This window comes from Lichenostomus cassidix, chromosome 4 (assembly GCF_008360975.1).
Source record: "Lichenostomus cassidix isolate B80296 chromosome 4, HeHo_3.0, whole genome shotgun sequence".
In the NCBI taxonomy this organism is placed as follows: Eukaryota; Metazoa; Chordata; class Aves; order Passeriformes; family Meliphagidae; genus Lichenostomus; species Lichenostomus cassidix.
The window spans coordinates 52,855,344-53,099,136 of NC_139484.1; the positions used below are offsets into that span (position 1 = coordinate 52,855,344).

The 243,793-nt window shown below is 37.8% G+C and overlaps 3 protein-coding genes and 1 long non-coding RNA gene across 19 annotated transcripts; 1 reads left to right on the forward strand and 3 right to left on the reverse strand.

The window, feature by feature from the left end:
- Nucleotides 1-91,170: 91,170 nt before the first annotated feature.
- Nucleotides 91,171-159,369, reverse strand: STIM2 (stromal interaction molecule 2). Of its 3 annotated transcripts, XM_085059193.1 has the most exons (13): nt 159,034-159,345; nt 122,743-122,873; nt 112,271-112,385; nt 104,931-105,042; nt 104,142-104,257; nt 102,699-102,876; nt 101,609-101,786; nt 100,872-101,039; nt 100,573-100,673; nt 100,087-100,325; nt 96,314-96,515; nt 95,892-96,040; nt 95,322-95,495 (listed from the first exon to the last, which is right to left on the reverse strand). In XM_085059193.1, the coding sequence occupies exons 1-13, from the start codon at nt 159,206-159,208 to the stop codon at nt 95,458-95,460; spliced, it is 1,902 nt and encodes a 633-aa protein (XP_084915319.1). In that variant the 5' UTR covers nt 159,209-159,345; the 3' UTR covers nt 95,322-95,457. The 3 variants fall into 3 exon arrangements, with proteins under 3 accessions (XP_084915320.1, XP_084915318.1, XP_084915319.1); XM_085059194.1 differs by lacking the exon at nt 95,892-96,040 and having other exon boundaries at nt 91,171-95,495; nt 159,034-159,369; XM_085059192.1 differs by lacking the exons at nt 95,892-96,040; nt 159,034-159,345 and adding an exon at nt 126,917-127,089 and having other exon boundaries at nt 91,171-95,495.
- Nucleotides 159,370-160,275: 906 nt separating this feature from the next.
- On the reverse strand, nt 160,276-218,896 carry TBC1D19 (TBC1 domain family member 19). Of its 11 annotated transcripts, XR_014851795.1 has the most exons (23): nt 218,723-218,895; nt 210,552-210,624; nt 209,752-209,797; nt 207,892-207,967; nt 203,552-203,626; nt 202,543-202,606; nt 201,549-201,595; nt 199,862-199,972; nt 198,968-199,040; nt 198,165-198,203; nt 195,690-195,802; nt 191,019-191,093; nt 190,489-190,551; nt 186,245-186,329; nt 183,970-184,014; nt 182,727-182,759; nt 180,233-180,342; nt 178,945-179,036; nt 178,077-178,192; nt 177,207-177,277; nt 165,860-165,942; nt 165,566-165,612; nt 160,276-164,920 (listed from the first exon to the last, which is right to left on the reverse strand). XR_014851795.1 is itself a non-coding variant. In XM_085059198.1 (22 exons), the coding sequence occupies exons 1-21, from the start codon at nt 218,819-218,821 to the stop codon at nt 165,895-165,897; spliced, it is 1,554 nt and encodes a 517-aa protein (XP_084915324.1). In that variant the 5' UTR covers nt 218,822-218,895; the 3' UTR covers nt 160,276-165,612; nt 165,860-165,894. The 11 variants fall into 11 exon arrangements, 8 of the variants coding, with proteins under 8 accessions (XP_084915324.1, XP_084915323.1, XP_084915328.1 ...); XR_014851794.1 differs by having other exon boundaries at nt 165,566-165,942; XM_085059198.1 differs by having other exon boundaries at nt 160,276-165,612.
- Nucleotides 218,897-224,006: 5,110 nt separating this feature from the next.
- LOC146438487 (uncharacterized) lies at nt 224,007-228,567 on the reverse strand. The gene is made up of 3 exons (XR_014852086.1): nt 228,414-228,567; nt 227,758-227,831; nt 224,007-224,104 (listed from the first exon to the last, which is right to left on the reverse strand). It is a non-coding gene; the product is annotated as an uncharacterized LOC146438487 (long non-coding RNA).
- Nucleotides 228,568-229,011: 444 nt separating this feature from the next.
- CCKAR (cholecystokinin A receptor) lies at nt 229,012-241,965 on the forward strand. Of its 4 annotated transcripts, XM_085059208.1 has the most exons (7): nt 229,012-229,148; nt 234,394-234,540; nt 235,309-235,560; nt 237,704-237,965; nt 239,590-239,717; nt 240,341-240,468; nt 240,576-241,963. In XM_085059208.1, exons 2-7 carry the CDS (start codon nt 234,417-234,419, stop codon nt 240,789-240,791), a joined length of 1,110 nt encoding a protein of 369 aa, XP_084915334.1. In that variant the 5' UTR covers nt 229,012-229,148; nt 234,394-234,416; the 3' UTR covers nt 240,792-241,963. The 4 variants fall into 4 exon arrangements, with proteins under 4 accessions (XP_084915334.1, XP_084915333.1, XP_084915331.1 ...); XM_085059207.1 differs by having other exon boundaries at nt 240,325-241,965; XM_085059205.1 differs by having other exon boundaries at nt 240,341-241,958.
- Nucleotides 241,966-243,793: the final 1,828 nt, after the last annotated feature.

Sequence of the window (243,793 nt, forward strand, 5' to 3'; positions counted from 1 at the left end):
ATACAAAATTTCCATGATAGGAAGGTGAGCAGGCAGTCCAATGACTGGTAATTCAGTGCTGGAAATTACATCAGCCTGAACAGATATACAATATTATATTTCTATTCAAAATGGGGAAACTGAATGTCAGCGCAGTGGGGGACAAAGTAGTAGAGGAATATTGCATCTTTAATAGGATTTTGAATTCAAATATGCTGAGTAAAACTGCTTAAAGTTGTATCTGAATAATAAACAGATAACATTTTCATTTAAAAAACAAACCAGCTGCTGGATCAACACGTAGCAATAAAATCCATTTTTTTATAAAGAGGATGAGAAAATATACCCTGGAAATAGAAATGAGAAGTGAAATCTCAACCATGTGGCCTTCCTCAGACTATGGAAGGGAAAATATAACAAGGTTAACTTTGTTCTTTTTTGTCTGCAGCCCAAAGAGAGTCTCAAAGCCACAATATCATTTCTCATCATGGTTTCTATTTCTGGCGGAGCAGAGGGAGGTTTGGGGGTGGAGAGGGGAGAGGTTTAAGCTGCTTTCTTTTCTTACCCTTTTCTTTTCCTCCCAGAATAGCATTATTTGTATTTAACATTCTACTTAATGTTGGAGTATTTTATGTGAGAAATTATGCATATTATTAAATGAGAACAGAGTCACTAAAGAATACCAGAAGGCTAAAGAATATCCACATTTCTGAGAGATCAAGAAGTCAACTTAATCCAGAAAGAGTACTTGCAGTGACCAATACCAAGTGTGACTGTAACAGAATGGAATAGATCTTTCATTCACTAGAGGCTTTGTTTAGAACACATAAAAACCAGAAATTTACTATATTATTATTATTATTATTATTATTATTTCAATGAGTGTAGGATCAGCTATTTGTCTCCTATTCGCAACAGTTTCCAATTACTGGAATGTCAATAATGAACCCCTTTTCCTCACAGATACTGGGGCACCATTAGAAACAGATCATCCTTTCTACACAGAAAACAAAGCTTCACAAACAATACAAGAAGTATAGCTTTAGGAGTCAGAGCATGTGTGGAATTAGACACAAATTTTTAAAAAGCTAAAAATAAAAGGGCTGAATTCCCACTCTCACCAAGGCCACCTACAACTCTTCAACTATCTGAAAGGAGATTGCAATGAGCTGGGGTTCAGTCTCTTCTTCAGGTAACGAGTGACAGGACAAGAGGAAATGGTGTCAAGTTGCACTAGGGGAGGTTTAGATTGGATATTAGGAAAAATTTCTTCACAAAGAGGTTTTTCAAACATAGGCTGCACAAGGAAGGCTTTGAGTCATCATCCCTGGAGGTCTTAAAAGACAAATTTAGAAGATGGGGCACTTAGGGACATGTCTTGGTGGTGAACATGGTGGTTCTAGGCTAACTTAATGGTTGGACTCAATGATCTTAGAGGTCTTTTCCAACCTTAACAATTCTGTGATTCTATTCTATCTTTCTATGATGTAAGTTATTTTCACAACCATCCTTAACTCCTGAAGTTTTTATTTGTCATTATTTGATTAAATGTAGAAGAAAATATTTTTCTTTAATAAGACCCTCTTTGAGCTATGGCTAGAAAAGTGATATGAGAAAATGAGAATTGAGATTTTTTTTCATATATATGTGGGACAGCAGGTTTTCCTCATCACTTCCCTTTCCAAGCAAAGCCAGCCCACATAATTTTTTAATTTTTTTTTTCAATTAAATACTTTAAATCTGCAGCTGTTTGGCTACAACATCATACCATAGGCTGATAAAAAATATTTGAAAGAAAATCTTAGTGAACATGCTGAAGGTAAACACACTTTTGTAAGCACATTAAACTTTGTCCCACAGGGTTGCAGGGAACATAGAGAGCATTTTCATTTAAAGACTGGTAAAGCTCTTGCTGCTCTTGCTATCAGTGCTCACCTAGTTTAGCTAAGTTATTGAATTAAAAATTAATGAAGGACCAGGTTTGAAATTCTGCCCCACTGCACAAAGCTTATAAATACCCTACAACGATACTGCATCATCATGATAAATTATACATGTAATGGTTCTGAAAGTTATGTAAATTCAAGAAAACTTTAATAAAGTTGTACTCTAACTGACATTGATTGTGTACAGTTGCAGACACAACTTAATCAACTGATTCTGAGCTGCAGTAAAAGAGAAATATGTATTCTCTTCTCTTGTTTATTCCCTGGAAGAATAAACTGAAAATCACCAAATTATCCTCCCTTCACAACTGTCTGAATATTAATTGCAAGCTTGAAGGGCAACAAAACACATTCAGCATCGCCAGGACTAGTAATTAATTTGAAAGTTTCAGACTCTGACATATTGTGTACACAGTGCTGAAATGATAACCCAGAGAATGTATTCCTCCTTTGCTGCTTATGGTCTATGATCATTCTTGTAGATCCACTCAGAATTTAAATTTTTCAGACTACAGACAGAATAAATTGCAGACCTTTAGACATTAATCCAAGGCAAAAAGGTCACTACAGAACAAAAATTCTGTGCTATGTGTAAGTAATTTTGGTGCTAAAGTATTCATAGTGAATATTCCTATCTTTTTTTATAAAATTAAAAATTGTGTTTCAAATCATTATGAAGAAAAATTGTGGTTAAACCACCATGTCAGTCAGTAATTTTCAGAGGATTCATTATTGCCCTTTACAAATTACTCTGACAAACAAAATTTGACAATACAGAGAGCTCACAGAATCCTGACAAGCAAACTCACCCACTTTAGGGAAAATTTTTACACTTCTTAGTGCTACATTTACTGAATCATCCCTTCATAAGAATCTTTTTTCCTTACTTTGATTATTTGCACAAAGTTTAGTCCTTTAGAAACACATTGTAAAGGCTTAAAGCAGTGTACTGACATTATTCTCTAAGGAAAGCATTTACCAAAGGACTAGGAAGAGTCCTTTGGTAAATAAACTGGAATACTCCTATACATATAGGAGTATTCCAGTTTTCTCCAGACTTTGTCATTTCTTTAGATACAGAAGTCTATACCTTTATAACTGGAAACTTGCTTCTTTCCCAAAGCTCAGCCTCATGTGTAAATGATGCCAATACCTCAAAGCTTGCAGAGAGTCTGCAACTATAGCACTTAGACACCAGCTTGTGCATGTTGTTGGAGAGCAGATCATTTTACTCTTTAGAAATGAGTAAAAGAATTATGAAGACACATGAATGTCCAATCCAGCTCAGATCTGATATGCCCCTGTGTAATTGTGTTGGTGGTCATGTGCACACTAAATTTTAGTGTGGCCATATTTGTTTCACTTGCCCTACCCAGTCTGTCTAAATGCCAGACCTTTGTCATCTGAAAGCTACAGACATATTAGTGTAACCTTCAGAGAACAAAAATATCTCTTCTATGCAAGATGCACTCTGCTTTTCATAATCTTTCTCAATATTAATGGCAGGCACAGACACTCTTAATTAGCAACAGACTGACTGAAGGCTTTATCAGAGCACAACATTTTCCCACCTATAACCCTCAGAGTGTACGACATAACACATTTAGGGTTCATTTGGGCCCCTTGCATGCCACTTATTGTGGTCACAGGTAGACAGAATGAGCCTGCTGACTGAAAATTATAGCATTCAAGGCTACAAAGAATTAAGCATTCAAAACCCTACACTTTTAAGTTCCAAGTTGTCTGGGGTAGAAAAAATTTTGCATTTGTTGTCTTGCAAAGTCCAGTATCACCAAAAGTTCTTTAATGTGACATTAATTACACAAGGAAAAACATAGATAAAGAACAAGATACAAAAGCATCATCAGGTCATTTTGTCAAACCAATAAACGATCAGTTATAAGATCCAGAGCTCAGACTTTGACAGCATCACAGTTCACTTACATTCAGGCAATGACTTAAATTACCTCATTATGAAGCCAGGAAAAAAACAGATTGGGTCCAGAACATCTCCTAGGCAAAGAAATATTCAGATACACATTTTTGGGGTTGAGTCATTTGTCGTTCTAGAGGAAAACAGTAAAAGTGGGCACATATCACAGAAGTTCTCAAATAAATGACAGTAAAAATCTTATTGACAGTTTTACAAACAAACTCTACTTTCAACAGGATATTCTTTAATGTGATGTGCCAAAAAATCCCTTTAGTAAAATCTTCTAAGGAGACCTCTCTTCTTGCTGGGCAATTGTAGGGAGAAGCAATTATTCTCTTATTCTCTATGGTGGACAACTGGGAGTTTCAGGCTAACACCTGAAGTTGCCCTTTCCTTGCCCCCTCCCACGGGCAAACGAATACAAGCCACTAAATCTTTTCATCTTTATCTTCAGCTTCTTAAGGAAAGCTAGTTTCACCTGATCCTCCCAAGACCTGGAGTCAGAGTGGAGCATTTCAGCATTCAGGGCTGCTAAAGCAGAAATTCAAAGGGCATTCCTCCCACCTCTTCAGACCTAGCCACCAGCAACTCAGTAACCTCTGGCCTGAGATGCTTTATATAAAAGTACCAACACATCAGTATGACACCTCAGTACTATAATGCCTTAGGTGATTGTTTCTAGGTTTTAAGATCAGAAGTGCAAAGAAACTTTTGATAACAGAGTGTCAAAAATAATCAGAGTAAGAACTATGTTGTTTGTAGTCCTAAATGATAAATGCTTGTCCATAAATGCTCAGCATCTGATACAAATTCTCAGATGGTCAGCAATACCTTAGACTCCACACCAAACCAAATAATTTCCTCTCCCTACAATTGCATGTGTATTAATCCCTGGAGAGCCTGGGTGTCAAACACTATTTCTGGTGGGTAGAAGTATTCTCATTTTCTCTCCATTCTTGCAGACACTGTTTTAGTTTGTTTATAACCCTTACCTCCTTCTCTCTGACATGCACATTCACATGCACCTGTAGTGACTGTGAAAGCATCTTATAAAAGTGGAACTAGAGGAGGTGGGATTTCAGATACCTTAAAGGTGTGGATAGTTGAGCAGTGCCAAGAAAGGTGAAAAATAAGAATTAATCCCCTTTCCAAATATAGAAGTAGTACAACTCAGGTCTCTAGTGCTTTGTAGAGATAGTTCTGAGAACTTGTTTTGCAAGGGTAAGGCTTTTCCTCTGTCAGCTTCTGACTATAGCCTTTCATTTTCTTTATTTTCTCACAAGTGCCTTGGAACAAAATATTTGATTTCACGGTGAATGGAACCTTTTGTGTCAAACTAAATTAAATGTTTCAGTCTTTCATTTCAGCAAGAAATATTCCTTTCATTACTGTTTGAATAATTCTCTCCCTTTCTCTTTCCCTTCCACTCCCCTCAATTTTATAGTCTGATTTGGCAAGGCAATATCTGACATGACTGCACAGGTTGTCAGACATTCCCCTCTCCCATTAACTAATTTTTATCAAATTTTTCAGACAGAGTTCAAAGCTGTTATGTGAGTTTTGTGAAAATTGATGGCTCACAAGATGGTAGAGACCGTATTAGTGCTCCCACTGAAGAAAAGGCAGACAGACCTTAGCATTTGATGGCTGCTGGGCTGCTCAGCACATATTCACTATCTGATCAATTTGTAAGGGTTGTGCTCTGGACTAGCCACAGGACGTACACTGTTTCTCATCCAGTAAGTAAACCTGAAAGCAGGGTGAGATTGACAGAAACTGGCAACAGTATAAGGATAGTCTTCAGGACCACAGAAGAGATCTAGAAATATCTCACTGCTGAGTTTGTGGTTCTTGCAGTGGAATGGGAGGGTGTTGTAGGAGACAAAATATATAAACCCACCACAAACCAGGCTTCCATTGCTCCTTTGCCAGTAGACTGGCTGCCAAAACAAAATTGACTGTTTACACAACTTTCAAATTACACCCACCTCAAATGTTGAAAAAAGAACATTTACCAGCTGGGAAGGTTGGGGGTTTTCACTTCACAGTACTGTCTCTGACTGACAATTTCTGTGGATGCTACCAATAAGACAGAATAGAACCCCTGTAGGATTACCTTCTCTGCAGAAGCAGTGAAAATCATTTATTGTCCCACAAGTCTCAGGCCCAGTATTTCATACATACAAAGGAAATTCCCAATATCAAAGAACCATCCTACTGCACTGATTTGGGCATTGACCAGCATTCACTAAAATTCCTATCTCTCTATTTGCCCTTAATAAAAAACTGAGGCTGGCCATGATTAAGGAGACCTCCAACTGCCAAGTGTGAAATATCTGCCTAGAGGGCACAGGATTAAGGCCAAGTTCATAGCTCATGTAACATATTCAATTTTCTTGGACCCACCCAATGAAACATGTCAGTTTGCTAAGGAAAATTATCTGTGTCTGCATCTGTATCTGAGTTCCTCCCATGCCAGGGGAAAATTACATGGAAATGTAAGCTTTCTTCTCTTTTTAGAAAATATTTTCAGACTACATATAAACCAAGGTGTAATGGAGGTCCCTAACTGATATGTTCTTGAACTTATAATTCTGCTGGAAAAAAAGCCAAATATGTATTTCCTTTCTTCTCTGATTCACAGCAGGACCGGGATCCTTTAAAAAACTCTTGCTCATGCAAATCTTACCAAAATCATCCCATACACCTACGGACTATAAAAAATATATGTTCTCAGCTCTCTCATGGATATAATTGTGCTTAACTATCCTCACTCGGGCTAAGCAACACATCACATTACTCTATAGATAGTTCACATTACATTTAGAGTGCTACTCAATGCAAGTGAGGATGCAGACTTCAAAACCTAGTATTTTTTGGGGGGCTGAAAGCCAAAAACAAAACAAGGCCAAAAAATAATTTTCATTATATTGGCATGTATTTATGGATTCAAGTGATTAATTGAAGGGCTAGCATAAAAACACACTCATGATTGGAAATTGATTGTACTTTTTTCAAACAGAGCCAGAGCTTTCCTGGGGTTTAACCTGTCATTTGCATAGGTTAATTTTAAATGGCAGTGCAAATTTAGCTTGAAAAGATAATTACAATATTTCACCTCTTTTCATCTCAGGTTATGTAAATGAGACTTTAATCTTTTTGCAGTTCATATCATATTAATAAGTTTAAAAAAATTGATTTATGTTATGCTGTCAATCACTTGATAGCAGTGGACGCAAATGAAAGCATGTGGGTACAAATCAGGCTAATTTCCAACTATTCTCTTAAGTCTTTCTTTTTATCTATAGGGTTATGGCACATATTCTAGATAAGAAAGTGAACAGAGAGATAGTTTTGACAGGTATCTTGTTAGATTGATTTGTCATTTTTGTCAGTAGTAAATTAATTCATCTCTCTGATAAGCAAACTGTTTCTTAGACAGAAAGTTCTTTATGCAGTATTTCATTGTCTAAGATTTCACAAGTCTTCTCAGGTTCAACTACCTCTCACACATATATTTATGGTTGCTAAAAGTCTTCCTTACCCCACTCTGTTTTCTACAGTGAGAATAAGGCTTAAATAATTTTGCTCTGGTTTCTCCCTTCCATTTTCCAAGTTCAGAATTTGTTCCAAGAGTAGCACAGCTCAGCTGGAATCAGGATGGTCACAGGAACTAATAAATTGTCTTTGCTTTCAACAGACAATTTTCTTCCAAGGATGTGAAATGGATGGAAACAGCTCCAGTTCCTAACCATCATGATCAGGTGACTTCCTTTTTTACTTATATGTAAACTTTGTTCTCCATTTCACAGATTAAGTATTTTCTGGGTATTGTGGCCATCAGTCTATCCCAGCAGGAATCAGTACTGGGCAGTTACAGATTTTCTTACTGTAATATTTATTGATTTCTTTTTTCTGCAGAATACAGACAAGGCCTGTTTCCTCCATGAGAAATATTGCAGAAATTATTTCCCCCATCAAGCTTAGAAAACACCATCTCCCTTTCTCTCCAGAACTCCTGTAATAACTTCAAAGCAGATCCAGGCAGGAAACACTTCTGTCTCACTGAGCCCTCCATTTACTCCCAGGAGAAGGGACACTTGGTCAATACAGTCTGGATAAACTCTGTCCTCATACCTACAGCTTCCCTGTGGCACCAAGGAAAATTGAGGAGATCTAACACTGTAAAGAAATGTAAGTGACCAAATGAGCAAGGCCAAGGCTTTTTTTTATAACCCTGTTCCTTTCTATCAGATTTCCATGTACATTGGTATCAGCAGCAGGCTAAGAATAATTTCTCATTTTGCCATAAAATATTATCTTACCAATTAAAAATTCTAATTTTCAGGACTGTTATCCAATAGTTGTTTCTTCAGGCCTTGACACATCCACCTGTCACCTGAGATGATTTTAACATGATTCTTACTGCATACCTGGCAAAACTGGAGAGTTAAAATAATCCTCTGGCTGCCTACAAGTATTTAAATCCAGATCATGTCCTTTGTTAAGATTTTCAAAAGTATTCTTTAAGATTATCAAAAGTTCTCTAAAACTAGTTATTCACATGAAAATGCTCACATATTATCTTCCTTAGCTCAAGCCAAACCCACCAGAATCTTAGTCCTCCTTATTTGTTGTAAAATAGCCCTTGGTAACCACTGTCCAGTCCTTGAAATGTCTTTCACATTGAAAGGAAATGGTGGACTTCCTACAGCTGTGAAAGATAACTGACACCTGAAAAAAGGGATCATCTAAGAGAAAAAACTCATACAAACATTTTCTCAGTTGCTATAAATAAAATAAAAACTTTCTATCAGTAGAAAATTTGGCTTGTGATTTATGTATGAACATTACCTAAGCCAGCCTTCACCTCTCTCTTACACCAAACTCAGTCTTTTTGCAGATTTCAAAGTGTTTTCTGTATCATTTTATAGATTTCAAGGAAAAAAACCAAGTAGAAATGCTGGAGTGAGAAAGCCTTTTTCCAATATCTGACCTGGATTGACAGAAAAATCACCAAACACATTCTTACATGTTTTGAGGTTTTTTTGACTGCCATTAAACATTGTATTGAGATATATCCACACTAAATCTGTAGCTTGAAATTTACTTATTACAGTGCCCCTCTAAATTGAACTGTCTCAACGTTTTCAGAATGGTTTTCTAAATGATGTAATTTAATAAAATGTACCGTGATGTTGTGCTTCCTGACTGCATGTGAAGAGGCTTCAATTAATTGCTTTTCCTTAGTTTTCTCCCACACATGTACAGATGCATGCACTATGCCTCCCACGTTTTCATAAATGTGCAGTGTAAAATTACTGCACTGACAAGAAAATGGAAGTAATTAAGTCCTCTGCTTTGCCACTAGATCATCCAGGTCACATTCCTTGTGACTTTCAATGTAATGAAGTACTTTGACCCATTAAAATCAATAGGACTACTGCTGGACATAGTTGATATTACATTTGCAGAAAAGCATTTTTCCCCAATGAGAATATGGATCAGATTCTTTTATACTCTTCTTCCTTCTCTTGTTTTTGCTGCTACTCACATGAAAGCAATGCCAATTTTGAAAAATTAAGTAGGGATTTCCTTTGCTGCTACTCAAATAAGTTTGGTTTGGGTTTTTTTCTGAAGGCTAAATGATGTTTGTTCACTAGACTTTATCTTTCAGCTATGCAAAACAACCTGCTTTGTATGAAACATCTTCTAAGGCCTAAAACTCAGTGTAGTGAAAAAAAATCTCCTTTTCCCTTCTCTTACAAGATGAAACAAAGTACAAAAAATTTAAAGTTCAACTTTGGTAATGACACTAAAATATTCAGGAATGTAAAAAGGAGAGAGAGCACACACTAGAACTTTACTCCATGGCTTGCAGTGAAAGTGTTTTACAGTAAAAGGTTGTTTTACTCTTGGGAATTCATCTGCTGTCTGGTTTTAATGTGTTACATAGTCTACTCCAGAGTAGTAAAATAGTAATTCCAGTACTGAAAGCATTTTTGTTATTTGTTTTTTCTCTAAAGAACAAATTACCAGTTTTCACCTGGGAGAAGCTCCCAGCTGAAATGCTCAAACATTCAGTGGATCAGGTTTTGCAAAGCAATGTTCATTCTTACCTTTTTTTTCAAGACAAAATTACTGTTGCGAGAATTACATCAAAAGGCAATCCTGCAAAGTAAACAATCTATTCTACAGAAGACATTAAGAATAAAAAAATTAAGCATCTCATTCATAGGTGCAGAGTCCCCCTTTTTCAAAATAAAAATCTATACCCTTTATGCTTATCACCCAAGTTCTTTTCTTGAAGCCGATCAGACTGCAGATAGCATATTGAATAGTCACACAATAAGCAGCTGTCACTTTACAAAACTAATATCCATTAAACAAAATGGTCATAAGTGCATCAATCTAATGTAATAGCAAGAATGTCATTGAAATAGAAAGTTGTCACAGGATCAATGTCCCCTGCCTTGAAAATAAACATTGTGCTTTCGACTCAGCACTTATCAAGCAGCAGGAGACCATTATCCTGCGATAACATCCTATTCTATTGACATTATCTGCTAACTAGAGATACTCAGTGAAATATCAACTTTGCTCACTTTGGATAAAACAAGCACTCATTTTAAATCTTCTATACATAATTATAGGGTAGGTGCATTTCCCGTAACCTAACTTTAAAAATACAAAAATTATTTTAACAGTTTACAGTATATACTGCTACTTGTATAGCCATAGAATGCTCTTAAATGAGCAAGAGGTAGTGAAGTATTAGACTTAAAGCTACCTCCAGATTACTTGCTACTGCTACCAAACCCTTCCCTGGCTATTAATGATTCTGTCATTTGCTTCTCACACTGTCAAGCTATGATTTTTCCTTGGCTATCCCCATGTCTGAACTACCTATCCAGTGTCCAGCCTGACTACTGAACTGTCTATGGACTTTTTTGGACAAGGAGGGCAGGGTGTGGGAAGCCTTTTTTGGTTTGATTTTGAAGTAAAACTTTTCCCAGATCTGTTTTAGGTAGGTAAGTACAGCAGGACCAGACAACACTTTGATTGATAAATCAAAGATTACTGATCCTAGGATGAAATCTTCCTCCCATTAAGACTCACGTGCATCTTCCTTAGATGTCAGCAAATTAATGGAAAGCTGCCAGACCTTCTACAGGCACCTGAGGGATTTCCTAAATCCATTTTGCCTTCACAATTTGATTACTAATTTCACAGCTGAGGCTGCTATCTCATACGTGAATTACTTCAATGCATTGTGTCATTCACAAACCAGGATTTTGGCCTCCATTATCCATCACCCTCTCACTCAAGTGTCTGTAGATATTCATTGATGATCATTGCCTTAAGAGGGCTTTATTTTCCCCTTCTTTTGTGTGACTTTTTCACTTAGAAAATAAAAACTCTAAATCTTATTCCCTGGAAGTATGAAAGTTGCATAAGGCACCATGTAGCTTTCAAAAAGAAAGATCCACTTTTTTAGACCTTAAGAAATTTGCTACATTATTGGGAAAAATCAGGTGATTAGTTTGCACATTCCAAATGAAGTGTTCTTTATTTTTTCCAAAATCTTTTGATTTGCAAAATCAAATATTTAATCAAAATATTTGATTAAATAAAAAAATAAAAGGGCCATATCAAATTATGTTAGCCTGTTGTCTAGGAGGAGTAACTACTACAAACTACAGTTTTTTTCTGATGGAGCTGAAGTAGTTCGTCTGCTACATAATATAGTTTAGAGTGTTGAAGTGGAACAGTTTTCCTTGTTGAAAGTTTAATGTCAGCTCTATTCCTTTGCATGCATAATATGTTTCCTACATACTTGTCAATATCAGGAAAGAAACAGTTGCAGGAGTGGTGAATGTGAGGGAATTAAATCTTAAAAAATGAAAATTAAACCAAAAATAAGAGGACATCTTATATAATGCAGAAAATTACATTTATACAGCTGGCTAAGTATCCTTCTATCCTGTTCTGTGTGGGCAAGTTCTCTCATGACAGCCCGTCACAATGCCACATTGCCTTATGTGTTGCAGTTAAGCATGTTTGGCACAAGGATTGTGTCCTAGCTTTCTTTGCACTAGGCAGATTGGAGCTCTCCTAGGAACTGATTTACAATGTGCTGTGAATGTTTTTGCCTTTCTTTCAAATCTCCATGACTGCTTGACAATTTTTGGAGCTTTTCTTAAGCCTGCATATTCCTTTCTTCCATTCTTTCCCACTACCTACTCCCATTCTTCAACTCCCATCTAAAACAAGCTCCTTTGTGGTCACGAGGCTCCACAGACTGTTTTTCCTAGAATACTGATGTCCCAGACTAATCTCATGACAGAAGAGGTGTAGGCCTACCATCTGCATCACACAATTTGCATTGAGTCCACATTTACATCTCTTTCTTGAGCTGTTTCCATTAAAGCTCTCCAACTGTCTTCAAAGAGAGATGGAAAACAATGCAGGAACAAGAAGAGTCCCCAGTGCCAGTGGGTGAATGGTAATATTCAATCCCTTAGAGCCTCCAATGAAGCATTGCCAAAACAGAAGTCAGAGGCAAATATGGAGTATCCTGTTCATACTGGAATCTCCATATATGTTGAATTTGCTCTTGCCATTTTTTTTGTCTTTCCTTGTTGATCCATCTTTATTATTGAGCATAACAATTGTTACACACTCACCAAAGACTATATATATAGTGAATAGATTCCACCTGAAATTGAAGCTTTGTCATTGGAGGTTAATTACTGAATATACTCCAGTACATTTCTAATTATTTTTCAGGATGGACAAGGCAAAGTAACAGATTTTGTTTCACGAGGGAAGAAATATGCTCTCTTACCAAGGCAGAGGGAAGAGGGTGGGTGATGCTGGAATCAACTGGCAAATATAGCAATCTCAAAACCCGTGACTTACTCATTATTCTGTCATGTCCCAGTGTCTTCACTCCCCTCAGCAAGGCACTAAAGAAACCAGCCTGATTGTTACATAAAGCGCAGTAGAACCACCCAGACATATGTGAGAAGAACATTTAGATGTTTCCCACTTCACAGAATAACAGAGAGGATAAAAATGGTATGTTTCAACTGTTTCATACATTAGGATACCATAATGTTGTACAAGCTAATATATGCATCCCTCCTGGGTCTTATTACTGCAGAGAAGGACAAAAGAGTAGCTAAAATCTATTGCAATTACATATAGGCAAGCAAATAGGGGCAAGGTCTGTTTGCCCTCTGTGAAAGCACACAGTAGGTGTTACAAGAAATACCTATATTCCTTGGCATATTTTTGCACAGTATATCAGAGCTCACAGCAAAATTTAGCACATGAGCAGTTTTTAATATACACTAATATATAAAATGAGGTCATGGCTGCATTTTTGTTGTACATGGGGTTTTTATTGATATTATTTTGTAAAATTGGTAGAGAGCTATTTTAAAAAAGCCCTGAAATATTAATTAGGATTGTAAAGGAAGATCCCTGTGAAAATATTTTCATTTGGTTTTGGCTGGGTGAGAAAAGGAAAAATGGTTTGGAGTTAGTAAGTTTCACAGTGGGTTCTAAAACACTGAACATTGTTAATCATGTTATGCTGCTACTTTCCCAGAAGGAGTTGTTTCTTGGGATGTCTAGCTCTAAAATAGTCAGTGGCTAAAAGATTTGGCCATTCTTGCCTGGCTGCAAGCCTCTTACATACCCTTTTCAGACCAGGGATCTCAGACAGGGTTTCCCACATGAGGTTAGTGCCTTTGCCAAACAGGCTGTTAGCTACTTTGACGTAGATGTCTCGAAGTCTTTCTTGGATCTGTTCTACTTGATAAAATCAAAAATTCATTTACCCACATCAAGAGGTAGCCTGAGTTTGTATGACAGTGATTATAATACTTTCAGATGCAACAAATTGATGTTCGAGTAGTTGTTCAATAGAAGTTTGATTAGTTATTCAAAATGGAACAACCCCAACAAGGGAAATGTATCCCTGGAAACAGTGAGTGGCACTAAAGGCACTCAGATGACTGAAGTCTGTAATTAGAACTAATTGAGACAAATTCATGTAGCATCATTTGCAGTGAATGTCTTAGTGTCTCAAGCATTTCCTATCAGTGTGTACATATGTGGTTCTCACTGCTTTTTCATGTGTAAGTTTGAAAGGTCACATCTTAATGTTAAAAAGGAAGCAAAACAACCAAAGAAAATTCTACAGCTTCTAATCAAGGCCTGTTAGTCACTAAAGTCTGCCCTAACTCCAGACCACACTTTTCAATATTTTACTGCTAACAGAACATGCACAGAAAACTTCTCCATTCTGTTCCAGCAAGTTTATCATGTGGTTTCAGTGGTTCGCAACAACTCTGTTCAGTAATCAATCATGATTACTAGCTTTATACAGTACACACAGCAGAAGATATTAATCTGGGACGGTCTGGAGTAGCATGCTAATTAGTGATATGCTGAAACAGCATTTGGGCATGGCTCCTTGAAATTGCAATCTCTCCTTTGGCACAATTGTCTCACCCTAAGTATCTCACTTTACAAATGATGCATCATTTTATAAAATTAATTGGCCTGTTACATCAACACAGTCTGGAAGGAGGCTGGTATTATGTATAAAATCTGAATAACATTATGCTTGATATTTTATGCTGCATTGCACCATGTCTTTCAAAGATACTTTCTACTTTTTAAATTCAAATGGGAGAGCAACAACTTTTTAATATGATTATTATACTATATAACATAGGATACATAGTAGTCTCCTAGCAACCTTTTGCTGTAGTATGTATTAATCATATCTGTCCCAATATCAAAGAATTTTGTAACCCTGTTTTTGAGGATGATGAGTCACTTTGAGCAGAGGAAATTAGAGCAAGGATGAGAAATGAAAACTCCAACACCAGTGGCAGATTTCAACATCTACCATTGCAGCAAATGCCAAAAAGTCTTAGCAATGTAAATATAGTTGAGTTTGATTTGTTGGTTTGATTTAATTTATAATCTTCAGAAACAAAGGCTGGTCCTTAAACTACTAAAGAAAATAGCACAGCACAAGTAATCGTAACAAGAAGGTGCCTATGGGCTGAAGAATCAAGAAGTAATCAAGAAGCTCATCTTCTACATAGTGAAACAGCAGCTCCTTATGCAAGGAGCAATTATATACACTAAAATATTTTCCTTGAGATAAGGGCTATTGGCCTGGATTTCTCAAAAAAATGTCTAAAGAGTGCCAGAGCAGTTTTCCAGTAGGATTCCATGCAATATCTGAACTGGTACTATGGGATTACATCCTAAACAGGACTGTGGTATTCATTTCACTCCTTCAGCAATGGCCACAATAAGCCATATTCAGGATAGTGGATGTGAGCTCAGGACTTTCTGGTCCTAAATAAATATGCATTACCAAAAGAATTACATTTGCTTGAAAGATATCAGAAGTCATGAGAATTAGAGCTTATAAATATAATTGTTTTACAAAAACTTTCTTAGCATGTGGTCCTTTTCCTTGATGTTTGGCCCATTTTATGCAAGACAGACAGAAAGAAGTCTCAATTTTACTTCATTTCCTTAGTTTCCTTCATGCTTTTCTCCAGAAGAAGTAAATTTCAACACTGAGATATTTGCCTCAATCTTTACCCTGCTCCTTTTTTTGTGAGAAAAAATAAATTTCCCCTGAAATCAGAAATGTGTGAACAATAAAGATGTTGAAAAAACTCTAAAAATTGAACCAGTTGACACTCGATTCTTCTTCTAAAATTTTTAATTGCAACTGTATCATTCTTTTCTACAGGAAATATATAGCTTGAGAAGTCAGTTACTGAGCCCTAAAAAGCTTTTTCTATTTTATATAAATGAAAGAAACCCTACTAGACCTTAAATTGAGTGCTTTGGAGAACGAGTCTTGGACATTTGGAGTCATGGTTCAACATTCATCGTTACTTAATGTGCGTACTGTCTGACCCACTAGCGGAACAAATGTGGTCTGGATCAAGTGCGAGCACACAATTACATAATTCTCCAGTCACCCACACAGCAAGCGATACAATGCTTATGCCAGATCTATGTCTGCTGGGGGAGGACAGGGGCTAAATGACTGGATAGAAACTGCTGAGACAGCAGAGTGAGGCTATACTGCTTCTGTGCTTTGCATTTGAGCAATTTTTTATTTGTTGCTCTCCACTCAAAAGCTCAATCTATCATTTGGTAGAGCTGCAGCCTGAGGCACTCTGCTCTTCACATCAGATAGCATACACATAATCAACAAATTATTGCTCTTCAGAATCCACTGAGATGACCACCTTTGGAGAGAAGAGATACCTAGTCCTAAGGCGCATTCAGTCTCTTTTTATTGAGACTGCTAACAAGGGGCAATTGCAATCAGTTCTGACAATGCCTTTAGTGCTGCTGATGCCCATCACTGGAAAATGGTCCGAGAGCAAAGCTGCTGACAGAATTCAAGCAGCTGTTTGAGAACAGATAATTTTCAGAGTCTAAATTAATTTCAAGGTCAACTCAACCTCTTCCTGACATTTCTCCTGAGAGATTTTTATACAAAAACTTTGACACAGGTTTTTTTCCATTTTCAAGGCTGAGTTCTGCAGTACCTGCCCACATTTCAGCTGACTGAAGGCAAAGTCAACCTAGTATTTATATGCATCTCCCCCATATTCTGCTAAAATACAAGTTTTTCTAGAAGCAATGGAATTGACTGAAGGAATCCTGCAATTTCTCAGTGTGATTAAACACGAAATCAAGCCTTGGTCTTCTGCTAAATAACTACACTGTAGGCATTCACTTGTACACAAGTTATCGTATTCAAAGGGTCCTTCAGCATGGTTCACTGTGCATGAAAGACACAGCTTCAGCAGCTGTGCAGTGATATAGAATTCAAGCAACAGTCCAAGGATTAAAGTTCTCTCAATTCATTATCTGTGCTCAGAAATACCCAGTCACCTCCAGAAAGCATCTGCCTACTGAACTGTAAACATGACCATCATGGCATTCTGAAAAGATAAGCTAAATACAATAGAAAGTATAAAGAATGGCTTCAGTTATACAATATAGGGCACTTAAGCAAAATTGGAAGTGAAAATCTCATCTGAAATGTAGGGGTTGAAGGATACAAAAAACACTTCACCACCAAAGTTGGAGGGCTTCTGTAATACTGAATTAAGTATAGCTAAATAATTTTCATGTAGTTGTTGCTAATTTTCTGCCTAAGTGGCTACTCTAACATAAAAACATAGATACAAAAGGTAACTTTAAAAAAAACTGAGATAAAAAATAAACAGAAGAGTGATTTCAAAGTACACAACTCCTAATGCTTAGAGTGCCACTACTTCACCTAACAGAGTGACAAACTTATGATGGGAAAATCCTACTAAGTGGCTAACTTGCAACTACATTTCCACAATATCAGCAAAGCACAGAAAGCATCCATTCCCTCGAGAAAGCATGGAAAAGCTCCATTTATTATCAGAGATGTGAAAAACACCTTGAGTAAAGAAAACCAAAATAGTAACACTAAAGTAGAGCAACTTAGTAGTCTGCTTGGACCTTATAACTTAACAACCTCAGCATGAAATGGAGGGATTCAGATGAACATGCTCTTTTCTGAATTAAAGGGGATGTTTTCATAAGTATTTCATTAAAGTATTAAAAAAAAAAAAAACAAACATAAAAAGGCCAACAAAAAAGCATTCCCCTGGTCTGTGGCTGTCAGAAGACTGACTACTGAATTAACATACTGTATTTTCAGTTTATTCCAATGAAGAGGTTTCGGATGCTATATAAAAACTGTGTTTGAGACTTTTTTAAAGGTGCAAGTTAAAGTGTGGTACTTTCCATGAAAATTCATTTTATTTTAATATCTACAGCTATTTGTTGATATGATATGTAGTCTATTGGCACTGAACATCATGGTCAGTGGGAGAGGGCATTTTGCCTTATATTTCTCATAACAGATTTTTTCCTACTTTTCATAACTTAAAAATGTACTGCGTTCTTAGTAGCCTTTCTTCTACCAAAAAAGTGTCCATAAGCAGTGTGTTATTATTTGGCTTATTGCCCAGTGTTTGAAGGTGTTCTCACTTGTATTAAAAATGTAGAAATCTGAATTACTTTAATAGGAATTGATTATGAGTCACTACAAGGTTTTGAAAATCCCTATCTACCTACCTAGCAATTTAGGAGTCTAATTTTAGACTCCCTCCTCTGGGCATGGAGGATATAAAAGGCTTGTAAAAATAAATTGTGTAGCAAAGAATGATGAAGGCTGCTCAGGCTTGTTGGGTGCTGAGATATATGCAGAACACAGCTGATATTTTGCTACCACAATGTTCTTGATGAGGTTAATAAGCAAGTGGACAAACAAGAATTTCAAGCATTACACTACTAGCATATTGACCAACTTCTGCATTTTAGAAGAACCCAGTCTTGACTGAAGATGAGAATAGCTTCCTTTTTTATCATAGAGAACATTCTCCCCTATTTGCCCCTCCAAAGATGAGCAAGAAAAAGACAATTTTTTTTCAAATCTGAAATTATATTTCAGATCATAACCTTGGAGATTCAAATACATTTCCAATCCCAAAGACACTAGGAGATTTACAGTTAAAGTCATTGCTTGTACAGTGAGAAATAGAGATGTGGGCTTTTGATGGAGGGCCAGAATAGACACTTAAATTTGAGTTTCTTACATAGCCACTAAACTGTAAATATGAGTAACAGGGGACTCCATTGTAAGTGCATTTCTTTACGCATTAAAATAATTTCAAACACTTGATCAACGGAGACAAAAGAGAACACAAAAGTAAATTATTTCTAATCCAGGAATAATAGGAGATAACAATACTGTGTCTTATGAACATATTCAAAAATGCCTCTGGGCTCCAATACAATACCTATTTACTCATCTGGATAAGAAATTTGGAGTTAGGCCTAATTAAAACTAAGCAAGGATCCAAAATATGAACCGGCTTGGGGTACGTGCATTGCATTGGCAGCAATGTTAGTTGAATGTTATATTCAAACTAATATTATATGTTTCACTTGGAACTATATTTTACAAAGCTATAGATCTATAAAAATAAGATGTTTTCAAATATTTTTATAAAGCTTTTATTGCTGTGATAGAATTTTTGTAACCTGCACCAAGTCTTTATTTTCGTGAGGAAGGGAGCTATAAAACAGCTGGTTTTAAAATCAATTTATTCTCAAGCCATCTTCCACTAGCAATTGCAACCTTGCTCACTGCTACCTTCAGTTTGGTACTTACATTTCTATAGGAGTTCCTGAAAAATTCACTTTTTTCCCCCATTCTCAATTACAGGTTTCAGAAAGAAAACTATGCTGACAAACTGACACTAGGGAGACCTTTCAGCAAGTTATCCCAGAAGGGGTCAGCTTTAGTCTCTGAAGTACTTAGAAATGTATTGTACATGCCTCTACCATCACAATAACTGGGAATACAGCTGCTGGGTATAAAATCCATTATCTTCTCTGATATTAGCCTTCACAGTGCTCAAACCATAGTATATTGAAAGACATTTTTAATGAAGTGCCAGCTGGAAGTGGAACAGGAATAGCAGTGTTGAGGATCTTAAGAAACTTCCCAGAGAGGGAGCCTCATAGATACACAGATAAAATGGAAGATGCAAAAACATGGTATTCCTCCCCAATGGTATCTACAGCACTTCAGTGATAATAGGCAGGAAGATCCCAGATGTCCCTGCCATACACAGAGAAAATGCTTCATTTTACAACAGCAGTGTCGTGCTCTGAGGAGGGCGGAGCATTTCACCTGTGGCAGTACTTGTGAAATTGGTTGAGGTGATGTACAAAGAAAAACCTCCACTTGGAAATTCATCCTTCTACAATTTTCAGAAACACAAGAAAGTCTACGGCAGAAAAATAAAAAGATTACTCTGTTTCAAAATTTAGCTTGCAAGCCTGTTCTAAGGCTAGAATTTGAAGCAGGATCCTCAATTCCAAAGACCAGTGACTTTTCACTAGGGTAACAGATATTCTGTGACAAATGCCTCTTTCTCCCTGCTCCCTCTCACTTCGTTTCAAACCTGAGATAACTTCCCGACAATATTTTTGACAAAAGTTACAGCTCTGTTCCCTCTCTTTTCCATTTAGAATGCCTCCAAATAATACTAGCTCTGCTTTGAGCCACAGAGTTGAGCTCACATGTAAGCATTTTGTTGACAGAGACATAATAAGCAGTTTAGAAGAATTTGTTTAAGAAGGAAGGTACACATTTAATTTTCATACTCAAATACTATGCTTCTTAAAAAGTCATTCCAAAGATTTCAGATTGTCTCCAGAATAGCAAATAACCTTCCTAAACTAGTAAAAAGTATCAACTTTGTTGTGAAAGGCAAAGTGAGATATAAACAGAAAGGGCACAGGAGATGAAGCTGAATCCACTTCCTGTGGAGTTCCATCCCCTCCTGTTGGGGAGATTAGTTTGGTTTTTAGGACTGACATCTAGTCAAATCCACCAAGATAATAACAGAATATTAAAATGCAGGAGGCTACCCCATCAAAATGTTAAACATCTTGCAAAATGTGCTAAGAAATTATAATGATAATTAATTCTTACCTGTACAGTGTAATACAAAGTTCCACTGATATTCAACAGTGTAAGTAAATTTCAAGTCATTGCTTCTGAGCATGAGTTCATCACAGCCAGATGTTTACTTTGTTCTTTCAGATCTTAAGTGCCTTTGGGAAAAGAAAATTCTGACACCAAAATATTCAAGATAGTTTTTCAGGTCAAATTTGTTTCTCTTTTCTAATTATTCCAAACTCTTTATTATGTTTTTATAACAAAAACAAAACAGAAAAACATAGAATAATCCCACAAATTGGAATGTTAATTGGCTTCAATATGATACTAATTAATGACTCCAAAAAGATCACTGTGTTTAAAAGACTTTATATGAAGAATTAAGTAAAATAGTTGTCTCATCTTTCATGTACTGGGCAGTGCAAACTGAGACTATATATTCTTGTCTTCTTCCTCCCCTTAATAAATTTCTCCAGCAAAACAAAAGAACACAGAGAGGCCTGAAAAGGAATTCTGTGTTAGCAATTAAAATTGAGGTTTTCTCAAAAACTCTTAATTGCATATTTATGTTTGGAAAAGGCTGGTGGAAAGTGAGACAAGCAAGAAGAAAATTTGGACTATATCACTGTGGGCACTACCTGAAGAGATAAAAAAGTCAGTGTCTACCGAGACAGCAGTGAGGAGAGGAAGGAAAGTATGTCTCAAATGCAAAGCTTTTGTTTGATTTGTTTTCTGTCATTTATGAGGGAAAAAAAGCAACTTATTAGATATGAGATGACAAAACTCTTCAGGTAACAACTTCCAAAGACCCAGCGAATTCAGGAGCACCCTTACAAATGAGCGTTCTGTGAGCACCACTAAGAAAGCACCAGGCATAAAATTCTGATCAGTTACAACCTCTAAAATAATTAACTACCCTCTCTTGCAATGCCCTAGCACCCTCATAGCCCATCATAGATCCAGTGTATCTTTTTACTCCACTGCAGAAAGCTCTTCTATGTGAATGCAAAGATGCAGAGTATAAAATCAACCAACACGATAAGAGGAGAATCCTTAATTACCCAGAGAGAAAAAAAGATTCAGTCAAGGCTCATTGATCCTGAATATGTAATACTGCCATTCAGAATAAGCCCTTTCAGCTGACAAGATTACTTCCTGCAATGTTACAACCAGTTTTCTCACAGGTCCCATTTGCGGGGATCATAAGGTCAGGATGCAGAATCTGGATTCTCTCATTACCTCTTACCCATCTAATGCCTAATATTTTCTGAATGTGAACTGCTCTTGCTCTGCAGGTGTTTGTCTTGTTCCTTCTAATGACTGATTTTATCATGGGGGCAAGGGCAGGTGCTTCCAAAAAAACCCCACATTTGGGAACATCCTTGACCAAACAGGGGAGGCTACTGGAGTGTGTCACACCTCTCAGCCCAAGACCACTTCCTTTTTTCCAAAGTAAGATCAACAGACGGTCTCCTATGTATGCCCAGGACACATTGCAAGTCTACATATCCAGCAGCATAAAAATAAGTTAAAATAGATGACAATGATGAATATCTAAATATCTAAAGGTACTCTCACACCTACTGCCTCAATCTGTTCATCAAGTTCTTCTGTGTAGATAATTTCTTCAAGTTCCACATATTTGTGCATTTTAACACTTTTCTCTCCATTTAGGATCAGATGCTTATTTGCCCTTGAGATTAAATACATCAAACTTTTTTCAAAAATTGTTAAAATGACAGAAGTTTGCCAGCATAGGCTTCTGATTGAGTTATAGTCTGTAGGAAATTCATGGAGCAAGTTACTAGTCACAGAGGATCATGCAATTTAAATCTGTGGAAGATATACCACTTTCTTCTGTATTTCTAAATTACAAAGCTTAATCACAATAAAATAAGTGACTGAGCAATAAGACTAAAGTAATTTCTCAGTACAGCTATTTTTGTTTAGATACTTAATTCAGTCATTTTTGACAGCTAGCTGGCAACCTCCACATTTAAAAACAAGGTATGAGCTCTGAGATTACCCTAATGACTGTAACCTCCCAGCCCCCCCAAAAACACTTCCCATATACTCACAAGTATGTCCCCTCCTATTCCTGTAAAAACCTACATCCTCTACACTGACATGCTGGTCATGCTTTTCATGTCCTACATCCTCTCTGTGAAGGACAGTACCCTCACCAGGATAGAGCAAAATTAAAGCAAAAAACTCAAGGTTAAGTGCCTCAAGAGGATGAAGTCATGGATGATATTACTTAGAAGATATCTCATTAAAGTGGAAAACTTCTATCCACAACCATAAACACAACAATTAGATACCTATAGGTGCTGTGGCTGTTGCCATGAGCTAAGCTTTTAAAAGGCTGGAGAAGTCTACAGAGACCAGTAGAAATTTTATTGAAGTCTGTGCAGAAAAAACATGCGGTCTTTTTCTCTGATGGAGCTTTATTTTTGTTCCTAGTTTGTTGTCCTTAATTTAAAATGAGATTCATTCCAATGTAAAATTTCCGATTGCTCTTTGAATGCAGGGAAACAAAACGGAACAGATTAACAAGGTGATGTGCTGGTACCGATGCCTGTTGTTGGAATACTTTGTCACAAAAGTATTTTCAGAAAGCAAGTAGAATCTGACAAGTTATCAACATTAGTCTCTTTCTCTCTAACAGTATTTCCACAGATTAATTAACTCAAATGTCATTCTCTTATAGCTGCATGCACTCTACAGAAGAGTACTTGGTAGCTGCTGTGTGTTTTGGATCAAACAAAGCTCTGCAGGGATACAGTCATAACTCCTGTAAATTACTAATTGCACTGGAATGTTACAAAAGAGCTTTTCAGATATATTCTGGGAAAAGCCTTTGCCCAAATGCATTTTCAGAGTAAAAGATTCACCGTGGTCCTTCCTTCACCTTTAGACACAATCTGTTGTTGCCTTTCTACATGCATTTTGAGAACAAAAGATGTTACCTTTTAGTAGGCATGGGACCTTTATTTGGGCCATTACACCTCAGTGTTTATTCCACAGCATTCATACCTAGGGTACAGCTACATAACTCATTTAGCAACATAGCATGGCATCACACCTTTATGGGGAAAAGAGCACTCAAGGTTCATAGATGCTTGTAGTCAAATGCAAATGCAAAAGTCAGAGGGTCCAAAAAAAAAAAAACCCAATGTATGGGGGTTTACTAGTAAATTATACACTTGGCATGGAAATTTGTATGGTAGTCCTAGTATAAGCCTGTATAAGTATCTCCTAATATCCTAAAACCCACAGCAGTGAGTTTTGGATTCAGTGGTAGGGTGAGAGACAGGGCAGGGAGAGAGAGAGAGAACTGGATTAAATAGAGGGAGCGGGAGAGAGAGAAAAAGGGAGATTACCAGTCCTGTCTCTAGCATCAATCAAGTTGGTGGGGTGTCCAGGATCCTGGGGCACATTCATGGGGGTAAATTTTTATAGATAAGTTTTCCCTGCCCTGGAGGTAATTTTCTCACTTTCTATGCAAATTAGTTATCATGTGCAGTCTGTTCTTTTAGACCTTTCTGGAAAAGGTTCAGAGAACTTCGGGGTCTTTAGTGATCTGTATCCCCTCCTACAGCCCATGTCCACAGCTCAGCCTCATTCCTGCACCTGTACTGTGCTGTGCTTATCTCCAGGAACCACAATGTTTGTCCCAGACAAGGGCTGCCCTACCTTCCCATGTCCCCCTTCTCCAGCCACGCCCTGTTCTTTCTCACGGTGTGTTCTTAGCAACAATCCTTGGCTGGCTCCACAGCTGTCCAGCTATTGGTGTTCGAGACATAAACATCAGCCACCTTACCTTTTAGTCTTCCACTCATGGGGAGTTGTTATGAATAACTCCTGCTTTTCTGTTTGGTTGACTTGCATCATGTAAGCAGCACATGCACACGCATCTCGTGCAGTCTTGCAAGTTCAGTCCTGCCACCAATCCTCAAAAATCAGATCCAAAAATTACTCTCTACATTCAAAATACCTGAAAGACCTTTAGTAACTTACATAAAATTTGCTTTTTACTCTATTCAGGCAAATCCTCTTTCAAAAACATAAACGTGTCTTCATCTTCAGGCAATAAAGCAAAGCAGAAATAGCATGGCCATGCTGGCCAGGATGAACAAAAAGTGCTAGAGGATAGTTCACCAGGCTCAAATGCTGCAAATGACTTCACACAAACTTCTGTTGCCCTTTACTGGCTTTGGTAAATCTGAGTCTCTCTTTGCCCTCATCAATGGATGTCAACTCCTTAATGTCCATTCTCAGTGACAAAAGATCACAGTCACTCTTTCAAAGGCTTTTCCTTTTTTTCCCATGTTCCTTGCCATTCTTCAAATAAGTCCAGGAAAAGGGTGCTTTCTAATTGTCTCCTTCCAAACAATGTAATGATTTCCCCCTAAGAACTTTTCCTGCTGTGGTTAGAATGCAAAGCAATTATCTGTGAGCATTTGAGGGTAAATCACACCTAGTATAAAACCTACACAGATAAATTGGTAAATACACAAACAGGTAGGAAACACAGGTTGAAAAAGGTATTTCATATTTGAACCCCACACAAAGCAAGTCTGAATATTAGATTTATTTAAAAAAAAAAAGCCAAAGAACATACAACCCAGTATGATGCAATTACTGTTGAAGCCAGAGGGATAAAAAGTCCTCTGAATTATCACCGTTTTCTGAGCAACTACTAAACTAACAGTTAAAAGGTGCTGAATGCTTTCTCGCTAATACAGGGAGGCATTATGACAATCCTGCTCCTAAGCTTCTCTGAGCTTAAATCAGCATGAGTATATTAGAATAATGTCACATAATTTTCTACATGAAACTATCATTTTGCTGTTACCTGAAGGGACACTGTAAGATACACTATAGTACTATAAATGTAAATATTCTGTACACCAAGTGTTCCATGAGAATGGAAACTTAATGATGTATGTATTACAGCATCACTGCTGGAGTTAGGGTTGTATTAGCATTTTTGTGATAAGCCACCCCACCATTTCCCAGAGGTTTATAATTCAACTGTAAAAATTTACTACAAGCTGAAATTTAATATATCAAGTCCATCTCACAGTGTTTTTTTAAAGGAGACAGCCATCTGCATGTTTTGAGATTGAGAATGTTTATATAAATGTTAAACATACTTGTTAGTGTTCAATTTAATGGAAAAAAATAATAAAATGGTTTTAAGAAAAAGAATCATAACAACCTAATCTGAATGTGTCAAGTGGAAATAATTCATGAATAATTAAAATAAAAATTCAAAAACAGTTTATGAAGTGGGAAAGTAACTGAATAAAACCTGATGAAAATTTTCAAGATCCTGAATTTCTTCAATGTTTGTTTATTTTTCTGCCTTTTAAAGATGTAATTTTCATCCTGTTCTGTTTGAGGACACAGCATTGATTTTGCTAGTACAGCTACAGATTCATTCCCTGAGTTATTGATATGCTTTTAAAATACAGGATACGCTCTAAAGTACACTGAGCCGTAAAAGAGTTTCTTCTCCTCAAGCATACTTTCTCCCCAGAGCTCAGCATTTCCATTCCACAGATTTAGCTCACCCTGGTAGCCACCATGTCCAACTGAAATCTCAAGGAGCCATGTAGGAATCAAAGCTTTCACCTCCTTGATCCACTACCTATACTTGTTGAGGTTAGTTCTCAAGAGACCTTTGTTTGCTCAGATCTTACCTGGTACAACTACAGTAGACACAGTTTTTCCTATGTCTGCGTCTGTATTGTAAAGCTTTGATACTCACTTATATTTCCATTGATTTTTCTCTGTTATTGCCGCTGTATACATTTTGCCTTCTTGAATATAAATAAGGTTTATTGCTAAGATCTAGGTCATTGCCATAAGCTATTCTAAAAAAATGTACACTATTCTTTGTTCAGTAAGAATCTGGGAATGATCTCAGCCCAAACTCAATATATATTTTTCCTCAGAATAATCATGGAATTAAGTAGCATAGCCCAAAACTGGGAAAGTGGGGGTGGGGTGGGTGAACACATGAAAATTTGAAATTAGGATTTCAGAACCACCTTACACTCTGTTTTCAGCAAATCAAGTTATCTCTGTGTAACTTCATTTTTTTTGCATAAAAAGCTAAAAGGAATCTTAACATTCTCCCATCAGCTAAAAGTATTTGTATTACAATTGGGTATAATTGTACTTAGGGTAGGGGCAGTGGAGCAAGATGATCTTTAAGGACCCTTCTAACTCAAACCATTCTACAGTAACACCTCTGCACTGTACAATGGCAGAGAGCCATTGTAATGAAGAGTGTATGTGTAAAATACATGAGATACACAAGGGAGTGCTGAAGAACACAAAAATTTCTAAATTAAGTTTTTCATTCTTTTTTTTTCATTTTCTCTATTTATGTTGCAGGAAGATGACAGAAGCCAAAGCAGTGCAACACTTAAAAACAGAATTCTTCAGGATGGATCCAAGTGAAAAAAAAAAAATCAATTGCAAAAATCAATTGTGATGGCAACAGTATGCATCAATGTGCATGAAAACAAATCACGAGTTCTTGTGCAGAAATATGAAAATCAGGGCAAGAAGTAGTTACTTCCTTGAAGCTGACTAAATCCTTTCAAGCAAAAAACAGATACTCAGTGAAGTAACCATGATGCTGGGAGCAGCAAACGCACAACAGCTTTGAGGATTATGATCAGATTATCAAATAGCGATGCCTACTCACTTAAAAACTTTGTTCACACTTTGCAATCAAGCATATGTTATTTCTCTCCCTAATAATTTCCAATCCTAGCACTCAAAAACCATGGCAGTTTAGCTGAATCTTCTGCCTATAAGTCACCTTAAAGTGTCAATGAGTGGTTGCTATGAGGCTTTCAAAAGGTAGCCAGAACAGACCTTTAGGAGGCAGGACATGTGCATAAGCATTATAGACAAATCTTTGCCAAAAGCATTCTTAAGACCCTTCTCCAGCAGCCCTTTCCTGCCCACCAAGTGACACTGGGCCTTAGCCAGGTGTCTAGCCTGTCTGTAGGAGAGAAGACCAGAGCTCCAAGTGAAGTTTAAATTCAAATTCTGACCTTCCCACCAGACACTTTCTTTCCAGACAACCTGTATATTGGTTCTCCAGTCTCAAGTCTTGCCAGCTTTGATAAAATTGCTATTTCCAGGTTTTCAGACAATCTTCTTTCTAACATTACTCATTTTCCCTACTGTAGCTCCCTTTGTAGAAGCACTGAGTGATAGTATTGTACAAGTCAGCCTGGAGAACTCTCATGAAAATCAATTTGACTAATATATACACAGCATGAAAGGGAGTATTTAACCATAAAGAGGATGTTTTTTTTCCCTGGACTGGAGAACAAGAGCAATCATTTCAGCTAGAGTTTCTGTATGGCAGTTGGAGAGAAGTGATGGTTTCCCCATGGATTAACATTTCCTGACTTTGCTCTTCACACAAAGGTTACAACTACTTATGTTATATGCAAGCTATGCATAATAATTAGAAACAGGGCACACTGTCTAAATCATCATACTTGTTAGCATTTCAATGCAGATATCATTTTAATCCTTGCATTTCTAATGTCAACAGTAGCTGCTTAGAGTTGTCATTGAAATCTTTAATTTCTCTCCTCTTCATATTGCATCCATGTGCACACATTGTTGATTGATTATGGTTTGGCATTTCTTCTACGTTTTTATAACCTTGCAGTAGATTTATGCACACAAGAACTTGAACTGACAACCTAGTACATGTTATACAAGAGAGGTTACATTTGAATGAAAAGTATTGAAGTTACTATCCTATTCAGCAGGATTATATAGATAATAAAGGTCAGCTATGATACATACTACTGTCTTAACATGCAAAAGAACATGTAGTAGCAGTAGTAGTATATGATGGGAAGGGTTTATTTATTATAAAAGCAGGTCATGCTTTAGGAATAAGTTTAGGATAGTAAAAGACAGTGACAGTGGATTATTGTAGGCTTATAGAAAAAACCATTTCCATGTCAAATAGAACAATCAATTTAAAACTGGAGTATGAATCTCAAATCCTAACAAAGCAAAGAAAAATATCTGAGGAGCTTTAGAAAGAAGCTTTCATAAGGGCTTTGAGCTGGTGTGGTTGTTTCCATCAGCAGATTTCTTGGTAGTGGATCTATCCATTCAGATTAAACTCATACTGAAAAGTCCTGACAGTGACAGCGACTTCTGCACATCATGCATCAAGAACGCAAGTGTTTTCTGTGATGTCCCATAGTTAGTAACAACTAACTAAATCAGGACATTCCCTGATAATTAAAACTAAACATTTTGATTTTTCTTGACCAATAATTGCCTCCATCACACTTCTTGCAGATTTTCCGTAGTTTGGAAAAAAGGGAAGAATTTCTCTCCTCTCCAGTTTCTTTATTGAAGGTGATGAGTGTTACAAGGTACTTAAGGCCCTGTACAAGTCAGTTCTGAAACACAGTTCATGCATTACTTATGAGATTTCACTGAAATGTAAATCTGAGCAATTTTCATTTGTTCCCTTGGTCTTAAATGAAACAACATTTACTAAGTCCAAGGAATCATTCTCAGAGCACAAAATCTAGAGAGAAGTCTGTGGTATGGTAAAAAATATTAATAAAAAATACATACATGTCCAAGCAAATAAAGCTTCTGCACTAAAAAACTTCACATTTGTCTGTATTAATTTTTAATGCATTTGTAAAAAGCAGTCTTGCTTTGTAGAATATAGCCACAAAAGTGTCCTGCAATCTACTAGCACTTATGATCACAGCATGGGTCCAAAGAGGATTGTCAGAAATGCATGATCCATGTTTGATAGATCAGAGGAACTGTACAGAGTATATTAAGGCCATATTATAGTTACTAAAAGGAATGCAAAAATATTTCTGGATTATCTCTAAAATTAGAGGTTAATTTATCATTTTATTGGCTTAAACGTACTTAGGATATTAGCAGTAGGTTTTGGAGCTTGCGAAGAAAACTAAGTTATGACCTAGAGAAACCAATTACACAAGAAGGACCTATAAAATTTAAAATTATGCTAATCATAGTGTTTTATAAATGGCACCTGTTTCCAATATACAAAAAAATGTTTTGGACTGCTATTATGTCTTCTACCATAACCAGTTTACATCTATGGCATTGAAAACAAAGCATAGCACAGAGTTTCTTAGCCATGTTTAAAAAATGCCTAATAATTTCTCTGTATTGTTTTCTTCCATCTCTGAGTTATTAAGATATGTAGCATTTAAAAGCAATATGAAGCTAGCACCCAGGCAGAATATACTTGCTCTAGCATGTTTTCAGATTATTTTACACAGCCCTATTTCAGTGATACTGCTTCTGTTCCTATATTTGTGTCCAGCTAGGAGCACCATGATCTGCCAGTGCAATGGAAAATATTTCCAATTATCTTTACAAGATAGTTCAATTTTAACTGGAAAAGACAGTTTAAAGGGTTTTTATACCTAAAGACTGTAGATATCAGTAAACGTTAAAGCACTGAATTGAGTAATTGAACAGAATTTTAAAGAAGTCTTAATATTTCAAGTAAACATGACCCCAAATAAATATGTTAGATGCAGACAACTTGTGGAAATGCAAGCTCAACTTATTCTCCCTTGAAAGATAAAAAAGGGCAGGGGATTGGAGCATAGTCTCAAGCTTGTTATAGATACTCACACATGACTAGTTATAATCTGAATTTGAGATTTGAATTTTTTCTTATTGAACAAAAGCTTAATCCTCCAAACACCATGGGGAAATAGCCTTAAACAGGTGAAAATAAAATACGGTTAAGAAAGAAGTGAAAGGATATGAAGAGCTGTTTAAAACAGTAGTAAAAAAAAATTTAAAAAAAAAGGCAAAACAAATTAAATATTCCAGCCTGAATAAATCTTTGTAGGAAATTCTAAAAAAAAAAAAAAACCAAAAAAGGATAGGAGGAAGAAATTAAATAGATCCAAAATTATGAGTGCACTGGAAAACACACTAAAATAAACTTGAAGCCAGCCTCTTGGGGAAAGATTAAAATAAGAATTGTAAACAATACAAGAAGTGTTTTGTAGAAACTGTATCTTGTTCAAAAATAAACCAATCTTACTTATCTTCCCAGATGAAATTTTCTATAGTTTAATTTGGTAGGCTAAGTATTGGTTTTGAACTTTTAGCTGATTTCTGTCTAAATAGCTTTAATTGTAATGTTTACTTCTAATTGACATTCAGCAATTCCATGAGTTATTCACTATGTAAAGAGGCTCAAAAATTACTTGAAGCCAAAGCAACCAGTTGAAACGCTGTTCAAAATTTCTGAAAATATTAAAGAAGAGTTTCCAAAATGGTTGTAAACTTTTACTGTCAAAGGAGGAGTCCAGAATGACTTACAATCCACTCTTGTAGTTAATGGCTCCCACACAAGAGAAGCAGAGCATATCACCATGTCTCCAAAATTGTTTATGACTGAACTGTAAGATATGAGTATTTCCAAATTTATGTCATGTGATTAGGAATGTGTTTTCCTGCATTGTGTGAAATTCAGTTATGTGTGTACAGCAATCAGTTTTAAAGAGCCAAGGGACAAAGCAGGTGTTGAGCATTTCCAAAAAAAATGGTAAAGTCTGTCAGACCAAGATTCCTTCCGATCAGACTCCCTAGGATTACAGTCTCTGTAAGGGCAAAGTCCTATTTATAGGACAGAACTGGCAGAGTGTTGAACCACTGGAATATCAAATCCTTTATCATTAATTTGGCAGCTAGAAGTTAAGCCAAGGTCTCCAGTTTATACTTTAAATTGGAGAATGAAATGTCCATTTGCTCTAGCCTTAGTGTGCCCAGTAATGCAGCAATGGAGATGCAGTCACAGATTGGCAGCTGTGCGCTTCAACCCCCAGTTTGAATTTTAGTTATTAGTCCCCGTGTTGTTGTATATGTAGATACAGAGATACAAGTATATTCATTTTATTCTTAGTATGCTGCAATCACACCTACATTTTACTTTGTAGTTATACCTTCAGGGAATAGCTTTCAGGAATATTATGCTGGGAAACTTCCCAGGAAAATGTCATTAAATGTCTGCATCTTCTCTCCTATCCCTCTCTTCCTCCTGAAATTTTCTCCTTCACATCAAAAGTTGACTGTTACTTTGAAGTAATAGGAATCAAAGAATAGGGAGAGAGCTGGCTCTATCAGAGCCAGCGTTGAAAAGTTCCTGAGGATGTGGGAGAGATGAAAGAAACTGGAATTGTTTCAGTCAAAGATGAAGAAGCTGGAGGTTGGAATGCAAGGATTTTTGGACAAGCCCGTGGAAAAACGGGGGAGGTATACATATATTTACCCACATATTTGAGGGGTGAAAGGAAGTAAGATAAAATAAAGTTTCTGAAATCTACTTCAATATGTTATTCATTAAATCCTCGCTTTGCTTCCTTTCAGGCAACTTCTTGGTACCATTTCAAATGAATCCAAGCTTAAATAAAAGACTCACAGGAAATATCTGCAAAGCCCTTCAGAGTACAATAAATGACAACTTTCTGGAGTGACAGAAAGACAATGTTGATATGTTGAAGCATTTCATCCATTTAAAATCTTTCTTCCTTTTATCAAGCATATTTCAGCCTTTAGCAGTTCCTAGAGCTAAAAAGAGTGGACAAATAAATAGCACCCTTTAGATTGCAACACTTTTAGGTTTAAGCATAAATGTAATTTTAAATATTTTTTTGTTGCACATCAGTTTTTAGTAAGTGGAAGTCAAAGTCAGGATACACTGAAAGCACAAGGTAACCAGTTTGGCTCTGAGAAATTCAGGGCAACTGAGAGGCTCCTATCAAAGATAGGACATACATACAGAAGTCCTAGAACTTACCTGGAAGAATGCTGTCCAATCCAATAAGGATTTCTGCAGGTACAAATTTTTTTCTCTGCTTGTCATTTGCAAAACCCACTCTTTGCAATTTTATAAATATCCCTTTAAATCAAAAGGAGGCATAGTTGCTAATATGCTGACTGATATCCCATCTTTGAAGAATCTCAGAAGAGAGAAAACCTTGTTCCTTTTCACTTCTTCACTACAGGGGTCATTAACAAAGATGAGAAAGACCACAATGATAATAAAGCCTCAGTTGTGTCTCCAAATATATTCAGGTGATTCCACACTCCAAATTCACTACCCCAGGCTTCATCCAGACATGAAATCGGCAAGACAGAGATAACAATTCATGGATAGGAGGAGACAGAACTGCAGATCTGCCAGTCATCTCACCATCTGGGCTTGTACGGAGCAGGGAAATACAGCCTGGAGTGCAAACTATTTCACCTAGCCACAAAAGCAACAGCTTCTCCTGGACCCTGCACACTAGTGAACGCTAGGTACCTTTTAATCAAAACAAATGTATGCATCACAGCAGAGGGGTGGGAGTGGAACTGGTACCTTTATGCTAATCATTCTCCTCTGAAAAACAGCAGCTCTGGTTTCTCTGAACCACTTAGTCTAGAAATGGAACAAAAATCAAGAAGGCAAGCTGAAGATCAGCTGCTCAATGATATAAATTCAAAGTTATTCCACCAGCTTCTCCAGCTTCCACCAGACCAAGTATTGAAAGCATGTATCTGCAAGTCAACATCAGCAACCATAGCATGGAAGTTCAGTGTTTTGCTGAGGTGTAACAGAGGGAATAGGTATTGAGTAGTGGGAATAAGGAAAGCAGAGACAGTTCAAATTATACATAATCCTTGGGCATGCGTATCATGCATGGATCCTACACATTTTTGCACTTTTATTCTGATTCTATGGAATATCATCTTCAGGGGGATTGAGGAGGGAGAGGCAAAAAAAGCACAGGACTGCCCATCACAGTCATGGAGAAATCCTATAATTTGAACTATGTTCAAAAAACAAGACAGAAGTTATCAGGCATATCAGAGATGAAGAGTTATGCTACTAATTAGTCCTTCCATGAGCAACACCAACCTGAAAGTGAGAGTTACAGCATCTTTCCCTCACCCCAATGTGACACAGAATACTCAATTAGGAACTATACTGCAAAACTGTACCTGCAAAAGATGAGATGTCTATTCTGCTTGGGGCCAAAAGTGGTAACAATCATCAACTCCCTAGAATTCATCAGCTGCAATCCTTCCTTCCATGGGATTCTCTTCACAAACCTCTGATGACATCATTACATAGATTATAATGGTCTCCTCTCATAACCAGAAGGGCAAGAAACATCAAATCCAAAGAGTCAACCCCAATTAAAGTCATTCATATTACTGCCATTTGATATTTCATAACAGGAATTATAACCATCTTCTGAACACATGTCGAGCCTGTTATGTGAGGATTTCAGGGTAATTCAGCTTGGAAGGGATCTCAGGACATCTCTCAACCAACCTCCTGCTCAAAGCAGAGCCAACTCTGAGGACTGATTCCTGGCCTGACTCCATGTCCTTCATTATCTCCTGTCTGGCACTGGAAGCTGATGTTAGGTGTCCCCACCTCTTCTGTGCCATCTCTTCTCCAGGCTGAACAAGCCCAGTTCCCTCAGTCTCTCCTCATAGACCAAGTGCTTCAGCCCCCCCACCTTCTTCAAAGTAGTTGAGTATTAGCTTATAGATAGAAATAGAGCACATCACAAATTCCTGCATTCATCCAGTAACAACTTATGGAAGAAAGACAACAGAAAGGTTAGAAATAAGGTAAGATAATTTTTTTTATATTGGCAATATGATCTACACTGGTGCAGTTAAATACCAAACTGCTATACTGAAAAATATTGCTATAGAATCTCATATAGGAGATAATTCACAAAATCACAGGAAAAGTCAGATTGGAAGGAGACAATCTAGTCCAACTTCTGCCCGAAAGCAAGGTCAGCTGTAAAGTCAGGGTTTTAATTCTTCAGTCAGCTATTATCATGGGCAGCAGATGAAGAATTCAACCTCATTTTAAAACATTCCATTTCTTGCTAACTCACATTTCATTATAGGATTCTAAGGAACGAAAATATCTCATTATGAACACGGGAATTATAAGGCAAGAGGGAGGGGTAGCCATCTGTACTAGAATACACTGCTCCTGTTTACATTCTCCCATCAGTTTGTTTACAGTGAACCCTCCTGAACCTCTCCTTGTTAGATAGGATGCCTTCCCTTTGTGTTAAGCAGGCTTATGCTTAAAGTCAGAATGAGCAGATGGAAAGAAAACTTTTAACAACAAGAGTGCTCCTCCATTGTACTTATGATAACAAAACAGTACAAAGTGTCAGCAGTAGGCAGAATCTCCTGCCATCTACAATATTAGGTATATTTCTGGTTTTCTTCAATCCAGAGTAGGCTGTTTCTGAGCAACTTGAAACATGCAGAAAATTATTTTTAAAAAGCCTAGTCAACTGAGGACAAAATTCAAAGGAAGTCTTTCATTCCATGTCCTATCCTTTTGTGTATGATAAACACAAAAGAAGCAGTCAAGCTACAGCCTTGGTTCAGAGGCAGTGCACAAGTACAATCCATTTATGTCTCCACTTGCTGTTTTGCAGTCAGGGCACCTCAGGCACAGGCAGGAAGGGAAACAAATGCCTCAAACAGGCAATTAGAACTTGCTTCTAGCCAAACTCCTCAGCACTGAATTCAGACACAGCAGCTTGCACAGCAGTTTCTGGACCCTGCTTTTAGATCTTCCTGAACCCCTGGCATTGCTGGAGGTCTACTGGGTACTCCAAGGGGCATCAAGGTTCCTGCTGCTGCTCCAAGGTAAGGATAGCTACAGGAGACTGAAGTCTCTAGCAAAGCTCTAGCAGCTCCTAACAAGATCTCACAGCTGCTCTTAGTCAAAGGGCATTCTAGCCCTAACCAGGATATTAGGACAGGTCAGGCACCCTTTTGGCAGGAGCTACAGAGAGGCATAGAGTGCATTAGTTTGTGCATAAAGGGGCTAAAAAAGTCTTTATATGTGCCTAGCCAGCAGCAATGACATGACATAGGGCACAGTGACTGAAGCAAATAGTCCTGCTGTCCTGTTTGGTTACTGAGGACTGCTTGGAAGAAGCAGAATCCACTCAACAAGTGGAGGAAAATTAGCTTTGCCAACCGATTGGCCAGCCTGGGAAGGAAACCTCCAAACCAGGAGCAAGGGGGCCAGGAAGGATGGCAACAGCCAATACAGAAAGGAAATTATGAGTGGGGTTGGCAAGTAAAGTGTGCAATCTGATGTGGACAGGAAACACCTCAATCTGAGCTGAAGAGGACACCTCAAGCCTATGTAAACAAAAGAAGTGCCAAAAGCACAGCAGATTGCACATTTGCCCATGGAATCAGTAAACTGGTGCTTCTCTGCAGTGCCGTTACACCACAGTTTGCAGCATGGGGAACAGGCAGGAGTAATTGGATGTCTGTTACAGAGCTACAACCTCATTTGGCTGGAGATGTGGGGTAGCTCACTTAAGTGCTGCAATGGGTGAACACAGGTTTATTAGGTAACCTTATTAGGAATTGTGGATCCAGATGCATCCACCATTTGGATGGTCAGGATGGTGAGGAGGGAAAGTTGCCCTTGATAGAAAACAGCAGATGGGTGACAGCCAGCTGACAGTTTATAAGTCAGAATCTTTGGGCAGACCAAATCAGTAATATCATGAGGAAATACTGAATTTTGTGACCTTCTTCTGACACCTTTAATAAGCTTCACAAGCACAGGTCCTGGTGGTCATGCAGACTTTGACCATTTTCCAAGGATCATTTCCTTCCAAATTCAAGAATGGTCCACTCCCATGTGCAGAAAGTCACACACAGGTAGCAGAGAGCTCCTGAAAATCTTGACTATAGAAAAAGAATAATAAGAGGTGGCAGAAGGGACAGTTGACCCAGGAGGAATACAGAAATATGGTCCCAGTGTGGAGTGATGGTGTTAGGTACGACAAAACCCATCTGGAGCTGAAAGCAGCAGGTAATATACAAGGGAGTCAGCCCCACTTCAGTCTCTGAGAAGGTAATGAAGCAACAAAATTGGAAGCAATTTCCAAAAATATGAAAAAAATGAGAGAGTAGTCAGTATGCATTTATTATGAATTTTTTATGTTGACTTTAGCAAGGATTTTGACTTTCTCCCATAACTTTGTCACAGACATATTGATGAAATGCAGAGTAGATTATTAGATAGTAAATAAGGTGGATTGAAAACTGGCTAAACTGGCAGGATCAAAGGGCTGTGATCTGCAGCCCAAGTCCAGCTGACACCAACCCCTAACAGTGTCCCCCTGGGGTTGATATTGGGCCAATGCTGGTTCATTAATTACCTGGAACATGGGCCTGAGTGCACATGAACAGGAGCAGTGGCTGGTGCACCAGATGGTTGTGCTGCCATTTGAGAGCCACCACAACAAAGCCTGGACAAATGAGCCAACAGAAATGTCATGAAGAGGGAAGAGCAGAAGTCCTGTATCTAGGAAGGAATAATCCCATCCATCAGCACCGGCTGGGGGCCAACTGGCTTGAAAGCAGCTCTGCAGAGACTGCAAAGGAGGGAATGAACAACTTGACCATGAACCAGCAATGTGTCCTTGCGGCAAAGGCAGTCAGCAGTCAGGTTTGTGTTAGGGAGAGTGTTGCCAGAAGGCTGAGAGAGGTGATCCTTCTCCTTTGCTCAGCACTGGTGAAGCTACTGAGTGTTGGGTGCAGTCCTGGAATCCCCAGGACAAGAGAGACATGGACACAGCGGGGCAAGTCCAGTTATGGGCCATGAGGATGATCAAGGGACTGGAGCATGTCAGGTGAGGGAAAACTGAGAGCTGGGACTCTTCAACCTGGAGAAAAGAAGGCTCACATTTGATCCTGTCAGTAAAGAAGATGGAAACAGACTCTCTTCAGTGGTAGCAGCCGTAAGTTAAAATACATTAAGTTCTATTTAATCATTTAAATTAAAAAAAAAAAAAAAAGAAGAAGAAGAAGAAAGAAACTTCACATTTTCAGTGTGAAGGAGATAAAGCATTGGAACAGGTTTCCCAGAGGGGTTGAGAGGTTGTGGAGTCTTGGCCCTTGGAGATATTCAAAATCAGATTTAACACAGCCCTGAGAAACCTGCCCTAGCTGACCCCTTCCTGGAGAAAGGGGGATGGACAATCTCCAGATATCCCTTTCCACCTCAATGAGTCTCTGGTTCTGTGATCACTCTGGTCACCTTCCCAAACACATGACCAAAGTACAGGGACCTTTCAAGACACCTTTGTGTCTTGTGTAGACTTGTGTTCACTTGATGGGAACACTCATCTGTTTTAGCTGCATTACAAGAATGCATTCATATCCATAACAGGAAAGGATCATGACCTATAAGCCCTGGAGTGCTGTAGGAACATGTGTATGCCGCACTGTGCCGGAAACATTGGGAACTGCTGATGGAGTAGATTCTTCTAGTTAAAAAGCCTAAGCAGAGACATTATAATTAGCTGTGGACTCAAAGCTATATTTGCTGGCAGTAAAACTCCCAGGAAGAATTACTCTGATTTACAGTAATTTTCCACTGAGGATTTCAAACTTCACAAAAAAATATTTTATGATTTCATAATATAACAGCAGAGATGAGAAAACTCCCCAGGAAAGTTTTCCTGTGTTGGAATATTTTTGTAATATTTTTGCATCCTTTCTCCCCTCTGATTTAGCAAATACAAGACTGTATTTGCTAACAAAAGAACTAGGAAAACTGAAAAAATATTCTCTAGAACCAGTGATAAAAAATGGCTGTCTAATTTGCAAAATTTTTCTATTTGTCAGATTTTTTTTATTTTGCAGTTGTGAACCAGAAATGGAGAGGAGAAGAGGGGAAGAGGGGAAGAGGGGAAAGAGAGGAAGAGGGGAAAGAGAGGAAGAGGAAGAGGAAGAGGAAGAGGAAGAGGAAGAGGAAGAGGAAGAGGAAGAGGAAGAGGAAGAGGAAGAGGAAGAGGAAGAGGAAGAGGAAGAGGAAGAGGAAGAGGAAATATCACTTTACCACTTGAGTCAAGCCCATTGACTGTGGCACCTTCAAAGAAAAGAAGAGATGAAGATTCACTCTGCTGCTCTGAATTAAACAAAAAGTAGGGATTTGAAGTTTGGACTCCAGAATCCCAGTTAATGCCCTATGTGTTAATTTGTGGACTATGTCAGGCAAAAAAAAAAAAAAGTGAGGCATAAGTGACTTTACTATGCCTTTACAGTATCAAGCACTAAAATAAATCAAATATATGCACATTTCAGCTTCTTAGCAGAAAATAACCATTATACTTTTTAACATTTTATGGAAAAGAGAAAAATAAGCAAAAGAGAAGCTGAATCCTAAAGGGACGTTTTTCTAAATGGAAGTTTGCTTGTTTTACCGTGGAATCCTTTTTATCACCAAGCACATTGCACAGGATGATAACAATGTTAACAGAAGTCTTTTATAGGACAGCAAACCATTCTGTGGGATGAACTATGTTAATTTTAAGAACAAAAGAGAACAAGGCAAAATAAGAAGTACCAACAACATCAGAAAGGTAGAACATATCATACCTGCTCATGAATCTTATAGCACATGGTGCAGTTATATGATATACATACACATGCCTGCACATATGCACAGCCATGCCCTGCATCTCTCCTGTTCACATAGACACACCAAAGCTAGCTTTAAACTAACTGCATAATTGTTGCTGTCAGCATAATCAGAGAATCTCAGTGCAGACTGGAAGAACTACTTGGGAAATTTACTCAAGACCCATTGGTAATCCCTGCCAAGACCAACACCACCAAAGCAATACTAACAACTATATTTGAAATAGAATATTTAAAGCTAACTTCACATATTGGCACAAGACATACTTATTCAATACTACTGAAAGATATTCTCCAACACATAATTCATCATGGACAGACAAAGAAAAGGAGCAGATTATAAAACTGACAAAGAAGCAGCAACCTTGCAAATTTATACCACTTTTACCATCACCTAAGAAACACCTATCTGCGTCTTTGTTCAAAGGGTCCCAGCACAATGTTTCAGAAGAGCAGTCTCACTTGGCTAGGAAGCAGTCACAGAGAGGGTCAGGGAGCCTGTAACACTGAAACATTCATTTCAGACATCCTCTAGGATCCCTTCTTACTTAAACTGTTTGATCTGTCTCTGTCTCTCTCCCACATCCAGGACACTCAAAGCTCCAAATGCCATGAGGGATCCCAGGATGTGGCAAGAGCTATGAAATTCAAGCTCTTCAACTTTTCCCTCCAGAAAGGAGAGAGGTAAACGGATCGACATCTAATTGTTTCAACCACCGTGTTGTTAAATCACCAATTAGACCTCATTTCTCATCTGCTAAGTTCAACCTATTGATTTCCAGTCACACACTCTTCTTGTTTACTGTAGAGACATGCCTCCTGTCTGCCCAGAGGAAGCAGTAACTGTGCCCCATGTGTACCCCAGCAGCCCCACTCGCACAGATCTCTGCCTGTGCCGTGCCCAGATGTCCCCGTCAGAGCAGAGCATTTTATTGCAGGCATAGCTGCACACTAACAGGTCTGAAAGCTTCAGGCTGAAGTTGGCTCAGAGCAAACATCTGACTATGCAGATACTACAGTCGAAAGCAGCCCGGGGTTGTGCCTGCAGAGCTCTCTGTTTGCATTAGTTTTCTGACTTTTTCAGACTTTTCTGAGAATAATTTTACATAACAGATTAGGATGGTACTCGGGGTAGGTACAGCTACATAACCCTCTATATGGGGTTATGTGTATAGAGGCCTCTGTACAGCATAAGTACCAAACTAAAAGCAAACTCGCCTTCAGTGCCTGCCTGTCAGCTGATCTTGGGTGAACATTATTTTTAGCACTACCTCAGTGTTCCTGATGCTAAGACACCTTCCTGAGAAAGTTTTAAAATCGTTTCCACAAAATGTTTCAGCTTCAACAAAATGGTAATTCCTGACCAAAAAAATGTTGCATCCAGTAATGCTGAACAGTTCTACCAGTTTCTTAAAATAAGCAAAAGTAACAGTATCAGAAACAATGAACTGCAGTCATATGCATAGCAGAGGCAGGAAAAAAGGCAAAAAGTGACAATGTAGCCTACAAATTAAATTATAAAAAAGGTTTGCATTTATTGCCTGGCTATTTTATATGCTCACGAGTATAAACCTACTGTTGTTGCAAGACATTAAGTCATGTCAGCTACATACTGTACATTTTCTTGTTGCTGTGATCTGAGTCATTCTTATCTGTCTTTTCACAGTTTATATAGCTTATTGATACTACAAAATCAAATTCTTAGTAAAAGGATGGTCTGTCATTTTGTGGAAAGTAATCTATCACAAAGCTATGTTTTTGTTAGCTTATCTTCACCTATCAAATTAATCTGATTATTCCTAAGCTCCCCTAAACTATTCAGAAGGAAAAAATTCTGTTAGAATTAGGAGTTATGATTTTTATGTCATTCAAACATGCTTAACAAGACAAATCATTACAGAATTCAAATACTTTGGCAACACATATCCCTGGCAGGGGAATGGACATTAAAATGGCAGCAAAACCAGTCTCTCATGCTCAGGAGACACCCTAGAGGGCTGTCCTGGAATGGAACTTCGGTTCTGCATGGGCTTAAGTCAGATCAAACCAGTTGAAGGAAATAAAATTAACTAGAATGTTGGACAACAGACATTTCAGCAGTTCCTATGAAGAAATGAAAAAATTGCAAACCTACCATCACAGATAGCTGTAGAGACACAAGCTGATTAACGAAAAAATATAGCACCTGATCCTGTGTTTGGCTAGATGCTGAAAAGCGAAGTCCGTTTATTTAGAAGAACAAGATGACAAAGATACAATCTGTTTAGAACAAGAATGTAATTTTCAGTTGCATGTCCACTTTCAGCAAGTGCCGTTGCTGCAGGAAAAACAGAAATCGAATCACACTTGCTGCTAAATACATATTTAATTGCTTATGTTTTTTTTATATTTTGTTTTGCACCAGACTGTTTACTCTGCTCATGATGATGTGGAATTAGTGTTGCTAAGTTTTCTGCTTCCTTTAACCAGTCTTAAAGTGCCTCCTAGTGCACGTTTAAGGCAACATCCCAGCCTAACAGCAGCACCAGGGCTGAGCATGCAGAATCTTCTGGCAGATTTTATTTCATGTAAAAACATTTCATTATCTCCCTCCAGTCAATTTCATCAAATTTTAGGGGCTGAAGTGGATTCTGCATCTCTGGGAATGTATATTAGTAAAAGTTAATCCAGTAAGACCCTGGACTGATGTAACAAAGAAGTGGAACTAGTGCTGTCTAGCCTTCCAGCCTGCACAGCTGTGACAGAGCAGGGAGAGCTGGTCAGGGAGGCTGGAGCTCTCTGGGACCAGCTCTCAGCACCAGCTCCCAGCAGGACGCTTGCAGGGACATCAACCTAATCCAGCAGGCTGGACCCTGCCCAGGGGCCATCAGCCCCACCAAGAACATCCAGACCCCAGACCTCCCCTCCTCTACTCAGCAAGAAAGGATGAGCCCCGTGGCTCTGTTTGGGCTGAGGAAAACAAGGCTTAAGGAGTGGATTGATCTCTCCTGAGGCTTTGGAACAGAGTGCCAGGACCTGATACCTGTCATCACAGCTGGTTGCATCAAACTAAGTAGCTACAACAGCAACAGATACTGTTGAAAACTGCAGTTATTTAACCACATACAGACTTAGCATTGCACATCCTAACTGTCTGTATTTTCCTCGGGAGTGAACAAACCACCAGTGATCTGTGGCACAGTGAAGGAAAAGAGATTTTTCCTTTTCTTTTCCTTCGCTGAAGAAAAGGTATTGTTCCTTTTATTATCACAAAGATAAAGGGATGTGACTTACTTAAAATCCTGTTAAGAATTACATTAGAAAAATTTGAAATTACCTGAGCTTTTAGCTACCTGACATTTGCTTGAACCACAGACTTCTCCCTCTCTTACAAAATCCTGCACACTCAAAATGAGCTCTGCTTTTCCTTCACTAATAATCTTAACACTGCAGTGGTACAAAAATGCTTGTTTCTCAAATGCTTAAATATTACTCTTGATGTATAGGGATCTACCTGTCTTTTGTGATATGTTGTGATAAGTTAATTTCTTCTGCAGAGCTTCCCTGGCAATAAATTGTGCTGCAGAAAATCACAGAATCACAGAATAAGCTGAGTTGGAAGGGACCCACAAGGATCATCAAGTCTAACTCCTGACCTTCCACAGCACCATCCCCAAGAGTCACATCATGTGCCTGAGAGCATTGTACAAACATGAACTCTGTCAGGCTTGGTGCTGTGACCACTTCCCTGGGGAGCTGTTCCAGTGCCCAACCACCCTCTGGGTGAAGAACCTTTTCCTAATAACCAACCTAAACCTCCCCTGACACAACTCCAGTCCATTCCCTTGGATCCTGTCATTGGTCACCAGAGAGAAGAGATCAGTGTCTGCCCCTCCTCTTCCCCTCTCGAGGAAGTTGTAACTGCAGTGAGGTCTCCCCTCAGTCTCCTCCAGGCTGAACAGACCAAGTGCCCTCAGCTGCTCCTCCTATGGCTTCCCCTCAAGGCCCTTCACCATCTTTGTTGTCCTCTTTTGGATGCTCTCTGATAATGTCTTTGTTACATTGTGGGGCCCCAAACTGCACATAATATTCAAGGTGAGGCTGCCCCAGCCCAGAGCAGAGCAGGACAATCCACTCCCTTGCCCAGCTGGCAATGCTGTGCCTGATGCTCCCCAGGACACAGCTGGCCCTCCTGGCTGCCAGGGCACTGCTGACTCATGTTCAACTTTCCACTGACCAGGATACCCAGGTGCCTTTCTGCTGCACTGCTTTCCAGCATCTCCTTCCCCAGTCTGTACTTACATCCAGAGCTGCCCCATCCCAGGTACAGAATCCAGCACTTTTCCTTGTTGAACTTCACATGGTTGGTGATTGCTCACTCCTCTGATTTGTCGAGGTCTCTCTGCAGGGCCTTCCTGCCTTTGAGGAAGTCAACAGCTCCTCCCAGGTTTGTATCATCTGCAAATTTGCTCAGTGTCCCTTCCAGTCCTGAGTCCAAGTCATTCATGGAGCTCTTGAAGAGCACAGGGCTGAGGATGGAGCTCTGTGGAACCCCACCAGTGACAGGTCACCAGTCTGATGTCACCCCATTCCCTGTAACCCTTTGTGCCCAGCCTGAGAGCCAGTTGCTCACCCATCCCATGAGGTGTTTATCCAGCTGTGTGCTGGGTATTTGGTAAACTGTTACAACATTTTCAGCTGCATAATTATAAAAATAATATTAAGAGAGTCCATTGGTCATCACTATCACATATAAACCCAAAACAAATCGAGGATCAATAAATACATCCAGCTGGCAAATCTCAGTGACAAATGTCCTTATAATTAGAACAGCAGCATCTGCTTTCCCCATCCTCCCCCACAGAAATCACTTCGATTTTGCCTGTTTAGATATTTACCATTTACACTGATGAGATGAATCTAAATTCCCAGGCAGAAGTCACTGCACGTAGACATCAAGAATATTTTAACTCCTCTCAGTTTTTTCTTCTCTTTGGGATTAAATCAGAGTTCATACCTTTTGTGGTTTGATTAATTTGTGCCTAATTACTTCTAGAAATATTTTGGCTTGACATTTTTCCTACTTGGGTTCTGTTAAAAGATCTTCAACAGCTGTTCCAGATCAGTGTAAGTATTGATTTCACATCCATTTTATCATCAGAATTAATGAAGAGAAAGAAGCACCTGACTGACTGTGTAGTCCATGACAAGAGTTTCTCTCTGCTTAGTTTCTACATCAGTACTACCTTCACAAAGACTTATCAGCAAACACTTTTTTCCATTCATACTGCACTAATCACACCCAAAAAATGCCAAGAAAATAAACAGCACTCTTATATGTGTCTTTTAATTGTGTATTTAAAATTGGTCTAGTGAAGAATCCAAATATTTTAAAGTGTCATTAGACTACAGATAACAGGACCCAAAAGACCATTAGTCCATCTGGTCAAACCAAGACAATAAGACTTTGTACTACAAGATTTGAAAACATCCTATAATGTCACAGCAAGAAGCGCTATGCAGTAATGAATTAATTTATTTATATTTGCCACAAGCAGCTTGTTCTCTCATTCTCTTCCCTGTAACCAAATTACATATGCAAAGTAGAATCTGGTAGGATTGTTTTTCCCTGCATAAATATATACATGCTGCTGTGTGCTTCTTTTAGAGAAGTCAAGGTCAAAAAGTATAGTTTCCATTTGAAGCAGCAACTCCCACTGTGGTTCCTATAGGAGATAATTAAAAAACCTCTGCTGAAATAGACCTTTCTTGCCTGAAGAGCCAAAGTGACAGTGTCTGAAGGCTTTCTCCTGAAATTTGTGCCTGGTGGAGTGCTGAATGGGCCCAGCCTTTAAACACGTTCAAGCTCTTAGGGGTTCAAATTTGGTCAAGGAAACTGAGAACAGTATCACTGAAGTGCTGCTTGCAAAAGACCACTGAAGCTGTCCAGTCCCGTCTCACCCTCCAAGCAGGATTATCAGCAGAATTGAACCAGATCATCAATAGAAAACCCCCCCAAAGATAGTCACCTGGCTGCGTGCTGCACTGCATTCATGGGGAGAAGGGTAGGCTAACCTGACCCTCCCCACACAGAAATCATGGTCATTTCCCCCTGATACACCAGCTATACCTTCTGAGGAATGTTTGTTTCTCTCATTTTCTTAACTCCCTGCCTTAAAGTAGTTATAGATATCTACTAGATTACTCCCCAGTCTCTACATGACTCTTTACATCTACAAGCCCAGGTCCCTCAAAGGGCACATGTCCTGCACTCCATCTTGGTGGCCCGCTGACAGACTGTCAATAAAGAATTTATGTATTTACTTAAATGAAACATGGCTGTGTTCTGAGTTAAAACTTCCTAAGTCATTGGGATTTCTGTTTAAGCATGCTGTAATGTTGTAGACTCCAGAGCTGCATCATATGCTGGGCAGGACAGTACAGAGAATGAAGCCTTTCATTATTATGCAAGAACAGCACAGAGAATTCATCCTCCTCACAGAAAGTACTCTACTGCAGCTGAAACTACCTCAAAGCACAGTTCAGGTCTAAAATTGCCTGTATCTTCTTTACTTTCCATATAGCTGTGCTTTGGCCCCCATCCCTGGATCATTTTGATGGGAGTCCTATCACCTTACACAACTGAACAATGCACTGCACCATGCATTTAATTGCTCATATCTTAGCTCAGCTCTTTCTAGGTATTGTCAGGTTGCATATCGTCACACTCAACTACACCATCCCAATGGATTTTCATAATAACTCCAAGTCAACTTTCAGTAGGTCTGGAAGAGGATTGACCCTCTTGAGAGGATTGAGCCATATGAAAGACCAGTTAGCAGAAGCATGTGGCTCTTGATACTGTTGTTTGTTTTGGACCAAACATTTCAATTCCAGGATTTACGACTAAAATGTAAAGTGAACACATCAGCAGAATAACCAGAGCCATAGTTTCACTATCGAACTGAAAGGCTAGAAATTAGAACATAGAATGTATTTTTAATATATAAACTAGTGTTTAGCTCAAAGCAAGAGCAGCAGTGTCTGGCCTGCAAAGTACCCCTCGAATACCACCTAATGCTTAGATCAACATAGGATCTACTTCTTACAGCTCTTGTGTCAGTCACTTCCTTTCCAGTCACTGGTCTAAAAATTGCCTTTTTATCCCTGAACATTTTGACTTCAGAAAACCACTTAAGTAGCTTTAGTTCACTGTGTCAGCTTCACTCTAGCCTGAGCTATATCATATTTTCCTCAGTCAGACCTTTTTGATCCAATGCATCCAGTTCACTGGTTGTTTCGACATCTGCATTCAGAGAGCCATGCTATTCCAATATGGCAACAAACAAAACAAAAAAACCCAAAAAACCAGAGACCCTGACAAATAACAAACTTCTAGAAACAGAGAGACTCTGCAACAAGATTTATGATAGACAACACATCTCAAAATTTCATGTTAAGTGTTGAAAGATGGAATCTATTTGTATGGTCCAATTTCTAGTTGCTATTCTGTAATTTTCCACATGCATGCAAACAAGTGAGAAAAAAATATTTTACTTTTCTCTCCCACAAGAAAAACATTTTAATCCTGGATCTGAAAATTTTCTGGCTGCCTTAAGGCAGTGATAAAAACCTAACACCTACCCTACCTGCCAATATCTGTGTGCAGATAACTCAGTTAGATTCACAAAGGTTTTGGCTTAGTTTTAATCTAGCAACTGTTTCTGAGGATTTCCATCACTTTTACACAAATGCGAATGTTTTCCATGCATCATTGCATACCAGCAACATTTTCCAATGTCTTTCTTCAATAAATTTTTACAGGAGACCACAGCAGGAAATTCTGCATGCCCCATTGGGCTAGCAATCATTAAATATACAACATCCTAATGAAAGGCAGTTAAGACTACCAGCAAAGAACTTTTCACACATTGACAACCAGTTTCTCAGCTTTTGAAAGCCTCATAAAAAGGCTTCCAGCTGCCATATAGTATTTGCAACCAAACAAAAACTAATCCTTGGCAAATGTCTTTGCAAAAAATAGCTACAGAGGATAATAAAGTGGTTAAAAATGGAGTCACACCAAGAGAAGAAACAAACACTAAAACCATATTTTTTAGCCTTCATTCCTATTTCAAATTGATATGAGTCACTCTTCCACATCATTCTCCCACCTGTGCAAACTTGGAGGCAATATACCAATTTTCAGACCTTCAGCACAGACAAATATGATAACAACTGTACTGCATTCAGCCAAATTTCACACATCTCAGCTTTCAATAGTACAGAGCCCAAATTTAGTTCAGCCAAAGCCTAGTACAGACTGACACAGTAGCATTTTGACATTCAACTACGTGTTTCATAAATTTATGATCAATTCTTGAGTAAATCTCATTTCAAAAACAAGACGAGGGAGTGCAAGTTCTCAAGGCTCTTGCCTTCCCTTTCCCCTTGGCTGCACAGGGAGCTGTGACAGCCCTCAGGGCTGCAGGACCATGATTATGGTCTGGACATCAGCCTGAGAGAGCAGAAGCCTTTTACAAGGGCTTGCATTTTACTGTTTCCCAGCTGCAGGAGCCTCTCAGCAAGGCACACAGCAGTGTTAAACCCCTGCAGCACAGCGACAGGAGGAGTGACACAGGGCGGCACCCAAAGCAGGAGCGCCAAGGGGCAGGCGAGGCCAGGGAAGTGGAATGGAGAGATTTGGGTTTGTTAAGGGCTGGGCATCAGCAGGGCAGCTGGGGCCATGTTTGGCAATGCACCAAGGTACAAATCCAACCTGGCGAGAGCAACAAAGGGGTCAGATTGTCTGAATCAGCATCAAAGGCTTTATCACAGTCCCCCATGAAATCCTACCCAAAAAGTATCTTGGCATTTGGGAAGGAAACTTAAGGTGATACTTGTGGAAGAAGGCCTTGTGGCAGCTGGGCTATCATGCTGCACTCTGGGTAAAAATCCATCCTCCCAGCCAAAGCCTATTCTCCCAGACAGCACACTGCAACTTTCGCAAAGACAGCGGGTTTGTAGCTGTGTGATATGACTCAATACAGAGCCAAAGGCAATGGCACATATCTGACCTATTTTAAACCACAAAATTTTGAAACAACTTTCAGCAAGAAAATATGAGCTTCACTTTCAAGAGCAAGAAGGCCAAAGTAGTCCAATTATTTACCACCCAAGATGCAGAGGAGGAAAATAAGTCTCTTGCTTGCAGTGTTGTTGCAAATGTATCGAAATTATTTCCCTATTCCTTTTAGCCTGCCCCCAAGAACTCCACATAAAAAACCTAACTAACAAAACAAAACAAAACCAAGGGGAAAAAAAAAAAAGGAAAAGAAAACTGACAAGTAGAGACTTGTTTTAAGCATTTTTTTCTTAAACTTTTTATGTTTTGCATTTTTAAGTATAGGGAACAACATTTTTATGTGGTGCATTTATAACTTGCTCTTAAAAAAAAAGTCAATGGCTACGTGTTTTTCCCTCTCTCTCTCTCTCTTTATGCAAGGAATTTGTGCAAGAATTACCTTTTTAGCATATCTGCTAAGCTTATTGGCCTGGTCATAAAAAAAAGGGCAAAACAAAAGCACAGATATCTGCCACTAGACCTACCTAAGGTAGCAAGAGCCAGCCAGGAGCCTGCCTCCAGTGACATCTATGAAGATGTCTTTTCAAAAAAAGGAAATGTTTGCTCCCTCTCATCACTGATTTTAATAAGATTCATTGGCTGAGACAGCTATTCATGCACAGCAGTTATGATCCCCTCAGACTTTCACTGACCTTCAGGGAATTATAAAAGAAGGAACCAATTTCCATTCCTGGAAAGGAGGAGGGAGAAAGGCAAGCCCCCTCTCACAGTGTAAAGGTAAATACTTCAACAGAAAGAGCTCTGATGTTATAAAAGAACTCCTAACAGCAGGAAAGAAGGCATCAAATCAACTGCTGTCATTTTAAATATTTCCTACAAAGGAGGAAATATGCTTTAGTGCAATGAGATATCCAGCAGCGGATTTTTATGTAGCATGCTCAAGAATTAATCTCCATGTTCAACCCTGCACTACTACAGCTGAGTCAGCACCATTCTTTTAAATGACCTGATTCTGCAATCGCATTATTAATATCATGAAAATTACTTTCCTCTTTGCTGTTTTGTGCTATCAATGGAAAGCCACAGAATCAAAATGCATTAGCTCTCACAGGTCTCCTCTAGGATTATTTGCATCAATACAAACTGAATTAATCATGCAGACATTTGAATAATCACCAGTCGCGTGGTAGTGCCAGAGCTGTGTCAGGAGCTGTGGTCCACTTCTGTAAAATGTTGCATTTTATTTGTGTTATTGTCATCTGAACCATGCATATTTTATCATTCTCTATCAGCATGATGTCTTGCAATCTACACTGTTACTCTTTTAAATCTTGGCATATTTTATATACACTGTCTGCTTTATGTTCCCTAATGTTCAGTCCTAAATTTTTAATTGGCACACACTTAAATTTATGAATATGAAGAGGCGAATTCATTACAAGAAATACCAGCATAATGGAGACCCCCTTTGTTTTGAAAGACATTGACTCAACCTTTGATTTGTAGTGTTTTGTATAATACTAGGTTTTAAGTGCAAAGAGGAGAGAAACTAGAGAACCAGAGGATTGCTCTGATGGTCAGTAAAGTTTAACTCTTATTTCTGAGCAGTGCTATAATTCAAGAAGACTGCCAATGTGAAGAGTGAAGTACTTTGGAAAAAACCTCTCATGACAAAATTGACCAGTTCTAAACTTACTGAATTGGTAACCAGTGGATTCAAGACAATTTGTGAACCCTGTTTAGCAATCTAAATTCTAAAAACTTCAGCATTTCTAGGAACATAATAGTAAGCATTTTAAATTCAAAAGAGTCTCAGATAGCCAGAGTCATAACTCTGATAAAAATGCTATAGGGTTTGTCAATGTATTTAATCTGCAAAAAGAACTTAAACAGGTACTTCACGAAACAAAAGCAACCAGACTTCTCATAAGACAAAGAACATGCTAGGAACTTATCAAACACTGTGATATAGCGCTGAAAGAAATTGCATCTCCCTCAAAAATAGTACATAAGTACATGTGAAAGAGATCCAACAGGCATGAGAGTGACAACAAGCAGTCTTACACTCACACACAAAAGCAGGAATCAAACAAATTACTTGTACGGAAAATTATCATAGAAATATACATTTAAGTCCCTTTCAAACATGGTTCATGCAGGTTTTAAACTATGAAAGAAAAATATCTTTATCAAAGGGAATTCAGAATAACCAAAGCACCACGTGTTTGCCACAGGCTCTGGAAGAAGGACAGCCACCATCTCATCCATCTCGCCCACCACTTTTCTGAGTCCCTCCAGCTTCCAGGCCCCTGTTGCAGCAGTATGGCAACATGAACATGATTTTCCAGAGACAAAATTTCATTATACAAACACCCTCTAAGCAAAACTATGGAGACAGTATCACCATACCAGCAATAATAAAACTGGAACATCAAAAAGCAACAATGTACTAAAAAGCATCCAATCAAAGCACACATTGACTTTCAGTGGAGTAAATCTATTCATCTCTGCCTGAAAGGAGGCAAGACCTGTCATTTCTGAGGGTAAAGGCATTTCATGAAACAGCCATTTTATTGAAACATTCAACTGGGCTATTTTTCATTAATTTTCTTTTGAAACATTTTTTTCTTTCTCCTATGTGGAAAACAATGCTTCACAGAAGTCCACATGGGGAAAAAAGCCCAAGTATTTAATCCTACCCTGTTACTGTACAGCTCCAGTTACCATAACAACTTGCTGTAGCTCTTCTCATAATAGGCTCAGGGTAGCTTGTCCATAAAACTATTTTGTGGCTGAAACTACAGCTAGAACACTCTTCTGCATCCATGCAGCCCTCTGTTGCCAAGAGTCAAATTTATTTCATTTTAAGTGAAAACATAGTTCACAATATTTGCAGTTTTATGGCTAGAAAAGTCAGGCCATGGGAAAGATAGCAATCACATCACTTATCAATGTAGCACTGCGTTACTCACTAAAAAAAAAACAAAACACAACCTACTGCTGTTCATCAAATGCTTCAATATTCCACTATGCTTATAAAAGGAAATAAAGTATTTTAAATACATATGAATTTGTAGCTGTATTTTCAGTTATGTCACCAATTCATTTACAATAAATCTGTGGTTCTTTCATGTCTAAATTTGAAAATTAAATGTAATTTAAACCTGCACTATATATCAACTCTTTCTCAGGTATCTTTTATTTCTGTTCTTTGAGAAAGTACTACAGCTGTGGAAAACGTCTATGAAATCTGCTAATGCTGTGGTTAAAGTTGGAAATCTAGTACCAAATTTTCTTCCCCTCCATTTCACAATACAGATATTCTTTCATAACATTTATTGTTAATTATCAGCTTCCCTTTAGCACAATTTTGGTAAGAAGTGCTTGTACAAAAGCTAAGATGGAACTTGGTGTCAAAGTACTAGGTTGAAAGATCCTCAAAATATCTTTTAGCTGTTTTGAGCACTAATAATTCTTTAATGAAATTATGCTATCTATTCAAGATAATTATTCACAGTTCTGCAATGCAACAGAAAATATGTACGTCCAAACTGGTCTGCTGTTTGGTGTTCCCAGTTGAGTTCATTGGAACAAAGGTGTCAGGCAAAGGCAACTTTCAAAGGTTAGGTATCTTCTAGGCAACCTCTACTGTTGGGCAAGATAAAAGACTAAATTTAAAGCTCCAGAATATTTTCTCTTGAGGGAGAGAATAAACCCTTTTCTCCACAGGACAAATTTAAATACAGACAGCTCCAAATTTTTCGCTCTGCAGAAAGCCTTAAAACCTCCTTTTAAGCAGGTCATAAACAGGAACTCATAGTTTTGTCCCTAGAGCCAATGCTCAAGATCCATCCACATCCCCAACAAAGTTTTACTCCTCTGGCTCAGGCTCTTGGAGCAGGCTGCTCTCTAATCCTGTATCTGGTTTTACTGCAGCAAGGCTAGCAAATCCTTACCAATATCAGGAATCTGCCCATTAGATCCAAGACCCAGAGGCAAAGTAGACAAGGAGTGGTGCCCTCTCTAATTCTGCAGGATAACTTTCACAGGATCTGTGTGAAAGTCTCTGCCCTGATTGGTGCCTACTCCCTGTGTGAGGGAAATCTCTCAAAATGCGTGTGCAGGTGGGAACCAGGATGCAGGTGGGCAGTGGTCCTGACTTACAGATATGAAAAATCCTGAGTTCCACTAGTTTTCCCTGCAATTTTCTATACTCTTCATAAGATATTTTCTCTACATTGTCAACTCTTACAATAAAATTAGCATCCATTTGCCAGGTTTTTTTTTCTTTGATTCCTTTTTAAAGGCATCTCCTATTTTAAATCCTCCCCCTCTGAAGTTTATTTCTATCTAAATCATTTGTATCTACAAAATTCTTTGAGTTATTCAGATTTGAGGTGTGTTATTTTATGAAGTTTGAACTTTAAATCATTCCTAAATCAAAGCCAACAACATGGCATATTTGGACTTAATTTGATGAGCCATGACCATTATTATCTAGTTGTTAGCAATCTCCTCTCAACTTTAAGTATTTTAGAAAGATCACTAAGGGAAAAATTCTGCAGCGTTTCAGTCAATGCATACAAGTCATTAGCTAACATAATGTCTAACTTTAACTATGGATAGAATTTTGCCTGTTTAATTAACAAGTGATGAAGGAGAGCCAGAATTTTTGCATGTAGGCATCCTAAGTGGCTCTAGTCTAATTGTTTAGTATTTCCTGAGCAGAAGTGGCAGGCTAGCAAACACAACTTTCCAGATGTCAGCTCAACTATGGCATCAGCAAAGTCTCTACTACAAACTTACAAAGGACAGCGAAGTAGAATAAGCAGATCTTTATTTCAGACCCATTAAAATGCTGGAAATTGCATTGTCAATAAAACCAGTAAAATGGATATGAAAAGCAATTACTTCTAACTTTAAATAAAAGTGTACTTGAACCTTCCTTGGAAAAACAGCAGTATCAAATTCTTGGAAAAAAAAATATTGCAAGTTTCTCAATATGTATTGGTAAACGGCCTTCTGTGGAGGGAAATTCAAAGGGAAAAACAAAGAGAAGGTGATGAAATTACATAGTATAAACTGAAGGTTACCAGCACCTTACAATTATAGCTAACTCCATGGTCACGTTAACAGGTTTTTACTGTAAACAAACTAATGTCCTGTTTTTATTAAAAAGACAGATGTGTGATCTATTCAATCACTGGCCAATCCGTTTAGGAGAGGGAACAAATAAACATTCCTTTAGGAACACATTGCAAGAGCCAAAGCTGTTGTCCAAGACACTGCTTTGTAAAACACAGTCTGAGCACAACTTACAGGCAGGGTGAGAACGAACTTCACAGTAATTGTATGCAAATGCAGTATTTGGAGATATACATGGGAGCTGTGAGGTTCTGGCACAAGTAACAGTGGAAGCCCAAAAGAATTTTAGTTAGCAATAATCTTAGAAGGCCTGCTTAGAAGAAAATGCTTTCTGTTCAGTAAAGCTAGACTTTGATACATCTTCACACACCTGTCATACAGATGTAAAGGACAATGCCAGAGAAATGCTTGCCTCATCTCGACCTTCCTCTGAAGAAGCCTCAGTGGGGGCAGTCACTCTAAAAAACAAGAATGCCAACACATTCACATCCTGAGATGCTCTAACAGCTATACATCTACAAAAAACATTGAGAACCAGGTGCGAAGCCCCATTCAGGTATACATGCAAAGTCTGCTCTACTGTCATAGCTTGAAAAATGAGTTTGGCCAAGTGAGCTTATCCTTACGCTCTTCTAAACACAGCCTTTTTGCTGTATCTCTTAACAAGCAGCTGGATGTTGCACCATTTCATAATACCCTTAGTATCACCACTTGCAAATTACTTCCAAGGAAATGAGTACTCAGGAATTTGTCGGAGAGCTGATTAGATGGTGAAATGAATCAGTGTTAGAACCGCAACAGACTTTGATCAGTTTAAAAATGGCTTGTTTGAATATCTGAAATCATTAGCGAGGTGCAAATGGGAGTGATTTAATATAGTGTTGAGAGCAATTAGATTGGAGTTCATTTTGTAGTGTCTATTGAGAACATTATTTTTATCTGGTTTAGAAACATTATAATACTTGCATAATAGATGCGACACCCATTCTCCTTGAGCATTATTATAGATGTCTTTCCAGTAGTATTCATACATGTGAAAGTAGCAGTAAAAATAGTACTTGCTCTTGATCTTTTTCTGGGAGAAAGCTGAAGATTTTGGTGGATCAAATACTTATTCTGCCTTCCAAGCTCTTTAGACATTTATCCAAAGATCTACTAAAGCAGTCAATGCAGATGGAAATGAAACTTTAAGACCTAGATCTACAAGGTATTTATATTGAATTGCTTTAGAAAAATCCAACTACACATATTTAATAGAATGTACCTTCCTTACAAAATGCCATTAATCTGGAAGCTATGCCTCCAGTTTCTCCCAAAATTTACAGCATTGTATTTAAAATAAAACCTAGTAAAATGAACAACCTCCAGAAAGATTCCGTTCAGAAAATATAATGCTCAAAGTCCCAGAGTTTTCCATTATTTATCAAATTGATTTCATATTTTCTATGTGAAATTCTGTGGTTGTCTCTTCTTTTCAGCAGCTCTGCCTTTGTCTCCAATAACAGAAATTTAAAGCTCTTTCTTATATCATTTTGCAGTAAAAAACAGTTGGGAAATATAGCTGGTTTAACGGTAGCCTGTAGAAAAAAAAAATATATATACATTGACTGTAGTGGTCTGAAAATCAAGATATATAGCTCAAGAAGTGACCTACTGACAGAGAACAGGTTTTTCAAGGTATCATTTTTCCACATAGTTTTATGTCTGCTTGCATTAAAGTAGATCATATTAAGGGCCTGATCCAAACCAGAATCAAACTCAAGAGGTTATTAGTAAGCCTGGAAGTCTATAAACATGGAATAAAAAGTGCCATTTAGAAACCAGTAGTAGGACTGCCTCGATGTGATTTATGTGCAAAAGCAAAATTGGGCAGGAATGGCCTAGTAAATGGAGAGCTTTAGTTTTTTCCTAGTAGATGTGTTCACTAAGAGTCATTTCTAACACACAAAACTTACTAGTAAATTGAACACTTCAGTATTTCTTTTTCCTCATAGTGCCTGCATGTGATGTATAGAATTAATTTCATCATTATTTATATGCAAAAATTGGAGGCCTAAAATATGCTCATAAACACAAATTCTGTGACAGCAAAGGAAGCTACTTAGCCAAAATACCAACTTTATATAGCCAACTTTTTCATTCCCATCTCTTAAGTCTCTTGTTTACTCAAGCATTGCTGAAATATTTGTGTCTGTTCCATTCCTAAATAAAAAGCTACAGCTTCCTTCAGGGAAGCATCAGTACTTCATATCAGTGGCAGCAGCGTGTTCCACAGTGCCTCTGGATGGGGATTCATCCCAAATCAAAGGATAATTGCCTGTTTCTCAAAGTCTTATTCCAGGTTCCACAAGTTTTGGGTTTTCTAGGGCAGCATTGACATGGGAATCGGTTTTGGCACATTAATCTTCGCTATTTAATGTCGCTCCTCATCTGCCAAATAATTTGTGCCTTTTACTGAAGCTAAATCCTTAGAACAAACATATTAACTATATACAGAATCAGTTTCAAATGAAATGATGATTTCTGCCCCAATGCCAAGTTTTCACCCAGGAGCCTAATCTTTTGTTGCCAGGGAAATCAAAAACTTCTGTTCCCCTCTTTAGCACTCCACAGTAATCAAACAATTACTTCTTACTCAAATGTGTCCTAAAAGTTCACCTTGCTGAAACATGGGAATGTGAGGGACTAAGTCCATGATCTTTCACTAAGCTTCATTCATCCTGCATTTTCAATCAGATATTTTACAGGAGCCACACAGCATAGCCTTTGTCATAAGTTTTATAACGCACAGAGTACACCAATATTCAGTATAAGAAATGACAAAAGGTTAAGAAACAGAGTCAAGCTAATGAGAAAAGGGAGGTTGTTCCAGTATCACAGGAATTTCCAATATTTATTCTTATTTGTTTTCCCTCCTGCAGGCCATAATGACATGGAAGACAGCAAAGCAAGGCAATTCAGCTCATGAGTTACATCTAGTTCCCATGAGGAAGCTGATAAGAACACATGGAATCATCCAAAATCATTTGAACTGCAAATTATTTTTCTGAAGCAAAATACTTCACTGTGTCTGTGCAAAACACAGAATTGTATACATTTTTTAAAAGTAACAAGAATTACATTCTTCTTCTGCAAAATTCTAGTTTATCAGAAAATAATTAAACAAGCTCTCAATGCAATTTGTCCCCACTAGAGTTTCATTGTTTGGGGGAAGGAAGGGGTTGTGATATTATTTTATTTCAAAGTATCAGTCCTTCAAGAACATCAAGTCATTTAAAGCAGAACCATCAAAATAAATTTTTTTAAAAACAAATTTCTGCCCTTGTTGGAAGATACATAATTACATAAAACCCAACAACACTGAAAGCAAGATCATTACAGAGTTAAATAGAGAGAAGTTCCCAGAGGACCTTACTAGCAGATGTGGATGGTATATTACACCATTGTTATCACACAAAACAGTTCTCTTTGCTTGTAAATTAAGTTAATGTGTTAGTATTAATACTCAGGGATTTGAAAAATAAACCAGATTTCAATTACCATCACATTTCTACATATGGTGAGGATTGAGTCCCTTGTGTCAGGATGGATCTGGCAGAGTATTAGCTACTTAGAAGTGATTTCCCTGTTCATCTACCTCCACTGGTTGCAGGATAACAGCGTAAGAGCAAGGGAGAGAGGGGAGGATGACACGGGTGGCAGCAACACAAATTCTGACTTGCCCCTCAATGGCCACCCATGTAAGCTCTCAACACTACTCATCCACTCACCCAACAGGGCTAAAGAAAAGCAAAATTAGGGCAGGCCTTAGAGCAGTCCATTCACAATATCCCTGGGACTGATCTGAACAGACAGTGCAGAGCCAAGGGCTGTGGCATGTGCACAAGTGGGGAGAAGCAACACCCAAGGGCCCCAAGTCTGACCCAGTCAAGAGAGAGCGAATAAAATCATTTCCTCACCTCCCCTGCTGCAGCCTCACAGCTCATTTGTGTTCTCCAGTTTGGCCCCTCCATGGGCCTTGCCAGAGGAATCTCTTTGCATTTGGGCAAGGACCCTGAGCCTTTTTATCTATCTCTCCCTGTACAGCTTCACGGAGAACGTCCCTGTGCCCGATCCAAGTGACACAAAGCAGGGCAGAAGATTCCTCAGTAGAACAAGGAGCCATCCTGCTACCTCTGCAGCAAGATACAGGAAACTTGCATAATTAGTTAATTTAGACTCTGTAATGAGCATTGTTTTATGTTCTGGCATTAAAGAGTGTAAGAACCATTTAAAACCTGGAAGGCAAATTCACTGTTGGTGCAAACAGCTGACTCCAGTGACATTCAGCTTGTTTATGCAAGCAGCGAATTTGGCCTGCGTGTACTTTTTGCTCAATGCTTCTGTCAGACAATGCAGAACAAACAATATTTGGCTTCATCTCACTCTGGGCAGATCAACTATTTGCACCCAGGACTTTTTTCTTTGCCTGCCAGTTTGAATTTTCCCCCAGCCCAGGCTTTGATGTACCTTTATAACAGCTGCAAAACACATTTCATGCCAAGGAGCAATTTGCAGGCACAGCACTAGACATTTCAGAGCATTGCTAGTTATTCATACAGTATTTTTTTGGCAGCTTTTCGAAATATAATACCATAGAACTGTCGTCTCTCACAAGTATTTTCATGCATTAGTCTTTTCTGTGAAAATAATTTATAATTTTTTACCACAACAGAGAACTCATCCTAGCAACATAGAAATTTTAAATCAAATAGTTTACTTTTAATAGTGCTAATTCTAAAGCAGTCTTAACAAAAGCTATGTTGACATTTGTGTACAAAACATCTCAGGCAACAAAAAGGAGGGGAAAAAAGGACCTTACACCCATAAAAAGCACCTTACATCCCCCACTGCATGCTTTAGCTGACCTACCTTTCCCCAGGGAAAGCATGTAATGCCTGATAAATCATATATATGCTGTGAAAGCAAAGGCTCATCTCTCTGTTCCTGCTTTTTCTGTACAAAATGTACATAGAAGTACTTTTAATTTGGATAATAATTACCCATAAGAAAAGGTTTCTGTTAAGCAGATGTAGGTCTTATGTACCCCATTTACTTGAAACTCTTAAAACTAGGGTAGGAAGGCTTTGCACTCTGTCTGAATTTATGAGTGATTACATAGCAAAGATGTGGTAAATAATATTTGTTAAAATCAAACAAATGCATCTTGCCCTCACAGTTTACTATCAGCATAAAGTAAAGCAGTTCATATCAGCTTTGCTCAGTGAAAAGAGTTTCCATCACAGGCTAGGTTCTGCAATATGAGAGGATTTGTTCTTTGTCTCGTTTTGGCCTTTTAAGACCCAAATGTATCTCCTACAAAGTCGTCCAAGGACAGTTTCATCACAGAATTTAAATTCCATTGATATTCAACTACTAGTAATCCATTCCTACAGGCCAACAGCCCCAGGGCACCATTTCTAGCCTTCTGTCTTTCTCAGTTCAGCAGGCACATCACTGTTTTCTTACTTTGTGTTTCACATCACAGGCAGACTGAGCCATCACCCTGAGCTACATTTTCAATGTAGAAATCAAACATTCAGATCGCATGTTCTGGAAGATATCCATCCCTACTCACCAAACCCTCCCCATCTCATTCACCTTGTCAAGAAGTCATCTCATCAGACTTAAAAGCATCCTGATATTCTGGCTTTCAGGAAAGTATTAATTCCTAAGGATCTGGGCGGCAGGCACTTCCAGGAGAACCTGCAGAGAAGAGCCACCTGCAGCAAGTTTCAGCTCACCAGAGCAGGTCCCCTCTGTCCTGGGAGGCAGGTCAGCCCTGCTTCTGCAGGAAGGAGCGTCCTTCTCCCATCTGCTCCAGACCCTCTTCGGGAAAGAGAGAAAAGGATAACCACTGCCAATTCACCACTCTGCTCCTGCCCCCTCATGCACCATCCCCAGCTGCCAGGCAATTTGATGTGTAGTTGGCAGCAAGCATCTTGTTCTCTCAGAGAAAGTAAACTAATTGCCTTCATTATTACTGTTGTTCCTCATCCCATTTCTGCTTTGTGCCACTTGGCTCTTTTGATCATTTATCTTAAATGTACGCATGCTTCAATCCATTTAGATTTATCAGCATTGTATTCTGCAGGTTATTACTCTTTTCAGAAAGCAAGTTTTCTCATAGTTTGATAACATTTGGATAAGGAAGAAGTCAGTGTCTCCATTTGCACCTTATTTACTTTTCCTCTCCCTCCACATATCAGTTAATAAAAAAATATGGATGCAAAGTATAAGAAAATCTTATAAGAGCTACTGCACAAACATACAGTGAAGTTAAACACCATCACCTAGGAAATCAATAGCAAAGTCAGAAAGAGATCCAATCTCTTGATCCAAATCCAACAGTCTGAAAAAAGTACTTTATTTCTAACATCCTGTTGGTTTAATTTATGACATATTTCTCATTTCAGTTCCTTGAAATACTTTCAATAGGGAAAGAAAAAATAAGTGATGAGCTCTCCTTTATTTTCCTGGTTTTGTTTTAAATTAAAAAGAACCTAGCATCATCCCTAAATCCTATATTTCAAAATTTAGGTTTCATTAAAAAAGAAAAGATCAAATGAACGGCTTTGTTCATTTGTTTTAAACAAAAGCAGGTTTTTGTTTAAAATGAGGAAATTTTTTATTAAAAAAGGAAGGAAAATATCTACAAATATTTCTCAACTGTAACTTGCTAGACATAAATACAAAATACAAGTATTTTAATCTAATTTAGCTAGCAGAATATTAAGTACATAAGAAAAACAGTCAAACTCCACAGACTGATTTTTCAGGATTTTCTAATATTTAAAACTTTAATTAGAAACATTTTTGGCTATCTATTTGGTAGGTGAAAGAGATACATATATCCAAAATTATCAGAGTAAGTAGTGCAGCTTTCGAGTTGTCATTTAAGAGACCCAGACAGCTAAATATACAGCCAGCAAGGCAGCTGGATGCACAATTTATTTCCAGCCTCTTTTCTCATAATAAAGACCACTTTTCTGTCATAGCAGCAACATTCTTTATATCTGAAGCAGTGAAACAATGAAAACATCATCACACTGCAATTGGCCTGAGGGATGCTGGCAGTCACTTCTTTCAGTCAGAGGAAGATTGTGCCTCATTCCTCCAGTGATCCCCAACCAGAAACAGCTCTGCAGCTGAGAGCTCCTACACCTTTGTTATAGCTATTATTGTGTCCCACCAGGGCTAGATACCCTAAATGGAGTAAGGAAACTCAAAACTAACAATCAGTCGTCCCTACTGGATTCCACTCTGGCTTGTAACAAATTGTGGGGTTTATGAGCAATTACAATTAAATCATTTTGTGATGAAACTGTTATTGAGAGGCACCATAGAAACAAAGCCAGCAGCATAATTCAATTTATTTTCTTACTAAAGATACATTGTTGATCAGCATTTTTCAAATCAAGGCCTTCTACCCTTGTGTCTTGTAAAAAGACAGAGGACATTTCTCTAACCTCATTAAGTTCACAACAAAGACCAGAAGGAATACCGTCTTCAGTTTTCAAAAGATGACATATGGTGTGTTCCACAGGATTGTCAGAACTAATCTCTGAAATCTTCACCTTAAATTGGCTGACAACTGTGCTAAGCTAAAGTTATTTTTGTATTAACCCTTAGGAATTCAGACTGCCAGCAAATAGTAAAACTAGTAACCTTTGCAATTCCTTTTTGCTGTTGATCTGAAAGGCTCAAGGCAGTACACATGTGCCAGCCCTCAAAACATCCAGCAGGAGAGATACTAAAGCCACTTTAAAGATAGAAGCATCGAGTAAAAAATAGAATAAATAGATGGCAAGAGAAGATTACAACTCAAGGACAGAGATAATTTCCCAGTCCTAGCCCACTGCTGCAGTCGTGTCATTAAAGAAAGTATTTCCTAGATGTTTGCCAGACCCACTAAAATATCAGCATCAGCCAGTTTGAAAACTTCCAAAAACTAACATTTTTACCTTCACAGAAAAACTCACACACAAGGCACTCACTCCAGTTTTGTTGACTTTATGAAAGGTGCTCTGGTTGGGACTCAAAAAAATACTAATTCCAACACTTCAATTGCTGTAAATCTAGAATTTGATGAAATCTGGGAGACTTCTGCCTAAATAGAGAATTAAATTGCTATTGTCCTGAGCAAGGACCTAAAATGAGATGCTCAAAAATATTAAGCAACCTTTTGCCCCTTCCTGCAAATCTATAAAACATCATTCTGCACTTCACAGATCCCAAGGAGAAAGCTGATTAAACACTAACATAATCAGTTATCACAGCCAGTAATCATGTAGGAGAGGACTTTAGTAAAAGGAAAGTTTTCTCCATAAAGTACAGAGTCACCAGGTACAACTTCTCCCTCCATCATTTCAGATAGTCTCTTCTGGGTTTGCTGAAGGCTGTTTCTAGCATTACTCTGTACAGCATGTGAGGCTATCTAAAAAGATCAATAAGATCAGTGAACACTAGCAAAATCTGTTTTAACAACACATCCAGACTTATTTTTCTCAGAAACTAGACAATATAGGCATTCTTTATCTTAGTAGTAGAGAAAAGCTTGCATCTCTAGAAATAATTTCCCTGTGATCATTTCTTGATCAGACACAAGATCTTCCCTCAACTCCATCTGGAGAAGCTGCCTTAACCCTTCCTAGATTTTCTTCACACTAAGGCATATTGCAACATACTACTGCTCCAAGGTGAGGTATTGCTCACATAAAACATTTGACTAGAAGAGAAAAGCCTTTTTGGAGGCAAAGAATATCTACTGTCCCCAAGACATTTTTGTGTTAGATTCCTACATATTTTTATCTCTAAACCTTGCTCCTCACAGCTTCTTCCTAGCTGTATTTCCATAAACAGCTACAAGCCATACTTATTTTTGATCTGCATGTTCATTGTACTTGACTGTAGTGTTAGAAATCGCAGCCCATCTGGGTATGTCTTTTTTCTTTATCTGACTACTGTTTACAAGAATTTGCCTCTGCATACTCCCGAAGCTGTGAATGTGGTTATTCAATCATGAAACATAAAGATCATTTCAGAAATAATCTCAGATACAACAAAAAGTATAGGCAAAAAGATAGGCATTCCTTTCATGAAGAATAAAATCTTCAGCTGGTTTTGTTCAGGCAACAACATCAACTTACACACAGTCTTTGGGAGACATCACTCAGATTCTCTGTGAATAGAGAGTCATCAGAGCCAGAGACTCTCTGGCATGCACCAAACATTAAGCTTGCAAGCTCCTCTAGGCAGAGAGAAAGAAACAAAGAAAGCATTCAGGTCCCTTTTATATCACATACACATAATACACAAGTGAAGGAGCAAAAATAACACCAGTATAAACCCTTCATCTAGCAGCTCATCACCTCCGTGGGAACTGCTATAGCAAAGATTTCACGGCAGCTTCATATTGATCAGATGAAAATCAGTTAACCATTTTCTCCTCACAAAGATTCTTGTCATGAAACTGCAAGCATCTTTGTGATATAGAAGTTTCTTGCTCAATAACAGAAGAGAAGCTTTAACTTCAACAGTCCTGAAAATTAGGCCACTAACTGCATTGTGCTGCAGCCTATTTTCAAGACTCAGTGCATTCAAAGGAATTATACATGTCTATCTACTGTTCAAAATTTTATCTGATTTTATTTGATTTTGGGAGGGGTTTTTTTGCAGCTGTACAGTCATAATAACATAGATATGCCTGGATTTTTGCAAACTTTATTTCAACTATTCCCTAAAAATTATTTATGATTTTTTGCAGTAGGCCACTATAAGTTCAGAATCTGTAGACTCTCTTACAGCGCTCCGAGAGGCATTGTCAAAAAAATATAGACATTACTGCAGAAATTCACATCATCAGCACACATGAAGTGTTACACCTGAGAATACTGTAAGGTTGTCAGATCAGACACAGCTGGCCTGTAATTAATAGCATTGCACTGACAAGCATATGTATGTGCATATCTGTTGAAAATTTTTATATGCATAAAATAGTTTTATCTTGCATAGTATTCATAACATATAAATTAATAGGTAACATAAATAATTCTCTCCTACAATGCTAATGATAATGGTTTCCAGTTAGACCTCATATACAGTAAAAGCTTATGCCTTTGCCAAACCATGTATCAGAACATACAGCACTGTAGCTGTGAAGCATTGGCAGCCAGCAGCCCTTAGGTTTCCAAACATCTAGAAATCCAAGCTTGTTTTACACCAGCTATATTGGCACAAGTGTTTTGCTTTTAAACTGAAATCTCGACCTTTCCAGGGCAACAACATTTACTACTCTGCACTGCCATTTCCAAATATAGGCAGAAATAGTCCTTTCCATAGTGGGCTTACAGGAAGGCATTCAGTTCATTTTCAAGTGAAATACAAATCTATATTTCCAAGCAAAGCAGTGAAATGCCAAGGGTTGGAGAAATGGTTACTGCTGGCCTTCAGTAAGATGATGTCTGTTATGTGAAGATACATGGCTGGCCAGGATCCAAATGTCCCAAGACATGCTTGTGAGAGCCTCCAAAAACCATAAAGAGTGATAAGATAGTGTTTCAACAGCATCTGTAGGTCCTAGCTCACACCACCTTTCCGACTGGTTTCAGCGGTCCAATTGGTTTTACAGTGGAAGACTTGTGGCCACATTCTGGTAGGTTCACACTCCCCAGGTGTGTCCAGCCCTGCCTCTTTGGGTGGGGAAGCAACTTTGTAAAACCACAGTGCACTCCTGTGTGAACACATAAGTGCTGGAAACACAGACAGCCCAGCACCAGGGGACACTCTCCTTCCTCCCTCATCACATTTCTGCACTTCAGTGTTTTATCAAAATGTTCATCTTCATGACCATAATATATTTAGAATTCTCCTAGCTGACTACAGAAGAGCAGGACCCCACACACATCTGCTGCCTTCTCTTGACTTTTGATACAGCAAAACTTTAATAAATCCAATCATTTAAATAATCAGGACATCAACATGAACAGTTGCCACCACTATGTGGCTTCCTCTCCTTGTACTTACATCAGGTCTATTTAACACATAGCATCTCTGAGATGAGAACTAATTACTGTTTTGTGTTTGCACTCCAACATGATTGAGCCCTACTTACAGGCATTTAAAATAATAATTGCATACTTGTATAAATTCCCACAGAAACAATTCAGGCACAACTACTTTTTTTCAGTGCATGTAAGAAAAAAAATCTCACTTTACTGTCACTTGGAAGACAAGATACAGCATTGAGGACAATACAAATTGGCAATTTTATAGACATAGAAATATAGAGACAGACAGGCAGACAGATAGATTTAAATCCCTGCCTAAAAACTTCAGGACCTGTGATGAACTTTTCATGCCTAAGTTTGCACCTATCTGAACCAACTCTCTAGTGAATAGAGAAAATAACTAAATAAAGCTCATGGGGACACCCTTGAAATTGGCTTGAAGATTAAATAAAAAATTGCATGGAATTTCTTTTCCACTATTTGGGGTTTAATTAGCTCAACATTTGCAAGATACAACATCATTTTTTCTAAATGAGACACTACATCTGATCTTGCCACAAGTATTACAGACACAACCAATTCCATAATGTTTTTCTAGGGCAGCAGATTTTTGCCAGTAAAATAAGTAAAAGTGTTAGTAGCTCCAGGTTTACCCAATACATCATATAACGATGGCATACATTAATGTGACATGAGCTTTCCAATGAATTCATGATAGAAACATTTCAGTGTTCAGGCATCAGTGTGTCAAACTCCTTTCCAGTAGTATCAACAACATTCATTGTTCTCTCCATCAGACTATGAAGAGTTTGCTGGGTTAGTTTGGGGTTCTACTAAACAAAGAACCTGAGAAAAAGTGGATATTTTCATCTATGTAAATATTAAACTAAACTAAATGATGATGAGACGGTTAAGGTGACAAAGGTTATTACATTAACTCACCTCAACAACTCATGTGGAAAAAAAGCTGGGCCATGAAAATCAGCTGTAATTGTTTAATGTGGGTGAAAACCAACAATTCAGAGCTGATCATGTAACTCACAGTTAGCGTGCAGTGTTAATGCGCAACATCAATATGAGACAAAAAAGGCAAAAAATCTATTTTTTGCTCTAGTAATTATTTAGAGAGATGGAGCCTAAACCAGAATTTAGCATCTAAAAAATGCCAACTCCAAATTTGAACAGCTTATGTCATTGTACTAAATACCTCAGTATTTTCAGAGGACGAGAGTATGTTTGCCTGATTTCCTGGGATGCTAAGACATTAAAATTGCATGGGAAAGCATAATTGTGTCCAGTTGCACACATTAGTAGCATCATCATACAACAGATCTTGCCCACCCCACATACTTCTCCGCCGGCTTAGTCTTCAGTTTCTGAAACTTTTCATGGAATTTAGTTAACTCTGGGAATAAGTCCATAATGAGTAGCACAAATGTGACAGATAAGAGGCAGCAAAGGGAGATGCACCGTAGGCCAGCCCTGCATTCCCACTGCTCACGAGCACTGCTTGCCCATGATACCCCACAACTCGGCTCACAGGCATGGGGAATTAAAAACTTGAATTTAAGCTGAAGGGAAGAACAAAGTACAATATGCCTGCAGCACATGACTCGTTCCATATCACCACCCCCAGGCCAGCAATGTTGGGGAACATTGCTACAGGCAGTGTTTAATGCCATCTTTAATATGCTCAGTATATGCTTTTTTTTTTTCTTAATTGGTTATACTGAGCGATATTTTTTTTTTTAAAATTAACAAAAATGGAGCACAGTCTCCAGAACTCCAAAGAGTCTTTCCAAATAAAAAGTAGCTCTCATGACAGTTTCTGAGCTTTTCTAACACAGTGAAATAAGGTAACTCCAGTGTCATTTGAAAGTGACAGTGGCTGCAGAATCCTGCTCTGTCCACCCCTCGGAAAGAAGCTATGGAAAACCTTCAGGCAAGTTTGTTCCTCATTCACGTGACTAAACACCACTTAGATTAAATCAAAACCAAAAGTTATTGATTCTCTCTGATTTTCAACAAGCTAATTTTGAGGTGTCACATGGATAAACAGAGAACATGAGAGTCTGGCTAAGTACAGCACTGGAGCTGATTCGCTTCCTTCTCACAAATAATTTTTAAATATATAGGATTTTCAATTTAGACTACCTAGTTTATTTCACAAAAATTGTATGTCCAACAATAAGAAAAAAAAAAAAGAAAACAAAACAAAAAAATCCATAACAACAAATTTTAGGAAAGTTTCAATGTGTAGATCAGGAAATAGTTTTTTTGCTCTCCTCCTGTACCCACCGGTGTATTTATACTTTTTTCAGAGCAGTACCTTAATAAGTAGGATAAAATTGCTTTAAAATATATTTCAGTGCTGAGTAGGTATGACTAGGATACCACCTCACCGCAAGTGGAGGTATCCAAATTCTCCACAGGAGAAGGGAGTCTTCACAGATGATTGCTTGATTTTCACAGGAGGTTCAGGAGTATGTTAGATCCCTTTTTCCTCTATTATTGTTTGTTTGGTTATCATAACTGATAAAACAAAGAACTCCAGGTTAAACAGCATTTCCATTTATGGAAGTAACATTGCACATATTGGGATTAAGGCAATAGATACCTTATAGGCTTGTACTCCCCAACATTTTCAAAGATAGTACCTAGAAATCATGAGAATGTGTGTGAGCAGATTCTCACACAGAGCCATAGGCACACAAGAGAGTGAAGGTGTTACCTAAAACACCATGTGACTTTTAGAAGTAATAGGATTTGACCCTTAAAAGAAAGGAAAATATATTGAAGAAAATAAAAAAGAAGTGTGACAATGAAAATACAATACCTAAAATACCAAACTACAACTACGGAAGCTGCCCTTGATAACTCTTATATTCTCTTCTCTGAGTACATGACCTGTAGAGTCTCTCCAGAGACCTCACCTCCCTGGGGGATGCAAGGTGTTCCCCAGACTGAGCAAAGACCCCTGCTCTGTGTGACCCACCACATGTGCTGCTTCAGGAGTTTCATTTGAGACACACAGACCCAGAGAAACCATGGATGACTGTGCCAGGTAAGCTGCTTTTGGGGCTTACACCAGGCTACTTTCAATCTCCCCTGCTTTTACCTTCCCCATTCCAGCAAACATCACACAGGGGAGAATGTAAAAGGAGAAAACCCTTGATGCCTACAAAAGAAAAATTAACAAAATAACAAGTCTATATCTACAGTAAAGCAGGCAGACCCTCATTGCCAGAAAGACAGGAGCCTGAGATAAGTTCAGCCATCCTCAACATTAGGAAGGATAGGTTTCTTCACTGTCTAAAATCCTTCCACTCCAAATACCATGAATATATGTTGTATTCTAAGATCCTGTTTGGATGAAGTGCATGGAAATTACTTTTGTTATCAGATCCTGAAATGCTGGGGTTTTTTTTTCCACATTGATTCAAGAACTAATATAGGTCTCTTCAAGTAAAACATCAGCCATTCACAAGTATTACTCAGCAGATACCAGAAAAGTAAAAAACTATCCCAATACAAGCAAATTTGTATTGAGATACATCAAGAGAAGCTTAAAAACCTATTTCAGCATGAGATGGAGAGTTTCAGCATTTTGAACAAACTTTAAAATACCATTCTTGTGCTGTTTGCAGAAAAAAACTCCAAACTATTCCCTGCAGCCAGAGAGTCTGCTCTGATAAGAGTTTTATGAGACTAAGCATGATTTAAAATGGAATAGTCTTTTTTTTCCTCCATATAATTTGCTGTTTCTCCCCGTTCTCTGTCTATCCCACAACTCCATTTTTTAGAAGTAGTTTTCCCTTGAATTGGATTTTAAATACTCATCATTGCAATTCTGTTAAGACTGCAGGCACAAATGCTCCTCTCAGCCAGGAAAATGTCTCATGGCAAGTAAAATTTTAAAGTTGTTTAGTTTTCAGGTAGCGTCTTTGCTTAGATTTTAAAAAAATTACCAAAAAACCCCACGCCACTAAGCAAAAATTCCATGACTCCTGAAAATCCAGCCTATAACTGGATCCACTCTGTTCAAGGGTCTCCAATCCCCAGTTGACACAATAATCCTTCATGATCCTTCAGCTTCCAACATGTGCCACCTATCCAATTTCAACTTTGCCATTTTTAAACAAATTAATTTTCTATTATTAATCATTCTTTGACAACAGAAGAATGATGCATCTGCATGGATTTTGAAGATGAAGGCTGAATCTTTAGTAGCTGCAAGGTGGTTCATCCTCTCCCAAAAACCTGTCACCTTACTGGGCCTAGGCTGATTTAGATGACCTCTTTCAACAGGCAAGGAACCACAGCTAGCACTGTTAAAGCAGATTCCTTGGCTCTCCCTCTTATGAGGATAAGAATAAATCAGCTATCCCCTGAGACTGTTCATTATTTACCCCTGGAAGCCCTTTTTCTCAACTTTACCTACCTTACAAAAGTTGTAAATTGATGAGATATGTCTCTGTAACATGACAGATCCTAGCTCCACTTCCCTTTAAAACAAAACTGTCCCTTAAAATGCATGTAATGACACAAGCTCCTATTCCCTTTTCTTCCAGATAGTGAAAAACACTTCAGGCCAAAAACACACGGGCAAACCAGGCATTAGGGTCTAAGCAGTATCTCCATTGTATGGGAGAAGGACAGGCAATGCCAGCAGAACAACTGTCTGATTCTCAGGAGTGCCTTAAATGCAGAAAAGACTTGTCAGATTGCCAGTAGCTGCAGCGGCTGCTACCAGACCCTCTCCTCCCTCAAAATGTAAGAAGAGTTATGTCTCATAAACAGCACATTTTAAGGGCAAGGCTATAAGGTAACTTTAGCTGGGGACACATTCTAGGTACTCCAAAAGTGATGAAATGTTACGATTAATACCTAAGCAAAGTTCCAGCATGCATCAAATGCCATTGAAACACCTTTCAATTCCAAAATATTTATCTTTATTGTTATTAACCCCCATTAATACAGAAAGGGTTCAGAATTTACTTCATTTTCAGCATTTACTTCAATTTCAGCATTTACTGTGTTGTAATATTCCCTTTTAATAACTGGATTTGAGATGCAGCATAGACTATATATCTTCAGATAATATTTTGAAAACTACTCAACTTCAAATTATTTTTTCTGCCTGTCAGGGCTCTTTGTAGGTCTAAAATCAGCAGACCTATAAATCATTATTTTGCATTGTTATGGAATCACAGATTTCTCACGTCTCTCTTTCCTCTGCAGGTCATACACATACGTTGTTACAGCCATTCCCTAAAATGTCTTGTGCTTCTGTTAAAATGTGTTTTCCACTGAGAAAATCCCCAAATTGAGAATAATAAAAAAAAGCCCTGAAAGCTGACTTCTCTCTTTTGATTAAAAGGCAAAATATTTGAGCAAATATTTACTACTAAGCTGTCTCCAGGTTTTCTCAGTGAAACTACAGCAGCCCCACCAGGCAGCCAGCTTCAGCTTCTGGCAACACCCTCCCCAGGTTTTTCCCTGACAGCTCTGCAGCAGCTCAGCAGCTCACCGAGGTGGGCAGCCACCAGCACAGCACATGGGTTTCAAGAGGGCAGGCAAATCCTTTCAATCACTGTGTTTGAGTAGTAAAACACTGAAATTATATTGCTGAAGGAAAATGAGGGGAACATTGATATAAAGGTCAAAGCACACAAACTGACATCTCAGAGACAACCTAAGACAATTTTACTTAATGCTATGTTAATAAGGGTGGAATAGATACCAATACTGTTTTCAGCTCACATAAATAAAATTGTGCATAGTACTTGGTGAAGTGGTGGGTGTTAAAGTCTCACTTATGCTTTTTCCAGGAGGAAATACAAAGTCAAAAACCTTTTGTACGATAGCTTCATAAAACACAGTAAAAAACCTTTTGTAAGAGAGCTTCATTAACATTAAAAACATGTAAGAGTATGACATTCCTCTTGTACTGGGAACAGCTACAAAGGTAGTAACCCTCACCTCCTGTACATCACTTTATGTTACTTGATAGCAAACCCCTGTGGAAAGCACATTAAACAATATTAGCATAGAGCTTCCTGCTTCACAGAGAGCAGAATCTCCTCACGATGACTAGAGCAAGTAGAAGAAAAATGATGTCACAAAAGGTGACCTCTGAACAGTTTTATAGAGAGGTAATAATATAAACCTATTCTCCCAAAATAGAACAGCACAAGAATTGCACTTACTACCTAAGGAGGATTAGTTCAATTCTCCTACAGCAAGGAGAAAGTATTTTGTTTAAGAAACTACAAATTAAGAAATATGATTACACTAGGAAAAATTCAGTTTTGTATGACCTTTCCCATTGACAACAAGGTGTGAGTAATCTATAGAAATGCCACTCTTGTCATATCAAGCAGTGCATAGCAGCATTAATGCTGAAGACCTTCAAGACTCTCTAATGATAAATGGTTGCATTGCAGTAGCACTAGTTAGCATGCAGAGTGCCAAAATCCCTCAAGAGTCAAAATATTCCTGAAAATATATATCACCAATTTTGGAAAGCTTTGAAAAGTAAACACAACAGATTTCCTACAAACAAACTGAGCACTTGAAGGCAGTCTTCAATTTTATTTAGTAATAGGGTTGATTTATTTTCTTTAGAAGCAGTAAGAGTACAAATTCATACAAGTTTTAGTCAATAAAATGCCACTTTTATAGTCTATAGAAATGCTAAACTTATAAGCTTTGAGGATTTATACATAAATAAAGATGAAGCTCAGAAATAGGCACTGCTTTCTTTCATTCCTGTTTAAAAATATTTAAGAGTCTTTGAGCCAAGCTGAATGATGGATTTTTCATAAATTCAAGTATTCATATTTTCCTGAAACTTTTACATTAAAATTTTTAGTTATTTATACATACTTTTGCTTTTCACAATTAAAAAAACCCCAACTCTCATCAGTATGGTTCTCCTAATTTTTCCATTAACCAAAACGCTTTGTTAAGGGACGTTGGGAGCATCTGTCACCTCCAGCATCCAGCCCAGGACTCTGTCCTGGTCCCCAGGGCCAGCCCAGTGCATGGGGACCCATGTCTTTGCCCAGCCTGAGGGATGTGTTTTTCCTACTTCTTTTCCACCTGCAGGTTCAACCACTGGCAAAGCCACACACATCCAGAGACACTGACTGGGCTGCTCACACAAGGCGCTACCTCCAACACCTGCAGAGCTCATAAAACACAAACCAGGCAGCCAGTTGCCCTCCTTCTCTTCAGCTGGCAGAGCCAGGAGGGCACAGGTGAGAGCACACACATCTTCGTGCATCCCCCAAGGACCAGCACTGCCCTTCTGCCCATCCAACACCTCTGCCCAGACCCTGTAGCCTCTGCCCTCCCCACAGCTCCCTCCTGGCCAGCTGCTCCTGCGTGGGGCTTGCAATGGACACACCCAGGCACACCAGGTCTGGGGGGACACTCACTCCCAGAGCAGTGCCAGAGCCAGGCACAGAGGCTCTGAACCTCCAGCTGTGAGCACTGAGCTCCCACTTGCTGCTCCTGCCACAGCAGTGGGGTGAGACCTCCCTGGCTACTCCCATGGGTGGCACAAGATGCTCCAGTGGGTGACATCACAGGCCAGGGGAGCCCACAGCCCCAGTCTGACTCCAGCTGCCCCAAATCCATCACACAGCACCCCAGCAGCTGGCACCTGGTCTTTGCAGCACTCACACACAGGGATTTTACAGGGAATCTTTAAGACACGATCTAATCAGGAGATCAGACAGGCTGTGGTGATCAGTGTGGGGTTCAGTCACGCAAACACACCAACCAGATTTGTTTTACAAGTAATCAACCCCTTTTTAATCCCTTTCTCTCTACATCCATATTGTACCTCTTTGACTCCCTTCCCCCATCAGTTTGGGCACAACCACCGACCCTTTGCAACATCCTGGACCCTCAGGTTTACAGCCTTATCAGTTGCAAAGTGCCAGGTTGTTTTTGCAGATAGCTCATTATTTTTTTGTTTGTTTCTTGTCTTCATCCCGTTATGTTTGTCTGTCAGGTCTGTCTCTGTGTTTCAGTTATTGCTTCCTCCTTCTCCCCTTCAACACATTTGACAAGGTCCTTGACCAGATAATCTTACAGAAATAAGTGTTCCCATGTTCCCCACACTATCAGTTAGTTTCTCATACCCTTACATACACCCACATAGCCTTACAAACTGCTGATTGAAGTGAAATCAAGTAAAAAATACACTTCAGAAGTATCCATGGATAAATTGCCATGGGAGCCTTCCACCTTCTATTCTTGCTTCTGGTGTGCTCAGGCAAGGACTGCATTCATACTCCTAGAGAACCTACATTCTCTGCATTTACAAAGCAGCTCCATTTTATTTCAATGGATCGCCCAGGAAGGAAAGTTGTGCCCAGCATGAGTAAAGGGTGCTTTCAACTCAAAATACAAAGCAGATTATACTGGAACAAGCCTATCAGAGAAAAAAAAAAAAAGAAAAAAAGAAAAAAAAAAAAAGTCTAGATAGTCCACAAACCAAAGACAAGCACATAGTCAACAATTCTATTTTCTACGAGAAGGAGAAAAAAAAATTACACTTTCTCCAGCCTTTGGGAGAGGCTTGCAAACCAATACTATAATTGCTTTATTCTCCTTTTAAACCACTAAAAATGTAGACAGCTTTTGGTAAAATGTAGCATAATTTTGAAAGAAAGGGTGCTGTTTCTTTCCCTCAAGTTTCAATATTTACATTTATGTGCCCAACTAACACTCCCCACCTTGCAAAGAAGGGCAACATCAGTCTTGGCAGTAGCACTACAAAATAGTGTTACAACTCCCACAATAGCAACCCTGCTGCAAAATCCAGAACAAATGGTAAGCACTGAGATTTTTTTCTAAGAAGTTTCATTTAGGAGTAGCAATAACATACTCACCATGGGTGGAGAGGGAGCCTGACAATGTAGGCAATGAAAACACATACTAAAGAGGAGAAGCAGCATCACAAAAGCTGGGGAGGGAAGAACATGAACATCCTTGGAATATCCCCCTCCACAGCTCCAGAAAGGTTTTCTAGACATCAAATGTCAGACCTCCTAAAGAGTCTAATTTAATCCCCTCTCCTCCTGAAAGCTTTCATTGCCTCATTTTTTTTCGCCCCTGTAATCTGAAGTTCAGAAACACTGTCAGGAGGACACAATAAATTATGCTTTAAATATATTACACTGGCCAACAAAGAAATTGCATCCAATGTTTCAAAATTCTTGGAATTAGAGAATCTAGGGCAGAGCTTTTGTCAAAGTGTTTATCTAGGTAACCATTAGAGGGGCTCAATCCTTATAGGCTCTTTCAATGCACAGAGCAGACAGCTTGCACATATGTATTTTAGCCTGAAAGAACAGCTTCCTTACAAATGTGTCTAAAGTGTCCTATCTCCCTGTTTAACATGTGTTTTGTGATAGAATTTACTTCCTTCATATGCAGGGAATTTGACATAGCACTGTTAGAAAGATTAGCTTTTCCCCCAACCTTACCCCTCCTAGGAATCTATACATACATGGCAGTTCATACACAGTACCTCAAACGCTTCAAGCATCAGCATTTCATGGCAATTATACTTTACAAAAAATTCTGCAGCTTCTAATTAAGCCAGGCACCTTTCATAAAGGAAAACACTTTATTATTTTTTCCCCTTTAAAAAACACAGCTTATGAATTGTACCTGCTTACTGATACATTTGACACTATTGGAAAAATAAGGCAGCTGATTTAGGAAACAAGAATTATTCACACTAGGGAGATATATATCATTAACCATTTTTTGTTTCTTAATCTGTTCTTTGTGTGCTGTAGATAGAGCAATTCTGCCACCTAGAGTAAAATCCAGGTCCAAGATAAAAAGATTTTGGTGCACATACACTGTCTGCTTGACTAATTTGAAGTGGAAGAGATACCTTCTTTGGCAGATAATTAAATGCAAATATTATGGGTTTGGTTTTTTTTTTTAAATCATCCTACAAAATATTTAGTCGGTTGCTTGCTATCAAAATCAGCAACATTGCCAGAGAACGGGGTGAAATATAAAATAAATACAGTTGAGAAAATTTACATTTTTATTGGCCCTTTTATTACAGACTCTTCCAAATATTTCCACAACTTCACACGGTAGTTAGATGTTTCCCCATATAAATGGGAGAGAATTCCCTTAACAAGGTTTTAAATTAGGAATTAGTCTATTTGGGCAAATCAGAAAATTATAACCCAATTGAACAGAAAAATTATTCCAGTTCATTCAAATATATATGTGTGTGTGTATATGTGTATATGTATATATATATATATATATATACACACACACACACACATTTTTATTTCCAGATATCTCTATTTTGGAGGCCAAAAAGTGCTGCCAGTTCATATGTCAAACACTGTCTGTTAGCTGGGAGGGGGAAAGTGAGGCAACAGCAAGGCAGAGCACTTTCTTACATAGAGCTGATGATCTTTAAATAAAAGCCGGGATAATAACATCTCATTAGTATGAACTAATGCATCTACATCCAGCTGTCATGCATACAAGAATGAAGAACTTATGCCTCCTCAGATAGGAATCTGTGGTTTTAAAGATTCTGATAAATTTATAGCAATAAATCACCCTATTCTTGGGGCTGAAAGGACATATGCTGAGCTCTTCCACGAGCAGTTATGTCAAAGTACCAAATATCACATAATTTTTCCTCTAGTGACTCAAATACACTTGTCATCGTGGTAGATGGAGATATTCTTGCAACCAAACAGACTAAAAAATATTCTTTTCTTCCTCTGGTTTCTCTCAGCCAGGGGAGAACACCCCATAGAGGGCATACAAGGTTAATCCCTTGGCTCACCAAGCATTGGGTGAAAAGGCAGGGACAGGGATTCCCTTCAGGGGCAGGTGCTGGATGTAACCTCCCGATCACAAAGTCTTTAAAAATTTGTTGCTAGAAGCTAGCAGATTTTGCCAGATAAAGCCTCTGTCTTTTGTACAGATCTGTTCCTAAAACACCTGCTACTCCTGAAGCTGAGATAGTGAGATAACTGAACCTTGGCACGACCCTTCCTGGCCATCCTCATGTGGCTGCTCTTGTGATAAAAAAAGCACCAAAAATTAGTTGTTGCTTGAATTAAAAATAGCTTCTGCTTATTGGCAATAATATGTTGCACCGAATGCACATAGCACACTTCATCTGAGGATCTAAGTGTTTTGCAAACATTAATTAAGCTCTGCACTGCTATTATGATTCACAGAATGCCATTATCACACCCAAGGGATGCAGGAGAGAAAGCCATTGAAGCAAAGTATAGGGAAGCAAGCCCTTGAAAGCACAATGACTCTGGTTCCATTTCACATCACATCAAGCTACACACATACCAGCACAAAGAAAATAAAGTCAAGGACAACTCAGAAGACAGCAGTTGATTTTTATGTGATTGATGAAGCATAGATACTTTTTAAAAGTACTGGTTTCTTCTGACCTTTCTTCCCTTTTTTGTCGTTAGCAGGATTATATATTATTAGCATTTCCCAGTCCTACTATTATTTCTGTATATTCTGTTATCTACCTAATCTTGAATACATTCACCTTTCTTTTCAAATCTGCTACTCTTGACCTACTTCCAATCATTTGACCTTTGAGTATCATATTTCCTCCAAACACCCTATCCCTCAAGTTCTTTCACTTGACATTTCCCTCCAGAAGTCAAAGACCATTTTTCCTCTCTCAACCTTTAGCACATTTTTCAATACTGCACTGATCATTGCTGACTCCCTGGGGAGCAAGTAATTTTCTATTGCTAGAAACAGGAGTAAATAGGCAGAGTGGATCTTGGGAGCAGAGAGCAGTAAGCATTCATTGTCCACCACCACATCCTTTCATCTCATCTCCATTACAGAAGACACACTGAAGGACATGTCCTGAGTTTCAATAACTGGTGTGTTCTGTGTTGTGATAGGTCTTTATAGCATCAGTCATGTTACCAACAAGCAGCCAGGATGACTGAGTGCCTCTCTGAAGTGCCTGCACACCAACACTCAGCGTGCAGACATGAGGATTTGGAGGGCTGCATGCAGTCAGCAGGGCTACAATCTCACTGTGACTGTAGAACATGGTGGGGTAACTCACACAGCTTCTGCAAGGGGTGGGTATGATGGTGAGGAGGTGGAGCTGCCCTTGAAGCAAGAGCAATGCAGGGAGTGGACAAGAGTCCTGCCTGGGGATGAATGATGGGCTAGCTGACAGCTTATGGGCCAGAACCACTGCATAGACCGAAACTAGCAATGCTCTAGTGAATATCTGCTACCAGCCACCTGATCCAAAGGACTGGATTTTTGTGGACTTGGGCAGGCAACTATAGAAGCCTCACATGAACCAGCCCTGCTGCTCATGCAGGCTGTGATCATCCCAATGTCTGGTGGAGGGACAATACAGCAGAGCACAAGTAACTGAGGATGTTTCAGGAGTGCATTAATGATGAGTCTCTGATCAATGATCAAGCAGCCAAAAAGGGGAGATGCTCTGCTGGACTTTATCCTTGCAAAGAAAGAACTGGTCAGGAGTGTTTGATCTAATCCCCACAGGGATCTCAGCCCCATACAGCTGCTCACTCACTACCTTCTGCAGAGCACTGAGAGAAAGAATTAGGAGCAAAAGTGAGAAAAATTGTAGGTTGAGGTAAAAACAGGGGGAAAGGGAAGGGAGAAAAACAAAAAGAAAAAATTTGAAAAATAAATTGTTTAGCACGAGCCAACTAATGCCCAACTAAGTCCCTTAGCAACAGCAACCCCTGGAAAACTCCTTCCCAGTTTTTTTGCTGTGAACAATGTCATATGTTATGGAATCTCCCTTTGGCCAGTTGGGGTCAGTTGTCCCAGCCAAGTGCTGTCCTAGCCTCATGTCCACCTCCAACCTCCGCCCTGCAGCAGGCAGAGTGAGAAACAGAGAAGGCCTTGATACCATGTTAGCACTGTTCAGCAACAGTGAAAATATTGGTAAGCATCACTTTGGTCACCAGTCCAACACTTTACAGGTATTTTCTGCACAGGTACAGAAAATTAGCTCCATCCCAGTCAGACTTAGTTCAGGGAGTTGTTAAGATCCAAATATTAAGGTTCTTTGGAAATAGCTCTGCCCGAATTAAGGTGCAAACGAGACCATATGCCAGTCAATAGTATAGGTTTTATTTGATAGTAAATATGCAAGAGAGAAAAAGGAAAAGAGAGAAAAGGAGGAGTAGGAAAAGAGGAGGGGGGGACAGAAAGAGGGTGACAGAGACAGATTCAGGGGACAGAGGGATCACCATCCGTGGATCCCAATGATGTTGCATTGATCCTCTCCAGCTGGTCATCTTGGTGGTGGTGGTCCCCCCAAAAGCACAGGATGCCATGGGTTAATATACACTCAGGCCAGGGGCAATGTCCAGGCATGTCCCCCCGGGGGAGGGGCCAGTCTCTAGCAGCAGACTCTGCTTGCATCACCTGCACTCCTGTGGTGCCAGGCCTAGCACTCTGGGGGGCCTGTGATGGATTGTGACTGCCCCTCAGCTGCCTCTCACATGAAAGTACTGTGGATGTGGCCTGAGGGGTTGGGGGTTCCACAGCTGGGCCAGTTAGTGTAACACAGGATGGATGGGTGTTCATTGCCTCTGACCAGAGGTTACACCACACACCCCAAACCTCCTCCTCCCTCCTTGGCTGGGGAAAGTCTGTGCAAACCTGGCTTCTGTAAGCTGTGCTCTGCCCCCACCCCAACTCAGCCAGGGATGATTCTTAGTGCAGCTGATGGCTTTGGCCTTTGTGTATGCATACCTTTCCCTCAGCCTGAGATGACTGAACAATAGGTTTCCCTTTATCTAATCTCAGCAGTTTGACTCTCAGTCCAAAGTCCCAGTCAGGGAAGCTTCTTTGATTGTAGCTTCTTTATACACTTTTTGTTATAATGAGCAAAACTTTATACCAATGTTTGAGGCATGAACTATTTCAGTCTCTGACAGGAGTGTGAAGGCTGGGGCAATCATGAGTCTTGGAGTGCAGGATCCAGAAAGGAGGGGACAAGGGGAATAGCAAGATTCTGCACTCCAGGAAAGAGTACTTTTGGCTCCTTCAGAGACCTGCTTGGAGGAGCCACATGGAGTACAGTTCTGGAGAAAAGAGGAGGCAGCTTGTTGGATTTTTGTTCAAGGACCACCTCCTCCAAGCTCAAGATTTATCTCTCCCAATGTGCAGAAAGGACTCCTGCACAGATGAACAGGGAGCTCCTGACAAATCTCCTCTATCAAAAGGAAACAGTAAGAGATGATAGCAGGGACAAGTGACCCAGGAAGAACACAGAGACACTGTCCAAGTGATGGAGTTAGATATATCAAAGCCCATCTGAAGCTGAACCCAGTGAGAGACACAAAAGGCAATACAAAAGGCTTCAACAGGCATATCAGCAACTTAAGGAAGATTAGGGGCATTGTGGGCCTGCTGAATGGGCTCTGTAGTGGCAGTCAACACAGATAAGGCTGAGGTATTCAATGTCTTCTACACTTCAGTCCTTCCTAGCAAGATCTGCCTTTCAGAAATATTGGGTTCTTGAAGTCAGTGAAAAAGTCTGGAGCAAGGGAAGCAGTATCAGTAGAGAAGGGATGCACCCATAAATGCTGAGGGAGCTGGCCAATGTCATTGTGAGACCACGATCAATGATCTTGAAAGGTCATAGTGATTGAAGAAGGTTCCTGAAGACTGGAAGACAGCAAGTGTCATCTTCCAGAAGGGCAAGCAGGAAGATCTGAGAAACTCAGAAACAGGCCAGTTGGCCTCACCTCAAACCCTGGCAAGGTGATGTACCAAATGATCCTGGAAGCTATTTCCAAGCACATGAAGGACAGGGAGGTGATGAGTCAGCACAAATGTACAGAGCAGGAATTGTACCTGAACAGCCTGGCAGCCTTCCACAGCAAATGATGAGCTCAGCAGGTGAGAAGAGAGTCGTGGATGTGGTTTATCTTTGCTTCATCAAGGCTTTTGACAGTCTCAACTAACTTTCCTATAGATACACCATCTAGATAAGTGAACAAAAAAGTAGATTGAAAACTGGTTGAATTACCAGGCTCTGATGGTTGTTGTGATCAGCAGTACAAAGGCTGGCTGAAGGACAATCACTAATGTATCCCCGAGGCTGATACTGGGGCCAGTACTGTTTAATGTCTTCATTAATGAACTGAAAGATGGAACAGAGCATGCCAACAGCAAGCTTGCAGATGATAAATGTTGGGGAGGAGTAGCTGATACACCAGATGGCTGTGCTACTTTGCTGCCATTCCAAAGGACTGCAACAGTCTGGAGAAATAAGCAAGCAGAAACCTTACAAAGTTCAGAGAAATCAAATTTAAAGTCATGTATTTGGGGAGAAATAACCCCATGCAGCAGCACAGGCTGGGGGGGCAAATGGAAGGAAAGCAGCCCTGCAGAGAGGGGCTGGGGGGTCCTGATGTACAAGGAATTGGACTTGAGTCACCTCTGCACCCTTGAAACATTCAGGAAGCACTAGGCAGAGCCAAGCCAGCAGGTACAGGGAGATGACACTTCCAATATTGTTACACATCATAGGTTCTGTGACCAGCCCTGCCCTCCACACGGAATTGACAAACTGGAGCAATTCCAGCACAGAGATATTGCAGAATCTCCATGTGTGGAGATATACAAAACCAAACCGAACAGAGTCCTGAACAACCTGCTGTAGGTAACCCTGCATTCAGCAGGGCTGTTAGCTTAGACAGTCTCCAGTGGTTCCTTCTGATCCTAAAGCTTCTGTGACTGTGTGTTCCATGTTCTGGTGGCTAAATAAGATGTAAATAAAATAAAATATTAAGAAAAAAAGAAACTGACTTCTCCCCAATATGTTTCAAACTCAACATACAGCAAGAGATCAGAGATTGTCAGACATTCTCCTACACTAACTGCAATCCACCAGCAGGTTAGGCCTGCAGGTACCTCAGCCACAGTAAGAGCTCTGAAACACTTTTGAAACACTAGGTGGGCTCACTCAGAACACTGAATTCCAACTAAGTCAAGCTGCAAGACTTTTTCAAGAATGGAAACACAAACTACAAAACAGGGACCATGCTTTAGCAGAAACTTATGTTACTGTTGTCAGCTAATGAGCAGAAATGAGGGGATAAGCTTGAACATTCCTTTCTCCTATTTGTGTGGACTCCATTAACATATAGAAGGGTTTGAGTAACTAGAACACAGATGTGAAATACAGAGAGCACTACTGAAAGGATTTTTTTTATGTTCTCATACCACTTATGTTTCACATTCTCAGTACTTTTCTCTTTTCCATTCCCCCATCATGTCACTTTATGAAAGTCCCTGTTGAAGATGAAGGAAGGTGAAACCATCTTTTTATAGCATACTTTTTCCTGGATTTTCATTTTATTTTCCATTCACTTCCCCCCACATCCCCCACCCTCCAAAACATGAATAGGTTAGAGTATCTTGAAAGACAGAGAGTGTAATGTAGCTTTGAAAATCAACATTTCTCTTTGCAAGAAAAAATGCTTAGCTCTCAGAAGTTTTATCCCTTAATCTGGTGAAATACTAATATCTAGAATTCAAAATAGCACTTTTAATTAACAAAAGCTTAACATTCATTCAACCCCTTGCAAGAAGCCAGTCACCATTGCCTTTATTTTACAGAACAATTGAACTGTCACATTAAAAGTCACAAAACAAATAAGCGACGAGAACTAGATTTCAGCTTCTGAAGCTTAGCTAAATGTATTATGCTATCTATTTATATTCATTAGAGCAAAGATCTAAAGGCACTACCTTTGCTGATACTCACCTTTGAAGGGCCAGAAGACAAAAGAAACCTTTCACTTCAAAGTGACAATAGACAAAACAACAGAATTTTTCACTTGAAAGATTCATTGCTCTAAGGTATTAGTGGGAATTTATACAAATACTTAGTCATATATTTATTTTATACATACATATGTATATGTGTGTGTATATATATATATATATATATATATATATATATATATATATATATATAAAAAAAAGAAATACACACACACACTTTACCTGAAGTTGAGTTTGAAGAAGACAATGCCAATTTTCTTTTAAGGAAGCTTTTGAGGTTTGGGGGTTTTTTTCCCATCACAGTACTGTGAAGCTCCATGCAAGGCAGTAGCTATTTCATCTAGACAGAACCTGGTTGAGCTGTTCAGGGTTGAGTCTTATCAGGTACAGCCCTCAAATCACAAAGCACAGCCAGCAGCAGCCCAGGCAGATCAAATACTAAGCTGGAGTGCAGTGGGAAACCTCAGCTTGGACTGCTTTATCTGGCTCCTGAAACAGAAAGAACAAAGTCCCACCAGTTCATTAAAAGCAGCTTTGAAAGTCCTGTAGTTTTGTCAGGTATTTCCAAAGCCATATAAGATGAAGAGGGCTTAAAAAGTTGTGTAAGGTTCATGAAGCAAACTTCTTCCTGGTTCTGAGCAAGACATTATTGCTATGTGTTATCACTAGAAAAAAAAAGGAGAAATAAACACCACACTACCTCATTTTCACTAAAGACAGGTAAATGACTTGCAGTAGTGCAGAATACAAGTAATAATAAATTATGTTCTTCCACAGTGAGATTGCACCTTGTGTTTTCATCCACAATAGACATTTTCTGTGTATTTCTCCAGTGTTGTGCAAAGAAAGTGCAACTAAAGATTCAATAACTAAGGTTTTAGTTGCACTCCCAGCAGGACTTAGCAAGAAGCTGACCAATGATACTAAAAGAGATGGGGGGCAGAAGTTCAATAGAAACATCAGTAATAATCTAATTAGAAAACATTATTTGGTAGAAACTTGCAAGATAAATTGCATGAACTATAATTTCAAGCTGGCAAGTTGCTGGTACACTATTTAGGTGTTTCCAATTTATAGGACAGTATTTCAAACCAACTTAAAACCCACAGGTGTTGATAAATCTTTCTGGTGTCCATACCAGTAGGATGTAAAATTCAAGGAGGCTTCCAACAGTAGATCCACTATCAAACAGTATCTTCCTGAAAAGTAATATCAATGTGATCTTTGAATTCCTGCCATTTCTATTATTCTCTGTCCCCTGAATTCTCCATTGTCCAATCACACCCTACAGTACAGTACTGATCAAAGAAGGTGTCCCTTACAGCTGCAATCCCCTCTTTTCTTATATGGAAAAGCACCCTGGTTGGACACACAGATTTCCCCAAGCCTTCAGCAGGAAAATTGTGAATGTGCTATGTCATGAGCACAGCACTAAACCAGTCATTCACCAGTGCAAGACTCTGAAGGAAAAAGAGGAAACAGCCAATGTTTCAGCAGAGTTCAGGCTGCACCAAAAGTGAGGGAACTATTTGTTTAATTTCCAAGCCTTTCTGTTCAAATGAATGTTTGGCTTCTCCCAGACAGGAAATACAGCAAAAAGTAAAAGGCTTTTTTCACAAAAAGCTAAGAAATGGAGCTGCCTGCCTAGTTTATGTAATTTTTTGCAGAGAAGTCATCTTCTAATGTGAATACTAATTTTCCCCTGTGAAAAGGAGCAGCAATAATAACCAACAAGTTGAATGTTAGCATATTTGCGACCTAACTGTCAAATCAAAATGTGTGAATTACAGTGCTGCTTTCTCCACTGATGTTCGAAATCTAACATATGCGAGTTTACACAGTGCTTGGAGATGGAGAGCATCTTTAAAGACGTGGAAAACATACACCCCCTTCTCCCTCCGGAACAAAGGAAGAAAATTAATGTTTGGTTGTAACGCAACAAAAAAAAAATCAATCACAGCTCTTTGATAACAGGCTTGTCTGAGATCCCCTGGAAAATAGGGCACTTGAGAATTCTTAACTACAGTAGATACAAATCCAAAATAGCCTTTGCAGTTATAGCAAATTAGTGCCAAGAAAGGCTGAATTATTTCTATACAAATCTCAGAATAGTTTGGTTCCATGGGAATGCTGAAAGGTCTGGCAGAAGCCAAAAAAGAAAAGTTGATCACCCAAACCAAAAGACACCATTTTTACCTAGAGATGTGTATGGCAAGTAAGTTGCATAGTCAATAGCAAGTAAGGGGCAAATATTCTTCATGATTCTTGGCTAAGGGCATATTTAAGGTAATCTGGAGAAAGCAATGAATATGTGTTACTGGTTACACTTGATACACTAAATTTCACTAGCTCTAGATAAAATGGGGAGCATAAGCAGCTGAACTGTATTCTCTGCTACACACCCAAGAACAAGGCATGGGGAAGTCTATAGACTTTAACTGAAAATGCCAGCTGGAGTTTCTGCTTTTGTGGAGCTCTGTTTCACAGTACTCCTGCAGGATCTTTATTCTCAAAATACAGAATCTCAAAATAATTCTCAAATTACTACCATACAGTGTTCCTTATGAGGCTCTGAACAGCTGGAATCTCATCAGAAATGTGGAGGAGCCCCATTTGTGTTTTTCTTTAGCTTGCTTTAATGCTAAGACTATATTACATCTCTTGATATGATGATTCAAAAAGAGCAAAGTTAGCTCTTACAAGAGAAATTATTATCACAGCAGCTAATGATTACCTTGCACAACTGGCCACACTATAAATATCTTTATCACTGTATTTTATACACATCCAACCCCAATGCTATGCAAATTCAAGTCAATTATCAGCTCAACAGCAAATTATACATGAGGCTGCCAAATCTCTTTGCTGACATCTAAACTACATCTAGAGCATTCTGCAGGATAAAGTAGTTGATATCACCAAAACTAATAATCTAATTGTTCTCACACACTTTTTGATGCAGATTACATCTTTAATGAAATTAAAGACCGAAAAATCTAACAAGGTGCCTTCACTGTTCCTATCAGGTATGCAAACACATTGCTCCTTTTAGTTTCTTGATTGCTGGCTGCTACATCATGAACACTGTCACAAAGGGTTTGCAGACCTCTAAGAAGAACTACCGTGTTTCCTTTTATTCACACTATTTTGGGATGTTGAAGAATAAAATGTTACTAACTTTTTTCTTTTCAAGAAAATAACCTGATTCAAGACTGCAGTAACTAGAGCTCCTTTAAGGATTTTTCTTAATTTATATTGGCATTATTTAGGTCAAAATTAGAGAATTTTCTCCACTACCTTTAGAGCCTCTACTGGTATATTTGTCTCTGGCTAATACTAGCAATGGTACTGAGCAGCAGCAGCCATTGTCTCAGACATGCAACTGATCACTAGCAATGCACAGTAACTGGCCAGACCTGCCTGGACTGCAGTATTTCAGGCCCAACAAAGCAAAATTCCAATTTAAAAAATCCTGACAAAAAATTTTAAAAACTCTCAGGCTTGCCTGTAAGATGAAAAGATACACTGCCAACAGCTAAGCAGCAGAGGTGTCCCAGACCTGCTTTAGGTACTGGAGGCAACAGAAATACATTGAAGAGCACAGACTGCTCTGCAGAAACTTTTCATTGCACAAGTCAGATTCACTACAAAACAGAACTTCACATTGAAGGAGATGCTGGGACTGATAGGCTGAGCAGCTGACTAAAAGAAATCAAGATCACCAATACACAACTAATTGCTATATTTAGTTATTCTACAGAAAGACCAGAAAACTTGCCTTTAAAGGATGTATTCTTTTCTATGAGAAGTTTCTAAACTGACGGTTTGGGAATTGACTTGAATTTTAACTTTTACATATTAATTTTGGACCTTTTACTGTTTACAAATCAGAAGTCACACATCAAAGCAGAAACTACAGACTTAAAGCACACCTGTGGCTGAACAATTCAATAATGTCTAGATGTATAAATGCAAGAACACTTTAAACTTGGAACATTGTTAGAAGAAGTCCACATTCAGAAGCTCTTTGCTTGTTAGTACTGGAGATACATTAACTTTGCCAATTTTCATCAAAACTCTATGTGTTTCTTATGTCTCTGCTTCTGCTTCCACCCTAAACAGAAATTAATCAAAATCTCTGACAATGCAAACTGCAGTTATCCAGGCTGTTATATGCTCCAACTAGGTAACAGCAATCTGAAAAAAGAAAATACTTTAAACACAACAGAGTTGGGATTTGGGGGAATTTGGGGAGGGTTGGTTGGTTTGTTTGCTGGGGGGTTTTGTTGTTGTAGATATTTAGGGTAGTTATTGATCTTGGAGTGTTCCTGGTACATGACATTCTATCTCCAGAAGTATATCAGATGTTATTTCTGATGTTTTATTTTTCTTTCTCAAAGTGCTTTATTGAAAACTGCTACAAAAAAGATTTATACAAACTACTGCTTGAGCAGAAAGCAGAATTGGCCTTTTTTTTTTCCCCACAAAGCAGTATTTCCACTGACAATCCTCCTTAGGATCTTAGACCTACATCTTAAAAAAGGGTGTATTTCACAAGAGCAGGAGTAAGGGAGGGGGAGGGGAAAAACCAAAATTATATCAATTACATAGTCTGTGTTTGAGCTTCCCTCATGCATAAACTGTACATTCAATCATTCTTCCAGACTCCTGCATTCCAGAGTACAACCAATTCGTGGTAGACCCCTTCTCCTGTGCCCATCCCATCTCTTTCTTGACCCACACGTGTATTCACATGCCTTCACCTCCATGTTGTAATTGTGACTTACAATTTCTGGAATATTTCTCTATTGCTAAACATCTTCTGTACAAAACTGATGAGAAAAACTAGAGTGAGTAGTTTAGTAGTAAAGAGAACAACAGGAAATCCACCATGAGGTTCAGAAATCACTTCAGAACATGATCAGCCACAGGCTGAAAGATAAGACCTCTTAGTATACAGACAAAACTTGGCCTTTGGAACTTAAATATTTAACTTCCTCTTTGAAACAGACCTAGAAGGAAAAGGACTGAAACAGACAAGTACTGCAGCATTAAGCTGACAGTAAATTCAGTTAAACTTCTCTTTGAATACACGCAAGTTCATTGACTAAAGAAATATTTTCCACTGTACAGCTACGGTTGTGGATATTTAGCACATCCTTACATGGCACTCGAAGTAACAGGGAATATATGGGAGAGCTTTCTGAATCTGTTCCAGAATCAACTTCACCAGGAACACTCTATGCCTAGGAACAGCTAAATGCCCAAAGGCCCTTACAGGAGATTACCTGTCCCATTTCAACCCTATTCCACATTCTCCATCTCACTTAGGGCAAGCAGGATACTATAGAATTTCACAAGTGATGCCATCACCCAGCAGAATTGGAAAAACTATCAGTTTAAAAGCCTAGTTTTGGCAGGGTAAGACAGTGATCTTTGATTCAATAGTAGTCAAAAGCAGTTCATCAGAAAATAAAAAAATCAAACCGACTTCATTGACTGCATACCAGCTTGCTGAAGCTGTTAATTAACCAAAGCTCAGCAATGTCCTATGGGATTGGAATGCTCTGTGTTCCACTTGCTTGGGTGCCAAGTCTTGCAGTGAAATAAGACATTTCTTATGAGCTATGCTATAATAGCTCAATCAACATTTGCAGGAGAAATTAACAGCAAGTCCCCAATAGAAAGGCATTTAGCCCTCTGAAGATGCTGATTTAGGCTCTGCCAGCCTATATGATTTTCCCATTGACAACAGTTAACACTGTTTAATCAAGAACACTAAGGACAAATTGAAGTGAAACCAGTGACCAACTCACACACCAAATTATTGCTTCTGAAGTGGGCTGTATTAGACAGCTACAGCTGGAGATAATTTATAAACAGATTCAATTATCAATACCCATTTTTTACTGGAAGAAACCAATTTAAATCTCTAAACATGATTCACATTGATCCTGTGGTTCACCTCTGTTGTCATTCACTCATCTACCCCACCACAATCTTGTCACTTCCACACAGGTGGGATTTTTGGTTACAAGAGAAGCCACTTTGAAAAAACTCTTCTTGAGCTTCTTCCTTCTCCAAGCTGCTACAAGTAAAAAGGAATTTGAAACAACAAGGACTTTCAAGGACTTTCTTTTTTTTCTTTTCTTTTTTTTTGGTAGAAAGCCACAGCCTCTCAAACTAATCCTCATGCTCAAAATCACAAGGCTACATAATATTCCAGCAGTCACTTGGAAAGGCTTTTCAGCTTGTTCAGAAGAAAAAAAAAAAAAAAAAGAGGGGGAAAAAAACCCCCAACACAGGCCCAAAATCCCAAATCTTCAAAATGTTAAGCAACTTAAACTCAGAAAGGCTCTTTCAAGAAAAAGCAGTAAGACTCAGGATTTACAAGCCTAACTGTAGCACCCTCGTTGCCAAACAAAACTGTCTCCACCTTTCCCTTCCCAGTAATATTGCTGTCAAGCTTCAATAATAGCATGAAAAAAGAAATACTGGCCAGAATCTTAAGCAGAACCAAGAAAACTTATCTCAATGTAAAAAAAAAAAAAAGAAAAAGAAAAAGAATATTAAAAAAAAATTTATATACTCATGGAACAGTCTAAGATCAATTAACATTACATAACATTTTCACTAACACAGTTTCATTTTTCAAAATGAAAGTCAGATTTATTCAACATTAAGTGCAACAACACATCAGAAATCAATAAAATCAATTTTCACTTATAAAATAAAGCAAAGTAACATGAATAAACACAGGAAAATACTGTCTGAGACTCTCCAAGCAGGACAATTCCCATAAGACTCACAGAAAAGAAAAAAAAAAAGGATTTTTATATGCAAACAGACTAAATTCCCCAAAATTCAGGCTTTTTTCCAGTTGTAAAGCAATATATAGCTAATGGGAGGTAAACTAGAAAAGGGAATGAAATGCATCATGCTGTACAACACCAAAGAAATACTTCAAATGCATTTGTGTACAGCATTAGCAACATGCACTAGATGAGGTTAAAAGCAAGTACAGTGTATATATTAGAGACAGAAACTAGTCAGTCTGAGGGCTTTGTTTCTTATTTTAGTTCAACTAATGAAAACAAACAGAAGCCAAGAGCAAACAGAGGAAGAGCAGAATCTGCATGGAGAACATCTCTTCCCAGAACAGTAAAGCATCTTAAGATTCAAATTTTGCACATATTTACTTGTCTTGGTCCTCTTCTTGCTATGTCATTAAAACATACCCAGATCCAATGATGGGCTTTATGCAAGTATCTACATTTTCGTAAAGCAGTAATTAAACAAAACAATGCAAGTCATTCAAATTCTGCTAATCTTTTAAGTCAGGCATTAATATGCTGAACACCCCCTACAACTCAATGTTATTTAAATTAAAAATAAAAACAAGGCAAGACATCTCCCAAATAGCCTTGCTGAAGCCTAGGGTAATTTAATTATGTCTGTTGCTTGGAGGAGAGCAATGTGAAAACAGACGTGCTACCCAATTCATTTCATTAAGAATTATTCAAACAATACTTTTAGACAACAGCCAGTCTCTTTGTTGGTTCTCTTCAGTTCACAGCCTGACAGATTTCTCTTGCCAGTCTTTTTTTCTTCAGCAATTTTTTAAGACAAACCCCCAAGATCACCTATAGATTTTGTCAGCTATTGAAAAGCAAGCAAGCATAGCACACATGCAAGTTATTAGAAGTCGAGAGCCAAATATAATTAACTACAAAGTTCCAAGCAGTAAGTACATCGACATTCCCCTGGGGAGACTCCATCTTACTGGGAAATGGATTTGAAAGCTCATAAAGAACTCAGGTTACCTGGTTCACTTCACAAGTTCTCTGCCTTCCACCCAAAGACTTACAGGAATCCATCCTACCACCTCACAAGCTAGTACAAATATTCAAGATTGCAATTAACTTCTGTAAGAATGGAGTGATTGCTGACAACTGAAGACTGACTTTTGCAGGGTTGGACATACTGACCATAACTTTAAATGAATTCAAGTCTGAAAATAATTGTGCAGCATTAACTTAAGACACGAATAAATGATCAAAGGATAATTTAAGGATAACTTTACCACTCATACACAAATCACATCAGTCAATGCTCTACCTAGTTCACCTGATGTACAGCAGTGTTTTTACAATATCCAACTGTGACCAAGTCTTTAAAAGGCAAGTATTTACCATTTAACTATTAGTAACTCCCAACAGAAAAGAACTGTAGTACTCTAAATAACTACCAGTACCTGTTTACTTTTTTAACAGTAGAGGGACAAAAAGAACTGATCTGAATTAAAATAAAAGGAATGTGAAGGACAAAGTTTTAATTCAGATGTCTTTAGCACATATTAAACCAAAATTGACATTAAGACATGCTACTAAAAGTTATCCGAAACTGCTGTGAGGTCTGGCAATCACCCCAGTTTGTGCTCAACCAAATTTAATGCTGGATGAAAAATATAATAGAAATTAGAAATAAGAAGGTAATGCCCTGAAGAGTACACCTAAAGGAAGTGGGGTTTTTTGTTGGATAAAAAGTTACTGATCTGAAAGCCTTGAGATTAAATGTACCTCTTATCTCCAGCAATCTAAGTTGTAAGTGTTCCTTAGGAGGAGATGAAATACCTCTGAACATTTTTCATCCTCTCCAATGAGCAAGACGCATTTCTTTTTACCTTGCTCAAATGTCCTTTGCTTAACATCTAAGAGAACAACCTTCCCACTTTCATTTCAGTGAAGCGTTAAATGCACAGAATTCACACGCAGACAATTTGGTAAACTTGAGATTCAAAGTTGTAAAGAAAAACAAAAGATAACAAAAATCTACTTTATTTCTGAATGCCTGAAGTGGACTGCTAAGTACTGCCATCTGCTTAAGCAATGTCAGATGCAAGAGCATCCAGGAATAATAGTTTAAAGGTTAATACTATTACCATTTATAAATGAATTGGTGCATTCTGTTTACGCAACAGAGAACTAAGTGGAGAGTCAGATAAACGCCATCTGTACTGGGCTGAAGTCAAAACTATCTGTTGAATATGTGTATGATACGTTTGAACTGCTACTAAAGCCTCAAAGAATGGTCACCTAAACTTTTACACACTGTCAGGCAGGCAAACCCTGCAGGCAATTTTTGGTTATTAGTTATCCCAACATCTGTGTCACTAGCAGAAAATGTTAGCAGCACTTAGACTCAACCAGCCATAGTGGGCTTCACCATGGATCACTGAAGATGCAACATCCAGGATTAAGATGCCTACAAGCAATTTGGAGCAGTGATTCAGATGTGAGATAGTAACACACCCCTTTAGTGAGAGCAACTGGAACAGATTAGAAAAATGTGTTCACCCTACTTAACATATTGCACAAGGAGATAAGCAAATACACAAGAGGTCCAAGAACTCGTAATTCCTCTATTTGGCCTTAAAAATATATTTTTATTTACATCCTCTGCTGCTCGTAAATATGCTTGTAATTAAATGAAAAAAAAAATTCATTGTCTACATTATCAAAGGTAGTAATCCAATCCCTCTCTAGCAATGTATCTTGGAAATGGAATGAAACTATGCTGAAACTCTAAAAGCCAGTGGTATAAGAAATGCTAATAAGCTCATTTCCCTCCTGTGCATGCCATGTTCCCATATACTGGGAAGCAAAATCTTGAAAGCTTTAATTTCTAACTAGCTTTATCATTTTAGGCTTTCAATCAGTTGTAAATTACTGCCTAACTCCAGCTGGCATCCATAGATATCACAAGAAAACTGCAATCAAGTATTCGCGGCTTCGCCATCTTCAAGGCTTCCAAACAAGGAACTGTATTCTTACTATAACCTTACTACTTGGACTATGATTGAGAATTTCTCCTCTTTCAGCAAATTGCCCTTCAGGAAGTAGAGGGTAACCTGCTACCTAGGTACCAATGGAGGAAGAAAAGTTGACATATGCCTGGAACTGTCAATGGACAATTTTAAGTTCCATCACTGAGCTGTGAGGGGATGAGGGATGGGGGGGGGGAACCAACCAAAAAGAAAAACCAAGAAACCAAAACACAATCAACTGTTTTAATATCTAAGTCCACTGTAAGCCGGTCAAAAGCATTCCCCATGGCAACCAAAATGCCTTTCCTAAACTTTTACACTTTTAGTAATCAAGTGACATACAGCTTTAGTAAGAATTGTGGAAAGGTTTGCATTTGTTTAGTTTTAGAAAAACTGGGATTTTTTTTCTTCTTTATAAAGAACCACACATTTGACACTTCATTTTACAAGTGACCTAAACAGCAACCTCTTTAGGGACAAGTCATTTGGGCAATGTCCACAAAGGGGCTGCTGTCCTGACAAAGTACTCTAACAAAATATATAAAAAGCAAAGAGCCTCATCTTCTGAAATACCAGAATTAAAAATAGAACATGGATTTTACCCATAAAAGTGAAAAACCACACAAAACAAACAAAACAAAAAACCCACAAACCCATCTCTAAGGACACTAGATGATTGTCATGAATGACTGATATGTTCTGTATATCCCAGGGGTGGGAATGCTGGCTGGACTCACTGACTGCCAGCGAGTTCAAGTTCGACTGTTAAGCAAATGGAGCCGGAAAAAAAGAGGCATTTTGAGGCATTGTCTCACTTCCTAGGTGTGGGCATACAGCAGGCACTTCAGCACCAAGACTGGATTCAATGTTTGCCAGTGAAGATCTACCTTAAAGCTGGTGCTCTCAAACTCCCTCAGCAAAATGACTCCAGCCATTTGAAGATGGGAATTTCTGCAGTAGCTGCAGTAGGAGCATTGGAAGCCACTTAAATTGTGGACAAATTTAGGTGGCAAGAAATGCAACTGGCCTTTTAATGTAATAAAAAATAAACTCAACTCAAAATTAGTCTGTGCTCCAACATAATTCTCACCACTTCTGTTTGTATTAATTTCAGCTTTTAGTTGTCTAACACTTATTAAGAAGGAGCTATAAAGTTACAGGACAGCTGATGATACACTGAGTGTAGAGAGGTGTCTGTGCTCCAAAGGTTTGCCATTTTGAAGCCAAAATCTATCACTATGATAATCTCATCTGATCTGTCTGTACAACTTCCTAAAACATTTTTTTCAGAAAATAAATTGTTTTTTTTTAAAAGACATTTAACACTTCAACTCACAGCCAGTGAAGAGTTCCATACCTCCTCTATTTCATTTTTTAGTTGTATTTACTACAGAAAACTGAATTTGTCTGTTTTGTCTCCTCAGTATTTTAGTTTGCCTGATTTTGATGCCAGAATTAAGAAGTGCTGCCCTCCTCCCTCCCACTCCTCATGACTAGATTTTTTCCATGTGTAAATATTTACTCTCCAGTACCAAAATGCCACTTCATCTTTTTTGGTAATGATAGAGACAGAGTTACTCAAACCTCACACAAAGATCTACTATCCAGCCCCAGATTTTATTTTAAACTCAATTATTGCTTTAGCCTTCTCAAGTGCATCAAGATTTTTCTGGTAGTAGTCTTCTCCATGTTGTTTGGGAGGCACAGTAAGTTCCCTATTTGTATCAAGTAATTTTTCCCTTTGCAGATGTCCAAGTACTTCATCAGGCTTTAAACTACAGGTCTTGAAGACTCAGCACTGAGATTGTTCTTCAGCACAAGTGTTTTTCACTGTCTGCTTTTTGTTGTCTGCCATGTACAGAGTGTACAATCTTTGTTAAAAGAGACCATTGTCATCTTGCAATGACTTTATTTTTTTAAGCTACAGCTATTCAATCTGATGATTCAGAGAATAATGGAATAATATTATGTTCTCATTATTTTCCGTTCCACCAATGTTTTCTTCTCCAAACCTTACCACACAGTTGATTCCTCCCACACTTTTCTGCAGAGATGGCCTACAATCAGTCTTTGCCAGACAAGAAAATTCTGGATTGCTTCTGTTCACTTAAGAAAATAATCCATGTACCTGGATTTTTCAAGGTACTTGCAAATGTAAGGTCTCCATCCCATTTTATAGCCCTTCTCTTTCAACCATGTCCCTAACCACAGTAAACCTTTTGTTAAAATCACCACCACTTCTTGAGGAGAGAACTAACACATGGGGTATGCGCAGTGAAACCTAAATAGAAAACACTAGAAAAGACACATATCACTTGATTTCAATTAGCGACAGGTTTTGAAGGCTCCTTACTAGAAAAAATGTAGGCAGTCAGTGAAATAATTCTTTCATACAGTACATCACATACATATTGGCAAGAAGTGAGCCCCTAATCACAAGTCCCTGGCAGTGGCACCTGCTACTGAGGCAACTAGAACACCCCTATGGAAGATCTGAGACTGTTTCGTCATCACTGGGTAAATTGCTTGTGTTGACTAGAGCAGGAAATATTTCTTTGGAATGTACCTCAGAAGAAATTCCTGCTCAGTATTAATATTTTCAAACTGAATAAAAGGCACTGTTGCTTAAGCAGTACATTTCTTGTCTCCAACTGTTAAAAAAAAATAAAAAGATGTTTTTGAACAACTAGCTACTGCTACCCTAAGAAGGTTTCCTTGTTACCTCACAATAATTTCATCTCTCTCTATAAAAGCTTCACAAAAATTGCTTTTATCTGAAGCATATTGTCTCACCATTATATCTATCTTTATATCTAAAATTATGAGTTAGTATAACAGTATGCATTATAAAATTATACCATTTACTTCAGACATCTCTGAACAGCTAAATCTTCAAACTATACAAAAATAAAGTGTATGAAATCTTACAAAAGGAGGACATTAAGACAATAATAGCTAATTCAAAAAATATAATAACTTACACACAGCAGTAAGCATAAGCAATGTAGCCTACGACAGTTTTCAATTAACAGGACCTCTGAAACATGTCTGAAACAAGCATCAGCTAAAATTAGAACATTCCCAAGCACAATAATGTTTCCAATTTATTATGTTGACCACAGTACAAACTTTCACAACCCAAATGTCCATTGTCTGTCAATCTGTAAACAAAAGCTACTATTCCCCCTCCTCATTTCGAGAGGGTGAATTTTTTCAGTCTTCAGTCAAGTTTCACAACCATCACTTGCATAAGGAATCAAGAGCCTGTTCTCTTGGTAAATTACTTTTTTTTTCTTTTCTTTTTTTTTCTTTCTTTTTTTTTTTTTTTATTTGTCATACAGCCTGCAGTGAAGTAAAATCACAGTGAAAGTCCTGGGAAAAAAATGATCTTTACAGCAGGACTTGAACCATTCTAATAATAAATGCATCTAACAAAGCTTCCCATAATAAAAGCATAACATTTCCATTTCCAGGAATCAAGTCAATTAGAAATGCTAAATTCTACTTAAAAACCCCAAAAGATCTAAAAGTGAAAAGATTCATCTTCTCAATCAAATACAAGTCTTTCAGTTTCACTTGCAGAGACTGTTCCAGTCTGTAAAACAGTAGTGCAATTCATTTAGTTCTACTTCTTTTATTTTTGTTAAAGTCCGGTAGATAAATGTCCTAGTTCTACGGAAAGATAGGAAGATGCTCCAGTAAACAAGAAACTTTGGCAAGCCCTGGAAGGCTTACTAGTCCATTAAAGCTTAGGAGTCCAAAGTGGCTTAAAAATGGTTTATGAATAAACTTAAAAAAGCCCAACAAAACAAATTAAAAAAAAAAAAGCTGAAAAAGACAAGCTAAAAAAATAAAGAAATAAATAGGCAGAAATTAATGTAAACTGTCTGAACTTTTTAATGATTTCTCATTGACAGCTGGCACGACCGTTGACAGTACAGTCATTAAATATAGGTGACCTACAGATTATTCCATTAGGGCATCCAGTCTGGAATGCTCGAATGGAATTACATTCCTAAAGACCTAAAAAATAGAGTTCTTACAACATTACTGTATGTTTTCTTCTGCCCACCTCACTTACACTTCTTCTTAAAGAGGTTTTTTATTTTTGATGGCTTTTTATTTTTTTCACCATTCTGGTAGAGGTCCTGTGGGATACTACTTATCCTAGGGACAGAAGCAGCTTCATGGCTGGGCTTGCTATCACTGCCGGTTGAGGAACATGAGGTGTGACGAGGCTTTGGGACTGGGATCCCAGTTGAAAGCTGGTTCATGCTGCAAGACTTCTCCAGGATTCCATTATAAACTTTGCTTGCAGGACTAAAAATCATGCTCTTAGTTTCTGACATGCCTACACAGTCAGGAGAGCCCCTAGAAATATCTGCAGTCAGAGAAGAGGAGTCTCCTGTAGATGATTCCTCAAGTGAGAATTCTTCTGGCGATACCTTCTGAGGAGAAATTGTCTGGTACATCTCAAGAGTTGCTGGAGGAGACTGTTTTCTTCCAATGGATGAATTTAAGGAGTCACATTCCGAACCTGTTTCCTGTACTTCCCTGAGTCAGAGCAGAAAGAAGAGAAAATATAATGAAACTACAATTTCCTTCATACACTTAAAAAGGAAATTAATTTAGAATCAATAACATTAGTCTAAAAGCACCACCCACACTTTTCCTTAGTAGTTAATTAAACAAAATAAGACTTAAGTTAAACATTTTAAGTTACAACTTGCATTATATCATTTTATTATCTAAACTTAAGGGAATTAGTTTGTGCAATCTTGCTTTTGTGGGCAGCAGCATCTGCCCAGAATCAGTATCTCATCATTCGTATCTCACTTCAAAGAACAAAAACTACCTTTCTGGCACGTGAAGTCAGAAAAGTTATGAAATGAAAGAAGGAGATTTAAGCCTATCATATACAAAAAGTTTCTTCAGGACAAGTGTCCCTACCTTTCAACAAGCTCATTTGCTCCTTCCAAAAGGAATTTAACCTTTTCCTATGAGGCCATGTAACAAGAGTAGGTACACGCTCAACATGCTGTAAGAATTGTGTTACCATCCATCTCCTCTTCGCCCAGTAGCTGACATTGCTTTTGATCCTAGTTTCAGATGTAAAAGCCAGTAACATATTGTAATGGAGAATCAGGGTTAGTTCAGTGCACCCTGGATTGTAACATTACTTAACTGTATATGACATGCTAGCTATTTACATACACATACCAGACAAGAACTCTCTGTTCCATGTAGACTATGTTAATTTATATTATCCTATAGATTACTTTAACTTTTGGCTTGGTTTAATCTCTAATTCTAAACTGTTAGTCTCAATAATCCTATCAAGAGTTCCAAGTGCTGTTTGCTAATCTCCGTACCATTGTTTATCAGCAGAGAAGTAAATGGCTTCCTCCTCCTCTTCAGTTCGATAAAGAGCTGGGCAGCTCGACACAGAAAGGATGTCAGGGTCAGGGGAGTGCAAAGCGTGCTGAGACTGTGGAGATGATGGCACAACATTGCGTCTTGATCTACACAAGCTACTGCTTCTTGCCAGTGTGCTGGGAGGTTTTACAATGGACCCTGAGACAGAGAAAAAGCAAACCAAAACCCTCCAAGTGACATTGATGTTAACAATATCTACGCTGAAGACTAAGTAGCAGATATCTGCTTCAGTGACAATGACTTTTAAACAACTTTGACATTGCTTGACCATTTCAGAGGAAGAAAGACTGGCACACCTCATACATTCTACAGCTAGATGAAGCAGCTAATCAAGATGCAACTGCAGAGATTTTGTGCCTGCCAAATACTACCCTGACCAAAGCTCTGGCTCAGTATGCTCTCTTGAGAACAAAGAGAAAGATTCTACTGAAACTCCCAACCCTTTATAAACTAAAAATAGCGGTACTGAAATTAGTATGTTACACAATGTCCTGTATTTTACTTGTGTGGTGATTTGGAGCTTAGAAGAATATGTAAAAGTTTTGCAGTGTAGGTATGACTAATCAAACAGCCAACTGATGTACACTGCACTAGTTGAAAAGTAAGTTAGATACAGAAGACCAATTTCATTTATGTAACATGATAGAAAATATATAATTTAACCTCATTTTAAGCTCAAGAACTTCCTTAGATAACATTTTCTCTTGCCAGGCTAACAATTAATTTCTGGATGCAAAAATACCAAGAATGGGTGGAGACAGCCACACAAGACTTCATCAGCAAAGTAACCAACAGGAAGTGATAAATGTTCCTAATCCAATTCCTCCTTCAAAAGGTTATTAGGCAGCAATACTTGTACAGAAATAAATCTATAGACCTGTTTGCAGGCTAGCTGCTGCAAGTCTCAGGATATTTCATACCCCTCCTCAAACTGTCTAATGGAATGCATCACTGCTTATGTAAGACACACCAGACCCCTACAGGTGTTCAAAATGTTTAACAAACATAAGACATTAAAAAGCCCTTCAATTGTTTTTGTAGACAAGGATGTCTAGTCTAACAAAAGACATTTTATTTTCTGCAATGCCAGTTTATCATATCAAAGTTAGTTTCCCTTCCTGGAATCTCAAAAAAGGACAAGTTGTCACTCTCTTTTGGTACGGGAAATCACAGCTTTCACAAAACAGCAAGTAAATGCACCTTTGCCATCACATAGATTTACTTCCACTCCTGAGTAGGAAAGAAAGGTTTGTGAGTCTCAATGTGAGAGTTGTCATGTAACTCAAACTTCTGATTTTACTTTTGACAAATTCCCTACTGACCCTAAAAGCATGTTGGGAGCTCAGAAATCATCTTGTGTCATTACAAAAAAATTCCTCAAAGGACAAATGTGAACTGAGATAAGACAATAAGAATTCTCTCTAGGAAATTTGTGCTACAGGTCCAGGTAAATAAGATGCCGTCCTACTTGCTGGTATTAAAAAAACAAGATTGCACCATCAGTGAATTTTGAGAGAAGTAACAAGCATTTTGGTTCTTTGTAGGTGTATCTAGACAGGAATATGAAGAATACATCTATGACAATTTAACATGTAGAATTTTCTAGTGCAAATGAACTCACTAAATCAAGGAACTAGCTGAATCCCAATCAGTCAATCGAAAAGTAGAAGTTTCACTATCCCCTTCCTGCTGTAAGTACTTTGTTCCAGTGTTGGGCACTATTTCTTAATCCCTTTAAGTTCTTCAGTTTGAGATTGATCAAACAGCTCTACTACTTGACACCATTTTAGCTTATCAACCCAAATGCTCTGGCACAAAGAAGCCTGTCCAACAGAGTTCAAATTTTGTCAATCTTATGAGGCCAAAGGATGCTGGGACAAGGTAATAGCCCAGTCCACTTTAGATCCAGTGACTGACACAGCCCCAGTCTTAAGTAACCTCCTGCACATGACATTTTGCCTGAAGCCTCACGACCAAGATGAGCTTCTGTCCTTCCTCACATGCATTTGTTATTTTTGTCTAAAGGGTGGAAATAATTCAGCAATTACCAAACTAACCTACAATAATTTGACTCCTCACCATTAATTTCAACAATAGATCATTTAGCATATTTTCCCTCTCCTTCCCCACTCCCCAAGTGTTTCCATGTTTTATATAATTAACAGAAATTGTAAAAGCTAGTAAATTAAGGACAAGCTACTTCCTTCCTGTGATTTAACAACATGAAGTTCTTGCGTCTTATAAAAATTGAGGAAGAAAAAAAAAAAGAAAATAAAGTTTTTGTAGTGTTACTAAGATTCAGATTACTTCCATCACTAAGAAAGAAATATTTTCAAATGAACTGATCTTTAGCCAAAAAAAAAAATCAAACCACAACTGCAAAAGCATACAGTGAAGTTTCACCTAAATATGCTCTTACAAACCATACTTTTGTCCTTTTCTAACTGTAGTTCTTTGAATCAACTGTACTGTCTTCTCTGGCTTCACTTCTAAGCAAGAGCTAAGTGAGAAGAGTGACTAAAAAAAATACAAGTCTTTTACACATATCCAAGTGTTGTCATTTTCGACCATCTGTAAAATCATGACAATAAATGGAGTTCTTCCTTTTGAAACCAGACCACAGACTTCTCTATATATAATTGGAAGCTTAATTCTAGGCATCCATATTTTATTGGGCCTCCAATAAATTTGTTGCTAGGGTTTAAATTAAAGCCTTTGCACTGAAGACAACTAGAGAAACAGCATTCCTTAAAGTGATCAGAACTTGCAGCAAGCAGGGTTGCAAGAGGATTAATGAACTTTTCAGTGCTGTCTGCAGAAAAAAAGGTTGGTACATTTAGAAGAAGAACAAGTGTCCAAGGCACACTAAGTAAAGCCAGCAAAGTGGCGACTGTTTTTTAAAATACAGTTTGAATTTCTTCTGTGAATCCAAGCCCTGGAAGAAAAATGTACCCACATGGAAGTTTTCCTTCCTACTCATTCCTCAGCTTGATACAGCTACATGGGAGCTCATCTTTTTGATTTGCCTCTAGAGTCCAGTTAATCACAACTTCCATGAAACAGGCTCTTGTTCTGACACAATGACTCATGATACAAGGGTGGTCTGAATCCCCAGCATGTATCTTCTGATCATAGTTTAACCAAAGCTGGATTTCCCTCCCTCCAGCATTCAGCCTCTTTGCCTGACACTCAAACAACCCACTGTATCCAAACACAAACATTCTGCCTGAAAGCTTCCCTTGAATAACAACGGGATTTTGTTCCAACCACTAAAGAATGTTCACAAGGCTATGTAGCATGGGGCCTCCCAAAGGGTGTGATCTTTCTCATAGCTCAAGGGACCCTGGACTAACTTCGTCCCTTCCATCTGAAAGAATAAATGTGCTAACAGGAACTCAGCATTATTCATTACAAACTTTTGTGTAAGTAACAATCCAAGGTTCACAAGCACTTTCAAAACCTTAGCTGAATTTGCCCCACTCTCCCACTGAAACAGAATAAAGGCTTTTTCATGTTATCTTTATTGCAAAACCCAGTTTTCACTTTATGTAAGTCCCACTAGATCTAGTATCTGAAATGCTACATAGAATTTTAGTCCTTTTGACTTTGACCTAATCCTGTTTCATTTTAGCACTCTTCTCCCACCTGACTTGAAAATCCCATGTCCCCACAACTTTTCCCCTTTCTTTGTACTGAGCCCATCACTTACCATGAAACTGAGAAACTATTGGAGGAGTGTCTTCATCTAAATCATCAACTCCCCCTGCAATTGGGTAGGGAGGAATGGAAACTCGAGGCATAACTACCCAGCTGTGATCAGAGTATAGAGAGGAGGTCAAGCTTGGTAGCCCAGAATTGTGCGCGATTTGAAACCCACAGATCTTCTCAATCTGCTGCCATCGATAAAGACGCTCTCGCAAACACGTCGTCAACTCAGAGAGTGCTTTCCTGAAAAAGGGCACACATTAAAATTATATACATTGTTCTTAATGATAAAACAAAGCAACACATTCATGCCAGCACATCAGAAGATGCATTACAGCTGTCGAAATATTCACATTTTAATATTTTTAAACCGCTTTTCTTAAAGTATAAAACCACTAAGACACTCGATTCCATAACTCTCAAAAATGGCATTGTTCCAGGAACAAATAATTACAGAAGAATATGCATCCTGTCCTAGTAACCCTCTTACTTTGCTTCAAGAATTTTATGGTCCACTTCATCCAGGGAGGAGCTGTGTGCAACATGTAATGTTCCAAATACAGTGCTTCTCTTCTTTTTTATCTTTTCTGCCTAAAATACAAAGTAAAGTGAAATGCATAAAACTAGTAGCATACTTAACATGAAAAAATATTAGCAATATTGACAGGTAACAAACAACTCAGAGAAGAAAAAAAAAAACGCAAATGCTTATCTACTTTGTGTTTACCATTCCCTATCTCTAGCAACAGATCAGAAAAATCTTTAAGTAGCTGAAGAATAATTTATTACCTCATCTTTAGCAATTGCTAATTGCATTTCTGCGTGCTGTCTTTTGATATTGTAATATTGTACTTCAACTTCATGTGTTAACTGAAGCCACTTCTGCAAAGCTTCAGGAACAGACCAATTACTTCTCAGCTCAAACTCCTTCTCAGCCTTTTTTAAAGCCATACGAACCTAGCAATCAAGAATAAATAAAAGTGTCACCAAAAGTATCATTAGAACTGACAGGTGAATTATAAGCACCTTTATACCCCACAGCAACATATGAAAGCTTGACAGAGTTTTAGTACATGCCAATTGTTGTCAGGTAGGCAGATATGGCACCTCTGAAATCTAGAATATGACTTTCCAGATTTTTTTCAATGATATATAGTTCCTAATTCAAAGCTTAAATATTTTTGTAAGATGCGAATTTTTTAGTACAATAAATCCAAATTTATTGCTGTTCAGATGAGACAAAGCTATTCTCTTCTTATAACAAGACAAAAAAAAGCTCTTGTATATATTTTTGTTCAGTGAATGCAAAAACATTATAAGCTAGTATACAAACTTTACAGCTTCTAATAATTTCAGGACTATTTTAATAGATAATGGCACAATTGACAGACGATCGTTAAGCACTCTTAGAATTTTTCCACTCAAATCTAGCATTTGGGGAATGCTGCTTTAAACACCACTAAGGATCTAACAAAACTAGGACCAATTTAAGGTCAACACTAAAATTACCAACAGCTGGCTGATACCTGTACTAACTCTTCCTCTGCATATTTCAGCCTGCTGAGCTCACATTCAGCTCCTTCTCTCAATTCCCTTAAGCGATGAGCTTCACGTTTGGCATCGTTGATCTCATCCATCATTTTGCGCTCCAGATTTTGCTTTTCAACAGCAACGTTTCTATTCTCTTCTTGTGCCTTCTCAAGCCTTCACAATTGAACAAAAATATGAGAAAATATACAGCATATTTGTTAAAAGTTGCAGTCCTCAGAACAACAAAATGCATCCAGCAACAGGGCAAGAGGCAATGGGCACAAACCAAAGCACATGAGGTTCCGTCTGAACATCAGGAAACACTTTCACCATGAGAGTGGCTGAGCACTGGCACAGGTTGCCCAGTGAGGTGGTAGAGTCTCCATCCTTGGACATATTCAGAAGCCACCTGCACATGGTCCTAGGCAACCTGTTCTAGATGATCCTGCTTGAGCAGGAGGGGTGGACAAGATGAACTCCAGAAGTCTTACAACCTCACCCACACTGTGATAATCAAGACTCTGCAAGCTTCATGAATCAGCAGCAATTACATCACATGATATCCACACCACGCAAAATACCCAAACTTTTAGGTGAACCATCAATAAAAATGTAGTATCAAAACACAAGTCTCTACAGACAACTGAGTTACAGGTGTACCACAGACTATCAACTCTCACACTGCCATATAAGCAATAGAAAGTAAACAGTTCAGGTCTGTTTCAATCTTAAGATCACAAAAAGAGGAGAAATGTTCTCATTCTCATGTAAGCAACTATTCAAAGTAAACTGTAATTATATGAAAATAACAATACATACTTGTAAATCTGTAGGAAAAAAGATTGGGCCTCTATTCTCTACCTTCATCCACAAGTTTGTATTGCCTGCTAAGATATCCAGAAGCAATTTCTACCCAAAAAAACAGCACCACTGTAATCACAATTTCCATGCAAAGGGAAGGTGAATAAAATCCAAAGGCAGTTAATACAAATAACTTATGACTGTAAAGGATCTGCATTTGTGTTTAACCTCAAAACAAAAGGAGAATTTTTTTACTTTTTTTTTTTTGTTTTTTAGGTTTTATACCTTTCCTGCAAGTCAAGAAGACTTTGCTCTGCTGTTTGGAGACTTTCTAAGTCCTTCATCATTTTTGTGATATGTTCTCTTGAGGTTCTGTTCTGTGTATATGCAAACCAGCAGCCTCCAAAACCAATAACTATAGAAACTGTTAATATAAAATCCTTCATCCAGTTGTGAGGGGGACCTGCGCAGAGAACAACACCATCATTAACTAGTTCATTGATACAGACAACAGACTAAGGCACTCCCCCCTCTCCCTGGCTTAAAAGGTAACAGAACCTGATGCTAAACAGAATTCCAGCTCATTTACCTCCAACCACGTCCAACAACTACCTTTCAAATGTATTCCAGAGCATTGTCCATACAACATAAGCAGCTCTGCTCTAATACAATTTACTTAATATATACTAAAACATTCATTAGATTGAGAAGAGTTTAGTAAACCCCTTTACAGTACATAATCTATATCTTTATTTTAATAGAGTTAAAATAGAGATCTGCAATTGCACTTTATCAGGCCAATAGGAGCTTTAATTACATTTGAGCAAGTTCTCCCTAGTTTGCACCCTTTTGAATATCCTATGCTGAGTTTAAAATGCACTTGGAAAAAATAAAGTACATTTTAAAATGGTAACAGCAGCACTTTTTAAAAGCAAAAGTTGGATTGTCAAATTATCATATCCAAGAGTCACATAACACATCTTTGTTAGAGCAATTTTTATAGTTACAACTTTGTAAAGACAGTTTCTGTGAGCATTAAAGGTCTAATACAAGGTGTGGGGTTTTTTTTTCCCCCCTAAAAATCCCCAGCTCAGACCTGGCCTGACTAGATAAGGAACACCTGACATGCACAGGACCAGAGCAGAGCTGTAACTATGTACAAGCAAGCATGCAGAGCATGCAGAGCACTGGTGATGTGGTGTGAACATGGCTGCATATGCTAAAATGGGTCACATGTGGAACAGCTGCATTAAATTTAACTGCACGTAAACTCAAGTCTGCACAAAAGACACAGGTGTTGGATTTGTAACACCATCTCCTTTTTTTCTTCTTGTGGAAGGTCATGCACTCTCATTTCAGCATCCCAACTGCACTGTCCAAGCTAACACAGAAGTGAATGTAACATTACCTATAAATGTAATTTAAACAGTCAAAAATATTTAAAGGACACTTCTTGTGACACAGAAGCCAACGTCCATCTGTCAAATGGGGTTATACTAAAATTTCTACATGATCTTACACACAGAAGTGAACCTTTGTCCTGGTCACAGCAGCTAAATAACCCTTTTTATTTCATTGCAGAGTTCCACAATGCATGCCAAGCGATCCATCAGTTCATCCACAAAATAGATAAGCTGTCCTATCTACAGTATCAAGTGTCATGGAAAATATGCTCTGTTGAATTCTTACAATTAAAAGATACGAAAAAAATGCCAAAAAGTTACTAACGGGTGAGAGGTCCAAATAAAACAACATCCAAGGCTTTGAGCTGAAGCTTCTGTCTATGGCTCCGGTCAATTATTTTCAAGTGAGAGATCATGAAAGCATGTTCATTTACTGCTATCCTGTTAATGATAAGACAAAACGTTTCCATAAATGCCATAAATTATATTCAAAATCTATGCAAAGTCTAGATATTCAAAGTCTATGCAAAAAAAAAAGACAGCAATAGTATTTCCGACAGTTATATAGATTACAGCTATGCAACTGAGAGTGAGAAATACAGTCCAACAGTAATGCCACATAATCGCATATCAGCATGTGGCAAAAGAAGAAAATAAAAATCATTTACCTATTCTTTCTGGAAAAAATCATTAAATAGATCCATTTGGCATAGTAAAAGGTATATTTACAGACTTGTGACACCAACTCCTAAATATATGCAATACTCAGGTGTGGTATTTATGCCCCAGAAAAGATGTTCTACAGTTACATTGTTATGCATACCCACTCAATAGATTGGAAGACGTTCAGAAGAAAGTTTGCTACCACACAATTCTGTGACCTTTGATAAGTGCTTCCACAGAAAGAAACAAAACTTTTATAAAAGTTGTATTTTGCAATATTTTGGCAGAAAAAAAAATGCAGCCACCTCTTCAAAACTGCAAGGACACTTCTCTTTTCTTGCATTTGACCATATCTTGTTAGACTTTAGGTTCACATAGTTGTTCCTACCATACAGACCAATGCAGCAACCTATAGGGAATTAATTGAAACTAATCCAGAAGATATATTCACCTGGGAAGTGTTGTTCCATTGACATTGCTGTCTCTAAAATTCTTTTCATATTGGGGCAATTCAACAAATTCTGACAGCCACTGAAGAGTGTCCTCTTGAGTCCAGTTATGAACTGAAAGAAAAATTCAATTACCTTAAGTTTTTGTAAAAAGCAACAGCATAGAAGACAAGCAGTAGAAAAGCAGGTTACAATAACCAAGAGAGTTTAGCCAAATATAATTCCAGAAAAATTAGCACTGCCAAGGTGTTTCTGGCATTTTGCCTTTTTCATTATATGCTCCCCTGTGAAAGCTTAGGCAAACTGTAAACAACCAAGCATGGAACCAAAAGAAGTATTTCACAGAACAATTTAGTCTTTTGCTTTAGTTTAAATCAGGACAGCAACTTGTGATCTCTTGTGACTTTCAGCTACTTAAACCGATTCAAGCCTCAATCCCTCTGTCCTTACTACCCTTGAAGAACTAAACACACATCAGCTGGTGCTGTAACCATTTGAGGCAATGTACTGAGATCTGTCCCAGGATGATGCCTTAAGAACTTGTTTTGACAAGAATTTTCTTAGAGGTTCAAACCTACTAACCACAAAATGGGAGCTGACAAGAGAAGGAGAGAGGACGCTGAAAGAAAACACCAAAAGACAGAAGAAATTTAACAGGAAAACTATTAAATCTCTCTTAAACATGCCCAAGAAAAGTGGAATTACATGCAAAAACTCCCACTAAGAAAAGTTATTTAAATATGTGGAGAATAATTAACAATTTTCCTTAGTAACAGCAACACTCTACATAAACATTCATAGCTACAGATGCGCTAAGAAAACACTACCCACAGATATCACACAAAAAAAAAAAAAAAAAAAAAAGAAGAAGAAAAAAAAATCTCATTTCTGGCCCTTACAGTCAGCTACTACAGTTTACAGGTTCACACTGACAAAATTGAAGGGAAATTGTTCACTCTATTTATGAGTCTGCAAAAGTCTGTCTGCATATGAAAGAAACAGGAACAGCCTTCTTCTGGACAGACATGTCTTCACATGGAAAGTTTTTTGGTTTTTTTAAATACTTCTCTATCTACAACTACTTGCATGTGACAGTACTGGGCAGAGATTTTAGTAGAAACCTTATCACTAGGACACATTCTCAGTGGTGAATTTTGACAATGATCCTTTATAATGCCCTGCTGAAAACTTGACAGGTAGAGCTGCAGGCAATGGAAATTTTTATGAGTTGAAATTCAGGTTTCAGTTCACACTGAAACTGAAATAAGGACTTCCAGGTCCCTTGTCTACACTAGCACAGCTGAAAAATAAGCTTAAACATTTCAGATTATCATCATTCCAGATAGGCAGAGACAGAACATGTTTCACAGACTCACAGCTTTAAGAAACAAACTCACAGTGCAAACCACTTGTTATCTATCCATATGAATGGCTACACAACCTTCCCAGTATGCTGTCCCATTTCCTTCTCTCCTCCTGAGCCATAGTCAGGTATTGATTTGAAATAGACTCAATTCTGTCATATTGCTCACAGATTTTATGCAAAATGTCTGGGCTGCATTTACAAACAGTTTTCCCATCGTAAAGATTCTTAACTGCTTTGAGAATAATAAGAAATCAGATTTACAAATCATTCAGTCATTTGACTGGTCATTACAAGTCTCAAAAGGGTGGTAAAATCATCTAGAAAAATATCACCTTAACTGGATTCTAGAAATATGTTCCTAGACTGATCCAAGGTAGAAGTGCTGCTTTGATGTGACATGTGAAAAAATCCACCTCAAATAGCCACTACACACTGCAGACTATCACTGACAGTACAGAACACTCAATTTCAGAAACCACACTATTCATTGAGTTTATACATTAGGGGGGAAGGGTTAAAAATATCATTGAGACTATTCACTTATACTGCTGAAAGAATTTTGTAGACACTCTGCCAAATTTTACATAAATTTATAGGTTTTTATAATCCAGTAGTAATTTTAAACACATTATCCTGAAAGAGAAGAGGTACAAATTTAAGTGGTTTACCACAGAGCCAATCACATCTGTTGTGCTGCACAGACTGGTGGGATGTTTTCTTCATAGAATATCAAGGGAATTTTCCCAAAGAAATCAGTTATATTCCAGAAACAGCACTTTAGTATTCATTATCTGTCACAGTATCAGATACCTCCATTAGTACAGAAACTGCAAAAAGAAGCAACCAAAGTCTATCCCAAACTAGAACTGGAACTCATACTTTCTGAATTATTACACTGTTACCCGTTTATGGAAAAATAGTATCAATTACTTCTTTATTTATGTTGTGTCCTTTTAACTGCCCACTCAAGCATTTAAACTATCAATACATACTGTCATCTCTTATTCTGGGATGTCAAGGTCTGAATCTCTGCTCATACACATATTCCACAAGAAATTTAGATTTATTATATAAACTAATTCTTCATTGACAGAAATCTAGTACCAGTGCCCACAAATCCCCAAGTTTTCCAGGTGGACACAGACTCTGAACTACACTGCTCTTCCTTTCCTATTCTAACAATCAGAGAAAACATTTAGACTGTTTCTTTTTGTTGATATCTTCCATTTGCCATAGGTTGGTAAGGAGTATTACTTGACTTGTTTCCAATAAGACATTATGACATACATACATGTTTGTACTACAACAGCATACAGCACTGAAGCAGCACTGGCCTTTCCCCAGAAGAAGCACTTATAGTCCACTGAAACATGACACAAGGCAAGTGTGATCTACACCAGGTGTACTGAAGGGCAAGCAGGCCAGCTGAAATTCATCTTGATCAGCACTGCCAATTAGAATGTGCCAACTACCACTAATTAGCTGAGGTTGTAACTTTTCCTTCGTTTAATCACCGAAACAGAAAGCAGTACTTCAGACAGCAGAGTCACAATTATAGTAAGTCAAATACATACAGCATTACAGAGTAATTATAACATCCTTCTCTCTTTTCAGAGGTATCTTCAGAGAGAGGATGTCAGCAGCATGCTTTGGGCTGGCAGATGTAGAAACAACAGCATTTACACCTCAGAGCAGCACTCAGTCTCTAGACTTCCATCAGCTATTCTACTGCAGACCAAAAGTTTAAGTCTTGGGGGTTTTCTCTTACTGCTTTTTAACTGCTCTACCAACACATCTAAAGGTGAAGACAGCAAAAGTAGGTTTAAACTGGCCCTGTATGAAAGTTTCTCCTTGTTAGCCCACATCAATGGCTGATTAGAAGATCAGACTATATATCCTTTTTCAAGTTAAACTTATGAGGTAGCACAATGCTTCAGGGCAGGGAGGCACAAAGTAAAATAACATTACAGTGTCAGCCTCAGCATTCTTAAGGGCATCCTGCTGCTTTCAAAAATCAAATTACATTTTATGAGTATTTTATGGCAAGAAGTGAACACCAGCCACATATTAGGCCTAAAGCTGTGAACAGGCTGACCAGGCACACAAGATTGTTCTGTATCAAGCACACAAAAGGAATCAAAACTTAGTTTTTAGGACCTTCAGCAGTAACATCAGCAGCATGCGGCATTATGTAACTCATCCTTAGCCAAGCCCTGCTTGCATGCATTTCCAGTCTCCGGATATTTAAAACCTGAGACAGCAAATTATCAGAGTGCAAGGCAACAACAACATGTTCATGGTATGCAGTTTAGTGCCAGTTGCTGCAAGAACACTTGTGCAGCAGTACATCAGAATACAACAGGTGATCACACATGCAAATATAGAGCCATTTTCGTATCCTTTTGCCCTAATAAATAATGTACCAGAAGGTGAAACTAGTTCACCTTCTATTTTCCACAGAGAAGGAAAATGAATTAAAGAAAAAAAAAAAAAGAGGTACCCATACAAGACAAGGAGAAAGTTTTTTGTATTATAGGACAGTCTATAGGAGATACTATACATTAAAGCTCAAATATGCTACAATGGTAAAAGCTACCTTTTTCTTTCAAAAAGGCAGTTTGCAACAAGTAGGTTTTGTAGGACCCAAATTAGTCTGACAATAGCCAAGCATTCATGAACTCCAGGTTTGACCACAACAGTTTTTACTTCATGACAAAATCAAGTCCCAAAGGACAATGCAACATCACTAGGAATGCAGCATTCAACTCTACTCACTGAGACAGGTCAGAGAACTATCCAGCTGAAGGTCCTGAACTAATTTTACAATCCCCTTACTACTGCGACCAAATACCTACAACAGCCCTCTCTTCAGACAGCTAATTCACATGAGCATTACCCATTACAGGGGTGAAAAGAGAATGCAGGTGCCTTTGAGTGAGAGAACTTTCAAAGACAAAGATGGGTATTCAGACTTCAAACCAAATGTTCATCTGTCCCCTTTTCCACACTCAAAACTACTACCTCTTCAAGGCCCTTGTTGAAAAAATACTGAAGATGCTCCTTTGCTATTAACCTAACAGTAGCTACTAAGTTTATTACTTTTGAATAGCTGAAAGGTTCTGTAGTGCATGTATAAATACTGATTAGTTAGGAGACAGTTAAAGAATATCACACAACAAGCATACACTTTATGTTTAAAGAATAGTAACACAGAGTAACAGAAGTCAGAAGACTTTCAGAGAGCAGCATCTTCTACATTTTAAACAGCTATGCTTGTTCATAGTCACTCCTCTAAATAGACCACTCTCTGTAGAATTACATTATGAGATTAAAAAATTTCAAAGGTCACAAAAAGCACATTCTAACTAAACTAAATTAAATTAAAGTCTTGTTTTGTACCAAAGGACTCATTCAGATAGAGTGGCAACACAGCAGCAATAGGCTAGATGCTGATTCAAGCTATGATATGACTCCTTCCATGCAGCTGAAACCTGTAACAGCCTTGAACTTCCTTTAATTTACACCAGCCTCCACTACGCCTTAAGGATTCTGCACCAGGCAGGGATGCCAAAAGCCTGCCCAGTGCCAGAAATATTAAAAAGCAATATTCTGAAGCTCCTTCTTTTATAAGGCAATTTTTAGAGCTTTGAATGCAACCAATCCTCACGGTTACGTTCACTGTATAAAATCCTTCTCAATCAATTACTTAAAAGAAACCTCTCTTTTCCTTAATCCTAAAAGGATACACCAAACAGCAGTGGCATGTTTTCACTTCCCTCAAATCTCATCTGTCTTGCACCACCAATATATTAAACAGAGAACACCTTTAAGCTATAAAGACATTTCAAGCTACTAAATATTTAAGACAAACATTGACATAAAGCAAATTTTTTGGCAAAGAATAGGAAATTCTACTCAGCATAAACTATGCAGCAATAGATCCAGATGTTTCTGTATACACTGTCAAGAGCACTGGAGCTTGTAATTCTCACACAGATATCCCAACAGATTGCTTAAAAGTCTTAACTTACTGATATTAATTTAAGATATTAATTTACTGATATTAATTTATTATACTGATAGTGTAATTTACACTACCCTCTGTCCTCTTGTTTAGTGTTGTCAAATTGCATTAAACTGGCACTATAAACTAGTGGCACATAAGAAACAAATCAAAATTCCTAAAACATATAGAAAGGAATGGTAACATTTTCCATGTTACCTAAAATCAAATGAAAGTAGCTCATTTTCTGAGGGCCTTCATGCTTTCTAACAATCACTGTTAACACTGCTCAGAGTCTCATTCTGAAGGTCTCCCTGTGGTGCAACTTCAGTTCTTTCAGCAGGATACACAAATTAAGCCACTATAAGCAGACACAATGAGATGACACATCCCTCTCAAAGTCTTTTGAGTCTTACTCCCACTGCTCACTACATTCAAAAAACCTGGAATAAAGATATACACAACAGACAAACTAAACTTCTGGTATCACTATAGCCTAAATTTTTGCAGTTACTCATGACTTACATCAACAATTGTGAGGAGATGGGTTTTTTCTGATAATTTAGTTGCAATCCTTTCAGGGAACAAGATCTTCAGCGAGTAAGTACTTAAAGAATATTTGAATAGATGAGGCTAAAAATCACTGGTTAAAACAGATATTCACTACATACCAAACACTTCATGCATTACTTCAGACTGCACTTGCATGACTTTTGCATTAACAGAATGAACCAATGGCATGGTCCTGGTTTCATTCCTCTTTTGATCCTACTTTCAGTTGTTTGACCCATACCAAATTTTAGATCTCTCTATTCTCACCATTAGAACATGTCGTGGTTTACGAATGGTATTCTCAAATTTAGTACTCCCACTAAAAACGTGTGTGCAGTTTCCCCTCCCCCTCCAATCGGAGTTCCAAAAGGCAAAGATCATGGGTTGAGATAAGAACAATTTACTGGAAACAGCAATGAGATGAGAAAACTAACAATAACAGCAATATAATCTCAAAAGGTACAAGAAAAATAAACTACTCACATGGGAACCCCCTGACAATAAGCAAATACCTGACCTGTCGGTTCCCCATGTTTCTTCCCATGAAGCCCTTCTCCCTGGAAGAGAGAGAAACTCCCTTTCCCCTGCTCCCAGCAATGATGTGAGGTGGTATAGAATAACAACCCGGGCCTTAGTCATGCCCCCTCCTGGCTACTGCTAAAAATTAATTCTGTCCTGGCTGGAACCAGAACAGCACAACGCCTTTGGAATGAGGGGTGGGGTGAAGAAGGGGGTGAGGAAGTTAAGTATTTTTCTCCTAACAATTCTAACATCCCAGATCTCTAGAATTATTTTTAATCACTATATATTGGGCAATGAACACTGCACTGTTGATTAAATACTGTCTTTCAATACTTGGAATAGCTGGCTCAACTTCTTATTTCATTTAAATCTGAGTGAGGGAGGGCTGGTGGTGTTGGGTTGTCAGTACATTTTACTGTATCCCAAGAAGATTAAGAAGATTTTCAAAAATGCTTTGGACTAAGAATTCTAGATCTTTGTAGCCCAAATAAGATTTAAATCAAAGTAAAAGTGCATTGAATGTTCCACTTAATACAACATAAAATAAATATTTTAAAATTGCTTGAGTGAAACCCTTAGGGCTTATTAAACTAAAAACAAGCTCATCTGGAATTCAGCACTTGCACCAGTCACCTTGAAAAATTAGAACGTCATACAGATGACCATGTAAGCTATCTTAGTTTACTCACAATACACCAAACACATGAAGAAGAAATTATCTCTAGCTGGACCAAATGAGTTCTTAGGTTTATGTGTGCCTATAAATAACAGTGTCAAAACAGATTCATGAAGATGCTTCAAGAGGTCATTCATTCACTACGCTATACTTCATGGAAAAATTGTTGAATTATATCTATGTCAATAACCACCATCACTTTTAGCTATACTTCTTTACCCACCTTCAGATGTTTTCCAGCGTTTCCATAGATCCTCAATGGTGATATGTTTGTCTTCTCTGTGCAGGTGACTGTGTTTGTTAGAGGCATCCTTGTATTGCATATCTTCCCTTAGAAACTGAAGGGAAAAAAAATTATTTTAAATGCCAAAATGAAAATTTCTGAACAGAAACTACACAGAACTCAGGTCGAATCTTTGCTATCTCCTCCCCATGCAAGCAGCAGAGAATTCTTTAGAGTTTTCTACATCAAAGACTCAGACAGCAAGTTAAACACTCTTACAAGATTTGTTTTTCACAATTATTAACTCTTAGAAACACTGACAACGCAGTTGCTAATATACTAAGTTTAACATTACTAGTATGCCTTAGACTTACAGTGATTACAGGAATGCACTACACAGTCCTACTTCTCTATTCTGATGCCATTTAACCAACTTCGCCTCCTTGAAAATAAGACCATGTAAGATTTGAAAGTGTGCCAGTCATTTGTGGATGAGTAATGCCTGAATCCTGCTATACCAGTTAAATGCAACTGCTTGAGGGATGAGAGTAAGCTGTTGACTAAGTAGTATTAAAGTCTTTTGATTAGACAACAAAAATTTGACTTCTATTCATCAAATTAAAAAACAGAAGTCATCTGAGGGCCAATTTTCTGCTCGCTAATCATTCCTAAGTGGTTACACTACAAGCACAGAAGCATTACATAAAGCTGCTTCATTTTCTGTAATTAATAGGAAGCCTTTTAGCAAACATGATAAGAAGGAAGATCATGCAATCATAGCAGATGCTGAGGCACTGGCACAGGTTGCCCAGAGAAGCTGTGGATGCTCCATCCCTGGCAGTGTTCAAGGCCAGGCTGGATGGGGCTCTGAGCAACCTGATCTAGTGGAAGGTGTCCCTGCCTACAACAGGGAAGTTGGAACTGGATGACCTTTAAGGTCTCTTCCAACCTAAACTGTTCCATAATTCTAGGATACTACTTTATGATGGCAGTGTTGTATCAGTATTCTACAAGTCCCTACAAACAGTTCTCCAAACACATACCCAAAAAGAGCAATGGAACTATAAAACCCACTCTATTTTTTATTTCATAAAGGCGTCGAAAAGTTGAACTACTGGTTGGCAAATGACCTCCCATTAATAGTGGAAACCTTCCATGAGTATCAGTCTCTGAAAGCACTGTATGAACAGTCTCTGTGGGTGAAGACCTTAGTATTAGTATCAGAAAACTAATATCTAGGACGAACAGTACCAGAAAACCAAGTAATCTTCCACAGTAGATAACTTGCTTTCTTCAGCTCCTGAGAATAAAGCTGCTCAAACAAAACCAGCTATAGATAGCCATGACAGCTAAGGCAAAAAACAGCCTTTTATATGGCTGATCATATGTCATCACCACTTCAAGCAGAGGTGACGAAGAAAGCCAAGCTAGTGATGCATTAAAGAAGAGCCCAATTCTGAAAATTCATTCCAGGTCATAATTATGTGCAAAGATTCCTGCAAAGGCTCCATTTCTAACAAATCTAGAGATTATACCATTCAGAAACTGCAGGAGATACTGAAAAGTAGCCAATGTTAAATAATAATATTAACTCTTAATAAAAAGAGGCAGAGTACAATAGCAGAGATACACAAGCAAAAGCTAACACTTACCAACTTTCCCTTACTAAAATCTTTTTACTTGAATGTATCAGAATCTCAAACTACGTGAAGGGATTCAAGTTTCTCCTCTAACTGTTGGACTTGAGATAAAATACCAGTTGCCTTCCGTAAACCAACCACAGAGCCATAGTATCCAAATACTGATTAGATGCAAATCCACTCTTATTTATCTATTACTTCAAAACGTTTTCTGACTGTCAAACGTGAGTTTGTAAAGCCTTTTGATTCCTAAAATAGCTCCATTTAGCTCATGTGAATCGCATATGGATTTTTAACTCCTCTTCCCAATGTATATAAAAATGGCATAAACTCAGCTACATGAATAAATATATGCACACACATGCATATATACATGAGAAATATATGAGGAGCTTCTGAAATATATGGGAACTGAAAATAGCAGCCTGTTGGGACAAAGGCAATTACAGAACTTCTGAAAAACCATGGATCAGCAACAGTAAAATATTTAATAAGCACAGAACTGTATGCTGTAACTGTATGCAAATGCAAAAATATCTGTTGTATATTCCATCATCCAAGTGGGAACTCTGAATACTTCCCATATTGGCAATACTACCATGAAGCTGGCAAATTCTACAACTGTCATGTAACATGAAACAAAAGACGGATTATCTTATTCGTTCCCACTCCATGGTTAATAATTAAAGTTTAGGATGAAGAGCAGGAACTAAACAATAAGAAAATAAACAAAATAATTTTGTTACCCGCTGATGTCCCTAAGCCCTTCCAGATTATAGTATAGTCTCACAGATGGGACAGCTGGAAAGAGCTGATGTTTGCCCACCTTACCTTTCCCTCCAGACTGCAAGTATCTACTATCAAATTACATCCCCAGCATATCTTTTGAGAACTTGCAAAAAACATACCAAAAATACAGCAAAAACATATATTGTATATCCCTCCCAGGAAGGAGTATCTCTCTTCACATGGGGGTTAAGGTAAGTGTTAACACTTTTCAGTTTCCTGGTGACTGCTGATGCACTGCCCTTGGAGACGCCAAACGTCAGGCAAGGACATCTTTTTTAAAAACAGGTGTTGTAAGGTGAACAAGTTTCTGAAGAGAGACAGAATATGTTGTATATACAGGCTGAGGCCGATTTTCATCTTCTCAGCTAAAACTCAGATCGGTTTTCTTTGTACAAAGTTGCTATCTTCACCAACAGTTGTCAGTAAATAAAATATCGAAGGAAGAGAACTTCAGTTCAGTTACAGGTGCTGTCAAGGAATATCTCAATCGCTGTTAACTGCACTACTCACACGGCTGGAAGCAAAGAAGAGGAGAAAGATGCCAGCTGGCAAACAAAAGGCTACGAGGTGCTCCGGCCCTCCCCTACCGAGCACGGTAGTTCCTGAGGAAGATTCCGGTCCAGCCGGGCGCACAGAGGAACCTGGGCTCCCCTGCAGTTCCGGCGCGCCGCCCGCAGAGGGCGCAGCGCGGCAGCGGCGGCTCGGGCAGCGCGGCTCAAGGCCGCAGCACGACGCCTGCGGGAAAGGGGAGCAGTTTATCGAATAGCTGCCCAGCCCCTCTTCTAAAAGGGACTGTCGGCACACAAACCGCTAAGCACTTAGCCACCAGCACAGTCACTCCTCGGGGGAAGAGGTTCTACATTTATGGGGACTTCTTCCAAGTGAAAAGCTCCTCTTGTGTTCTGTGGCACCCCACTGCTCCCAGCGAGAGTAACCGCAGGGACTCCCTCACAGAGGCTCTCTGACACCGCACGTCAAACGCTAAATTACAGCGCACAATGCTGCTCACAGGCCGTCCTGCTTCAAACAGTAAGTGTATTTACTAACAAAGAGCTATATAAGAACATCACACATCTATCTCTTGTTTAAAAGATCTTTGTTTCAAAAGTGGCCTAATATTGAAGTGCTTCTTTGAGAAAAAGAACTGAGACCTAAATTGAAGAAAGAGAGAAAAACAAAACAACTCTAGTTAAAAAGAGGATTTTTCTGTTCCTTGTTGTAGCAGCTAATCTCTCCTCTGTTGCCCTAGTCATTAAGTATACAAAGAAAAGGTTAGAAAAATAACTCTAAATAGGGAGGTTAAAAGAATAAGCTCTAGGAACAACACATCTAAGGATTATCTTAGCCAACATAATTACTCAGGAAGGAGAAGTCCTTTTAAGACTACAAAGTTGAAACCAAGAAAGCAAAAGATAAGTTACCTAAAATCTCTGCATGAAACAAAAATAATAGTTTGTCAAAGTAGTTACTTCAAAAACAAATAGAGAATAAAGAAAAAAAACCACCACACCTAGACTTGAAACTGGAGTTTTGATCCCAAAACTACTATAATAGCTGTACCTCTGAAAGACTAACATCCCAAAGCCCAAGGGTCAGCAGAGTAATAACTCCAAGGAAACTTTCTCCTGCTTGGAGGGGACAGGACTTGTGGAGCCCTGGAGAAGTCTAAGGATCAGCTACACCACCACCTTCCTTCCTCTTCAAAAGGCTTTTAGTACTGTAACTTTCCCCAAAATCCAGTCAGCTAATAACAAAAGACCAACCTGAAGTGAGACCACAAAAAGAAAAAAAAAAAGAGGAAAAAAGATCCCCCAAAATCAAAATCCAATACCAGTTGCAAGAGAGGACATTTGCAAACTAAAGCCAAATGCAACTATATAAAAAGTTAAAATTTCAACGCTGCAAGAGAGGCTTGCAGGGCAAACAAACAATTGAATACTTTCGAGAATGCCAGTGGAAAAGTAAAACTGACTACACTCACTAACTGCAGCAGGAAGCACTCTCATGCTGTTTATATTTTGTTCTGGCTCAAATTTATGATTTGAGGCTCAAATTTATCATTTTCAGTATCATCAACTTAAAACAGACCCTCTAACTGACAAGTTTACTTTAAGAGCAATTAATGACATCTCCTGGCTAGGTATTACTCTTTCCCTTAAGCATCTATTTCTCAGTGTTATTTCCTTCAGTTTTATTCCTTCAAAGGGAAACCCACAAAAGTTGCAATTGCAGATTTCCTACAAGCCTTCAGATACAGCCATTCAGTGTGAGACAGGTAGAAAAGGTAGAAGAAAGGGTAGGAAATTAAGGAAATTTCCTCGCATCTATTGCTACAAGACTTGTTGCAGCTATTGCAATGTCACACATACTGACTAAATTGCGATGACAAATGTGCTTTTAAAAGGCAACATACTACGATTCAGGTGGAACTGCCTACCCTACAGAAATTACTTCTAAAGATGCTATGAAGTAAAATCAGAAAACACATTTAATAATATTAATAATAAAATTAATAATAAAACATGACTAGAAAAATGTCGGACATAGCCAGGAAGGTGTTACCAAGTATACCTTATGTAATCTCCACATTCTATTGAAAAAAGATTACTGCAGCTCAAAACAAAAGTGTAGCTATTCTACTGCAAAGTAAACTTTGCAATCTCTTCAAAGCCCAGATGGAATTTCCAAGGGATCACTTCATTGTAGCAGGACTAAATAAAGAGGTGCAGACAGCTACATATTAGCTTAAGTACCTCCAAGGAGGCAAGGCGTGAGGTAGATCTGATCCAAACCACATTGGAACAGGTTCCTATGCAACTGTACCCAGGATAACACGTGCTGCCTTTCCACAGGGCTTCTCTGCACAGGCACAGCCGTGAACTAACACCCTCAATGTTTTCACACCAGACCTGGCTCCTTATCGTGCTCCGAAAAAACAAACTGTCTAGACACGTTCAGAGCTGCTCACAAAACTTCAGGAGACTAAAACATACCCTGCCTGGGGGCAAATACATTAGCAGTTGAATGCAAAAAAAATTAATTCAAAAAATACCTCTATTAAGAGAGCCACAACAAGTTAAGGAAATCAAAGTAACCCAATAACCCAATAACTTTGGGAGAAAAGGTTTGCTGCACTGGTTAAAAAGCTCAAAATACTTTTCTGAAAGATCACTGTTTGTAACAGAATGTCTTGCACAGTGAGATGTAAAACACACTCAGGAGCCATCTCAGTGCTATGACAAAACAGTTGAAATGTCTTCAGTTTCTAAACCACTGCAGCACATATTTTTCCACATGCAGAATTTTACCTAAACAGATGACACCAAAATATTAAGTTGATGACACCAAAATATGAACTCCAGTTTAAGGACTTTTATTACATGAATGACAAGGACAAAACCAAAATACTAAGGGAACTTGAAAGGACATTTAACGTGTTGCTGAGAATGTATTTCCAGAGAACAAAATGAAGTGTATCCCTTTCAAACTTACTACAGCCAAAGTGCTTTAATACTATTACTATTCCAGATCATACCAGCTACTTTTCCTATTTTAATCACTGTATGGAAGAAAATTATCTTCCCTGGTTTAGGCCACTAATCCAACTTGAGGATTCAAGGAGGATTCAAATCTGGAGGCAATTTGATTCTTGCCTCCAGACAACATTTTTAAGTCAGGCACTTCAGCATATCATCTCTGAGGTTCCAATCTCTGACCATCCTTCTAAAAACTATTCTCTGATGCTTCCAATGCTGCAGTTTCTTGTTCTCCTTACTGTACTTTTTTGGCCGGTTTTTTTTTTTTTGTTGGTGGTGGTGGCTTTCTATGGTGTTTGTTCAGTTTGGGGTTTTTTTATCAAGTAATAATTCTAGTTCACTCCTTAAAAATACTTAAACAAAATATGAAGTGATCTACCCAGAGATCCCACGCAGAACTGTACATTTGTGCCATTAGCTCAATGAGACATTAGACACACAGTAAGATACTAATATTTAAAAAACATCAACTTATTCTAGTACTGCAGAGAGATTCCTTGAGGAAATTACTTAATGTAAGACCTACCTAAGGAAGTCCTTTGGCAACAGGAAAAACCTATGTAAATAGTGAACATATGATAAGTCTGTTTTATTGCTTGTGTCTCATCATTAAAACAAAACACGTTCCCATGGTGCAGCAGATGCTTCCTGAGGCAGATAGCCTCCCACAACACATGACTAAAACCTCAGTTAGTAATGCAGTGTTCTCCCTTGCAGTTACCCGTTTACAGCCTACCTCTTGAAACCAGTTTGAACAATTGCAATCCTTGACGTGTAAATAATAAAGTAATAATAGCAGCAGCTAGATCTGATAGGAAAATGCATATTAGCCTTCCCTCACAATAAGCATAGGGTTCCTTTTCTCCTTCCTTTTTCCTTTTCTCTGCTGCACCATACTGAAAAATAAGGAAAAAAATAACTACTCCATGCTCGGAGTAGAGCCCCTTTAACATCCTTAAAAGATTTCAACAAAATCCTTCATGTTTTGATGACTATTAAATCCCATGCTAAAAATTTAGATCACGTTTCCCCACATCAATTTTATCAAGGTCAAATACAAGCTTTTTTCCAGTCCATAAAAGTATCTTAGCTCAAATTTTCTAATATCCTAGAAAAAACTTCTCTACAGAATGGTTTTATATGGGCCTTCATTTTACAGAGGAAAAACAAGCTACAACATAAAACAGAGCACAAAAACATTAGAAAAAATAAACTGCATGCAGATGAAATGTCTGGAATAACTGTTGGGAGTTAACTGGATTAGCAAACTAAAATAGTTAAATAAATAGTTCAACATCTTTAGCTCTTTTTACCTTCCCATCTCAAAATAACTTATTTACAAGAACTTCCTTCCTTGGTGTAAATATACCCTTGTAACACTGTTGTAGTGCTGGTAAAACAGCAGAAAGTTCTTCTACTTTGTCACATTCTTCCTGCCAAATAAAGAGCTAATGAACATCTAATCAACATACTCAATATGCTGCTCTTAAGGAGTCTTCCAAGTAAAAACCATGCAGCATAAACCAGAAAATCCATTCCCTGCTGTTAACTAAAATCCCCATACTTCATGTAAGCTTTGCTTCTAGTAAAGTGGGGGTTTTAATTATCAGTCCTCATTATTAATCAAGATAAGCAGCATTAACCTCTGTGACAGAACAAAAAAAAATCTGGTTCTGAAATATCAACAGGACATATTTAGTACATATTCACACCTACTGTAATCAGGTAACTATGTAACTATATTGTGTAAATGCAGATCTTTTAAGATTATGGTAAAGATTTAGTAAAAGCACTACAAGAAAAACATAGAGGTTAGTAGCTGAACTTGCAATTAAACTGCATTTCTCATTAATTTCAGGTTTGCATTTGACGCCTTAGAAGAAAGCACTCTATGCAAATACTTATTCATCACTGATTTGCATGGAAATTACACATAGAAAAGCGCTAATTTGCAGGGAGTGAGTTATTAAATATTTCTTCAATAATTAAAAATGAACTAGCAGAAACAAGGGCTACAATTAAGTCATCTTATTTTATGCACAATGTGTAGTTTGAACATATAGTTTCACTTGTCTCTAATTACCCCAGCTGAACAGCATGCCTCATCAACTGTTATAATTTCAGCCATTTAAACAGGTTTTAAGAGTAGCTTCTGTTGCTTCCTCTGGAAGAGGAAGAAACCTAAAGTCCGATATAAAGATGGTTCACTGAAAACCAGGACAAATCTTGTGAATACTAATAAAATGTTTCCAATGTATAAATATTTCAGTATTTTCTTTTTCTCAACTTCCACGTATGAAAAATGCTGTGGAAGTCAAGGGACACAATCAAAGTGCTGGGAAGTTCCTCAGGAAACTCACACTCCATCACTAATCTTTTGGCCTGCAGACTGAAATGCGCCTGTCCCAAACATTCTGCAACAACAAAAGGTAGACTATCTGCATTACTTTTGAAAAGTCATGGCAATCAGGTGAAGCCCCTGGTGACTGCAAAGAAGGAAACATCACTCCTATTGAAAAAGAGAAGAAACGAAGACCTGAGAAACTAAAGACCAGTGAGCCTCACCTCTATGTTTTGGAAGATCATGGAGCAGATCCTTGTGGAAGCAATGTTAAGACACATACAATGACGTGATCTGAGACAATCTAGCATGGCTTTACTAAGGGCAAATAGTGTCTGACTGATCTGGTAGCCTTCTGTGATGGAGTGACTGCAGTGGTTGATGTGGGAAGATCAACAAAAGTCATCTACCTAGACCACTGAAAAGCCTTTGACACAGTCCCATGTAACATCCTTATCCCCAGGTTAGAGAGAGATGGATTAGAAGGGTGGACTACTCGGTGAGTAAGGAATTGGCTGAATGGACATAGCCAGACAGCTGTGGTCAATCATTCAATGCCCAGGTGGAGGCCAGTGATGAGTGGTACCCATCAGGGCTCTCTCTTGGGACAGGGGCTCTTTGATACCTTCTTCAACAACACAGACAGTGAGATCAAGTGCACCCTCAGCAAGTTTGCAGATGACATGAAACTGAACAGCACAGCTGAACCAACAGAAGGAAGGGGTGCCATCCAAAGGGATCAGGACAAACCTGAGAGGTGGGCCCATGAGAATTGCATGAAGTTCAAATGCAAGGTGCTGCACCTGGGTTGGAGCAATCCAAGACACAACTACAGACTGTGAGAAGAAATCATTGAGAGCAGCCCTATCAAGAAGGATTTGGGTGTGCTGATAGATGAAAAGCTGGACACAAGCCAGAAGTGTGCACTCACAGGCCAGAAGGTCAGCTGCATCCTGGGCTACATTCAAAGAGGAGTGGCCAGGGAGGCTCCAGGAAGATCTTACTGCGACCTTCAGTACATATAGGAGGGCTATACAAAAGAGGGAGAGCAACTTTTTACACAGGCAGATAGTGACAAGGCAGAATGGTTTTAAACTAAAATAGGAGAGATTTAGACTATGTGTTAGGAACAAATTCTTCGCTCAGAGAGCACTGGAACAGGCTGCACAGAGAAGTTGTGGATGACCCAATCCCTGGAAGAGTTCAGGGTCAGGTTGGATGGGGCCTGTTGATGCTGTTTGCACACAGGCACACAGAAAAGTAGCATCACATTAAATCTGCCAATGATAATTCATAATTTAACTCCTTCAGAGAGAACAATCTTCCCTTAGATGTTACAAAAAGGGATGACAAAACAGGTATGTCATTCTTCTCCCATTCATCTACAGTGAACCACATGACAAAACCCTCATTTTTAGGGGGCATCTTCACCCCTTTGGTGTTCAAGCCTGTGCCTAACAATGGCCAGAAAGCAAAATAAGCAAGTACAGTGAAACTACACAGATATTTCCATTCCTACCCAGTAATTTTGAGAATCCAAATGGTAAAGTAGAGTAAATGCAAGGTCCTTTGCCAGGACCACGAAGAGCCTACCTACCAAACAATTCAAGCACAGACACAAAAAACTGCAGGCAGGTCTGAATAACCTTCCTTAGTTTATAACACTCAATTTACCATTTGTAAGCACCATATTCTTACTACTTGCCTGTAAAATCTAAGCAAAACCAGAAGTCTTTCTTCTAGACTGCTATCTGTAACAGGTATTGTTTTGCACCATGAAGTGCCTGCCACAGATCTAAGGTAAATAGGAAAGCCCAGTGATGCCTTAAGTAAGAAAACTTGGAGCAAAGCAACTGTAACACCAAGAGATGGATCACATCAACCTCACTGCAAGCTAAATCATCACCATTTGCCTACCTCTAACACCAATCACAAAAGTAGCAGCTTTTATACACATTCATACAAAACCTTCCTTTAGGCTAGAACAATGGACAGTAATATCCCATTTCATCTAGAAATTAGACTTTCCTTCCATATTTGTCTGAGGAAAGGGATTAAGAAAAACAGCAATGACTACTCAAGTGCTGAAAGATAAAGAGCAGCCATACAAAACAAAAGGATAAAAAAGGCTTCATGTATGCACAAGTAAAGTTTTTTTACTCCTACCTCATCACTTTCATCTACTTCGATACCACCGTCTTTGTCATCATCCATTTGCTTATGGATCATGCGGAGAGCTTCTAGGCTGAATCGATCCTCCTCAGTGAAGCATGGTGGGCTGAGTAAACTGCAGGGATCTAAAGGAACAAAAAAACCCCAAAACAACACAAATATTATTTACTGTCCCTTCAGAATATAAAGCCCCCAAGCAAAAGAAAGGGTTTAAATTTCTGTATTGTGTGCCTGTACTTCACTGCACATAATCAGCAGGTCATACATGTCAAATTTAACTGTAAAATAGTAATTCTTACAAAGGTAAAAGGGTTGTGTGTGTAAATCAACTCTTTTTTTATCCAAGTAGGAGTCACAAAAAATAGGCTGGAATAGTTTTGACTCTTCCGTTTATTTTTTCCATCCCAGTAACTTACTATCTCCACTTTTTCTTTTATCATCGACCTTAGTTTATGTTGTTGCCATGGCAAATTAAGTCACCACATTTCCCAGCCTCCTTTCTGAAAGTATGGACTAAACAAAGAGCAGTGGAGGAAAAGTAAAAGAATTGTCATGTCTCCAATCATAGCTTCTTAAACAGATAACAAAGGGATGGTAATGACATTGCAGATCAAATTCTAAATAGGTGGTATTACTGAACACAAAATACTCAAGGAGGACTGTAAGAGCAGGAAACATACTGCAAAGAAAATTCAGCTGATAGTAGTACACAGTGTATTAGTCCTGTACACTCTGATCACAAACTGCAGTCATGGTAGAGCAGGATTCCTAGTCAAAAATAGTACATTTTCATTTGCATTCATTACTGAAGGTTCATGATTTGCACACAGCTGATGGCTCAGCTTGCACCACATCAAATTGCTAAATCTGTGTTCTTTCCCTTCTACAAAGCACATGCCAAATGTTCCAAAATTCTACAATGCATGATGATCAACCATCACCACACTGGCCTTGCACAGACCTTGACATTAACTAATAGCAGCTATTTCATTAATTCTGATGTACTGAACACCAGCAAAGAACAGAAGGTGGAGAAGGATACAGAAGTATTTTTTTTGAAGTTGAACTTTAATAAGGTAGTGAACTCCCACTGTACTTGCCGTTATAAAAATGCACTGACTAGTTCCATAAACTGTTACACTACACTTAAAGCATATGAATGCAAATACAAATTGAGGGAGCATACAAGTGATTTTTGCTTCTTCTAATCTATCAAAGGATTAAGCTTTCTTGTTGCTATAGTGTTTATTAAAAGGCTCACTTATATAACTCAAGGAAGCACATCTAGAAAAAGAGAGGAATCAAACGTTTTCAGAGAAAAATTAATTTTTTGTTCTATGATTTCATACCAGCTGGATTAGCATGATTCTGCTTTTCTGTCTAATATAAATTTTAAAATAATAAAAAAACAAAATAAAGGAATGCATAAGGCTACAAAGCAGGAAGTGCAAAGATAACAACCATGACATAGCTGGAATCTCAGACACATAATTAACAGGATTGGTTTCCACAGCCAGACATGAGTCAATGTATTCTCACTTCATACATAAGTTTTATTATACAAAAGTTAACAGAAATCTGTTCTCTCTCCCTGTGGCAGGACAGACACCCCCCCCCCCCCTTCTCTCTCTCTCCCTGATTGCTAGCCGAGATCGATGGCTCAGATTAAGTCAATGGCTTAATCCTGACTATCAGTGCTGGCGTCTGGAACTCAGAGCGAGACACTGAGAGAATGTGAAGAATTTTCAGGTGACTGCAAATACACACTCTTTTCCCTATAAAACACCACGAAAAACTCAGTAAAATCAGAAGCTTTATACATAGAACATGGAACGTGAAGTAAAAGCTTTCTCCCCTGAGTTTGGACGCAAACTTTGTGGTTACTTCCCGAGGGATTGAGTGAGGACGCTGATGTATCTCCAGCTCCAAAAACTGGATTTGGTGAGATCATTGAGTTTCCTAAATTGTATTATTCCGGCTAACTTATAGGTACCTTTCTTAACTTGCATTTCAGCTAGCTCAAGCAAGCATTTCTTAACTTGCATTATCGTTCAAGCAAGCATTTCTTGCGTTTTGACTATCTTTATAGTTCAAGCAAGGTTTTACCCCATAATTGCATTTTTAGCTACCATAGTGTTGCAATTATGTATTCATTGTGTGTCTATGTGTGTCAATCTGTTCTATGTTTGTATGTTTGTTATGTTCTGTGTCAAATAAATGGTATTTTTAGACAAATCGGCCAGATATCAAAGAATCTTGCGAACGGGACGAAGTCTTGGGGAACTAGCTGTCTTAAAGCCTGTCAAACTGCAAAAGCACATAAATCTCCTCTCTCCCATGCAAGACACTCCCCATGCATCAATTTAAAAAAAAAAAAAAAGTCAACAGAAAAAACCCACTGACACTGTCCAAGAACTGAGAGGTGTTGCTTGTAGAACTATTTCATATAATTCAAAGACAGATTTCTATATTTATTAGTTACTAAATTACTAAATATTAAATATTACTAAACATTTAATTAGGAAAATAATAATTATTATTACTAATTACTAAATATTAAACCAGACTAATCACAAACAATATAATTTTCAGCTTTGGAATGCAACTGATATTTTATGGTGTAGCTCTTTTTAACATTTAAAAATATCTATTTTATTTGTCCATCTTCATATTATTACAAAAGGTTTAATTTGCACAATACTCAGTCTTTAGATTTTTGCCTTGCAATGAAAAAATTACTAACATTGGAGAGGTTAAAGGACCTATCCCTGTAATTATAGGATGCTTGGTGTAGAAAGGTTTCCCTTGCAATAATAATGAATCACCTCAAAGTTCTTCTAATAATTAAATTCCCATGGTGATGAACAAAAAATATTATTTTACTTAAATACAATCATATCAGAAGAACAATCTTTGTATTACAGGTTTTGATCTACAGTGTATCTTAAGTTAGAAGAAAGTGTAATTGTCAGAACAGATAAACAGATCCCTCAAACACACCCAACTTGTTTAATTTGTACTTAATTCTATTCTAACATGGAATTAAATTTCAGATACATGTGTTCACAGTTTGCAAGCACTCCAGTGTTTTTCCATTTTGTTCAGCTGAAATCCCAGTTTTTCAAATCAAAAACATTTTCTCCAAGTACATTTTCTCACAACCGAGGTTGATTGGTTCCTTAATCAGGGTTCTTATCTTAAATATGCCTTTTTAGGATATTTAAGCACGAAGGCATTTTAAAGAGCTATGGCTTTTCTTGAGAGAAGTAAACAGGCTGCTTGTGCTTCAAATGTCCCATGTGCTGGCTCCAAGAACACTTGATCTCTCTCTCTTTTAAGAGCCGACAGAGTGCCAATTGCTCTTTTTGGGACTGAGAAACAGAGCAGGACCACATGTCAACTGTAATAAAAATTAACCCACTCTAAAGAGAATCCTGCTTTACTTTCAAGCGGATTTTCATCTGGTAAAATTAAGCATTTAGACTGACAGACTGACAACACTGGTCATCAGCCCCTTGTTCAGAGAACAATCTCAAAACAAACTACAAAGCCACAACCCAAAGATTAAGTGAAAAGCGTTTCACAAGCATACCTATGGAGCTCTACCAAATCCAAAACACAGCTGATGGAAATTTAATCATCTGCAGTTCTGCAGAACATTCTGTCATACAGTAGTTTGCCTCAACTGCATGGCAAAACCAATTCAAATTAATACTAGATGAAGTGTGGCTAGTGAGCTGGATGTCTGTGAAGTTTCTAGGATAAAAATCAAAAGTCTCAAGACACAGCAAACACTGTAAATAGAGCCCTGAAGCCCCACAACAAATCATAAGACTAGTTGATAAGTTCTCGCTTTGAATTGGCACTATTGAAGGTGTTCTGGGATTCTAAACCTTCTCTCATACTTTAAGGACAAACCTAATTTAATGTCTAGACCAATTTTTCCTCCTAGTCTGGAGTGTAATCATAAATGCACTCAGTCCAAAATCATCCTCACAGGAAAGAACAGAGATGATAAATTCACTCGGGGAGTGAACCAATAGCTTGGAATTTGAGTTTTCCTTTAATGAAAAGCACCAAAGAATTAGCAAAGGAAACAAAAGAGAGAAGGTGGACAAGAGGCATAAAAGCACAGCAGATGTCACTCCAGACACGAGTTATTTTATACCTCAGTTTTTCATGCTGCTCAGAAGCGAGGAAGTTTCAGAACTACCACCTGAAGTTTCAGATCATAATAAAGAGGGAATTTGTTCCTAAAAATCTAAGTGGCAGACTTGTGGCTCAACAAACTTGGCGGAGGATTTTGAAGGAAACCCTCCTCCTGCCTTGAGGCAGTAACTGCCTCCCAGCTCAAAGGCAAAGAGGGAAGTCCTCACCAGTCCATAGGAGTCTCCCATAGGAGACAGTCTGAAAAGGAAACAAGCACAGTTATCCAACCCCAGGTAAAGAAAACTTTGTATTTATAGATTAAGGGAAAATAACACTTCACACCCTTTCCCCCCCCCACTCATCTCTTCAGTGAGACTGAAATAGGGTGAGACTACAAAAACTTTCAGTTTGACATTTCCCTTTAAAGTTAAATTCACAGCTCTTTTTTCCATTTCCTGAAAACAACAGAAGTTAAACTTAAAATGTGATGTTGTCAACACAAGGCAGTAAGGAAAATTAATTACACCCTTATCTTCAAGCACTCATCTCAGCAAAGCCCCTGAACTTTATTTAAGAACACACCATCAGAAGCGGTTCCAAAGCAAAAAGGTATATGCACCTCATAGTCCTTCATCCATCTTGCATTTACTTCCCCCTAAACATCTGCAAATATTACAGACCAACAAACAGGGAATAAGCCTGCAGTTCTCTCTCACACACCCCTTTTTGCATATGGACAATGGAGCACAAAGCTATGGCTGTGCCTAGCCTGACAGAATGACTCCAACCAGGTGTTCACAGTTCCAGTTTGGAACTTTTCAATACCTGAAAAAGCCTTTTAAAGAATACAGGGACACACAAAAGCTTTATTATTTTTCACAAGTACCTGGAATCAGCTACTTCAAAATTTAAATTAAAAATTTAAATGCCTTTAAATTTTCCCATTAGTTCACTCAGAGCAGAGTAACAGTTGGGAGTTATTTGAACAGACTGACTAACTGACTACTACACAATCATTTTTTTTCTCTGAGGATGTTCAGCATTAACCAAAAAAAAAAAAAAAAAAAAAGCAAAAAAAAAAAAGCAAGCTTTTTTAACAGTAACATATGGCAGTCCTATGGAAGCCCTAAGGGTTTCCATGCCTGCCTTTTACTGTACCATGTTGTGCTACGTTTATGATTCCTCATTCCTAAAAAGCCATCTGGGATAAAGGGAAGCCTCACAGCAAAGGCAAGCACTATAAAGCATCAACTTCCTAAGTATACGCTCTCATCTTAAAATAACTGTTTCAATACGCCATGATGACAGAAGTGGATTTATTTGCATTTTCCAAACACAAAGGAGGTGTCCACAACACCTCCAAATCCCTGCCATATGTATCTTCACCTAACTGGGATTATTATTTCCCTACATTTTGTCGTGCTTCAGTTTCACATGTACTTTAATACATTGCAGTTTCTTAATCAAGTCAGTGACACCTTTCAAGGCAAAAAATCTGTAAGAGAACAACAATTATTAAAGACCTGAGTACAAACTGGAGTGTCAGATACAACACAGATTAATGAAAATAACGAAAAGCAAGAGTTTTCAAAAATTTTACCTGATGTTCAAAATAGCTATTCACAGTAAAGGCAACAAATATGTTTTTATCTTCAATCCTTACATAAGGTGTCACTAAAACCTTCAAATGCTTGAGACACAGCCTCAGAGTGAGCTTCTTTTAATCTTTCAATTAAAAGCTCCCAAAGCAAATCACTCCTACTCTTAATAATTAAACTCCTCCATATGGCAAGTAGGCTGAGCAGCATCTAACAGTTAACTTGACAAAGTAATTTGTGACATTATTTTTCATTCTAATTATTTAAATAAAAATCCATCACTGCAGCACATCTTTCCACTAAAAACATTTTTTTTTTAAAAACAGACAAAATTTTGACAGAAAGTGTAGAATACCTTATCTTCTAACCACAACACTGATGTTACTTAAATGAGCTTTGTGAAGAGGAAAATGCAATAATACTAATGACAGCAAGGCAAGGGGGAGGAGTGCAACAGAAAAGCACATTCAGAACATTGTTGTCCTCAAAGAATTTGAAAATGTTTAGTTTTGCATTAGGTTTTTCCATTGCTCTATATTAGAAATTTAGGTAACTTCTATAAACTCATGCAGTAACAGTAGATTAAATTCATAGATGAAACTCCTGACTGCAAAGTCAGGTATCTGAAGCACTTGCTTCTGAATACATGTGTAATGCTTAATGACTGGTAACACTGCAGTTTAACAGACAAAAAAAATCAACAAAAGCCCCAAACTATTTGCAGATAAGCTCCATGAAGACTACCATGATTCTTTTAAAATCCATTAAACACCTTCAGTAAAAAAATGACTTTTCAAATGGCCTTAAAATAAATCATTACAACTTCCATATGTATAGAAGTGATTTTCGCATGAGAGATCCAAATCTGATTTTTATCACTATTAAAAAGTGTCCATTTATTCTCCTATTTCAGTATATTTTCATATATACAGATCAATTAGATTCTTTCCCCCGCATGGAAACTTGATGAGGCAAGCAAGGCTTTGATTTTTTTCCTAAACCATCACTAGCTCATCTCTGCCTTCTCCACACCCACAAAAAAGCTGTCTAATTCCGAACTTCAACTTCATTCTCTATACACAGAAGGGGAAAAAGGAATATCAGTGAGATCGATTTATTTAAAGCAGAAATTCAGTCAAATAATGTTATTAGCAAAATCAAGTGTTAAGACAGGTTTATTGAGGCTTTTCTAATCTTTCCTAGGTAAAAGGCTTCAAAACAAGCAGCAGACACTTAATTTTCTGATCACTTGTGAAGACATTCAAAACATCAAACACTATCTTAGAAAAATATTCAAGAACTTTGTACCCAGATAAATGGTAACTCAAAGGAAAAGATATGACAGGAATTCTCTAGAGAGCTGGATTTGATGGCAAATTAATTTTGCTTTAATTTAACTGCATTAAAAGCAACTATTCCAAATCAGCAATGCTTGTTTAAAAAGGAAGTTGCAAAAAGGGGGCTGACTATGTTAATCATGCCAAGGATTATTCTGTCAAGACAAAAATAACAGTATAAATACTTCTTCATTTAGACTGATAGGAAATTAATTATCAAAATTACAACACTGCTCTATCTGACTAAATAAAAATCAAGAAGATGAATTCATGGCTTTTCCATCTCCTTCCCACACCCTCCCAGAGCAATTACACAGTTTGAAGGGAAGAGGAAGTTGGACAATTATTGTATACAATGGTCAAAGTAGACTGATTTAGAAGAGGAACTCCTGCCAACCCTAACAAAGCAGGACGAGAGGAAACTGGGAGATGCATCTTACGCAAGCCCTCTAAAATTCTGTTTTTTCCTTCTTCTAAACTTATTTGTACTTCTATGATACATAGCATAAAAATCTACAAACACATATGGATATTCAGTGTAAAAAAAGATGCCAGATGTCTGATCCTTACTCTCAGCAATAGAAAAGTCTCTGACTTTACTTACATTTATTAGTACAAGACTAAGAAGGGAAACACTTAAAGCAGTAAGTTTTCATGATTTGGTAGTGAAGACCGATTAACACATCTTCAGAAATCCATGATGTACTCTGCACATTATAGTGATTATCAACACCTAAAATTATAATAGCTCCAAGAAAAAAAAATTTACAACTTTCAAATATGACCTGAATTCACCTGGAATAAACACATCCTTCCCTCAAACAAAATTAAAAAGGACAGTCTGATCTTCCACATGTGTTTAGAAGTTACTGCTATTTGAGAAAAAGGATTAGAAAATTTTGAATTCATCTGTCAATAGAACATTCATTAAGCTGATGAAAAAAGTTAGGGATCTGTATTTATATGTACTTGGTGACAAGGCATAACATGCATCCAAGCACATATAACAACCCACTTCTAAGCTTTTTGTGTATTTTAGGTCTGATTGGTTCTTTACTGCTGTTCTAACAGCTTTCTCCCTTTTCTACCAGCAGGAAGCTGAAAAAGATGCAGTATATCCCTGATTATATACTTTAATCTGCCCAAGAATTTGTCAGCTCTTAAGAAAGAGCAGCAGCATAGCATTTAAACCACTTTCTTAATTTGGTCAGGAAATGAGAAAAGTGATATATACAGGTGACCTTCAAATGTCTGATAACATGTCCATGTGATTTCGATAGCAAACTTGCCGGTAACCATTTTCTTACTAAAACCTCATTTTCTTTCTTAGAATTTTATCCTTATTAACACATTAACCTGGAAGCCTGATCTCCAGACTCCTGGTGAAAGCCTATAGTCAATATTCAGTGTACTAATTTCTATTCAAGTATGGTTCAAGAGCTAGAAGGAGCATGAATCACTAAATTCCTTTTTAGAAGACAGTGTCTGCAAAATATAGCAGCCATGATAATATGGCTGGTATTTAAAAATTTACAGATTTTTTCATGCTGAAAAGGTAGTTCACAACTTTTAAGACTGAAAAGAGGAAGGTGGGGAAGCACTGGAGAAAAGGATTTTACCACCCTTTTTTTAAAAAGTTTAATAAAAGGCATAGAAAGTTTTACAAATGTGGGTTTAAAATTTAAAAACCATCTTACAGTTTCAGACAAATAAACTGAAAATTTCTAAAATTAGAGGAGTTTAATAAAGTCAAATTAATTATTTTCATTTAAAATTATATATATATATGTCTATATCTTTAAACTTAAAGTTTAAATCACGTCAGTGTTTCCTCCGATATATTTGTTTTCACACGTGATTCATAATCATATCCTATATCCATGAATCAGGCATGTAAGCATGACATTGCTGGCATTACTAAATTACTTCACTCCTCTACACCATCTGATCTAGTACGCATATTATTAACTGTTCCAACCAAGGAATCAAATTTAATCCTCTGTGAGCACCATCTGTAGCATCATCAGTTCCCTCACAGTTCCTGTAACAACATGTTGTCAAGATGTATTTATACTTTAAGAGATCATATCAGAATTATACAACTGAAATGTATATTAAAAAGATGTAACATAGTATTTACAATAAAGGAAGATTAAAATAAAGCACCAGAGCACTTTTTTTTTTAATAGACAATCTGTTAGAATTCTAGCATTTGAGTATTAAATTTGCCGGCTCATGTTTATACCTTCAGAAATACAAAGGCACTCAATGCATAGATTCATTTAATCAATAAAACCATAATGAAACACTTCCTTTTAGCCCCATTCAACATATCACTAATTTTAGGTATGTACAAATATCTTTATTGTTTCTTTTAAGTTTCTCTAAATAATCCTATTAGCTTTTGTGAAAATTTAGTAGTACAGATTGCTGGCTAGTTAAGGACTATCTTACTTCCAGCAGCTTACGTGAACTGCTCTGCTGTTAGCACTCCAACTCCAGATTGCATTACTGGCAGTTTTGCTCCTACTAATATGCTGCTAAATATTTTTCTCATGATGAATTTCACCAAGTGATAAACCAGGCTGACAAATCTACTTATGGTGTCTCAGTTCACCTTGGCTTATTTCATGTAAATTAAAGAGCCTTTTTAAAAAAACAACCTTATAAAGAAGCTAACAAAAGAATTAAACAATTAAATAGTTAATCATGTTTGGAGATACCATATTATCATTATGCTCTTGCTCAAACTTAGCAAAGATAGTAAGATTTACAATTATCAGAATGTTAGAATAAACCACAGCTACACATATCTTAAATACAACTTGACTGATACCATTCTTAGAAATGTATTTCTGGGCCCATAAAAACAGTAGCAAATGGTGTACTTTACCAATGTGTATTTCATAGCTGTTGAACTGGTGAATGAAATAGAAGACAGTTCTTACTCAATGAGTATAGACTAAGCATATACTCTGCATAAAGTCATGCTATGGAATCACTCAGTGTGGAAAAAGAGGAAACTCAATAATTAAAGAACTCCAAAACCTAGAATAAGTTCTATCATGTTAAGATTTAGCTCAGACTGATTAACAGAAAGTTCATACTACAAACACATGGCTCTTACCATCAAAATGAGTTAGATACAATTTGCATACAGGTTTAAAGTAGTACTATTCCACCTCTAGCCAAACCTCAAGTCATTGCATACAGAAGAAAACAATAAGGGAAGCTCTACACTTGCTTGAACAGCACACCTTGCCAAATACTACTTGTACAGCTTCAAACTCTGTCAGCTGCTCCCCAACAGCATGAGCATATTTGGGACACAAGGAAGAGCCAAGTCAATAATTCCACATATGTTCTAAGGCAGAATAAGCCAAAGACTAATGCTAAAAGGATTCCTAATTGTTCATGCCCCTGCTGTTCATTTATGTCCCTGTACTGTCTCCTTCCTGGTACCAATGCAAGCGCATTTGTACAATCATGCTGCAGGAAGGATCAGGAAACTGATTTTGTCTGAATGTGTTCTCTGTGCACCTGCACAGACACTTCCCCGGGGGGGGAGGAGGGAAACCCATGCAGAAGACAGAGAGATGTCTTGCACAGCCACAGTGCTACTGCTCAGCCCTGGTCCTGACATACCCCATGCTACACTTGAATCTAGCCAGCAGCACAGCAGGTGACCAATACACTGAAAAAAAGGAATGGAACAACATCTATGCTACTTGAGTGGAAAACTCCACTTCATATTTAGATCCTGGCTTTCACTACTAGGTGGTGTAGGACAAGGCTGTGTCCCAGACAACTTGTTGCAAATAACAACTATCAAGTGTTTTTCCAAGCTTTTTTCAAGTGTATTTTGTGGTTTATAAAACCTAAAACAGACATTTGCAACACTATAGCAGAAGATGAAGAAATAGCAAACTCAAATACTCCACAAAATCTGACGGAACAGTTTCAAACACCCCTGCCAGCAAGCCCACAATTTGTCCTTTCTCCAAGGCCCTCCCCATGAGCCTAGAGAAGTCACAAGCTCCAGGCATAGCCCACTTTGGCAGCAGTCACTCCACATCATAAACCATAGGCCTTGAGAGACACCACATCTCCACAAACAGACACACCAGCAAGCTCAAGGTGTCTGCTAAGTACATGTCTGCCCCAAACACTGCTGTAATTTATGTTGTGCCTTCATTCAAGCTCCATTTTTTTGACCCTTTTCCAAAACCTTGGCGCCAGAACATGCATTAAGAACTAAATACACAGGGCTATAAAAAAAACAACATAATAGAATCTGTCCCAAAGCTGACAAACTATGACACTTGGCTACACAAAGCCAAATGAGTTTGTGTTTGGGAGTCTTTTGCTTTCTTTAGGGGCTTTTTCAAAGTTTAATTATTGGCAGACAAGATGACAGCTTTCTGAGAAGAAACAGACAGTTATACTTATGGAAAGCTCAAAGGAAAGAGCAAGAAAGTATAAAGATCTTTCATAATTTAAGACTGTGACAACTGAGATTATAACCAACTGTAAAAGAATGTTGGCATAAGATATCTTTAAGGGTAACCAATGACATTTAGTGATATATAATCTACTCTTAAGTCCTCATTTAGTCCCATTGTATGTTCCTGACTACACTGGGAAAAGAGAGGATGAAATGAAGAGCAGTATGCTTTTTCCATATGATGATACTTGTGATATTCATTACAAATACTTTATTACACATATACATATTATTTATTTAAACATAAAATTTCAGTGTATAGTTTTGTCTTGTAAGAATTCAAACACTAATATTGATTTCTATCTATCATAGCTGAAAATACTAAAGCACGAAAAATAATATCTTAGTTTTTTTTTTTTTTAACTGCTGGACACACAGTGCAAATGGAGCTGTATCTCTGCACTGCATTCCCAAAGCTTCTGTTGCTATTTGCTCTCCCCACCAGACAGTAGTAGGAAAACAGGCACTGAGTCAAACTGCAAGAGACAAGTGTTTCCACTCCATTACCTCGTCTTAATGTATCAAGTATCAACACATACAGGCAGTCCATCATTTTCAATATCAAAAAGGAAGCAACTTCCTAAAGTTAAAACAAGCCACTTGCCCATCGTTCAACGTAAACAAAAACAAACTAGAACCATGAAAGATTAATTCTTCTTCAATACATTCAATTAGATTCCATTTCCAAAAACCACAGGAAGTTAATTTCACAAGAAATGTGATTCTGCTTCCCACAGAAATACAATACAAATAGAACGTATATGGAAAAAAACATTTTACTAAGTCAGAATTCTTTTCAAATATGTTGGGGTTTCTGTCTTGTTTTTTTTTTTACGTGTCTTGTTGCTGGGCTATGGCCTTCATAGACAATAAAATACATCTGAAGTACTTCATTCACATTTCTAAGAAGCATGTTTGGTAATACTACTCTGCTTTGTAATTTCTGCTTTGGTTTAATCAAATACCAGGAACATACATACTCTAGGTTTTATCTCCAAGGTCTATTCTCATGCCCTAAATGCAAGTGAAATTTTACTACCAATGTCAAACCGAAGCCAGATAGCATTGCCTCTAAAATATTTTTAAACTCAGTTAACATTATTAAAAAAAAAAAAAAATCAAAATTTTTCAAACTAGGAGAATAGGCTCAGAAAAATTTCACTTCTATTCAAAAATTCTCTCTGGAGAAAACCCACTGAAGACAGATCAAAGAACAGCAGTACTTGCATACATGACATAGATGAGGCTATCACGAGAAGAGAACCCAACTTTGAAAGCCATGGCTTTAACGGTTTACTTCAAAGTGGTATCATCACAAATCGAAAGCTTAGTACGCTCATCATATCGTAAGCAACTAACTCGCAGAATTATTTTTTCACTTCCTTTACCTATGATAACATTACACACTGCCTACACCAGACTATGCTACTGACCCACTTTCCTACTAAATTAGTAATAATTAAGTTCTCAATTTGTCCTCTTTATTTTTAAAATTTAAATTTGGTATTCTTAAGATTTGTTTAAAGGAGAAGGTGTCAAGGCATTAAAGTCTTCCATCTAGGCATGTCAGAAATTTAATTTGAAATCCTTCTTTTAAGCAAGTCTACAAATTTACTTCTCTCAGCTTTTGGGAGCTGGCCAAATTATGTGTTTTTGCAATGGTGACACTCTTGCCCAAAGCACAAGTTTGACATTCAGTGGTCTCTTTTCAATCAGCATCTATCATCTCTTTTGAAAGGCAGATTCTACAATAACAACTGTGTGTCATCATCATTTCCTCCCCTCCCCTTTGATACTGAGGGCTCCAATTCACAAATACAAATAAAAATGTCATCCTTTTTTAGGAAATCTTGTAACCTCCCCCTATTTTTCTAAAATGCTCCTAGGAAGCACTCTGTAGTAAAGAAGTTGCTGACCCAGCACATCTACGTCCCAAAGTACGAAGTAAATGATAACAAACAGAAGAAACAACAAGACAAGCCTGAAGAAAGCCTTGGGAAATCCTTATGAAATCCCAAATAGGATCATCTATGCACAGGTTTTACTTCCTTTCAACATGTATTTCTCATGTCAATAGTACAGAATGTCTGTATTCATGCATATAAATAAACTTCCAAGCAATGCCTTTGCAAAATCTGTATGTTCTTACCATCACATCAGTTAAAAGCAATGTTGTATATAATGAAGAGAGATGAATTTCAGTGGAACTTAAGGCATGCTAAGAGAACAGGGTATCAAGAATTGGTATGCCAGTAGGAGCCCAGAGCTTGAAAATAGGACAATAACCATCCAGAAGAATGAATTCATCTCAACAAGAACAGGCATGTTTGTTCAAGAATGAGGTTTGTTGGTTTTTTGGGGTTTTTTAAAGCTACACTATGTTGTATACAGTTACTTTGCATATTTTAGTTCTTTAAGAAATACTTTTTACACAAGGAGACATTTTGTATGTACATCCTTATAAAGGCAAAAAACTAAAACTCAATCTGCACGGCCATGTCTAGCTCCAAATAAATGATAATCCACAAAGTGAGATCTACTGCAAAAGTTTACACATTTGTTCCACAGCTAGAGCAAAGAAACTTTCTGACACTGCTCTTTTTCTAAAGCTCCATTAAAATTCCACGTTGTTTTGGTAAGGAGCCTCACCTTTGTTTTCAGTGATTTAAAAATTGAGGCATCTGAGATTCTCTGGGGACTAACACATTTTAAAAGTTTTATACAGCTTCATGACATTTACCAAGTTTTAACATATTTTAAGAAGAAATAGCAATTTTCATGTGCAGAAGGAGAATGGAAGAAAAGACAGGGTTTTTTCAAAATGTTTTTACTGTTTTTATAAGCCAAAAAAGTAATTAATGAAAAAGTGTTACATAAGTTACTGCACTGCAACTGCAGTCGTGATCAAAAATAAGATTCAAGATGCTGTTAGATAAGTTGCAGACAAGAGTAGGGGGAAGGGAAAGAGAAGGGTATGGAAATGGTAGAAAAAGAGACAAGATAGTAAACCATCAGTTTTATTAATCTATTTAAGAGCAGTCTAACAAAAGCACATTACAAAAATTCGATATATTTACAAAAACATTATTTGCAACCCTAGATAATCTTCAACTTTATTCATATTTTGACTGGAAAGCTGTAGAAATGATTGCATATATGAAATGCACCAATAGAGAACTAACCAAAATGAGATAACTGAGGAAGTGAAATTAATATGCAGGATTAATGCAACCAACACCCTGAAAAACCCAAATCTATCCCAATAGAGTTTAGTTCTTAAACTGAAAGAAGATCTACCTTAAAATGAAAAATACTCAGCTCAGAGCTCATTTGTTTGTAGCCACCCACAGCAACACCTTACAGAAGGTGAAAACTCTGAAGCAAATTCAGGACTTAAACAGAACATCAAAAAGAATTCCAACCTTTTCTGAACGGCATCAGCTGTTCCATGTAACTGCACACTGAACTTGGGCATTACCTAAAGACAGGCTTTAATGCAATCAATTAAAACCTTTTCTCCAACACTTGCCAGGAGTAGCTTACCTAGGAAGCAGAGTTAAAACTATTAACATTTTTAAGTAACAGTATTTAATCAGTCTCAAGCAGCAAACTAACACAGAGAAATCAATGCAACAAACATTGCTAAAGTTTACTAAGTGCATTGGTGTAAACAATTGCAAATTTCATTTGGCTTTTAAATCTACAGGTTTTGAGAATATAGAAGTCAGTAGGTAATATAAATTACTGACAGTAAAATCTAATCTCTGCACTAAGAGCTTCTTTCTTTGTTTTTTTCCCCAGGAAATGTAATTATTTCAACAGAAGTTTAAACAAACAAACTTAAACACTTGGGTTCTTTAAATTCCCTTGTTTGATATAAGATCACATGGTTATTGATTTACTGATCCCTTACAAAGGTTTATGTGTTGTAGTAAAACCTGATTAATAAAATTCCTTTAGCTTGGCAATTAAAATAAATATTAGATCACTATTTAAAGCCAAAGACAGAACTGCAAGAGCACTGGGCTGAGGCAAAAATTATGCATACACTCTTGCAAGTACAAAAACACAAAAACTTACAGAAACTGTCAAACAAGCAAAAAACCAAAAAACTCACAACTTTAGTAACAGGAAAGTTGAGAGCCAAGTACAATTTTTCAACTTATAATAAAATTCTGCAAATACATGCAGAAACAGGAAAAAAATCTACTTTACTACAAGTACATTGCTACCAAAGCACTGCCTTTAAATGAATCATTCCTTTTGCCATCATTTACATGTGCCTTTCCAGGTCAAACAAGAACAGGCAATTCCATAAATGCAGATCAGTAAGGTGACAAATAAAATAACCAGTTCCAGAACATGGATTTTCACAGTTTTTTACTCTAAAAGTTAGTATTTCATTTATTCTAAAAACAAGTAGCAACTAATTCCTGCCCACTCTCTATCCTATGTAACTTCATAAACACTGAAAAAAAAACTCCTTAAATGAACACAAGCACATGCTTTTCTTACCTGAAAGGGCTTTCTACCTGCAGGCCTATTTGAAATTGCTCCAAAAAAGAGACAGCAAGAGGGTAATGGCAGTCATAAAAGGAGATAATATTTTACATGTTTTAACACCCACTCAAACTTTTCAAATTAGATCAGAATTTGTCATAATTGTATAATTTTGAGTATGCACAAAAGATCATTGCACTCATGAGCACAAATAAGAGTGTACATAATTGCTAAACAAAAACTATCCAAAGAAACAAAACATAAGTAACTACATATTAAAATGAAGACAAGCAGGATTTTAACCCCATTTTTCACACAGACATCTTGATACAAGTGGGATCTGAAGATTTAAGTTTTCTCACAATATTTTATTTTTATTCCCATATGTATCGGTACATAGTAAACCACATCAAGATATGCCAAGTTCACAGAATAATAAGTGAGCACAGGCCCACTGACCTGCATATGAAAAACACCTGCAGTAGCCCAGAAAACCGAGAAGGGAGGAAGAGTTTTTCAGAAAGGTTTTCCACCTTGTCGAAATTAAGCCAGATGACAACTTCGAAAGAATAAACCTGGGCAACAGTTTCCTGTTACCTTTTTCCTTCAAAAAATGCCAGTTAGATTTTTTTCAGTGATCCCCATCATCCTGACCCAAACCTAAAAAGGCCACCTGCACACAGCTCTGCCTGCACACTGTACATTAGTCTGATTAATCTGTTTCTGCAGTGTAGCGAATTACACACCCACATGGAGATGCCACTGATAGAAGCCACACCTCAGAGAGGCTTCAAGCAGAAACAAGGAAATCAGGCCAAACATTCAGCCATGTCTGCTGCATTGTGCCTTCCTGTCTGAGACTGCAAACTATCTTGAAAAGCTCTCTCTTCTCCTGAGCATCTTCACTGCTCTGACCAAAGCTCCCCTGCCCAGCCAGCCCCAGATCCCTTGCACAAGCACCAGAGAGGAGAACAAACTGCAGCATGAGCCCAGCGCCAGCTCAAGCTGCAGCCTCTGGTGAGTCATTAACTAATCAGGAAGATAACAAAAAGATGATTTCATAAGTCAGTCTTGAGATTTTCTGTATGGGTGCAAATATTTAACTCAGCTTGCACATGCCTCATGCAGGACTTGTAAAGTGAACATAAGCACTTTTAGCACATCACTGAGCAGTTTACAAGGAAAAAAACCACCAGCCTGTGCTTTTGCATGCTCAACTCACAGCCAGGAAAATACTTTCCCTTCTGTTAGGGGACAAGAGAGAAACAAGAAATGTGTTGAAACTAAAGGAAATAATATCTCCATAATTATATATACAAGTGGAGTTACTGTAACTCACTAGAATCTAAGCAACATTACCAAAGAAGGTTTGTGCATAAATATGCATGATACGTAAATAAAATGTTGCTTCTTAATAGGAGTTACTCCAAAAAAAAGTGATAACATTCATCATTTGGTATGTAAAAGATTTTAGAAGAAATCAGGAAAATTTTCCTGTGTTGGGATCCACAGGAATGCTTGGCCACACAGAGCCAACAGATTACTGATACAATGTGCTCCAATTGTTGCTATTTAGCACATGTTTACCAAATACGGGAAAATCACCCCTCCCTGTAATGGGTCTTTTTAAACTCAGCCTACCAGAGTGCCTTGAGTTTTCTCCTTTCCTTATCAATATAATAAATATTGCATAAATATGTTCCACAAGAAAAGCCAGCCACATTCGATTGTGTCTGAAAAATGTTGACTTTGTTTCCCGAAGTTAAGCTAGTATTTTACCTGTAGATAAATTCAACAGCCAATAAAACATACAAAATCCTTCTCATAAGCAGGTGTGTGTGATAGAAGAGACAGTACAACATGTAAAACCAATGACAATTTTCAGAGACAGGATACAAATGCATCAGAGAAATTTTTAACACAATGTATGGAGCACTTCTTTTGTACTCAGAGGCTTATAACCAGTTTATGACTAAACAAACACTGACTTCCTTTTTTCCTGCTGGAGAGCTAAAAGTTCAATTGCAGAAATGACACTGAGCAAAACAATATTCTTCCTTCCTACTGAATTCTGCTGCTAGCAAAGGAAAACACGTTAGCAGAAAATCCCATGTATGACAATTTGCAGAGAAATTCCCGTCTGAGCTGCAGAGGGAGATGAGGAAGGGGAGAGGCAGAGCAACTGACCATTGCTGACCAGCACACTAAGTCACCTGAGGTAATTAAACATACTGGAATGTTTTAGAGGAGACCTTCTTACCAGAAAGATTGCTAATTGGTGTTAACGCCATTAAATTATTTGCTTAATAAGCAGCTATTAAAAGTTGCTAAACAGCGAAAAGCAGGGGTAATTACACCTTCCTTGCTTGAGTACTGTGTGCTGTTCTGCGCCTCTCTGAACAGAATGAGCATCATTTCAAAGGAAGAAAGGGGAGGGAGGTCTTCATATGCAAAAAAGCATAGGATAGAAAACAAAGTAAAGAAAAACAAACCAAAGGCATACCACAGAAAAGAAAATAAAGAAAAATAAACCAAACAGGAGATTTTCTCCAACTGACAGTATTTTGAAAAGCTACTAGCTAAAATCAAAAAAAAAAAAAAAAAACAAAAACAAAAAGAAAACAACAAAAAAATTGCCTTTACATAGCTGCCTTAATACACAGTTACAATAATGAGTTCTATTGATCATGTCCAAATCACCAATTTTTTTTCAAATGAGATCTACATAATGGAACATAAGGCCATGTTTACATAAGATAAAAATCAAGCAGTCTGAAACACATCTTCACAGTTCAGGACACAATGCAACTTGTAATTTTTTTTTTTTTTAGGAAAAATTATATTAAATTGCTGCACTGCTGGAGTTCCTGCAATACACTTTCTCAAGCACCACGCAGATAGTTATTTCAAGATAGTATATAAACTACTTATTTTTCTGAATCTGTAAGATAATTATTAGGTTCTTAAACAAGGTTTTAACCCATTATTCTGGACCAGTGAGGGGGGAGAAGCTATTGTGAATAGAATCAGTTTTTGTCTGAAAGAGCCACCTCTGGAAAAAAATACAATTCCCCAAAGAGCCTCCATGGATATCTACATTACCAGCATGGATAATAAACATGGCTTTGTGATTACAGAAGAAGACAGCAACGTTTCAGTTAGAGTTTATCCCACAGGAATTGAATCCCCTCTCCTATCAGGAAGTGAAATTTTAGCAATATGTTTCTGAATAAGAGACAACAGTGATACTTGCTCTGTAGAAACGCAAGTTCATTCTTTTATGAAAGCAGTAAAAATATTGCCCAAGGCACTTTGTTCTCAAGACAATATTTTGATAGTCTGTGAAGATCTATGGTTACACCCAAAATTTGATCCCATCAATTCTTTTTATTTTTTAAATGAATTAACAGAAGAATATGATACATGTATCCTCCTTGTCTGTTAGCCAAATCTTTGGAAGAAAACAAATAATTGTAAGAAAGGCTAAATTAGGTACAGAAAAGTGAAAAATTATTATGATTGCTTGCAGCACATTTTCAGTACTACTGATTTTTGGACATTCTGTTCTTGTGCATACACTAAAACAAATTCTGCTAAACCAAGTTTTTTAAAAAAGTAAACCTACTCTAAACACAAAGGTGCTTTGTCAGTGAATTAGCTAAGAACTTCCAGGCATGTAACAAAAGTATGCAAGAATATGCCATGAGTGGAATAAAAAATACACAACCTGCCAGGCACCCTCAGAGTGGAAAATTTCAAAATCACCACATTTCTCCTATAAAAATAAACCACATAATTAAAGATGTTTCTTAATTTAGCATTTCTGTTTTGCTTTATAGTTGTTTCTTACACAGTTATAAAATTTATACAGCTAAAACAGTATTTACCTACATGAACAAACACACCAAAAGAATGAAAGACAAGGAATAATCCAAAGCAACATTTCACACTATTTACTGCTGGAAACTGCATATGCAAGCATTTAAACCTTATACAAAACAAATCTGTCACCACTGCTGTCCTAAAGACTTCTGTGTCTTTATGATAGTATGCCATTAATGCCCAGGGCTTTTTTTTGTAAACAAATGCAAAAATTACTCAAAAAATTTTACAACAGATTGTGCAGCACAGACAATCTTTGCTACCCTCCCTTGACAGAGCTTTTCCCAACCCATCCCTCATTCCACTGGCAACTTTTACTTAGTTGTTCTATTCATGTTCAACCAGTGTCCACTTTCTGCAGAACATTCAAAAAGCCAGACTGGCAACCTCTCCTTAGTTACTCTTCCTTCTACAATCTGGTTGGGCAACAGTGACAGCTGGTTGGGACATCACATAGTGCAGCAAGCAGGTACACGGGGAGAATTGAAGAGTTAACTTTGACATGCCTTTTGCTGAAAGTTGATTATGCTACTTTTAATTATGGAATATTTCATATCCATGGAATGTTCAGTTATTTACTAGCATCACTATCCATAAGCAAGGTCCCAGTTCAGAGATATTAACACTGTCTCACTACATATAGCAGTACTTTTGCATATATTCAATGACACAAGCATTCAGTAATTGGGCAGAAATCACAAAAATTCAAAATAAATTCAGACAGTAATAAAGCCTGTCTGACAGTAATAAATCTAAATGGCTTTGCATCATAGTTATTAAGAACAAGCCTCAGATTTCTTAAGTACTCACCCTCACATCACTTACCCTCTATCTGAACTGAACTGCTTTATAAACAATATAAAAGGAAAATCTACACAGAAATCTACTTCTGGAAATTTTTTCAACCCATTGCTTAGCAAGTTCCACTGGACATTCAACTGAGGAAGAGACCAAAAGTGAAGATAATGTTAGATAGGCATCCAAAGCCATAGTTTTGCCCAAAGAAAAACAAAACAACATATATTTAAAAAATTACATGACAGAATAAGTAATTCTATACTAGAAAAACCATTACTTCTAAAAATATTATTTAGTTATTAAAAGATTTGCATATAAAGAGTTGCCCTGAAGATTTATAGAAGCCCTAATTACATGAAACACATTCAGCTGCACTCAGAATTACAGTGCAGAGCTTAGGCACAAATGTTTATCTATTACAAATTGCATTAGTCAGAGATAACAGACAAGAGATCCTGCAGATTCCAACATTAGTCAAAAAGTGAACAGACACTCAGGAGAATCCTGTCAGATATTCTCAACAATAGCTAAAGATCCTCAAACACAGGACAACAAGCTGCAAATGATGTTACCAAAAATTCTTGAAGATTCTGGGTTTTCTCTGTCTCTCTGATATCTTTCAAAGACAAGTCTATGCCATCAGAAAAAAAAAGGGCACTGCCCAAAACTCTCATCCTTCTGACTGCAAAACACATATAAACAGGAATGAACCCCTCAGAGCAACTCCAGGGCTGTGGTAGCTTCTAAGGCAGAGTAGGCAGCCCAACATTCCACCTGTGACTAAACCAATCACAGTAGCATGATACTGAACAATTGTGGGCGAGCATATCACAATTTCTAATTTAGCACAACATTCTGCAATGAAGTACAAAGTGTAACTTGAAGTTCCCTGATGCAATTAATGCAGAGGTGGAATTATTATTTCTTATTTCCATAGCTGTGCTTCAGTCTTTCTACTAATTCTACTAAGAATTTTCAGAACCACATTAGCTGATGGCAGACTACTCTTTACTTCTGATACTCCTTATGAACATAGGCAGAAGGGTCTAAAACCAGTTGTGCATCTTACATCCCCATCCCAAAAAAAGATCTAGTACAGCAGTGAAATTCTTTCTGGAATCTACACATTTTCAGCTGTGTACTCTTGCACCCAGCATTTTACAAGACCTACACAAGACATAATTCCTGCATCAAAAGTTTAGCATCACAGAAATGCTGTCTTCACCTGTTCAGTATTCCTGTTCCATACTTAAACTGGAGCAAAAAATAAGTGGTAAATCAAACGAGTTGAGAAGGCCTGTTAAGGATGCCTGAGGTATGCAATCAGAACATAGAAATTACGTACAGGATTTGATGGGGTGAAGAAGGCAAGGCAAGACAAATGCAACAGATAGAACATTTCAAAAAGAATTTACCAAATACATAATGAAACATTTAATCCTAAAATATTCCATTACACTGCAACTCAGATGAAGTTTTGTAAAACACTTCAAAAGCTGAAGTGAATTCAAGCATAGATTTTGTAACTTCTCTAGTAAATAAATCATCTGCTAGGAAGTCTCAAACCTTCTGAAAGTAATAAATTATTGCTAACAAGGCTATCAAAGATGAGAAGGAGTTAACACCACCTCCCTTTCCCTGAGTAACATATTAATTATAGCTTCCTAGGTAGTATTACTGATTGGCTGAAACCTTACCCTGCAACATTTTAAAGCTAAATAACATAGAAAACAAAACTTGAATGCACTTAGTTAGGACTGCAAACATAAATATCAAATTAATTATGCCTTCTGTAGCATTCAAAAAACTTAGACATTAAAAAATATGGCAAAAATACCTGACTCAAAAAGCACTTAAATTTACATATGAACATATATCCTTGAACAGAATAAAGCACTGCTTTTAGAACAGTTCTCATACAAAACCAGGAGAGCAATATTTTTTCCCTGCATCTGAACTAAGTTTCTTCTTCGCACTCAGCAGATATCTAACTGACACAGTGAGCGGACTTAGTGGCAAGGTCCATATGTCCAAACAGCATTTTCTATCTCATGACAAAACAAGTTTAGTCTGTTACAGAAGGAGCTCAGATGCTGACACCTCAAGAGATGTGAGCTGAATCCTATCCTTAAAGCTTCTGATCAGTAACACCATGGGTATGCCCTTCAACACCTCTGGGCCCTACGAACTCAAAAATGTTCAACAACAAATTGAAATAATGCAAACAGGTGAAGCAGGAAAATGCATAGTAAATGCCACCCAAACACGCCTTTCCAACCACGTCTTGAAGTTTGCATGGTCTGAAGCATCAGCTCCCAAACGATACTGCATTCTCAAAGTCCAGTATAACAACAGTAGCCTTGGCATGTGCAACAGCCATTCAGAAAAGCCAAAAGGAAGCAGCTCACTGCTGCATCCATCCAGTGTGGGAAGTAACAGCTGCTACTGGTCTGGCTGCTTTCCTCTGCTCTGGGCCCTGTACCCCACCAGTAACCATCACAAATGCTTCACCCAGCATTGCAAAAACAAACCTTTCTGCCTGCCCTGCCAAATGCAAATCATTATTTCCCTATTTCCTCTGAAAGGAACAACAACTGAACACGAGCTGGAGGATGCCTGAAAGCCATCCTTTGGATGGTGACCTCTTAACAAAAACAAAGTATCATTTCTGATAGAAGTATTCAACCCATATTCAGATATTTAGGTCTAACAATTGTCTTTAAAATCTTCTAGGTTAGTAATTAAATAATTGAAGTTGTTTTCATTACAATTAAACATCATATTCATTTCAATTGCTAACAGAAAATGACAATCTGTAAAATCAAGGGATTTTGCCTATTTAACAAAAATCTAGCTCCAACTTGTACTTTGAAGTACTCTCTGTTTAACAGCAGTCTGAGATAGGCCAAAGAAGTAGCAAGTTTCAAAATATCTCCAAGTGCGAAATCCAAGACTATCAGGTGAGGCTACTTCATAAACTACATGAACACGTCAGAGCCAAAGGCTCACTATTCATGCAAATATTACAGGCTACTTACAACTCTTGGGCAAGATGCACAGGACAAGAACAGCATTTACCTCACCTAGCACAACTGCAATACATTGAGAGCTTCACTATTGGTGTTGCTGCCTGTACTTGACACCAGTATGAATGCCATAATTCACCCTTTAGTGCAGCTCTCACTTACACCTACTCCACATACTAACACTAAGAAAAGACTCAGGAACTATCCTCTTCACTAGGTATCCAACAACCCTGGGGTTAAGTAGAACACTTTAGAGAAATGCCTTATATGCTTTAGATCCACACAGTATAGACTGTACTGTAGTCAAGTACAGATGTCAAATTCACTACCTAATCAAACAAAAGGAGCTCTTTGAAATATCCAAGCAGTTGTATAAATGGCAGCCTCTGTGTTGATCCCAGTACCATAAGCTGCTGTTTTCCATGGCAGTTTACAGCTGGTTTTTCCAATTCTCATCTGTGTGCAGAAAGCAAAAAAGAATTTTATATTTAAGTCAGTCTTCTTCAAAATTCTGAATGTAAAACTTGCCAAGAAAAACAATTATAGTTCTGTCTTGATAGTTAAATACATGCTCCTTTCCAGCTTCTAACCAGTGTCTTACTACATATCCAATTAACATAGGAGAATTAAGCTTGTCCTTTATGATCATTGAAACTACAGCACAGATCTGGAAAAGCAAAGCCAACTTTCAGTGCTTCAAACACCATACTTCTCTTAATTTTCATGGGTAACATGTCCTTGTTACCAGCAGAGTGTTTCACTTCCACTTTCATTTCAATTGTGTACACCAACAAAATTTTGAAGGAGGCAAAGTGAACTAGACACATTCATGGAACATTTCTGCAGTCAGTTTTCAGAGCAGAACCCACGACAAGACCAGATAGTTTCACTTCAAGTAATCACAATCATTGAGAAGCAGTGAAACAATTATTTTCATTCCAATAGCCCTTATAAATCTTTGGGGGAAGGGCAGGTGGTGGACTAAATAAAAAATACAAGAGGCCACAAAAATGGAGAAGTTAGTTATTTCCCTCAACATCCTACAAATAAGAGTGGCCTGGTAGGAACTACAGAGTAAATGACCATTTTCCAAAGCAATTTGGATGACTGATCTTCAAAAATCAGTTGATCAACCTTCAAAATCGTCACTATCACCTAAAACGCTACAGCTGCCTAAAATCTCCACCCACAGTCAGATGTGAAGGTAAAAGACCAAAGACAGCAAGGCATGATATCTACACTTTAAGCAGTTACACTATTATTGTATTCTGAAAACTCAGTATATTCAGTCAGTATGCTTAGTCCTCTGCTTAAAGTCTTCTCAAACACTTCACAAACCCCAAAAATACAGTATCAAAACAACAAATGACCACAATTAAGGAACCACTTATTAAAACATTTCTACTAAGTGTAAAAAACATCTATTCAAATGAATAATCGACTGTTACATTCACATTTACAGAATAAAAACAATAATTTGGGCAAAAAGGCAATGGCTGTCTTGCTCTTTGGCTTCTATAAGAATGCTAATCTGCTGCTTGACAGCCTTTTGGGCACAGAAAGTATGATAAAAGAAAATAAAAACCAAAAAAGCCATTGTAATTTCACTAACTTCTGGCAGGAAAGAAATTTTAGTGTTAGGAGACTTCAAACCAACACAAATCAACAGCAGAAACACAGTTCAATAACGTCAATTTTAAAAGTGAGTCAATGCCATCAAAAATTTTGCCAGTCCTCAAATTGAAAACACCCAATTAGTTACACCTCCCAGAAACTAACCACACGAATTATGATGCAGCTTACTACAACATTATGACATTCTTCTTTAAGCATTTCACCTTTATTCTTTCTTCTTTAGCAGTCACTTTAAACATTTGCAGGAAAAGAAAAATTGAACGCTAATGGAAAGGGCAACTATATTGTCAAATTGTTTTGTCTTAAACAACACAACCACAACTTGCAGTTTCACAGAAGATTAGCAAAAACACATGAAATGGCCACACTTACTCAAAGGTGTCTACCCAGTTCAATCTTGCCATGGACCATCTGGCAGCAAATGGTGCAGTTTTAAAAAGGGTGATGGCAACAACAATTTTTCCCCAAACAACACATTTTTCTTTTGCAAAACAGTCCACTGTAATGAGATTTCTAGCTCAGTTGTACCTGCTTATGCAGACATGTTCTCCCACTTCACCCTGCAAATTGGGAAGCAGGGCAGGGATGTATCTATTTTCAAACATTTTGTGGATTTTCAATTAATGCCTCCAGGTCTCATCGAATGAAAATAAGTACCAGTCTTCCCATAGTTGCCTGCTTTATAACACTCATTATTTCAAAGAGGTCTACCACACCCTTGCTATCTCCTCCTAAGACTCGAAACCCATCTGGCTGTCACAGTGCTTTTCCATCCCTCCCTCCACTTTCTTTGCCTTCCTTGCTTCCAGCCCAGTGTTCACTCAACTTTTGCTTAGCTGATTTCAGCATATTTCCAGCAAAAAAATGAAACCAACAATTAAATTGAAATAGCTCAGCATGAGGAAGAAGACAGGCTGAAGGCCTAAAAAGCAGCTACCTTTAGCTTCTGAACTACAGCCATAGGCAAGTCTTTTAATACCAAGTCCTACTTTCTTATCTTACACAAAAATATATATATAAATGCACTGGCAAGCTTGGTTCAAGCATTTTAGCTCAGCTGGTTGGAGCATGGTGCTAATAAAAACAAGGTTGTGTGTTCCATCACCAGATGGGCCAGTTACTTAGGAGTAGGACTCAATGATCTCCACAGATCCCTTCTCACCTCACTCAGAATATTCTGCATGTTTCCGTATTTTTTCTAGTTTTGCATATCCTTTCAAGTGACAATTATTAGTATTCTATTTCTCTGTCTTCATAATTTGTAGTATTTCTTCCTGACCACCAACTAGACTTTTTCCAAAGAACAACACACTATTACTCCCAAATATCTCAAGTATAACAACTAATCCAAGATCAAATTAATCAGTTAAATTGACTCTAAGTACACACTTAATGGTATGAAAGTACTCATTAAAGTAAGCTCCTTCCTCTTTTCTCTCCCTGCACCACTCTTTTGCATGTCAACACTACTTTTCATCACCCTGTCACACAGTATCATGAAATACTTTTAGAGACCTCTGCGAGCAACAGCAGCTTATATCAAGTCCCAATTCATCATCCTGCTACACACCAAACTTCCATTAATTTCTGACGCTCCATCTGTAACCATCTAGTACTGTGAAGATGAATCCATTTTTTTTTCCATTAAGACAACATGGTACCTGTGATTGTCCATCACTGTTTTTAAGAAAATAGTGACTTCTGTGAACATGATCACAGACCAGGTTGCATACAGAGCTTCCACTTCATTGGAATAAGGAAGTCTTACCACCCATAGACATCAAGAGAAATTAGAGCCTTGACTACTGTTCATAGGATACTATAAACAGACATGAGGCAACATAAAACAAGCTTCCAAGTGCTTCAGAGACAAAAGAATTACACACCACAGATGCATAGTTTCTTAGGATGTTTACTTAATAAACAAAACAAACTAGTTTTACTTGGATTCTTTTATAACAGGGTTTAAAAGTACTCAATTGGATGCAATCAGAGCTCAGATAGGTGGGGGTTTTTTGCTTTCAGACATCTACAGCCAAATCAGAATGGGACATGTTCTTATTACCCTGTATTAATAAAATCACATTTCATCAGTTTTACTTCATAGAAATAAATAATTATGCCTGGCAAGCAATTTTAATTTTAAGATATAAACTCTCCTACAATAAGTCAACAGGCAAAAACCAAATAAGTAACAGGCAAAAACCAGAGGCAACTCCCAAAACAAAGGTCTCACTCCAAACCATCCATTTTTCTATAAGCAGTTATTATCATCTACAATAACAAAGCTCTTTAAGAAGCCCTAGTAGCTCTACTGCTAATCTAAAAGCTTCTCTCTGCAAGTGTTAAGAATAGCTGAAGTATTTGCTTATCAATTTTGAATGTCATTTTTCAGACTCACGGTTGGTAATATCTGAGTAAAACGTTGATTTTTGTGAGTACCCAAGTCTCTGTGACCCACCTTTCTCAATTGCTATTTACTTGGCATGTGTGGGTTTCCACTAAAATGGTTAATAATACTTTCCTCCAACACTTTTTTCTCCTCACAAGACACCGTTGTGAGGAGAATCAAAGACCTGATCCTGATGAAAAAATACCCCAGCTTTTAGCTCCAACAATTCCCCCAAGCAGTCCACCTCCACACATGATAAGTGAGCAGCCAAACACACAGAACAGGCAGGGAGGGAGAGAAAGCAACAAGCACAAAGGAGGAGCATCCTTTCTGCAGAAGCAGCCCACTGCAAGGTCAAGTTAAACCAGGCACCAAGTACCATCCTCTGGAGCTGCAGAGCCACAGGTCTCCAACACAACCCCTGCCTGCAACACTAGCGCTGTAAAACCAGTTACAGTTATAGTGCAGTTTCACAAGACCAAAACAAAAATATTACTTTACTTTAAATGCAGTCTTAGAATTAAATCTCAGTGAATACATAGTACAGGTTCATACACTGAAGTCAATGGAATCCTTTTCAGTGGCTCTTATCTGTATATTAGACTGCCAGATTATTGTGCTGTTTCCAAAATAACTGGAAAATAACTCTGGCACCGACCTTTTCAGTAAATACATTCAGGAAACATGAACCAGGTATGAACAAGAGACTGAGGCAGCCATGTTCCAAAGAAGTACTGGCAAAGTCAAGTTTTTTAAATAAAAATTAAAAATAAACTCTGGGAAAGCCAGTACTGTCACTGTGCATTTCATTTGCAACTAAAAATCACAAGTAGGAAAGGATATAAATATACTTTTCCATCCTGACACATGACAACATAAATTTTGGAACTATATGATATTACATAGTCTAATTTTCATATTTAGCAAAACAGTAAAAGGTACTTGGCATTAAAAAAGCAACTTCATTTTCACTTCAAAATAATTTTTAATACTTCAGGTGACAAAAATAACTGAAGCCAGTGGTATTTTCACATAGATATACACTGTTACAGCAAGTTACCCTGCAACCTTCTAAATACAGCAATCTAGAATTAAAACTCCAGTAGAAGGAAGACTCCTACTCAGAATAACTATCTTTCATATTTATTTCAAAATCATCACAGAACACCTGATTTGCATACGCTTTTTATTTGTTAACAGTATAATATTTGTTTGTTGTTCTTCAAATAATAATACTGTGTAGCATTTCAAAATGAGGAAAAACTAATCAAGCTTGTCATTTCCAGAGTACTAGAGAGCAGCAACACAAGATGCTTTGCATACGCTTCAGATCTAGATAAACAAACAGAAGAGCCACCTGCTTAATGCATCTAGTGAGAGCAGGAGGGAGGAATGCATTTCTAGTAAAAGCCTGTGGCTGGGACAAAAAAAAATTCAGTAAATTGACAAAAGTTATTACTCAAAGTTTATAATTTCGTGGTGAAGCTCACTCTACAGGAAAACAGAGTAAATCTAAAAAGTAACCACTTATTGGCCATTAGCAAGTGGATTTTTTAGCCATTCACTCATTCATCAAATGCTACACATATTTAAAAAAAAAAAAAGAAAAAAGAAAATAAAAATAAAAATATTCAGGAGTTAGTTCTTGACAAATCTCCAGGGGAGCCACAAGGAGTTATTTACTATTAAAAATAAAATAACATTTGTGTGAAAATTTGCTTTCTAAATAACACATTTAACTTGCAGAAAACTCTGAATTTAAAGTTATTCAGTTCACAGAGCCATTGGATGGAACCGAGAAAAATTGTTCCTTAATCTGTGTACCATTACTGCACACGTTTAATAATTGCATGCAATTAACCCCTTCCTTTATTCTAAACCACAAAGTGAGAAGTAGCATTCAGACCACACCTTCATGTGTGGAAAGTTTCTCCTTTTAAGGAGAAAGTACACAGAGCCTAGAAAACCAAAATGTCTTCAGCAAATTTTTATTTAACAAAACTTTTCTTAAAGTAATACTCTATCACAAGGTTTGTTTGCTTTTAAACACAGCTCATCTAAGTTCTGAGCTGAGCACATGACAATTTCTTACAAATGAACAACAACCACAGAAAAATAGTACACACACAAAAAAAAATCAGGTGTTAAAATTTTAGCTGGAGACAATACCAGAGGGCTGAGTTGCTGACATGATGGTTTTAAATGATTCATGATGCGCAAGAAAAGGTAGAAAAGAGAAAGTGTTGCCTAGAGGAAAAGGATCAAAGCTATCTTTGCATTCCTATAAATTTTGAGCTACTGCAGCAGTCAAAGCTTCACACAGTCCAAAAAGCCTCAACAACACTTCCAATTTACACAAGCTGCTGTGGTGCTGCTTGTGGTTTGCAACACAAGCTGCAGTCACTCAGTGATGGGTTGCCTTCCCACCTCAATATCTAGGAATCGCTGGAGAAGCAAGATTCACCTGCAGTAGCATGACACGGTCTGCAGAGAGAGAAAATCTTCCCCTGATATACTTATAAATCTTGGCAAGAGACCACAGGAATGAGATTAAAAAGGCCAGTGGTTCTTACCTGTTAATTTGAATGCTATTGAACCAAATGAGTCAACAGTTCTGAGTGCTGTGAGCTCAAATTCTTAATTGTTCTGACAAGCACATTATCTTCAATTTCCAAGACAAATTATAGTTAGAATTCTAGAGTACATCTCATACAGCTTTAAAGATGCCTCTACCAGGTCTTGGAAAAATGCCATAGTTTTTTGGGTTTGACAGAAAATGAGCAATCCAGAAGAAAGGGGCAGGGAGAAGAAAGGTATAAATAAACTCCTCAGATAAGTTTGAATCGCTCAGAGAAACCAAGTAAACAAGTGCAAATTTTCTGACAGTCATCACATTCTGTTTGTGCTGATCCTAAATTCTAACAAGGCATTACAATTTTATTCACCCCTCCCCTTTCAGATATGCAGTTTCCATAGCAACTGGAGATACTTAGTAGTAACCAAAGGCAGAATAAGATTAAGTTATGTAATAACTTCAAACTCACCTTGGTTGCTAAAAATGTGTATGTGCTTATTTTAGGACAACGAACATAGTGGTTATTTATGCTTTACACACGTCCTGTGTGGTCAAGATAAACATCTCAAGTTCCTGTACTTTAAAAAGCCCATTTCACAGATAGGATGTAACTGACTAATCCCAATGAAGTCTTCTCATACATCAGGATTTCTGCAATAAGTTAGTCAATACTCATGGAAAATAATACACTTTTGACTTCTGAAGAGTCTTTGACCACACACTAAAAACTAAAGAAAAAGACTAGTAATTTTCTGAGCTTTACCACATCACAGCTCTTTACTGTACATTCCTCTCCCTAAATGCTGATTGAGAACGAATACTAAATGCGAAAAAAGATGTACAAGTTAGAGCACACAGCCTCAAAATCAATTAGAAGGATTTCAAACTGCTAACTTCATACAAATACCAAAAAAACCCCTATATTTTTAGGTGGTTTTCATTGTGTAGTACCATCAGGGGAAATCTTATCCAGATCAACTGCTCCTGTCACTGGGCACAGTTCTCTTTTGACAAATACATGGCAGCTCAACCTAGTTATGATAGATAAGCATCCCTGGAGTTAGGCAGAAGAAAATGAGTCATGCCCAAGTTGCGTAGGACCAGCCTGTCAGAATCTGGTAGGAGATCTTCAGAGAAGGAAAGCTCTCTTCAGAAAGCTTACAGCTGAAAAGGCAACACAGAAACCTGCTGATGGAGAGATGACAGAGTTCAAACATTTCAGGGAGTGACACTGGGGGTTTTAAGAAAGGGTCTGCTACATACCACTTCTCTAACACAACAAAAAAATATCAGCTAAATAACCTGTCTGTATCACAACACTAAGACCACCTTCAGAAGAGAAGAAGGAAAAAAGCTCACAGGACACCAGAAGGTGTAGAACACACTAGCAGAAGCACTGAAGAGTAATAATCACAACACTGGAAGGCTGTAAGGAAAGAAATTCAACTAAGGGCAAAGGAAGTTACAAGTGCTTGATACCTTATCTCTGAGTGGGAGTCCAATGCCAGTCAGCTACATAAAGGCCAAGATTTCTCCTGGTTAATTGTTTTTAATATTTGTTTCAAAACCATCTACAAATCTAGCCATTCACAGCTTTTTTAACTGCATCTCATATTATGACAATGCAACTGCTGACTGAGCTATCCAAACACAGATCCCTCCTGAATTTCTTCTACTTTTCATCACCAAAAATAAAAATAAGATAAGAAATTAAAATTTTAATTAAGCTGAGAAACTAATTATATTTCAGAGACAGATGACTGCATGGAGATGCTATGAAAAAGTAACTGATAGATTGAAGTCAATACCCTTTAAAGGAGACAGGATTTGACATTTCTGTCCTCCCACCAGAAATGGTAAAACCAGATTACAAGGAGTTTAACTCAACTCCTTGTAAACTGAAGTAATGGAATTAAAAAAAAAAACAACCCTGTAACACTCAGTCTTCATCACTAGGGAAATCTACTAGCAGTTTACTAAGGAAGCAACAGAAGTCTCATAGTTCACAGACTTTTAAGACCAGTGCATGCCAAAACAGTCATGCAAAAGCATTTTGCTACATGATCAGATTCATCACCCTCTTCGAATTAGTTCACGACACATGAAGTCTCACACAGAACCACCAAATTTCAAATACATTATTCAAGACCCATAAAGGTCACTGATGCAGTTTCACAGTTACCTTAGTGATGAAATTCCATGGTCAGCCCTGTTCAGACTATCACCAGGTGTCATCACAGGAAGCAGACCATCCTCACTCCCCTCTCCTGACCCCACCCGCATGATCCTCCCTCTTCTTTGCACTGGTGCTGGCCTTAAAGCAAGCCAGGAAACAGTCCGATGAGAAATTCATCCTTTTTCCTGTTACCTGTGGTTCTTGTCACTTTCCTGCAAGCCAAAGCAACATTCAGTGCTCATCACAACATTAGGGTCAATCAGGTGGTGCAAAGCCGAAAGGGAGCATGAACTCCTTCCCTCCTTGAGGGATTTCAGTAGTGGGATGAGCATGCCTACTCCTACTAGTTCTCTTGTAACAATATTGTGTGCACGGCCAGCTGGGGTCAACGCCAAAGAAAAAAAAGCCCCACTTCAACAGCCACCCACATTAGAACAGCCTAAGCCAATTGCAAAGTTGCAGCTAAAAACACGTTTTCCAGAAACCTTCGCTTCTCAAATGCCAAAGTCTGATTAATTTGAAGAGCTCAGAGTGTTAAGATGATGGCTAAGTTCCAGAATAGAAATGCAATTAAAAGAGAAATCTTTGAATGACTAAGAAAAAGGTTACATTATGTTGTCCATCGTTTCTTTAGTAAATACAATGTAGTGCTGCAGTTAAAACTAGTCTCAAATATTGTAAAACATAATTTGAGAGAAATTTATTAGCCAAATACAGCTGCAGGTTTTCTGTCTCATCCAAAAGCAGACAAGTTAATCCATGATCATGGATTAAAATTAAATATGAAAAGAATCCACAACTATCCAGAATTACAAAGCAACTTAAAATTGGGTGAATATGAAAATGTGAAAAACCAGTGTTTTCTTCAAGCTTAGAACAGAAGGCTCCTTAAAACCTTCTACCAAATTAAGTAGTGAACAAGCAGAGCCAGAGTGAACAGCCAACAGCCTCATGATGTTCCCTCCAATGGAGACATAGTTTTGTTGGTCCAGTTTTCATATTTGTGACTAAATCCCTTCAAGCACAGTGTCACATGTTACATATTCAGCTGTCGTTTAAAAATACTGTTAAAAAAGCACATATACACAGGCAAGACAACAGTAGAGATTATCTATATAAAAATTAAGTAAATACCTGAATACCTGATGAAATATGGCAAAAATAGAATCTTAGGCTCTTCCTTAGTCCTAAAATTCATCATACATCCATTTTCTGTCAGGTGTCTAGATTATCTTTGCCAGCTACTTCTCTAACCCAATAAAACCCTCTAATAATGGGAACCTGTTTAACAATCTACGTAATTTGACTGTTATAAGTAAAAACTTTCCAGCCTATATTTAATCTAAATCACACCCACTAAAACTTACTTCCTCTTAACCTACATCTGAACCACAGTAAAAAAACAGAAAAAAAATAGCTTAAAAAAATCCCCAGTACTTCTGTGAACCATTTCTTACATACATACCCATGCCACAGCCTTTTCCACCACATCAAAATAATGCAATACTTTGATGAAAAAAAAAAATTAGTCATAGGTTCTGAGCCTCTCAATCTACATCGCTACTTTCCTCTGTACTTTTTGATTTAATACTCAAAACTAGACACAAAAGTGCAATCAAAAAGAAAAAAAAATAAAAGCCTTCTGTAATTTAACAAGGATGGCATCTACATTTGTCAGCTGCATGTTGCTATTCAGACCAATTTGTGACTAGGAGTTCTGAATTATTTCCTACAGCTCTGTTTCCTGAGCACCTCTATTCAAGCATCCAATAGCCTCTTGCTAGTGAAGCATTTTATATTTAGCAGCTTTTTCTTTTCTGGATTGTACTTCTCAAAACTGTCAAAATTACTGAATTAAATGTTTGTTCTTCTCCAGACAAGTGTTGGCATTCTCTCCTAACTCAACAGCACATTTGCAACTTTTCTTTTTTAAAAATGATAGATAACTAAAATCACCCCCTGAACAAGTCATCTGGTTTTTTTCCAAACTTTCAAGAGTTCCTCCAGCTTTGCAAAAAGTAACTTAAAACTATTTGGGAGTTATTTGTTTAGATAGGCAAACAACTTCCATGACAAACTGAAACACTGTGTTTATTAACTGGATAGATGCGGAACTACGTTGAAATCTCCTAAAATTTAAAACTGATTCTAAGATGGCTTTTAGCCATACATATTTCCCAGACCATTCTGTCATGTAATACAATAAATCCACTTATAGCACGTTAGATTTCTCAAATAATTGTATTTCTTCACCAGAGTCACTGCTAGGAGGGTGAGAACACAACTGATAGGCATCTCAGTACTTTTACAGTCCATAAAACACGAAAAAAATTTTCTTTTTTCCAAAGACCGACATGTCAAAATTGATTAAGCAAAAAAGGTAGACAGCGTCAGCACTATTCACAGTAAGAATCATTTAATACCACCTACAACCAGATTCATCACAATCAAAAAATTTAACAAAAAAAAAGAGAGAGCTGTTCCCATACAGCATTTCACCAACACCCTCGGGAGGTACGACTGCTGCTCCACAGACTGCGGATGTTCCAACTTCCTTCGTTTATACAGCAAGGCAACAGACTGGACAATTCAGATTTCAGAAATGTCATGTCCTCAAACAGGACCAACAGATCATGTAGTCTTGCACCCCCATCTTGGAGTTACTGCGTGAATATTGCTGAAGTTTCATTCTTTATAATTAAAATTCATGTCTTTAGGGTTTTGGGCTGAGAAGAAACCCGGGTATGTGCCATTGGCTGAAGTTCAGTACTTTCAGCTCAGGGTGTCAATACTATTACAAACAAAATCAAGTTTTTTCTCTGATAAGAAATGCACACTGCTTTGATTCTGAGGGGATATGGGTTCTTCTTGTTTTGCCCACCCTCCATGCTCTTCCTCCTAATTATGGAGCTTTTTGGAAAGCACATTATGAGACAGGACAAACTTCTAAATGTTTCCGAGAATTTCCTACCACACAAATCCCATTTACTTAAGTGAACTGTCTAAAGGCAGTAAAGCTTCCTCCTGTTCATAACAAGGTAGATTCAGAATGTGTATAAGCAATTCAGAGCCATCAAAGCCTGATGAAGTTAGATTATTTTAACCGTTCCAGCACAACTGCCAGTTAGAATTGCAGGCTTTACCAACCGCCTTAAGTACGGCATTGTGAGTGTATTCACTGTTCTTTAAAGAATTAAGCGGAGGCTGGAATGCTTTCCCCTTTCCTGGAGAACTGAGCGCCCCTGGGCAGGGACGGACAGCTCAGCGGGTGCGGGAGCTGTGCGGGAGCTGTGCGGGACTCGCCAGCCGCTGCGGAGGGTCGCTCGGCCGTGCCGTGCCGTGCCGCCGCAGCCCATCCCCGCCCGAGGGACCCGCGGCTGCGGCGCCCCGGACACCCGCACGGGCGGCACCGCGGCAGCGACGCGGAAGCGGCGGCTCCGGATCTCAACAATATCGCTATTCAACAGGATCCTGCACACATCCTGCGGCGGGCCGCTTCCCGGGAAGGGCCGCGCCGGGCAGTACCGCAGTGCCGCCGCCGCAGCCGGACCCCCTGCGCACCGGCCCGGCGCCCTCTGCAGAGCCGCACCGCGCCCGCCCCGCGAGGCGAAGGGCGGCTCGGAGGCGCCCGGGAGCGCGGCGGACCTCGGGAGAACGGCGTCCCGCCCTGCACCGCCCGCCCGCCCGCCGGCGGGACGCGCGGGGGCCGTTACCTGTCACCGGCTCCGCCGCAGAGGCGGCCGCGCCTCCCCGTGCTCCCCGCCGGCAGCCGCCGCCGTCCGCAGCCTCCAGCTCGCAGCCCGCGCCCGCGGCGGCGGGCAGCAGCAGCCCCAGCAGGAGCAGGCAGGTCGGCACCGGCCGCACGCCGGGCGCTCGGAGCCCGTTCATCGGTACCGCCGCTGCCGCGGAGCGAAGGCAGGAACGCGAGACGGGCGGAAGGAAGGAAGGAAAGCGGGGCTGGAGCTCCGCGCTGCGCCGCTGCCGCTCCGGCGGCACGAACCCGCTCCGCGCCGGCCCCGCGCCGCCTGCCGCCGCTTCCGGCGGCCCCCGCGCCGCGGCGACACGTCACCGCGCGGTGACGTCACCGGGAGGGGGTGGCAAGTGGCGCGCGGCACCGGCCGTGCTCCCGGAGCGCTCCGCACAGCACCGCACAGCTCCGCAAAGCTCCGCACCGCACAGCACCGCACAGCTCCGCACAGCACCGCACAGCTCCGCACAGCACCGCACCGCACAGCACAGCACAGCTCCGCACCGCACCGCACCGCTCCGCACAGCACCGCACCGCACCGCTCCGCACCGCACAGCTCCGCACAGCTCCGCACAGCACAGCACCGCACCGCACCGCACAGCTCCGCACCGCACAGCACAGCACCGCACCGCACAGCTCCGCACCGCACAGCACAGCTCCGCACCGCACAGCACAGCTCCGCACCGCTCCGCACAGCACAGCTCCGCACCGCACAGCACAGCTCCGCACCGCTCCGCACCGCACAGCTCCGCTCCGCACCGCTCCGCTCCGCACAGATCCGCTCCGCACAGCACCGCTCCGCATCGCACCGCTCCGCACAGCTCCGCACCGCAGCGCCCCGCACCGCACAGCTCCGCACCGCACAGCATCACACAGCTCCTCACCGCACCGGAGCTCCCCGCACGCTCCGCGGCGCAGCGGCTGTCCCGGGTCCGCCGGCTTGTCCCGGACCCCCTGAGATCCAGCCCGCCTGGGCCGGATTCAGGAAAGGCACAACGTGAACATAAGATATTTTGGCTGCGAGGCAAAACCACGAGCCCTTGGACTCTGTTAAAGTTGCCCCTGTGGCACCAATGCACACACCTGCGGAGCGCTGAGTGCAGTTTCGGGTCGGTGTGTACTGCAGCGCTCTCAAAACATCAACAAAACCAGAAAAGGAACAGTTTCACATCTGATCCCACACAACTGAAACCAGGAAAACTAGGTCTTCACGAAGAATGAACCACGATTTTATTATGCCTAAAATCTTGACCAAAAAAAAAAGACTTTTTCTTAAGATGTTTCCATTAAGCCACTGAATGGCAGTAAAGTCTATGCTTTGTCCTGTCCAAAGCTGTGGTATTTTCCAGCATTCTGTTTAGATCCATTTAACGAGAATAACACAGCCTTTCGAGACCAAATCTAATATCTTAGATACAAAAGACATGAGAAAACAATGCAGTGTGGATCCTAAAAGCTATAAAAACATTCCATTTCCAATTAACTATTGCAATTACCTAAGAAATCACAGAAGAGGGGTTGAGAGACTTGAGAAAAGCCTTTTCCTGCTAGATAGACCCTACAGGAGACAGGAGCATGAAATGGAGTGGTACAAGCTGCTTCCACGGCTCAGCAAAATCCAGAAAGCTAACTGTGAAATCATTACAGTACTATTAAATGCAGCAGGAAGCAATTTCTCTAGCAATATATTTGGAGTGCAAACTCCATCCCAGCCAAAACATATTTTTATGGGGGAAAAAATACCAAAACTTTAAAGTAACCATATAGCACATGAATATTTGGGAAATGTGTCTAAACCTAATGAACTCTGATTGAATTGTGAAGTCTGTGCACAGCCTTATCATTTCTGCTGGTGAATACAACAGCCTTTAAAGACCAGCAATATCTGACCAGATCTTGTGCAAAGAGAACAATGAAAAGCCTGTATCTCAAGAAAGCTTGTTCAGTGTTGTTTAACTTTAGGGAGGGGAGCTGGAGCAGAGTAAATGTCTCAAATGGAAACAAAGAAACCGGCTGTTATTTTAATTAATTAGTTAATATTAAATTACAAAGAGAGAAGTATGTATAAAGGGTACATCAAAGAGGCAAGTTTCCTGGACAAGTGTGAACGATATTAACTGAGAGTTGAAAGATCCGGACTGCACAAGTACTGTAAAGAAAAGCCATGCATCAGAATAGCTGTGAGATGGGGACACTCCAAGAAAATGCTGTGGGCCTAAAATAGAGAGTGATCCTTGCTAAAAATCCTTTTTCAATATTGTTCATTTTCACCTCCTGCTTTCAACTACAAGTCCCAAAATCAGGAAGTATGAAATGGATTGTTTTCAAGTAAGGCTTGTGTGGAGTTGTGGGGACATCACTGCTGGTCAGGACATCATAGCAGAAGATCTTGCACTGAGAAGCTTTTTAGCTGGAAACACCTCATGATGCACTGCCACTTCCTATCATGCAGAATCAGCTGCATGAGCTCAGAATTAAGGAAAGGCTGCAGCCTAACCCATTAATCCACAGAAACCTAAATAATTTGTGGTTTCAATATGAGGACCCAAACTCTGCGGAGTGCCCTGCAAGGCTTTATCACAGAATCAGAGAAAAATATATGACCTCTAGAGTCCATCTAGTCTAACCCCCCTACTCAACCCTGAGGAACATCACTCATAACCACATGCCAGTTTCATTTCGGACTGGTGATCACTACATTTAAGTAGAGTAGTTCAGACTGCCATCTACCTTGTCCACTTACCCAGTCCCTACTGGACTATAAAGATGCTGTGGATGTCACAGCATGAGCCTTGCTAAAATCAATGTGTGCTGCTCTTATCACCTCAGTCATAGAGCCAACTATCTCATGACCAAAGGCAATCATGTTGGTGGAACTCTGCTGGTTTTTCTGAATTGACTTGTGGCTTCCAGAAAGATCTGCTTAGTGATCTTCTCGGAGAGATGCTGGGTAAGGATGACTGTTCCGCAGTTTCCTGGACCTTGCTTTGATGAGGGATGTGGCATTTGCTTGCTTTCCAGTAACTGGAAATCCCATCTGATTGCCACAGCCTTTTGAAGGTGATAGGAAGCAGTACAGTGACATTACTCAACTTCTTCAGCACCTTTACAAGCAGCTCCTGTCCAGCCCTAAGGACTTGCAAACATCTAATTTGCTAAAGTATCCCCAGTTCAACCTTCCTCTACAGTTACTGGAAGTCTCCTCCAAACTTTGCCAAACGGTGAGCCCTGAGGGCTGACCTTGCTAGTAAAGTACAAGGCAAAGAGGGCTTTGAGCATCTCAGCCTCTTCACAGCTCTTCATCACTAGGTGACCTGGCCCATTCATCAGCAGAGCTGTGTGGTTCCTGGGTATGCTTGCAATTAGAGTTTAGAATGTTTTCCGTACCTTTAATAGAAAGGCTGGAATTTGTTGTGAATGGAGAATGAATGGAGTCTGGGCATGGGATCACTGGACAAAGCACACAGCAGCAAAAGCATTCTCAGCATGGATTATGCTAAAGGTATCCAAATTATCCAACCCAGCATATCTGTGTGCAGTTTCACAAGATACTCAGTTCTGGAGAAACACAGCAATGAAGAAATCCTGATAACTCACAGAGGTGGGACAGGATGGAGATACTGATCACTGTGAGCCGCTAAAGGCTACAGAGAGGCATATCTAAAATCTGTGCATTGTTGCCAGCCTAAGAGGAACCCAGGAGAAAAGAGGAAAACCTCAAAGCTGGTGTCACTTCTCTCCTGTATAATTACCATGGATGCTGGACCCAACAACGTCTGGACAGAGGCATCACTGTGGCAGATGGGCAGCCTGGTCAGCACTGCCTTGGTGCCCCGTGGCTCTATGGGCTACATGGAACCACAAATTCCCGGCGCTCCAGAGCCCGGGGACACTGAGAGTGTGGACAAGAATTAAAGTTGCTTTATTTCAAGGTCTGCTCTAAATACATCCACCTTCCCCGAAGAGGTGTGGCACTGGCATGTGCTACATAGTTGACAGAATGTTGCACCAGCATTTCCCACATTTGTCCCTTTGTAGGGAGCAAACTGGTCTCGAAGCCTAAGAGTCCAGCCATTTATGTTCCTTTCGATCACAAATCCTGGCGAGTATTAATAGACTCCTACCGTCTTGGTCGAATTTTCAGAGTATTCTTTGCTGTATGGATAACCTGAGAGGCTTTTCTGAGTCCTGGCCTGCATCCTTGCACTGATCTTCAGAGCAGAAAGGTTTTTTTCCTTTTTCTTAATATGTATTATTAACTGCTTTGAGTTGCCTTTTCTGTTAGCAATTTTATCATTCACCTAGCCTTAATCACCACATTGATTTATCTGAACAGAAAAAGGGAGAGGAAATAATCTTCAGTGTTGTTTAATGCCAACAGTTCTTTCCAATATATACATTCAGCCAGCCTTAAAATAACCCTGAAGCAGGTTTGAACAAAAGAATAAAAGAAAAAAAAATATTTTTTTCTGCTCTTTGGTGCCATTTACAGTCTCTCCAAACTACAAGCTGTGAAGGCTTTGGGTAGATGAGATGACTGATGAAGGAAAATGAAAAATGAACCAGACTAATAATAACAGACGAGAAAGAAACCTGTTGGGGAAAAAAGAAACAAAGCACAAGCTTTAAAAAAAATGCTACAAGGTCACATTACAGGAAAGAAGACTTAGAAATTAATGCAATAACTTTTTTTTTAATTAAAAAACAATGCAAGTACAAACTGACAATAGTTCAGATTCAGATAAATGATGACCACCAGATTATTGGTAAATTGTCCAAGAAACATTCAATTCTATTAGTGCTGTGAAAAAGAAACATTCATTTTTGAACAGGCTTGAGAGTAAAATTCAAATGTCTTCTCTTGATTAGAGAAATTACTCATATCTGCACCCAAATTATAAAACTTTGGAGTTTTCATATTTCATGTGCTGATAAAATCTCAAATGAAGGTGAAATTTTATATTTGCCAGGATGAGGTCAGGGTAGGAACCCCTTCTCAGTTGTTTCTGGATTACTGAAGTTTATGTTTAGGGGAGGGAAAGTAGTTCATTCAAGAGGAAGCTATACAAAGTATTTTCAGTGGTCCTGTATTTCCAGCTGTTAATGGACTAAGAAACTATGGGTCATAGATGTTATCTCAGTCTGATATGAAAATTGGAACATAGAGGATGGTAGTGAATGAAACATCCTCCTTATCTGATGGGAGTAGTAGCCCTTTGGATCTTCTTATCGATGACCATGAGTCTAGATATCCCTCAAACGAGCAAATTGCCTGGTAAGAGGCTAAAATGCTGCAAAAATGACAAAATCTATTTCAACAAGAAAGAAGAAGCAGTTATTAAGGGCAAACCAGAGCTGCAGATCTGCAAAGAACTTTTTTATTATGTTTAATAATTTGAGATATTTTTTGCAATCAGCATTGTCACAAGCATTGCAGAAGATTTTTTTTTCCTTTAACACTTACGGAGTAAAAACAAATATCAAAGAAGTCTTGGAACATACATGTTCAGCAAAGCTGAGTCTTGTATTTGCATGGAAGCTTTGCTTATCCTTTTTTCAAATTGTTGAGTTCTTTATAGGAACAAAGATGCCATTCCAGTTAGAAGATGTTGGCTAGGCAAACTGTGGTTGGATTCTGTTTATTTGAAAAATAAACAAAGACTCAATCTGTTTACACAAGATCTGGAGGCACATCCGGAGATACTGAGTCTGAAGGAAAACAATGGCAGAATGAGTGAATAAAATATTTCAGGCAGCACTTTGATTTCTGGAATCTGTAGTGGGAGCCAAACAGCTTGCTGGGACACAATTCTACTGGTGGTGCAGGAGCAGGGAGGGATCTTGCTATCTGGCTGAATATTTTGGTTTGTCAGTTAGATTACAACAAAGTGATGGATTAGTATATATTTTGACAGCTAAAGGCCATTTGGAGCAACACAAAAACAGTTGTGGAAATGAATTACATTACAGATTTACATGATCAGAAATATGTTAAAAGGTACCAAGGGACAATCCTGGAGATCACGATGTGACAGAGCTAATCATCTGATCTACTCAGAACATACATCACTACAACTGGTTTTGCCAAAATTAATTGCCAGACTGTATAAGTTCAGACATCTTATTAAATTTTAAGAAGACTTTGACTGTGGTAATTTTGCATTCACAGTAAAATCATAGTGGATTCATTTGTAGTTCAAACTGTCTTCAAATGACCAGTGTAACCATTCCTGGTGTTTAATGAACAGCAATATTAACACAACAAATTCATACATTAAAAACAATTTGCTGGCTATCTTTTTCAGTTTTCAAGCAACGTGAGAATTCAACCCATTTCAACACAGAAGTGAGAGCTTATAGACTTGACTCACTGAAAAAGGCTTAGAGGGATGGGAGAACAGAACATTTTACCGCCAAATGAAAAAAAAATCCCAATATATACAAAATCTTTCTTTCGCTTTCCCTGAATCTCAGCAAATCTATAAATCCGCCATTACCTAAGCAGAGACAGTCAGTGCTTTGTGTCTTCTTATTGCCTCCCTTCCTGCTAGACAGGAAACAAGGAAAAGCACAATCAGGAGGTGATGAGAGTCACTACTGCACGACTACTTTTTACCTTAGAACAAGCACACTGACCAACTGTGTGAAAAAAAAATAGAAAAAACACAATTAAAAAAAAATATTTGGACAGAGTAATTAAGCACATTCTCGTGATTGCAGCAAGTATTGAAGAGTGCTTCCTGGGACATGTTTGGGTATGTTTTCCCTCAGAGAAAATAGTTCCTACTCACTTATAACAGGAACTGTCAGGACGGAGTCTCCCTATTCAGGCTGGTAGAGGTGTTTTGGGGATCAGTTTTAATCTTCCCAGTGGCTATAAAGTAATTATGACATTAAAAATAATGTGAGTAGTAACTTTCAGAGTGGCTTTTTTTCTGTCTAAATAAAGGCTTAGTTCATAACAGATAGAGCTGCTCTTTACCTGAATGATCATGGTCAGAAAAAATGCTGTCAGATTAATTATTTACAATATTATATACAATAATATAATACAATTAATTATATACAATATGAGTATTTGGGATAAGAACGAAGACTTTTTATGACTTGCAGAAGAAGTAAGAAGAAACTGACAAAAGCTTTTACTTCAAGTGTAGTTTTGATAGTTTTAGAAGCTGTTGATTGAAAAGTGGAATGAGCAATCACTCACTCAGAGGCCAGAGCTTTGGTGAGTGGGAGATTATATTCCCATGATCTGTGACTAACAGAGAGTAATAAAAATCCTAGTGAACATGTGTATCATGTAAATACAATTCTACTGTCAGATGGTTTGTGGTAAACTGAAATGGCTGCTCTGAGGTCACAGAAAGCAGACTATTTCCTGGAATTTCTGCAGGCAAATCACACATCCAGTAAACAGGAGCTCCCTAGATCTGTGGCATTGCACTGCCAGGTACTGTGAGTGACACGGAACCTAATACATAAGATCATTCTGCAGAGGCAGAGAAAGCTGGTCTCAAATTACCCAGAAAGTTGAAAGAGATATGGAAACCACTGCTGAGAAAATCAAGTAACAGATATTTTGTCTTTACCTCAATTTTTATATGTTTTGAACTGGGTAATAGAGAGAAAGCATCAGAGACCACATCCTCAGTTACAAGGTCATTGGATACAGACCATTTTCCTACTGTCAGAACACAACCTTGGGCATTTGGTGTTATGGCTTAGTACAAACAGCTGTACTTCTCATGAAAATTAAAAAAAAAAAAAAAAAAAGTAAAATCTCATCAATTGTTTACATTTTCAGAAAGAAAACACAGTTAATTTTTGTTCCTGCTTGCTTTGCAGGTTGTGGTACTTGCAAGGTTGTGTGCAATGTGCTAAGCTTCCTTGAGCACTGGAGTTGAACCAGCTTTTGATCTTCCTTGGATCTGGACTTTTTTTTATTCCTTTATCTGTCTTCATTATGAAATTGTGACAGTTTTGGTAAGGGGTGGGAAAAAAAGTTCTGCATTCAGTGAAGTTTGTCAGCTTTCTGATATGACTTGTATAGGGCAGGTAATATTTTTTACCTTCTGCTTAATGAGTTTGAGTAGTTCATTTTAAACCATTCATGGTAGTTAATAGGAAATTAAGGGAAGGGTTCACTAAAAGTCTAAATCAGAAACAGTCAACTCTTAACCTCTTTAGAATCAACAGACAGTAAAGAGAACTTTAGATTGTCCATTTCTAAGATCAGCATCTTAGATCTGACAGCTTTTCTTTTCAAACACGGAAAGAGGTAAATCAACTTTCAGGAAAAAGAAAGTGAGTATTTTCTGTCTCTTTTCCATTAGGAAATGACCAATTAACAGTACCCCTAGCACCTTTCTTTATTTCATGTTCTTGGGACACATTAATTTCTTCATTTCATGTTCTTTTAGGTTTTGCTGATGCACCTAAAAAACAACCATAAAGGTAACTGTTCACAGGAGGAGTTGGAATGAAGGAGTTGGAATGCACATCCAGTAGCAATGGGTATGGGTAAACTTTTCCTAATATTTTACTATCTGCCTTCATATTTACTCTGTAGTAATTTCAGAGAATATCTTCAGAACTAAAATGACTACTGACAGAAAACTATTTGGTTCTAAGATGTGTTCCCAGTGGGATTATCTGTGCTAACACCAGCAGTGTTCCCCTTCCCCCGGAATTAGTGTCTGTGATCATTCAATACTAAAAGTTTTGATATCACACCAGAACAAGTCTCTTTTACACTATTTTGATATTTCTGTAATCCATAAAAACAGATAAGCTCAAGAAACAGTTACCTACAAGATCCAAAAAATTAAGTTCATAGAATCATAGGATGGGTTGGGTTATCAGGGACCTTACAGGTCACCTGGTACGTTAGTAATGGCTTCTGAACTATAAAGGCTTGAGGTAGATGTGACACCTATAGAGAGTTACTGGAAAGAGACTGCAGTAAACCACAAACTATGGCAGTGGGTGTTGTTCCTTAAAGCAGGGCAGTTGCCTTGTCCTGAGAGTTTTAAGCTGAAAATAATGAGTGGTGTACTTAACTGCTATCAACTTGCCTTTTTAGATCTAACTGAAAACTCACAGTGAAATAAGTGGGCAAGTTTATTTAAAATTTAAATTTAAAATATATTACATTATGGAGGAAATAAAAAGCTTAAATGCCTAGAATTAATCTTCACTAAAATCTTAATAAAGCATTAAGTCTTGAAAGGACAGTTCTGTTCCATAATAGCCCTGCCTTTGAATGGCCTGGTCCCACCAAAAGCAGAGTGCACAGCACTGACCTGTTTGCATTGGAACAATTTCCTGAGCAGTATCAGTAACCATCTCTGTTTAAACATCTGGACTGAAGTCAGGAAAGAGTAATTTATCCTGCACTTGTCATTTAATAATCTCACCATGGTGTTTTCTAAGAAGGAACAAAACTTCCACCTAGAGAAAACATGGCTTACATTTGCATTGAGAACATACTAATTTCAGTTGGGTTGTGCCCAGTTTTCTGAGAGATTCACTGTAAATTCTACAAAAAGAGTACTAAAAAAGCAGTTCAACTCAGAATATTTTTCATTAAACTCTCTGGAACTTGTGAGCGAAAAATCTCTATCTATGAAGGGCTATTTCTTCTATAACATTTTACATTGCATGTGTTCGTGGTGCTGAAAAAAAGGTGATATTTTACTTTATAAAAATAAAACAGACTGAACTGAGATTTTATGATAATGTTCAGAATTGCCTAGCAAGAAGAATAGTAGCCTTGAGTTGAAAACACAGAAAAACTGTGAGAATTACAGTTCAAGCTCTTAAAATAGGAAAATACAAATACATATAATAATATACAAAGTTCATTATTCAATTAAAACAAAAAATCTCATCTGAATAGGCAAAGATGGACCTTACATGTCAGAGAGACTCTTGCTTTTCATATTAAAAAAAACCCTCCACAGTTTACTTAAAAAAAAAAAAAAACAAACCAAAATTATAAAGCTCAAGGGCAGAATTTCATCATTTTGCAGACTAGGAACAATCTGACAAACTATAAAAAAGTGTCCAGGCTCTCACATTACAAATTACTATTGTAGATACCATGTAAGATACTTAGCTTTTTCTTTGCCCAGGTTGCTAGGTTAACTTAACCATAACCCTAATCCTATCATTCTCTGTCTTTTCTCTGGAAACAATACTTTCACTTTGTCCTAGTCTCATGTCCTAGAATACTGTGTAAAGATCTAGTGTATACAAAACAAAGATGTTTATTTGTGCAATCTACCATCTTGGCCCATCCCTCATCCAAAGTCTATTAGTAGGGATGAGTTTCCTGGCAATATATTACATTACTTGCTTGCGAGTTAGTCACTAACACTGCTCTGTGTGTGATTTCTTTCAAAGCCAAGGTGACCAAGGTCTTAGGTTTTTTCCAATTTTGAGTGAACACAAAGGTTACCATCCAGCCTGAGAAAATTTGCACTGACTATGGTGTGTACAACTTCCCTGCTTCTCTCGTAACTCCCTTCTAATGGAAATCCTGGCAGGCAATGCTGCACTACCCTTGTCCATAAAGCTCTCCAGTGCCTGCAGTTAGAATGGTGACCTAGAATGTTCAAGAAAACACCCTGAGCATCACTTCCTTCTGTTTTGGGAGGATGGCACTGACACAAAGGTCTTTGATAGATTTGGGTATCTAAGGTAGTCTTTATTTAGGTCTTTATTAACCTAGATTGTTGCAAAGCCAAACATTTACTTCCTCCATCTTTTATTTGAGTGGTTTCAAGTCTGAATACTGATTAGCTGCCTACATAAATTTGCTGTAAACCAACTCTCCACTATAATAGTTACCCCTTATCCATATTACCACCTAATGCAGGAATGGACTGATACCAAATCTTTCAAGTTTTTCCAGGATTTTTTTGTAACAGGATACAAACATTAGATTTTTCAGGGGAAGAGGAGAACCCTAATCAGAAAGGTTCCTATTTTCTGTAAGCTGTAAACTGTAATTCCCATAGACAGGAAACCCAGATTAGACAAAACTATGTTCAGATGTTTGCTGAATATTGCAAAGAGAGAAGATAAAGCTCTGGAACAGAAAAATCTAGTGGTACAAGTGTGAGTTTCAAAATTTACACAATATTTATATCAAAAAGACATTTTATCTCTTGTATAATTAAAAAAACTTACTCAAGCTTTACAAATAAAAAAAACCCTGTTGAATAAAGATGCAATATAAAGTCACTAGAAGAAAGTGTACTTTGTTAAAAATACAAATAGGAAATGATCACTTTTCGTGTTGCAGAGGTCAGAGTCTGCAGCATTTGAGTACCTTTTTCCACACACCCTTTCCTTCAAGGATCACTTTCCCCACAGTGGAAGTGCATTCCATAAGCGTGAGGCAGAGGTGGCAGATGGGCTCTCCTGCCTCTGTGGTAATGGTGAGCAGCATTAACACTCCTAACACCACTTTGCCACAGTAGGCTGTGATGCCTTCAGGAACTAGTTATGGTTAGAATGTTTTATAAATTACAATGAAACATCTAATTATGTCTTAATTCCAGAAATTATGGAGAGGACTTTACTGTGAGTGCTGCTAGCAACTGGAGCTTCCTTCACAAGCTGTAACTATGCCAGTTTTCCACAGTCATAACTAGATGTTAACATTAATGAGCCACGATTGGGCTTCAAAGCAATGCTTATGTTTTTGTAACCCAGATGCACTTGGAAAAAAGGGAGAAAAGGGAAAATGTTGTGACACTAGACTTACTATGAAAAAAATTTATATAAGAAGTAGTACTGAACACAGAAAATTAAATATTATTGCTTTTTATATTTGTGCTGATTTACTATTTGTTATTGGATTTATTCAGGCTTTAACTATCTTAAATAGAGCTTTTCAGAAAAATACCCCATAGAATGCAACATTCAGAGAACATGATTCTTGAATAAAATGAACAATCAGATACCTACTAAAACATATTAGGTGGATAAAACATAATATTTCGTCGTTAACTATTGGATTCCAACTTGTCTCTTAGCAACATGATAAGGACTTTTTTGTTTAAAGCAAAGCACAGAAATTGGTCACATGCTTCATCTTGCACAAATTGTGATCTTTAACTCTTTTGTTAAATATTCCATTTATTTTGGTCATAATCCCAAAAGAAAAAAATTGTTCAAACTGTTCAGCCAAAAACAATGTCATTTGGCAAAGCACTGTGATCCTCCATAAATCAAATTCTCTAGAGACAATTGTTTGCACGTATCAGCAGTCCAACATCTACAACATGCTGATTTTGAAATGTGGGCAAACAGAGGCCCCACTGCAACCTTCTTCAGAGACCCTCAAGTTTACTTCCTGTAACCAGCAATGTCTGGTAAGACACAGAATCAGGTGAACCTCCCTGGGCTTAAACAAAGACTCCAAAAAATTGCCAAAAAGCAGTATTTCTCCCTTTGTATTAATTTTAAAGCCAATCCCTGGTCAGTATTTAACACAGTCAGATGGTGGTCTTACAAAGCATGGTGAACCCAAGGCAAACATCTTGTCCTAATCACAGACTCATTCTGTCCCCCTAAATATCTCCTGACTTGTGCTGCACTGTGTCCTCTGCAGAAGAGACAAGTATCCCGAGATGCTTCTCCAAAGCATAATTGGCCCGTGATGCTATAATTTGGTAGGTATACTATTAATTGCCTAATTAAAAAATACTAAGCTGAGACATTTTAACACTGTTTTAAAGCAGAGCACAACTGTCACACTGCTAGATCAAAATGATCTTCCCTGCATTAACAATTTTGTTAAGGTATTGAAAAAGCCAAGCATGAAGTGTACAAAAAAAGTCTTTCAGTGATTTCAAATGGCAGCACACAATCTCCGGATTCAAGAGATTTCAGATTTTTCCATGGTTATCTGTTTCAGTAAGTGGTTCAGCTCACAGGCATGCAGTGCCTTGCTACAAGCGTGACCTTGTGCTAAAAGCCTGAAGCCTCCAGAAGGGTATTTTTTCCCTTCCTAAAGCTGTAAATAAACCCCAAATCCCAAGTGTTGGAGTTGTCCTTCAGCATTCCCCTGAAACCCAGTATCATTCCTATGGCTATTGGAGGGGGAATTATTCCCAGGGGTTGTTTCTCCTGCCGGTGCTGCCCAGTCCAACAGGAAGGCTGGCTCATGCCCTTTGCTGGCCATTCCCAGAGGCCCTCAGTTGGCCCTGGCCCTGCTGCACTCCCTGCCCAGCAGTGGAGCTTTCCGGGGCTGGAGGAAACCTGCTGGAGTTGGCTGGGCAACACAAAGCTCTGTTGATCTGAAATATGTGCTTCTGCTAATTGCCTTTCCTGTGTGGGCTGTGGGGATGGAAGCCGCTGATCCAGCACCTGCAAGCAGCCAGGCATGGACAGAAACAGCCTGGAGGAAAAGAGGGAAAAGGAAGCACCCAGCAGCTCCCTCTGTCCCAGATGCATCCGTCCCCTCCCTCCCCCACTTCCTCAAATAAAACACTGGACAGAATATTTTACTGATTTGTTAAAATATATTGATAGGCTCTTCCCCTTTCTCACTGAAGATACAGCCCTTCAGTTTTGCAATGTATTTCAATATATTTTAAAAAATTATTTTCTTGTTAATTAGCAGCTCACTGTATTGCTTTCCCCAAACTGATCTTTATATAGCAATTTTGTTTCATGGAATCCCTTCAGTCTTGTTCGAAGAATTTTATAAAATTCATTAGAAGTTAGTAAAATAGGTGCAAGCTTCAGCATACGTTTTTTGCTGTTTTCTGGCAACAAGTCGAAATGTGCCTTAAACTGGAGACTCCTTGCAGCCTTCTCCCTTTACTGGGATATCTAACTGTTTTACAGTCTTTATACTCTTATCATTTCTCATAATAAAATTTGTTACTATGACCAAAAAAATCCACTAAAAATTATAAACTGTTCTAGTTATTCAGTTGTTCCATGACCCAGCCATCAAGATTCGAGCTTCAATATATTTTTGGAAGTACTGAAGGAAGATAACTTGGGTACATTTTTAGACAAGTCTATTTACTTTTGCATTTTTATAACAGTCTATTTGACATTTCAAGAAACCCTTAAAGACCATAGCCAGAATCCTAAGGTAAGCAGCAAAAAAATTGATCTTTATCTGTAAACATGGAGACAAGTGGTTCTTGTACTGAGATGTCTGTTTATATCAACTTAGATAGGGTGGAACAGACCAAAACAATTTGACTAAATCAAGTCATTGGACATTAAGCTGAGCCTATTTAAACCAATGTAATTATCAATTTAGATGTGATTCTACAATCACATCTGGCCTTAACTTAAAACAGCAAAAATGAAAAAGGCACTTTAGGAATTTGGAAGTCAAATGACAGGCTACAAATGTCAAGAACTTTGAACTGATCTCTAAAGTTAAAGAATTAAATAATTGATACTACCTATGTATACAGAGAAGTATCTAGCTGCAAGATAGAAACCAGTCATTTTAATATTAAAAAAAAATAAATTAGTATGATTTAAACAAGGGAGATTAAAGACACAAGGACCAACCAGAATCTGAAACCGAGTATTTTGCTGGAACTTGTAAGTGAGTAACTGAGGGGAACATGAAAACAACACTTCAGTAAAAGCAACATTTAAAAACAAAATTAAAAAATATATAAAAATCTAACAATAAAATTGAAGCTTAAAGTGAGGATCTAGTTAATTTTTTAATCTCATCTTAATCTTATTTTAAAGCACTTATGCTCAGTATTCTTGTATACAAGAACATGCATGGGAACCCTCAATGAGCTCCAAAGCACAAGGTTCCCTGTCCAATCATCAGGAGAAGCACTGGTGAAGGTCACAAACAGTTTAAGTACCCCAGTGGGGAAGGTGGAGGCAATGCAAGGGAGATGAATGACATATTTTGTCATTCACAGAATTGTTTGTTCAAACAAGAATCCAACAGTCTCTATCTCTCCCTACTTAAACCATTTCCCAAATTATTGAAAATTATTAAAAGAAGAAGAAGAAGAAGAGAAAATACTGTTAAAAAATCCCAGTCGGGAAAAGATTAAGGTACTGTTCAGATTCTGCACCATGTACTAGCACAAAGCAAAGGGAATTAGAGGGTCAGCAGGCCTGTAGGGAATCTCCCTTGCTATTTAGTAAATACTTTTAATTCTTTAAAACACCATGGTAACCTTGTAGTGACCTTATTGAGCCACAGTCCTTGTGACTGCTTTGTAACATTGAATTTCTAAACGGCTACCCAATTTACTGACTTTAAGAAGTGCAAAATGCTGCGGCATTAGAGCTAGATGTATATTATGTGTTGTTCTGAAGATTAAATAAAATCTTGTGGTTAATACACAAACTGAGTATCCAGACCTGTAAACAGAAATTCGAGAGAGGAGAGACCGCTCACCTCCTTTAGGAATTTACTCTGTAATCCTTAGCAAATCACTTAATCTTTCTATGCCTTCTTCTATGCCATATATAAAACAGGGTAATATTTGCTGTAAAGGATAAAAGATGTCATGTGTCTTTTTAAAAATAAATGGCATAGAAAAACCTCCAGTTAAACATTTAAAACCACTTCCTGCAAATATTAAGGAAAACATCCATTTTCTCTGTTATCCAGAGCAAAATTTCCCCAGATTCTCTCACACATTGTATCTGCTAAGCAGTTTGGTTCTTTATACAGGAAGTGATCATATCAAGTCCACAACTTTACCCTTTTGTAAATTAGCCTTATAAATTTACTAGCTCAGTAAGTTTCTTACTACATTATCCTGACAGAGACAAGAAGATTCACAGACATAAAGCTCATAACCGTATCTGAGACTACAGCTCAGATCACTTGTCAGATTTTGAGCAAACTATGAAGGATTCATGTTTCACTGACTTACATTCAGTATGTATGACAAATACTGACAACTACATGTACATAATGTACTACATGTACATAAACCAGGCCAAGAAAAAAGTTCTATTTCAAGTGCAGTGACTATATAACCCATTATGGTTTTTTTGACTTTGAGCTTTTTTCAGGTGCTGAGATACACTTAACCAAATCAGATTATTAATTCCAACTTTGGTATTAAACAAACCAAATTTTGTGAGGAAGACCTCACAAAAAGGTATGACAGCAAACAGATGATGCCGGCCTGACTGTAGTGACAATCCATCACACATCTATATGAGCAGGGCACTTGCACTGAAGCCTGAGCTGTTGAATCACAGAGGCTGGAAAACTGTCAAAGGCGTAGCACTGCTCTCCCAGAGAGGGTGTGGGGCACAGCAAAGGACTCTTGGCATCGTTCTCAGGGGAATATTTTGTCTCATGCAAGGACTGGCTCCAACAAGTTCTGAAGGAAGCTATGCTCAGGCCTTCTCTGCAGGGGAACGTATTTTATGCCTTTGATGGGACTCTGGGTAGGAGTTCAGCAGATGCCTGAGATAGCTGTATACCTAACCAAAGATGAATGGGGAATGCGTGACTACATCTGTGTGTATGAAAAGACTAAACAGGAGCAGTTAACATGAGAAAGAACATGAAGAAAATTTCTGTGAAAAGAATAAATAAGATAGGGATAGCAAAACTGGTGTATGATCTCATCTTTTCCTTAGAAAACAAGAAAAAATAATCTTACAAGTAAAACTATCTTTATTTTCTCACTTGACAGCATTTGAGCTGATATCCTCTAAGCTATGAGCCTAAAAAAGTAACTTCATATTAAATGAATAAGAGCTTTCATAACTCTGACAATAACATCACAAAACTCAGATCACGAATTACATTTAATTTAATATTACATGCATTTTAGACAGTGATTCCTATTGTTTACTTGCACAAGTAGTCATTCTCAGTGTACAAGTAACAACAATTGTTTTTACGATCAAATTTATTAGCATGCACTGCACACAGTTGTGTGCAAAGTTTTTTTCAGTTAGAAAATATTAAGGTAATTATTTCTAAATTGATTTTACACATAGAGTCTAATTTTGGTTTTATGCAGATATTGCATAGTTGATTCTTAGCTTCTCCAGAAAGACTGGAATGTGGTACCAGTATTGTTGAAGCAGATCAAGTGACAGTAGCAAACAAGAATATTTGAAGAAGAGGCATAACCTTCAGGGTTGAAAGGTCAGCAAGTACAGCCTAGGATGAAAATCAAAAAGGCTTGTTAAACTTGACATTTGAATCAAATTTCCTTAAAGCAAGTTAAGAAGTCAGAAAAAGATTCGAATACTGATTACAATACTGCCAATAATTAGATATGGACATGGCTAAAAACAAATCATACTCATTTATGTTAGTACACTATTGCATAATTTTTCATTCTAATGTTAAAAGAAAAAACACGTTTACCAATGTATATTACCCAAGTAACTTTATTTTAGCCTTTAGCCTTACTTCAAATATACACGGCATCATGGGTGAATAAGGAGTCTAACATTTCAACTTGCTTCTAAAAATAATTGGGAATTAAGAATCCTTATCCTGTGGCTTGGCTAGTACTTGTGAAGTCCAGTGTAATGCCTCAATAATCAATGTCTTCTCATGAAAGTACGTTTAAAAAGAACCCTAATGAAAGTGATCACAAACTCACAAAGTCTGGAAAAAATACATCACCATATTTTGGAAAAAAAAATTAACAAGTTACTAAATAATAATAATCTTCATCCTAATGACTTCGTTTTCTTCATTTGCTGCGACAGTACACAGTCAAATTTCAGATTCACATTGACAAAGTAATCTTGTAAAATTTTTGTAATTTGCAAAACAGAAGCAACTCCATTAAAATGTACTGAGGAAAAAGGTACAGACCTCTTCAATATTTCAAAAACAATATACCCTACTACCTATCCCACAGATTATATATTAAAAGAGGAAAAAAACTTAATTGCATGAAATGATTTTATAACACTCCCTTTTTATAGCAAATATGCTTTATTTCCTTTTACTCCAGAAAAGCACTATTATGTACTGCGTGTTCATAATTTCCTTATTTTTTATCTAAGGTAAGAATTTAGACAGAAAGATTTGCACTATGCACCGTGTGCCATGTGAAGCTTAAGTTACTCTTTTTGGCAAAGCATCAGAAACTATTTCAATCTCCTCTAAGTGAAACTTATCCTTACTTCAGCTGCAGCCAGTGATGTCACCTCCATCAGGTTGACTGCTCGGAAAGCAAACACAGCAGCTGCCAGGACTGAAAGAAAATGTCCAATATGTAAGTTTCTGACCTGGTAAGTAGTGGTTAGAATTAATCTCGATATAAAGTTTAATTATTTTGATTCTGAAGAATAATATACAACAGGTGGCTGTGTTTGAGTTTCTTTGGCCACTCTTTCAAACAGACAGGAAAAACACAACATTGTTTCAGAAAAGTCTAGGTGAAAAGGCCTGAGTTTAAGATGACTAGTTTTTAAGTAAAAGGGACAAGCTGTCTTAGATGTATAAATGGAACCAAAACCTTTTCTCTTCTATTCACCTACTTCATATTTAGAAACTGACCCAACTGAAGATACATGTTTTCTTTAAAACCTCCATCTTAAACCTTCATATATATGAGGACATTAATTAAGTACAACATTTTTGAAGTGTCTTAAAAGATGCAAAATCAGAAGGACAATCAATTACTTGAAGTACTGTAGAAGTAGTTCCCATAAATAACATGCATCTTGTATTTTGTGAAAGGTGATGAATTCATTTGCCTCTACCACTGAAGCTGGGAGAACATCCAATGTTCTGTTCAGAGAGCACTTAGTGTTTTTTGAGCATTGCCATAAAAAAAAAATTACCTGACATATTTTTTACTAAAGATGAAGTACTCATGCAATTCCATTTTTCTAGATGATATATGCTTCACCATGTATGTAACCTGCTGTCTGCATTCAAAGAGGAACTATTTTCTTCTCATCACAAAATACACTGAAGCTAACATGTATTTGTGTTACATTCACACATTCACACAGACTGCATGCATTTTGCAAAAATAACTCTATTACCAGCAAGAACTTCTAGAGAATTGTATCCCAGGATTCTGTCCCACAGAAGCAAGAGCTGGTCTGTAGCTAAATAACCAGAAAATGCTCGTACCATCCATTTAAATGAAATTCGTAGCCTACAAACAAGCAATAAACAATGGTTATTATATTTCTGCCTCCCATAATGATCAGACTGTCTATAAACTGAAAAGACTTCATTATCCTTCCACATTTCTCTTCCAGGAAGAATAACCATTTTCTCTTGCTGCAGTAATAATCAATATTTTAATTTGCAACAGCCATCATAAAACTATTTAGCATCTCATTTGATAAAGTACTAATATCACTCTCATTCTCATTCTGATCAAACAATTACATTAGAGTGATCCTCAGCTATTATCACCCTCAATGTTTCATCATTTCTGCTATTATGCTATTAAGATGGCTACCAATTAAGACAAAAAGTTTTTCAGGTTCTGTTGTGCTTGGCGCCACGAGTTCACTACTGAATGACAGATTTTTGCTCTCTTGCCCTTTCCAGTACCTTCTGCTGCAACTCACACACCTCTGTGTCTTCTGTCCCCTAGGAAATACCTCACTTAGTGCCATCAGATCCAACATGAATTACTGAAACTTCGCTGAATAATGCAGCATAGTGCATTTCTCACAGAGCAATTCTCTCTTTTTCACAAAGCACACAGAAGAAACGCACAAAGCACACATACACAGGCTAGACAAACCATTCCATCTGACTCTCAAGGAAAAATGGCACACTGATGTTTATACTTTTAAGTAATTTTCCATGGATCTTAAATTTAAATACTACAGAATTACATTTTCAGACCAATCAATCTACAATATTTGTAACAAGTCAAAAAGAAGTACTTACGGCTGAGCTCCAATTTCTCGGAGGTGATAAAAGAGCTGGGGCAGATGGGTTTGTAGAAGAGTCTCAAAAAGCAAACACAATGATACAATGCCCTAAAGAAACAAGATCATAACCTGAATACTAACACTCTTCCTGTCAAATCTGAGAAAACAGTATCAGCATGTAAGGATGCATGAATTTGTAATTCAAGCAATGAAATACTATTAATGATATAATATTTAATGTAGGTGAGAAAGGCACAAGCAATTCTAGTACCTTCAGTCACTAAAACCTTACTCCTGCAATTCTGTGTATATATTAGCAACATAGTATGTTCTGAGATACTCTGAGATACCTATGGTGTTTGTATGGCAGGGTTGAATTACTTAATAATATGACCTACTTGAAATATTTCCACTTTCATGAAACAGTTCTCAGTTGAACTAAAAACAAAGGATGTGAGAAAAAGTACCTCTCTGATTAGTAAACCAATGGGGATAACTACAAAAAAATTAAACATAAAAAAAATTCAAAATTTGTTTCAAAAATTACCATGGCGGTGAATGGACCCTGGGTTGACCCCTCTCTCTGCTATTCCAGATGGAAACCATAATACACCTTGAAATGCTATATCAAGGAGAGGATTTTCTTTTAACCAGGAAAAAAAAAGCAATATAACTCTTCAGCACTTTTTGAAGGAAAAAAGAAATATTTACTTTGTTTAATTATTCAGACATAGAAGTCAAGCCAATTTTTACAACTGTCCAATATTCAAGCGAACTGGTCCTGGTCACAAACAGCCAAACTATTTTAACTCATCTAGTTTATATAAAAAGCATGTGCTGTCATACCAAAATACTGTAGTTAAAGAAACAGACACTAACTTGGTATCACTGAAACAATATCTCCCTATATATTACTATACTTTAGTCCCTATACTCCAGACAATACTTCAGTGTCCACTTACATGTCATTAATGAAAGTGAGTTTGCATTTATGTGACTCCCTGAACTGAGAAACCTTTTAGATTAAAAAACTTGACTCTCACAAAAGACTCCACATCGTCAGAGAATGAGAACTTACTATTTTAATAACATACATGATATTCCATAGCAAAGACTAACACTGACATAGAAAACAACAATATCCAAGACTGGAATTACCTAATCATTTTCCCAAGCTTGCCTGAAATATTTTATTATATTTAAAAGGATACATTTCAATCGCATAGAAAACTATGTTACTGCATATTATTGCTCTGTAGCAAATAGAGTATCAAGTGAGTGGATTTAATTCCTAATGAACTTACAGAGGGATGAGAAGAGATGGAATGGAGTCTGAAGAAAAAACGCACATACATCTCACGGAATATCTGATACAATTTGGAAGGTTCATGGTACAGAAAACAAAGTGGAGCAACTGAAAGGATAAAAGAATTACAATTGACTCAACACTGTAAACTGCTAAAAGAGTTCAATGATTAAGCGCATGAAGTATGAGGAAAATCCAAGTAATTCATAGTACCACAATTTACAAAAATAGTACTAAATCAATTATTGAGAAAGAAGTATCCAATAAGAGTCTATCATTTAGTGTAAAAAGTCAAAAAAGGGAGTATGATACATTTCAGGTATTATTTCTACATATTTCAAGAAGCTAAACCAATCAGAACCTGCTTATTACAGTGCTGGCTCCTGAACCATAAGAAATACAGTGTAAGGAGAGCATCTCTGGGGTGTAGGGCAATGGGATGTTGAACAGAGCACGCTTTTGATTCAACTAATTGCCAGTGTGCCATGGGGCCAGTGACCAGCTCCAAATTGATGCCCTACTTGTAAGACTGCTTGAAGACGGATGTTGAGAAAATGAAAATATTGAAAGAACAGCTTTTGGTTGCCACAATAACATCACCAAGTATGACAAACTGATTAGTGATATGACTTGTTTATTTCTAATAAGATCTGTAAACCTGTGATATTTGGTAGTATACTGTTTAGAAGTCTTGTAGTACACCTGAGTCAAAATAAGAACTGACTTAATTTGCAAAACATCAGCTCTCAAACTTTCCTTATTTTGTAAAAGTCTAGCATACAGATAAATGTTCTATGTCTTTGCTGCACAAGCATAACCAGTTCCTTGAGACTGACAGTCCATTCACTCAATGCATTTTCACAGACAGTTGTCCTTACACCTTTTTGCGAACAGCCTTTTGATCTGTACACTCATCATGCTGACTGCTTCATTTTACAGGTGCATTCATTTTAGCTGACACTAGTCATAGTGTCTATCTCTACACTCACCTTCCCTTCCAGTTTTATTAACACTAAGCGAGAGATATGGATACATTTATCTGCATACATATGTATTCATACACACGTAGATATATGTACATTTTTAAATATATATACAGATAGATGCATGTGTGAATTTATTTTCATATCTAGGTATCAGAGAAGGTGGGTTAATAAAAAAACGGTGTCTGTACATGAGAGGTAGGGTGCTAAGGCAGGGTGAGATGTTCACCGAAGGTGTATTTCCACAGGCATAAGAAAAGCAGAGGGTGTTACCCATGTTTATGTTTCTGGTGCTTGAAGATGGAGGTGGAAGATTTGCCAGTGTGCATATGTACATAAAGGCCAGGAGAGTAACAGAACAGCCTCTGACTGCTAGCACCCTGACAGTGTATGCACAGAAACAGGAAAAAGAGTATAGGATTTTCATAAGGAGCCAGATACTTCCTCATATAGCAGCACAGCACGCAATACAGAGGATATTCTGCTTGGTCCCAGCCACTGTACCCACAGCCTTGAGCTACATTACCATGTTTCTGCTGCCTTGCTTTTCACCCTTCCTCCTTCTCCGAGCCAGAATATTCTGAGCCCGTGCAAAGAGTGAGGACAGGAGGGAAGGAGGAAAACTTACACCTGAGTTTGGGAGACACTGTTCTCAAGGGCAGAGTCAAACCCAAACATTTTGAAAAGCAGTTCACATGGAACAAGTGAACACCTCCTAGTGAGTCCCTAAGGGAAGAGTTTGTAACTTAAGTGCTCATTACTTCCAAGACTTTAGATTCCCTACTCAAGTTCAAATTTGCATTTCAGATTTATATTGAATTATTTTAAGGACTGTGTGATCATTAAACTCTGTTATTAGCAAAACGTAGCATTTTAAGTATAACCTTACAATCTGCTTGCCCTGTGATGCTACAAACACCTTTGATAAATCAAAAGAAAAAACTGAAAAGCCTAAACATCTAATCTCACATTGTTGAAGTACATCTACAATAGTTGCAGTAACATCTGTAACCCAAGGAGATTTTTCTGCTTTTTTTCCTAAAAATCTTGTTGATATTTGTCCTTTCCTCTGTGCAGTAAATTAGCAACCATTCTATTATGTAATGCTCTTTTAACACCTCTTGCAGGCAAATGGATAAAGCAACAGTCCTTTCACATTATTCTTGTTTTTAAGAACTCTTTTAATGCATAACTTGGCCGATCCAGAAGTGAAACACAAGGAAAGAGTACTGTGTTGGTAAACTTTATCCCTCTATTCATATACATTAAGATGCATAACTTAGCTCAACTATTAGCTTTCAAAGAAGGAATTCCCACATGGCAGCAAGCTGTAATGTAAGTAAATAAAAGAGCCTGAAACTTTTAAAATTATATACAACAATCTTCATACACAAAAAAGCATAAAAGCACATACACGAGTTAAAAAGTTCCAGAAAAGAACATACAGCTTTAAATTGCAATATGAGGAAAAGCAATCCTGAGGTTTTAGTTCAAGAAAATCACACTTACCATACATAGAAAAGCCATGAAAAGGAATTACACCTACAAAACAAAAATATTTCTTTTTCTGTTCTTTTATAGTCCTCTTTATCCATGCAAAAATAATTATTTTCTCCCCACGTTATCAAACTGTAATCAGCCTGTGTCAAGAATAAAGTATTTCCTTGTTATTGCACCTGCACAGATCTCCATCTTGTAAATTCTTAAGTACAGTATCACCTACGTCAGTACAACCAATTACATGCTTAAACACAAGCTATAGCTCCTAGAAAGCCAAATAAAGCTCAGTTTCCATGAAGTTACATAGACTCTTTGATGATATCAGAACCTAATTTCAGATAAATGACAACCCATAAATGTCACGCACTGACAAGAGTGGAGTAGGAAAAAAGGAGGCCAAGACCTCTAGTAATTCATGTAGTACTCAGAACATTCACAGGACTTGGCAGGTGTAGCATGACAGCTTTCTCCTCCTTCCCAGCTGATCTTAGCTCCCATTCACTAGATTTTATATAAGACTGGTAAGGGTGAGCTGCTTTGGCAAAAGATCATAAGAACAATGATTCATGGCTACAAAGCTGCAAGAAATTGTGAAGGCAAACATAGAAAAAAGTGAAACAGAAGTATGTGCTGCAACTGACTTCACTGAAATACAAAAGACATAAAAGACAAGGCCAGAGACGTGGATTTAAGATTGGTGATGTAAGGCCTTGAAAGCAAGAGCAAAGAGCTCTTGAACTTAACGCAGAAAAAGGATTCAACAGGGATTGAAATGGTCAAGGTAAGAGCTCAAAAAAACAACTTTAGTAACTGAAGTTATAACAACAGCAATGATATTAACTGAAAATTACATAGATTAGTTGTGTCCGAAGTTTTAACGTGAACACGGATTTTGAAAGGAAAAGACTTTAGGGTGTGGTTTGTTGAGCACTGAAAAGTTGGGAGGTCAGCCAGTTTCAGCACAGATCATTCAAATCCTCTAAGTGCTGATACAAGACTGAATACAAGTTGCTGCACCACCAGTTGTTTTCCTTCTCACACACATAGACAAACTCTGTTTGCGACTACTTACACCAGGCTGAATGTGGGATTGGAGCAGCTTCAGTCCAGCTTACTCCTTTAAATTAATGAACTTTACAGAATAACAGCAAAACTTCTTTTGTAATAGCAAAAGAAGTCATCATGTATTCGAGAAAAAAAATTGTGTATCTTTCCAATCTACCACTAGAGGAGGCAATAGTATAATTCATACCATTTGGAGGATAGAAAACAGCATATTCTTCCATTCCAAGTTTTCCTGTGAACCATCAAATCACAAAGAAAATGTGATTAAGCCGTAAAAAGGTATAAATACTTAAATAATTTAAATTTAAAAAGTAGATTTTAAGTTACAATTACAAAAATCATAACTAATTACATTACTGACCATCTGATATTGTCTAAAACAAGCAAGCAATGCAATGAGACAGGTACAGTGTCAGATATAAAACTGAAATGCAGCACCAATACAGAAGGATGACAAACAACAAAAAAGAGCAGGAAAACATCAGCAATGCTGTTCCATTGAGATTTTTTTTGGGTGTGTCTTAGGAGCTCTAAAGGTGTTTGCTGCAGACCTTGAAGACAATGAAGCTCTAGGAGGGAAAAAGGGCAGACAAACCTAGGGACAGTTTCCTTTTAGACCTTTAAACAGATACAGCCACAGATAAAAAATATTCAAGGACTCATTAAGTCTGCAACAGAGAGAAAGATGGATGTTCTGATATAACAAACAAATATTTAAGTAATCTGCTGAATACAAAACATTTAATTAAGTCACAAAAGTCACTGATCGCATAGACTGACCATATAACTTTTTTATCTTCCCTGCAAAATTAACACATTATATTAGTAAACCATATTTTAACTACAGAACCTAATAAAATCCATTAATAAAATTTAACAATTTATTTAGAAATATGCGTTATTAAGCGTAATTACAACTAATTAAAACTTGCAATTATTTTAGTTCTAAAATGAGAACATTCAAACTAAGAATTTAATTAATTACATGAAAATTCATAGAATGTTCAGAGATCCTTTTGATTTCTGTGCATTCTGTTCACTTGTCATAGTAGAATTTAGCACATGGAACTTTTGTCAGGTTCAATTGAATCTGGACCTTGATATTTTCTTATAGCATGAACTATCTAAAATAAAATAAAAATAACCTGCAACAGTCCTGCCTACTACCCCATGAAAACAAAATTCAATATTTTCCAATTATACAAATGAGTTGTTTCATTAAACTAAAAAATATTTTCTCCTTTTCCTTTCAATAGTTTGCTTGTTGTGCAGCCTGGAATTATAAACTGGGAGGAGAGTATTTTTAGCATAAAGTACATCTCTTGGAAAATTAGCTAAAAATAGGACATACAAGCCTTTTGGATTTACACTGCACAGATTTAGGTATCAGCAACATCATTCCCCAGATTTGTCTAGGAATATGCAGGATGTTCCCATAGCTGTGCTTCTGGGCTGCCATAGCTCTGTGTCTGAAGCAAGACCTGGGATCCCACTGCTGTCCTGCTCTCAGGTGCACCCTTTGCTCATTTCAAGGAGTAGGTAAAGAAAACTCCATAATTCAGTTGAAGAGAGTAAAAAAAGCAATAAAAAGGAATTAAAAATTAGAAAACAAACATTACTTTTAGTGACATAAGAAGCAACAAGAAGAATACTGTCAGCAGAGGTCCTGCTCAAAAAGAAGTACTTAGGGATCATACTTGGCTAAATACACAGGCACTGGAGACCAAGGAAATAAATGGGAATGTACAAGGTGAAAAAATGGATGGGGCAAAAAAAGGCAGGTGAGGTTATAAGAAGCATGGAAACATCCAGAGGAATGGCATCAGAAGGTGGCAGAGAAGACAAGTGGACTGAATCAAGAAATTTAAAGATTGTAAAGAAAAATAACAAAACCTCAAGTCCAAGAACATCCAAAAATAAGCTAATAGTCTTGAAGTAGCCATGATTTTAAAAAAATCAGTGTTGGGTGCACTTGGTAAAGCTCTACTCTCTCACACCTTTGAACAGAACCCACAATTCTTCAGCAACATGTTCTGCTCCTGTCTACAAATATTTGCAAAACTCACTGCTTTGGAAAGACAACATTCTACAACGACTTCCAGTTGCTAAATTTATTGGAGTTGCAGAGGACAATATTGTCTATTTAAATTTCTAGCTCTGATGAAGACAGACGTTGTCAAGATTTTGCTGTATTTTCATAGTTGGGTTTCATTTCTTCTGGTTAAACACTGCAGAATTATACACAGAAAACGAGTAACATTGCAATCTGGCCTTTATGTGATCAGCTTCTAAACTGTCATAATAGTATCTGTGCAGAAGTGAACTGGATACATGGAGTTTTTATTAACATTATTTTAAGTGCAGTCTACTAGGTGTAATGAACACAAATCAAATTCACATACTGCATTACTGCAGCAGTCAACAAAAATCTACACAATCTTTTTAAAAACAACTCTTTTTACCTTGTATGTATGATTTAGGTGGGGTGGCACTACTGTAAGTAAAGTGCTCCAATACAGATGTGTCTCGGGAAAAACACAGTAACACCTGCAGAAAAGAAAGTCAGCTGACTAACTGGATCAAAGCAATGCCAAACAAATTTAAGGACCTGCCTTAAATAACATCTCTCACCAATTTAGTTAATTTTCCTGTTCACATTTTCAGGTTCACTTTGAACTTGTTATGATTATACCCTCACTTTCATTTGTCATCCGTTATATATCCACATTCTTCAAATCTCCTCCTTCTCTCTCAGCAGGTGTTTCTTCACTTCTGTCACAACATGTGACTGTGCATGCACCTGGCTGCTTTTACACCTTTTAGACTGTTTTTCTATTCAGTTACTGTGACATGGGGATGTCCTAGTAAGCAAAAAAGCAAATAAGATATTTACATTCTCGGATGTGTGCAGCTCTGGAAGAACTTACATTTGCTTCATTCCCAGGATCTTTAAAAAATGTTTGCATGAAATTCAGCTCTTTCAAAAAACAATTATAATGTGCACCTTGTATCCTAAAGCTCAGAAATGCACACTGTATACCGAAAAGTATATTTTTGGTTTGTTGTTTACATACATGAAAAAAACTATTCATTTTATTTTACTCGCTGAGTATAAAATTAAACAGTAAAAGCATTCATAGAAAAAAGTAACAATAAAGAATCGCATCCTATCTGGAGTCATAAAAAAAGTAATAATTAGTATTGTACTTTCAAATTGTCATGTTTTCATCACTGAAAGGCTGCACTATGAAGAAGGTACACAAGAGGGCAGACATACGGCAGACTTCAATTCACTGCTGACTTTTGCACACCTGAATCACTGTGTGTCATAGTTTAAGCCCAGCTGGAAATTAAGCACCACTCAGCTGCTCACTCAACCTCCTCCCTCTCCCTCTCCCTCTCCCTCTCCCTCTCCCTCTCCCTCTCCCTCTCCCTCTCCCTCTCCCTCTCCCTCTCCCTCTCCCTCTCCACCCCAGTGGAATTCGGAGGAGAATCAAAGTAAAACATGTAGGCTGAGATAAGAACAGTTTGGTAAGCAAATAATGGCAAATGATAATAAAAAGACTAAGGCTAGACCCTTCCCAAACCCAGACTGGTCATCCTTCCAGGTAACTCCCCCCAGTTTATACACTGGGCATGATGTTCTGTGCTGTGGAGTATCCCTTTGGTCAGTCCCAAATATGTTCCTTCCCAGTTTCTTATGCGTACCTCCTCACTGGCAGAGCACGAGACAAGGAAAAAGTCCTTAGGATAAACACAACTTAGCAAAAAAATAGGAGTATCAGCGAGTTATCAACACCATTCTCATTCCCAATCCAAACCACAGCACTGTGACACCTACTGAGAAGAAATTAACTCTACCCTAGCTGAATCCAGGACACTCTGCTCTTAAAGATTTAAAGAGTTTAACTCTAGTCAAGGTGTAAAAGGTGGAAATGTTTTAGATGGTGTTTCACAATATAATTTATTTTTAATAAAAGTTAATGGATTTTTCCCTCCCACTAATTGGTGCAAATACCTCTCACATATCAGGATTTGTCAAAAGGAAACACACAAAATGAAACATCTGAACATTATTGCTTAAAAATTTCTTTTATAGAAAGCAGGTCATATTTTTCGGCTTTTTTCTTTTTTGAGCCTCAAAACTATTTCTCAAATACAAACTTCTATTAAAAACAAACACTTTCTTTATCTCAAACATTTTAAGCTAAATATTATTTTTGTGCAATACACAATCATGTTCATAGCTGCCAAAATACCACTGACAATGTACAGGCAAATGTGATTCTATGTGTATGTTAACTGAGGTGAAAGAGAAACTAATCTGAAAAGGACATAAACTATGTTCTCTCATAGAGGAAAGAATGTAACCTTCATTTGAGGCCCTCTTCTTTAGGAATACAGTGTCCAGTACGTGTATCTGGAAGTCTTTAAATGAAGACTCTGCATCTTTCTAAGAGATGGACTCTAGCTCAAGTCTAAGTTATGACTACACCCAAAAAATTCTGGGTGAGGTTCTTTGCACGTATTCATTATGCAGGATGTAAGATTAAAGTATTCAAATTGAACTTCTGGCCTGAAATAATGAATTTGCAAATTTAGTAATCCATGTGTTATTTTTTCTCATTAACAAAATTACAGTGCTAGAGAAAACAATGGCACAAACTCCTTTTCAGGTACAGAAATATTCAGCAAACTAGTGGACATTTATAATCCAACTGAAAAGAAAACCTCTGAATTTAAATCACTGAGGGAAAGAAAAAAACCCAAAGTCAAAGCTTTTATCAAAAAGAAATTACTTTATTAAAAGTACTTGTATTTCATTTCAATAGTTATGAAGAAGTAATAAAAATACGTAAACTTTGGGACTAAGAAAGCAAAGATATTAAAGGAAATAAATTACCTCATTTCAGTATTCTTCCTGAAAAGTACTGCATGCTACTAAAGAGAGACCAATAATCCAACAAAATAACCTCATCATTATTTTAAGACCAAATTATCTTGTTTTGATGGACGTTTTATCTATTCCACGACACACAGAAAAAGGACACACTCTGCTCAATGACTTGGAAAAGTTAAGAGGCAGTAACTAGTCACGAAAAAAAGTCATAAACCCAGTGTAAACAGAGAAATAATGTATCTGGTTTAAACTAACATTTTCATTATCTATCTTATTTAGCCAATATTTAATTCCATTTATCATATTAAATCAATAAATAACATCTCATATCACTGTGACTCATACTACAGAATTTTTCCAGGGGCTATAGAACAAAATAATTTGGCAGCAAAGCATTTGCAAATTAGGTTGGAAGAGGAAATTATCAAGGAAAATGGATAACTTTCTTCTAGAGTAGAGCCTGAAGAATACCACAAAACAGCAAACAAAACTAGAGCAACAAATAATTAGAAGTCCGAGATATTCTCTGCCTCAAAGCCTTGCAGTTAAACTAGCCACATAAATTTTCAAAGATTTTTCGTGAGTCTCCTTCAAATTACTAAAGACAGTTTAGTTTTTTCATTATTTTCATTCTGTAGCTATTCTTTTAGTCAACAGAGACTAAAAAAAGGGAAAATGTTCAACTGGGTTATATATTGAGAATGATGAACAAAATCTATTTCTGATGGTCTTAAAACAAAAGATTAAATGATTACTAGTTCCTACTTCTTAGTTTATAATCCTGTGTCTACTGGAACTGTCAGTACAGATATGGATCTCAATATTGTACCGATTTTCAAATAAAAAAGGTCACAACTTCATGAGGTTATAGTTTTAAGTACTAATGTTAAAATGCTTGTATGCTAAACTACATGTAGACATACATGAATAGTATGGTTAAATAGTACTGCATACTGTTATATCTATGTGGATTAAGCAGCATTAAGGACAGTTTCTTGCCTAGTTAAATTACTAGCAGTTTTACATATTCCTATTAAAGAAGAAATTAGTCCAAATGAAAAAATTCCTATAAAAGAAGAAATTATTCCAAATGAAAAAATTAAGCAAGTCTAACTTAACAGATGTGACTAATGAAATCAAAAGCACTGTGGAAACTGTCATGCAGCAAACTTAGCGTTATGTTGACACTGCAATCAACTACAAATTAGGAAATTTGTAATCTCCTTCTATTTATGGGCATTTGATAGGCAGCAACAAAGATAATTCTTTGTAAATTAGCTGTATTCCTGATTGCTAGAAACAGCTTTGCAATGGGAGCAATCCTACAAGCAAACACACCTACCACTACCTTATTCAGAATCAATGTCTTTAATTTAAAAATCTGTTAATACAGTATCTTTTATGCTTATTGCGGTAGGTCACTGTAAAGCAAGGGGTTTTTTAAAATGGAACCCTGAATATACTTCTCAAGTCTTAATTTCTCTGTACACCACAGCTTTTAATTGTTGGGGGTTATTTGCTGCAAAGCTGGAAAATGGAAAAATATGGCTGACATTGTATTCTCCAGCTTGGTGCACTGGAAAAACATTGTGTATGTTCCTTCATAGTAGGAGTTTTAGAAGCTTGCCCTGCTTAATCTGTTAAAGTGTACAAGTTTGTTACTCTGAAGGGAAAGTATATGTAATGCAGCAAAACGATGCATCTGTCCCACTGTACTCCACCTTACAAAGGCAGTCCTCTCTCCAATGATACAATCCCATTGGAGCATACCTCCTAGATTTTCTAACCAAAAAAATGGTTACATACCTGATATAAATAATCCTCAAATACAAAATAGTAGTCATCATTGCTTGCTGTCAGCTTTACATCCTGTAATAAAAAATATAAGAATTTGAAGCTAAAAGACCTCTCTTCAGACTCCCATTTAGGCTAAACTTAACATGATGATAGAACACATAGTTTCACTTTCATTCAAAGAACTATAGTTAAGTTTAGACTCCATAAAATTAAAAAATACTATATTAACTTGATGATTCGGTATTCAGAGTTGAAATCTGAAAAGGAAGCAGTCATACCCTGTTGGTTTTTTCTCACAAACCCAGTTATTCCTTCAACTGAAGATACCATTCCTTTACAAGTTAATGGTTCAACTCAAATGTCTTACATGAGAGACAACACAGGCACAAGGAGTGAGTTCACAGTAATAAGTTCACCCAAATTATTTTTAAACTCCTCAAGACCAAATCATCTAGTATTTTCCTTGTTAAAAAAAAAACAACAAGAAGATACCGGTGTGATGAGCACATAAATTACTCACCATTTAGTGAATTACTTACTTTGTAAATCAGGCTGTCCACTAAAAGGTCATGCTGAATCACATTTGACTTAAGCTGTTCATAATACAAGATGTCCTAAAATTAAAAATATTACCATCATCTGAGACATGACCCGAATTTATATTTAAACTAAAAAAATTAATTTTCAGTAACTGAAGGAAAAAGAGCATGTATTCAAACTGAATAAGCACTGCATATTTATGAAGCATCTATCATGGTTTATTCCAGTTTAAGCCCTAAGAATTGAGATTTGAGATACTATAAAATGACCTCCCCTTCAGCTAATTAACCAAATGAGAATGAAGGAACTAGTTCAAATCAAAGTCCTGTATCTTCCAACTTGTGGTTCTCTACACCTAAAACCTTTTCAATGCTCAAAATCATTACGTTTTATTTCTTTGTTACCTTCTATTTTCATGCACCTCTCCACCAATAGGCTCTCGCTTATCTTTAAGCATTAGTGAGCTGCTGAAAATATTTGACACCAAACTAGTATGAACCTGCAAACAGTTTAAATTTGTGCAAAGATGAAATGATAAATATAAAGAACTCGTGAAAAGCACAAAGAACTAGGACCTTGTTTTAAATTCCAGTTACTTCCTGAATGTCTACAGAACGTACACACAGGTGAAATGATGGGGAAGCATCTTTTACTTATTCTATCTTCTTAGAAAGAGCTTGCAAAGGAGAAACAGAATTAAATATTGCACTGTCATCATGTAACTCACAAATCCCTAAATACCTCTCTGCTGTTACACCTACAGCTGAATAATAGTTTCTGATTAAACTAATAGATAAATTAAATCAGCCATCCCAAAGATCCTTCCCACTTCACAAAACTATTTTGATTTCAAGGTATCTATATGGACACTGCACAAATATTTGTATGTTCCAAGCTTTACAGATTTACTGTTGATTTCTTTGATAAATGGACAAGTCCAGAGTAAAGATTTGAAGAACAAGTGGAACTAAGATGAAATTTTGAGAGGGAGAGAATGTTGAATAGTACACACTTAGAAAATATTGGAATTAATATATTACTAAGCTGTTAAGTTGAAATGAGGACAAAAGCTGTATCTATCAAGTACTGATGCCTCCCACAGGCAAAAATACTGTAGTCTAACCAAGTGTAACACTGCCAAATGAATAATCTTTTTTTTGCCATCTCCAATGACTGTCTATATTTAAACACAAGAAGCTAATATCAAAGAAAAAACCAACCAAAACCAAAGAAACTACAAACCAAAACACATGACCAAGGAGTTGGAACTAGATGATCTTTAAGGTCCCCTCCAACCCAAACCATTCATTCTCTCTTAAACTGTGATTGCTGTGATGCAAACTGAACCTAGGCTTCTTTGCCTGCCAAATCTTCATGTAACACTGATTTCTAAACTTTTCCCTTTCAAAAATGTGTTGCGTTTTTATATAGACTGCAGCTTTTCTGAAAATTACATATTTTTTGTACCACATCTCCAAATACACTCATCTTTCCAAACTGAAATAAAGTACACTTCAGTATTGCAGTGTGAGCCTTCTTGACCTTACAAAGCCACATCCCAAAATTTCACCCAAAACATTCACATTATATCCACTTGAGAGCATAGGGGAGATCTGAATGGAGCTCATGGGCAAGAGAGAAGAGCATCTTTCAGCAGAAGCCAGCAAAGTTACTTTAAGCAGAAACTGCTATTCACCTTCTCTGAAATGAAGGTTTGGATTACTCAGCAGCCTCTGTGCCAGCACAGTCCACCTGTGTGTTGTCATTAAATCCCTGGCACTGGAGCTACACTCCCACCATGAACTGGTGGTCATGACCCATTCTTAGTTACCCTTGCCATGGGATTGCACTATTGTATTTGCCTCTCAAATCTAACAAGGACAAAAGAAAAACCAAATCAGATTACATAAAGAGAAAATAGACAAAAGACATAAAGGAAGACCCTCCTGGGTAAATCCTTGAAGAGGGTCCAAAGCTTATTATCCTTTCACCAGGGACCTGTGAAATCTACTTGTAAAGTACATCCTTCTCCAGCCAAAATGATGACAGTCAGTTACTGCAGCTGGGTTTTCTGCTGTTTGAATGGTACAGTGGGGACCTTTGCCTACTGATCCTAATCTAAAAAATCCTTCTGATAACGCAGATATACCTAATGCTCCATTACGAACTTACCACCTCACCTATTTATTACGTTTTTAAACCTTGAAAATTACATTCAGTAAAACATACAGCAGAGTAAAGTATTAATAATTTTTGCATTCTAGAATTTTCAGAATTAAGATTTTCTACCTATTAACCCAAAAAATTAGAGGGGAAGAAAAAGTCTATCAGATAATGAACAAATTTCTTTCTTAAGCACTTTTTCAGTATCATGCAGAGAATAAACAATTGTGTAACACTACGAACAGAAAGAAAAGAAATTAAACATTCTCAGTAAGTGTGTGCTATCCATTTCGTGCAATGAGACAGACATCCCACAGGAAATAACTGTGATTCTGTGATTCAAGATCATATGATTAAAATATATATACAGCAAATTGGACTGTTTACACAGACAATATTAACTGTGACAATGTTCACCTTTCAAATGTTTGTCTTTGCAACCTTTAAAAGGCTCTTTTAACACAGTTCCTCTGAAGTGTACCATTACAAATGAAAACTAAGAAACAATTCATTTGTCAGCCAACATATTTACACATTTCTAAATAATCTTTTATACTAGCTCAGTTTATCATTTTTATGATTGCAATGCTAGATTGTTAGTATCATCCCTTGCTTGGCTGTATATTAGCTCTAAACAGAGGCTGAGCTTCACTGAATAAAATTTTCCAAACAAAAATATTGGATGCTAGCACACACAATGCTGCTCACACCAAACTCTCATAATGTTTTACATTAAAGAAAGGAAATTCAAGGTGCATGTGATTTAGAGATTCATACAGCTATAAATGTAATAAAGCCTAAACTGCAAATCAGAAATATTACAGCAAGGAATGTATGCAAACAGACAACTCAAATCCAGCAGAGAAACCATTCACAAGAGGTAGAGAAAAGAAGTGTTAGATAAATCCATTAAGTCTGTACGAAATTCAGCAGATCATAAAAAAGCTATATGTATATGGAAACTGCTTTGCTGTACTTTACAAAAAATAAAGCCATGTATTTGGTCTATGCAAGAAGAGCATCTCAGGGTGTTAGCACTCTGGCAGTAGTCACAGCTTACTTCTGTGAAACACTAGTAAATGCAATGTTTGAACTGAAACATGGCTATTCAGCTTATAACATAGCTGTGGTAAGCAACATGCTATCATAAGTGATCCATAGGCAGTCTGCTAGGTCTCACTCAGAAAATCTGTCTTCTAAATGCATTTATATTTTTAGTACTCAAAGTCCATAAAACAACTTTAACTTAGAACCCAGGATAACAAATGCTATGCAAAAATAGTCTTGGAAAAGAAGACAGAAGATTCTGACAGCTGTTACATTAGAACAGTTTCAGTTTTGCATGACATTGGTAGGCACTTACTTCATAGCTTAAATTATTTTCTCCAGCACAGTGCATCTTGTCCCGACTTCATGATTTCTGTTTTTTATGGTAAGTGAGGGTGCATTTTGTATTCCACTGTTTTTCAATCCTTTATTTCAACAATCTCAAAGTAGTAGACTAATTTCCCAGTCTGCATCACTTTATCTGTCCTTACCACTTTGTCTCGATGTTATCATTACCATTTTCTAGCTACTTGGCCTCATCTTTCTAGACTTCTTTCAGCACCATCACAAAGTATTGTCTCACTACTGATTCTCTGCACAGAGTCTTCTCAGCTCAGTCTCAAGGCTCTAGACATTTTAGAATGTCTCCTAAAGGAAAATGTCTACTGCACTCAGTCTCAGAATAATGTATGTGTACATAGTTTATTTTTCATCTGTAGCTGACAAGTATCATTTGCTAAGTGTGCAAAAAGTTAGCATAAGGTAAAATATTATGCACATATAAAAGCCTTGAGTCAAAGTTTTCCCAATCATGCAAAGATCTTAAAGAAGAATTTAACTTTTTAAGGTATATTAAATATATATATACACATTTACATATGTAATCAGACACTGCAAAAGAGTTCATTGCTGAGGACTTGCATCAAATATAAGGTACAATGAAAAACTGTTGCTGTACAAGGGAACATGGAAACAACCCACATCTTACTAGCTCCTCTCTTTTTGATTTTACATATGCAGAGTATATGCCATAATATATACAGTAATTTATAAGGTATGCACACACATATGATGACAGGGTCAAACAACCAGGAAAAAGACATAACACATCTTCTTTTTACAAAACTTAGCAAAGATAAAAGAGGTTCAGTCTTCTTCCCAGATCTTTTTCCTTCCCCCTTCTAAAAAAGTCAGCATCATGTAAGAAAATCTCAGGAGACAGTCAGATCAACTGAATAATTTGTTCTACAGTTTTTTGCTCACATATCTATTAAAAACTTAAAAAGAGTGGCAAAGACTTCATCACAGCATACAGCTTTTTAAATCATAAAATGTTTACCAGTTTCTGTGACAATTCAGTAGAGCATTTCTATTTTGGAAAAATGATCACTAGAAGATATGTGCTTGCACTTTTGTGTTCTCACCTAGTCTTCACATTTTACCCTCCCTTTGCTCCTTACCTCTGGCTGATTAGAAACGTTCAGAATGAGGGCCCACAGATCAGCTCGGAGTGCTGTTGGACATCCCTGACGAACATATTGTTGAGCTGCAGCACTATCTTGCTCTGCTAAAACTGTAAGAAACAAACCAGGTAAAGAGTTGAAGCAGTGTAAGACTTCTATCAAATACCTTGATTTTTAACTTTAAAAACTGGCTTACCATGCTGTAAGCATTAGCTAATAAGATTTGGTTTCCACAGTGCAATTTCTAAGTAATTCCTTGGGAAACAAGGCAATTGTCATTAATCAGAAAGGCTGTACTACCTTCTGTCATAAAACAGTACTTAGTATGTACACATTACTATATCAAGGCTAGCTGCAGCTTCCAAGCTAGCATCATGCAAAACAAACAGCCATTTACAGCCACAAAATACTCTGAGTAGTATCTCAGTTCAAACAGGAGACTGGCACTCATTCTGGCTTTTTTTCTGTCTCCCTTCTTTTCACGTTAACTATAAGAGTATCTTCACAGATAACTGTGGGGCCAGAATTTTCCATTCCAGAGTGCACTGTGATATTCTCTCACTATTGGTAAATTTACTCTAGAGGACAAAGACTTACTTGAAAGACATTGATTTGCCTTCAAAGTGACATAAAACAAATACTCTGCTCTTGACAGGTTTGCTTATATGGGTCATTGCTGTGAAGCTTTAGGCTACTCTGTCAGAATGCTCAATACAGTACTGTACATACCATAGAGGAGATTATCTCGTTCCCTACTTAAATCTATGAACTCGAAATACATACATCTTTAGCTATTGTAGTCTGGTAAAAGTATTCCCCACCAAGGTTATGTGATTAACTGTACCCTCATACACAAAAGGTCTTTCACAACAGAGAGAGAGAGTTGGGAAAAATTTCTGTGTTATTATCTAGACATAGATAGGTGTTGGACTGCTACTCAGAAGTTTCCAAATCCATTTCCGCTAATTTTTCTGAAGCATCTATGAGACAGCTTGCTTTTCTATATCTCACTGAAATTGAAATTCAGAATATCTGCCCTAATATGACTTAGAAGGATGAGGTTTGGAATTAGCAATCTATCTAACAGATTTTTCTTTCCTTCCCTCTTCTCTTAAATACTGAATATGATCCTTTGCTCTGGCACAAAGAGGGCAAAAAACCCCAAAACATTCCTACATTCTACACAAAACTTCAGAAACACTGTGATTCATCTCGGTGTCCTTGACTGTTTGCTTCACTTTTTCTTACTGACATACAAAATATTAAAAAGTAGTTTTCGTATATACAAGATGGGTTTTACTAAACACAACAGAATAAAATCCACAGACTTGGAAATACATCTAACACAAATGCAAAACCAATACCTCAGTGGCAAACAAAGTCAAAACTAACACCCATTAGAGAATGCAGCAGGACTCCCACTGAATGAACTGGGCTTTCAGTTTATAGTCAAGATGCTTAACTTACATTTTTACAAAATTTTCAGTCTTTGCATTTAGGAAAAGCTAAAGCATTCTGTAGAATAGAGCTGCTCTGCACAGACAAGAGATGAGGAATAAGAATGACAATGTGGAGTTGAATGAATGACTCAAGAAGTCCAAGAAAGCTAATTTATTGGGAAAAATGGGAAAAGAACAGAGAGGTGTACAGTACCTAAGCAATTGCTCTTGGATTAGAAAATTGACAGTGAAGGACAAAAGGATGACAACAAAAGAAGTAAGAAAGGAAGAAAGATCACCGTTTTGTTAGTGCCACAAAAAAATTAAGATGGCGCACTTTTGGGACAGTATCCTGCCTACTTTTTTTTCTTTGATGGTGCTAATGTTCAGCAGGAATCAGAACAGACAGTAAGAGTAAATATTGGTGGATTTTAACCATTCCCTGTATGTTTCTCCTATAAGCAAACTTAAACTTTTAAATTATTATTTCTTTTTATCTTTCCCTTTCTTTTGTAGGTTATTTCTTAACCTACAAAAACAATCCTGGAACTTTTTCAGAAAAAGCAGTATAGAGAGACAAATGAGAGAATTTTCCATGGTGGCTAAATACTGCAATATTCTGCAATTGCAAATGATCGTTAAAAAGAATGACACAAAGGCATAAATCCCATTTCAGTAATGTCAACTTTGTGTGCAGAGAAGGGTGTCTACAGAATTTTGATTTTAAACTGAAATTCAGTAGCAGAATAAGTTAAGTTGTCACCAAAAAGATACATCTATGTGCTTCCTGTTTTGTTTTTACTGAAATAACTGTGGAGCTTTTTATCTGATAGCTACTGGTAGACTGCAAATGTTTGCTTTTCTGTCTCTGTCTAAATGACAACAGCATTAGAGTTTGTCTATCCAAATTACACTGGTATTACTGATAATGCTTTTTGCTAGTCTAAGTTCATAAAATTCTAAGAGCTACATGCAAATTAAGATACAAATTTATTAAATGCACAGTTTATTACAGATAAAAACAGATCTATACCTTTCTGTCCAACACGTACATGTTCATTTTCAAAGAACTCTAGAAAATAAAGACACAAAAAGGAATGGCAAAAAATAAATGAAAAAGAAGACACTCCAGCTTATAATGTATTTTGTATTTTTATCACACACTATTACATTCAGTTGCTGTTTACTGCTAACATCACTAGAAGTTAACCTGCATCAAATACCTTTTTCAGAAACTAATTTTGTGTTTCAAAAACACAGAGATCAAAGCAGCACAATTCTACGTGAATATAGATTTTCAATTAGGCAAGTTTCCATTTAAAAAGAAAAATCATGTGATACTACAGTGACTTCCATTTTTATGTGGAAAGACCATTTTAAAACTGAATATTAACATATGGATATGTCCTGTAATATTTTTTTGACCATAGTTATTCTAAATATGTTTGTTTGTATGTATGTGTATATATATACACACATATACATATATATCTACACACACGTCTGTTAGCTGGATTAACACTTATTGATAATTTCTGTATTTTCGGAAACAGGTGATGTGGTTCTCTAGCTCCTGAAGTGTTCAAACATAATGAATTTAACCTATTCTCAACTTAAGGTGATGATTTTAAATCTTCTCCAAATCTGACTCCTCACACATGCAGTGTTTTCTATTGTTAGCTACATTTTACTAATGAAATTACTACAATCAAAGTTGCAGAACAAATATTTATGGTTTACTACAAGAAAAATACACTTTTTTTTTTTACAAATTATTTCAAAGTATTCTACTCATTAGTGCTCTGTTTGAATGACTGAAACATAGCATTAGCTTACCAGGAGGCACTTGTGCTGAATCATCAATACCTAGCTGTCCTATATTTAAGCCTAGTTCACTAAAGTCTTCTTTCTGAAAAGAAACAGAACCATAAAAAAGTAATTAACAATGTTTAATTCTCTAAATCACTTGAGATTGCTTCTGAAAGGCTTTAAGTATTTTCTAAACCAAATTAAGTTCTTCTAAATGTACACATTTGAAATAGAATCTCACAACAATTCTTACTCTAGTTTTAGTTATAGGCACCAGTTTGCATGTCAAATATGAGCTACACCTGGATCTAGTAAAGTGGTGAAGGAAAGATCAGATTGAGGATCTCTAATTCCTATCTCTTTTCCAAGCCAGGTGAAAGTTTTTCTACTAGCATAAAATGTCCAAGAGCCTCACCAGTGAAGCATTCAGAAAAATTCTCCTACTTTCTAATTAAAATACACTAGTACCCACACATTTCTTTTCAATTACAACCTGTCAATAAAGGGATTTAAAATCATTTTGAGAAGAAAGTCAGAAGCTAACTCATTGTCAGGCTACTGATCTTGTACAGCAGGAATTAAGATGTGCTACAAATTTGAAGTTTCTTGTACAGAAAAGAAAACTGGTGAGTAACATTTACAGAAGTGTATTTATGGCCCAAATAAACCTGTGTGGCATAAAATGAAAACTTCCCTACTAGCAGAAAATTTACTATTTATGTTTTGGTTTTCATTAAAAATGTCTTTTCATTGAACTTCTTTATGCCCTGTACTTTAACTACATATTTAGACTGATTTTCACTTTCAAAAGGAGAAACTTATGATGATACTAACATTCTTTTTTACTCTTTAGAGTAATTCTCACTAGCAAGAAAAAATAATTCTTGCAGAAACCTCTTGTAAGAAAAAAAATATACTTACCAATTCTGGAATATCTTTAACTTTTAAAGGAACTTGAATTAGCCCCAGATGATTTCTGAAACTAGGCTGTTCTCCATTTTCATAATTTGGGTTTCGAAGATTCATCAGTACCTTAAAAATTGTAGCTCTGTCATTCCTTGCTTACATCAACATCATCAGTATTACAAACAGTACATTCAGCAGAAAACCATTTCCCACAACTTATATATATAGACCCAAATTATATCTCAACATTTTCAAAATCAAAAAGGATTGAAATTTTTAAGGAAGTTAACGTATTCCACTTTGAAAAGTCAGCTCAAATTATAAAATTAAAAAGCAGAGATAATTTTTGATCTATGCGATTGAGTGCTGGCTAAATAGTAATGTTTTGACTAGAATTTACCTCCTTATTGAAGCTATTCCAATGCCAACAGTATATTTCTGATGGCTACAGTGTCCACGATATTCTTCAATATTACTTTGCTCTGGAAGAATTTTTATCCACCTTTTTACACTGGCAATCTTACGGAGCTTCCAATAAAAGTGCTAAGTAATTTGCTATTAAAATAATTTCTTACTAAATAACAGTATGTGAAAGTATCTTCTTTCAAGTAGGAAAAAACAAAAGACAGAACTGAAAACCTAAAACAAATGTAACATTTAAAGGACAAGGAATCACATCAAGGTAAGTGAATGTGATCTATAAAGGAATTTACAGTCTCATACATACTGTTATTCCATGGTATAGATTTTGATATGATGTTGAACTGCAAAGATTCTGTCTAACATGAATTTCCAGCTCTTACAAAATTCTGTCATAACATCATACCTCTACAATTCTCACTCTTCTAAGTATTCTAATACCATACAATCTCACTGTCAGACTTGTAAATTTAAAGAAACTGCAAACTCTGGAAAAAAAACGGTATAAAAGAAAAAGAGAGTGATCATGAAGGGCAGTGAATAAAGCTAAGAATAAGACTGATTTATTTACAGATCCAAGATTAAAAACACACCACAGCTGTTAGTACAATGATGGAAAACAAAATAAACAAAACATTTTCAACATTATTTTGATTAACTGAAGAAAAGGAGTAATATGTACTAATTTCTGTTTTACTATGATGTTCTGTGCTTGAGTCATAGAAAATGATGAATAATAATGATATTTCAGACTTTAAAGATTCCACAGCCACCATTTTTAATGGTCCAGTTTGCTTCCATACAAAAGCCTTGAAATTCCAGAGTTCTGTTTCATATTTGATTTTTTACAACCTTCCTAGATGACGTACAATTTCAACTGCATAAAAGTCTGCAATCTACTATGAAACAGTCTATCAGCCTCACGTACTGTCATTTATGAGCTTAATATATTAGAATTTAAAATGTAAAATGGTTTGCAAAATCAGTTGAGAATTGCTTTCAGAGGAAAAGAGCTGGGCCCAAACTATGGTTTGGAGAAGTTTATGACTGGTACAATTTAAAACTGCAGTTAAAAAAAAAAAAAAAGGACAATAGCATTAAAAAAAAGGGACAATAACATTTTGTTTTGTAAACCAAACATGGACTCATATAAAACATGCCAAACTTCACTTGCTATAAATGACATCTAGTATGAAATACACTTAAAAATTATTTCTCACACTTGACATAAAAGACTAATGGATACAAGGCAATGACTGAGTATTGTTTCATAGATACTTACCTCAAGAAAATCTTTAGGTGCATAAACAGGCCGGAAAAGGCTTAGATCTGAAGTAAGATTTCAACGACACTATGTTAAAACCATATGATGAAAAAAACCACATGCCATATCTATAACACAATCTAGCAATTTAAGTAACAATTAGAGAAAAGATCAAAATAACATCATCACAAATATCATGGCAACAACCACCACAAATTCTGTCAGGATCATGCAATCGATAATATTTAGCTTTGTAAACCCCAAATAAATGAAGAGGGGGGGTACTCTTTTAAGGTCCCTTCCAAACCAAAACATTCTATGATTCCATGAAGCAAACGGTAGTCACAGGATTTTACTCAATCCTCATAAGTGTTTAGACTGAACCATCCTTAGACTTGGCAGAGATATGATATTCAAAAGCAGGGTATTTTTTAACATCTTAGATTGTTGAATTACACATACTGCTGTCAAATGAAAACTGGGGAGTAGTACGAAACAATCCATGAAAAGTGTTTGCCATCAGAGAGGTGGTACTGCAATATAAACCAGCACCTCTGCAAAATTCTTTTTAAGGAACTTGGCTATGAACTAACAAGGAAGTTAGCCTTGCTCTCCCAAAGTATAATATCACTGATTATTCTGTGCAAGAGGTATTTTTATCTTTTGTAAAGAAAACATCTGAGCTTAATTATCCATAGTTCTGAACATTTTCTGTTAGCCTGAGTTTACCATAAGAGGAACTGTGTCCTAGTTGAACAAATCTCTAAAGCACTGCAATATGGAGTATTATACAAGAACCCCTCAGTGATGATTCAATGTTAGTACAATGATTTGAAACAAAGTAACAATGAAATAAGTACTTATTTACCCATAATGGCATATTACTAGTGAAAAAAAGATTGAAATCTATTTTCCTTGAAGAGATTAGATTAACCTTTGACTGGTAAGTAAGATGTGCATGCTGCCTTTCTATGTACACAAATCTAATGCATGTAAATTTAGTTGACCTTACCTGGCTCATCAGTTCCCATTTCATTCCATTTATTAAGCAGTTCTTTTTGTTCGTTTACAGGCCTCTGAAAGGCACAAACAAGTATCTTCTTTTTTTTAACAGAATGAATAAAAACATGCATCTTTCAAGTATGTATTCATTTCAAGTATACATTAATGCAACATTTTTCGAAACAGCAATACAAACTTATTTGCTTATAAATTATCCCCAGCCTGAAGGTATATTATACTGTAGAAAGCCCAAGTTCCAGTTCCAGGAAGAAAAGGAGCCCATTAAATAGTTTCAGGTGTTTACTAATGAATTTTAGGATATTTACCACTCAATTTGATGTTACTGAAGATTTACAGCCCATTCCGTAGAGCTGTTGGACTTTACCAAATTCCTGTCCCTGGCAGTCATAAAAAACAAATACAACTGCATCCTTTATCTCATGATGAACCATACAGGTATTGCCACCTACCACAGAGGTATAACAGGAGAATGAATATAACATTCTAACAGTACTCCCTAATTCCATTATCTTTAAAATTACAGCCTCTATATTAATAAAAAAAAAAAAAACCAGACAAGAATGAATGACAAACAAAATCAGCAATGTATCGGTATGTCTCTCCTCATGTACCAGTTTAACTACAGCCTTCTCTGCACACAAAGTACAACTGTATCACACACAGGCTGCACAACTTATACAGCTGAGTCCACACACAAAATGCTCTGTTAAGAACAACGAACACAGTAATTAGCTTTCCAACATGCTGCTCCCTCAAGAGGACAATTACTGCAACAGCAAAGAGGAAAATCTACCTAGAGCCTCCATCTTCTCCCAAGCTGAGCTGATGCATTCATTGCCACCATCTCTGAAAATTATTCTGCATTAAAATTATTTAGATACTGGACCTACAGCTCTTGATAACCATGTGTCAAATGAAGATTACATTACAAGTGCACAAGATGAGGTTAATTTCAGAGAAAATGTCAGTTTGACAACAGAAAATTAGCAATACATTACCTTCTGTGCTAGTGGGATATTCAGTTCTGTGCACATGCTGTTCAGACTTTTCAGAATTCGTTTCTCCCAGCTTCCCTAAAACACACACAAAAGATATACTATAGGCAATTTCTTTTTCCTGAAGATTGAATTTACCATGGAATAACAAGCAGTTTTTTGAAGTCAGATATATACAAAAGGATAGCAAGAGTCACTGACTGACATCTGAAAAAATATGATGCTTCTTTACACATGGAAACAATAAATCAAACAGATTTCATCCTTTACAACACAATAAAGAATCAGAAAATTTAGTTGTTTGTATTTCAGATCTCAAAAAAGACATGTATTTCACAATTACTGATTTTTATATATGCCTAATGATCAAGCTTCTCTGTAGATCAACAATTAACAATCAACTGCACAGCAAATGCCTTCTCCACTTTGTGACATGAAGAGACTGGCAGTCTTTCTCTGCAAAACATATCTTAGATGTTGTCAGAAATTAAGGAAAGTTAGAAATTTGGTATTCCGTAACGCTTAAAAAACAGTTCTTCTAACATAATGTTCAGGAAATAGTTCTCTGATCAGAGAAAACCAGAAGTAGACAATACCTCAGTGGACAGTTAAAAAGCAATCAGATATTTCTGACCATTGCATTAGGCTTCAGTAGTGCCTAATCCGTGGCTAATTACTCTGAAGTTAATGCCAATTAGTATTGACTTCCTTGTCAATGGACTTAGTACTTTGCTTCCGTGACTATAGCACCACTGGTGGGTTTTATGCTTAATTTAGTTTTCTGTGGATGATGAGCCAGGCCTCGATCAAATGAATGCAAAGACTCCTCTTAATTTCATTTAGTTCTATTTATTATTTGTAATTTGCTCTAGCCACAAATTCTACAACAGTTAGTTACTGTTTAACCAAGCTCCTCAAAGTTCTGTCCAAAAGAGACAGGAAGCAAATGAAAGGAAGGGCAGATGTTCAATTGTTCTCTTAAAAAAAAAATTAAATATCTTGTCTATTATTGTTTCATTTTAGCTTCTATTTACAAGATCATTTACAAGATCTTCTCATACCTTTTTCCATCAAAAAAATAGCTATCTTTCACCAGAAATATTTTCTCACAATCAAGTCATCCTTTCACTTTCTTTTGCATAATCAAAACAGATCTGAGTTTTGACTGTAAGGAATATTTTCCAAATTGCTTATTTTTATCATATTCTGTGCAACATTTTACTTTAACTGAATTATCATATTTAAATTCCTTTAAATGCTGCAGTTACACAACACTGTGCCACAAACTGGTTAACCTCTCACAGAGAGGCATTTTCTATTTTGCTAAGAAGTGAGGTTTTGTTTTCCTTCAGGCTGTTCCCCAGCCAGGTAGATCCCAGACTGTGCTGCATTCCTGGATTATGTTTTCCCATGTGCCAGACCTTACATCTGTGCTTGTACATCATAAGGCTCTTGTTAGCCCACTCTCCCAGCATATTCAAGGTTTTCTGCACAGTGACTCTCCCTTCTGAAGTGACCACTTCTACACTCAGCTTGGTACCATTGCCACCGTTACTTCATGATACCATCAAAATTAAGGAAGGACACAGCAGGGTGGGCTAGGGAGAGGAATAGCACAGATATGCTTAAAAATATGAAAGCTACAAAAGAAGAACTGAAGAGGCAGATGACAGCTTTGCAAGACCAAGACCCATCTAATTCCAAGGAGCAATGGAGGTCAACACTCTTGGGTGTGATTTACAACTGCCACACCAGACATTAATCCACTTACTGCATTGGGGATGCAACATGTTAGTAATAAACCACTTATAGACACTCATAAACTGACATAATTCAGCTTTCAAGACTCTACCCAGGAAAAGATATTCAAATAAATTCAAAAAAGTCAAAACAGAAGTGAGGGTTATACGGCCTTTCCAAGCAAGACACCCTGCCCTCTCTCCAGGACATCAGTTACCTGAAGTGAGCAGAAACACTGTCCTTCACTGAAACAGAAGGCAGAGGCAGAGCTCATACAGTCATTTTATTGATGGTAACAATACATTTAACAAAATGGATCCTCTAGTCTTAGGAAGAAATTTCACACTAAGAAAAGACACTTTTAGGATTGCTATAGTTACAATTACAACATTCAGTAAAAGAGCTGAAACTGAGGAAGGTGTTACTGCTATTTGAAAACACTGTCACAGAATCACAAAACGGTTTCCTATACCTAAAGGCCCCTCAGAAGGGGAGGAGAAGGATTTTTAACAGGGGCATATAGTGATAGGACAAGGGGGAATGGATTTAAACTGAAAGGGCAGGTCTACATGAGAGATGAGGAAAAGATTCTTTACTGTGAGGGTGGTGAAACACTGAACAGGTTGCCCAGAGAAGTTGTGGATGCCCAACCCTGGAAGTGTTCAAGGACAGGTTTGATGGGGTTCTAAGCAACCTGACCTAGTGGGAGGGATCCTTGCAAGGGAAGGCTGAAACTAGATGATCCTTAAAGTCCCTTCCAACCCCAACCATTTTATGATTCTATTACCTACAGCATTACTACTCATTGCCATTAGTGCTCTATCCTTTACTAGAAATCTGGTTTTCTTTTGAGGTAGGAAAACAAAGCAATATAAAAACTTTAGTCTGCCACCTATAAGAAATCAGAACCAATACAAGAAGAAAAAGACTGAATGTCATTCCAGTAACTATCAAGTCTTTATCAAAATACTGTATTTTGAGGAAGGGTTTGAAAGAGCATCTACTGGTTTGGGCTAGGATAGAATTAATTTTCTTCATGGTAGTTGGTATATTGCTGTCTTGTGGATTTGTGACCAAAAAGGTGTTGAAAACACATCACTGTTTCAGCTTTTGTTGAGAAATGCATACATAGCTTCAAGGTCTTTGTTTCTAGTGCTTCCCCGATGGCAAGGAGGCTGGGAGTGAACAACAAACTGGGAGGAGACAGAGCTAGGACAGTTGACCCCTAGTGAGCAATGGGATATTCCAGACCATACAACATCATGTTCCAAATAAAGAAGCTGGGGAAGAAGTTGCCTGATGATGGAAAGTAGTGAAAGTATTCCTGTTTTGCCTTGTTGACAAGTGTAGTTTTTGCTCTGCCAATTAAACTGTCTTTGCAACAACACTTTTCACTTCTGCCCTTTTGATTCCCTCCCGTTTTGCAAGGGGAAAGCGAGTGAGTGGCTGAACTGCCTACCAGGGTTAACCCACTCAGAGGACAGGAATAACTCTTTGAAATAGGGCTATCAAATTTTGAAACTAGCAAAGACAGGACATCCCATTTTTAAACTACTAGAATAACAGGCCTTTCTACATACAGCTAAAAATACTGGTTACTGTAAGTATTGCATATACTTTTGTAAAATAATAGCCCGTGAAACTGGTTTAGACAAACATACATGTAGATGTATCTCCGTGGTTTTTGCATTAATAAACCAATAAGAGTGACTCTTTTCAGGCAGCAAGTTGTGGCACTACATTTCACGCCACATATGAAAAAGTGATTAAAGCAATCTTTACCCACAAATCCTAAAGGCTGAAACCCAGGACAGAGACATAAGACTTAGCAGAATAAACTACAATATGCTTGTGAAAGTAACACAATTTATTGAGTGTCTTGTAATAGAATACTGCAAGGTATTTCCAGGCACAGCTGAGTTAAATACACACTTATCCCTACCTCAGATGTTTTGGTTAGATCATATTCTTGAAGATGGTTAACTTTTCTTTACATTTTTCTGTGGATTTTGTTTTTGTTTATTCCAAATGGCATATATTGGCGACAAAATGAAACCAACAAAGCAAAAATATTTTTTCCTGACATCAAAAAATCCTCATTTAATCTTTATAGACCAGTTTCTCTTACTCTCCTTCAATATGCCATAAGCTCCTTAGCTCTATATTTTTCATCTTCCTTTCACATTTCTAAGTACTAAATATATCTCTTCTTTCTGAAGATCTCGCTATCTCTGCAGCCTGTTATCTTTCATTGCGGAACCGCCTGTGTCTTTTCAAAAAAGTGGTTTTGTAACCGTAAGTGAAATGACCTATAGCATCAATTTTTCGTCTCCTCAATAAACAAAATTCTCTTCTTTGACATATTCACATCATCTCTATTTTACATTTTTCACCTACCTGCCACTATATCCTACTTCTTTCATGGCTGGAGAATTATTTGAGGAAACATCACATATACAATATTACTATTAACTTTGATGCAATTACAAATCTGTGCTTTTCTTAAGGTATAAAAACTAGAAATACAATAACATTCTGCAGAGTAAATCTCAAACAGTGTAATTAGAGATTTGATATGAATGGTAAAATTGATGATCACCAACCTGTGCTTTCCTCATATAGGCTAAAGGTTCTTTAATATGCTCAGGCGGTGCTGCAGGATGACAGGGTGAAGGAAACCTTAAAGAAAATACAGTAAACTTTAAATATTCTGATTTTTTATTTTGCTTAATTAATCCTGTATTTGTAAGCCTAAATATACTTCTTTCATGAGAGCACTAGTAAAAACACAAGTGTATGTTGATTAAAACTAAGTATTATTTTTAGAAGTATGTTTTCCTCATCCATTCTGGGGATACAAACAAGATAACAATATGCAAGAATTAATAACATTTCAACATGAGTTTGTCTTGTATTAAAAATAATGCTCCCTTATAATTTCACATAATTGTAAAATAAAATCAAATAATTACATTAACAAATCAGGTATTTTAAAATGTATTCTCTTCACAACATGCCATCTTTATCATTCCCTGGAACTTTCACTCTCCAAGTCATTACATGTTTTCAAGAGGTAATCGATTTTCTTTTTGAGGATTTCCTTTTAAAAATCAATAGTGAACATCTACATGTCCAAACTAATTAGAACTTTGAGGCATTGACTTAAGCAAAGCTGAATATCCACTTAAAAATTGCATTATGCCAAAATATAAAGGTTGTAACAAAAACTAAAAACCAAACCAAAACACTAATTTATCTTTCAGTAGTGAAGATTATTTCCAATGAGTTTTTCCAAAACATTTTATCCATCTTAATTTTAAATGCCTCAAATGTCTTTCGGCAATCAAAATTTACATATAGCTTTTCTAATAGTTAGCCTGAATTTTCATTTGTTTAAACATATTCAGTCAGTTCCTATCATATGTTTTTGGGAAACCTTCCCCAAATTTCTTCCAGTTTTTACCTGATAAGGTAATTCTTGTACTGCTGCAAATTTGTTCTGTCCCAGTGTGTAAAATGGAATCAATATTAACAGATTTCAGCCATGCTTTTTCTTGGCTTTTCCACAATGCCCATGAAATTATGGTGTTCATAGTTAATTTCAATTTCCAATGGTTAATTTCATTATTTTGCTGCTTATTTCCGTGCATTAGCCCTAGAGACAGGTAAATATTTTTCCCTGGAAAGATATGATGAAGATGAATCCTCACTAATAGACAGAAGCATTTTGCTGAATTAAGTCCCTCATACCACTAAAGATACATTGTGCTAAACTGGTAACTCTAACAAGCTTATTTAAATTAGCACAAATAGATTTGCATACACATTTCTTATTTTATAGTTGAATTTATGGCTATGGCTATAGCTGAATCTATGGCTATTTATGGCTATATCTGTTATGAAGTTCACCTTTCCACTGTGCCAGAATGTAAAGAAAAACTATGCTTCCCAGAAGCCTAATCCAAAGTTTGCTGAACAATAATAAAAAGGAAACTTGACAAATTTTGTGTTAATAACCATATCCCAAGCATGATGAGCACTGACCTGCTAAGTCTAGAGATCCAATACCTTAAATATTTAAAAAATATTTAATACAACAAATATGTGCAATGCTGTGATAAACACCTCAATTAAAACTCATTTGCAGCAACTACCTCATTTACACAAGAATTGTATTAAGACCCGTGGTACCTTTGGACATAAAAGCAAAAAAGAAAATACTAAGGTAACTACAAAATGCAGTGATATTTACTTCACTCATTCTTTAAAATGCACTTGTGTCCAATATTTTTACTAGGATGGAAAAGAAATAATGGCACTTTAAAAACAGAAATGAAGCAGGTACCCTTGCTATGACAGATCTTGCAGATTATAGTAACACACCGTACACCTATATATACAAATAGATCAAAAGTAAATAATGTGAATAGAACTCATTAAGTAAAAATACTAAATAAACTCACACATTTAGTTCACTATAAACAGCATTCTGGAGCTTCTTTTCCCAACCTGTTAAAATAGAAAAACAACCAGAAGACAACTTTAGGAATTAATACTAACGGAACATCAATCAGAGGTTGCTTTGCAGTCACTGGAGTTTTATGTCTGGTCTCAGTTCATGTCTACCTACCAGACAGACAGGAAGAAACCTTAATCTAATTAAGATGGAAAACTGCAAGCTGAAACCTGTATAAAGACTAAATATCCTTTATTTCTATCTGCTGTTCAAATAATTACAACACAGTTTTGGTTAAAAAATTGCATTTTATTTTTTCAAAGCCAATAATAATTTTACTAAACCAACAATTAATAGATACAGTGTTCCTGATGATTATAAATCTTAGATCACTTATCATAAAATCCTCACATTATAGTTACATAGCCTACAACTTCAAATGCAAATTGGAAATTTAACTAAAGGTAAAATTTTCAAGAGTATCTCCATAAACATTAATTTCCAATTTCAGAAGAGACAGAACTCTAATTTCACTCAGAACTTTCAAAAAAATCACCAGTATCTTATAAAATTATAAAAGCACTTCTTTGCGTAGTATGTTTTTCAAAATGCAGATGGAATCCAACAGCATTTTCCCTTTTAATTTTCTCTATCTGGTTTAATCATCTGGATGTCTGCTTCTGGCTACTCTCAGTGACAAGACTGAGAGTACCAAGCTGCACAAACTACTGTGTTCATCACTTATATCACATATATTGTCACACAAATCTATACTATTCACAAACGTACAAATGAAGTATTACAAACCTGACGTCTTCAGAAAATCTTTAATGTCCTCTTTTAGTGATTCCAGCTTAATTTCTGGTTTGTGTAGGCTAACCTGATATGAAAAATAAGTAAGTAAGCATCAAGCATTGAAGAGAAATCACATTATTAAAGTTACAAAGTAAGTCATAATCATGCTTAAGGTTACACACAAAGCAAACTGCTTCTTTGAGCAATGGCTATTGCAGCCAAAAAAATCAGTTAACTTTTTTCTCACTCAATGTCTTTACCTGTTACACCAATGCTAAAAGGTATATGTGGGGAAGGAAGGAGAAGAAGGGAGCAGAATTCACAGTGAATGCATATAAACACATATGTTTAATAATCTGAGCAAATACCCCACAAACTTAGCACAAATGCTAGACAACACACATTAAGGAATGGGTCGTAAGGTACACATGTAAAAAACTAGAACCCAGTCACTGCATTTCACCTGACAGAATAAAACGAAAACATTTCATAATTTCTCACTTAACCTCCCACAGTTCACCTCCTTCAGATAAGAAATGTCATTTTCAAACCAAAAAAACTAACTGTGCACCAAACATTCCCCACTGCAGCGGTGACTACTGGGCATACATAACCTCTTGTAAAGAAATGCACTCAAACAGGTAATTAGGAAGTAACCAGCTTTACAGCCATCCCACGACACTACCACACAGATGCTGTTACAGATCTTTCAGCAACAGCAGGACCAGCTGCGATAGCATCTATTTCTACAGCTAGACCAAGAGGAGAAAACAAATACATCACAAAGGTCCAGAAGGACAAGAAACTCAAAAGTTTCTGTGAAGTGCCTTCCAATACATATTCTCCCAAGCCTGGTACATGGCAATAGCTAATTAACATCAGATAATAAAGCTAAAGGTTTAGAAAGAAAATCCTGGCTGCTAACTTGAAAATTACACCGGAAGATCTTTGTGCCACTTACTCCACAGCTGTGCCAGATCCAGTAATATGTTAGAAGCATATGGCCACATCATCTACATAGAAATGTGAGACATGTCTTACCAAAAGCTACTCAACAATATGTTGTAGGCATATCTGCTACTGATTCTATTGCAGTAAGTTATCCTGAAATTAGAAATAATCTTTCACCAACTTGTGCAGTTTGCCAGCCCTAAGAGCACTGCTGACAGCATGGGCATGCTTTAAATCCATCACACACAACTAAAGCTCCAAAATCCTATAATTTGCCTTACAGTTTATGGATAGAAAAGGGTGTTTCTGCACTGGAAATTTTGGTCTAGGTGAATTCACAATGCAGAATTTTAAGAAAATCTTTCCATTTTCCCCAGTTGAAAAGACAAATGGACAATAATGCAGAGACTGACAGCATAAGCATTTCTGTTCTTATTCCAAGTCCCCTTGCCGTTATAGGTAAGGAAGGCATTTATACTTGGCTTATTGACTGCAATAGCAAAGAGACTGTAAGCATGCTTCTGAGAAAGGTCATCATAAGCACAGTCCATAAGGTGTGATGAGTTGCATAACTCTTATATCAAATGACAAACACATTTTTCATTCAGCGCAATGGTAAAAGCTGGCAGAGGATCATTGCCAATGTCAGGGAAACAAGGATTTTTATGGGAGTTCTTGGGCAGCTCACAAAATACCCTTTTAAGCAAAAAACTCGAGTATTTTATGAAGGATTCCTTCTGAACATACTTTGATGGAAAGTTCTATGTCTCTTTTGGACAACATCTGTCAGGTTGATGGTTTCTTCTGCTGCAAGGCATTGGTTTTGTACCTCTCCTTGTAGGAATTTTAAATAAAGTAACACACATCAAGCAGGGCAGATTTTGCCATACTGCTCCTCAGAAATTTCTGTGCACCCTTTTGTAAATGTTCAATTTTGTCTTTTGGCTAAATGTGGCTAATTCTAATCTCAAGGTCCACAGGGTGTTTACCTGTCAGGTCTGGTACACATGCTTTTCAGATATGCAAAAAAACCCGCTCACAAATACAACTCATTGACAGATGATGAATCACATTAAAAAAGCAAGCTCCTGTACAATCCACTAGAAAGTGGGTTAATTGTCTTGACACTGTAAACAGTGCAAGAAATTACGGAAGTGCAATCAGAACAGTATTTTAATTCTCTGCTGTTCACACACCTGTGAGCTCTTGGCTTATTAAGGAATATGTGACATTCCTATTGACAACTCTCAAGAGATTTTTTTTGAGATTCCTGGAAACTCTAGAAATTGATGCAGCATATTGCATTAGAGGGCAATAAGGAGTTCAGTCCACAGACTATTTCCCATTTTCCCTGTCAGACCAAAAGAACAAGAGAGGTCTTTCTTGTAAATCACTGTTCCCAACAGAGCCTGTTCCACAGCTGTAGAACATAAAATCCAGACTCTCCTGTATGCAGCAGAAAGGCAATCAAAACGGAGACAGGGCAGCACACTTGGGAAAATTTTCTCCAAGAACTACATTAGTGCATCAACCTCCACTGGTTACCTTCACCTCTTTGTGCCCATTTGCTCAGTCAAGTTCTATTTCATTATTCCTAGCCCTACTGTAGCTGCAGCCAATATTCTTAGGTTAATCTTTAATTTATCAAAACATCTATCTTTAGCATCTTTCCTGTGTTCTTTTCTTCTCTGGCCAAAAAAAGAGCCCTACTGAGACAAATTTCCACATAAGAAATGTGAAAGTTGCCCCAAAAATTATGGGGTCACTTTTGTCTCCATTTTTGCCAATCCAGGATTGAATTGCAAAAGCCTCCTCCCAGTTACACTTTCCCTTTTGTTTACTTCTGTACTAGGATCGATGGATACATTCCTACATTCCTAAGTGCTAAGCAGAACAAAAGAGCCACAGAAACTGTTAGGGATTCATTTCCCAGTGGATTGCTGATCAGTTTTCCAATCAGAAATTAGATACCTGAAAGGTGAGAATGTGACAAACGGTCCAACTGGCAGCTACAGCTGGCTCTAAGACAGACCATCCTCTAGCTCTGTATAACACAGCAAGGGAAAATACTCGTTTTGGTAAGTGAAAGGAACACTCTCTAGAACTGTTTTGCTGTAATCTAACAGTATGGTACCTCTTTGGAATTTATATGGGTGTTTATGGGAACGAAATTGAAGAATCAAGGGGACTTAGCAAAGCTGATGTTCCAAACTTACTAGTCCAGGTCTTCCACGTAATCTTGTTTTTCCTTTGGATTAACTGATCTAACTTATTTCTGTGTTGTACTATGTTGGAAAACACATTTAGGTGTTTATATTTTAGCTAGGGTTTGTTTGTTTCAAACTGCCTGGTACAACATACTAAATCTCATTTGCATTTTCATCTCCTATGATTTTTTGGTAGAATGAAAAATATGTTGACAAAATTTTATGTATATAAAAAAGCATCAATATAACTTTACACAAATAAAAATGCCTGGCTAAGATTTATTGGGAAAAAAACACACGTTGATGAGATTTGTACTCATGAACAGAATTAATTTCCTGCATGATCAAAATGCAGCAAACACCCAGGTAGAACTACCAATTTCAATACACCAATCTTGATGAGACTATCTTACTTCTATAAGAAAAATAACATCTGCTGCTATAAGGAGACTATCACAAGCAGGGCAATAGAGAGTGAGCAACATAGGGGAACAATCCATGAAGGTGAAGGGAACAATCCGTGAAGACAGCTAGAACAGGTATAAAGTCGAATATTCAGAGGCTGAGTCAGGACAATACAGAGCCCTGAAAGGAAATAGGGATGAAAGTACCAATTTCAGCAAGAAATAACAAATTATTTTTAATAACTGTTAATGCCTAACAGTTTTTCCCTGTAAAACTAGCACTGTGCATTATCTTACAGATAGGGCACCAAGGTCCAGGTGTTGGATGTCTGTGTTTTTCTACAGTCTTGGTCAGCTTCTTGTGAATCTGGAAAGATTTATCTCTTCCACATTCCTTCAAAAACAAGCTATCACTACAGCATTCCTTGGCACACCCCACTCTTCAGCCATACAGAATAGTTTAGAGACTTTCAAAATGTCACCAAATCTGCTGGTGGCTAAAGCACTACTAGCAATATTGTGTGCACATCTTTGCCTTTGATTTTGGCAAGGTATCCTGCAGAGATCTGTGCAGTCATCATCATAAGCGATACACTTAATGTACACTCTCTGTTACCTAGATGCCAAGATGAAGAAAATCCAGATACTCAACAGCCATATGTCTGAAAGCAAGCAAAAGGATAGCACAACAGTAAGATAAAAAAAGTTGGTGGAAATAGTAAATTGATTCACAGAGCAACTGAACACAGACATCAACCTATTTGCAGATTAGCATCTAAATTGAATATGGCATTTAGTCATCAAGACTGGAGCAGCATTGATCATGTAAGAGGGCAGATGATCCATCAACCACAGCACTCAAAGTACAGGAAAATAGCTAGAGGACCAGCAACATACTACAAAGAGGAGGCTAGACAGAACAAACTGTTCCAGCATAACTCCTGTGTTAAACTATTTCTTTTCTCAACAAGAATAAACACTGCAGCAAAATGATCCAACTATACTGAAATGTGGAACTGCATCAGGTGAACACATATTTTTATCCTGCTGCAAACAGTTCTGCAAATAACTTCACACAATCTAAATATTTTACAGGCTATCCACCATAATTTCTCTTCAAAGCCTTTTTTGTTTAGATAAACATGTACCCTCTCAAAGCATTTATTACTGTTCATTATGATTTTGCACAAGCGCACAATGTTTTTCCTTTTTATTACTATTATTTCCCGGATTACAATAAAGCACAATCCCCAAATATAAACCATCTTTAGAAGAAGTAAATTAAATGAAAGATAATATATATTCACCTCTCCTTATGTACTCCATTCTACCATAACTGGACTTTATCAGGACCAAACTGACTTGGTAAAAACCACTTCGAGCACAACCACAATTTCAACATAAACACTTACTAAAAACTTAAAACCCTGCAACTTTTAGGGAGAGATTTTGGGTTTGCTTTATACATTTCTGTAACAGAAAGAAGAATCATTCCAAGCCTAACTAAACAAATTTCAGTAAGTGTGAAGCCCTGATTACAGACAATTTTCCAACCCTAATACATTTCTCCATGAACATGAAGTTCCCCTAAGGGAAAAATTATTGTGAACTTTCTTATACAAGTAAACATAACCTAGCAGATATAGAGAGCTTCCATCAGCCTCACACAGGAGTAAATAGTTTCAAATGTTTTGCTGTGCTACAAGATATTAGGATATATTCTAATGATGTAATTTTAATGTTTAATAATTTTTTTAGGTTTTATTTGAATATAAAATTAGTGCTAAAAAAATCAATCCTTGGGATAAAAATGTGATTATCTTGGTATCCCCAGTGGTCAAGCTGTGACAGCAAATCATTTGATGCCCATGCCAAAGTTATTTCAAAGAGATTGTGTATCACAGCCCTTGACAATAGCTCAGGCTCCCAGTGACAGCCAAGCGAAGCACTGGTTTGATCAGTTCATAACCACAGGGCTACTCTATCACCTCTCACTAATAATGTCAGAATACTGTGTTTTCCCCAAAATTCTATAAACTCATCAATGAAACCGTTCATTCTGACCTCTTCATTCTAGACAATAAAAGAAGAAATTAATTTACAAAACATGAATTTTGTTAATAGTTAAAATACTGTTCGTGAGACTATATTCTCTCAGAATTTCAGGCAATATTGTAATGGACCTTACAATCCATTCTGACTCGTGTTTTTAGACACAGTAAATATTTTTGGGGAACAAATATCAGCAACATCATTTTTTACACTAAGAGATGAAGAATATTTGTGAAATACAACTGCACTATAAATACCCAAAACAAAAGTAAGTTTCATTCTGATGCATTGATCAAAAGACTTCTCAAAATACAGCATGCATCTCCCAAGATAGCTTAGAATCCCTTGAAAAGGGACCACCCTTCAAAATCACAACTGGTGCATTGTTAACCAGCAGACAAAAAACCCATCGCATCCTACCCATAAACCAGAGTTCAGGTGTGATGCACAGCAACAGCTAAGATTTCATATTTCACAATGCAACTCAGCAACACCCCATGTAAAGGGAGGGAAATCAAGCCTTAATTGAATACAGAGCAAAGCAAAATCCAGAAAAGTTCAGAATTCTGTACAGCTGCAAAGGGATGGACACCAGACAAGCCACTGAGTGAAGAGCCCTTGCAACTGCACAGTATAGCACTGACATGACTATCCAAGCATTATCAACAAAACAACTCTTCGGTACATGAAAGAACATAAATGCATGCAAGGCCAATAAAAAACCCTCTGTATCAAGAACACACAGATTCCTGACAAACACAGTGTACATTTGGCCCTACTCATTTAAACTACAACCTCCAAGAGATAATTCATTTGATTGAGAAGTCCCATCATTGATGTATCTATGAACTTTCAGATCACTACACTAAACTATACCTCCAATTTAACCTTCTATTCCAAACTCTTCAAACACAACTCTAAGAATCGACTTGAGTATTTGTTGCTTCATCTCTTTCCCCATAGCACTCCATATGATTAGAAGGATCATCTGACCCATATAAACACTTTTTTTTTTCTTCTCCAAGAAATCTTAAACAGTAAAACATTACTCTGCAAAGCCATCATAACAGATCTGCTCTCGAGTCCAGCAGGGATTTAGGCACCTCACTGCCCTTTCAGACACCAACCACCACCATGGGAGGGCACTGCTCAGGTCCTCAGTGTCCACCTGGACAAAACAGCTCCATGACACAGCCACCCACCAGCAGCTTCCAAACAGCCTGCCAAGTCCTGAGGACACCAAGCTTCCTCCTGTCTCAAAAAAACCATGCAAAGTATCAAATGACTGTGGAAACATTGCCTTGCCAGAGTCAGGGATAAAAGCATGCACGCAGAAGGGAGTGCATGCAGGTTTGTTAAAAGCAGCAATGGAGTTGAGAAAGGAGAGCCCTGTTCACTGCCTGTTTTGAGGACAAGGTCTGACTCTCCACTCCTCATGCCAGGCTATTTAGGATACCAAACTTCCCAACATTTAGCAGAACCCAGCCACTCATCTCTTCCATAATTCCAGCCCCATTCAAGTCACGCACATTTGCTCACTCAAATATTTAGAAAGCCCTGTCAACAGAAGCAAAGCAGACACAAATTTATAAAAGTATTTGGAGACCAAATCAGTAAATTTAAATACAAAACAAATAAAAAAATGCCACGAAAGACAGGCAGTGATGTCACTTGCTATGGAAAACCGTAGGAACATTCAAAGAGGAAAATCATGTTTCATTTAAAAACTCCACAGAACTAAGGCAGATAATGGACATTGCATCCTAAAAACCAAACCAGACCAAAAATAAACAAACAAAAAACCCCAAAACAAACAAACAACAACAAAAACCCCCAAAGCAAACAAACAAACAAAAAGTATAATTTTAAGTAATGTTAAAAAAAAACCCCAAACCCAAAAGCACAAGATTTTATAAAACCCAACCCAAAATAGTTCAGTAATGCACAATATTTGTTACAGCACCATGACTAAGTTATTACGATCATGAAAATTGATGCAATTTCAATCTGAAACATGCTAAATTAAATTCAGCTGAAATATGAAAATCTGGCTTCAACTGCAGATAAGTCATTAAATATAGAAAGAAGCAACTGTTTTCCCAGCTACTAAAACGTACTTCAATGCGTGTTTTTTCATTTTCACTTCCTTTCACCAAATCCTCATTTCCTCAGGGCCACTAGGGGAGGGGGGGGTGGAATTTAAAGCTTTCCAAATTAAAGATTAAAAAAGCAATTCGTTTCAGGACCTATATTTGAAGCAGTGAGATTTCAGACGGATAGTCTTTATATTCACTGCGAAATCCTTGGGTCCCAAGGGGAGACACAATAAACACGGCTCCAGAAACCAAATACACCGCTCTGAGGAGGGAGAGGAGGGAGAGGAGGGAGAGGAGGGAGAGGAGGGAGAGGAGGAGGGCAAGAGGGAGGGGACGAGCGGCGCCGGGAGGCCCCGGAGCCCCTGTCCGAGCGGCGGCCACACGGGCCGGGGCGACGGCCGGGAACAAAGCGCGGGGAGGGGCAGCGGGGAAGGGAGGCGTGCGTGGGGCCACAGCGGCAGGTCAGGGCTCACCCGGGCCTGTCGCTCCAGCTGCGAGTGGAGGCTGGAGCCCTGCAGCCGCTGCACGACCCTCGCGATGGTGAGGGACAGCCCCCGGTCCGGCTCCAGCATCGCGGCCCTGCCCGGCCCAGCCCGGCCGGACCGCCTTCGCCGCCGCACCGCCGCGTTACCCGGCAACGGCGGCAGCGGGCGCCGCGCTCCGGCTGCGTCCGGGCGGGGAGCGGCGCCGCGCTGAAAGGTTCCGCCCGCCGGCCCGCCCCCGAGGATTGTGAACGCTGCTGGTCGGGAGGAACGGCAAAAGTCAGGGAGGCCGCAGTCAGTCAGAAAGTTTTATTAGATAACGACTAGAAATTCATCGGAAGGAAGGACCAGTCTGAGTTCCAGTGCATGGATTCAGCTGCTGGGATGCCCAGGGTCCTGGGGGAATACCTTTTTATGGACAGGTTTCTGTGAACTTCTTGAGGGATCCAAGTTAGCCAGTACTGGTGCGAAGTTTTGTTGCAGTTTTGGCTGTTTTACCCTTGTCTGCTCAGCGTGGTGAGGCATTAGCCCAGGCTCGGTCCGGGGAGCTGACACAGTGCTCATCACGCAGAGCAGGTACATGCCTCCCTGCCTGAGGTACATGCAAGGAACTTTATTTAGCCCTTCTGGGAAAACCCATTCCTATGTGCATCAGTAACAGAACCATGAAATAAAATTTTTTCTTAATAAACTATTTTACTAAGTCAAAATACTCATTTTTAAAGTCCCAGAGCGATTAGTAAATAAGCTAAGAGAGGAGATAACATGGAAAAGCTGATCACTGACCTCCAAAGCCAAGCATTAGTACTCATTTTCAGCCCTCAGGATGACTTCTGTAAAACAAAGAATGTTTCAAGATTCTGAAACATCAGGACTAACTTTTTTACTGTTGGGAGTGACAGATATGAAGAAATTATAGCTGTCATCAGCTACGTCAATAAAAAAAGCAAGTACATATAATAGTGATATACCTGAACTCATTTGTCTGCAACCAGTTCTGATTTATCTGTGAGCATTTATGGATAAAATGACGTTTAAAGAAGAGTAGTAATAGAAGATCAGAGAGAAAGTTCTTTAATGAACTGTAGAGAAACCTGAAAAAGTCACTTATGCTAATCAAAATACCGAGGAGAGGTTGCTTCTCAGTTCATGGAGAGCATGGGGAAATCAAGGGCCCAGTTGTCTACCAATGCCTTGAATGTCTGTTCTGATTTACATCAAGTTTTCTGCAAGTTCTTTTCTTACATTCATGTATGAAGTTAGGGGCAACAGGGAGAACATTTCCTTTTCTCTCTGTATTGAAAGGGTTAATGAAATCTGCATTCCAAATGGAATAAGCATATGAAGTGTAATATCTTTCTGTGCTAGTTTATTAAAAAATTCTACAAATTGTTCTCATGCAGAGAGTACCTCTCCTCATTTTGGTTTGTTTATTTGTTTTTTTTTAAGAAATTGACAAGGATTTTTTTTTAAATTTTTTTTTGGGGGGGGGTTGGAACTGCACCTGCTAAGAAAAGCACATGCAGAAAACTGGAGCCTGACCATGAGCTTTGCAGGTCAATAGCTGAAATCCAGAGTTTTACATTGCAGCTGCAAGTATGAGAGAAAGCCCTCCCTCCTTGCCTGGAGCAGTCCTCAGCAGCATTTTCCTTTGCAGTTTGTGAGAGAACCTGTGGACTGCCACAGGGATGGCAATCCTACATTGTGTTTGGTGAGCATGTTATTCATCCGGGCTGCTTGATATGTGAGGACTCAGAGGTTGGGTACCTTCCTACTGCTAGTACAACATGGTCTGTGGCTGTTTTCCATGCTGTTGTCCTTAGGTGCCACATTCGGCCTCATGGCAGGTCATGGAGTGGGACAGAAGCCACACCACCTTGCTGATTAGAAATGTGTTCCCCTGCTGTTGGGGAATATGGGGAAATGATACATCAGGTGAGTTTCATGTGCAATGCATACGACTCTGCGGGTCTGCGAAAGCCATCCCGATCTCTGGGTCAAGAAAACAGGATAAAAAACTAATGTCAGCTGCGGATGAGTAATTTTCTGCAGTTGACTACCTCTGCTCCAAGTTTGCCTTTGTTACCCTCTGTGTGTGAACATCTGTCACTCTTCATTCCCTGGTTTTTAGGCTCTCTCTAGTCTGATTTCCATCCACTGGGTTTCCCTTTGTTCAGTTGCATCTCCAGTAGGGGTAGGAAAACTTACTTCTTGTAAAGGCCAATCCAAGCTAAAAAGTAGGGCAATAGATAATCTGCAGAATATTATCAGAGGGCTGTTAACAGCATCTTGTGTATCCCTACCATAACTAGTTAAGAAATCTCATGCTTAAGTGTGTGCTTCTTTTTTGTTTCCTTACAAGGAGTGTACTGCATAGCAGCTTGAGAAATACAGGGTCATTGTTAAAAAATATCACTTAACAGGCATTGGCAGAAATCCCAACTAATGCTTTAGCCTATCCCCTTAGTATCACATGCCTGGTTTAACTTGCTTCATGTGATAATTTCTTGACAATTACAGCTTTTTCATCATGATTTACTTTTAAATTGAAAGTAAGTAACTGCGGTACACTCAGCATAGAGTGGTTTTACGATGTCCAGTAACACATACCAGAGGTAGTTTGTTGGTTTTATCAGGAGGTCTGGTGTAGATGTCATAGTTTTTCTGTTTTGGGTTGCTGGTCTTTCCCTCTCAGTGTCTCAGTCTTACACCTTTGAACACCAATTCTCTTCCCCTTTCTATTCCTCCTCCATTTGCAGCTGCAGTGCTCTACAGTGTTATACTTTTGTTTACTGTGTTTTGTGTCAAGTTACTTCACTTAACTGTACTTGATACTGGTATCCCAAGTGTTTATTAACTGGTATCCCAAGTGTTATTTTATTAATCTGCCACAGCAGGTCTGGAAAGCATCAAGAATTTGGCAATGGAAAGTAAAAATTACATAGTCAGTCAGCTTGGCTTTTTCCATGTAACATGTTAGTTGACCTAAAATCAAACAGGGTTGTCTGCAGGAACAGACAATCACCAAAGGAGGCAGTGGTGTTGGATGACAGATAATGGGTGGGGGAAGTCAACAAAATCCCAGCAAGTTCAATAAAATCCCAACAGTCCCTATCACAAAATCCCAACTGCTAACAAAATCTTAGCACTTCCAGTCAGCTGGTCACAAGACACTCTTCTTCTAAGCAATTCACAACATCTGTGCAGCCCTGATCCCACCTTCACCTTTCATTCTGTTGCTGTGAGAAATGCCAAGTCATGGAGCCTCCTCTTAGGGCTGCTTTCTTTGCCAGGGGAGCAGGGATGGGGAAGGGCTGGTGGGAGCACTGCCCCCTTACCTGTGCTGAGGGTGGGTGCCTTCAGTGCTGGCAGTAAAAGGGAATAAGGCATGGTGCAGAATAGGGCTAAGCATGCAATTGTTGGGACTTATTACTGCAGATGAGCCTCTTCCCCTTCCTTTGCACCCTGAGTGCCAAGGGGGGTTAATGATATCCAGGAAGAGCTCATATTGCATTCAGCCTGATAATGTGTTATAAATATTGTGTAGATATCTTAAGTTATTCCCCTTTTTTGTGCTCCATGGGACACTACCAGGACAGCATGGGCAAACCCTGGCAGCAGTCTGGGTAAGGTGTAAGCATGTTTGTGTCTCAGATCAGCCAAGTGCCACAGAAACCTAAAAAAATATCCAAAAAGCCCAAACCAAATCAAAACCAAAAAACAAGAGCAACCCAACCCAACTACTTTCTATTTTCTGCCAAAATAAAAGGATAAGACATTAGAGGACAAAACCCAACAAACTCAAAGACAACAAACACACATCCTCCCTTAGCCCCCAAACCCTCCAAATCTGCCTTTCTTCAGACAGGGTACTTTTATCACCTCTCAGGTAAACTGGATTTTTTGTGTAGTTTGTTAGTGGTTTTTTTTATATAAAGGGCTACTCCTGTCCAAAACTTAATTTCTTCTTTTTCCACTTGAAACCATTTTAATTCATGATGGTTTAAAATTCATAGCCCAAATCCTCCATTTCAAGTCATTAGCAGAAGTTCCCCTGTGAACTAAAGTGTCAGGTTCCAATAGATTTCTCATCCAAACAGGTTCTTTCAGAGAACATCGTATTCAGTCTTTTATTCAGTGTGCTCACTCTTTATATTAGACAAATTTATTTTAAACTTTAATCTCTGTTATGGACCAATCCTGCAAGCTCCCCTTTATAATATCCCTGGTTTCCTTGTGCAGTCAGAATCATGATATATTGTTTGGAGCTGATAACAGAAGTATGACAAAAGAAGAAAGTTCTGTCAGTGATGTACCCTCCTGACTTTCAAACTTTATCCAAATTACTGCCCAAAAAGTGACAGTGTGTATTTTGACAAGTGTCAATACTTTCTTTAAAATATGGAGTAATGGAGTAATGAGATTTTTTTTCTTGCCCAAATACCACTGATGCAATCTGAAGAATGTAGGAAGCTTAGATGATGTATCTTCACTTATCAGGGCAGAAAACATCTCTTGTTGCAGACTGTTGTTCATGAAAAGTAATATATTTTCTCTAATACGTGGCTGAACTTAAGAGCTAGACTTTGACTACCAGTGATGTCAAGGATTATCAGTATAGTTTTAGGAGTTTCCCGTTGCTTCAGTTCTTGATTTTAGGTAATTTCCTACCAGACCTTGGCTTTAAATAGGTGTAAGCTTCCCTAGAGAGGACCGTGTATCTCAGGTCATATCTATGACAGGTACTTTTTTGTAGCATTTCCAAGTCATAGCAGGAACAGATATGTAAGGGAATTTGTCTTCTGTGGAAAAGGTAATAAATGTTTTAAGGTAGTCTGTTATACTTTTGTTCACTGCCTGGAATATATACAATTTACTACACAGTCATATCAGTGTATGTTGCAAGTCTTCAACAGCCAGCAGACCACCTTGGAAACATTATTTAGTGTCTAGATCATAGGTTCCTTCTCCTTAATCATTAAGAGGGAGAACTATAAACTTCAGCAGCAGAACAAGAATCTCTTCTTGGGTACCTTTTATTCTTCTGATTAAGATTTGATGACAAAGTGGATTAATCCTTTCTCTCTCTCTCTTTTTTTTTTTTTTTCCATGTGAAGGATTGTTCTGTTGTTTCATTTCCTTGTTTGATAAATTTTCAAATAGAAGATCCAAAAGTGAAGAATAAACCAAGAGGAGCTAGAAACTCTTGAAGGGTATTTTTAATGGTTGTGGTTAACCAGCTACTGTAACTGTTCAAAGGAACACTCTAGTTTGGGCCATGGAGATTTTTACTTCCATTACAAGGATTTTTCAGATATCCTTTACCTTGATTTCTGTTTCCTTAATTTGATGTCTGCTCTGTTGGAAAGATAGCTGAAAGTGCCACAAAAATGAAATGCTGAATGAGCAGAACATAGCAAGGAGAACCTTCATAAATTTCTCATAATTTTGTCACCACTGATGGTGCTTTTATTTCCCTGTATGGACAAATGCCATGTATCGTCAAAAGGAAACACCAGGTACTGATTAAATATCATCACCAGCTATGGAATAGAATCTTCTCTGATAGGTCCCAGGCCATGGTGGGGGCCTAAAGAATCCTATGTTGAAATATTGCAGTTGTCCTGTATTAGTTCAAAAGAGATTCAGTCAAAATGTAAAACTGAGCCCTAATTTCTAAATTTCTCTGTTTCTCTGTTTTTGTACAGGAATACATTATTGCAAAAAATTATCTGAAACATTGATTACTAATACTGTGAGTTACAGAAGTGTCGTGCATGTATGAAACACAACTGAACGATCAAGCTTTTGCTGTGGAAATAAGTTCATTATGACAACATGCTCAAAAATTCACCCAAAAAAGAGTGAAACAGTGAAATGGAAGAGCACACGTATGTGAAGCACAACTCTGAAGGCTGGATTCAGAGCCATTGAGTAGCAGACTACCCTGCTTTCACTAACCCAAAACATACAAATTAATATACGGATCTGCTAAAAGGAAAAATGACACCAAAATATTATACACAGCTCTAGGGAGCACAAACAAACCCAAATGATTTGATTTCCGATGAAGCTCTGCACATTGAAACAAAAAATTTTAAATACAAAAATGCAGTTAGGTTTTCTGTTTTGCATCACTCTTTAGAGCTCTGTAAAGAAATATTTCAAATGCACAACAAATTTGCTAAATCAAAAAAAGGACAGAGGTAGTACCTAAAAAATTGTATTATTTTGTTAATTAGCAGGATGCAGGCTCAAATCTTACAATCTATATTGCAACATGTTCCCAGAAAGACCAGGAAGGAAAATTAGAAAACATTTACTAAGGTGAATGTGCTAAAGGGCTCAGGAACTGTTGAAATAGTTTGTATTTATTGCAAAAAAGAAAGTGAAGAGACAAATTATGAAGCTGGTAAACCAAAAACAATAGCTGAGGCTATCAGTCATTAATATAAGTAAGCAGTCATGTAGCAATGCAATTGATCACTATTATTCTTCAAAGGAAGGACCCTTGTAGCCAACATTCCTACCCACTGTTTAGCAAAGGACACATTTTTCAGAGCAAATGCAATAAAATGTGCTCTGAGCTTAAATAACTATGTGCACACACTCTAGTAACTAGTGTGGATTAAATTTCCTGGTCTTTGAAACTGTGTTGAGGCTTGCACTCACAGAAAGTAGAACAGGGTGAATTTCTGATGGACAGTGTATAGCATCAACCTAAAATATAGAATTAAAATTCTTCATTGGAGTTGTTCAACAGCAGAAGGGCTTTTAATTTTGGCAAAATTAGGCTAAGAACAAAAGCAGCATAATAAAAGTTTAGATCAAAACTGTGATCCATAAACTTGTCCCTCCACATCTGTATTGGCATACAGGGAAATAAAAGCATGAGATCATCATAGAGTATCCTGAGTTGGAAGAGACCCATCAGGATCATCAGCTCCAACTCCAGACCCTGCACAGCATAATCCCCAGGAGTCACCACGTGCCCACGAGTATTGTCCAGATGCTTGTTGAACTCTGTCAGGCTTGGTGCTGCGACCACTTCCCTGAGGAGCTGTTCCAGTGCCCAACCACCCTCTAGATAAGGAACCTTTCCTGATATCTAACCTAAACCTCCCCTGATGCAACTTCATGACACTGACTCTTTGAAGGAAGCTACTTTTAAAATGTGGGGTTGTTTTATTTTTTTTCCCCAGATATATCTGTGAGGTTTGCAGTAAGAATATGGATGAGACAAATACTTAAAACAGCCTGTAGGACTGGTTTGGTAAGGGATTTGGAGGAGAAAATGTATATATGGATATTGATTTTATAAATATTCAGGTAGAAAAACACTTTACTTTGGCATCATGATGCAGTGGTTTAGGACACCAAAACCCCCAAATAGCTATAGCCATGAAATAGTTTTAACTTCTAGTGAAATGTAACTGAGACATGAGTTAATATCCTTCTTTATTTAATTTAAAATATTTCTTAAAAATTATTCTTGTGCAGTAAGATACTAATAGCTTTCATAACCTTATCCAAGAGGTGTAAATTTTTGAGACCTAACCATTTATTTCCTCCTTAGAACTGAAAATAACACTACTGTTGGAGGTACTGAACTCAGCTAAGTTGGATTGCCTAAGGGATGAACACTCCAGACTTAAAGAGCTGTTTTCAAATTCACAGTTTTGCTTAAGTTTGTCTAAAGGAGGAGAAAACTACATGCAGACAGGATGGGCAATAGATAAAGAAGCACTCATGAGGATGTTCTGAAGAAGGAACAGAAGAAGTTGTTATCATGTCACTAACTAAATGAGCCACTATGTCAGCATGATGGAAAAAGTGTAAGCAAGGAAGAATCCTGGGTTTTTTCTCTTTCCCTTGTACTATTAAGGGAAATGAAATTTACTGCCTTCTTGATAAGTAAGCTGGATTTAATAAAAAACTGTCAATTTTTACTGCCACTTTCTTTTCAAACAGCATTAAATCTGTAAAGCTTTGCATATTTAGTAACACATCAGACCAGAAGAATAAAAGTTTCCTATTATTTTAGGTTGGATAATATGGTATATGACCTACTCATTTACCACTCTTAAAATAGAAAATGAAAATTTATTTAGCAATTTATATAATGATCTGATTTATTAGAATTTATTTGAATATTTCTCACAGAATCCAGGATTAAATTTCCAGCCTTCTCTAGATAAGGTCTTGTGAACAAGATATTCTGGTATGAAATGGCTCAGTTTTAACAGCTAATGAAATAGTGTGTTACCTTTTTTCCACCAGAGCATTCCCATTTGACACCTAATAACTTTCATGGGCAGTCATCAGGGATTAAGTGAAGACTTTGGGGAGGTCTGTCTTTACAAACCATAAAATTGCAGCTGACAATTCTGACTTTCTAACTGGAATGTAAATTGAAATTAAAGAGATAAGATCATTGCTAGATTATGGTTTGAGCAAGATTATACTTGAAGTATCCCTGGGTTTAAAACCAGAGTGGGTGACAGTAGAATCTGGGAGCATTTCATTAGCATATTACTTAAAATATTTTAGAAACCCTTTACTTGCTCCAGGAATTTCAGTAACCAAAGCTTGTAAAAACAAAACACCAACTGTTACTGATCTTTTGTCATTATCTCATAGGAAATACCTTTCCTACTTCCATTTATTCATTTTTCCCACATTGCAGGAATGCATTTTCTAATTGCAAAATGAGTGCATTAGAATAGAAGGAGAACATTGTGAAGAAGTAAAGTATCCAGGAAGGGACACAGTAGCCACAATTTGTATATGATCTGTGATTGTTTTGCACTGCTTTGTCTGTACAAAGCACACTTGGCACCAGTGCAGATGGTTCCAGAAAGGGACAAACTAGAATGCATGAAATTGCAAATATGAGATAATGACTTCAGGTACACACACAAAAATATTAGAAAAAATCATCCAGATTAACTACAAATTTTCAAATGTTTGTTAAAACAAAATCAAGAGTGTAGCATGTAACTTTTCAATATACAAAAATTACATACCAGAGATCCAGCTTCTGATTTGCTTGATTCATAAACCAAGGATATTTGGATACACCACAGCAGCCTGACTGAATCTGACTCAAAAAGTCAGAAAAGTGAGTGTAGAGAATTTGGAGCAGTTTGTCCTTGGACTTTTGCTTCCTCCTTCTTTTGAGAGTTGAGACTTCTTGGCAGATTTAAAACAGTTTTGTAATGTAAGCGAAGACTAAACAATGAAAATTAATTTAAAACTTACGTACTTTCAGTCACATTAACTCCCTGCACTATGTAATATTGTATAAACATGAGCAAATAGTGCAAACTAACTACAGCAATTGTACCTCAGAATATGTTTTCTTAAGCATTATATAGACAAAAGCATGGCAAGTAAGGCCAACAGTACTATCGTTTAACAGCACATCTGTGCTGAAACTCTGGAAAGTGTTATTTTCAGTGTTTCATTATTTGACTAAAGTTTTGAAATCACTATCAAATACTTCCAGGACAGCTTAACACAATAATTGAAATAAATTAGAGTGTTTGTTAGCACTACTGATTTGACCCACCTCCCTCAGTTTCTCAGAAAATTATAACTGACAATTTTCTATATACAGTTATTGGACAGCATTATACCTATTAAAGAAGTCCAAAATGCATAGGCCGTTTAGCTAATTTACAAATAAAGCTAAATATTATAGAAATTAAGACATGGGAGAGAACTTCAGCTGGGGTAATTTGTCTTTGCTCCTGAAGGTCTCCCTGTACCTCATCTTACTGAGTTCAATAATTAGTCCAAACTGCCAGCTAGCAGAGTTCCATTTAACTGAAAAAACTGGCCTGGAGATTGTCACAGTAAAAGAACAAGAGTCAAACAATAAAATACTTGTGTACAACAAAACGCAGGCCATGAGCCTAATTTAAAATCTTACTTCCATTATATAAGCCCACAGTTTGAAGGGGACAATCTGTCATCTTTCTGTCTGAGTACATGCAAAATCATTACAATGGGAAACCAACAAAATTCTAGACATCATGTGGTAAGATAGGAAAAGGCTGCAGGCAGCCTAAACCTAAATAAGTTACAGCTGTGCCCCTAAACAAGGAGAGGTAGACAACTTTGTTAGAGAATGAAGCAGAGAATGTGGATGTGTAGGACTAACTAGAAAAGGCACCTGTGGATAGTTTACTGACCAACAGTAATGTAATAAGGAACACCTGTTATGCATGTGAAGAAAGAGTATAAAAAGGTCTACCGGGAGAAAATAAATTGCTGATGCCTACTGCCATCTTTTATGTTGGTGTTTGAGTCCACTATCAACATCACATAGTCTTTTGGTTTTCTTTTTATTAGATCAGAATGCTACTTTGGTTACATACTTTCAAGGAATGTTGCTTCCTTGTGGGCTTTGCTGGTAGGTGTTTATAGAGTACAGTAGCTGTCTTTGTTGTACCAGTAATAATGGTAGATAGCTCTTCTAATGGAGAGACATTTTGCAATACCCTGTAAAATTTTTGTTCTTTACCCTTACTTCATGGTTTGGATTGTTTCAAATGACTAAAATTCATACTCAGAATTCAGTTGTTGAGAAGAGGTTTAGCCAGCTACCCTTTAAAATGTGCAGCCATGTGCCCCTCTTCAGCTACTGAATAACAGAGAATTCACCAAAATATAATAAAATTGTATGTTCCATTTCTTGTGCAGACCTGTGCAAATTTATGTCAAATTGGATGACTGCTCATAGGAAGTTTATTTTTCCTTTAAAAAACTGAAACTTTAAAGAATAACTGTTGCTGATTAAATTTTTCTTATGTAAGTGTAGTTTTCAGTGTTTGTCTAAGAGAGACAATGCCTCTCTTACTTCCCAAATCTTGGGTTCCCTTAAAACAAGCATTAGGTGACTCTTGGAAACTCAGATGTAAGGGAACAAATTTTAGTAGTACTACCTTTAAGGAATTTATCTTCAACAGAAACTGATACTCATCTAAAAATGTTGATGTTAGATGAAATGTCATAGAACACAAAATAATTTCTCTTAGTAAGATATACAAATTTTGGAATCTTAATTTAAAGCTCTGTCTTCAGACATGCTGGTACCAATTCACCCAATAATACATCAGCTGACCTTCTCTGTTTCCTCCCTGCTAATTGCACAGCCAGTCTCCAAATTACTTAGTTGGTGTTGTGAAACTAGCATCTCTTTGTCTAATTCTGTGGAAATGTGGAGATCCATTTGATCTTAACGTCATGAGGATGGCATGGCTTCTTTTGAGAGCAGAGCATCAGACAGCAGCACTCTGAAAAGACTTTGTTGCTTTTCCCAGCTCTTCCACTCTCCCACTGAGTGGCCTGTGCCAAATGCTTTGCTTTGTTTTTTCCATCTTTAAATTGAACCTCATAGCGGCTACACTTAACATAAATAACTTCTTTAATATACCTCTGTGAGATATACTAATGAAAATCTCTGTGGTAAAACAGTTGTGACTCTTATGTGCCTAACTGGAATGTTAAAATGAAGGACTGTGGTTCTCAGTTGTTACAGGTGGGGGTTTATTAAACAACCTGTTGTGGTTTTGAGCTATGCTAAGGAGTTGAGTACTGTCAAGAAGAGTTACACCATTTTGTTGCTGACATTATAACCTATTGGAGTTGCTTCTGATGGCAACCCTGATCTTTAATCTGTTTGTTACAAACCGTGCTGTGACTGTACCTCAGAAAAGTCTCAAGATGACCAGTACCTTAGAACATGTGATGGATATTGACTTTGACTGATGTTAGTCTAGTATGCAAAGGTATGCTTGAAGGACAACATTAATGGTACCAACACCTGATGGTGTTAATATAATCCCCAAAGAGTTGGTCTCTTGGGCCTTGATGCAGGTTACTTGGCATGGGTTTCTAGCACATAATATACTCAAAGTGTAAGGGTATGCATGGCTGTTTTTTGCATCTGTAGTTTAAATCCTAATTTTTTTTTTTCCTAGCAAACTAGTATTAATAGGGTGAAGAGGGAAAAAAGGGTTGTACAACATCATGTATAGCCTGCAAAAGAGATAAGCATCTTTTTAAAATATCTATGTTCCTCTTTCATGGGTGTGTATTCATGCCTCATAGTACTTACGGATTCGTTATGGTAAGACACAAAGCCTTTAATCCCATCTATGGTTGGTGAATGGTATTTCAGAAATCACTGGTACAACAAGGTGCTCTGAACAATATTTCATTCTTATGTTATTGCGTTCAGATCAGTCTGAAATAATTTGTTTAAATACAGTTACTGTGAGACACTGATAGGACTCAGATCACCTTGAAAAAGTTTACAGTAAGTGTGTTCCTGAGAATTTTGTGTTCTCTAAAAGTGTGGCCTAGTCCCAGTCTCCCTGCAGTTTGTGCCTGTGTGAGTAACTCCACTGAATCAGAGCCCTAGCACCAGCATAAACCTGGCAAGTGAGAACAGAAGTAGACCATGACTTTCCATATATCCATTTTTCAAATTAGTTCATTTTATTTCCCTTTTCAGGACAAAACAGACCTGGCAACAAACCTAAAACTATTTGTGAGTTTGACACCAGTTAAAGATATATTTTTCCAAATTCATCATTTTACAAGTGGACTTTCTATTTAAATTAAGATCTTTGTCAAATTATTGAAAAAAACCAGAACAGATTATTCATCAGGGGAAAAGGATGAGGTAACTGTAAATTGATGTGGTTTAGTTTTGGATGAGAAAAATACATACACATAGCAGGAAATGACAGAGCACAGCAACTGTTTTGGCTGCAAAGCCAGTGTGTTCAGTATATCACATTACAGGGGGGAAAGGATTAAAACTAGAATTAAAAGAAAAAAAACAGGCAGATTCTTTTGTTATCACAGATTAGCAAGCCTCCTTCAAATATAAAGAAAAATCTTATTGTATGCTTTTGTCCAAACTATCTTCACAGTCATGTTAAGGTACCTAAATTATTTCTTAATTAAAAAAATTTTATTAATAAATCAGCGTTGCTAATAAAGAAGCCTTTATTAGGCAAGTTCTTGCCTACTTTCAACATACCAAATAATGCATTATTAAGTTCAAGTGGGACAGACACTCAGGTTTTTGTTTCTTCTGTATAATAAAATTACATCTGAGATGAGCAAACGTTTCATTAAAACCTCCTTTTTTTCTCTCCTGAAACTTGCAAGGAGACAATGAGATGATACTGATCTGCATGGAGAGTGATCTATTGTGCAATTAGCTAAATGAAGTGGAGAGAAATGTTATTATAAAGGCGACTCAGAACTGCCCAAACCTGAGGACTATTGGCTGTACATTAGAGTAAATCTATGCAAAAAAAAAAAAAAAGCCTAGAAAAATAAAACCCTTTGATCTTGATATTTTTCATGCAGAAATCCTCTCCAAAAGGGGAGTCAAGAGTTCATAGTGAATTCTTCCTCATTTACTCTGGCAATTCAACCAGCAGATGCTGAATCAAGCTCAGCCCAGGACCAGATGGCGTTCATCCAGAATTTCCAAAGGAAATAGTAAAATTATTAACCATGATGTGCAATCTATTGTTTAGAACTACGTTGTTGCCAGGGAAAAAGAATTGTGTGAATGTGACGCCAATGTTAAAAAAGGACTCCAGGAAAAAATTCCAAAAAACCCTTGGAATTGTGAGCTGGTTTGTAAGCCTGGCATTCAGAGAAGAAAAACTGGTGAGGGCTCTAATAACAGATAAAAATCTCTGGATCTATGGTCTGGACAAATCTGTAGAGGAGTGCTGCACCTCCCAAATTCAGAGTCCTGAGCGTGTGAACAAGGTGGTCTAGTTTCTTTTAAACAGTAACTCCACAGTTGTTGGGATTTGCATGGGATATCATTCCCTCACTCATTCTGCACTCAGTTTTGGTTGAAATTAGTGCCTTCTGGAGTCAGTCATGGCTCAGTACTTATCCCTCAACCCTTCAAGCCTGTGCTGCACATGCTCCCACCACTGTGTTCCTGGCTCGTTTGCTGTCTGCACAGCACACACAGCCAGCTGCGTCCAGTGCAGCCTGGTTCAGTTTGCCTTTTTGCCAGCTCCATGAAGCCCCCAGCTGTGGCTGCTGGCCTCGTTGGCTTCGTTCATCTTTCACGAGCTTAGCAAGCATGGCATGACACTGCAGAGGGCCCATTCCTTGGGTTGGGGCTCAGTGAGGGACTCCTGCTGTCCTGGGGAAGCTGATCCTTCACCCCATCCCACACGTTTGAGACCAAAGCAAGAGACCTGCACTGGCTTTACAGTGTTTGTCACGCAGTCCTGCAGCCCTGGCCAGCCTCTCACCCCTGAGAGCAAGGTGCTCAGTGGGACCATGCAGTGCTATAGACCACTGATGGCCAGCTGCATCCAGGACTCCCAGAGGTACAAAGGATAATTGAGAAATTAGAACTTTCGACGCAACTTTTCAATCTACTTTCCTACATACCTATTCCTGTTATTCATACTGTAAAACAAAGCTGGCAAGACTAGAAAAGAAGCCCTGGCTTTCCAGTCTGTGTATTTTAGCTTTGAGGGGTCAGGACTTGTTATAAAGAACTTGTCACTGCTCTGCTTTTAAGCAAAAGAGATTTTAAATGTGAAATTAATCTTTCACTTATAGTAGAGATTAACTTCTAATATCAGTTTGCATTTCTGGCTATAAACAAGCTATATATGGGAAATTAAAAGCCCATGACTTTGTGAAAACACCAGTGAGGATGATGTTTATGTATTAAAAAAGCAGAACTTTTAAACTTTCAGGATCTTTGTGCTTTACACTGGTGTGTAACTAATGTGCCACAGGTTTATCAGTTTTATCAAGTTTGTATTCAAGTCATATATAAGTTCTTGCACAGAGGAAATGTATAGGCTTCTGCTTATATTAACTGAAAATTCTAATATACTTTCATAAGGTTTGATCCACTAAGTGAAATTAGTGAGGTTTTTCTTTTGACTTGCTGGGGTTTGGATCAGGCATGTACAGCACTTTCATATGAAGCTAGCACTTCACCAAAAGAGATAAATGTAACTGCTTTTATTTTTCTGAGTCTACCCTATCTTCAGTTTACTCTGAAAAATACAAAGACAGGAATCATTTCCATGTAAGGAACGCAAAATCTTCACTATGTTTTTCTCTTCTCTGCCTTTTTATTAAGCTACTCTTACCATTTTAAATATTGTTAGTTGAGAGACAGATTTATCACTCTCATCACTCACTGGGTCTCATTTATAGGCTGTGACATAACAGACCGACTCTGAGAAATATTGCAGAGACGTGAGTAGAAGCAATCTTGCAAGGGGTTAATGCTGTAATCTTTTTCTAGCCTGTTTATAATCCCAACAGTAGTGCAGTAACAGAATAGGGTGGATCTAAAAAGTACCGGAGGGAATATTTCTGTGTGTGTGTGTGTGTGTGTGTGTGCATATGTGTGTTTGTGCACACATGCTTTGCTTTCCTGAACTGCCCTGTGTGCCCCTGGAATAAATCTTGTTCAGCCAGAACAGGACTCTGTGTGCTGGGTGCTCCTGTCGGAGAGTCAGAACAGCTTCCTTGCACAGCTGCCTCTCTTGTATTCCTTCCGAAGATTTCACTCAGAAACATATTTGTTTACTGAAAGCATGGACAGATAGTTACAAACCCACCTTCTCCTTCATCAGAGCTAACCTGTGGATACTGAAGAATGGAACTAGTTGATGCTAGTAGCTTCCTTGGGAACGGTACCAACATTACTGATTTCCTCTGCGATATCATCTTGGAAAATGACACTTTTTTCTGTGTGGATGATGCACCTTATCCTTCTAAAGGTATGTATGGAAAATTGATTTTTGGAGACAGTTTTAGTTCTAGCTGGATGTAAAGATACTATAGAAAGAAACAGCTATGCAGGGAGTTTTCTCTGAGGGAGAACAGAATCAACTGCTTGCTTTTAAGTTAGTATGAGAAACAGGCAGCCAAAAATTTAGTATGTGCTGTTTTTTCAAGTTAAAAATTCAGCTAGGACAAAATTTGGATATAATGGAAAGCTGAAACAATTGCACTTATGGGCACAAAATGTAGACATCTCTGCTAAGGACTTGGAGAAACATGGTTTTTACTCAGTTCAATAACAATAGAGTGGTCAGATTTGATACCATGTATGAAAGTGATTTAATATGAAATTATAGCATTCTGAGCCTGAAAAAAAGCATGTATTAAAATATGTATTAAAAAATGTATTAAAATATTTTCTGATTGCTTAATCTTTTTTTACTTTTGCATAAAAGGGGAACTCCCATGGTGAGTAAGTGGTGCACAGTGAGTAGCATGAGAAGCACATGCTTTAAGAAGTTGCATTTGACTCTCTAAATGTACATTGCATTGCATATGTTGTAGTTCAATGCTATGCAATTCAGGTAGATCAGAATATGTTTAAGAGTTTCAGTGCTTTCACTGATTTTACATTGGTGTAAAGACATAAATCTTCATAAAATTGAATACAGAAAGGCTTTTACCTTTTTATTTAAGGTTGAAATATATAATATTAATCTGGGTTGAATACTACGTAACTGATCTTTTCTTGTCACAATTTTCAGATTTGCATCAGATAATTCGGATCCTGCTGTATGGTTTGATATTTCTGCTCAGCATTTTGGGGAACATTCTGGTGATCACGGTGCTGATAAGAAACAAGCGGATGAGAACAGTCACCAACACATTTCTGCTGTCACTAGCAGTCAGCGACCTGATGCTCTGCCTTTTCTGCATGCCTTTCACCCTCATTCCCAACCTGCTAAAAGATTTTATTTTTGGAAGTGCTGTTTGCAAAACTGCAACTTATTTCATGGGTAAGTCTGAGAAGTTTATACCTATTTTGAAGACTGACTAATGAGACAGATGAGAAGGTATTCAAAGACCTATAAAAAGCTGATTGTTTCCATCCACCATCAAAGTTACCAATATTTCAAAGAAACAATTTTGTAGTGCAAATCTTCTTGGTTCTGGTGTCCTTGGTCTGATCCAGCAAAACACAGAGGCACACACTTAACTTTAATGACATACAGAGGTGTTTTGCTGGATGCAAAGATATTGCATGATCAAATTTTAATGCAGAACCCTGCACATGCCCTTGCTTACCTGTCACTGACAAGGTTGTTATCAGCATTCAGATCACCCACCAGAAATGGTGAGCTTGTACACCCTCACTAAGGGCAGATTCTGTCCACAGATTTTTGGCAGCAGTGACACATAAGAAAGAAAAAAGAAATAGGCCAAAGTAGGTGTAATTTGCAGAGCTGGAAGTTGAAGCAAGCGCTGTTTGCAGACAGACCAGATGTGATCAGAGCTCACCAGAAGACCACAAAACACAGATATAGATTTTAGAGGCTGACTTTGAGAAGCATCACTTTTGTATGCCTTGCCATACTCCTTTTGTTTGTGGAGCCAGGAGCTAGAAGTTTCAAAATGCCTGGGTTCTGAATGTATGTGTAAGTGATTTTTGTCTCACTTTGAATACTTCTTCTGCATTTGCTTCTTAACCAAAAAACCTCCAAACAAACAAACAAACAAACAAGCCCACAGAAAAAGCGAAGAAGAAGAAGAGAAAAAGGGAAAGGAAAAGAAAGAAAGAAAAAGAAAAAGGAAAAGAAAGGAGAAAAAGAAAAAGAGAAAAAAAAAAAAGAACATTATGTAAAATTTTTGCCATTTTGGGAGACTCTTGGTTGATTACAGAAACTACAGGTTCCCTTTCAACCCATGCCCTTGAGAACTTTGATGTAATGTGAAAGTACACACCTAAAGTGTGCGAATGGGAAATCACCATCTTTTTGTAGATAAAACCAATAAAACTAAAGGCCATGTTTAAACAACTATAACGAATTGCTGCCAAAAATACCAGAAAACATTACTGAAGCATTGTCATCTTCCTCTTTTTTTAAAAAAACAGTTTTTACTGAAAGAATTTTTTTATACAAATAAAAAATTTGCACACAGTGTAAATTACTTTGTGAAAAAAATCCAGTGAAATGGACCAAACATAAAGCTTCTCATTATGAAGCTCTTTTATTTAAAGAGTCAGAATGCGGATATTTCCCACTAGCAGTTCAGGTAACAGAGGCTTCATCTGACAGACACTGACAACCATTGCATCCACTATGCTCAATTTTTCATTTTAAGATGAAGAAAGACGGATTTTAAATTACCGATGATTTGTTTAAAGCCAACTGTGACAATATTGGCATTTTATAGTTTGACCCACATTCACTAAGACTAACAAAATAAAGCTCATTCACTGAAAAATTTGTGGCAAAGTTAAGAAGAAATATTTATAATTTTTCAGGGATGAACTTGGGCGCCTCAGTGATGGAAACACAGACTGCATTATATTTTATAAAATATGAACAGGAGAAATTAAGGGTACTCGAAGGACAAAGATTCTACTTCATTATTTCATTTCTCTTTCTTTGTAGCTCCATTAGCATCTAATTAAAAAGTTGTAATAGATTTAATTCTCTTGAATGAGAAAATCAAATCACGAGCCAAGCAGGACACTAAAAAAAATTAAAACAATAGGAAAGAGACTATGAACGTCTGTGTTAAGAGAGTAATTAACTGATCGCAAATGCTTTGTTTGAATTTCAGTGCAATTAGTGGAGTGAATAAACCACAGTAGCAAAGAGAATAATTAGGAGTAAAATTGTCTTCTTTCCCTGTTACCAGAATTTTATGGTTTGACAGAGTGTGTATTTTTTCTTGGACTTTTGGAGTAAGAGGAGCTCAGAGCAGGAATATTAGTCTGGAGCAGTCTGGAGACCTAGATCCACTGCCCATACTTCTTCACTGACTTAATCAGTACAGTATTTATAAATACTTTTGCTTATAAATAGTTTGCTATATTTTTAAATTTTTGTATGCATACAGAAAGCTAGCAAGACCATTTGACATCACCTTTAAAACAAGAGAATAACATTTTTCTTTATTTTATATATGTAGGTGTCTCTGTAAGTGTCTCTACATTCAACCTGGTTGCCATATCTTTGGAGAGGTACAGTGCCATTTGCAAACCACTGCAGTCCAGGGTGTGGCAGACAAAATCTCATGCCTTGAGAGTGATTGCTGCGACCTGGTGTGTGTCCTTTACCATCATGTCACCATACCCCATCTACAGCAAGCTGGTACCTTTCACCAAGTATAACAACACCACAGCAAATATGTGTCGGCTCCTTTGGCCAAGTGATGTCATTCAGCAGTCTTGGTAAGACAGAACTGGCTGTTAGCAAATGCATAATTATCTGGTAGGAAAAGGGATTTCATGGTAGCAATAAGCCTATGGAAAATCAGGTATTAACCTTCAGCAAGTGTTTACACCCTATCATGCTTATTTAAAATGTAAAACAAAAAAAACAACGCATTTTTGAGCTGCTTATATTTTGACATTTGCGTGACTCTTCCCTTATCATAGGAAGGATTGCCCAACATGGCAATGATTCTCACACCATGGTCTGCTAAGCCCTGACATTCACTGTAAAGAAGGCATCTGCCACTCCTAGTAAGAATACTGCTTCCACTCACTTACGCATAAACTTCGACATTTTCAGAGAAATCCTTGATTAATCTTTGAGAAACGCAGACACACACAAACCCCTCTGTGTGCTGCCATGCCTGTTAATTTGTTTGAAAGTCCTCAATGGCAGACAAGCAGAATATGAAGTTGCAAATGTGTTATTCGAGAACTGAATCCTTTTGGTCCCTTATGGAGCACGGGGGCAGAGAGAAGAGGGGAGAGACATGTTCCAAGTCCTACACACCCAGGCAGAGTAAACAGAGCATTATCAAACAGCAATAGTACTTAGACACGATGTCCTTGCACGTTGACTAAACACTGACCAGCACCGAGAAAGTGAAAGATTTTTTTCATACTGAAGGTCATTTGAACTGGGAAAAAGATTAAAGTCTGCACCACTTTGGTATGGTATATCCACAGAGAGTAACTTTGTGTTAATGCTTTCAGCACTCTCAGGTATTTGGCAGCATGAGGAGGAAGGGTACAGTACAAAATTCTCTTCTCTGTGGTCTCATTACAGATTACACTTGGGAAAGTGTGTTACTGAGTTTGCATCAAAGTCACAGGGATCAGAAGAGACACATGCATGCATTTAAACATCATTATTTCTCCAACTTGTACTCACATCAGAGAATCTGACTAGGAGAGTAGCAGATGTGAAACCAAGTAAAAGCTGCTTCCTTTACCAAAGAGATTGCCAGCCCTGGGAACCCTCCCCAGGAGCTCTGCATGGCTCCAGAGATGAAAACCCAGGTTGTGGCTGCCCTGTCTTTGCCCACATGTACCACAGCCTTCAGGAAGTCAGACCTCTCTGAAGTAAAATAATACAATAATGTGTGTTGGAAAAGACCTTTAAGACCATTGACCACAACCATTAAAATATTTTTAATGTACCAGGGGCCCCTTTAAGAATCAGCAGCTGCTCATTTAGCTTCTGCAAAGTGGTTTTTACACTGTCCAAAGCTACAGGGCATCCAGTGCTCCTCTGGTTACAGCAGGGAGTCCCACTCGTGGGCAGAGAGAGCTTCTGCCCCCTTTAACCACTGTGGGAGTGCCCATCTCTTCTGGGCTGTGTAAGTGGAGTGAAGGATGGTTTGCAGCCACAATGGTCTTATTCCTGTTGTACCTTTCGGGGGAAGGAGGAGAAGCAGGAATCTTCAGTTTTCCAGAGGTGTCAAAATGATACTTTGTACTGTCATGAAAACAATTAAAAAAAAATCTTTAAATCCTGTCTTCTCCAATTATCAGTTATATAAAAGGAGTTTTTCTGGTTTTGTGCCATTCCCTGTTCTCAGTTTGTCTTTCGATTCCTTAGGTACACTTTCCTGCTACTCACGCTCTTTCTTATTCCTGGGATTATAATGATGGTTGCGTATGGTCTAATTTCTTTGGAACTCTACAGAGGAATAAAATTTGATGCCAGCCAGAGAAAATCTTCACGAGGTAACAGTGCATTTAGGTTTGGGATGGGGTTTTTTAAGTTACAGTTGAAGATATGAGCAGGCATTTTGAGGCTGGTAAAGGGAAAGCTTTCTATTTGCAAAAATGATCATTGTGGTCAATTATGTCATGAACTTGCCAGCTGCATTTCTTGATTAAAGTTGTTCTGCTGTTAGCAAATAAACCTCACCTATGGCTTGTTTGCAAAGACTTGGGGCAGAACGCATTAAATTGCTATTTTGCGTTTTATAGAAATACCAAGGATTTTTTTCTGGCCATGGATGCAGACCATTTCTGTCAATAAATGCCACAACTAAAATTGTCAAATAACAGTAGAAGCATATAACCTTGAAAACTATCTTCTGTCCACACTGGATTAAGCAACATTCTTACACCTTTTGCATCAGTTTGTATAGAGATGAGATGAGAGAATATTGGGAGACAGTGGATTCAGAGTAGCCAAAAACATGACTGACTCAAAAGCAGGCCAGCGTTTTCTTTGCAGCGGTTGTTCAGCTATGAATTATGTTGTTTGTTTAGATTTAGACTGCATTTTTCATTTATTATTTTGACTCACTGTTCAGAGATATTTTGCCAACTATTTAAACAGCACTTTATATGTACAGAAAGAAGAATGAGTACCTGCAGCGCCAAATACGAGGATGGAGATGGATGTTACCTCAACAAAACCAAAAGAAAAAGGAAAATGCCATTGCAACAGCTCTCTGCCATGAGCCACAACAAAATAGAGAGGGTGAGAAGCAACAGCTCTTCTGCCAACTTAATGGCCAAGAAACTTGTCATCCGCATGCTGATGGTGATAGTGGTTTTGTTTTTCATTTGCTGGACTCCCATCTTCAGCGTCAACGCCTGGCGCGCCTTCGACACGGCATCTGCAGACCGGCGCCTCTCGGGGGCTCCCATCTCCTTCATCCACCTGCTGTCCTACACTTCTGCCTGTGTGAACCCCATCATTTACTGCTTTATGAACAAGCGGTTCCGCATGGCCTTCCTCGCCACCTTCACCTGCTGCGCCAAGCAAAAGCCCCCCGCCACACGGGGAGAGGCTGGCGATGAAGAGGAGGGGAAAACGATGAGGGCTTCCCTCTCCAAATGTTCTTACACACACATGTCTGCATCTGCACCCCCCTGAGCTGTGCCAGGGCAGGCAACGAGTGGCGCATCGTCTGGTCTTGGAAAGGGACTGTGGCCTCAGCTGAATGCGGTTTAGTTCTGAGTTCATGAAACACTTCAGCTGACAGTCAACACAGAGAGAATTTTATGGGATATGGGTGCTATCACTGTCTGAGTGTTACATCACTTTCCCTTCAAAAGTACAGAGGAGGAAGAGGGCTCTGAAGATAAAGGACTTTATGAAAAGCCTTAGAAGTTGCTCTATTCGTCATAAATTCTACTGCAAAAATTGGCGTCCTCTACATCAACAGCTTTGCTCAGTTTTCAGATGTGGTTCTGAGTATCTTTTAAAATTTCCAAGATGCTAATAGATTCTCCTCAAACATGCATATATGTAACACAGTCTTCGCTTCACTAACTATGCCTCATAAGCAAAAATCTTTCTGTTATATTTGTAGCATATTTTCACATTATTTTAGCTGAGCTAATCCACATTGAGATAATTTTGGTGTCACTCTCACAGGCATTCTGGGGTGGCGAGAATGGGGTTGTCCATGTGAAACTAATGCTTTTAAGTAAAACAATTTAAAAAAAAAAAAAAAAAATTAAAATAAATATTGACTTTGTGGGTGGAATGCATTCTTCACTCAAACAGTAGCATAAATTAACATAAATTTAATGTATTTTTCACTTAAATAAACCCTTCAGCACAAGGAAAAAGAAATGGCTTTCTTCCGTGCAGCTGAAAGCACCCATATATGCAAGTGGCAAGGTCTTAGATGAGCCCCAAAAGCTCGCGTGGAAGTTTCCACACTGGGAAGCGCAGGGATAAATGCTTGAGATAAAGTGAAGAGGTATTTTACAGAAGAGGCAGGAATGAAGGCACAGGTTGGTGCCCATGGCAGTCACATTTCACAAATACATTCACAGTCACTCCAGGCACAGCATTGCCTACATGGAAATAAAGCCATTGGGTGCAGAATGGCAGAAAGGGCAGCTGCAACGAGCAAAGGCTGGAAGGCTTTGTCAGAAAACAGTTTTCCTAAACTTCGGAGCAAATATTTTCTCCAACTACCCATACCTGTGAACAGACCCAACATAGAGTAAAACAGCTTTGAATGATGTAATTATTGGTACTTTATTGAGAAAGGAATCCAGTCTCTGTCCTGTGCAGCACACGGATGGGTGTGGTGTTCAGGACTTGTCCTTTGCTCTGTGGAACTCAGATGGAGAAGTTGCATCGCTTATTTTGTTTTGCAGAAATATCCTGTCGGAGATGTTTCTATCTTCTAGCTGAATCAATATCATTAAAAACCCTTGTTATTAGACAGAGATTAAATTTGAGCACAGCGTGGAATGTAGATGTGGATATTAAATATAAGCCCTCTCAAGCTTTTTAATCAGGAAAATCTGATCTCTTTACAGAATGATTTTAAATTAGAAATATACTGTGAGTTCCAGCATCCAGATGCATGTTCTGCACTCAGTTATTGCCTGAAATGGTTTGCCCTTACAACTTAACAACAACTTTGGCTATTACGTTTTTTTGCATCCAGATTGTCCACAGACAGGAAATTAAAAAAAATTCTAAACACTATTCATGCACAATCCATAGAAACAATGTTTTGCCTGCCTTATTAATAAAGTAGCACTGCTCCTGGAACGGCACTGAGACTACTGACATCGATCTGACCTTTTGCAAATACCCAACGAATTAAATTATGGGACTTAATTCATAACAATGAAATGAAAATTTTACATTACTTAAGGATGCAGGTTGAGACCCTCTACAAACCTGCGCTGCATGTTGAAACCGAAGGAACAAACCTAGGTGCTTTGGCATTTATGTAGAACAGTGACAGCAGAAAATTGTGAAGTGTTTGATACCATTTGAAAGCCTGAATCTGTTATAGATAATAGTTTCAAATTTGTTGTTTAAGTAACAAAACCCCTCACATTTTAACAATGTACTGGATGTGACTATGCTGGCTATGTGCTGTATTGCAGGACAGCTCTGTATGCCCTTTCAAAAGTAAATTCCTTTTTGTAGTTGTACGTTTTCCTGTGCCTGTAGAGTGGCATAACCGGACATGCCCAGTTCACCTGCTCTCCCTGATTGAGTCTGAGGATAGTGGTTTCAGATGAAAGGCAAAAGCTATTTTCAACAATGCCTTAATCAGATCTCGGCCCCCCGTGGCCTCCAGCACCTGCGGCTGAAAGGAGCAGAGTTTCTGATTGATTCCCCTCTCCTAACTGTCAGGGAGCATAATCTGGAGGTGATGAAATGAGAGGCAGGAGAAGATCCTGATGGAGTGGTGGCTGGGAGACAATCAGGGAAGGGTTGAAATGTGCCATTTCTCCAAGGCCCATCTGTGTGTGCATCACTCTTCCCCTCCATTGCCCCCTCTGCACCTATTTTCTTTTTATACCAACACAATAATTCTTTTGATTGAACTCCCAAAGCCACAAGCCTCACACCAAATTCCAGCAAGAAGGAGGAATTAAGCTTTTAAAATGCAATATTGCAATCCAGTCATTTTGTCGTCTTCTACCCTGGTCTCCTAGCACAGGAAATTTCAGCCTTTCTGCATCTTAATGCCATTTTTCCTGATCTGTGCATTGCAAAAGTCATTCCTGGGTACAAATGGTGTCCTTTCATTGCTAAAGAATTGTGGCATCCTTCCAGCACCTTTAATTCAGATGCTGATGCCACTGAAAAGGTATTTTCAGCAATAAATATGGGTGGAATAAACACATATAAAGCTTATGAAATCTTCTCATTTTAACCGTAGTTTACAGGGGTTGTGGGGAAAAATCCTATCCTACTACGAGCAGTCCCTAAAAGCAAACTGTTTTCCAGATGTAACAGGCAAAAGACAAACCAATGAATTTCAGGTGCATAATGTCAAAAAACCTCTGAAGTTTTTATCTTTCCCTTTCTCCAA

Excerpts from the sequence above, each read along its gene's own strand:
- CCKAR (XM_085059205.1), top strand. The coding sequence starts at position 234,417 with ATGGAACTAGTTGATGCTAGTAGCTTCCTTGGGAACGGTACCAACATT. Across the intron at positions 235,561-237,703 it reads AACTGCAACTTATTTCATGG|GTGTCTCTGTAAGTGTCTCT; the intron begins GTAAGTCTGAGA and ends TTATATATGTAG. Across the intron at positions 237,966-239,589 it reads GATGTCATTCAGCAGTCTTG|GTACACTTTCCTGCTACTCA; the intron begins GTAAGACAGAAC and ends TCGATTCCTTAG.
- STIM2 (XM_085059194.1), bottom strand. The coding sequence starts at position 159,208 with ATGAACGGGCTCCGAGCGCCCGGCGTGCGGCCGGTGCCGACCTGCCTG. Across the intron at positions 100,674-100,871 it reads TAGCAATTGCTAAAGATGAG|GCAGAAAAGATAAAAAAGAA; the intron begins GTAATAAATTAT and ends TTTGTATTTTAG. Across the intron at positions 95,496-96,313 it reads TTCTCTGCTGATAAACAATG|GGAAGTACAGGAAACAGGTT; the intron begins GTACGGAGATTA and ends GCTCTGACTCAG.
- TBC1D19 (XM_085059196.1), bottom strand. The coding sequence starts at position 218,821 with ATGCTGGAGCCGGACCGGGGGCTGTCCCTCACCATCGCGAGGGTCGTG. Across the intron at positions 210,625-218,722 it reads AGCTGGAGCGACAGGCCCGG|GTTAGCCTACACAAACCAGA; the intron begins GTGAGCCCTGAC and ends TTTTCATATCAG. Across the intron at positions 199,041-199,861 it reads TTAAAGATATTCCAGAATTG|AAAGAAGACTTTAGTGAACT; the intron begins GTAAGTATATTT and ends GTTTCTTTTCAG.